We start from the raw sequence: 243,602 nt of genomic DNA, 5'->3' as shown, positions 1-243,602 counted from the left end.
GGCTGTGGGAGGAGGCTGGTCTCATTTGGTGGGAAGAGGAGGGACAAAGAGGGTATTGTCTGGTGGCCTAAAGAAGTGGGACGAGAGTTCTCTTTACCCTTGGGGGCTCCTTTCCTGGCACCAGTGCTCAGAAACTTGTTGTGAAAGAGAAGTTTTGTCTTGGTGTTTTAGGGTCCTGTCAGAAGCTTAGAAATAATTAGGCAGAAATGCCCTCCCTCCAGCCCCCAGCACCAACCTTGGCCTCCTCCCCCGATACCCACACTGCCTTGGGCATTTATAAATGGGGCCATTGAAAAATCAGAAGAAATTTGTACAACTTTGAAAAGTATCCCTATTCCCTGGGCCCTGTTCATCTCATCACTTTCCACCCCCACTTCAGACATTTAGACAAGGGCTTTGGTTACTCTGGCTGGACCATTAGGATAGCCTTTAATGATGGGGTCAGAGCTCTTGGTTTCCAAAGAGAATTGTTAGTTAGTTTTAAGTGAGTTAGACTGAGAACTCATCAATTAAAGGGTTGAATCTCCATCTGGAAGTACCCTCCAGCATGATGCGAGATGCATGCAGTAGTGATTTCCTGAGTTCTTCCCCAAAGTAACCTGCAGCCATTTACTCAAATAGCCACCCACCATGGAAGGGGGATACTGAGACCTTTTGAGGCTGTGTGCATGATTTGAGCTGGCACTGAGAACCCTGAGGATCCAAAGCTGCATCATGGCACATATGGAAGTTGGGTAATAAATTGAGCCCTGTCCCAGCTCCCTCTCACAGTTACAGGTTACATTTACTGCCTCTACAGACCCACCTGGTATTCATTTCCCATGTTCTAGAATGTACCATCAGAATGGATGAACTTAGCAGATGGCTCAATCCCACATAGATTCCTTGACCACTGAAGTAAAGTTATTACATATCAAAGGGCAAGTGAGCTCTCTCTGTCCCCCAACCCCACTAGGCCAAGAGAATAAATAAAAACTATATTACATCCCAAGAAAAATGGCAGAAAACAGTGGCATCTTCAAATAATTAAGGAATGCATGGCACTGATCTCCATCATATCCCCAATTAATTCACCAGCCAGAGCCCTGCAAAACAGAATGGACTGTAGTAGATGGATTACTGAAGAATTAACCAGATAAGAGCCCCACTGTTTAATCACTGGGCCAGATGTAGTATATTCAGTAGAGCAAAATAATATAGCCTTTGTTATGTGGTAAGTAGCTATTGATCTGATTGATGTGCATACTGATTCATTCATTGTTAGAACAATGTGTAAAATTATTATTATTAATTTGTTTTCAAAACATTTAAATTTCAACATTAATTCTTACATCTATCTGGTTAGTTCTTTTCCTTGGAGCTTCAGATTTGCTTTGTTCATCTACAGTGTGTTATTGGTGAAGAATTATAAATTATACTGCAAATTTTGGTGATCTTTGGTTACTGAACCCTTGGTAAGCATTTATCTGGTTTCATGAAAATCTTGCTTTGGAGCTACAAGTAGAGTAAATCTTAGCAAAACTTTTCCACAACTCAACAAACAAGCATTGGTAAAGAACACAAGGTCATTAACTGTTCTCTATTTTTGTCAGCAGTTTCACAAACTGTGGATAACTTATAGTATTTGCAAATATATACTCAATAATTTTAATCAACTGTATTTGTAACACTTTTCTTAGAGTGTGTTGGCACATGCACAAAAGATTGTAAATCAGACTTATAAACCCACCAGATAGCAGAAGGTAATTAAATACTATCATTAAAATCAGGAGGGAAAATGTCAGTCTAGAGCTCTATGCCCAACTAAATAAAAATTCAAGATTGAGGATACATTAAAACATTTTTAAGACCAAAGAGAATGAAGAGTTTACACCTAACATTTCCCAGTAGAGGAACTACTGAAGGTTGTACTTCAAGAATAAGAAAATTTAGCACACCCATGTTAATAGCACTTTTTACAATATCTAAGAGATGAAAGTGACCTAAATGTCCATTAGTGGATGAATGCATAAACAACATGTGCTACATGCATGCATATATACATGCAATGGAATATCAAAGAAATAAAGTTCTGATAGATGTTAAGGCATGGATGAACTTTGAAGACATTATACTAAGCAAAACAAGCCAGTCACAAAAGATCAAATGCTGTATGATTCCACTGATACGTGGTATCTAAATAGTCAACTTCATAGAAACAGGAAGCAGAATGATGGTTTTCAAGGGCCAAGGGGAGGGAGAAATGGGTACACAATTTCCGTTTTGCTAGGTGAAAGACTTGTGGAGATCTCTGCACAACAATGTGAATATACTTAATACTACACATGTAAAAAAGTGATCAATAGTTAAAAAAAATAAAAAAGAACATTGGGGTGCATAGGTTTTTTTAAATTAGTGTTTCAGGATTCTTAAGGTATAATTCCAGCAATGGAATTTCTGGGTCAAAAGGCAGTTCCATTAATAGCCACGTGCTGGAAGCAGCCTAAGTGCCCATCAGTAAATGAATGGATCAAAAAGCTGTGGTACATTCACCCAATGGAATTCTATGCAGCAGAAAGAAAGGACAACAGCATGGATGGAACTAGAGAGCATTATGCTAAGTGAATAAACCAGGTGGTGAAAAACAAATACCATATGATCTCACCTGTAAGTGGAACCTAATCAACAAAACAAACAAGCAAGGCAAATAAAACCAGAGACACTGAAATTAAGAACAAACTGACAATAACCAAAGGGGAGAGGGAAGGGAAATAACAGGGGAAAGAAGGGTAAGGGTCATCAAAGAACATGTATAAAAGACCCATGGACAAAGCCAAAGGAGGGTAGGATTGAGGGTGGGAGGTGGGGTTGGGTGGGGTGGGGGAAAGTGGTGGTGGGAAAATGGAGACAACTATATTCGAACATTAATTTAAAAATGATAAAAACAAATAAAAAGAAGAAAATTTAATCCAGAAGGAAGGTATGGAGTTCAACATGCAACACTGAGCAAAGAAGCTGGTAAACATGTTGGTAAATCTAAATAAGAGTTGAGTTAAATATTCTTTCTGAAATGCAGAGAATGAATTAGAGGTGGACAAACCTATAGGCAGAGACACTAGGATGGCATTCCATTGATATAGTCTTGAACTATGGCCTCTTCTAAATTCAAGGGACAGTATCTGCACAGCTGCTAGATCAATAAGGTGGTCATTGAAGGAGATGTCAGTGATGACACCCAAGTTTTTTTGGTTGGGATCCAGGGTGGATAGCAGAGTTGGTCATTAAAAATAGCAGGTTGCTTGTTCAGATCCTAGCTTCTCCACCTGCTAGCTGGTTGACCTTGAATAAGTTACTTAGCTTCTCTATTCTTCATTTCTCTACTTTGTAATAGTAGTACTTACATCAAAAACTGTTAAAAGGGATAAGTGAGTCAATAGCCACAGAGCACTTAGAATACCCTCATTTATTAAGCACTGAATAAATGTTAAGATAACAAAATATTAAATTGGAAATCTTGGCCAGGATTTTGAGGTACAATGTTTTAAGAATATATAACACAAATGACATTCTAAAGTGATTTAGTAGTCTGAGATGTATTACTTCAAAGGAAAAACAAATTATGTCACTCTTAAACTGTATACCCACATTAAAGTTTTATAAAATGGCAGAGTTGTTGGAAATTAGAGGGTGAGAGGATTAACTTGGGGGAGAGACTACCTTTGGAAAGAGATGTGCTGTCAGTTCTCCCCAAGAGAAAGGCATGAGGGTGCTGCCTTCTGTATCCTGAGCCTCATGAGAGGAGCTCCAATGTGCCTATTGACTCCTGCTTGGTACGTCAAAAAGGCAAAAGACAGCATTCCCAGCCAATGAATGGAGGAAATGTGGCTGCATTGAAATAGGCCTGCATGCCCCAAGTTTGTTGGCCCTAAGGATGTGTATACTTCCTGTGGACCAGATGTGAGCATACCCTGGAGAGAGCCAGTGTGAAGTTATTTTATGCTGTGCTTAATAGAATCTCCTGGAGAAGTGAATAGGCTTCAAAGGTTAAAAAGAAAAAAGAATCCTTTTGACAAGCTGTCAGAAAGATCAAATCACTTAAACAGTGAAAGAAGACTATCCAGCTGGACTTAGACTTCTCAATGACAATACTGAATGTTAGAAAACAGTGGAATGACGCCCAAATAGCCACAGGGGCAGAATCTAGAACTGAGGTTCCCTCTGACTCTCCTCCTTGGGAAGTGCAATGTTGGCTCTGGGAGCTGCAACAGAGTAAACAGACCCTGCATTCTGCACTCGTGAGTTACTCTCCCACCCACCCACCTACCCACCTGCTCTTCCAGCCTTGCCCCTTACCATTCTTTGGAGGGGATCCTGGCTCTAGCCATGGGGCAGGAATGGGGATGGGGGCAGATATCACAGATCTCATGGGCCCAGGTGGAGAGGAGATGGGCTCCCAGAGTTGCTGAGGGGACATGGAGCAGATGCTCCATTGTGTTGTGGGGAGAAGACTGTGCTATTTCTCCTGGCCAACAGGAGAGGACACCCTGAGATAAACTGCAGGAAATTCTATCTGTTGTAGGTGGCAAACCCTCATTCATGTTGTAAACATGCTGAAGTCACTGCTCCCTTTCCGATGATCTGAAAATCCCTGTTTCAGTTTAGTTAGGACTCCTACCCTCACCCTTAACAACAGAGAGTTATTTTCCACAGCCCATTCCTTAACAGCAGGGTTGCATGCTCCTCCAGCTGCAATTCTTCACCCTTCACTAAGGCTGCCAGGAATGAAAAGGGGAGGGGGAGAGGTGGGCGGTAGCAGGAGGCAGAGCCTGAGGCAGAGCTGGGACCCTGTGAACTCTGGCCTGAGGCTGATTCTGTCTCCTCCTGCTGCTGGTGCTTCTGCTCGAAGCTGCCAGGTGAGTGCTCATGCTGGGACAGGAGCAGCCGGGCTGGCAGGGCTGGGGGTCAGAGGTGGTGGGGGCTGCTTGGGGCTCTACACTGTCTCTGCCACTTCCAATGTGCGCACCACTGACCTGGGGGTATTAAAGTTCAGATTTAATTGGCCAAGCTGGGGATTCAGCCTGATTCTGCATGCATGGTGATGCCTGTTCTGCTTCACATGGACCACGCTTTGAATAAAAGAATCTAGAATGTTTTTCAGGCCAGGTGGGGTGAGATGGGACCAGTGAACGGGATCCGGTGCTGTCCTCAGTGAACATCCTTCAGTCACACCCTAACTGTCTGAAATGGATCCTGCCACCAATGGAATCCTCAAATTTTTCTCCAAAGGAATAGAGATGCTTAGAAATTTTTTTTTACCGTAATCATGATGGAATTTAAAAATCTATTTACATATTTGAACTCTTGGCTTTCCTCCCTCTCCCAACTATTGAGCTCACAGGTATTGCTCCCCTGATTAGTCTCAACAGGGTTCGGATCCAACCAATTTTCTCCCAGATAGATTTATCTGCAAACTATTTCTCCAGTCCTAGAAAGAGGTGTCCCCTGAGCTGAACTTTACCAGCAATGCTGAGCCCTTAGCCCCCTGGTCCCTCTGGACAAAGCTACAGACCTGTTTGTAGGAGGAGGGTGTGGGTCTCAGAGAATGAGACAGGTGGGCTGGGGCCTGCTGGAACAGAGTGGGGTGGGGAACCACAGAGTCACAGGAACACAGGGGATGAAGGAGGAGGGACTGTGTTTAGGCTCTGGCCTATAGGAAACTCCATTTGGTCTGCAGACTTTGGGATATGGAGCACAATTTTGCCTGAGTATGAGGCCCAGGAATGTGTGGAGTAAGTATCATTTTGGTGATAACAGCCATGGGGTCAAGGACAGGAAGGTCACTCAGAATTAGATTTGGGGGCTCCAAACTAAGGGGTTCTCAGGCTAGTCCTCTTGTCCTTCTTTTTCCACTGTCTCTTCTAAACCCCTAAAGCTGTGTGGTGAGCTCTGGAGACCTCAGTTCAGTTCCTAGAGCCTCGCAGAGGACATTTGTGTGTCTGGCTGTGAGTCTTGGTTGGGCACAGGGCAGAGAGAAGAACTAGAGACAGGGACTCTGGAAACTAGTTAAATTCCCAACACTTAAAACATTGCAGGCCTGCTCTGTGTTACATTGCAACTCTGCTGGGAATGTGCTGGAAGTTTTTAGAGCAGGGGTGTCAAACTCATTTTTCTGGGGCTGCATTAGCCTTGCTTGCGGTTGCCTTCAAAGGGCCAAATGTAATTTCAGGACTGTATAAATGTAACTACTCCTTAACTAGAGGCAAGGAGCTCAGTGCTGCGGTGCTGCCACCGGGTAGAAACAAGGTGCCTGGCAGGAAAAACAAGGTGGAGGGCCGCATTTAGCCCTCGGGCCTTGTGTTTGCCACCTGTGCTTTAGAGGGTGCTGTGCCTGCACTTTAAAATGAGTAGGCTGAGAGTAAGACTTGAAAATTGACCAAACTAGAATTCAGTCTGATAACACTCCAAGAGAGCCAGAACAGAAATCCTCAAAGCCCCAGGGCTGCCTCCCCAGGGCAGATTCCTCAACCTCCCACCCCTGACTTATGAGGCAGGGAGGAGCTGCAGGCATCCTCACAGATGGGCTGGTTGAAGGAACATTCACAACCAGCATGGAAATGGGTAGATTATCATGTCCCACTCAACAAAAGCCCTTGGAGATGCTCTGGTACAGATGTCTTGCCTTACAGAGCTGGTAACTGAAGCCATGAGTGGAGATGGACCAGTGCTACCCTAAAGCAGTGGTTCTCAACCAGGATGGATGTGACCCCAAGGGACATTTAGCAATATTTATGGGTATCTGTGGGTGAGAGCGAAGTGTGCTACTGGCATCTAAAGGATAGAGGCTGGGAGTGCTGCTAAACATGTCACAACACACAGGACAGCATCTCCTGGACCCCCAGACAAAAATTATCAGGCCCCAACTGTCAAAATTGTCAAGGTTGAGAAACCTAAAACCAGCATTGGAACTTGACCTTCCTTTTGGTCTTTATGGAGTGCAGTATCTCTCCAAACAAAATTTAATTAAGCATTGATTGAGAAACTGTTTCTTTCCCTTGGCACTTCACTAAATGCTTTTTTCATCCAAAAGGTAAGCTAGTGTTTTTGTTTTACTGTTGTCTTGATTTTCAAATTAGAAAAAAGATTTTGTTTCCTTATCTGTTTGCCTTTTATTATTTTCAATTATCCTCTTCTCCTGAATTCTGAAAAATTACCCAATGTACTTTTAGCACCACAGTTTGATTTTCCTCAGAATCTGTCCTATTGTCTTCAACATAGATTTTAGTTGTGCTACTGACCACATTTCTCTGACTCTATTTCTGGTGGGTCTGTACATTTAAAGATCCATTTACTATCATTTTTGAAGAGTCTTGGCAATGAAAGGAGATAAATCTCTATTTTCAATTTGCCATCTTTACTCATGAGGACAATTTTGCATCTTTCTAAAGACTGAAATAGGTTTCTCCTAAAAATTTTAACCGAGTTTTACAGAAAAGAAATTTCATCACTGATGTACTTCTGAGTCTTCGCAATCTATGATGGGGGTAGAAAGATAGGGACTGAGGAGCAGGCAGAGAGTCAACGTCTTGATTTCTAGTGGCTCAAAATATAGTTTCTCACAGTCAGTGGATGGGGACATATTTCTCTGGTCAACTGGAACCTTTGGAAGCATCTTAATCCATCCCTCCCAGTTGTACAGAAGTGACCGTTCTGCCTAAGTTTTCCCATATGGCCTGTTCTTATCTACAGTTTATGGCACTAATGCCCATTTAAAATTGCTTTGTGCCCTGGCTGGTATGGCTCAGTGGATTGAGTGCCAGCCTGTGAACCAAAGGGTCACTGGTTCTATTCCCAGTCGGGGCACACGCCTGGGTTGTGGGCTAGTCCCCAGTGCGGGGAACGGGAGAGACAACCACACATTGATGTTTCTCTCCCTCTCTTCTTATAAAAACAAAAACAAATTGTTTTGTGCATCTTTGTGAGTATCATAATTGGAAAGCTGATACAGGACAAATTAACATGTTTCATTTGCTGCCATATTAACTTAGAAATTCAGGTTATTACTACTAGAGTTAAAGGGGGAAAACCTAAGCAAGTTCATAGTCTAAGAGGAAGTAAGGATGGTCTGAGTAAGAGGAAAGGTAATTTAGGGATCAAATCCTTAAGAAGCCAGAAAGGAGATACCCACGGGCACAGATTTGGAAGGGAGAGTAGCCTTGGACACATGTAGGGCCACTTCTTTCCTAAGATGCTATAAAAGGAAGTGACTATGAAGATAAGAGAAGCAGTGGCTATGAGGATTCACCTCACAGAGTCCCTAGTTTCTCTGTAGAATAAGAGGTTTGTGTGGTCTTGGAAGAGTGAGGGGAGCCAGGTGTGTAAGAGTTTGGGTTTAATGGTGATGATTAGAAAAAGCGACTGGGCACTGAGGAAGACTGCTTGCTAATTGGAACAAAGATAAAGATGACAAACTGGGCTGTTAGCATGATGATATTTCTCCAGAGAATTGAGGAGTTGCTGAAATCTGTTCACCTCTCACTGTGAAGGAGATATGAGCCCTAGGAATAATGGCAAAGGAGAATCAAATTTTAATTTTTTTTCCAGTCAATTCTGGCTTTGACCAAAGCCCATTACATTTAACTAGTAGATTCTGCTGTGTTTTCTTTAAAAAAGTTCTCCTTTTCCTAGGCTAAAGAACATTAGACTAAATCAAGCCTTGAGACTTATTCTCTTCACTCGTTCTCCAGGGAGCCCCCTAACCTAACCACATCTCAGTTTTACTTTGTGGTAGGAGCAGAGGCCAGCCCAACACACCTGTGAGCATCTAAGGGCAATGACCCAGAGAAAAGCAGAAAGCAAGAGAATGCACTTTTTCCCCAAGGTCAGCAATGATTTTGTTCAGATGGTGATGACAATAGCATCAGAACTGGCAGACATCACCTGGAGAAGTATTAGTTTTCAGAGGACGCTGGTCTCTTACTTTTCGGCCTATTTAGAATGAGAGGGAAGGAGGGAAAGAGATGTGAGACAGACCCTGGTCTCTACCCAACACTGACAGTTGGTCTCCACTGCAGCAGGGAACAGAGGACAGAAGAGAGAGCCACACCCACAGTCACTATTATTCACTATTATTATTTTACAAAGATGACTCAGTATACACATAGGTGCAATCAGAGCTTTGATATTTGATCAACCAGATCCTTGGAAAAAAGCAAGAAAACTTGTTACCCATCTTTGAAGTCGGAGTGAAAAGGTGGCCTATAGCTCCTCCTAAAGGAGAGTGAGCAACACATCTACACTCATCATTGTCCTGTGCTCCATAACAGGATGTGTGGCAGGTTCCTGAGGCGCCTGGTGGCTGAGGAGAGCTGGCACTCCACCCCCGTGGGGCGCCTCCTTCTTCCCGTGCTCCTGGGGTTCCGCCTTGTGCTGCTGGCTGCCAGTGGGACCGGGGTCTATGGCGATGAGCAGAGCGAATTCGTGTGTCACACCCAGCAGCCAGGCTGCAAGGCTGCCTGCTACGATGCCTTCCACCCCCTCTCCCCACTGCGCTTCTGGGCCTTCCAGGTCATCTTGGTGGCTGTGCCCAGTGCCCTCTACATGGGTTTCACCGTGTATCATGGCATCTGGCATTGGGAAGACTCGGGAAAGGTGAAGAAGGAAGAGGAGACCCTGACCCAACAAGGACAGGGCAGCACAGATGCCTCAGGGGCTGAAAGGCCCAGGCTGCTCTGGGCCTATGTGGCACAGCTGGGGGTGCGACTGGTCTTTGAGGGGGCAGCCTTGGGGGGGCAGTACCATCTGTATGGGTTCAAGATGCCCAGCTCCTTCGCATGTCGTCGAGAGCCTTGCCTTGGCAGTATAACCTGTAATCTGTCCCGCCCCACTGAGAAGACCATTTTCCTAAAGACCATGTTTGGGGTCAGTGGGCTCTGTCTCTTCTTTACTCTTTTGGAGCTTGTGCTTTTGGGCCTGGGGAGATGGTGGCAGACCTGGAAGCAAAAATCTTCCTCTTCTGACTGCTTCCCAACTTCAGAGAGCACCAGGAAACACAAGGAACCAAACGATAACTTCCCAGTGGTGGAATCAAAAGACCAGTTCCGAACAGCAGGTGAGAAGGGCACTGATGTCCTTTTTTCTTCTTTGTCTGATGTCTTTGTCCTGATGATTCCCTTTGGCAAGTCCCTTATTCTCTGGGAAGTACAACTTCCACATGTTACAAAGTAGAAAAAGGTGAAGGGATTAAGCAAAACAAAGCAAACAAAAAACATTCATAGACACAGACAAGAGCTTGGTGATTACCAGAGGGAAAAGGGGGTGGAGAAATGTAGAAGTCAGTATAGTGAGCATAAATGGTGATGAATTAACTTGGGTTGATGAACACACAATACAATTTACAGATGTTGTATTATAGAACTGTGCACTTGAAACCTATGTAATTGTATTAACCAATGCCACTCCTATAAATTCAACAAACAAAGTAGAAAACTAGGTTCTAGGTAGATGTTCTGACCTCTGCTCCCAGCCAAGCCCCATGCCTGTCAATCTGATGACTCCTTCTGATGCACCATGACCAGAGTGCTCTGTTGTAACTCCTTGTCCTTCCATCGAAATCTCTTCCCATTTAGAAAAAGTCTCAGCTTCTGCTTGATTCTCTACTTTGCAGAGTTATAAAGACACCTGGCTCAACTCTGAAGGAAACCCTAAGACTGGATCTTCTCCCCAGCACCTAGTGAGTGGGGATTAACCTCTGTGACAAGTTAGAGGCTGTTGAAGCATCTCTAAGGGCCATGGTGGGCCATGCTGCTTAAAGCATTTCCCTGAAGAACTACTGCTTGTGCCTTCTCACCAGAATTCTCTGGTGCCAGCATCACAATTTTTATGGACTTTGTTCCAGCGTCAGCCAGCAGAAACCTCCACAAAACCATGCTTTCCTTTGTCCAGTGCAATAAAGATTGATTCCCGTTGGTGGTATTCTTGTTGCTAAAGACAATCTCCTTCCTGGCTCAGTGACTCTACTTATCTCTCTCCTGTTTTTCCACACTCTCTACTCCCGCAAATTCGAAGTCCTGTAACCCTGAATACCCAGTCTTGCTGTATATGTCTTATCCAGAAACTCTTCCAAGCATATATAATGCAATGTCCAGCATCTATATATAGATTAGATTTACCCAAACACTCGGCCACAACCTTTAGGAAGATTACTGTGAATTCAGTGGATTATGTCCCCTGGACCACTGACAGCTCTGATTTCTGCTCAGTTCTCAATCTCTTCTTGGTTCACGACAGCTGCTCCATTGGCTCCAACACAGCAGCACCTTATATGTGGTGTTAAGTCCCTATTTTTTAAACTCATATCCCTCAATACCACACAGACAAGCTGGTAGAGTTCTGCTGCTGATTCAGGGGTAACAGGATGTTTACATCATAGTGTGATTGGGAGGTATTTTAAAGCTGAATGAATAGCAGGTTTCTCTTTTCTTGAGTTTTTCAGTCATTTCTGTCCAAAAGTGTTCTGGCCTCCCACCTTTCTGCAGCAACACCTCTCTCCTCAGTTCTTCCTTGTCCTTGAATTTTCAACAAAGAGTAGTTACCTAGTTTTGTTTTCTCCTCCTCAATCCTAAATTATCCCCAAGTAAATTAAGAAGGCACACCCCTAAGGAAAGCTATTTTGTTCCCTAAGAGACACTTCGGCAACAACTAGTAAAACAATAATTTTTCTTTTTGCTACATAAGTGTTTCATAAAGAATCCCTTACCTGCTATAGCCAGAACCCAGCCAAGTGAGAAAGAAGGGAAAAAGGCCAATGTCATCATTTGTAATTCCTCCTTCATAGCATCCCTTTTTAAACAGCTTTATTGATATACACACGCACACGTATATACATTTCATGTACCATATAATTCATCCAACTAAAGTATACAATTCAATGGCTTTTAGTATTGTCAGAGAATTGTCCATCCATTAACACAAACAATTTTAGAAAATGTTTATCAACTCAAAAGGAAACCCTATGAGCCTCAGCTATTATCCCCAAACCTCCATAACCCCAAACATTGCTTTGGCACCCTTGTTGAAAATCAATTGCTTATAGATACATGAAAAATTTTCTGTATTCTCAGTTTTATTTGTGGAGGAGAGAATGTCCCATATGTGACTGCTTTGGATCCTTAAGCTAGATCCAGCTAGATCTGGACCAGAACAGAGACAGCTTCCCATAAATCCCCTCAGAAAATGTCTGATCAACCCCTACCCTGTACCCCAGGCATGCTGGTTCCTGAAACAGGCCTTTGCCCTACCCTGGGAAAGCATGTCAGATGTTTTCCCCTTATCTGGGGCTGGTCACACCCCAGTACCACCATCCTTCCTGCCCTGTGCTAGAAAACCCTTCAGTGCCTGCCATGTGGCATGGAGGATATCCATGTTGTCTTGCTGCTGCCCAAGATGTGCCTTGTGTGTGTGTTTAAAAAAAAACTCTTGATGTAATGCTGGAGTTGTCAGCCTCTTTCTCCAGTCTCTTGGCCCCAGGAAATTTTCCTAACACAATTCCATTGATGTCTATTCTATCCGTAAGCCAGTACCACATGTTTGGATTACTGTAACTTTATAACAAGTTTGAAATTGGGAAGTGTGAGTCCTTCTACTTTGTTCTTATTTTTCAATATTGTTTGGCTATTTGGGGTCCCTTGAAATTCCAGATGAAGAAAATTGTGAATTGGGGCACCTTGATATTTTCAGTAAAGTAAGACATCCATTTTAGGAGTAGGGTAGGACTGAAGACATAGGACCTTAATGAGACATAGTCATGCATTAGTGACTTGTTTCTGTCACTAAATACACAGGCAGACATACAGACACATACTCACACCCTCACCTCACAAACATTCATGACAAACATCAGTAACTGATAAGAACATTTCCTCTTCAGTTTATATTAAGACTCAGAGTCTTTCTCAATATAGCATCCCAATTTGTGAAGAAATACACTTCTTAGTTGTATAATTTAAACATTTTGAAACTAGATATGCTATGGGACTTTTGTAAAAAAAAACCCAAAACAGAAATTGCAGAAAGCCCCTTTCCAATCATTTAGCCATACATTCAGTAAATACTCATTGAGCATATTATGGGAAAGGCAGTGTCTGATATTGGGACACAAGAGGAATTAAAGACTTCATTCATAAGTAAAGGAACAAAGTGGGAAGAATAAAAAAACAAAGCACCTCAGAAATACAAGGTTGAAAATCTATTAAAGAGAAACAGATAATTCCCTGAAGTAGGCAAGTATATTACTTGCTGAAAACCTCAGTGGATGTTCCTTGGGATAGCAAAATGGTCACTGTCTTCAAGCTGGGTACCAAAAGGCAATGTATCTGTGCCTCTGAATCTTAACCATTCCCACTTAAAAAACTTCATTTCCTTTCACCCATTCTCCAGGTGCTATTGGGTCTTTCACAATGTCTTCACAGCAGCTACACCACTCTCTGACCATTGCTCTCACATCCTCGTCTTGACCTCCTCAAAGAGGAGGATCAGAAACTGCTCCAGCACCAGAAGCTGCAGGATTTGCTCCTTTCCAGCATCTTAGACAACTGTCACTCACAGCAGATCTCCCAGAGTTGGCTCAGAGCATCTTACAGCCTGCAGACCTTCTGGGAATTGAACTACCTAAAACACTGATGGAAAGTCAAGTCTGGAGAAGCCCATCTAACCCTAGATTCCTTCCCCTAACAAGTTAACTACTAGAACCTCTATCGGCATTGAGTGAATGTGCCCCATGTCCTGAGAATGGACTTCCTCTACCTAGAGTTTCCTATGCTTGGTAAGAAAGAGGGAAATCAGGGTGGCAGGAGATGGGGCTTAACGCTTCCTCTCGTGCTTGCATCATGGAAAGTTGGCTCTCAGGTTTCCTGAGCTTCAGAGAGTCGGTGGGTTTTGTGGGGGAGCAGGATAGGTGGAGGCTGAGAAAAGGTTCCTTTCCCTGGAGAATGAAGCTGAAAAAGAGTGGCTTCAGGGACACTAAGCCTAATGGGCCCAGCTAGCTCCACTCCAGGCCCAGCTACATAGATACCTCTAGTCCTCCTGGAGGGCCCACAATGCCCTCCTAGGTGCAGCTTGCCTAGGACTCCAGCACTTAAATCACCAGAGTAGCTTGCAACTCTTAACCTCACCTCTCAACCCTGATGACAGCTAAGACATTTGGAAAGAGAAAACTCCACTGCAATGGTCAAAACCAAGTTGGTTTCAAAAAATTTTACTTAGACATTATTTGGCTGTTACTTTTAAGACTGCAATAATTTACATATTTGTATTGCTCTGCATTGGAACTGTAACTGTGGTAAGCAATTAGACAGACATGAACAGAGGAAAGACGGTGGGTCAGGTACAGAGGGTCACCAGGGCAGAAAGCCCCAGGTGCCTAGCAACGGGCAAAACTGGGAAAACAAAGATCTTGCCCAGCAGGGTGACTTTCCTCCCCAAGGACATTGCTGGTTATGCAGTTTAGACCCACAAACTTTCCTCCCTAGAGATAACATCTAAGCCTCAGTTGTATTTCAGCCCCAGGCCCAGAAAAGCAGCAAAACCAGAGAAGCCATACTACTGCTGACCTCAGGACCAGCTGCATTGACTGATGACCCCCTGCCCTGGTGCTACAATCAGTGTAGACCACGACCCTGAAAGGACACACCTGGAAAGCTGATGAATCTTCTGTTCAGCCCCTGGGACCTCCTCTAAGACTTCCACCATGAAAAGTCCTAGAGGGACCCAACGTTCCGGGAGCAGTGACCCACCCCTCCCCAGTCTCTCCCTCCAGATGTGTTACCTTGACCTTCCTCTCTTAAACTGCAAGGGCCTTTCTTTTGCTTCTGTAGTTTGTTCCCTGAGCTCATTTCTTCTACCTCTGTGACTTACTAAATAAATTTTCTCTTATAATTTGAGTCAAAGAAGAAAAAAGGACATCAGTGCCCTTCTCACCTGCTGTTCGGAACTGGTCTTTTGATTCCACCACTGGGAAGTTATCGTTTGGTTCCTTGTGTTTCCTGGTGCTCTCTGAAGTTGGGAAGCAGTCAGAAGAGGAAGATTTTTGCTTCCAGGTCTGCCACCATCTCCCCAGGCCCAAAAGCACAAGCTCCAAAAGAGTAAAGAAGAGACAGAGCCCACTGACCCCAAACATGGTCTTTAGGAAAATGGTCTTCTCAGTGGGGCGGGACAGATTACAGGTTATACTGCCAAGGCAAGGCTCTCGACGACATGCGAAGGAGCTGGGCATCTTGAACCCATACAGATGGTACTGCCCCCCCAAGGCTGCCCCCTCAAGGACCAGTCGCACCCCCAGCTGTGCCACATAGGCCCAGAGCAGCCTGGGCCTTTCAGCCCCTGAGGCATCTGTGCTGCCCTGTCCTTGTTGGGTCAGGGTCTCCTCTTCCTTCTTCACCTTTCCCGAGTCTTCCCAATGCCAGATGCCATGATATACGGTGAAACCCATGTAGAGGGCACTGGGCACAGCCACCAAGATGACCTGGAAGGCCCAGAAGCGCAGTGGGGAGAGGGGGTGGAAGGCATCGTAGCAGGCAGCCTTGCAGCCTGGCTGCTGGGTGTGACACACGAATTCGCTCTGCTCATCGCCATAGACCCCGGTCCCACTGGCAGCCAGCAGCACAAGGCGGGACCCCAGGAGCACGGGAAGAAGGAGGAGCCCCACGGGGGTGGAGTGCCAGCTCTCCTCAGCCACCAGGCGCCTCAGGAACCTGCCACGCATCCTGTTATGGAGCACAAGACGATGCGTGTAGGTGTGTTGCTCACTCTCCCTTAGGAAGAGCCGTAGGCCACCTTTTCACTCCTAATTCAAAGATGGGTAACCTGCCCCCACTCGCCACCCCCTCCAACTAGCTATCATCCTGCTCTCCATCGGTGAGTCTGTCCACATCTCTGCTGTCCACGGTAGGAACAGCCCACGTCCGGTCACGCCAGGTGTCCAGGCCTGGGTAGCCGCGCACCGACAGTCGGCGGCTCCAGAGCTGCCCCGCCACACCCGGGCAGGGAAGGGCCGCCTCCGGGCGGGTCAGCGCCGGGCAGAAGCCCCCGTCCCGGAAGTGCGGCCGCCCGCTTCCCTGTTCGCTCGCCGCGGGCCGCCTCGGGCGCTGGGAAAGAGAAGCGCCATGGCTGCGGAGGACCTGCAGGAGGAGCTTTTCTGCCCCATCTGTCTGGAGTATTTCCAGGATCCGGTGTCCATAGAGTGCGGCCACAACTTCTGCCGCCGCTGCCTGCGCCACAGCTCGGAAGAGGGCGGCGGCAGCTTCCCCTGCCCCGAGTGCCGGCAGCCGTCCTCCACCGCCGCGCTGCGGCCCAACTGGGCCCTGGCCCGGCTGGCGGAGAGGGCGCGGCACCGGCAGCAGCAGGGGCACCGGGCTCCCGAGACCTGCGGCCTGTGCGACCGCCACGGGGAGCCCCTGCGGCTCTTCTGCGAGGACGACCAGCGGCCCGTGTGCCTGGTGTGCAGGGAGTCCCAGGAGCACCAGGACCACTCCTTGGCGCCCGTGGATGAGGCCTTCGAGAGCTACCGGGTGAGCTGGCCCGTAAGGGGCTGCTGGTATTGCCCGGGAATGTCGACCGTTTAATTAACTTTCATAAAAGCCCCATGAAGTGGCTGCTAGTTCCATTGGAAGCATGAAAAATCCCTTGAGGCTCAAAAAAGTTATACTGCACAGGATCGTAGAGCTGAAGTTAAAACTGGGAGTGGGGCGGGGCGGTGCAAGGGTAGTCATCACCTAGGAGCTGGCCCCGGGGAGCTTGTAGTTTAAGAAAAACACACTGAGACCGTGTTTGTATACCAGTGCTGTCCAACAGAAAAATAAGGCAAACCACATGTTTAATTAAACAATTAAATTGTTTAACTTTAATAATATATTTTATTAACCTAATGTTAATAAAATGTTAAATTTTATATATTTTATTTAACCTAATTATCCAAAATGCTGTTTATCGTTACGAAGGATTATCAGTGAGATATTTTTTTCATAGTAGGTCTTTAAAATCTGTGTGTACTTCATTTATAGCACATATCGATATGAGCTGTGCACATTTCAGGTGCTCACATGACAACTGGATGTTGTATTGGACAGTGCAGGTCTGTCCAAACAGGTGTTATCGACAGCTGATGATTTGGGAAAGCATGATGTGGAGTGATGAGACTGGATTTTAGTAGTTTCTTTCATCAGTTGGGAAAATCACTTAATGTTTGAATTATAGATTATTTGTCCTATCTCATTTATTAGTTAAGTTTCAGTTGAATAAATCAGTTTATCCTACTCTGCTCCAGCCACACTGGCCTTCTTGCTTTTGTTTCAAGGCTGTTCTCTTTCTCTACTCACATCTTCCATTCTTTAGATCTTACTTGCTTTTAGCTTGAAGACCTTCCTTGATCATCCTTTCCCCGGGTAGCCCTACCCCACTTCCATTACTGACAGTGCAACTCCAGTGGCCTCCAACAGAACTGGTGTCTAGTAAGTACTGGTTGCATGCACTCATTTAATGATACAAGGTAAAGTGTTTTGTAAACTATAAAATGCTGTACAATTTCATCAGCCAATTATAAACAGGAAACATGTAAAGCTGGACAATGAAGTGTACATTAATTCCTTCATTTAATAACATTCATTGATACTTACTGTATGCCAGGCATTGTTCTAGAATCTGGACATAAACAAATGAGAAAGACATGGGCCCTGTCTTGTAGGGTACATGAACATTTACACTAATAATTTCAATGTGTGAGACCCAGGTTTGTACCAGGTACACAGAAAGTCTGAGGTCAGAGTGATCAATGAGGAGTGAGGAATGGCTTCACAGAGGCATTAAAAAGGAGTTCAGTCTTGAAGGATGAATACAACAAGGGAGGGGAGAGGATATGTAAGCCAAGGGAACAGCATACTCAGTGTGGCAGTGTGGAATAGCATGTGGTATGTATGAGGACTGGAGGTTGCTTGGTACTTCTGCAGCGTAGAACGTGGTGGGTGCAGGGGATGGTGGGAGTTGAGGTTGAAGAAAAAGTCAAGGGCCATGTGATGAGGGATCCTGTTCACAGCTTTCTCTTTGAGGCAGTAGGGAGTCATTAAGGGATTGAGTTAAAGGAATGACACCATCAGTTTTTTGTTTTAGAAAGATCCCTTTGGTATCTGTGTGGATGGAGAAGACCAGTTAGATTGCGGTTGCACCATTTCAAGCAGGAGGCAATGAGGGCCTGAATTTGTGGAGGGCAGGGATGATGGAGAAGAGGGGATGGATTCAGGATGAGCAGGAGTTGAATGACTTGGTGACTAATTGGACTTGGTAGGTGAGGGAGAGAGAGGAGTCCAGGATGGCAGTCCAGACTTCTGGTACTCATTTTGGGACATGTTGAGTATGAAGTAACTGTGACAGGAAGTCCAAGGAAGAGGGACAGGAGGCAGGGGGCAGCAGAGGCTTGAAACACTATTTTAGAATTGTCAGCATATCCTTGAAATCATAAAAGAAGTAAGCAGATGAGATTCCCCTCGGGGAACAATACAGAGGGTAAGAAAAAGGGGGTATAAAGAGCAACTTGGGAAATATCAGTGCTTAGCAGCCAGCAGAAGAGATTGAAAGGACCCATTAGAGAAATGGAAGGGAAAACACATTTGTGGGTGAGGGCTGAGGCAAATAAAGTGGGTGGGTATGAAACAGGAACATAGCCCTTAACTCTTCAGCAATAATAATAATAATATTAATAGTAGCTATCAGTTGACTATTTACCATCCACAGTTCTAAGCATTTTCCATACAGTAATTCTTTAATCCTCATAGCAACCCTAATGGATTTTATGATCCCCATTTTGCAGATGAGACAACTGAGACACAGAGATGTGAGGTCACTTGCCCAAGGTCACAGAGCTAGGAAGTAGAAAAGGTTAAATTGAGGTCCTCTAACTCTTAGTCCATTACACTGCTCACTCTGCCACATCTAATCTAGCCAACCAGACTTCTTGAAAGAGGTGGAATTTCAGGACTAAATAATATGTTCAACAGGTGGGGAGTGAGTAGGGAAGAAGAACATTGGGATGGCCTGAATATCACAAGGTTGACTGGGTGGGTGTTCAGGAGTTACATCATTAGGCAGAATTCCTTGGTATGTGTCCTGCTCTGTACCCTCTGTCCCTACCCATAGTTAGAAAAACACTAAATTGCTGTTGGGTGGAGCTACCCTGTTTCCAAGCATACCATTTCCAGCATATACTCGGATGGGTGGGCTGTGTCTTAAAAGTTGGGAGTCCCCTAATCCCTGGAAAATATCCCCCATCTTAAACTTACACCCAAGCCTGACGAACAGTGTGCGAGATGCTTCCTCTCAGGATCTGAGCTCCTAAGTACTACATCCAGAAAACTGCCTCTGATGAATTCCTAGTCCACTCTGCTTGCTCTCTTTGGGCCATACCAGTGGCTCAGGACACAATTAAGGTGACCTGGGAGCATTTTTAAGAAATACCCAAGCCATCGATTTCTGAATATTGACTTTGTATCCTGCTCTTTTGCCAAATTCAATTATTAGGCTGAGTAGTTTTTTGGTGGAGTCTATAGGATTTTCTATGTACACTATCATGTCATCTGCAGACAATGACAGTTTTGCTTCCTCCTTCCCAATTTGGATGCCTTTTATTTCTTTTTCTTGTCTGATTGCTGTGGCTAAAACTTCCAGTATTATATTGAATAGGAGTGGTGAAAGCAGATAACCTTGTCTTTGTTCCTGTCTCTTAGTGGGAAAGTTTTTAATTTTTGCCCATTGAGTATGATGTTGGCTGTAGGTCTCTCATATATGATATGGTCTTTATTATGTTGAGGAATGCTCCCTCTATTCCCACTTTGTTAAGTGTTTTTAACATAAATGGGTGTGGTACGTTATCAAATGTTTTTTCTGCATCTATTGATATGATCATATCATTTTTGTCTTTCCTTTTGTTTATGTGATGTATTATGTTTCTTGATTTGTGAATATTGTACCACCCTTGCATCCCTGGGATGAATCCCACTTGATCATAGTGTATGATCTTTTTAACATATTGCTGGATGTGGTTTGCCAATATTTTGTTAAGGATTTTAGTATCTATGTTCATCAGCGATATTGGCCTAAAGTTTTCTTTCTTTCTTATGTCTTTATCTGGTTTTGGGATTAGCAGTAAATGAGTAGATCAAAAAACTATGGTACATTTACACAATGGAATACTACACAGCAGAGACAAAGAAGGAGCTCCTACCCTTTGTGACAGCATGGATGGAACTGGAGAGCATTATGCTAAGTGAAATTAGCCAGGCGGTGAGGGAAAAATACCATATGATCTCATCTTTCTGGAACATAATCAACAAAAGAAAAAGAAAAGGCACCTGAAATTAAGGACAATCTGACTGTAACCAGAGGGGAGGTGGGAGAAGAAAATGGGGGGAAGGGTTTTCAGGAACCACTATCAAAGACACATGGACAAAACCAAGGGGAAGGTGGAAGCAAGGGAGGGAGGTGGGTTTGGCTGGGGTGGGGGTGGAGTAGTGGGGGGAAATGCAGACAACTGTAATTGAACAGCAATAAAATAATAAAAATAATATTTTATCAAATAAAAAAAAGAAATGAAAAAAAAAACCCCTGAGTCAGGCTTCTCCCCTACCCCTCACCTCCTAGGCATTTTGATTCACTTGATAGGGCCCTTAGCATCAGCATTGTTTAAAAGTTCTCTAGGTGATTCTAAAGTACATACAGGATAGAGAACCATAGACCTACATCTTAATACTTTCACAGAGGGAAATCTCAACAAGTCTTTTGGAACACAAGTTGTTTTTAAGAGAATTATTGGTGGTGGAGGAGAAAAAGAGGGAACAGAAAAAGAAATAGCTTCATAAACTTGAGGGAGCAGATTGTTTACACAGGAAAGGCTTCTAAGCACTGCTCTTCGTACCATCATTTCAGTATTTAATATGGTGATTCTTGGAACGAATCCCTTCATTGCTATTAAGTCATTTAACACCTTTTTCTAACATATTTCTTGAACACCTGTTTTGTGTTAGACACTGTGCTATAGCACTAGTCATAGCACTGGGAATACGATGGTGAAAAGACAGGTAAAGACTGTTTTCATGGAGTGCATAGTCTGGTTGAGGTGGGAGTGGGAGGTAGACAATAGGCAGACAAATAAATGAAATAATCACAGGTTGTGATATACTGTGAAAGAAATAATGTGCCATGCCAGAGAAGTATCAGGGCAGCTTTCTCTGAGGTGATGACATTTCAGTTGAGACCTGATGGATGAAAAGGAGCCTGCCATCTGAGGAACTGAGGGAAAAACATTCCAGGCTGCGGACAGCAAGTGCAAAGATGTGAGGCTGGGGAAGAGCTGGACATATATATGGAACAGGGTCTAGGCACCTGAAGCGTCATGAGAGAGGGGAAAAGCAGCATGAGTTGGGAGATGTAGGCAAGAGTGGGGTTATATCAGGCCATTATGGGTGTTTGAATTTTCTTGGTGATGTGGAAAGCCAATGGAGTCTTAAGCGGGATAGTGATGTGGTCTGATTGATGTTTAGAAAGATTATTCTGGCTGCCTGTGGATATTGGATGAGGGGAGGACAAGACTGGACATACAAATCCAGTCATGGGATTATTATAGATGTCCAGACAAGAGATGATGGTGACTTGAACTAGAGGGTGACAATGGGGACAGTAAGTGGGCTGATTTGGTACCTATTTTGGAGGTACATCTACCTGCTTGGATTGGGTGCAGAGGTTACAGTGACTGAAATGCACAAAGTTAAGAGCAGTGATGGTATTTAAGAGACCATTGATTCCAGTTGCCTTCAGCTGCAACCCAGGAAATGTGTGAGGCTGATTTCCTCAGATACATAACTAGTTTGTAAAGGTCTAGTGTGAAACTCCTGTTTGATTTGAAGTTTAATATTATTTGAACAACATGATCACAAGCAGAACATGTCTTCATTCTGTAAGTGTATGAGCTTTTATGATACTTAATGGTCTTGTATACAATTATCTGATGTTAAATGAGAAAATGCTTAAAAAAAAAACTAGCTAGCTTTGAAATGCTTGGTGTTGCCCTCCTACCATCTCCTGGCAGTTTCTGTTATTGCAGGGAAGGAGTTTTCTAATCTCCCCAAAGGGTTCCCAAGTTTACTCAGGGGCCCTATTTATATACCAACTGTGGAAAGATTTAGAGAGACTTAACATATTTTGCCATGTATAATATGCTCCCGTGTATAATACGCACCCACATTTTTGGCCCAAACTTTCAGGAGAAAACATCTTTCGTTTTAATTTTTTAAAAGATTTTGTTTATTTATTTTTAGAGAGAGGGGAAAGGAGAGAGAGAGGGAAAGAAACATCAATGTGTGGTTGCCTCTTGTGCGCCCCCTACTGGGGATCTGGCCTGCAAACCAGGCATGTGCCCTGACTGGGAATCGAACCAGCGACCCTTTGGTTCATAGGCCAGCACTCAATCCACTGAGCTACACCAGTCAGGGCTCATTTTAATTTTTTAAAAAGATTTTATTCATTTAGTTTTAGAGAGAGGGGAAGGGAAGGAGAAAGAGAGGGAGAGAAATATCAATGTGAGGTTGCCTCTTGTATGCCCCCTACTGGGGATCTGGCCTGCAACTCAAGCATGTGCGCTGACTGGGACTCGAACTGGCAACCCTTTGGTTCGCAGGCCTGCGCCCAATCCACTGAGCCACACCAGCCAGGGCTAATTCTTTTAAGTTCAATTATTTATTTATTTATATTTATATATTTGTTTTTTGTATTATAAAATAATTTTAGCATTTATTTTTCAACATTGTGGTACGAGAAATTTTATGTAACAAATAATTACAAAACACAAGAACAGATACAAGGTATTTCAGGCACTGCCCATGTATGATGCACATTCTTATTTTTCCCTAAAAAATTCAGGCAAAATAATGTGCGTTATACATGGCATAATACAGTAGTTAGAGTCTTAGACAATAGAACCAAACATGCAGGATAATTCACGCATACTAGAATTGTTAAAAGCTTTAAAAAGTTGAAAAATTCTATTTAAAAGATTATTTAATTTTTTTTCATTATCAAACAAAAGTGAAAACTTAAAAAAAAATCTTGGTCACATTCAAAGGAGCTGTTTATCTCATTACAAGCCTCACACATACATCAGATTTGACAGTGATCACAAAGTGGCAGGTATATAATTGAATAAAGGAATCAAATTATTTGAGATACTTACTTAGTTTACGGAGTAGCAGGATCATATACCTATTTAAGTGAACAACTAGGGGTAATAAATAGATTTTATAAGGCTAGAAAACATTGTGTTACAAAATAGCACAGGTGATTTTGTGATATATAACACAACTGCTATTAAATCCCATTACAACCTAATGTTGTTTCCCCCAACATTTTACTAGGCAGTTTTGAAACATATATCAAAGTTGGAGGAATTTTATAATAACTATACCCACATCTAGATTCTGCCTTTAACATATCATTCTACCCACCACCTCTTCGCCTGTCTGTATCCTCTCTGCATCCAGCAATTCTTATTTCCTTTTGATGCATTTTAAAGTTAATCGTAGACAGTACACTTTCTCCTATATTTTAGTGTGCCTATCATTAACCAGAGTTAATATGTTTATGGTGTTTTTTGAGGTAAAAATAATACAATTAAATGCACACATCTTAAGTGTATATTTGCTGAGCTTTGTCAAATGCATACCTCCAAGCTCTTCTCAAGATAAAGAACATTCCACCACTCCAGACAGCTCCTTCATGCTCTTTGCAGTTGGTCTCTGCTCCCTTCCCTTACCCAGTGCAACTACTTTTCTGTTTCTTTTCCACCACAGATTAGTTTTGCCTGTTCCAGAACTAAATGTAAATGGAATCATACAGTCTGTACTCTTCTATCTAGGCTCCTTTTGCTGTGCACATTGATTTTGAAATTCATCCATTTGTGCATATCAGTACTGTTAACTTTTTACAGCTGAGTAGTGTTCCTCATCTGACCATACCTCAGTTTGTTTATCCATCTTCCTCTTAATGGATTCCTGAGCTGTTGACAGCTTTTGGCTCTTCTGAATGAAGCTGTTAGGAATATTCTCATACAGGTCTTTTTGTAGACACATTTTAATTTTTCCTGGGATAAAGAGTAGAATTGTTGGACTCCAGGATTAATGTATGTTTAAGTTTTATACTAGACCTTTTTCTGTGGTTGTACCATTTCACATACCCACCAACACTGTATGAGAGTTTCACATACCCACCAACACTGTATGAGAGGATGTGGTTGCTCCACATCCTTGGCAACTTTGGTGTTGTGTTTTCAATGATCTAACTTTAAGCATTGTCATTTATAAATGATTGGAAGAAAAGTGATACCTATTAGTTTTTATTATTCTCCTAGGTAGGAATTAAAAAATTAATTATATTGCTTATTTATTGTTCTAATCATTTCTTTTTTTTAAGCTTTTTATTTTGACATACATGCAGGCTTACAGAAAGTTGCCCTAGACCATTATTCAGCATTTGACAGTTTTCACCAGTTTTTAATTTAAATATTCTTTTCCTTCCTGTGTAAGAAACCATTATCTCATGGTTTTTCACCAACCACTCATTGCAGTTTCTCTGCATGATTTTCATTCTCTGCAGAGTCCTTGTAGTTATTCCCTGTTTTAGCCTTAATACTCTGTTTTTTATTCTGTTGAATTCTTCTGGGTCATTTTACTCAAACCCATAGCTTCAACTGCTACCTGTGCTCTGACCCCTAAATCTGCTTCTGCAGCCCAGATCTCTTTCTTCACTCTTAGCTGTAAACTATGTATATCTCTCCATTTGGATGTTCCACATATATCTCAAACTCATTTATTCAAGTTGAATTTATTGTTTTTCCTTCCATTTACATGCTGCTCATCTTCCTGTGTTTTCTAACTTGGTAAATATCCTACAATCCATTTAGCTACTCAAGTCAGAACCCAGGGGCTAAATCTGGACTCCTTCTTCCTGCAGCCTTTGATCTCTAACCTGCCTGCACTGTCTCCAGGGTCATGTCTGACCCACTTGCTTAATGCTGACTGACTCCTTTTATTTTTTAATAGCTTATTCAGGTTTCTAAATTAAAAAATGGCATATGTGTCTTGTAGAAATTGAAACAAAACAGAAATTTATAAAATTCTAGTCTCCCTGCCCCACAACTTACAAGCCATTTCTAGCCTCCAGAAATAACCAGTGTTAATAATACTTTGGTGTATATCCTCCCATATTTTCCTTCTATTCAAACACACACACACACACACACACACACACACACACACACACATTCTTTTCAAAACAGAATGTTACAATACTGTTGTTTTACAGCTTAATTTTAACTTAATAAAACATGTTAATATAGCCCTGGCTGGCGTAGCTCAGTGGATTGAGCGTGGGCTGTGAACCAAAGCATCGCAGGTTCGATTCCCAGTCAGGGCACATGCCTGGGTTGCAGGCCACGGCCCCCAGCAACTGCATATTGATGTTTCTCTCTCTCTCTCTTTCTCCCTCCCTTCCCTGTCTAAAAATAAATAAATAAAATCTAAAAAACCCCACAAAAACATTTTAATATAGAGAGAGCTACCTGAAATTGATGTAGAGTATCAATATACCATAATTTATTTAATAATTTCGATTGATGGATAATGAATAACGTTACAGTGAGCATTCATATATATATATATATTGGTTATTTGAGGTAGTGTTTTGTTGCATAGATTATTAGAACTAGGATTATACACATTTTAAATTTTGTTAAATCTTGCCAGTGCCCTTCAAAAAGATGACAACTTTATACTTTCTTACTATTATGGTGCCAGAGGCTTTCTCCCTTGTCATGCTAGGTATTTATTAATCATCTAACAATTTTTAGTTTTTGCCAATTTAATAGACAAACTCTATATAGTATTATGAGTATTTAAGACCAGAATATTTCTCATTCTGAAGATGTCCTGTGACCATCTTCAACCTTTTCTCAATATCCTTTCCTGTTTGGATTAGGTGACTTCTTGATCTTGAACAAGGAAGATGCTTGGAAAGATGATTTCTTTCTGATATGTGTTTCTGCTGACAGGAGAAACTCCTGAAGACTCAACGTAGTCTAATGGCCAAGATGGAGAAAGTCACATATTTACAGGACTCGGAAATGAAGAATGCCGCAGAGTGGAAGGTAACAGCAGAAGTGGTTGGTCATTTCTTGTCTCAGAGGCCCATTCAGTTTGCAACTGCTCATGTAATTTTGCTGGGATGAGCTTTGTAGGATGCCATCAGTTGCCAGGCCCCTTTGACGATAAGGTGATAGAACAGGAAGTACAGACCTGTGAGTTCCATATACTTCATATCCATCTCTACTTTAAGGCAGTGCCCCTTTCCTACTTTTCCCTAAGATTGGAATTGGTTTGTGTCCATGGCATTGTGGGAAGTAAACGGACTTTGCTTTCAGAGATGCTAATCTAGTTGGGAGGCATGATGTGTGCACACACATGCATTATCTAAAGATTTAACTAAACTGAACAGCAGGTGTTCTTAGGGCTAAACTAAATAGTAGATGTGAACGTCCTTTTTAGTTCAGAGAGTCTACAAACAAGGAAGGCATTGCTAGCAATAGTAGAGATTCAGATGTTACAAAGAATGAATTAATACTATAAAGATAAGTATAAAGATATCAAGTAAGTAGAGGTGTAGTGGAAATTTATGGGGGCTGGGGCTTTTCTGGAGAAGGTGATTAAAATAGGACCATGGATTATTGGGGAGTCACGTGCAAGGAGTTTAGGAGTAAGGATAAGGCAGAGACAAAGATTGAGTGAATCTCCTGTGGCTCTAGGACAAGATGAATAATCAGCAGTTGAGAGTCAGTGCACAGTTTGCAAAGCTGCACCACCTCCTGGACGAGGAAGAGCAACTGTTTCTTCAGAGGCTGAGTGAAGAAGAAAAAGAGACAAAGAAGAAACATGCTGAGAACACATTAAGGCTCAATCGGATGATCGCTTCCTTAAAGAAGCTCATGCTAGAGGTAGAGAAGAAGAGTCAGAGCTCCACCCTGGAGTTGCTTCAGGTGAGACAGGCAGGGGAGAGGTTAGTTAACAATGCTAACTGAACTCCTGTCTTTAGAGTTGGATGTCTTTCTTAGTGAGTGGATTTATTAGAAGCAATGTTTTCTCTCTGGTAGTGATTGAATTACTACTGTCATTATATAATTAGAGAATCAAAGATTTACTATTCCGAGGAAATTAATGTAAAAGATAGGTATGATTCACTTGGTCTAATAACTTACCTAAGATCTGAAGCATATCTAAGACTTTTCTATTTGTCTTATTTATGTTTATGTAGGGTGGGGCAAAAGTAGGTTTACAGTTGTAGGTATGGAAAATAATACAATAGTTAATAAATAATAATACAATAATAAATTCTGTGTTTTGCATACTCACAACTGTAAACCTGCTTTTGCCCCACCCTGTATATACCAGCAAACAAAAGGGTAAATGCTCGTATAAAAGAGCTAAGCATGCCAACTCAAGAAGAGGGATAAAGAGCTACAGAGCAAACACCAAAAACTAGTATGGAAAAACAGTAACAATAAGAGCAGATAATGGTTTTGCTGTAGCATTGTTTGTAGTGGTGATGATGCTGGGGGCAATCTGGGTGTCCATGACCAAAAGAGGAAACTGGCAAAAAGTGGACATAGCGATTAAATGTATAGATAGCAACAGGAATGAATCTTAAAAACACAGTGCCTAAGGAAAAAAAGCAAGAAACAGAATGCAGCAAGAGCTCTAACTTCTAATTCATTGCATAAATTAAAAATACATAAACCTAAGCAATACTATGTATTTTGCAGGAACACATTCAAATTAAAAAAATATTAAGCTATGCAGAATATCTTTTTATTTTTAGTGTTTCTATGTTTCCTAAGAAGAATGGAAGTAGGTCATAAGCTAAAAAGAAGGGATAAATGAAGGGATGAAACATAAAGGAATGGAAGGACAGATATATTAGTAAAATAAGTTCTCTAAGGCTTTGATGTTCTAAGATCCAATTCCATGTTTCTTAATTATTTGCCTAACCTTGCACTTATGTTGGCTGATACATTTTTTTCTAAGCATTCTAGATGTTAAATCTGTATTTTTAAAAGTGTTTAAAGGTGTTCTTTCAAAGATTCTGCTAGAGTATATGTTTGGATATGTGTTTGGAACTTCATTGCTCAAGCAAATAGTAAAAGTTCTAGACAATTCTTGGAAATCATTTCATTTAGATACCATATGTATATTGAAGCTACACTTCCATCTTTAAGTATAGCTTACCTGTGTCCACAGATTTTGACAATATTTTTATTGTTACAGTAAAATAAACATGTTTAAAGACATTTTAAGTATAAAATCCATAGATAAAAAATACAAATCATAAGCTTGACAAATTATCATGAAGTGACCCACCCATGTAACCACCACCCAAGTCCAGAAGTACAACACCAGTGGCCTCTCAGACACCCTCCACACACCCTCAAGCAATATCCCTTCCCTCCTCCTGAGAGCTAGTCTCCTTTCAGGCTTCTCACACTGTTTTGTTTTGCCTGCTTTTGAATAAGATTCTTTTGGTATACACTCTTTTTGCATCTAGCTTCTTTTGCTCAACATTATGTTTGTGAGATTAATTCATACTGTTGTAGGTAGCAGTGGATGATTTGTTTTCATCACTGCATAGCAGTAATTCTCAACCAGCAATGATTTTGCTCCCTGAGCAAGCAATGTCTAGAGACCCTTTTGGTTGTCACAACTCGGAGGTGGTTACTAATAGCATCTAGTGTGTAGAGGCAAAACATCCTATAATGCACAGAACATACCTTCCCCTTCAGTACCCAGTAAAGACTCATCCAGCTCAAAGTGCTGATGTTGAAAACCCTGCTGTATAGTATGTTATCCCTTGGTATCCATGGGGGAGATGGATACCATGGATACCAATATCTGTGGATGCTCAACTCCCTGTCATGAAATGGCATAGTATTTGTATATAACCCATACACAGCCTTCTGTATACTTTAAATCATTTGAAGATTACTTATTATACTTAATACAATGTATATAGTTATACTATGTTTTTTTAGGGAATGGGGAATGATAACAAGAAAAAATGTAAATGTTTATTACAGGTATAACCATGGTAGGCCTAACTACATAGTCAGCAACAATGTAACATATATTTTCATCTGTTCATCTGCAGATGGTCAAATCCATAGCTACAACCAACTGCATACATATGAACCATGGATACAGAAGGGGTGAAAGTATTCCATTATATCAGTATATGAAAACATATTCATTTTATTGAATAGTAAAATTTGGGTTGTTTCTGGTGTTTACTGTTACAAAAAAAACAGTTTTCAATACGTCTTTTTGGTGCACATATGTATACATTTTCTGTCAGTTAAGTGCCAAGGAGTGCAATTCCTGATCACAGAGGTTGTACCAGTTTACACCATAGCTAGCAAGTGTGAGAGATCCAGCTCTCTATATCCTCATCCATGCTTAGAGTCATGAATTCTTGAACTTTAGCCATCCTAAATGACGTATAATGTTATCTCATGCCCTCAGTCATCAGTACTTCTTCCCTCCTCCCGAAAGGTAGGTGGCTTCATTTGATGAATAATGAGGTCGAGTCCTTTTTCAAATGGTAATTAACCACTTTGATATATTCCTTTAAAAAAACACAACAGTCTTGAGATATAATTTGCCCATTTTAAGTGTACAACTGAGTGGTATTTATAGTTTCATCAAGTTGTGCAACCCTTTCCACAGTCCAGTTTTAGCGCATTTCCATGAGATCCCTCTGTGTTTGTTTACAGTTCATCTCCGTTCTTACCCTCAGCCTCAGACCACCTACTTTCTGATGCCATAGATTTTCCTTTTTTGGCTATATCACACAAAGAATCATATGTGTTCTTTTGTGTATGTATTTCATCTAGTATAATGTTTTTTTGAGGTTCATTCACATTGTAGCATATATTAGTATTGCATTTGCATTTCTTATTTTAATTCTTGAATAGTATTCCATTGTAGAATATGCCACATTTTGTTTACTTTTTCAGCAGTTGATGGGCGTTTGGGTAGTTTTCACCTTTTGGTTATTATGAATGGTGTTGCTGTGAACTCTGTTCATCATCCTCTGTGTGCACATATGTGTCAGTTTCTCTTGGGTAGATAGCAGGAGCCGAATTGCCGGGCTGTATGGTATATATATATATCTAACTTTTCAAGAAGCTGCCAAACTCTCTTCCGAAGTGGCTGAACCACTTTATGTTACCACCACATCCTCACCAATGTTTGTTATTATGTATGATGGAAAGAGAATAGAAGTTGGCAAAAGCAGGAGAGAGTTAATGTCATAGTGCTAAAGGAAGAAGAAGAGGATTTCAAGGAAAGAATTGATGGACATTGTCAGATAGTATGCAGGGGTCACATGAAAAAAAAAGGACTGTACTGTGTCAGTTCATTGGCTTCGGCAGCATGAGATCATATGTGACATAAACAAAAGTGACTGACAGAAAAATACCTGCTCGTAAAGTTGAGTACCAGATCTCAAGAGGAAGGTACATAACTTACTTATTTCTTTCTTCTCTTAACAGAATCCAAAAGATCTTTTGACCAGGTATGATCTCCTTCTTACTTATGGGGGTCTGAGTGGAATAGTAAAAATACAGCTTGAGCAGAAGGGAACCAAGGCCAGGCTCCATAGGTCAATCTGGGCACACCCTAGGGGTCTGTGGAGGAGGAATTCTGTTCATGTTTGCAAGGAGGAATAGAAGAGAAGTTGTCTAAGCTTTGGGCTTGGACTCTTCACATGGGAGTTGGGGTCTTAGCTGCCCTAGTTGTCTGTTAAGAAGAGCTGCCTTCTGTACTTTCTTTAGGAGTGAGAACCAGGATGTAAACTATTCTGTTGAAGTTCTGCAGGTGAAGACTGAGTGTCATGTACCAATGATGAAGGAAATGCTGAAGCGATTCCAAGGTGAGCAGAATTTCTAGGAGTTGGAGCTCCTTACAAGTCTTTCAGTAAGAGAATAAACAGAAATCTGGAAAGGAATGAGGAAGCAGCATATATAGCTAACAGGAGGGTCAGGAAAAATGGTAACTACTTAGGAATAAATGGATTTATGCTTCATTCAAGAATCATTTATTTAACACATACTGTGTATTATAAGGCACCAGCTATACAAAAAGAAAAGGACCTATTCCTTCTAACAATTCATAAGCAAATTGGGGACACAGACCCATATCAGTGTAATACTGTGGGATCCATTGTATCAGTGGTATGAATAAAATATTACAGAAGTACAGAGGAAGACCTCTGATGGGGGATGAAGTAGGGAAGTTTTCCCTACTTCAGTTTTCCCACAGCAGAGCTGATAGCTCTGGGATTTGAGGGGTGACTTGGAGCTTGCCGCACGAAAAAGGGAGTATACCCTTCCAAGCACAGGCAGCAGCATGAGCTAAAGGTGTGGAAAAAATGGAGTGGAGAGTATCCAGTGTGACTAAACCATAAGGTGCATTGTGGGGAAAGGCAGGGGCTGAGGCTGAGAAGATGAGTGTTGGAAAGGCTGATGACAAATTTTGTGGATCTCTAGGGAAGTACCAAGGCATATACATGTTGCAAATGTGAAACAGACAAGGAGAACCCTATGATTACTCCAGCCTGTAGCCCTGAGAGAGCTTTCTGGCCATCTTAGGGAGGGTTCACAGAGGTGGAGTCAAGTAGACTCCCTGAGTTGAACAATGGAACTGAGAGTCCAGGGAAAACAAAAAAAAGTGGGAGTTTGCAGCATACTGGAGAGGAAAGAGCTATACAGAGAGAGAGAGCTCTGATGATCTACAGAGGCACCCACTGAGCTTTCAGCAGAGTACCTATCCATACATGCTCGTGAAGAACTACTTGAGGTTGAGGAAGTTTCCAAAATGGTTATAAGGAACAGCTCCTGGTGCTCAGCTAGGAACGATGCCTGTGTCAACCAGCCAAACTGGAACACTTTTGATTCATGGGGTACCAGACAGAGTACTCAGGAAAATCTTTACTAATTAATGGGGAATAATTAACCCTACATTGATTAGTGTGTTGGACCCACCTTAAAAATCATGAAAGAAGACTCCAAATGATCAAATTATTCCCTAGTAACTGCATGCCAGGACAAGCTCAAGAAGATTGATTGGAATTTTAAAAAATGAGTATGTATTCAATAATGTAAATACACAATGTTTTGCATCTAATCCAAGATCACCAGGCATGCAAAAAGGTAGGAAAACATGACCCATAGTGAGAATAATCAATCAGAACTAACCCAGAATTGACCAGAATAAACATAAGAGGACATTAATACAGTTATTATAACTGTTCTGTAAATAGGTAAATAGAGACATGGGAGATATTTGGAAAAACCCCAGGTCAAACTTCTAGAGACGAAAACTACAGTGACTGAGGTGAAGAATTACACTGCTTTGGATTAAGAGGTGATTAGAGATTGCAGAAGAAAAGATTAATGATCTTGAAAATGGAGCAGGGGAAACTTTGCAAAATGAAACACAGAAAAATACTTTAAAAATGAAAAGAACATCAGTGAGCTGTGGGACAACTCCATGCAGCATTATATGTGGTAGTTAGGGTCCTTGAAGGAGAGAAGTGGGATGGGATGAAACAAAACATATTTGAAGAAATAATGGCCCAAAATTTTCCAGCTTGAAAATTGACAACTGTAAGTACACAGATCCAGTAGTTCTGTAGACCCTAAGTGCAAGAAATATGATGAAAACTACACCAAACCCAGTGATGAAAGAGAAAATTTTAAATGTAACAGGATAAAAAGAATATGTTACAGGGGAACAAAGATAAAGATGTCAGTCATCACATTTCTCATTGGAAACAATGTAAGTGAGCAAAATCTTTAAAGAACTGAAAGAAAAACCTAGAATTAAAAGATTACCTGAAATGATAATGATATAAATATATATATAGGGTTTGGCACAGGTAACCTCCCTTTTTATTACAAAATCATAAGCATGTGATTCTGTAACATAACATCACACTCAAGCAAGCACACCATAGGACATTTTAGGTGAAATGTTCAAATTAAAAACATAAATTATTATATCTATATTACCCTACCAACCACATTCTGTGTGTGTGAATTATCATTAAAAGTTAATAGTGATGGTTAATTTATGTGTTAACTTGAGTGGATCACAGGGTGCCCAGATGTTTGGTCAAATGTTATTTTGGTTGTTGCTATAAGTGTTTTGCATGAGATTAACATTTAAGTTGGGGAACTACGAGTAAGACAGATTGTCCTTCATAATGTTGGTGTGCCTCATAAAATCATCTGAAGCCCTAACTAGAACAAAGTGTTGAAGCACCTTTCCCCACCCTCAAGCAAGAGGCAAGTGCCTTTGACCTTCACCTGCAGCTTTGGCCTTTCCTGCCTAATGGCTTTTCAGCAGGAGCATGAGTTTTGCCTGGGTCTTGAGCCTGCTCACACACAGCAGGCTGGGACTTGCCAGTCACCATATTCATGTGAACCAATACCTTATAATCTCTCTCTGAATACACACACATCTTGTTTGTTGTTCCTTCTGGGTACGATGAATGATGTAGTAAGTGAATGTTTAAACAGACACAAAAAATTGTGAAGTTTGTAACATATTACAAGTAAAATATACAACAATAACATGAATGTTAGGAGGGGAAAATGGAAATATACTATTATACAGTTATTATTTGTGAAGTGGTATATCACTTGAAGCTAGATTCTGATAAGCCTCACAGCAAACACTAAAGTAAAATAGTTAAAACAAAGGTGATAAAGTGGAATCATAAACAATATTTGATAAATAAAAAAGAAGGCAGAAAAAGGAACAAGTAAGACAAACAGAAAACATATTGGAGGTATACTACGTAATCATCAAACTATACTATAAGGCCACAGTAATCAAAGTAGCATGGTACTGGCAGGAAAACAGACATATAGATTAATGGAACAGAACAGAGAGCCCAGAAGTAAACCCATGCTTATATGGGTAATTAAAATTTCATAGAGGAGGCAAGAATATTTGATGAGGTAGAAACAGTCTATTTGATAAATGGTGTTGGGAAAATTGGACAGATACACGGGGAAAAAAAAAGAAATTAGAGCTCTGGCCAAAATAGAGGTGTAGGTAGAAACGCTTTGCTTCCTTGCACAACCAAAAGGAGGATAACAACCAATTTAAAACCAATAAACAACCAGAAGTGCCAGAAAGTCAAACTTCATTGAACTCCGACAACCAAGGAGTTAAAGAAATATTTACCTAGACCAGTGTGCTGAGACAGAGAAATAAGGCCCAAATGAAAGAACAGATTAAAGATCCAGAAAAAAAAAAAATAGAACTAAGTGATAACGCAATAGCCAACCTGTCAGATGCAGAGTTCAAAACACTGGTAATCAGGATGCTCGCAGAACTGATTGAGCTTGGTCACACAATGAAGGAAGAAATGAAGGTTACCCAAAGTGAAATAAAGCAAAATGTACAGGAACCAACAGTGAATGGAAAGAAACTGGGACTCAAATAAATGATTTGGAACAAAAGGAAGAAATAAACATCCAACCAGCACAGAATGAAGAAACAAGAATTCAAAAAGAAGAAAGGCTTAGGAACCTATGGGACAACTTTAAGTGCTCTAACATCCAAATCATAGGGGTGCCAGAAGGAGAAGAACAAGAGCAAGAGGTTGAAAACTTATTTGAACAAATAATGAAGGAAAACTTCTCTAGTCTGGTGAAGGAAATAGATTTCTAGGAAGTCCAGGAAGCACAGAGAGTCCCAAAGAAATTGGACCCAAGGAGGAATACACTAAGGGGCATCATTATTAATTTATCCAAGATTGAAGATAAAGAGAGACTCTTAAAAGCAGCAAGAGGAAAGGAGAGAGTTAACTATAAAGGAGTGCCATAAGACTATCAGCTGATTTCTCAAAAGAAACCTGACAGGCAAGAAGGGGCTGGAAAGTAGTATTTGAAATCATGAAAGGCAAGGACCTACATCCAAGATTACTCTATCTAGCAAAGCTATCATTAGAATAGAAGGGCAAATAAAGTGCTTCCCAGATAAAGTCAAGCTAAAGGAGTTCATCATTACTAAGACCTTATTATAGGAAATGTTAAAGGGACTTACCTAAGAAATAGAAGATCAAAACTGTGAATAGCCCTGGCTGGCGTAGCTCAGTGGATTGAGCGTGGGCTGGGAACCAAAGTGTCCCAGGTTCAATTCCCAGCCAGGGTACATTCCTGGGTTGCAGGCCAGAACCCCCAGCAACCGCACATTGATGTTTCTCTCTCTTTCTCTCTCTCTCTCTCTCTCCCTCCCTTCCCTCTCTAAAAATAAATAAATAAAATCTTTTTAAAAAAAACTGTGAATAGTAAAATGACAATAAACTCACAACTATCAATAACAACCTAAAAAAAACAAAAACAAAACTGAGCAAACAACTAGAACAGGGACAGAATCAGAGAAGTGGACATCTCATGGAGGGTTTTCAGTGGAGAAGGGGAGGGAAAGAATAGTGGGGAAAAGGTACAGAAAGTAAGAAGCATAATTGGTAGGCATACCATAGACGGGGATAGGTTAAGAATGATATAGGAAACAGAGAAGTCAAAGAACTTATATGTACAACCCATGGATATGAACTAAGGCTGGGGGAAATGCTGGAGGGTTGGGAAGTGCAGGGCAGAGAGGGGATAAAAGGGAGAAAAATTGGGAAAACTAATAGCATAAACATTAAAATATACTTAAAACAAGAAACTAGACCACCTTCTTACACCATATACGAGAATAAATTCAAAATGGATTAAAGACTTAAATGTAGTATGTGAAACCATAAAAATTGTATAAGAAAACATAAACAGTAAAATGCCTGGCATCTCTCTTATCAACATTATTTTTTTCTGATACATCTCCTCAGGCAAGGAAAAACAAGAAAAAAATGAACAAATGGGACTACATCAAACTAAAAAGCTTTTGCACAATAAAGGGAACCATCAATAAAACAGACAACCTACTGAATAGGAGAAAATATTTGCTAATGATTAATCCAGTAAGGGATTAATACCCAAAATTTATAAGGAACTCATATAACTCAACATATATAACCCAAACAGTCCAATTAAAAAGTGGGCAGAGGACTTGAATAGACACTTCTTCAAAGGGGGCATACAGATAGCCAATAGACATATGAAAAGATCCTCAGTGTCACTAGTTGTTAGAGAAATTCTAATTAAAACCACAGTGAGGTATCATCTACATCTGTCAGAAATGGTTGTCAATAAATCAACAAACAGCCAGTGTTGGTGAGGATGTGGAGAAAAGGGAACCCTTATGCACTGTTGGTGGGAATGCAAATGGGTGCTTTGGAGAACTGGAGGGTCCTCAAAAAATTAAAAGTGGAAATGTCTTAGGACCTAGCAATTCCACTTCTGGGTATATATATCCAAAGAAACCCAAAACACAAAGTTGAAAGAATACATGCACCCCTATGTTCATTGCAGCGTTATTTACAATAGCTAAGATTTGGAAGCAAACAAAGTGCCCATCAACGGACGAGTGGATAAAAAGTACTGGTACATACATGCAATGGAATATCACTGGGCCAGAAAAAGAATGAAACCTTACCATTTGCAACAGCATGAATGGACCTAGAGGATATTGTGCTAGGAGAAATAAGTCACTCAGTCAGAGAAAGACAAATACCATTAGATTGCACTTATATGTAGAATCTAAAGAACAAAAGAAATGAACAAAGTTGAAACACACTCATAGACACAGAGAATAGAGTGCCAGAGGGGAAGGCATTTGGGACTGAGTGAAAAGGGATTAAGAAGTACAAATTGACAGTTACAAAATAGTCATGGGGATATAAAATACAGCACGGGGAATATAGTCAATAATACTGTAAGTTTAACTATGGTGCCAGGTGGGTGCTGGAATATTAAGGAACACTTTGTCGAGTACATGATTACTTAACCACTATGTTGTACACCTGAAACTAATACAAAATAATAGTGAGTGTCTACTGTAATTGAAAAAAAAATTAAAAAAGGAAAACATAGAGCAAGATGATTATTATTAATTGTATTAAATATAAGTCCTCTGCCCTGGCCAGGTGGCTCAGTTGGTTGGAACATTATCTAGTACACCAAGATTGCGGGTTTGATTCCTGGTCAGGGCACATATCTGGGTTGCAGGTTTGAACCCCAGTAAGGGCACATATGGGAATTGATTGTGAGGCAATCAATCAGTGTTTCTCACATTGGTGTTTCTCTCTTCCCCCACCCCCAAGTCAATAAACATATCCTTGGGTGAGGATTAAAAAGTGTGTGTGTGTGTGTGTGTGTGTGTGTGAGTGTGGTATAAATATATATAACTTGTCTGAATAATCTAATTAAAAGATGAGATTAGCCCTGGCTGGTGTAGCTCAGTGGATTGAGTGCGGGCCTGTAAAGCAGAGTCATCGGTTCAATTTCCCAGTCAGGGCACATGCCTGGGTTGTGGGCCAGGTCCCCAGCTGGGGGCATGTGAGGGGCAACCACACATTGATATTTCTCTCCTTCTCTTTCTCCTTCCCTTCCCCTCTCTCTAAAAATAAATAAATAAAATCTTAAAAAAAAGATGAGATTAAATGATTGGATAAAAAAAATCAAGACTCAACTATATTTTGCAAGAAATGCCCTAAATATAAAGGCCCATATGTGTTTAAAGTAAAACAATGGAGAAAGATATACCATGCTAACTTTAGTCAAAAGAAATCTGGAGTGGCTATATTAATATCAAATATTTCATGGCAAAGAATATCATCAGAAATAAAAAGGTTATTTCCTAATGATAATGGGGTTAATTCATCAGGAGGACATAGAGTTCTAAATATTTATACACCTAGTTATAGCTTCAGAATATATTAAGCAAAAATTTAATAGAGCTGCAAGGAGGAATAGACTAATCAACAATTATAGCTGGATTTTTAATACCTTTTTCCAATATTTTTAAACAAGTAGGCAGAAAATTAGCAAGGCTATATATAGTAGGCTTGAAGACCACTAGTAACCAGCTTTACCTCACTGATATATATATATAGAACACCAGAATACACATTTTAAAAAAGTATCAATGGACCCCTGGCTGGGTGGCCCAGTTGGTTGGAGCGTTGTCCCATGTACAAAAGGTTGCTGGTTTGATCCCCTGTCAGGGCGTGCACAGGAAACAACTGATGTCTGTCTATCTGTCTCTTGCTCTCTCGCGCTCTCTCTCTCTCTCTCTCTCCCCCCCCTTTCTCTCCCTCCCACCCTCCCTCCCTCTTTAAAAATCAATAAACATATCCTTGGGTGAGGACTTGAAAAAAAATAGTATACCTGGAACTGTTTTACTAGATAGAACAAGGTAGGCCATAAAACAAATCTCATTAAATTCAAAAGAATTTCAGTTATACACTGTATGTTTTTTTATCCTAATGCATATGTTATATATTAGCAACAAAATACCCTTGGAAAATTCCCAAATGTTAGGAAACTAAATGACAAACTTCTCAATAACCCTAGAATTTAAGGAGAAATTTATAGCACTAACCTATATTAGAAAAGAAAGTTCTCAAATCAGTGACCAGTTTCCACCTTAAGACACTGGAAAAAGAAGATTAAGTAATCAAAGGAATGGAAATAGACATCAATAAAAATAGAACACATAAAAACAGAAAAATTAGTGAAACCAAAAGCTGCTTTTTGGAGATTGATTTTCTTTCTTTTCTTTTTTTTTTAAGATTTTTTAAATTTATTTTTTAGAGAGAGAAGGGAGGGAGATAGTGAGAGAGAGAGAAACATCAATGTGCGGTTGCTGGGGGTCATAGCCTGCAACCCAGGCATGTACTCTGACTGGAAATCGAACCTGCAACACTTTGGTTCATAGGCCAGCACTCAATCCACTGAGCTACGCCAGCCAGGAGATTTTCTTAATAAACCTTTAGCCAGAATGACCAGAAAAATAAGTCACCTATTATTATTAATATCAACAATGAGAGAGGCTATACCTGAAACCTACATAATTTTATTAACCAGTATCACCCATAAAGTCAATGAGAAGAATAAGGGAATATCACTGCAAACTCTACAGATATTAATAGGATAATAAGTAAATTTTATGAGCAACTTTGTGCTGATAAATTTGACAATGCACAGTAGGTAAAATGCACAAAGTTCTTAAAAGACACAAATGACTGAACTTTACTCAAGAACAAATAGATAACTAGAATAACTTAAATTTCTATTAAAGATATTGGTGTGTAGTTATAGTGAGGGTGGAGGATTGAGTGTGGGAGGTGGAGGATGGGTAGGGCAGGGGACAGTCCTGGGGGGAAATGGGGACAACTGTAGTTGAACAACAATTAAAAAAATAAAAAATAAAAAACCTTTCCCAAATGGCCTCCCTGTTGAATTCACCAAACATGTAAGAAATATCTATTCTTCAATAACTCTTACAAAAAAATTGAAGAGAAGAGAGTATTTCCCAATTCATTCTATGAGGCCTGCATTACCAAAATCAAAGACATTACAAGAGAACTGTATGTAGATCAGTGTTTCCCATGAACATAGAATAGTTCTAAAATTTTAGCAGATTGAATCCAACAACATATTAAAAGAATAATACATCACAACCAAATGGAATTTAGCCCAGAAAAGCAGGGTTGGTTTAACATTGGCAAAACAAGTGCAATTCACCGCTTAGCAAACTAAAAGAAGGAAAGTTGGTCAATTCAGTAGATGTAGAAAAAGCTTGTGTCAAAACCTAACATCCAGTCCTGATTTAAAAAAGAGAAGACAAACTAGAGCAGCATGGAGAGTTGGAAGGAAGAGAATTTGGAGGCAGGGAGGCCAGGGAGGATGTTATAGCCAGAGTTAAAGCGAGAGATGCTGAAGAAGGCCTCGGTAAAGACTGTGGTAGTGGGGATGGGGAGGAGGAAAAGAACCTGACTGATATTTTAGAGGTAGGCTTGATCGGACTTAGTGAATTAATTAGTCATTGAGGGTCAGAAGGAAAGAATAGTCAGATAATCTCAAGATTTCAATGCGGTGTTTGGGTGGAGGTAATACCGTTATACCTTAGAGAACACAGAAGACAACAATGTCTGCATTTGTGGGGGGACGGGTCCCAAGTATGTGGGAGGGGACTTAGGATAATGAGTTCTGTTTTGAGTTCTTTGTTGGGGGCCTGTGGAGATGCCCAGTGAACAACTGGAAAAGTAAAGGGAAACCTAGTTAACAATGACCTCCATGTGTACCTGTACAAAGAACCAGCTAGTCAACAGCCTTGATCTAGTTCTGATTCAGTAAGTCAGAATTTGTTAATGTTTCTCCAAATTTTATGCTGATTTTGAAGAGCGAGGGCCATGAACTAATGCGCTCCCCATTTTCTAGGTCTTAGTCTTTTGGAGCCAAAGGGAAATGAGAATTTTAGGTTGCTACAGGCCATACTATGGCCCACTAGGCCCACCTGATGAATAGTTGAGAGGCAATGAGGAGGCTCATCCCTGATCGTACTCATTAGGAGGAGGATGGAACTGAAATTGGAAAAGATGGGTATTTCTGGAGGAGGGCTGGTGGTAAGCTCTTGTGTTACTTATCTCAGCTCTCATTTTCTCTCCAGTGGCTATCAGTTTAGCTGAAGACACAGCTCACCCCAAACTTGTCTTCTCCCAGGAAGGGAGGTGCGTGCGAAATGGAACACCAGCCAGTTCTTGGCCAGTATTTTCCTCAGCATGGAACTACTTTACTGCACGGAGGAATCCTCAGCAGACCCCGCAGTCTGTGAAGAGATTTCAACACTTACCCAGTGTTTTGGGAAAAAACATTTTCACTTCAGGGAAACATTACTGGGAAGTTGAGAACCAAAGTAGCCTGGTGATTGCTGTGGGAGTGTGTCGGGAGGACATCCTGGGGATTGTTGGTAATTCAGAAATATCCCCTGATGTGGGCATCTGGGCTATTTGTTGGAGCTCCACCTGCTATTGGCCCCTAACGGGCAACCCTGTAATTTCCACCAGTCTAGAGCCAGCTGTTCAGCGAGTGGGAGTTTTCCTAGATTATGAGGCTGGGGATATCTCTTTCTACAATGCTGTGGATGGAGTGCACATACACACGTTTTCTTGTTCTTTTGTCTCACATCTCCAGCCATTTTTTTGGTTGAGCCCATTAGCATCTTTAATCCTCCCACCAGTGACTGGTGGGAAATGAGGCTATTCTTTCCCTGCCCAAGAGTCCCGGCCTATATCTCAGCCCAGGGTCATCCATCCTCTTCTTTCACTGTATACATCCTGATCCTTGGTAGTACGTCAGTATTATTCATTCAGACTCCAATTTCATGTTTTGTTCAACTTCCTGTATGTTCTGTACATAGACAGATATGGCAGACCCTGTTGTTGCCTTTCTAGTAGCCATTTGCCCCACTTCTCTGCTTTTCTCCCTGATTCTTTCTAATTGAACCGTTTGGTGTGTGCTCTCCACATGTGTCAAGAGAAGGAGTTCCGTGTGAGATAATTATGGCCAATGAGATAGGGTGGGAAACCTTCCAAGGTGGGGAAACTTTCTGGGAAATGTTTCTGTAGCTTCTAAAAAGTGGTATTTGGGAACACAGGCCCCTTTGTGATGTTAGCAGCTATGTGAAAACTGAGGAAAGTACAGTAACATTGGAAAGGAAGAGGAAACATGGTCTTTGTTGGCATCGTTAAACTGTTGGAATTTTCCTAATCCCAAACTTCTTGTTATATGAGATTATTGCTCCCTTTTTGTATAAGGCCATTTTAGTTGCACTTTGGTTAGTTGCAGCCTGAAGTATCCTAACTGGTGCTATAGGCACATAGCATGGACATCCCACAGTGTAGGCTTATGTCACTTTTTCTGAAACTTGCAAATTTATAGAATCCAAATTCAATTCAGTTGAGTAATTCCTCTTTCCAGTTAGTACTAATACCCCTCACTTTTCTGGATCAGAAAGCTGAGACAGTCCTCCCTTACTCTGCCCATGCTCTTCCTCTTCTTCACCTGACTGGGTCTTAGCCTTCACATGTTCATTATGCATCCATTTGTCAAAATCATACATGTATGTACAAGTTCATTAATATATTGAAAATGTTGAAAAATACTTAAGTATTTACACTGTGCTAGCCTGTTCACAGAATGCTTTCATATGAATCTTGTAACAGCTCGGTGAGATGGAAATTAAAATCTATTTTTATGGGTGAGAAAACAAACCTTTGGAGTAACTCATTATTGCTTAACTGGCAAATGGGAGTGTTGGGGTTAAATTCTACATGTTTTTCTACTTTATTTTTTGGGGGGAGATTTAAATAAATATCTCAAATCAACTTTACTTTTATTTGTAAGCATTTATTGAATGCAGATTGTGGATCAGTATCATCTTTAATTTTTTTCTATATATGTGTTTTTCTCACTTTACCTTTCTGCTCTCCATTGTACATACTCAAGAGGATTGTGAATGTTACTGTAAAGATAATGATTGTTTCTCTTTATAAAAATTTTGTGTTTATTGTGCAAAATTTGGAATGTATAAAAAAGTATAAAAAATTAGTCATCAATGATCCCACCATTACTAACATTTTAATGTGTTTCCTCCCAGACTTGCAATTGATTTTCTGGCAGTGATTTAACAAGGCTTCTTTCAGAACTTCCAGCTCTCTCCCTAACTCTTCTTCTTTTGCCCCAGTCCATTCTGGCTTGTCTTTCTATTCAGCCAGAGCCCCCACCTATTCAGTGATTCCTGCTTAGTTCTCCTCAACCCTCCAAGATACCTGCTGTTATGAGTTGAATGTGTCCTCTAAAAAGACATGTTGAAGTGCTACCTGTGAATATTACCTTATTGGGAAACTAAGATGAGGTCATTAGGTTGGGACTGATCCAATGTGACTGGTATCCTTATAATTAGAAGGAAATTTGTATACACACACACACACACACACACACAAGAAATGCCATGTGAAGACATGGAAGATGACTAGAGAAGAGATTGGAATTATGCTATCATAAGCCAAGGGATGCTTGAAGCTGCTAGAAGCTGGGAAAGGCAAGGAAGAATCCTCTGGAAGCTTCTGAGAGACCATGGCCCTGCCAACACCTCAATTTCAGACTTCCAGCCTCCAGAAATCTGAGACAATACATTTCTGTGGTTTTAAGCCAATCAGTTTGTGGTACTTTTCAATGGGAATTAATAGATCCCATCAGGACTTCTGTCAGTACCTGCCTTGTTAATTTCTAGTCCTTGGGAAAGTTACAAGTACCTTTCCTCCACTCTGCCTTAGAACCGGCTCGACTGGTTCTGCTACAAAGTTTTGCTCTGGCTTCAAGAGGTCTCTCTGAACTGCTTGGTAAACAAACGAGTATTTTATCCTTTGACTTCTTTTACATCTCTGGTGGTAGTGGTTGCAAACTTTTCCTTCATTTTCAAACTTTCATGAGCTGCCTATCATATCACTAGCAGAGGTAAAAATTTACTTCTACACATCTTAGGTTTTCAGATGGGATTCTAACAAAAAGATTAAAAAGAAAAACAGTGTATTGACTCATGCAGCACACATCACACAGGAGAAACTTAAAATGAAAAGTAGCTCATATGGTGGCTTAGCTTTCTGAAGATCACAGTGTCAACAAAGAACAATAATTTGTGGAGAAATGACAGGACAAAGGAAACGGAACAGACCTGGGAGGGTGAATGATACACTATTACCGAATGGACACTCCCTTTCTCCCCCCGGGATCCCCCTCCACTCCTCATACTAGGGTTGCCTTGCCTGCCTCCAGGGAAAGACGGCTCTCAATGCCAGAGACTGGTGAAAAGGAAAGGAATTATTTATTCAAAGAGTTATACAGCCTTAGAGTAATGACTTAATGTCTTCATTAAAATACTAAAGTTCTTTAGAATACCCATGAATGCACAGTCCTGTCTTCTCCCTCTGCCCAGTCTGGGGTATGGTATCTCAGGAAAAGAAGTAGAAGTCCATGGTTTAGGCAGCCCCTTGGTTCTGGCACCATCAGCTGTGTTGCTGCTGCGATCTCCAGTTAATTCAAAACCATGTGGCACCTTCTCATGGCCCACCAGCAAGAGTCCTTTCATCCCTTTTCTTCCCAGAAAGGTTTCTCCTGCATCCTAAGCCACGTAGCAAATCGGAGCACCCCAAAGCTGCACGGTACCCAAACAAACCTCGTCTGGCTGCCATGCCTAGGTTTATATCCCAGCACTAATCTTCCTCTCCAGCCCCATTTCCGACTCCTCCCACAATTGGGTACACCTGCTAGCATTCCTGTATTCTTCCAGCTTTACTGGGCTGCCTTAGTTAAGTCTGGGCAGGTGTGGCCTCATGGCATGGAGCCAATCATCTGCAAGCTCTCACACAGGTGCTGTAACCAGAAGGAGTTCCCACCCAGTTACATTATGAATTGAAGTCACTCTCATCTCCCTGGCTCAAAGCTTGGCCACAGCTATTTAACATATCTATAAAACCAGTTAAAAGTTAAAGATATGTTAAATGACCATGCCAGAGGTTGGCTGCAAAACTGTTGCTATGCAGAACAACTCTCAATGGCCCTGTGTCCCAGTGCAATGTGTCCCATCTCCCAGCTCAGATTTGTTGGGGTGAGGACATCCTATATTATTTTTTCTAATATTTCCTGGACACCCTGAGTTCTGGACCCCATGACAAATACCTATTTGGGCCCCCCTTGGCTGCACCCCATTACAGTTTCAGCCTCCCAAGGGTGGCAGATTGCAGGAAAATAAATATATGTGAGGAAACTAATGGAGTACTTTCCAGATTCCTCTGGTGCTGTATTTGGGCTAAGAGTCTGCTTCCAATAAAACTGTTACAGAACAGCAGGGGGGCCAAGAGGGGCTGATATACTATTACCCGAAAAGGAACTCCCCAGGTTCGTTATGTCCACCACCTATAGGAAAGACATCTCTCAATGCCAGAGATTTGTGAAAAGGAAAGGAAATGTTTATTTAATGTTATACGGACTTAAAGTAGTGACCTAATGTCTTCATCAAAATCCCAAAGTCCTTTAAAACACCCACAAAACACACACACACACACGGTCCTTCCCTCCCCCTTTTGCCCAGTCTGGGGTACCATATCTCAGGAAAAAGAAGTCCATGGCTCAGGCAGCCCCCAGTTCTTTCCAGTAATCCATCCTGGCTGGTAGGCCTCCCTTGGTTACTGCATGGTTCTCCTTCCTCAGTGGCTGCAAGGGGTGTGGGGTGGGGGGCGGGGGAAGGAGCAGGGTTGCCACTCTGTCAAAGCCAAATGGCGGTTCTCTGCTAAAGCCACATGGTGATTCTCTCTCATAGGGCTGCAGGAGTCCCCACTCTGCCAAAGACCCAGTGGTTCTCCCCTACATGTCCACAGCTGCGTGGTCTTCTCTGCACAATGGCTGCAGGAGTCTCTACTCTGCCAAAGCCACATGATTCTCCCTCCTCAATGGCTGCAAGGAGGGGGTCGCCACTCTGCCAAAGCCGAGTGGTGGTTCTCTGCTAAAGCTGCATGGTTCTCTCTCACAGGGCTGTGGGAGTCCCCAGTCTGCTAAAGCCATGTGGTTCTCTCCTCAATGGCTGCTGTGTCTGGGTTTAAATCTCTGCCAATCTTCCTCTGCAGCCCCATTTCTGACTCCTCCTACACTGGGCTACACTCACCAGTACTCATATCCTTCCAGCTTTACTGGGCTGCCATCATGAGTCTGGACAGGCGTGGCCCCATGTCATGGAACCAATCTTCTCCAGGCCCTCACGTAGGCGCTGTAATTTGGGGGACCTGCCCTCCTAGTTACGTCTTGGTGGGGAAGTTACTTCCATTCCCCTGGCTCAGACCATGACCACAGCTATTTAACATATCTATACAACCAGTTAAAGGTTATAGATATGTTAAATGACCACACCAGAGGTTAGCTGCAAAGCTTTAGCTGTACAAAACAGCTCTCAATGTCCCTGCTCCATATGTCCCTTCCCCCAACTCACACCTGGAGGGTGGGGGGTGAGGACATCCTAATATTTCCTGGACACCTTGAGTTCTGGACCCCATTCCAAATCCCTATTTGGGGCCTCCGTCTTGGCTGCACCCTGTTACAAAAGGAGAATTTATATCCTGTCTTTAGGCAGAAAGGGGTAGGGTGCTTTTCCTGGACTTCCTGCTTCGTAATTGCCTTCAGCTCAAAATACCTTTTATGTCAGGCCTATTTTGGGGTGACACATTTGGATTCCTTTACTACTTACTATTGTGAAGAACTTGCATCATTAGTAAAAGCCAAAAGATTTATACAATCTGAAAAGAAACCAGAGTATAGAACTTGCATTGTTTGCTAAGAAAAAAAATTTTTAAGTATTTTTTATTGATTATGATGCTATTATAGTTTTCCCGATTTTTCCCTTTTTATACCCCTCTCCACCCGCCCCCCCAACCCTCCAGCATTCCCTCCCACCTTAGTTCACATCCATTTGGTTGTACATATAAGTTCTTTGAATCCTCTGTTCCCTATACCATTTTTATCTTTCCCCATCTATTTTATGCCTACTAATTATGCTTCTTCTTCCCTGTACTTCCCCCCACCCAGTTCCTCCCCCCCACCACTGAACTCCCTCTGTGTGATGTCCATTGCTCTGATTCTGTTCCTGTTCTGGATGTTTGCTTAGTTTTTGTTTTCATTGTTTTTCTTTTCTTTTAGGTTCATTTGTTGATAGTTATGAGTTTGTTGTCATTTTATTGTTCATATTTTTTATCTTTTTCAATAAAATTTTTTATGGTACTATTCCCATCTTAATAACAATTCTTTGTCCTTTTTTTTTTGTTTTGAGTCTTGATATTGGCCTTTCTCATATCCTCAAGTGTGGGGTGGGACCCATGTGTTGTGTTTACTAAAAATCAAATAAAGTCTTCTGATGCACAAACAGGACTGAGAATAAACTTGTAATAGTTTTCAATTTTACTTAGGGATTTCTCTGAGTCTTACTATATTAATGTATTATCTGACTCACTAGGACCAGTATTTATTACACAGTTTTTCTCAAACTTATTTTATCACAGAAACTTCAGTTCTAGAAACAGCAAGTAACACTTCCCAGAAGGCAGTTTGGCAGTGACTAATTTCTCCTACACTTTCTCCGGGTGATATGGACCATCTCAGATTGCAGCCTAGACTTGTGCTGTGCAGCCCCCAAAGTTGGTGGTACCTGCACTGGTGTTGTAAGCCACCCACGCTGTGTGATCCTGGATAGGGCTCTGTTAAAGTCTTTTTTCCTTGGAGACTAGGCTTTTGTTATGGAAAACGCCTTGGGCACAGTTTCTAATGATTTCTATTCCTCTTCCTCCCGCCAGAGCCACGAGAGTATCTTTTTCAACTTTTGTTCTGAGAATCTGATGGGGTTCCTGGAGGTAAAACCCATGAATATGTACCCCTGTCTCCAATATTGCAGCTCTAACAAGTTTCTTACTCAAGCTGTCCCACACTCAACTCCCAGCAATTCATCAAATCTACCATTTAAGTATTTCTACCATTTTATGGCTCTGGTGAGTTTTGCTTCAGGGAAGCAGATCTGAGTTTCAACTCTGTATCTAGATTTTCGGGTGGCTATTTGCCATGCAACATCAGTTCTCTGATGGGTCTGAGAAAAACCTTGATTTTCACTTTTCTCATCTCTTTCTTTTAGGGATATGAGTTATGACTTCTAAATTCTTTACATGTTGGAGCTGAAACTGGAAGTCTACTATCATAATATTAAAGTAGGTTTCTTGTAGATCTCTGTAATGGTTAGTTTTGAGTGTCAACCTGAATGGGCTAATGGATGTCCAGATAGCCATAAAATACTACTTCTAGGTTTATCTGTGAGGGTGTTCCCAGAAGAGATTAACATTTGAATCAATAGACTAAAGAAAATTGCTCTCTTCAGTGTGGGTAGCTATCATCCAATCATTTGAGAGCCTGAATAGAACAAAAATGGAAAGGGAGGGAAAATTTGTTCTCTGCTTGAGCTGGGACATCTGTCTTCTCCTGCCGTTGGATATTGGTACTCCTCGTTCTCAGCCTTCACACTTGGACTGACACTTATACCATTAGTCCCCATGGACTAATGACTGAGGCCTTTGACTCAAACTGAATTATACCACCATCTTTCCTGGCTCTCCAGCTTGCAGACAGAAAACTGTGCAACTTAGCTTCCATGATCATGTGAGGCCATAGCCAATGACCCCTACTACTGCTTCTGTTTCTCTGGAGGATCCTGACCAATACAATCTGTCTCATGTAGTTGGGTCTTACTGCTTTTCTTTCCAACCCAGTCTCTCAATTTTTAACTGTTATTCTTAAATCATTCACCTTTAAATTTATTGTTTGTATAGTTGTATTAAAATATACTATCTTGATAGCTGTTTTCTATTACTTTCATTTGGCCCATTTCTTTTTTCCTTTTTTTGCCTTCTCAAATTTTATTGAGCCTTTAAAAAATATTCCTTTTATCTCCTCACTTATTATTTAAACTTCTTTTGCCATAGGGTTTACAATACATTTTGAAAACTGCAAATCTACCTTCAAATAATGTCACTTCATGTGGCAAAAGACTTTTTAACAATGTGTCCTCAATTCCCAGTCCTTGTTTCATTGTCACACATTTCACTTTTATATATGCAATAACTTTCAACACATTGTTCCTATTAATACTTTAAATACTTATTTGCTTTAAACATCTGCTAGCTGAAAAGTGTAAGGGGGTATGAAATGACAATGTGGAAAGAGACAATGACGAAACCCAGGTAAATAAAGACATAAGAGATTTTGGAAAGACATTTGTCATAGAATACCCATGCTAATGAATTAGAAGCTATAGACTGCATTCAGACAGCCAAGAGGGACTCAGAGGAAAGACTGAGAAAATCTCTGATCCTCCTGAGGGTACAGCCTTCAGCTGTGACCTGGGTTCCAAGAATGTAGGAAATAGATAATTCTGAAGTGGCAAAGATTTTCAGAGTCAAAGAGATCAGGGTCCTCTGGATAAAACCGAAAGCACAGCTTTTCTGTTCTTCCTCATAGTTTTACCACCATTGGCATCATGGTGTAGAACTATAGAATGCTTATTGACAGCTCATCCTGGTTTTGCTTTTTCATTTGATGTGACACACACACACACACACACACACACGCTTTCAGGTCTTGCTTCTTTATCTGCTGTAAGTTTTTTAAAGAGGAAATAAACATAGAAATAACTTGTCTGAGATTATACACCCAATTAAGTAGTAAAATTGGGATTTGAACTCATTGTCTCTGGCCCCATAATCCTGTGCTTAATCACTGCACTGCCTAGATTCTTTCAGCAAACCAATAAAAGCTCTCTGATTGATTATGCTGGTTATGTATCTTTCCCCCTTCATTCTTTACTTATATTTGTCCATGTAATCTTTCTCGGACTGAAAAGGGTGGATTAAAGTTTTCTTCCTTCAGTGAGTTTCTGTTTCTTCTCCTTGTAGTTCCTGTAATTCATTCTATAAAAAGTTGCTGCTGTCTCAGTGCTTACATTTGCAAAAGTACTGGGTCTTCATTATATATTGCACCCATTTTTACAATTTTTTTTTACAGATTTTAGTTTCAATGTTATATACACTTCAGGGAACACCCATTAACATGACAATGTTTTCTTTGTCTTTCACACTTTCGGAGTTGAACTCCAATTTTTCAAATGACAAAATAAAAATCCTTATTTTCTAAAATTTTCATTTCTCTACCTATTCTATTATTTTTATGTTTCTGAAACACTTTTTTAAAAAATGAGACACATTCTTTTTAAGAGACATAGAATCCTTTTCTGTGGGTAACTGGGTTAGGTCAATTTACATTAATAGTCCAAGCATTTTTGTCCTGAATTCTGTCTCTGTATTTATCTACTTTCTGCTCTTATTTTATTTTTAATTTGGTTTTTTTTTAGATTTTATTTATTTTTTGAGAGAGGGAAAGGGAGGTAGAAAGAGAGAGAGAGAGAAAAGCCAATGCACAAGAGAAACATTGTTTGGTTGCCTCTCACATGCCCTCAACCAGGGACCTGGCCTGCAACCTAGGCATGTGCCCTGACGGAGAATCAAACCTGTGATCTTCCAGGTCACAGGCTGGTGCTCTTTCCACTGAGCCACCATCAGCCAGGGCTCTGCTTTTATTTTGAAATCTTTGTACATATGTCTATTTTCTTTGGTCTTTAAAATAGTTCTGAAATTTAGGAACATTGCGTATTTTTGTCTTAGCAGTTTTCCTACATTACATGATACTCTTAATCCTGTGTTTTTAAAGCACTTTTATTAGTTTCCTGCCATGAGGTTCCTTTATGCTCAATTCTCCACATTAAATTAGTCATATGTTATGTTAATGAGGTATCCTTAAAACTTCTTTTGTGTGCTCACTGGAGGTAAGAACATTTTTTATTTATTTATATGTTTTAATTTATTTTTTATTGTTCAAGTACACTTGTCTCCATTTTCACCCCACCATGCCCCACTGCCCCACCTATCCCTGCCTCCCACCCTGAAACCTACCCCCTTTGGCTTTGTCCATGTGTCCTTCATACATGTTCCTTGATTACCCTCCTCCCTCATTATCCCCTATTATCCCTCTCCTTCCTTTCTGATTACTGTCAGATTGTTCTTTTTTTAAATAAACTCTCACAATCTGATGCAACAACTTTTCTTTCTTTTTTTTGTTTTTAAAATTTTATTTATTTATTTTTAGAGAAGGAAGGGAGTGAGAAAGATAGAGAGAGAGAAACATCAATGTGCCATTGCTGGGGGTCATGGCCTGCAACCCAGGCATGTACCCTGACTGGGAATTGAACCTATGACACTTTGGTTCGCAGCCACGCTCAATTCACTGAGCTATGCCAGCCAGCGCTAGATTGTTCTTTATTTCAATGTTTCTGGTTGTATCTTGCTTGCTTATTTGTTTTGTTGATTAGGTTCCACTTATAGGTGAGATGATATGGTATTTCACTTTCACTGATTGGCTTGTTTCACTTAGCATAATGCTCTCCAGCTCCATCAATGCTGTTGTGAAGGTAGGAGCTCCTTCCTTCTTTCTGCTGTGTAGTATTCCATTGTGTAAATGTACAGTAGTTTTTTTAATCCACTCATTTACTGATGGGCACGTAGGTTGCTTCCAGTACTTGGGTATTGTGAATTGTGCTGCTATGAACATTGGGGTACATAGATTCTTTTGAATTGGTCTCTATGATCTCCTTGTCTGGATGCTTTAGGTTTGACCTTTCTTCTGTTTGTGTGGACTCCCTTGCTGTACTTTGGCTTCACCTGTTGGTGGCTCCTTTATTGATGGGCTCTCCCCTCCAGTGGGCTTACTGGATATTGCAATTTTTACCTTGTCTTGCATGCTATTGTACAGGTGTTGGTTAACAAAGCAGTGTAACCAGACAACCAAACCTATGCCAGGAAAAAGAACCCCCTATCACATCAGCATTCCTACCTGCAATTGTACTAAGATTAACATGAGATTTTTCTTGCTTCTTGAGGTAGGCCTGTAATGCACTGAATTTCCCTCTTATGTCTACTTTCACGGTGGCCCATAGATTTTGGGTTGTTGTGTGTTCATTTTCATTTGTCTCAAGGTAACTTTTGATTTCTTCTTTGATATCACTGTTAACCTATTCATTAAAGTAGCATAGGTTAGTAACATGTTATCTAGTTTTCATGTGTTTGATTGTTTTTCAGTCTTTTTTCATTGTAACTGATTTCTAGTTTTATACATTGTGGTCAGAGAAGATGCTTGATATGATTTCAGTCTTCTTGAATTTATAAAGAGCTTCCCAGGCCCCTTTCCCCACAAAAGGCTAAAGAAGTTTATTACCACCAAACCAGCATTGTAAGAAATGCTAAAAAGGAGCGAGCAATGGGGAAAAATTGGGACAATTATAACTGAACAACAATAAAAAAATAAGGAGAAAAAAATAGAGAGAAACATAGATATAAAGAATAAAATGTCAATAAATAAGTACATATCAATAATTTTAAATGTAAACAGATTAAATGTTTAAATAAAAAAACATAGGGTACCTGAATGGATAATACTGTCTAGAAGAGATTCACCTCCAAACAAAAGATATACACAGACTGAAAGTGAAGGGATGTAAAAAAATTCCATGCAAATGGAAATGGAAAAAAACCCTGGGGTAGTGATACTTATATCAGACAAAATAGACTTCAAAACAAAAGCCATAACGAGAGACAAAAAAGGACATTATGTAATACTAAAGGTATCAATCCAAGAAGAGTTTACACTTGTAAACATATATGCACCTAACATAGGAGCATCTAAATATAAAAAGAAAATCTTGGTGGACATTAAGATTGAGATCAGTAGTAATGCAGTCATAGTAGGGGATTTTAATACCCATTGACATCAATGGGTAGATCTTCCAGACAAAAAAATCATCACAGCAACAGTGACCTTAAATGACACACTGGAGCAGATGGATTTAATTGACATGTACAGAACATTTTATCCCAAAACATCAGAATATACCTTCTTTTCAAGTGCACATGGAACATTCTCTAGGATAGACTACATGTTAGGATACAGAATTTCTTAGTTCTCTCTCACTGCCCTGGCTTTTCAGATCTCTGCAGGCCCATGGAAAATGGCCTGTGTTACCTGAGAACATGGGCATATTTTCTGAGTCAGGGACCAACTCCATGGGTGGAATGTGGTTCATGATGGGGTTCCAAATCTGTGAAATCCCAGTGCTGTCCCCTGAAGCCAGATACTTCTGGAAGTGCAGCTGTGTCGTGTAGGGGTGGGATGAACTGAGGGAAGCTGGCCATTGCCTTTGTTGCTTTGCTTTCCTAGTAGTGCAGACTGGCAGACCTCTGTGTCCTTCCCTCTTTGTCTCTAACCAACCTTGGATTTAATGACAGATTGCTTCTGCTGCTCAGGGAAAAAATGTTTCTGTAGTACCAGTTCTTGGGTTTGCAGTTAATGTGCTCTGCAACCCAACACACAACTGCTACAGCTTCAGGGGCCTGCTGCTAGCTCCAGGAGTGTGAGGGGAGATGATATCTGGGAGGTTGAGGGGAGATGGCTGGGCTCTGTGGCTTTGTTTGTCTGTCTGGATGCCAATTGTCAGTTAACTGTGGCTGCACCCTGAGCGCCATCCCTGTCCAGGTCTCTGGGCTCAGCAGCAGCTTGTACTGACAACTCCTGCAAGAATGCCCACTATATCTCTTTGTTCCTCTTGGCTGAAGGGAGTTCCAGCAGCAACCTGAGTTGTCCCCTCTCCAGGATGAGACCTGCAGTGAGCTCCATGCTGTGAGCTCTGGGCTGCATCTCTGGCACCCCCGCAGCTTTTCTCCCTCCCCACCTCCCCAGTTTGCTCCCACTTGCCCACTTTTAGATGTTTCAATGTATGGCTCTCCTAAATGTGTTTGTGCATTGGACAGGGAATCCTTTGTTGAATTACAGCTGTTCAAATTGTTGAAATGTCAACAGGAGATACCAAGGGGACCTATCATACCACCATTCCTCTGACATCACTCAAAAGAATCATTATTTTCTTTTTCTTTCTTTAAAGATTTTATTTATTTATTATTTTTAGAGAGGGAAGGGAGGGAGATAGAGAGAGAGAGAGAGAGAAACATCAATGTGCGGTTGCTAGGGGCTGTGGCCTGCAACCCAGGCATGTACCCTGGCTGGGAATCGAACCTGGGACACTTTGGTTCCCAGCCTGTGCTCAATCCACTGAGCTATGCCAGCCTGGGCTAAGAATCATTATTTTCAATAGAAGCAATTAAGACTACAATATTGAAGTATGTCTCACCTTACTAACTGTGGATTGAAAGAAGCAGGAACCAAATGAGTGGGGCATCCAGTAATTACCTTAAAAGGTGAGACTTTATGAGGTCCAAATGGGGATTTTTTTCTTTTTCTTTTTTTTATTGGTTATGCTATTACAGTTGTCCCATTTTCCCCCTTCACTCCCCTCTACCCTGCCCACCCCTTCCCACCCACATTCTCCACCTTTAGTTCATGACCATGTGTCATAAGTTCTTTAGCTTCTACATTTCCCATACTATTCTTGACCCCCCTTGTCTGTTTTCTACCTACTGGCATCTATGCTACTTATTCTCTATACCTTTTCCCCCTCTCTCCTCCACCCACTGTCCTGTTGCTAACCCTCCATGTGATCTCCATTTCTGTGGTTCTGTTCCTGTTCTATTTGTTTGCTTAGTTTGCTTTTGTTTTAGGTGTGGTTGTTAATAACTGTGAGTTTAATGTCTTTTTACTGTTCATATTTTTTATCTTCTTTTTCTTTGATAAGTCCCTTTAACATTTCATATAATAAGGGCTTGGTGATGATGAACTCCTTTAACTTGGCCTTATCTGAGAAGCACTTTATCTGCCCCTCCATTCTAAATGAAATCTTTGCTGGATAGCGCAATCTTGGATGTAGGTACTTGCCTTTCATGACTTGGATACTTCTTTCCAGCCCCTTCTTGCCTGCAAGGTCTCTTTTGAGAGATCAGCTGACAGGCTAATGGGAACTCCTTTGTAGGTGACTGTCCCCTTATCTCTTGCTGCTTCTAGAATTTTCTCCTTCATTTTAATCTTGGGTAATGTAATTATGATGTGCCTTGGTGTGTTCCTCCTTGGGTCCAACTTCTTTGGGACTGTCTGAACTTCCTGGACTTCCTGGAAGTCTTTTTCCTTTGCCAGAATGGAGAAGTTTTCCTTTATTATTTGCTCAAATAACTTTTCCACTTGTTGCTCTTCCTCTTCTCCTTCTGGTACCCCTGTAATTAGGATGTTGGAACATTTAAAGATGTCCTGGAGGTTCCTAAGCCTCTCATTTTTTTTTGAATTCTTATTTCTTCATTATTTTCTGATTGTATGTTTTTTTCTTCCTTCTGGTCCATTCCATTGATTTGAGTCCCAGTTTTCTTTCCATCACTATTGGTTCCCAGTGCATTTTTCTTCATTTCACTTAGTGTAGCCTTCATTTGTTCATCTGATTTGTGACCAAAATCAACAAATTCTGTGAGCATCCTGATCGCCAGTGCTTTGAACTGTGCATCTGATAGGTTGGCTATCTCTTGGTCTCTTAAAAGTATTGGCTGTGAGGCTTTGATTTGTTCTGTTTGAGTCATTTTTTTTTTGGTCTGGTTGCACCTGTTACGTAATGAGGGGTGGAGCCTTAGGTGTTCACCAGGGCGGGGCATTCCAGTCACTGTGTTGTGATATTGTATGTGGGGGCGAGATCAGGGAGGGAACAATGGTGCTTGCTCTGCTCTCTCTAGGACTTCAGTCCCCTCTGCTGCTTCCCACAAGCAAATTGGGCCCTTCTGGTGCTGGCTCCCAGGTGGGTGGGCTCGTGTATGTTCTAGGACCCTGTAGGCCTCCCCAAGTAACTCTCCTGTGAGGTTGGAAGATTCTCTCGGCACCTCAACCCCCACAGGTGTTTTCAATTGGTACTTTTAGGCTTTATTTCCTGGCGCTGGGTCCCTGGGTTGCGTGGTCTGTGTCACAGCCCGTTTTCACCTGGTTTATCTGTGTGTGAAAGTGTGACTTTGGACAGCCAGCTGCATTGTGCGCCTGTTTGCTCGCACCTCACTGGGTCCGCTCTTTGCCTCCTGTGCCTGGGGTCTGCTACTGGTCCATTATCTGCCCCTGCGAGCCTGGGGTCCACCAACTTCCACCTGTGCCCTGCATGCCTGCATCTGCCAGCCACCGCTTTTTCCTGATGGGACCCCTCAACCCCTCTCAGTTGGCCTCCAACTCCACCCCTCTTACTGGTCTGGATGAATGGTTGTCAGACTTCGGTACAGTTCATTCCTCTGTCTGTTCTGGTTGTTTTTTTGTTTCTAAATTTTTGTTGTCCTTAGTTTTGGTTGTGTGAGGAGGCACAGTGTGTCCATCTACGCCTCCATCTCGGCCAGAAGTCTCCAAATGGGGATTTAAAAGGACCAATGTCTTGCTTGTTCATTTTGTTGATTAGGTTCCACTTAAAGGTGAGATAATATGGTATTTGTCTTTCACCACCTGGCTTATTTCACTTAGTATAATGCTCTCCAGTTCCATCCATGCTGTCACAAAGGGTAGGAGCTCTTTCTTTCTTTCTTTCTTTCTTTCTTTCTTTCTTTCTTATTTTTTTAAGATTTTATTTATCCATTTTTAGAGAGGGAAGGGAGGGAGATTGATAGAGAAACATCAATGTGTGGTTGCTGGGGGTCATGGCCTGCAACTCAGGCATGTGCCTTGACTGGGAATCGAACCTGCGACACTTTGGTTCACAGCCCACACTCAATCCACTGAGCTACACCAGCCAGAGCTTTCTTTCTTATTTTAAAATTATTATTCTATTACAGTTTTCCCAGTCTCTATATAATCTTTTATTTATGTCAATCATTATAATTATTTTTTATTTTGTTCTTTTTTCTATAGTCTGTTGATTTCTTATATTATTTGTTCTTTGACCCAGTAGTTGTCAAATATAACCAGAAATATTGAAATTAAGAAAAATCTGACAGTAACCAGAAGGGAGGTGGGGGGGGAGATAATGGAGGGAAAGGGGGAAAAGGATTTCAGGAACAACTATAAAGGACACATGGACAAAAATAAGAGCAGGGTGGAATCAGGGAAGGGAGGTGGGGATAGCTGGGGTAGGGGGAATGGTGGGAGGATTATGCAGACAACTGTATTTGAACAATAATAAAATGTAAACAAACAAACTAACAAAATAAAACAAAAAGGACCAATGGCAATGCTTATGGCCAAGGTACTTGGAGGATCTTTACAAATTTTTCCAGTTGAACCTTCATAATGTCATATTACATTTTACTAAACCTGAGAATTGAGGATGATAAGCACAATGAAAATGTAAGATCAGCCACACAACAAGGACTTGCTGAAGTACCCAACCAGTCAAATGTGTTCATCAATCATTATGGAGTTTGAGAGGAGTTCCTCAGGCAGAGATAATCTTTTTTAACAGGACTTTAGCCATAAAGAGGCAGTAGATTGTCTACAAAAGAAAGCTTCAGTCTACTGAGAAAGTACACAGATTATAAGTAAAACTTATTTATATCCATGAGATGGGGGAAGGAGTATAAAATCTATCACAGAGGTGATGCTGAGTTTTTTTTATTGCGTCATATCAGGTGATGCAGGATTAGTTCATCTTATTCTTGATGATGCTCACTTTGGTTACTTGATTAAGGGAGTGTCTGTTAGAGTTCTCCATTGTGAAGCTACACTTTCCCCTTTGTTATTAATGGGTATTTAGATCAACAGTATTTGAAACTATGTAAATATCTTCACCTAAGTGGCAATTTATCCATTTGTTTATATATGGCTATATGTACTCATCTTTTGCTACTTTATTCAATGTGTTATAATTTCTTACCATCATTATTTATTTTGATGCTCAAATCATCCCTGGTTTGGTCAGTGAAAACCCCTCAGTCTGGCTTTCCTGTCCTTTTGACATGCCCCCCTCAGTGTTTAGCATTTTATTGCTTTCTGGCACAAGATGTTTCAGGCTCATCTTGTATTTTCTCAGCACTGGCCCTCAAATCAGCCATTTCTAAGTAGCCTGGGTCCCTTTAGGTGGAAAATGGTATTTATAAGCCAAGATCTGGGCATGAAGTACACTCATTGCTATAAAGTTTTAATGCTCTATCAGTGGAGAGAAGTAGAGAATGTGTGATTTTATACACAACATACATGTAAATATCTACGTCTATCTATATGTATTAATATTTATCTATGTAGCCATCATCTATCTGTATAGAAAAACATAAATTTATATTCAGTTTCAATCTCTGAGTCCATACAGTTAATTCTATTTTTTCTTTCCTTCTAAGGATGAGAATCAGTGACTCCCTTCTCCAAAAGTGAGAAATCTGGTTTTCATTATCTTTAATATGTTTACTTCTTTAATCAGTTCTCTTTTATGTAGCCAATCTTCATTCCATCTATTTCTATTAATGGATGCCCTCCTCACCCTACTTGAGTTATCCACACAATCTTTAGGCTATAGCTGCTTTTGCCTGGCTACCCCTGGTGCAATGTGTCCATATGTGCATGGACACATTTCTCATTCATACCAGGCTGCTGCTCCATGTGGATACTCTCCCACCCTACTTAGTCTCCAAGCTGGAGCCACTGTGACTCCCTTTCTCTGCCCCTACAATGTGTGTCTACCCACAATGCTGTGCGCTACTTATTGACTTTAGAACTGAATTATTCAGAAAGGGAAGGGCAGGGAAGGAGATACAAAGGAAGGGAACAGAAGGGAAAAGAAAGGAAGGGAAGAGAGGGGTACTAAAGGGGGAGAGAGGAGCAGAGAAAGAAAAAGAAGAACCCTGTGTACTCCTGAAACTGATGAATACTTGTAGCCTTTCTGCCCAATACTTGACTAATCAACTGTCTTCTATTCCATGTTTATTTTGTTAAGACAGTTGAGAGTTGAGGATGAAATACAAAGAATATAAGAAAACATGTTTCCTGTCTTTCAGAATCATCAGGTGAGGTGAGATGAAACATTAAATCAAAACTAATAATAAATGCCTCAACTGAGTGTTAAAAAATGTGTTCCAAAAAGGGTAGAATTAAATTATGAATGTACTTTCTAAACAATCTGGAAATCACAGTGGATTAACTCTCATCTATCTTAATATATCAAATCAGAGTTCTGAAAAAGATCCCACCCAACCAGTGATTGTGATGATCAAAAACAATTAGTCACAGGCTCCTACTGATTTGGTTCTATAGACCCCCCCCCCCCCACCCCATACTGTGCAGGAAAACATTAGAGAATACTCTTGTAAAGAGGTATTTATTGAGTTGCTATATAATATACAATATAGAATATTCAAAATAAAACATGATAAAAATGTCACTACTGCTATTTACTACAATTAATTCTTGTTTTTATTAAAGTTTGTTGATAAAATTATAAGAAATTTGTATTCTTGATTAGTGCTAAGGAAGAGGAGGTGGTACTAAGTTGGGGTGGATGAATGCCTCTATATCTGGCTCTTATTTAGTCACCTCCCTTATATTACACAATATGTAATACTCTGTATAGACCCTGGAAAAACTAAATGAATGTGCAGAATCCCTAGTTACTCATCAAGTGCAGTAGGTTAAACCTATTTTCATTTCTGGGTTTTATTCACACAGTACATTGAGATCTCTGGTGTCAGGCATGCAGCTGTCTTGAAGAACAAGGTGTAAGTCCTTGGGGAAAGTCATGCTCCACTTATAGTCTCATTTCTCAACTCAGCCATTAGAACAATGGGTTTTCGTGGTTTAATAATTCCTTGAGATTCTAATTCCACAGGGATCTGCAAACATTAAATAGCACATGAGAACTAGTTAATGAAGCACTGTCAATAACAGAGGCAAAGTAGGTGAGGTACATTGAGGACAATAATACTTTACAAACATGTAAAAATTACTTTTAGCATAATATATCTTTGATTCATTATATTTATATGGTAAGCTATTTCAACACTGGTCAGTAGTGAGAATATTCATCAATACATTCATTCAAGAAAATATCAATATAGCACCTATTTTGTGCCTGTACAGAGAGAAAAAAATCATATTGGTTTATGTTTATTTTTGGTTTAAATTTTAAGCAAAAGAATGAGTTTTTAAAGTTTAAACCGAATTCTTAGACATTATGGCAAGCTATTTGGAAAAGCCAGACAGTATAAATTTTGTGCATGCTGAAACTTGCAAGGTAATCCTGAGTACATGTTTATACAGTTTAATTATTTGAATCATCCTTGACTTCTAAAGAGTCAGTCACCTCTCCTTGTGGAAACCTTTCAATTTCATGATGGGGAAAAACTCTTTGTGAAGTGTTGTGCCTGTTTTCCAACATCTCCTGGCTGCCAAGTATAGTGTAAATGGTGAACTTCTGAAGACTTATATAGTGTTTAGACTAATTTTTAAGCTCTATTCTCATTCAGTCACTCCCTCAGTGTTGGGGGAGCCACCAACAATGTAATCTTCTGATCTCATTTACTGAAGATGCACAAAAATTGTCATGAAGGGTGAGAAGCACCAGCCATCGATGACTGGGAGCTTGCTGGGAGTGTCTGCCTCATCCCAAGTGTGCCATAGGCCCACTCCTCCTCAGGGCTGAGGGCCCTGTTTTTACACACTAACAGGGCTGCTACACAGCTGCCCAAAGCCACAAATAAGATGCAAACTACCTCCATCCTCCACCTCTTCTGATAGAGCCTACTTAAGGGAAGGAACTACTTAATAAATGTACAAGTCCTAGAAATAACCCTTATTATAGGATTATAGGGCCTTGCTTGACATGAGTCAAGGGCAACTGTTCTGTATGTTCCTCAGAAGAGAGATTTCAGTTCTTTCTATTAATGTAAAGCCTTTCAATTTTATAATTTCAAATGGAATGTATATCCTTCCCCTGTACACAGGCCAACACACATAAAAACCCCACTGAAAATGTTATTTGGGAAATTTTTCAAATTAAATAATTTAAAATTTGTATCCACATCTCCAGATCAAATGCAACCCCCCCCCCCCCCGAAAAAAAACAAACCAAACCTCTTTAAGCATTTCCCACATTATTGGGAATTTATGAAAGGAATAAAATGAGGTGCTAGAGTTAGACACTCCTAGGTACAAAGAAAATACAGGCAACCAAACTGGATGGTTTAATGACAAAGGATTAGGTTAGATGGTATGACTGATGATACCAGCCTGCAGTAGCAATAACAGAACAGAGTAAAGAATGGGCTCTGGACTTGATGGGGAAGGCTCCTGGAGGGACTTTGGGAGTGAACTAGGACTTGAAGGATGAGAACAGAATGAAGAGTAGAGCAAGAATGTCAGAGAGCTCTTATTAAGATGTAAACAATCCCAAAGTGATTGCAGCAGGGTTCCTAGAAGGAGGGTTGAAGTAGCCAGATGGCCCTGGAGCGTGTGAGTTCCTCACATCAGGCAGAAATGCTTTAACGAGTGATTTTCAACCTCAGTTGCACATGAGAACCAAAGGAGGTGCTTTTAAAGCCATATAAAAGGAATTATTTTAGAATCTGAGATGGCCCAGGCATAGGATTTTTCAAAGCTCCCTGCTGATTTCATTCTTCAGCCAGGGGTTGAGAACTGCTATCACAACTTAGCCTCTCTAACTTCTGGAGAGGAGCAGCATTCAAAAGTCATGACCCGTTATTATCATTGCACTTCAGGGCTGTGCACAGTGCTTCTGCTCCCTTCCAGTGGACTTGAAACCAAATTTAAACTTTTCTCAAAGGACTCTGCATCCTCATGTCACACTAACTACATTAACTCTAGATGGCCTTTTTAGTTGGGTATTTATAAGTCACAGACTTAGCACTCAAGACTAACGGGATCTTAAAGGTCACAGATGACTGCAGATTCTCTGACCAACAGAACAAATTATCAAACAATGAATGAGCACACTCATGCATATATATGTATATATACATGTATGTATACATATATGTATCTCAGTTTAAGAAAAACTCTTAGTCAAGCATTATTTATGCAGAGTGGTAATGTGTTAAGTGTCTGACCTGTGTTTCTTTGCAAGTCTTGAAGGAGAAGTTCTGAAGAACTTTGACGATAGCAAGCTTCATGTTCATGAAGGCAAACCTCATGCCGATGCAGTTTCGGGGTCCATTTCCGAAGGGCATGTATATGTAAGGATTTATGCTGTCCTTGTTCGACTTACTGAACCTGTTTCCACAACAATAGATGAAAACAATTATTGAAGCATAAACACCACAAGAGCTACATGTTTGAGGTTCTCACTTAGGCTCCTCAACCAGTAGTACACAGGCTACTTGTGTGGGCTAGTCAGTGAGATCCTTCTCTGGTTATTTTGTTGTGAGAATTGTAAGCTACAGATCCTTTCCATTCCCCTTACCCTATAGGAGATTTCAGTCTCAATGAAGAGATGATATGAATGCTGTTTAAAGGAAAATCTCTCTTTTTTTATTCCTCAACATTTGATTACATTAAGAATAAAATGAATTTGGGAGAGTGAACATGGCATTATGGTTTTATTTAATTAATTTGGGCTCCATAGAAACTGTCAAAAATTGCCAGTGCCAACTGTATTTCAAGTCATCATGGCAGTGTACTGGGAACCGTTTTCAGTTAGCAAGAATCTTGTCTCAGATAAACCTCTTTGGCTATGATACTGCCACTGTGCAGAGTTGGTTATGTACTTTTAAAAGATTCTTATATTTTGGAGAACACTGGAATATTTATAGATGGTATGCCTTAAAATAATATGGGAGTCCGGAGGATGGTGGAAGTGGCGTTGGATAGCGCACCAGATGTAGGTTGATGACTGTAAGGCAGGTGATGGGACATATAGATGCATTAAAGGCATTCCGTGGATACAAGTATATGCCATAGTTTCTGTGTGACATATAAAAGTACTTTTTAAATGTCAAATACACAAGTATTTGTGTAAATGTCAAACATTTTCCATAATTGGCATTTTTTAATGTTTGGTTTGTAACTGCCTTGCCCACTTCCTGCATCGGTCAGCACTTACTCTCTGTTGATGACTGAATGATCAAAGAGAAGCATAGTCAGTGCTCTCTGGTTTCATGTTCATGAAGGTACAGGGTGGGAGGTGGTGGGGTGGGGGTAGAAATGCTGAGCTTGGAGGAACCATGGAGGTTCCTGGTCCACGAAACAGGATTTGGTCATCTCTAACTTCTTCCTACAAGTACTATGTGTAGACATTAAGCTAGAACTAAGAATATTGCGGCAAATGAGACAAGGTCCCTGACATTAGGGACCTTATAGTAAAGCTAATGAAAGTCTAGATCCCAGCTAGGGCCCCCAGTAGTTCATTCCAATTTTGCTTACCGATATAACAAATAGGAAAAATCAGCTTTCTAGAGTTCAAGCTGTGCCCTAAGTCAGAACTGGCTCTGAATTACAAGAAGAACAAGCTAAAGACCACCCTAGGGGTAGTATCTCAGACATAAAGAGAGTAGATGACTTCTCATTGGTAGTCAGCAAATATTGAGACTAGGAAGAAGCTGATGCAGGACTGCAGCCAAAGATAGCTCCAGGGACCCATGCTCACCTCTGCCCTGAGGCTGCTTAAACCCTCAGGGGTTTTCAGCCTGTATGGTTGTCAGCCTGTACTCTCCCAATGATGCTAAAGGAATAGCAGGCAATGTTTTTAAAAAATGGAATGTGGGAACAGTGGTGGTAAATTCAGAGAGCTAAAGAAAACAGAAGAGCTTAAAGAAACTAAAAAAGCCTGTATTTCTAAAATCAGGTAATGGTTAAGTAGTTTATGGCATATGCATACAGTCATATATATATACAGTCATGTATATATATATATACACCATATATAGTGCATATTATACTGTATATGATGGTTATATATAATAGAACATTGTTTATAGTTTACTGTTAAATAAAGCAGTTCAAAATGAAAACATATTACTATTTTAGTTTTTAAAAATTTGTATATGCCTAGAAAAATGTCTATAATTATATACATCACATTATTATTAATGAAACCTATCTTAAGATAGTAGGACTATGGACAAATACAATTTTCTTTAGTCTGAGTTTGTAAAATTTTTACAACAATGATCATTCTTGTTATAAAAGTAAATGTCTAAAATTAAAAACATACATATAAATGATTGTACAACCATAAATTTGTCATCTGTACTAACAGACATCAGAATACCCCCCAACCAGCCTGGATCAGGGAGGGTTCCCTTTCCCAGGGTCCCAGTACCTTTCAGGACGGAACTCGTCAGGCTCTGACCAGTATTCTGGGTCTCGGTGAAGAGTAAAGCTTGGCACCATCACCACTGTCCCTTTGGGAATGAACACCCCATTGATTTCCACATCCTTCTTACAGACCCTCTCAAGTCTACCAGCAATTGGGAATAATCTGAGAGATTCATTCAACACCATGTCGAGATACTCCATCTGGAACAGGGCATCATAAGTGGGAGGTGCCTAGGAAGAAAGAAAGAGGTTTTGATACATTGAAGTTTGGGATCAACTTTCAACACAGTCTGTGTAGTTCTATAAGAATGTTAGGAGCTCCAAAGAATACCTTGTTTTGGTAAAGAGCCTTAGTATTTATAAACATTTTAATATCTGTCATGTCCGTTGATCTGCTAAATGGCCCATTGAGATGTGTGGAGTAGTTATCTCTATGGGAGATAAATCACTTTGGGACAATTCTCTGAACAGGACCCAAAATCCCTTACATTGCCATGTAGTGATTTTTCCATCTCATGTTTACAGATGTGACTAAGAGGCTATGACTCTTACTCTTTTTTGATGACTCTTATCCTTAACTAAAATATGCCAAAGTCACTGTATCCTTTAAAAGAGAGGCCACTTCTGTACCAAGGAAAGAGAATGTACAAAAGAGCAAAATCCCTATCTGACATACAGATTTTTAGTTGAAACACTCCACTTGCATGGGCATGGACAATGGGGGAGATTGATTGTGGGAGTAGTGGGGATGGGACAGGGGAAAGCAAAGGGGGAAAAGGCAGGACAACTAGAATGGAATAACAATAAAAAATAAAAGTAAAGAATTTCACTTGTTAACTTTTTAAATGATATATATATAAAATTTGGAGGGAAACTCTACATTATATAGAAACTATAAATAATTTGGAGAGAAATGAGTTTCTTTCTAAAGAAAATATGGCAAAAGAAGTGTAGGACTGGATGCTAGCTACCAGAGCACATAGTTCATTCTAGTGAAAGTTATAAACAGGTGGAATTTGTTTATAACAAATTCCCACTCAGCTCCATGCTGCCTTACTGGAATAGTCTCCTAGTTGTTGCTTCAAGGGTTGACTGGAAGCTGTGAAGATCTCAAACAAGACTCTCCAGCCCCAGAGGCCAGTCTCTTCCCACCACAAAGAATTCCACTTTTGTCAGATATCTGAAAACAGTGTGGGCAATATTTGGTATCACTTGGTGTCATATTGAAGAAGCAATATCATAGAGGCTAAAGGTTTGGCTAATGGCTTCTTCACCACTAACGACATGACTCATGTATGAGTTACTTCACCTCTCTGTAGCTCAGTTTTCTGATATGTTACATGGAGATAATTAGAGTTGACACTTCATAGATTGTGTGGCAGAGATATTCACAGCTCGCCCAATATCCATGTAGTCTCTGCATCTCTCAGCCTACTTGAAGTTAGGGAATTTGTAGAGGTTATTGTTAGGGTTGTAAGCTGAGGTGACATACGTCAGTTTAGAGCCAAAACATATGAATATTGACTTCTGGCCAAGATGGAGGCATAAGTAGACAAACTGTACCTCCTTTCACAACCAAAAGAAGGACAACAAGAATTTAAAAACAAAAACCAACCAGAACTGACAGAAAATCGAACTGTATGGCAATCTGACAACAAAGTAGTTAAAGAAGAAACACCCATCCAGACCCGTAGGAGGGGCAGAGATGGGCAGCCAGGCAGAGAGGACTCTTGGAAAAGCAGTGGTGGAGGACGGGGGCAGGAAAGGCAGCAACTGGCAGACTCAGTGAAGCAGTGGATTCTGGAATGGGGTGGGCAAGGCTGCAGCTGGCTGGCAAGGCAGCAGCTGGCAGACCATCAAGGTGGCGGATGGTGGAGCAGGTGGTCCCCCATTTGCGCAGATAAACTGGGAGGAACAGCTGGGGAGTAAGGTAGACCTTGCAACCTGGGGTCCCAGCACAGGGAAATAAAGCCTCAAAATGACCAATGGGAAGGGTTTACAGGAACAAATTTAAAGGACACATGGACAAAAACTGGGGGAGGGTGGTAATGGGAGGGAAGAAGGGAGGGTTGGGTGGGTGGGCTGGATTGGGAGTAAAAGGGAGAAAGCTGTACTTGAACAATGATTAAAATATATTAAAAAGTTTTATAAAAATAGTATTAGTTAAAAAAAAGAAAGTACAGGGGAGTTAAGTCATTTGTTTAGTGACAAGTACAAACTGGGAAAAGACAGTTTTGTGAACATGAAACTTGGTATGAATCTAACCTTCCATTTTCTGTAAAAAGTACATTTCTGTCAGAATGAACAGTAATGAACTCTTTTAACACTAGTAATTCACACTGAAAGGGGACTTTGTTGACAAAACAGGTTTAAATAAACATGTTGCACAGAGTTTAAAAAAAAAGAAAAGAAAAAAAGAAAAGAAAATGCCTGTGGTGGTTGAGGTGGCAGTGCGAGAAACTCCCAGCCTCACAGGGGAGTTTGTTGGAGAGACTCACAGGGTCCTAGAATGTACACAAGCCAACTCACCCTGAAATTAGCACCAGAAGGGCCCACTTTGCTTGTAGGTAGCAGGGAAAGTGACTGAAATCTGGCAAAGAGCAGAGCAAGTGCCAGTGTTGCCTCTCGGACCCGTCCACCACATATGGTGTCACAAAGCAGAGACACGGGTTGCCCCACCCTGGTGAACACCTAAGGCTCAGCCCCTTATATGTAGCAAGCACGCCAAGACAAAAAAAAAAAAAAAAGGCCCAAATGAAAGAACAGATCAAAACTCCAGGAAAAATACAACTGAGCAACAAAGAGATAGCAACCTATCAGATGCACTGGTAATCAGGATGCTCACAAGATTGGTTGAATTTGGTTGCAAATTAGATGAAAAAATGAAGGCAATGCTATGTGAAATAAAGGAAAATGTACAGGGAACCAATGGTGATGGGAAGGAAACTGGGACTCTGATCAACGATGTGGATCAGAAGAAAGAAAGAAATATTCAACCAGAAAAGAATGAAGAAACAAGAATTTAAAAAAAAAATGAGGAGAGGCTTAGGAACCTCTAGGACACCTTTAAACATTCCAACATCTGAATTATATGGGTTCCAGAGGGAGAAGAGGAAGAGCAACAAATTGAAAACTTATTTGAACAAATAATGGAGAATTTCTCCAATCTGGCAAAGGAAATAGACTTCCAGGAAGTCCAGGAAGCTCAGAGAGTCCCAAAGAAGTTGGACCCAAGGAAGAACACACCAAGGCACAACATAATTACATTACCTAAGCTTAAAATGAAAGAGAGAATCCTAGAAGCAGCAAGAAAAAAGGAGGCAGTTACCTACAAAGGAGTTCCCATTAGCCTGTCAGCTGATTTCTCAAAAGAGACCTTACAGGCAAGAAGTGGCTGGAAAGAAGTATTCCAAGTCATGAAAAGCAAGGACCTACATTCAAGATTGCTCTATCCAGCAAAGATTTCATTTGGAATGGAAGGGCAGATAAAGTGCTTCTCAGATAAGGTCAAATTAAAGGAATTCATCATCACCAAGCCCTTGTTGTATGAAATGTTAAAGGGACTTATCTAAGAAAAAGAAGATGAAAAAAATGTAGAGTAAAATGACAGCAACCTGACAATTAATTATTAATGACCACACCTAAAACAAAAACAGAAACAAACTAAGCAAACAACTAGAACAAGAACAGAGTCACAGAAATGGAGATCACATGGAGGGTTAGCAATGGGGAAGTGGGAGGGGGAGAGAGGCGGAAAATGTATTGAAAATAAGTAGCATAAATGGTAGGTAGAGAATAGACAGGGGGAGGGGTAAGAATAGTATAGGAAATGTAGAAGCCAAAGAACTTATATGTATGACCCATGAACATGAACTAAAGGGAGGAAATGTGGGTGGGAGGGGGTGTGCGGGGTGGAGGGGAAAAAGGGGGAGAGGGAATGGGACAACTGTAATAGCATAATCAATAAAATATATTTAAAAACATGAATATCTAGTGAGCAACACTCTAGTTCTTCATTCCTCAACAACATGAAGGCCTGTGTTCCAGAGAGTGAAGCTTTAAAAACATGGAGCCTTTTAAGCTTATTTTTCTAGGAACTATGTGGAGCAGAGACTCCCACTCCCATCCTCCTCTAACAATCTATGTTTGAACATAATAATGTCAGTTGGAAATGATCCTTTGCTATGTAAAGGCACTGAGAATTGCTGGCTAATCTGTAGCTGTGGCATGCCTCACTTTACCCTACTACATAATTTTTATAATTGAATTTACTGTGTGATGTTGTTTAATATAGTTATGTGGTTTCAGGTATAGAATTCTATAGTATTATTATCTGTATATTGTATTGTGTGTTGGCCACCCCAAGTCCAGTCTCCTTCCACCACCATACCCCCCTATAATGCCTTCCACCTCTCCCACCCTCCTGACCCTCTGCTAATCACCACACTATTGTCTGTGCATGTGTATATTTTGCTTAATTGTTTTCCCTTTTTCACTCAGCCACCCAACTCCCTTGCCCTCTGACAGCTGCCAGTCTGTTCTCTGTAACTCTGTTTCTATTTTTAATACTTAATATTTTTAAAGATTAAATTTATTGAGCACGGGCTGCAAACCAAAGTGTCGCAGGTTCAATTCTCTGTCAGGGTACATGCCTAGGTTGCAGGCCATGAACCCCAGCAACTGCACATTGATGTTTCTCTCTCTCTTTCTCCCTCCCTTCCCTCTCTAAAAATAAATAAATAAAATCTTAAAAAAATTAAATTTAATTACAAATGTAAGGCATTTAGAACAGACATATATAGTTAGAAGTATATAGCTACAGTGTTGTTATTGCCATTGTAATTACTAATATAAAAGGGGGAGATCATAATGCTTTAGCTAGTCTCTGTCTCTTAGTGACTGCATCTTGCAATAAAAATCAATCCCAATATACACTTACCCTGAGATAAAAGATAATCTTTAATTTAGTTGGACCCTAAAATGTATTTTTTTACCTTATATCTGAAGGACCTATAACACAGAAGGGTCTTAAGATCTCTCCAAAACCACAGTCTGGACTCAAACTCATGTTTTCTATTTCCTACCCTATGATCTTTCCTGTTTGTATACCAGGGTTCTCCTAGACTGCTAAGTTTACCCAGAGGTATAGATTGCAATAATGGTGCCAGTTATCCATCTCATCCTTTGTCCATGATCTTAGTCATCTAATTTTATCCTCTTATTTTATAATGCTGAGGTTGGTCATGTTGCATGCATTGCACCAATGGAATGTGGCTAAGTGTGATGCAAGCAGAGTTTCGAAAGGCACCCATATGATTGGGCTTCTTGCTCTTTCTCTCTGCCATTGCCTGAGAAGAACACACTCATGCTACTTGTCTGGATTAAGGGAGATGTGGAGAATGTGTGGAGCTGAATCAGTCCAACCAGCTTAGTTATGGCCATTCTAGATCAGCCAAGAAACAGACCAAAGCAAGTGCAGACAATATCAACAGAGATAACTACCCAGGCACTTGAACAATATATGTTTATTATTAATTGACACTGAAGTTTTTAGATTTTCACTTGGCATTATTGTGATAACAGACAACTGATATGCCAGGAAAAAAACTTTTTTCAAAGACCTTATATATCTGTGAATAGCACACAATACCTATATTTCTTTGTTTGTTTTTGTTTCTTTACATCCTTCCTAAATAGCATAGGTAAAAGAATTGATGCTTATGCTTTTTGCAAAATTTCTCCTAAGAAGTGGTGAGGAGGCACTCTGGCTAAGGTTTTACTTTCTTCCTCCCTCTCCAGGTATCACCCACTCACCTTATTGGGAAACGTGGCATCAATCTCCTTCTGTAGTTTCTGCTGCACATCAGGGTGAGTGGCCAATAAATGCATAAGGAAGGAGAGAGAAGTGCTAGTGGTCTCATAGCCAGCAAAAATAAAGATAATAGATTGGGCGATGAGCTCCAGATCAGACAGAGCTAAAAGGAGAAAAAAGATATTTTATAAAGAAGGTCAATGTACAACATTACAGTTTAGATGATGAAAAGTCCAAATGAAACTCCCAAACCCCTACGGGAAAAATTGGAAAAGCAATTTGACTTAAATTGGGAGTGTTTTGCACTGTGATGTGTATGTTACAGAGCTAGAAAAAAGGCAAAAACTGTCTTAATTTAGTTTTTCACAAGGTCTATACTATTCTTAACCATCTGCCTCTGTTTGTTACACCCTCTCCACAACACTGCTGTGTAATTGCAAGACATAGCATTTTTGTGTAATGTGCACAGTTTTATCAGCATGCCCATTGCAGAATCTTAAAAGCAGTTTAGCTATAAGTAATTTGGGATAGGATTCTACCCCCAGGAAAAATTTAAATTATTCTAAATAAAATATACTTGGAAAAAATTTGAGAGACTTTATCCTAAGGATTATTCAGGGAAAAATTAAAGGATCTTTCACCAAACATGTTTGCAGAAACTTAATAGAACAATATTGGGCTACACATAAAATATGGTTACTCTAAGTTTCACCATGGACCAGCATCGTTGGCAGTATCTGAAAGGTTATAGAATCTCAAGCCCTATACTAGAACTACTGAATCACAATATGAACTGTGAAGAGATGTAGTGATTTGCAGAACTACAACAAAAAATCCAAAAATTTATATGAAACCAGAAAAGACTGTGAATAGTCACAGCAATCTTAGGAAAGAACAAAGTTGAAGGTATCACACTACCTAATATCAAACTATACTACAAGACAATAGTAATTAAAATAGCATGGTACTGGCATAAAAACAGACACATAGATCAATGGAACAAAATAGGGAGGTCCAAAATAAACCCATGCCTATATGGTCAATTAACATATGACAAAGGAGGCAAGAACATACAATGAGATAAAAACAGTCTATTCAATAAATGATATTTGGAAAATGTGATAGTTATGTGCAAAAATAAAAGGAACTACACCACTTTTTTACACCGTATACAAGAATAAACTCAAAATGCATTAAAGACTTCATGGTAAGACTTGAAATCATAAAAATCCTAGAAGAAAACACAGGCAGTAAAATATATGATATTTTTCTTAGCAATAATTTTTCCTGACACATTTCCTTGGGCAAGGGAAACAAAAAATAAATGAATAAATAAATAAATAAGGCTGCATCAACCTAAAAAGTTTTTGCACAGCAGAGGAAACCAACAAAATGGGAAAAAAAGCTACTGAATGGGAGATGATATTCACCAATGATACATTCAATAATGGGCTAATACCCCAAATTTATAAAGAACCTGTACAACTTAACACCAAACCCCACTCCAAACAATACAAATAAAACATAGAAAGAAGACCTGAATAGACACTTCTCCAAAGAGGATATACAGGTGACCAATAGACATATGAAAAGATGCTCAATGTCACTAATTGTCAGAGAAATGCAAATTAAACCTACAATAAGATATCACCCTGTACATGTCAGAATGGCCATCATCAATAAATCAACAAACAACAAGTGCTGGCAAGGATGTGGAGAAAAGGGGACCCTCTCGCAGTCTTGGTGGGAATGTAGACTGGTGCAGCTACTTTGGAAAGCAGCATGGAGGGCCCTTGAAAAATTAAAAACAGAGCTGCCTTATAACTCCATGATTCCACTTCTGGGTATATATCCAAAGAAATCCAAAACACTAATTTGAAAGATTATATGCACCCCTATGTTCATTGCAATGTAATTTACAAGATATGGAAGCAACCCAAGTGCTTATCAATAGACAACTGATTAAAACAGTGGTGATATATACACAGAATGGAATATTTCTTGCCATAAAAAATAATGAAATCTGACCATTGGTAACAACATAGATGGACTTACAGGGTATTATGCTAAGTGAAATAAGTCAGACAGAGAAAGGCAAATACCATATGATTTTACTTACATGTGGAATCTAAAGAATACAATAAATGAAAAAACAAAATAGAAACAGATTCTGAGATAATAGAGAAAAGACAGATAGTTGCCAGAGGGAGGGACAGGGGGACTGGGTGAAAAAAGTGAAGGGATTAAAAAGTACAAATTGGTAATTACAAAATAGTAATGCAGATATAAAGTACAGCATAAGGAATACAGTTAATAATACTGTAATAACTATTTATGGTGTCAGGTGGATACTTATAAAATCAGGGAAATCACATTGTAAAGTACTTGACTGTCTAAACACTATACTATACATCTGAAACTAATACAAAATAATGTTGAATGTAAACTCTAATTAAAATAGTATTAAAGAGAGAGATGTGATTTGTGTACACAACCCAGCTTGATAAGCATGGGTTATACTTTTAATAGACATCAGGTAATAGAAATCCTGAGACATGTATCTTCAAAATAGATGATATCAGATGCATACATAAACTACAGAGATAGAAAAAAATATAGAAGACTGGTGATTGATCTTAGCCTAATCAGAGGGACTAACATTGAAGAGCAGAAGAAAAAATGTGCCAATGGAAGGGTATTGGACAGCATAAAACATAGAAATGTAGGGTTTAGTGAGTGGAATTAGCAATGTTTATCCAATTTTGACCTGAAAGTCATCTTTCTTAGCACATGCCCCATCTCTTTGCTCTATATAATATTTCCTTCACCATAGAAGGTTGGTTTGGACCATTGTAGATAGATAGATAAACAGATAATAAAAGAAAGAAAGAGAAAAAGAGGAAGGAAGGAACAGAGAGAGAGAGAGAGAGAAAGGAAGGAATAAATAAATTAAGAAATTCTATACATAGATATCTGTATTTATAGTGGTGTGCTAGAGTCATCTCATCCCTGCTCTGTAGAACCAAATGTTTAATATTCAGACATTTTGTGAGATGGTTGTCAAAGTATTGGCAGTTTGAAATTAACCATGGTGGCATTATTTATATTATGGAAATAAACCATAAATCAGATTTTTTGAGAGAGAATATAATCATATATTGTCTGGTTATGGGTATATAGAGAAATATTTAAGTTTATCACACCTGCGTAAATATATTTGCTGTTCTTAGGTTTGTCCACCAAGGAGATCTAGAAACAAAAATATACCTAATAGGAATGAGCACTCTCAGATCACAGATTTTGGCTTCTAAATATTACTTATCATTAAAATGAACCAGAGCTCCTTGAGAAATGACTGATTTGAGGGCTGATCAGGGGAAATAAAGAGAAACTGACTGTATGGGAGGACATATTTGCCAATGATACATTGGACAAGGGTTTGATCTCCAAAATAAAAAACTCAGATTACTCAACACCGGGAAGACAAACAATCCAATTTAAAAAATGGGCAAAGGAACTGAACAGACACTTCTCCAAGGAGGATATATGGATGGCCAATAGACATATAAAAAGATGCTCAGCATCACTAGCCATCAGAGAGATGCAAATTAAAACCACAATGAGCTATCACCTCACACCTGTGGCCATCATTAATAAATTAACAAAGAAGTGCTGGTGAGGATGCAGAGAAAAGGGAAACCTAGTGCAATGTTTTTGGGAATGTGTTAATACAGGTTCACTGATGTAACAAATGATCCACTCCTGCAAGGGATTTTGATAGTCTGGTAAGCTGTGTAGAGGCAGGGGGAGGAAGTATATTGAAAATCTCTTTACCTTCCACTTGGTTTTGCTGTGAACCTAGAACTGCCCTAAAAATAAAATCTATTAGAAAAATAAAAACTTAAAAAGAAAAAAAGAACACAGAGCCTATTTAATAGGAGTACAGTGGTCAAACCTGAGAAAATTTGACTATGAAAAAAGAAAAAGAATGATTTTAGAGAGTAAATTTGTAATATATGAGTTCATATTGATATAAATAAATAAACAAATAAATGAAGGAGAATGGAAAGTTCTTCTTTACAATGAAACATCAATTCATAAATGTAGAAGAGATGATGGAATTAGAAAGTCACCGTTTTGCAACCATGATAATAATAGTGATTCCAGTCAAAATCCAACAATGGATGATAAAATTAGTAGGTGGAAGCTTTGAAGAGGAACAGAATATTTGCATAATCTCAAAGCCTTCTGAAAATTTACTTATTAATTTAAGGAAAAAAAACTTTACAAGTAAGTTAGCAAACACAAATTCAACAAAGTATTCCAAATTAAGGTTGCCCATACTGGAGCCATGTGCCTCCGAACGTGATGAAGTCTTAATGCAAATCTCCAGGCAGAGATTCTGAGTCAAGGGGGACGGGTGAGGCCAGAGAATAGACAGTGGAGACAAGCTCCCTGGAGGTTCTGATGTAAGTGATCCACAGATCAGACTGACTTCTAGGTAAAAGAAATTCTTGTTTATGGTGCCCTTCACGCTTTGAAAAAAGTTGTGCCCGCATGTTTTTAGAAAGTGCTTCTGGCTACCACTTATATCTGAGCATCTGTCATTCTTCAATTTGGCTGAAATTCTTATCTGCATGGAAAACTTCATGCACATTTTCAGAACCAACGCCTGCCTCTGAGCCTCCCTATCATTGGCCCTCTGAAGCATGCCTTGTTTACCTTTATGGGAGTCTGTTTCTTTGGAATTCTGGGAATTAATCATCAGCTGAAGTAAATCCACTCGGTGCTGGAAGTCAAAACAGAAATTTCAATGTTAGAAATACATCAAGAGTGCAGCACTAAATTTCTTTCCTGATAATATGGCTCCTTTAAACCTGGAAGTGTGATTAGTGCTGCCTGAGTCATCAGTGAACACAAACATTCAGTTACAACTTGGAGAGCAGGATGTTTCCCTGAGAGAAATCCAGTCATTAGATCCAACTGTTTGTTGGTCCTCACTCTTCCTGGTCTTTGGCTGCCCTCGCTTTTGAACACAGCTCCCTGGACAAAAAGTTACACCTTGTCACACCTGCTTGCTCACAAAAAAAAAAAAAATCATCTCTGACCTCAATTTTTTTCTCTAGCCTTAATTCTTCATTAATGGCCACATAGATTAACCTCCCAACACTTGAAGAGTTTATTGGTGCTTTTTCTGTGATCAGTTTCAAATGCCCCACCATTCCAGAACTCTCCACAATGTTCAGTGCAATCCTGGGGTACCTAACCCTATCACTGTGACTTGCAGACATTCTTGTGCTGGCCTCCAGGTCCATGAAAGCAAAGCTGGGTTGGCCAGCTTGTAACCTCAAGGCCCAGAGAAGACTCCTGCCCTCTCAGTCTCTGAGCAGGTCAGACTTAACAGAATGAGTATACTCTGTCAGGTGCCACATGGGACCTTCATTGCAGAATGTGTAAAGCAAGAGGCTTGGAAGTGATGTGATTCTGTGCCAGTTTAAGGCCTGGGGAATTATGATTTTTAAGCAGCTATTTTTATAACTGAGAGAGACAATTTATTGAAGGGAACTGGTAAGGTTTTTATCTCAATACTATTCATGCAGTGATATACCAAGCTTTGTGCTTATTCTTACATTTTAAACAATGTCTTTCTGACTCATTTTTAAGTTTTTTTCTTAATCTCCACCTTCTTCATTCACTACAGAATGTTACAACTTTCCTCCTGTTAGTCAAGAGTCTCTACCCACTTAAAATAGGAGAAGTGCACAAATCATATTTATAAAGCTCAATAAATTGACAACAAGAGAACAAACTCGTAACCACAACCAGATTTTACCTTTTGTTTATCTTGGAGACGACTTTCTTTCATTCTTTTTACAGTTTTTATAAAAAAATCAGTAACACTTTTTGGAAATAGATGAATATTTAATACTTCAAAAACTGGGGTAAGGAACGGAAAGAGCACTATAAGGAAAAAAGAAAGCACAATGAAAATACAAATGCACCTGGAGCAATTATAATTTTCTCTTCTAATCAGAAGAGTAAAAGACACCAGGCTTCTCAACAAGGAGCCATTCCCTCTATGACCTTTGCTCAGGCTACAAGCCCATGGCTGAGCAAAGGCAAGTCCACATATAGGGGCCATCACTATAGCGGTGAGATCAGCAGCCCCTTCCTTGTCTTTTGGGTGACTAAAGGAACAGGATTACATTCCTGAATGGCTTTGCATTTTATCTATTGAATTAGACTGTTCTTGAATAAATGAGACCAGAGTCTGAGACTTTAATTAATCTCACTGTTCAAGAAGTAGTAGTCAGATGCACATGCATGGACACAGTAGAACACTAGACACCCAAATGTCAACAATTATTGTATCTGAGTGTTTAATTATAGATGAGTCTTATTTCTTCTTATCATTAAAAAACTTCTGAAAAATTTATAAGATATGTGCATTGTATAATAATATAAATATTAACCAAAATATATGTATATTTAATATGTATATATTAAAACAAAAACCAAAACCAAGCAAACAACTAGAACAGGAACAGAATTAGAGAAATGGGCATCACATGGAGGGTTTTGAGAGGGGAAGGGGAGGGGAAGAATGGTGGGGAAAGGTACAGGGAATAAGAGGCATAATTGGTAGGCATGAAATAGACAGGGGGAGGTTAAGAACAGTGTAGGAAACAGAGAAGTCAAAGAACTTATATATACAACCCATGGACATGAACTAAGGGGGGAAATGCTAGAGGGTTGCAGGGTGCAGGGTGGAGGGGGGATAAAGAGGGAAAATTGGTAAAACTGTAATAGCATAATCAACATAATATACTTAAAAAAAGCTTCACAGAATGCAAAAAAGTGCAAAACTTATACTCATTAAACTACAAAACATTGTTGAAATAAATTAAAGTAGATCTAAGTAAATGGGAAAACATCCATGTTCATGGATCGTAAATCTTCATATTATTACTATGGCAATACTCCCCAAGTTGATATACAGATTTAATGCATTCTTTATCAGACTCCTAGCTTGTTTTTTTCATAGAAATTGACAAGCTAAATTTAAATTTTTTATAAATTGCATAGGATTCTTTTTTTCAGAATTAGCTAAATCTGAATAAAAGAATGGACTTGTAGAACTCACAATTCCCAATTAAAAAATTTACCACAAAGTTTTAACAATTGGGGCAATGTTGTGCTGGCATAAGGATAGACATGGAGATCAATAAAATATAATTTAAGAGACCAAAATAAACTCATGTTCCTAAGGTCAACTAAATTTTTAAGAAGTTAATTTTTAATTATAGTTGATATACTATATTATATTAGTTTTAGGTGATCAATATAGTGATCAGACACAATAAATGTATATCTTATGAATGATCACCCTGATAAGTCTATTACCCATCTGATATATACATACTTATTATAAAATTATTGACTATATTTTCTATACAATACTGTACATCCCCATGACTATTTTTTTATAACTGGCAATTTATACTTCTTACTTTCTTTTACTTACATTCATCCCCCCAACACCTTCCCATTTGGCAACCATAAACTTGTTTTCTGTATCTATGAGTTTGTTTCTATTTTGTTTGTTTTGGTTTTTTAAGAGTCTGCATAGAAGTTGAATCATATGGTGTTTGTCTTTCTCTGTCTGACTTATTTCACTTAGCATAATACCTCCTAGGTTCATTCACATTGTCACAAATGTCAAGATTTCATTTTTTATGGCTGACCAATATTCCATTGTGTATATGTACCATAGCTTTTTTATTCATTTGTCTATTGATAGACACTTATGTTGCTTTTGTACCTTGGCTATTATAAATAATATTGTATGAACATAAGGTATGCATATATCTTTTTAAAAATTTTTAGTCAAATTTGTTTTCACCTCCTAGAACTTAAATCTCTTACCAGTAAGTGGTGCTTCTTGCTCACTAGGCCCAATGCCATCAATGTTATTAGTCAGTGTGATAGCTTATGGAAGGGAAAGGCAATCAAATTATGACAAAGGCCTGGAAAATTGGTAACTCTTTGCAGTAGGAAAGCCTTACCAGATGAAAGTGAACTACCTTGGGTGGGCCCTTTTCCAGGGATGAAGAAAATAGCATTCACCAAACCAATAGCTGCATACCAAGTACCAGGGAATGTGTTAAATTATTCAAACAGTGAAACAGTATCTGATCAAGCAGCTGCAATTGGAGTTACCACCTAGTAAAGCTTAAATAATCCACTGTCATTCTTTGAGATCTGTCTTCCTTTTGCATAGGACAAATAGATGACTTGAATGGGGATGTGATGAGATTCACTCCCCTTGCATCTTTCATGTCCACGATGGTGGCACTAATCTCTTCAATCCCTCCAGAAATGCTGTCTTGTATCTTGTTTGTTATATTTCTAATGGTAGTGGCAGTTCTAGTGGCTTCTACTTGCCCTTTTCCATGGTAATAGTCCGTATTCCATAGATCAGGGTATAAATTTGGGAATTCTGCCAGCTGCTGAGTGTATACCTAATCCAATTATTCATTCCAGAACTGGGGGAATTATCACAAGACACATATATCTTTTTGAATTAGTGTTTTGGATTTCTTTGGATAAATACCTGAAAGTAGAATTAATGGGTCATATGGTAGTTCAATTTTTTATTTTTTGAGGAACCTCCATACAGTTTTCCATAGTGGCTGCATTAATTTACAATCCTACCAACAGGGTATGAGGGTTCTTTTTTCTCCACATCTTCACCAGTACTTGTTGTTTGCTGATTTATTAATGATAGACATTCTGACAGGTATGAGGTAATATCACATTGTGGTTTTAATTAGCTTCTTCCTAATGATTAGTGATGTTGAACATCTTTTCATATGTCCATGGCCATATGTATGTCCTCTCTGGAGATATGTATACCTATTTACGTTAAGGTCAACTGAATTTTGAGAAAGGTTCTAAGTCCAGTCAATGGGGAAAAATAGGCTTTTTAATAAATGGTGCTGGGACAACTGGATACCCATATGGAAGAGAATGAAGTTGGACTCTTACATTATACCATATACAAAAATAAAATTAAAAATGGATCAAAGAACTGAACCTAAAAGTTAAACCTCTATTCTCTTAGAAGAAGACCTAAGGGTAACTATTTATGACATATTTGGCAATGAATCTTAGACATGATACCAAAAACACAGGCAATAAAAGAAAAAAATACACAAATTGTAGAACATCAAAATAAAAAATTTGTGCTTCAAGGGATTCTATCAAGAAAAATAAAAGACACCTACAGAATGGCAGAAAAATTCTCAGCTCATATATCTAATAAGGAATATTTTCCTAGAATATATAAAGAATTCTTACAACTCAACAACAAAAGACAAACAACCTAACTATAAAGGGGCCAAGGATTTGAATAGGAATTTATCTAAAGAAGATACAAAGATAGCCAACAAACATACACGAAGTTGCTCAACATCACTAGTCATTAGGGAAATGCAAATCAAAACGTGACAATGAGATACAATGTCATACCCACTAGAATGGTCATATTCAAAAAGATAGAAAAATGTTAACAAGTGTTGGTGAGGGTGTGGAGGAACTGGAACCTTCATATGTTACTGGTGGGACTATAAAATGGTATAGCTATTGTAGAATAAAGTTTAGCAGTTCCTTAGGAAGGTAAACACAAGTTAATATAGGATTTAGCAATTCCACCCTAGAGTGGAAGACCTGAAACCAAAAGAAACCCAAAAGAATTGAAACCGGTAATAAAAAAAAAGCAACCTTGTTCAGAATGTTTATAGCAGCATTATTCACAATAGCCAAAAGGTAGAGACAACCCAAATGTCCCTCAGCTGATGAATGAATAAATCTAATACAGAATGTTCATACAATGGAATATTATTTGGCCATAATAAAATATAAAGTACTGATACATGCTACAACAATGATGAACCTTGAAAACATTTTGTTAAATTTTAAAAAGCCAGACACAAAAACCCACATATGTGATTCGCTTTATATGAAGTGTCCAGCATAAGCAAATCTATAGAGATATAAAGTTGGTCACAGATTGCTTTAGGCTGATGAGATTGAGATGTTATAGTCAAAAACTATCATATATCTAAGTTGACAGAAATGTTCTAATAATTAATGTGATGGCTGCACATAACTTTGGAAGGCAGCTATGTTCACCACTATACCAACGCCACAACTGCTGCACATAACTTTGAATTTATGAAAAGCTTTTTTTTTAGTTTCATTGAGTTGTAATTGACAAGTAGTACTATATAGGTGTACATCACAATGGTTTGTTCTACATATATTGCAGAATAATTACCATACTAAGTTCAGTTAACAAAAATCACCTCACATAGTTAAAAATTTGTTTTTCTTTCCATGTGATGAGAACTTTAAGAATCTACATTCTTGTTTATCTTAAAACTGAAAGCTTGTACCTTTTGACCACCTTCATCTAATTCCCCCACCTTCAACCTCTGTCTGTGATAATTACAAATCATTTCTTGTTTTTCTATGAGTATAAGTATTTTTTTTTTAGATTCCACATATAAGTGAGAGCCTATAGCATTTGTCTTTCTCTTGCTGATTTACTTCACCTAGCATAATGCCCTCAAGGTCCATCCATCCAAATGGCAGGATTTCCTTCCTTTTTATGGCTGAATAGTGTTCTATCTATCTACCTATCTATCAATCTATCTTTCTATTTATCATCTATCTATCATACCTATCTATCTATGTATGCTGTATTTTTATTCATTTATCCGTTGACAGATACTAGGTCATAAAATTGATAGAACTGTACATCTTTAAATGGATAAATGATACAATATATAAATTATATCTCCAAAAGCCTTTATAGAAAGAGGTGAGGAAAGAGAGACACAGAGAGGGAGAAGAGGACAGGAAAGGTGGAAAAAAGAAAAAGAAATATAATAGTCTACGTACATACGAAGAAAATGAATGGATCGAGAAAGCTAAATCTTAAGAGCTTCTGGGTTTTTTCCACGAAGGGATCTTGTGGGTTGTTGAGGGAATCGATGTTCACTCCAAATGATGTGCTAGTAATCACATCCATGCTGTAGGCCCCAAAGATGCTGAGCAGAGAAACAAAGACATGAAAAATCAAAATCGGCAACTATTTAAGCCTTATTCAACACATATGACAAGCAGGGTATGTAAATTCGTATACTCAGGAAAGACAGGTAAAGAGCCACACAACTGTCAAAACCATTAACTAGATCATCTGAAAATCTATGCTCCTGACACACTCAATCATGAGGTATTTATCAGGTGTCAGTGATGCAGCTGGCCCTGTGCTGGGGTTATGGGGACACCAAGGCAAGTTAGACCCACCTGTGAGCACAGGGAGATTAGTCAGAGGGATGGAGACCCGTAATCAGACAAACTACAGTAGTGTGTTTTGAGCCTGGGCAATAGCAGTCGTTCTGTGTTTGAGCAGGACAAAGGGTAGATAACAAGCTCTTCCTTGTGGAAGCAAAAAAGGGTGACATTGACCTAGGTCTTGCCCCATTGCAGTATCTGTACTCAGAGCTGATTCCTCTTCAGCACATTACAGAAGAGCAGCACCCTGGTCTGAGTTGCCAGGAATGTCATCCCTGCTTCTCTACACTCCTGCTAAAGCCCCAGAAAGACCTGCTTTCCTCAGCTCCAGCATCTGAGGTTGCCTGAGAGCAGACTCATTTCTGTGAAATACAAGAACTAAGAATGTTCCTGGTTTAGAAGGCAGATGAATCTTAGATAATGTCTGTGAATTACTGTAAACTAGGTAGTAATCTCAGTTGCAGTTATGCTTCAGATGGAATGTCTTTACTGGAACAAGTCAGTACAGTCTCTGGCATCTGATAAGAAGCTAATGTTTAGAAAATGTCCATTTTTCCCCATCCTACTGGGTAAGAAACTCAAGAGGCAGTTATTTCTTCATTTTTGTCTGCATGTTTTACTCCTTTTTCAACCTAGTTAACAATTTATATCTAGTTAAATTTTTTATATTAAATACCTTTTTAGATTTAAAAAGGATTGTTTCTGTTTTAAAAATAATAAAAAATAACTCCAAAATTGATTTGGGGAACTCCCATAGGTAAGTGAGCATACATACATCCCTGGTTATCCCAGATTAGTTCCAGTTTACATCAGTTGTTTCTGCATAATTTTTTAAAAAATGTCTTACTTTAGACAATAAGTAATATGGCCACCCTGCCCATAGTCTGTACAGGACCTTCTCTATTTTAGACTAAAGAAAGAAGTGGTGGTAAGATTTAATATTTAGTATTTTGCAGGTGTCCTCACCAAATCATGAAGGGGTTTAAGGTGTTCCAAGTTCCACTTTGTAACTTCCCTGCCCCACCCACTGCCCACCAATATGTACCAGTGTCCTCCCCTGTCACTATTTCATACTCTCTACACTGGACCCTTTGGTATAATCATGTTTCTTCTTTCTGAACCATGTACCTTTGTCTTCCAGAACATCCATGGTGACAATCAAGCAGACACATTAATCCTGGTTCACATACACAAGAGAAGGCATTTCCCTCTTGGCTGCCTGGCCTTTTTGGGTGAGCCACGCCTTCTTGTGTAGCTCGCTGTAGTTCTAACACCACACACCTACTTCTGTTTGGTCACAGAGTAACTCAGCAGTGGGAATTTTGGCTCTGTGGAAGGCAGCTGGAGGGTCTCAGGGAAGAGCTCAGAATCCCAGCATCTGGGCTCCTACTCACTTTTTCAAGTTGATAGGTTTGCCTTTCTCTGCTTCCTTCTTCAGGTTCTGCACCAACATATTCCCATACTGGTTAACGATGGGGAACATCTAGACACAAAAAATAACACCACTTGGAGTTAAATGTGAAGATCCAAGTCCTAGAAGGACCTTGCTTTCACAAGCATGAAGTAGTAAGGGATATTTTATAATGAATCTTATAATGTCATTTCTAGGACATAAAGATAAAAGACCATTTTTAGAAAGCTCAAATTCAGTAGGTTACCCTTAGAAAGAAACTATCTTATTTTCTACTTGTCCAAAATTGTCCAGATTCATTCTTTAACTTTCAAATTAAATGTCCTCTTACAGGCTTACCTCCTTGAGCTTTCCACTAGTGAAGGTTGGAGACAGCAACGTTCTTATTCTCTTCCAGTTTTCATCCTCAGCCAAAGAGATGGCACTTTTCATAAATCCCACTGGACCAAATGGCTGGAGTTGAAAATAAAAGACATTTTCCTCTACATATGTTTTAGAGGTCTCTATGATTATAGAAAATTCATTAAATGGGCATCAATTATTCAACAAATATTTAGGGACTGTCTACTTAGTATCAGGCCTTATGCTAGATACTCAATAAATACTTATCCCAAATGTCTGGCATCCTGTGAAGGTGGAGGAGATATCAAGCCACCTGATGTGTTTTCCAATATTTATTCCAATCAGTTTTTCAAGGCAAATGACCCATGTGTTTGGGAAACTGCTATTCCAAGGGAACAGATAGGAATAAGACCTAGTACCTCCTGCAGGGCTGTGCAGGATAGAAAGGGATTCTTGACTGATATCCAAACAGCCTTGGTAAACTGTATGTTGCCTCAGACCATTTCTGTCTTTACTTATATCTTTAGCATGAACAACTTGAAAAAAAGATGTCTTAACATGGTGATTAAAAAATGTAGTTAATACTGAAAATATTAGGAATCTATTTGCTATTACTTAAAAAAGATACAATTATAGGGAAATCCTTTCTTTTACATTTTCCCACCAGGGATAGAAGGTTGGGACTGGCCTACAAAGCCAACCTGCTTGAGACTTTTTTCTCACTTTTAACACTGTATTTTGTTTAAAAAAAATCTCCAGTACATATTCATGATAAAAACTTACCAACTAGGAATAGAGTGAAACTTTCTCAACTTGATAAACAGCGTAAACAAAAAATGTACAACTAACATCACATTTAATAATGAAAACCTGGAGTAAGATCAGCAAGATGGCAGAGTTAGAGACTCCAATGTCTGTTGCCCCACAAAGAACAATTAGACATCTAACCACAAACAAAAATAGGCCTAGGAGAGTTCAGTAGTTAACTCAAGAAGTTTTCCACATCATGCTCTGGAGAAGACCCCCAACAGACTTTGCTGCTGGGGAAACCAATAGCCAGCACAGCCACTGTGAACACCCTGCCAATGTTGGTGCTGATAGCTCCACAGGTTTTCACATTTGCCGATTATAGCAGCCTGAGTCCTGCCTTACCACCCTTCACACACACTAGAGCTGCCCCAGGTTGTGCTACCATCCCAAGTCATGGGATCTACTCCAGCAGCCAGCCCTGGCGTATGTGGCTGTGCATGTGTATAATACCTGCAGTTGTTCAGAGACCTGATGTTAGCTCTGACTCCTGTCAGTGGACTAAACCACATTTGCCCACAGCTAACCCTTGCAGCTACACACCTGCTCATTGCCTGCCTCAACTCCAGTCACTGCAGTGCATGTGCCTGCAGCCTGTTCATGCCACATGTCAGTGCACACTAATGGCCCAAACACTCTAAGCAAATTCTATGCCCACAGTTGGCCCTGGTTCCTGCCACTGGTGCTGGCCCTTATCATTGGGCATATGCCTGCAGCTAGTCCCAACTAATGAGTGTCTCTTACCAGCAACTTTGGCCACTATTTTTGCCTGACTGAGTTTTTGGCCAGTGGCCCTGTTGATGCTGTTGAAGGCCCCAATAGCCCTTGCAGCTATGGTGGAACCTCAATAGTTCATGCTGCCCAGGATCATGCAGTTGATGATGTTATGAATTCCAACTGCCTGAGCCAACCATACTCTCCTGTTCTGGAGTCACATTAGCACTGAGGGCCAAAGAACACTCCAGTATGTCCCGAACCACAGGTAAAGTTCTTTACTTATTTAAATTATTTCATAAAGTTTGGAAGAATTGATGACTTCTTCAAATACACAGACACTAATGAAGGCTACCAGTTCATGAAGAATCAAGGAAACAAATCCTTCCATTTGCAATAACACACATGAACCTGGAGAACAAAATTCTAAGTGAATTACATCAGACAGAGAGGGACATAGACTGTGTGATCTCACTTGTACATGGAATTTTAAAAAGTCAGCCCAAGTGAAACAGGACAGAATGATGGCTATAAGAACCTGGGAGTGTGGAAGAAAGATACTGATCAAAGGCTACAAATTCAGTTATAAGATAAGTAAGTTCTGGAGACCTAATGTACAACATGGTGACTTTAATTGATAATATTGTATTGTATACTTGAAATTCACTGAGACAGTAGATGTTAAGTGTTCTTACCACACACTGATGGATATGTTAATTCATTTGTGGTAATCATTTTACAGTGTATGCATATATCAAAATGTCACATTGCATACTTAAGTATATACATTTTATTTGTTGTGAATAAATATATCAACTAAAAGTGACAAAAACCAGAATACTTTCCCCTAAGATTAGAAACCAAAATGTTCCCTCACACCACTATTATATAACATCATACTGGAAGTTCTAGGTAGTGCAGGAAGACAAAAAGAAGTAAAAGGCATACTGGAATGAAAAGGAAAAAATAAAGCATCTCTGTTTTCAGGTGACATAATTATCAATGTGAAACATCCTAAGGAATATTAAAAGAAAAGTCTAGAACTAATAAATGAGCCCAGTAAGGTTGTAGAATACATGATCAACAAACAAAATTCAACCACATTTTTATGGAATAAGAATGAGTATTTGAAAATACAATACCATTTATTATCACTCCAAAGAAAATAAAATACTTTAAGTAAAAATTTAACAAAATGTGTATAGGATTTCTATGCTGAGAACTACAAAATATTGGTGAAAGGAACAGAAGGAAGTCTAATAAATGTGGAGATATACTGTGCTTTTGGATTGAAAGACTTGACCTAGTAACAATTATAGATTTTCCCCAAATTGATCTATATGATTGTTTTCAATTCTTATCAAAATCTCAACAATTTTTTGTAACATAGGTAAGCTTATTCTAAATTTGTATGGAGAGGTAAAAGATATAGAATAGCTAAAACAATTCTGAAAAAAGTGGAAGGAGTCATTCTAGATGCTAAGAATGACCATGTAGCTAAGGTAATGAAGTTTGTGTGGTACTGCTGGAGGACAGATACACAGATCAGTGAACAGAAGAGAATGAGAAATACCTGCACACATTTAGGCCCAATTAATTTTTGAAATAGTTCAAAAGCTGTTTGAGGAGGAAGGATAGCCTTTTCACAAATGGTGCTACAGCAAATAAATTTCCAGACATCCATTCAGGAAATAAAGAACCTTGACCTACATTTCACACTTTATACAACTATCAGAACAAAATGGATTATAGATTTAAATGTAAAACATAAACTATATAACATTTAGGGAAATAGAAGGAAATCTTTTGTCTAATGAAGAGTTTTCAGAATTGGGACTAAAGGCACACCCTGAAGATGGAGGCATAGGTAAACATGGCTGGCCTCCTCACACAACCACATCAAAATTACAACTAAATTACAGACCAATGATTTCTCAGAACCCTCAGAATTCAAGTTAAATGGAAATCCAAAAACTGTGGAACTAAAGAAACCACAACAATCCAGAAGGGTAGGAGACACAGACACCTGGAATGAGTGAGTCCCACACCCACGTGTGGTGGATAAGAATTCAAGGGGGATTATCTTGGGAGCAAAGGGTCCCAGCCCCACAGTAGACCCCCCAGCCCAGGGTACAAGTGCCAGGAAGATAAGCCCCCATAACTTCTGGCTGTAAAAACCAGTGGGATTGGAGTCGGTAACAAACAAACAAACAAACAAACAAACAAACAAACAAACACTACTGGACTCCCTGGCAGTTGTATTTAAAGGGCCCCTGCTGAACTTACACAGATGCACTTCCTCTGAGCTCTAGAACCACTGGGGTAACAGCTTGAAATGCAACAGTAGCATATGGAGAGGAACTGAAGTGTCAGGGAGAGAGCTGGGGGACAGCTCTCTACCAGACAGAAAGGTAGGGTAAGGCCATTGTGCCTTTTCTGAGCCCTCCCCTTACAGAGCCACAGCTTCAGCAGGTGAGAGACATATATGAGGCTCTAACAACTTGGCTTACACTGTTTGCCCTGCCTTGGCATTTACCTGAGGCTCCACCCCACCCAACTTATGGGCCTGACCCCAGCCCCCTACCTCTGGCTAAGTGGCCCAGGTCCAGCACTGGCAGCTGCCAGCTTTGGATCACAGTTTGGCTTTGCCTGGGAACCTCCAAGCCCAGCACAAGTAGCCGCCAGCTGCAGATTACTTTGTTGCTCACATATGGCCCCAGGTGGGACACAGGTAGGGGCTGACCCTGCCCTGCACCACCCTGGAAACCCCAGAGCCTGCACACTCAGAAGACAGCTACAGACAACCTTGGGCACCACCACCCTGTCCCTGCACATCTGATCCTCTACAGAGGGCAGAGGTTGGTGGTCAGTGGTCACAGACAGTCCTTGCAGCTGACTGGCCTGGGTACATCCCTACCATTGACCTGCCAACAGCAATCAAGGCTCAACTACAAGGGGAGGGTATACTCAGCCCACATGAATGGCGCGCCTCAAGTACCCAGCTTGGGTAATAGGGGAGTCAGTGCCACTGGACCTACAGCCTATACTACCAAGACAGGGAGTTGTAGAAGCTCTTCCTAATATGCAGAAACAAACACAGGGAGGATGCCAAATGAGGAGACAAAGAGACATGTCCCAAGTGAAAGAACAGGTCAAATCTCCAGAAAAAGAATTAAACAAAATGGAGATGAGCAATCTGTCAGACACAGAATTCAAAACACTGGTTAAAAGGATGCTAAAATAACTCAGTGAGTATTTCAACAGTTAAAAAAGAGCCAGGCAGAAATGAAGTATATACTAATGGAAATCAACAATTTACAAGGAATCAACAGTAGAGTGGTTGAAGCCAAGAATTAAAATGATGATATGAAACACAAAGAAACAACAACAACAAAAAAAACAGCCAAGTGGAACAAGAAGAAGAAAAAAGAATCCGAAAAAAATGAGTGCAAGCAGCCTCTGGGACCACTTAAAGCAAATCAACATTCGCATGTTAGGGGTGCTAGAAGGAGAAGATAAAGAGCAGGAAATTGGAAGTCTAAAACAATGGAAGTGAAAAACAAATGAAAGAAAGCTTCCCTAATTTGGTGAAGGAAATAGACATGCAAGTCCAGGAAGCACTGAGTCCCTAACAAGATGGACGCAAACAGGTCTACAGTAAGACACATCATAATTAAAATGCCAAAAGTTAAAGATAAAGAGAGAATCTTAAAAGCAACAAGAGAAAAGCAATAGCTACTTACAGGGGAGTTCCCCTAAGGCTGTCAGGTGATTTCTCAAAAGAAATTTTGCAAGCAACAAGGGATTGGAAAGGGATAGGCAAGGAATATTCAAAGTCATGAAAAGCTGGGACCTCCAGCCAAGATTGCCTTTAATAAAATGTTTTTTAAAAAGGTACAACCTATTAAAAGTGGATAAATTGGCTTCATCAATAGTAAAAATATATTTGCTCTGCTAAAGACCCTGATAAAAGGAAAAGTCAAGCTACACATTATAAACATAAAAGAATAAAAAGAGGGAGAACTTATGGTGATGGAACAGTTCTGTATACTGATTGTGATAATAGTTACACAAATATACATATATATGATAAATTTAGATGAAATCTAAATAAGCTCTGTAAATACAGTGTCAATGTCAATTTCCTTCTTTGATATTGTACTGTACTTATACCAGTAAAAGATATTACTAGATGGGGAAACAAAATAAAATGTATGGGACATTCTTGGACTTTTGTTTGTAACTTCCAATTAATCTATTATTATTTCAATATTAAAAATTAAAAATAAAATAAATGAAAATTAATGTAAACAAAAATGGGCACCTACCCGCCGGTTTGTGAAGACAGAATAGCATTCCTTCACGAGCACAGTTTTGATAAGGTCTGGGTCGGTGATACCCAACACAGGCTGTCGGCCGTCATAGAACCTGTGTCGGGAAAGCAGAGCTCATTCAGTTTAACAAGGCGGCTTCTGCAGCTGGAGCCACGTCTGAAAGTCCAGACTTTCATCCTGATGTGACATAACCCATATTGCTTGTGATCATTGTTGGAAATAACATGAGAACATTTTAACCTAGGTCATGTACTTTGGCATTTCATATACCATTCTTACCATTTTTTGTATGCTTAAAATATTTCATATCAAAAAGGAAGTTAAGTTAGTAAATAGATAAAGACAAGTAAATGATGTGAGAACATAAAAATAGTGAGGAAAGCCTACCCACTCAGTCACTTAAAATAACACTTTTGGTAATGGAAAAATATAATGAAAAATAAAAAAGATATAGTTTTGAAAATAATAGAAAACATAAAAATGCAAACGACAGAATATTAGATGAAAAATGTAGACATACTGATCACAAATATGTAAAAATGAGTCTGCAAATAAAAAAGACTTGGAATGCTCAAAAAGGTATAGCAGAAATATGAATGATTTCTATGCTCTTTTTCTAAAATTTGATTACTAGTTTACAATTGCTTAAAGGAAATATTTTAATTGCTAAAGAGAGGCCCTTGGTAGAATCAAATTTATAAATATTTAAAACAAACAACAAAGAGAATAAAAAACACAGAGGAGCATGTATAATTCATTTACAGATATTTTCCTTTCATTACTTATATTTATTGTACATGTGGGTCATAACTGGCCCCGGGCTCCAAGCAGGTTACATCTGCCAGCAGCAGGGCAAGCCCTCTCCAGCTGCACCCACCACCCCTCCAGCAGCTCCTAACAGCAACAGCCCCTGTGACTGCCTGAGGCCACTTTACAAAATTCTCAAGTCCATCAGCCCACCAGGGAGCAGTGTGGTTTAGAAATATCCTACATCTCTTCAAAGTTAGCAGAGCAGAGTACATAAAGCAATACTTGCATAAACTAAACCTCTATTGAGAAAGGTTGCGTTAAATTTTTTTAAAAACCCAAACTCTATTATTTACAGAGAAATTTTAAAAAGCCGAGTAGATATGGTTTCCCTTTCTGTTTACCTATAGCCACAGCCTTTTTCCAATGACATAACAAGTCCAAATTTAAAATGAAGGATTTGGGCTTTTAATTAATAGTCAATCATGTGGAAAGGAGTTGTAATAGGCATTTATGAGCCTATATTAGAAGGGTCTGAAATAATGCATTTCATCCAATGAAAGGAGACCTAAGGGAGGAAAATTGGAGAAGAGGAGCATAAGGAGACTGGACAGAAGGTGATGACAGGAGTCCCTAGGCCATTGAAGTCTGGAGAGTAATGACAACCTGCAACTCCCCAACTGGATTCAGAATGCAGACCTGGGCACCTGGTGACATCTGGGATCCCTGGTAGGACAAGCCTCCAAAACCTTTACCATAGGTGCTTCATCCTGAAAGGCTCTGGGCTGAGACTGTCCTCCACACCATGGGGCCCTCATCCTAACAGCAAGTATATCCACCGGGAGTTTCCCCAGTACTCACCCCCACATTCTTCCATACTTCTTAAAACATTGCTGGTCAAATTCTGCAAAACCCTGCAAGGAGAAATAAAATCAGATTACTAATCTGAATGTACTGACCTCTACCTCTCACTGGGACCAAATGACTCGAATCCCATGAACTCAGATGGACTGCATTTCTGTGTTTCACTGGCTGATAGAGGGAAGCTCTTATTCAGCGGTGTCTTGGGGAACAGAGAGGAAACAGAGGAGATATTTGCTGTAGAGAATTTAAAATCACTCTTGAATTTTCTCTAAGTAGTGATGATACTCGATTTACTTTTGTGTTTGATACTAAGTAACTCCTGTCTTTCAGAAGGGTTTTGTTGTGCATGTATTGTCTCTAAAACCCCATAATCCCTGGAATTATTACCTCCATAGACTCCAGGACTGAAGCTGAGGGAGAGTAAGAGTGGCCTGCACACTCTTTCATCTCGTGACTAATTAAGCAGCTTTTTATTTCTCTCACCTGACCTTTCTGAATTCTAGCAGAATGAGGAAGTTTATCACCAGTGACCTTTTGTAGTCTAACAGATTTATGTAAGTCTGAGGCATGTGTGTTGAGAAAGTAAGTGAGTGAATGAATGAATGAGAAAGTACTTGCTTTCCAGTTTTCTAGATCAACATGGAAAAGATGGGGAAATGCCAGAACAGCACGAGGACACAACAAACTGAAATGCTTTCTTTGATTTTTAAATTCTGTAATTAAAAAAGAACACATCTTCCTATTGCTAAGTTTCAGTTGTGATATTGGATCCTTTAACTATACAAAAGAAGTTCCAGAAATGTGGATCCTGGGGTGTATCTGGAAGGAGTTGACTGGGAATAGTAGAAAGGAAAATATCGCCTTATCAGAGGCAAAAACTATGGGAAGTTCTAGACTAAGATAGGCAGTGAGACCACAGCTGAGAGAATTAGAATCTGAGAAACGAGCCTCTCCCTTGCAGGAAAGAAAATCTGAGGCACAGAGCAGCTTGCACACAGGCTTTGCCTGCTGGCCTAAGGAATGAGAGCTCTTGCTTTCTGTCCAAGGGTCGGGTCCCAGGCAAAGCATCAGGACTGAGTCAATCACAAAGATTTTACCAAAATTCATAGGCCATGTGTCACTGTGTTCATTCCATTAGGATAAACTAAAAAATTTTAATAACTTTGTCAAATCATCTTCTTCCTAATGACTTTCTATAAGCAACTGGGCTTTTGTTAAAAAAAAAAAAAAAAAAACAAAAACAACCCCACACAACTCCTTTAGAGGGTGAAGAGACAAACACCATCTTACATCAGTTATACCCACTCCCTCTCAGATTCAGCCATAAGCTACCTTCTTTGATGGTGGAGAAGTAAAGCAGAAAGCTCTTATTCCATATTTCAAGTCCCACAAAGATGTCATGGGAACCAAAGGGTGAGCTAGAACCATGAAAATATCAGCAGAGATTTAGCCATTCTTGAGAGAATTCAAGGATGTATGTGCAAATTACCCAATGGTGAATATTTGGGCTGCCTCATACACTGAAATTTCACAGCTGTCCAGGAGGAAGAAGGAAAAAAAGGCTACCCAGAGTGTAGCCTATGAACAGAAAAGTCTGACTCTAGCATAGTCAATTTCATGAGGCACTACCAGGCACCCCTTTATACTTTTCTCCTAATACTCAGTACAGTTATGTCTTCCTGGGAGCCTGCACCTGGCAGAAGGAAAATTCTCCTCTGGAGACACAAATGTTGGAATATCAAGTCAAGTCCTGAATCAGCCAGAGAGCTCTGCTGCACAACCAAGGCACAGCTGATGTAGAGCCCTGGGTAAACCTGGTGCTGTGCTGGGTGGCACCTAAGATGCCTTTTCTGGAAAGTGTGAAACCTCAGAACTTTCCCTTGAGGACAGCCCTTTTGCTATGGAACTCAACTGCGATTTGTAACCATGAGAAGCAAAAGAGGAAGCTCAAACAACACTCACCCTACGATAGCCCAGGACGGTTCCCACAAAGGGGAGGGGCGTTGGCCCAGGTATTCCCAGCTTCTTAAAAATTCCATGTGAATGGGTCCCATATCTTTAAAGTGAAGGAGAAAACCATGTTATGGGGTTAATGGAACAGGTGCAGAACTGGACCAGTCAAGCTAGGGAATGAACATGTAGGCAATCAATAGTAACAACAATTCCAACAGCAATAACTACATTCCCTTCTCACCTCCTTTGCCACTTCCACTGTGAGACACACAAAAAGTACAGATTAGAAAAAAGAGGCTGAAGTTTCATGGACCCAATATGAATGAGGACTTGTTAAATGTTTCCATTGGGAATACTCCTGAGACATTGGAATATTTCTAGAAAATTCAGTCATTTTTTTAGTGAGTTAACTCTTCAGTGACATTGAGATTGTATTCTATGTACACACACAAAATAAATTCTGCTCCAATGATGAGATTTTGCTTAACTGCACTCACTCAATAGCAGAGAGTTACTGTGAGCCTACCGAGACAGTGTCCTTACAGTTTGTTCAGTGACTTTTAAGCTTTACTTCCCTCTATGCCATGACTCTGTTTTAAGATTTGGCTTTACTTATATACTTGTGTATCACCATAGGAAGGCCTTATAATAGCTACAGTGATCTTACCCACAGAATGAAAACTGTGTTCAAAGCTTCCACTGGCCTTGTAGAAACGTGAGTGCCTGTGAGCTACACCCAAGTCTGTGTTGTGAGGCAATGTGATTGACTTGAGCTCTAGAGAAGGGTGATGGACCCATGTGTTTCCTGAATGAAACTGTATAAAGGTAACAATGAGTAAAGGTGCATTTCCAGGCCATTCTTCCCCTCGAGGTATCTGGTCTTCCAGCCTGTGATCCTCACCTGCAAAGCCCAGTGCCAGACTCCCTCATTTTCTCAAGGAGGCCAGTCAGAAAGCAGTTTGTTTACTGCTTCTGTGTGTCAGCTATCTCAAAGTCCCAGTAAGGCTGCTGCTTCCCATGGTAGGCCTGCCTGTGACTCATCTTTCCTGTGTCATGTGTGGCGTTTCATAGCTGGGGGTTCTGAATCCTTGCAAGCCTTCCCACTCCAGCATCACTGAGAGATGGAAGATGGAGGGCAAGGAGAGGCTGAGGAAAGAGGCTGCTGACAACCATTTTAAGGGTGAAGTTGCTGGGCCTACAAGACTCACGCCACAGAGGCAAATTAGAAAAGTATGGCCGACAAGGAGGCTCTGTATAACTGTTCAGCATGCCCTACCAGCACGTTCCACTAAAAGGGGCCTTCCAGACTTCTGCACCTTCCTGTTTATTGCAAAAAATGTGCTAAACAACATAAAATATGTTTCAGAAAGCTGAATTACAACTTTGTCTTTTCTTCTTTGGAGGTTGGTCTTTAAGAAAGTATAGGTTTCTAACATTCTGTGCAATATTAATGATCTTATAATAAATGATGAAAAAAAGTAAAATAATGCATAAAAGGACTCATGCTCAAGAATGGCAGAGGCACCTGAGCCAGGCCCACGTGGGTATGTGCATCCTTCCTCCAGAAACCTGGTGAAGTTGTGTGCATTGACTGTCAAGACCCTCGGATAGTCCCACCCCAGTTCTTCCTTTGCCATGACAACCACAGCAAATCAATTGAACCCACTTTTGCTTCTGAACTTCATCATGCTCCATGAACTCTCAAGTGAGGCCAAGCACTTGAGTGAATGTGTCAGCAATGTTGATCCTCCCAGGGACCTGGTCTGGTATCTAAACTCACATGCTCCATAGCAAGGCAGAGGATGGCCTGGGTGAATTCCATGGCTTTTTTCCAGCTTTCCCCTTTTTGGTAGAGTAATGCTGCTTTTGGTAAAGCCAGTCATTTCTGTTGCATTTACATTGCATGGCTATAAGAGGGCATGGTCTGTCTACAGCAACTGACTCACAGCTGTACCAGTGTCTCCTAAGGCACCAAATTTATTTATCGAGTGGTTACAGCATCTAGTGACAGTCCCACTGCCATACAGACCACATGGTGTGACTTAGATGGTGTCCCTATCCCCAGGTTCAAGCAGAAGAGATGTCTACCCTGCTGCCCTGTGAGGTCAGGGTTTCTGAAAGAAATATCCTTCCACTTCTTCCAGAAGACCTGTCTTACCACCACTACCTCTCAATCTTGCTTACTCACCTGCACTGTGAGATTAAAATAACCAGTTAGACAAGTATATTTAAATATACATATATATACAATCTATGTCATGCATGTATGTGTTTGTACATTCTACTTGGGTGAGGTTACTTACACAGCTTTGTAGCCACAAATCCTGGACCAACAGCCTCTTTTATTCTACAGAAAGAACATGCTAGAAATAGTCTTATCTCAGTAAAAAAAATCTAATATTGAATAGAATGAAGTTAAACACTATCAATTAATGCTAAAATGTCATCAGACAGAAAATATGTTTCCATGATACCCAGTATTTATAACATTTCTTTCGAAGAATTAAAATAATATTTATATTTTCTATATTCAAGTCATCATGACTCCTACTCTTTATGAAAGGGAAATTTAGATACAAGTCGCACAGGAAGTGGAGGGGGCCTTCCCTACCCACGTGTCCAAAATACCTCCTGTCCCAACCTGCTCTGTGATGCCAAGAATCCCACTCTTGAAAGGAATTCCTCTGCTAGATGATCTGGTTTATCCTTTTCTACTGCAACTTACTGGAAAAAAATATTTAAGTACAAATTGGCTTGTGGGTTTTTGCCTTTACAGGCTATTAGTAGATTTCACGTCAGGAAGAAAATAAATCTCTTTAATGATGCTAACTCCCTGCAAAGACTAGGAGATGAAGGTGAAATAAAAGAATACAATGTCAAGATTTCTGCAAGATTCTTCTGCTCTAGTTTCTCATGAAGGGGAATACTTCAATAGTTCTGCCTATTATAGGGTGATGGAACTGAGTCTTAGGAGGAGAGTGTCAGGGGAGAGACACTGAATAAAGGGAAGAGCTAGTGTGAAGAGAAGGGGACAGTGTCCAGCTCCCCATTCACAGCCCACACTCAATCCACTGAGCTACACCAGCCAGGGCCCAGAAGCCCATTATTTTTAATCTACCTCTGCTGAATTCTGGTTAATTAGTCTAGGTCTAACCAGACTGGCAGTCATTCAGAAAATTACCCTAGGAGTAAATAATGTCACCAAAGCCTGTGGGCCACAGAAATTGGGAGGTGGGGGTAGATGGGATATTACTTCTCAAAAGATCAGTGTCAGATCAATAATAACCCATTTGGTGTTTGTATCTCTCCAAATTTAAGCAACTTTCCCTTTATTGACTATCGGATCTTTAAAACAGAGAAGGAAAAGGGGGGCCTGGGGAGCTCCCCAAGTCCAAGATTACAGAGAACATGAGCTTGGACAGTTTACTCACAAGTAGATGAGCACCAGGCTGGTAGCCAGGAGAACCCAAGTTTCTGTGGAAAAGCTTGGGATCAGGTCCATGGCCACTTTCCTCCCGAGATTCTCTCCTCTGAGTTTTCCTTGCAGCAGCGTGTGCTCTTCTCAGCAGGCCTGGGTGTGAGGAATTTCCCTTCCCACCCAGTGGATATTCAATGAGACTGGATGTTTATATAGTAGGAGAGAGGGTGGGGCTAGAGCCGCAGCCAGTAGAAAGACCATCTGTGCTCAAACTGCAGGTGACCTTTGACCTTAATATTTGGCAAAGCATCATGGAAACTCCCACTTTGACCACCCTTGAGTTCATATTCTCTGAGTAATCAATGAACAACTCACTCCATTTTATCAGCATGCCCAAAGGTTACAGAAACTCAGGTGAAGCACTGGCCTTAAATCTCTAACCTGCCCTTGCCTCCATAGCTGCCTGCAGTAAAAAAAGACTGGAAATCCTTCAAACAAGCTAAGTCTCAAGATCTTTACCTATACAGTTTCCTCTACCAAGAAAAGTCCCTATGCCCTAGAAGACTCCTACTCATCCTTCAAAACTCAACTCAGACAGAACCCCTTCTTTTGGAGTCTTTCCTAATGAACTTCCTTGAACAGATATCACTGCTTCTTCCTCTGGGAAACTTAAAAATATTTTAAAATTAATTATTGAGGAAAATGGCAGCAAGGTAGGTGGGAGTGGAGCCCACTTCCCCCTGCACATGGGTGAAACACCTAGCTGATCTATGGAGGAACACAGCAAACAGCCAACAGTACCCCAGCATATATTAAGACAGGAGACCAAAAAGTATAGAAGACTTTGAAAAACCAGATGGTAAGGAGAGTGTTTCAGGACAAGAAGGTCCCTGGGACCAGCACAGGGACCAGGGTGGCTGTAGCCCCAGACCCACCACCCACCTGTTCTGCCACAGGGTTCTTGGGAGAGGCTGGGTCGACGGCTCCCTCCCCTGCCAAACAAGTTTTGAGCAGCACTGGGAGAGACCTGGTTGTCTGAAGTCACAGAGAGGGGAATAAGGACTAAGTGGCAAACACACAGGGGCTGTGAGAACTCACTGAGTCTGTGGACACTGGCTGGGGAGAGTTGAGAGTTGGGCTGTGATGGGCCCTGACTGGGATAGTCCCGTCTGGTTGGAGAACTGGGCTATGTGAGAGGCCAGGCCTCTGTGTGGAGCGCCAGGCTTGAAATTTCTCAAAAAGAAAAAGTGAAAAAAGAGGCACTTGGCAACTGTTTAGGGAATTCTCCTGCAGCAGCCACTCCTGCCTTCTCCCCACACAGCCATGTGGTACTCCCTCTGGAGGTTTTGCAGAAGGCCCTATTCACACTCCCATATCCCTGGGAAGAGTGCACACCCAAACCTGAGGGACCTGAGGGACCAGAGAGACTGGAGGCAGCTAGGCCAAGTGCACATACCTGCAACCCAGGGAGAGTGCACTCTGTGGGCGGCCCCAAGCCCACACCAGAAGCCCTGGGGAGAGTTTGTACCTGAACCAATGGGACCAGAGGCTGCTGGGGAACTGGGTTGGAGGCTGACTGACTGCCGATTAGGAAGGGAGAAAAATGAAATCGATCTCCCCTCAGCCTGCTGCAGCCAGGAAGAACAGCAAAACTGGCTTGGCCAGTTTCAAGACAACAGGAGGCTTTTTTTTAAAGTAATTTTATTTATTTATTTTTATTTTTAATCTTTTAACACCTTCTTCTGCTCTTTCCTTCTTTCTTGTTTTATTTCTTCTTCCTGTTTTTCCCTTTTTATCTCTTCTTCCTTTCTTCTTCTTCTTCTTCTTCTTTTTATAATTCCCACAAGTGAGACAAAAAAACCTGGAACTGTCAAAAGACCAGAGTTGGACCCAAAGAAGGGGCATCCCAACAGCTGAGACAGTGAGGCAAATTTCACTTTGCTACTACAGAGAACTTGCAAGTTAGTGCCTATTTGTATTATTATTTTTGAATTATTCTTACATCTTTTATTTTATTAGTATTTTTGTATTCTTCTTCTTTCTGATTAGCCTTCTTCACTTGGCTGGTTAAATTGCATTGTTTGACTGGTTTCCCTTGGTTCTCTCTTTCATAGCATATTGTTAATTTACTGTCTTTCACTTCACTTGTGTTCCATCAGCACACTACTCTAGGTCCTATACTTCCTATTTTGGTGATCCAGATCACATAGATTCTGTCATATGATTGTTGCTCCATTATTATTGTAAATAATAGCTGTTCCAAACAGTTGTAAATACTATACAGCACCCCTCTCAGATGTTAGCCCACTTCACGGTTTCCTGAACTCTATTACTGTTGTGGTTAATTCTATTTTCTCACACACCACACCTATTTTTTATCCTTTACTCTCACTTTACCTCATAATGTGACCTCCCCAAAGCTCACTGTTTTCTAGATCCAACTCACAATCCTTCCCAACCCCCACCCACAACAAGAGACTCATCTTCTTTCCACCCTTTCTAAAATATGGCTAGTTGGGTGAAATATCATGGTTAACACTATACATAGTCAAAGGATCTCCTATCTCTTCTCTACAGGCTGGTACTGTAAATATCATAGAATACACTCTTTCTGTGTTAAACCATTTTGTCTTCCCTCTCAAACTGACCACAAAAAAGAGTAGGTGGAAGCTGTGAACACCAGGATACCTGCTGGAAGAGGAAACCCACCAATAAAGGAACTATCAACAGATAACAACAGAAGAAGGTGAAGGAGGGAGTGAAAGCCACACTAAGTCAACCCAGGCCCTATCTGGAAATACAACTAAATAGCAGAGAAATTACCCAGAACAAACAACTGAACAAGAGCACAAGAGAATCTGCAAAACCTTGTGCACACAGAAGGGACCAGCTTCAACACAACCTGCCCACACCTGCACAACAGTATACAAGAGGTGGTAGACAGAGTGACCCTCACCAAGAGTTGGTGGGAAGGACCCACCAAAGAAAGACCCACCAGCAGTCAAAACCCAAAGACATACAGAGTCAACATAAACGACAGCCCAAGACCAGTGAGCTTGGGAGATCAAGGAGATGGCACCACTGAATCTCATTGGTGTTCTACCATAGAAGTTCACACCATAAACCCAGGAAATGAGAACAGATAAATTTAAGAAGTAGAGGCTAACAAGGAGAGTCTTACAAACAATGGGAAGACAAAGAAACAATCCTCAAATGAAAGGAAAGGAGGAAGCCTCAGAAAGAATGCTGAATGAAATAGAAGCAAGTCAACTATCAGATACTGAGTTCTAAGCAGTGGTTATCAGGAAGCTCAATGAACTCACAGAGAATTACCAAAAACTACAGGGAAAGTACAATGAACTCACTGCAAACTGTATCAACATGAAAAAGGAAATAGAAACTATCAACAAGGGCCAAAAGAAAATGAAGAAAACATTTTCTGAACTAAAGAACACAGTAGAAGGAATCAAATGCAGGCTCGATGAAGCAGAGGATCGGATCAGTGAGCTGGAGGACAAGGTAGAAAAAAACACCCAGAATGAGCAAGAAAAGGAAAAGAGGCTAAGAAAGAATGAAGAATGAAGAGGGATTAAGAGAAATGCAGGACAACATGAAACATAATAATATCCGTATAACAGGGATACCAGAAGGAGAAGAAGAAGAATAAGGGATAGAAAATATGTTTGAAAAAGTAATGATGGAAATCTTCCCTAATTTGATGAGAGAAAAAGTCACACAAATCCAGGAAACACAGAGAATCCCAATCAAGAGGAGCCCAAAGAGGCCCACCTCAAGACACCTCATAATTAAAATGGCAAAATTCCAAGATAAAGAGAGAATCTTAAAGACAGCAAGGGAAAAACAGGAAGTAACATACAAGGGAGCCCTGATAAGACTAGCAACTGACTTCTCAATGGAAATGCTCCAAGCCAGAAGGGAATGGCTAGAAATATTCCAAGCAACGAAAACCAGAGGCCTGCAGCCAAGACTACTTTATCCAGCAAGGCTCTCAATGAAAATGGAGGGCCAAATAAGAAGCTTCCTGGACAAAAAACCCCTCAAAGAATATACCTCCTCCAAACCAACTCTGCAGGAGAGGCCAAAGGGTTTGCTTTAAAAACAGGAAGAAAAACAGTGAAAGAGAGAGTAACAGGTACAAAAAATGGCAATGAATAAGTACCTATCAATAATAACATTAAATGTAAATGGATAAAATGCCCCAATCAAAAGACACAGAATAGCAGAACGGATAAGAAAATATGACCCACACATATGCTGACTACAGGAGACCCACCTCAGAACAAAAGACCTACACAGACTGAAAGTGAAGGGCTGGAAACAAATTTTCCAAGCAAATGGACAGGAAAAAAAAGCCGGGATAGCAATATTCATATCAGACAAAATAGACTTCCAAAAAAGAGCCATAAAGAGAGACCCAGAAGGTCACTTCATAATACTCAAGGGAAGAATCCACAAAGAAGAAATAAATATAGTAAATATATATGCACGCAACATAGGAGTACCCAAATACATAAAGAAAATCTTGGAGGACTTCAAGAAAGATATTGACAGCAACACAATTATAGTAGGAAATTTTAACACCCCACTGTCAAAAATGAACAGATCCTCCAAACAAAACATCAACAAAGATATTGTGGCAATGAACAATGCCCTGGATGAAATGGACTTAACTGATATATATAGAGCTCTTCATCCCAAAGAAGCAAATCACATCCTTTTCAAATGCACGTGGAACATTTACAAAGATAGACCACATGATAGGACACAAAATAAGCCTCAACAAATTCAAGAAAATTGAAATAATATCAAGCATTTTCTCCAACCACAAGGGACTGAAACTAGAAACTAACCTCAAGGGAAGAACCCCAGAACACTCAAAAACATGGAGATTGAATAGTATGCTATTAAACAATGAATAGGTCAAGAATGAAATTAGGGAAGAAATCAAAAGCTTTCTGGAAACAAACAAAAATGAACTGACAACAGTCCAAAACTTATGGGACACAGTGAAGGCAGTCCTGAGAGGAAAGTTCATAGTGATACAGGTCTATCAAAAAAAGATAGAAACATTTCAAACAAACAATCTAACCCTACACCTACAAAAACTTGAGGAACAACAACAAAGACAACCCACAGCAAGTAGAAGGAAGGAAATAACCAAGACCAGAGCAGAATTAAATGCCATAGAGACTAAAAGCACAGTTTTAAGGATCAATGAATCCAGGAGCTGGTTCTTTGAAAAGATAAATAAAATCCACAAGCCTTTAAGCAGACTTATCAACAAAAAGAGAGGACCCAAATAAACACAATCAGAAATGAAAGAGGAGAGATTACAACTGATACCATAGAAATACAAAGGATTGTAAGAAATTACCATGAAGAACTGTATTCCAAGAAATTTGTAAACCTAGGTGAAATGGACATTTCTAGGAAAATATAATCTACCAAAACTCAATGAAGAAGAAGCAGAAAGCCTGAACTGACCAATAACACCTGATGAAATTAAAACAGTAATTAAAAAGCTTCCTACATACAAATGCCCCAGACTAGATGGTTTCACAGGAGAATTTTACAAAGCATTTAGGGAGAGCTAACCCCCATCCTCCACAGATTATTTCAAAAAATTAAAAAAGATGTAAGATTCCCAAACTCTTTTTATGAAGCCAACATCGTTCTAATCTCAAAACCAGATAAAGACATAACAAAGAAAGAAAACTTCAGGCCAATATCACTGATGAACATAGATGCTAAAATCCTCAACAAAATATTGGCAAACCACATCCAGCAATATGATAAAAAGATCATACACCATGATCAAGTGGGATTTATCCCAGGGATGCAAGGATGGTACAATATTCACAAATCAGTAAATGTAATCACATAAACAAAAGCAGAGACAAAAACCACATGATCATATCAATAGATGTAGAAAAAGCATTTGATAAGGTACAGCACCCATTTATGATAAAAACACTCAGCAAAGTGGGAACAGAGGGAGCATTCCTCAACATAATAAAGGCCATATTTGAGAGACAGCCAACATCATACTTAATGGACAAAAAACTCAGAGTTTTCCTACTAAGATCAGGAACAAGACAAGATGCCCACTTTCACCACTCCTATTCAACCTACTACTGGAAGTCCTAGCCACAGCAATCAGACAAGAAAAAGAAATAAAAGACATCCAAATTAGAAAGAAAGAAACAAAACTGTCACTGTTTGCAGATGACATGATAGTGTACATAGAAAATCCTATAGATTCCACTAAAAAACTACTGGACCTAATCAATGAATTTGGCAAAACAGCCAGTCACAAAGTCAATACTCAGAAATCAAAGGCATTTTTGTACAATGACAATGAAAGGCTAGAAACAGAAATCAGGAAAAAATCCCATTTGATATAGCAACAAAAAAAATGAAGTACCTAGGAACAAACCTAACCAAGGAGGTAAAAGACCTATACTCAGAAAACTATATAACGCTAAAGAAAGAAATTAAGGAAGACAAAAACAAATGGAAGCATGTACAATGCCCTTGGATAGGAAGAATTAACATAATCAAAATGGCCATACTACCCAAAGAGATTTACAGATTCAATACAGTCCCTATTAAAGTACCCATGACATATTTCACAGATATAGAACAAACACTTCAGAAATTTATATGGAACCATAAATGACCCCGAATAGCTGCAGTAATTTTGAGGAAGAAGAACAAAGCAGGAGGGATGCATGAGGGATACAGTTTGATCAAACTGTATTGCAAGACCACTGGTACTGGCATAAAAACAGGCACATAGACCAATGGAACAGAACAGAGAGTCCAGAAATAAACCCAAGTCTCTACAGTAAATTAATATTTGACAAAGGGAGAAGCAGCATAAAATGGAGCAAAAATAACCTCTTTAACAAATGGTGTTGGGAGAGCTGGACAGCTACATGCAAAAAAATGAAACTCGAGCACCAACTTACACCATACACAAAAATAAATTCAAGGTGGATAAAAGTCTTAAATATAAGCCATGACATCATAGAAGTCCTAGAGGAAAACATTGGCAGGAAAATCTCAGACATTCCATGCAGCAACATCTTCACAGATATGTCCCCTAAAGCAAGGGATATAAATGAAAGAATAAACAAATGGGACCTCATCAAATTAAAAAGCTTTTGCCTTCCTGGCTGGCATAGCTCAGTGGATTGAGTGTGGGCTGTGAACCAAAGTGCCGCAGGTTCGATTCCCAGTCAGGGTACATGCCTGGGTTGCAGGCCATGACCCCAAGCAACCTGCACATTGATGTTTCTCTCTCTCTCTTTCTCCCTCCCTTCCCTCTCTAAAAAAAAAAAATAAAAAATAATCTTAAAAAAAGAGAGAAGAGGGAGAGAAGGGTGATATCATCATGACTTTGAGGGAGAGAATTGAAAAAACAAAAAGCTTCTGCCTTGCTAAAGGAAACAGAATTAAAATGAAAAGAGAGCCAACTGTATGGGAAAATATATTTGCCAAAGACACCTCAGACAAGAGCTAGATCTCCAAAATATATAACGAACTCACATGACTCCACTCCAGGAAGGCAAAAAAAAAAACAAACTCAAAAAATGGGCAAAAGATTGAACAGACACTTCTCCAAGGAGGACATTCAGAGGGCCCAGAGACACATGAAAAGATACTTACTATCACTAACCATCAGAGAGATGCAAATTAAAACCACAATGAGATACCACCTCACATAGGTCAGAAAGGCCAACATAAACAAATTAACAAACAAATGTTGGAGAGGATGCAGAGAAAAGGGAACCCTAGTGCATTGTTGGTGGGAATGCAGACTGGTGCAGCCACTATGGAAAACAGTATGGAATTTCCTCAGAAAACTAAAAATGGAACTGCCTTCTGACCCAGTGTTTCCACTGCTGTGATTATATCCTAAGAGCCCTGAAACACCAATCCAAAAGAACCTATGCACCCCAATGTTCATAGCAGCACAGTTTACAATAGCCAAGTGCTGGAAGCAACCTGAGTGCCCATCAGCAAATGAGTGGATCAAAATACTGTGGTACATTTACACAATGGAATTCTCTGCAGCAGAGAGAAAAAGGAGCTTATATCGTTTTCCACAGCATGGCTGAACTGGAGAGCTTTATGCTAAGTGAAATAAACCAGGCAGTGAGGGACAAATACCATATGATCTCACCTTTAACTGGAACATAATCAACAAAAGAAAGGCTGCAAACAAAATATAACCAGAGTCATTGAAATTAAGAACAATCTAACAATAGCCAGAGGGGAGGGGGAGGGCACAATGGGGAGAAGGGTTTTCAGGAACAGTAGCTTCCACAAGGGTGGAAGCAAGGGAGGGAGGTGGGTTTGGAGGGGGTGGTGGGGAAGGGTGGGGAGAAAATACAGACAACTGTAATTGAACAATAATAAAACAATTTAAATTAAAAAAATTTAATTAAATTTATTGGGGTGACATTTGTTAATAGGATCATATAGTTTTCTTTTTAAAAATATTTTCTTTTTTATTTTTAGAGAGAGGGGAAGGGAGGGAGAAAGAGAGGGAGACAAACATCAATGTGTGGTTACCTCTTTCATGCCCTCCAGTGGGGACCTGACCCGAAACCCAGGCATGTGCCCTAACTGGGAACTGAACTGGTGACCCTTTGGTTCACAGGCTGGTGTTCAGTCCACTGAATCACACCAGCTAGGACATGGATCATATAGTTTTCAAATGTACATTTCCATGACACTAGATCTGTGTATTGTACTGTGTGCCCACCTCCTAAAGTCAAACCATCTTCCATCACCACTGGGCAACTTTTATTCTCTGAAAGCAATTTTATTATTATCCTTATAACTCACCCCACCATTCTTTTAATATTGTTTCTGTAAATGTTGACCTGTAAATTTACATGTAGCTACAGATAAACAGCTGTCTAGGAGGAAGGGAAGTGGATTCCAGCCGTCAGGCATTTCAGCTCCAGGAAATTTGCTCATCTTCGACCATAAAACCAGGATGACCAAAACTGGACCATCACTTGACTGGCTCTAAGACGGTAATTGAGCAGGCTGTGCTGACTCACACACAGCACCCTCAATGGAGAACCTACAATCCCCAACCTCCCTTTGGTTTCCTTTGTTCTGCTTTCCCCTTCCTTGATCATAAAAACCCTTGACTGCACTGAGATGTTAAGATGGTCTTTGTGACATCAGTCCATAGTCTTTTCAGGCTGCTGGCCCTTGAATAAATCAACTTTCCTTGGCTCTCAATTACTGGTGTCAGATGGCTGGCATCTGAATCTGAATTCAGTATCATCTCTACCACCCAGCACCACTGTTGGTCTCTACACCAAGTTCCCTTACCAGATAAGAGCTTCTCAAAGGCACAGTCTGGGTATTAGTTCACCATTATGTCCCTAGTACCTAGCAGAACACTGTATGCATAGTGGGCATTGAGAAAGATTGGTGGAGTTGAGTTGCTAGAAGTAATATTGCTGGGTCCCCTCTGTGTCCCTTCCCTGTGGCTCTTTGGTGACCACTCTATCTTTCTGGATTATTAATTTAACAAGAGGGTCTGACTGTGCCTTGGTCATCATTGCTGCACATTCAGGCTAATCAATTAGGGTTTTGTTGACAAGGGGTCCTCAAAGGTGAGGTAAGACATGGACAAATTGGTGATGGCTGCACCAAGCTTATCAATTCATCCTGCTTCCTGTTCCAACCCTCAGAGGGTCCTGCTGTAGACAAGCAGCTAGACAGATTCATGACCAGAGAATGGATCTCTCTCTCTGGAAAGACTGCAAGTCCAAGAACAATGGATATGAAGGGGAGAATAGCAGCCCAGAGGGCCAAGTGAACCCCAAACACCTTAGCCACCACCAACATGGCAAATGTCACTTTGGGCAACACACATAGCCTACAGGACTCCAGAGACATGATATGAGCTTCATTTTTCTGGGGCGAAGGGGGTTAGAGAAGATGGCTTCCTTGTTTTTTGACCAGTGGGAGATTTCCTAGTGGGCTGTGAGGAGCTGGTAGGAGGAGGGCTATAACAGCAGTCAGTGTCACCTGTGACATTTCTGCCACATTCCTGATGGGAGAGATCCCAGTACCCAGGGTCTGGAAATTTCACCAGCTCATTTTCACCACTCAGACCCATGTTCTATGTCTCCTTGGTATGTGTAACCATGGATTATGTAAAAAATGAAACCCTGACTATTCTTAAAACTCAAAGAAACAGGAGTCATTTAGCTGTGTTTATGCACTTTCTTCTATTTTTATCTTTCACACATCAACCCTTCTGCAGAAAGTGATAGTCACTTGTTGCCAGTTCTTTAGGTCCTTCTGTCCAGAAATTCTCCAGTGTTGCATAAAACTGGACTCAGTAGGTGGATGCCTCATTGGTAAATTACATAAAGCCCCAACTATTTCACCCAATTCCTTTTATTTACTTGGAAGCTTGTCCTGCAGCCTGAAATCAAAGTTTGTCATCTTTGCATTAAGGTTTCTCCAGGAGGCATCTGTTAAATTCCATAGCTGTCACTGGGAAGGGTAATGCATGAATACATTTATTTATCTGTGCATTGATTCAAGGCCAAGTGAGTAAATGTTATGTGTAGTTATCTCAGCAGTCTGTGTGCTAAGGCCATACAGTCCCCATCCTCAGGAGTAGCCTCTTAGTGAAAGGAGAGAGACACATAACTGCCCATAATGTGATGAACCGCTGGAAGATCTGAGGTAATAGAGTCATATAGAAGAAAGAAGGGGCTGTAAGCGTCAACACCAACAAAGGACAGACATGAGGAGTTAGAAGGTGATTCACAGGAAAAGTCACATAGAAAGTCCCAGCAATTCCAATTAGTCTGCCCTCTTTTGCTGCCCGCCCCTTGACAATGTTAAACAGGGTCATGCTATTATATCTCCAGTTTATAGATGTAAAATCTGAGGCTCAGCAACTGCAAGTGGCTTGGTAAAAGCTATGGATCACAACAACATATTAGAAATAAGTTAAAATTAATGGAAACTGAAAAGCCTTCTGCTGCTCCTAAATGCCAGTATTCAAATTTTGCTGTTCCCTAATAAGGGTCACTATGGGAAATAGTGAGACCCAAGGCTGCATTGGCAATTGGTTAAAATTCTGGTTCCCCATGGTGACCCCCACAGCAACATCCCCATGGGTTTTCCAGAAGAAAGGACTCCAACCTGTCACAGCAGGGACAAAGACAGATGCTAGCCATGACTACTAATGGTACTGTTGGTGAGGATTGCCCATCTATGCTCCAAACTAGAAAGGTACACAGAGTACATCCAAACAAGGCAGGAGTAGGGTTCATCTGATAACTATTGACAACTTAATTCACTCACATAAACACAAAGCCTTTATTATTCTTTTTGGAAACAAAACTTGTGTGGAAACTAACATGTTTTATTCTTCCTGTAAGTTACACTTAGCTGCTTTTATTTCATAACTAAGCCTAATATGACCACCCCCTGGCCCTATTCACCTGAGGGACTGGTCTAGCAGGTTGGAATATATACCAACAGCTGTAGGCTAGTCATTCCTTAGGACCAAAATGTACCCAGAACCTTGTCCTAAACAATGCAAAAGGCCTTGCTCCTCAAGGGAAAATAATAGAAAGCATAATCTTTGTGCCCCTTCATGCCACAGAAGGAAACATCTAATAAGAAAAAACTTACATACCAACAGTTGTGTTGAACCTTAACTGGAACATAATCAATGAAAGAAAAAAGCAAATAGAATATAACCAGAGACACTGAAATTAAGAACAATCTAACAATAACCAGAGGGGAGGGAGCAGGAGACAATGGTGGGAAGGGTTTTCAGGGACTACTATAAAGGACACATGGACAAAATGAAGACAGAGTGTGGAAACAAGGGAGGGAGGTGGGTTTGGCTGGGGTGGGGGGAAAATGCAGACAACTGCAATTGAACAACAGTAAAATAATTACAAAATAAAAATAAAAAAGTTGTGTTGAACTGTGAAAAATACACCGTGTGTTAGAAGAACAGCCACACAATCCATGTCTCTCATCTACTCATTTCTGTTTGTATGTACTCATCACCTACTTTCAGATCTCTGCTCGAAATGCTTAGGGCACAAACATGACTAAGACCCAGACACTATTCAGGTTGATATAGAGACAAATTAATAGATAATTATAGTACAACCAAGTTAAAGTAATTTGACTATAGTACAACCAAGTAAAGTAATATAAGCATGAGAAACATAATGTCCTCATTAGTAGAGAATGGCTTATCTGTCTTCTTGATCTCCTTAGCAAACGGTCAAAGTTGAATCTCAAATAACATTCAAGGAAGGATTAGGCTCAGGTATCAGTATAATAAGACAGGTTGTCAGGAGCTCAATGATGCAAGGAGTACCATTAGTCTGATACTCCTGTTCCTTTATAATGTTAGCTGAAGTGGCACCTCTCCTGGGAAGCCCATTCTGACATCCACTCACTGAGAGACTTGCTCACAGTATGAGGAGGCAGCATTATTTTGAAATGATTTGTGCATTAGCTTCAAATTTCACAGGTCACAATCTTGAATGTGCAAAAAATGAAAGGAAGATTATGTGTCTAATTCAGCTCTCAAGCTCCCATACTTCTCAGTAGGGTAAATTTTGATCTTGCCAATTCACAATTAGATACCAGTTGGTATCTAAATTTTGGTGGCTGGGCCTATGGTTGGTGGAGGAGTTGATTGGGTTCAGTTGATGTTAATTGGGTTCTATGCCTGTTCTGTTCAGTCCATGTGCCAAGACTGAATATAAGAGTCAGGATCCTTGCCCTCATGAAGGGAAACTGGGTAGACACTAACAATGAACCACAAAAATAAATACTGAATTGTAAATCTGGACACATTCTATGAAGTCATAGTACTTGGCACGGTAGACCTTTCCTTGTTTCCTTAAACTACCTTCTCCTTTGAGAGATATGAAGGCAACAGAACCAACAGGACTTGATGCATTGAAAGTGTGTGACCTTGAGCATGTCTGCACTTGTTTCCTTGTCTGCCTGTAAGGGAAATGAACCAGAATTGAACTAAAAGGCCCTTATCCCAAGCACAAGGCCTCTTTACTTCCTGATTCTCTTAGGTTCTGTGTCCCTCTAGGATTTTCTAAGCCCTTCCTCCTCTTCTCTTATTCTCCTCCCCGTCATTTAGGGTCTCTAAGTCTCCTAGCTCATTGAGGATCCAAGGGTACCTGAGGACAAGTTGGAGAGCAAAGATGAAATATGATACACCTGGGAAAACACAAATGACCTTTTAAGTCCTCAGCTGTTAATCTAGACTGTTTCACAACTGGGACTGCAGAATAAGGGACAACCCACATATATGCACACATCATGCACACACACATACAGATATCAAGACTTAATCTTAGAAAATAATAGCTACTATCTGTTATTCTGAGTACTTGGCTGCATTAACTAACTCAATCCACCTAAAAATCCTATGACACAGGTATTATTATGATCTCTATTTTATAGATGAGCCAACTGTGGGAAGAAATTTTAAGTGACCATACAGGTCTCATCACTAATTACTAGAAGACCTGGGATTCAAATTTTAGAGCCCAAGGTCTTAACTTTAACGAGGCTCAGACTTGCCCAAGAATTAATGGGACAACTAGTACTAGAGCCCAGGCATTCTGAGAGGATTGTGACCAGCACTCTAGCCCAACAGAGACAAAGTGAGGCACCCTAGAAAGCCCAACAAGAAGAGCAGGGATGAGGCAGGAGTATGTCCTTTTGATCCACACACATTGCACCATGTAGAAACTCTCCCTTGTCCCACAGTAGAAGCACTTCCATAGACTTTACAGCAAAGGAAAGAGAAGGAAGAGGACTCCTCATGGCTACTTACTTTCTCCTCCATTCTGGTGTGTCTCTCTCATCATTAACAAACCACTGACATCTCTACCACAATGTACAGTTTAATAAGTTTTTTAATGTCTCTTTTAAATGACCCTCATGACAACCCTGTGAGGTAAGCAGTGTTGGGATTATTTTAATTCCCACTTTACAGATGTGGAAACAAAAGCTCAGCATGGAGGAGAGTATTTTCCAAGCAATTAAACCATGAATCCTGGGCATGGGGCCAGAATTTATGATTATGAATTGTGTCAGCAGCATGCTTGCCTTGATTCCAAGGGGCTCCTGAAATAACTTGGCAGGTTCTTAGCCTCACATAGGATAAACCTTTTCATCCATACTTCCACTTTAGTTGAAAAACACTATAAGGCTGTTTGTGACCCAAAAACGACTATAAAGCTGATTGTGAACCAAAAATGACATGCACATCCTTGTATCTATTACTAAATTGTGTATTCACTGAACTTATGGTGTCAGTAGAAAAGGGATGTTGCAATGAGTTCTGACATAATGCAATCAATAATTTAGGTTTCCAAAAAAGCAGAAAGTAGAAGATGATGAAACCAGTGAGTGAAAGAGGAATCAGAGAATTGTGGGAAAATTGCAGACCACTTGAAAGGCAATTAAAACAACAGGAATGGTATGATGAAGCAAAAGATAAGCATCACAGGATATATTGCAAAAGAGGGACAAAGCCTTCACTGTCTAACCTAATTGTTGATGCAGTCTCCTAATGGGTTTTGTCTCCCTATAGCTGGCCTCATCCAGGAAATCCTCTACAAGACCACCAGAAATATCCTGGAAAAATGTATATCTAGTAACATTTCTCCATTTCTCCAGTCCCTCAAACAGCTCCCATTATCCACAGGATGAAATTGCTACACCTCAGGGTACCAACACAAGACACTTGTCATATGGGTATGGCTGCTTCTTCAGTCTTCTCTCAGACCACTTTCCACGTGTACACAATGTTTCCAGAAAATAGTAAGATTTGCCATTCTCCAAGTTCTCCAAATGAGACATGTTTGTATCTCTTTGTGGTCATACAGACTGTTCTTCTGCCCTGAAAGAGCCTAAGCCACTTTCCATCAGTAGAACTCCTAGCCACCCTCCAGGAGTCAACCAGGGCACCATATCACTGCCTCAGTAGGTAGGTGGTGGGGAGCATCCCCACATCTGCACACTTACAGTTCCTACAGTGCAATGAGTAGTGCCTCTCAGCCCAGGATGCTGTGGAGAGCAGGACCAATAAAACAGCATGGCCTGGTCAAGATAGGATAAAGTTTATAAAACAAAATAGTGTCATTCATGTCAAGCAAGATAACTGGGAGTCAGCCATGACGCTGTGGTTCAAGAAGGAAACTATCTAAGTCACACCAGACATATCTGGCAAGGGGCACACCTAAGATATCTGCACACATGACCAGAACAGCCATATTGGCAGAGCAGGACCACCCACAGATAGGGTTCTGGGGAAATTATCCACTCACCATCAGGGGTGCCAAGACACTTATCAAGAGTCCCACAGAGGTGGAGTACACTACTCTCAAGGGCGTAACTGAGGCAGGCTTCAGAGACACCACCAAGACAGCAAATCTCCACACACCAAGGTCCTGCTCCACACCATGCTGATTTCCTGACTGTTGTGCTGCCAGAGGCACTGCCCTGCTGGACCAAGAACTTCATTTGCCCTGCTGCTGACCAGGCTCTGGAGATTCTGCCTTGTAAGATGCTGACAGCTTTACTGCCTACTATGCTATCTCCCAAACATGTAGACCAAGACTCTGCGACTCGAGTTCATTATCCCCCAATTCCCATGTGTGATGTTATGACTGATTGTTACTGAGTGATTATTATTGTTATTAGGTTAGTATTATTGTTATTAGGTTAGTATGGATTTGCACTGAATCTGCATGAATAAAAGCTGAGTTAACCTGCATCAATGAAAGCCAAGTGAATAGCATAGTCACTTGGGTTAACTCCCTGTTATTTCTTGGTGCCCGTATCTGCTGGAGCACTGGTGGTCATACAGGCAGTCCAGTACTTTTGTTTTTAAGGTGGATCAGATGACCCAAGAAGGAGTGAAAGCTGGCTTCAAAGAAAGACTGTATTGTGAAATACACACTCGTGACAAATACTCATTGCAATCCATGTGCATGAGAGCTTTAAGAAATATGGACACCTGGGCCCACCAAAGCATCTGAATTTTGTTTGTTCAGAGAAAGGGTCAGTATTAAAAAAACAAAACAGCACCAAAATAACAATTTCTCCTCTAAGCCAAGCTAACATGCACCCAGGGATGAGAATTGCTAATGGAGATATGATACACCATGCATGAGTTTTCTCCTTCAGAGCAAGAACTTTGTCTTCTTGATTCCAGATCCCTGACCCAGCATACTGCCTGGCACATCACAGACACTTAGAAAATGTTTTCTGAAAGAATAGAATATTGTCTGAATGAATCAAATCAATGAAGGTTAATGAGAGCCAGGAGGATAGCAGAGTGCAACCTGGAATCCCAAAGAAGAAACAGTAGCAAGTGAGACAGCGAGTGTCTCCTAAGCTGGTAACCACCTAGTAAGCTACTAATCAGGGTGATAAATTTAGAAAATGGTTGAGTAATGAGAACAATAAACCAAGAAGGATCTGAATGATCACCTGACACAGCCATCCACGTCAGGTAAAACTGTGCAAATACCCTTTAGGGAAGCGGTTTATTTAAGGGGGTGTTTGTTCCAGGGGTGGGAAAACCAAGCAGTTTCCCATGTCAAATAAACTTGTCATCACTGTGACCTGAGAGTCTCTGGAGGCCTCTGTTGGCACTGCTCCCCAGAACCAGACCCAAAGCACAGACAGAAGGTGCACAGCAGGGCTGATTCCAGTCCTGGCCATTCATTAAGAGGCAACTAATGAGTCTGGATGTCATGAGTCTATTTTCAGGAAATGTTGATATTTCTAATTCTATCATAACTATGAAATATACTACTAAGGAAACAATTGTGATATATCACTTGGAATCTAAAATGACATCTTCCAGTCCACATGTCTATAAGAAAAAAGGCATGATTGGCTATTTCTCAAGTTTTCAGTTAATACTTACTTGCTGCTCATGCATTCACTTTGTCAAATGCAAGAAACTTCTAGCAGTTAACAAGTAGTACACATTGGTAATTTTTTAAAATGTATGGATTAAAGACCTAAACTCAAGAAAATAACACTTGTTGCTAAGATTGTGAAAAACATTTCTTGAAATATTAGAAGCAATGGGCTAGTTCCTAGGAAAACATAATTTATTGAAAGCAACCCAAGGAGAAATAGAAAACTAAATAATCTGAAACTCCTAAAACTTTTTAAGGAGAAGTCAAAATCTTCCCACAAGAAAAACATCACGTCCACAGAGTTTTCCAATAACCTTCAGGAAACAAATATGTCTCAGTCTGGTTTCCAAGAAAGAGAGAGCTCCAGACACAGACTTGGGAGCTATCATTTTATAGCAGAATAGGATTGCAGGGGACCATGAGTGAAGGAAAATGGGAATGAAGCATGGAAGGGGGGACAATTTACCAGAGGGTTTCATGCCGATTGGCTAACACATGCTATCAAAAGCAACTGACCTTTCATCAACAGAGACCATCTTCTGAGAGGCCACATGACCACTACCTCTAGGACTGGCCATCCATGGGAAGGAAAGGGGAAGAAGGTATCTGCTAGTTTCCTCCTCCCACGGGTCAATGTTCTTCCCATGGGGCATGAACTCCCTCAGACTTCTGCACTACAGATGATTTGGTAGGTTGGGAAGCACTGTCAGGTTACACATGTACATTTTAAGTTAAAATCCATGCAAAAATGGGTCCTGCAGTGGTGGCTGAAACCAGACAAGTAGCCAAAGACCAGGTAAGTTAGTTATTAATGCCTTCTAACAAATTATCCCCAAATATAAAAGCTTAAAACAACAAACATTTACTCTGTCAGTTTCTTGTTTAGGAATCCCAGTGTGGCTTAGCTAGAAACCTTTGGCTCAAGCTCTCTCATGAGGTTACACTCCTGTCAGGATGGGCTGCAGTCCCATCCAAAGACTTGACTGGGGGAGGACCCACTTCCAAGTCTACTTAGGTGGTCGTTGGCAGGTTTCAGATCCTTGCAAGCTCATAGACTCAGTCCATTGCTGCATGTTGGACAGAGGCCACCCTCAGTTCTTTGCCACCTGGGTCTCTTCATAGGGCAGCTTACAACATGGCAGCTGGCTTTCTAAAGAGTGAGTGAGTGAGTGAGTGAGTGAGAGCAGATGCCCAGGATGGGAGCGACAGACCTTTTATAACCTAATCTCAGAAGTGGCATCCCATGTCTTTGGCCATAATCTATTCATTAGAAGCAAGTCATGTGATCTGGCCCACACTAAGAGGATGTGAGTAAACAGGAGCATAACTGCTTGGAGGCAGGGACCATGAGCTGCCATCTCAGAGGATGTAACCACAGGGTGAATCCAAGAGAATATAGAAGGTATAAGGGAGATGAATGGTAATGGAAAAACATACAATAAAAATAAGCTATTAAAAGAAGAAATTAAAAAAATAAACTCTGGATTTCATGTAAAAAAAGAGTCATATAAAATCAATCCAAAGAACTGAAAAAGAATACCCCATGCCCAGCTCATTCTGTGAGGACAGTATCAACTTGATCCAATTCAGACAAAATGGGACAGGAAGTGAAGATGCCACTCATATATAGCAGCTTCAGTGCAAAATTCCTAAATCAAACAGTAGCAAGCCAAATCCAGAAGTGTCCATACACCTTGACCAAGTTGAATTGGACCCTGGAACTCAAAGGGGGTTAACAGAAAAAAATATATAAATATCAGTTATCACATTAACTAATTAAAAAAGAAATGTCATATCATTTCAATAGTTTCATTTGATAATACTAAACTCCCATTTATGATACAAAAAAAAACTTAAACTACTCATAGCAGGAAGTTCCTTAATCTGATAAAAGCATCTATCCCCAAAATGTTATTCCTTATAGTATAAAACCATTATCCTCATACCACTTTAATATTTTACCTTGTGAGCATATAGCCTTTTCAAAAATAGTAATTTTTCCTAAATAAAGATAATCCTATCAATTCACTTGACTTTTGCTGTAAATGGAGTGAAGGTTATTACATGCCTTTTGTGAGAAATCCTGCTTTTGGATTCCCAGGTGAATGGTTTGAAAACCACTGAAAACATTAAATAGTTTTCTCCCTTATAAGGCTATGTGAACTGACCAGATTTAAGGGCAGGAAGGGAAAGGGAGGAGGAAGAGGGCCAGCAATTCATTTAGTTGGGAGCACCTAAGTTCATGAGTTAAAGTTGTTGACCTTTAGTCAGAACATGGGTTCCTTTGATAATCAGATAAAAGCAATGAACAGTCGCCCCAGAAATAAACAAACACTGATCATTCTCCATGCAGTTCCAAGGGGTTCCCAAAGAGACATGTTGCCCTGGCACCTGCCAATCCCAGTAACTTTTGCCAGGGGTCAGCCAAGTTCAGCCTGCTCCTGAACTCCAACACAAGATGCCCTATTCCAATCAGTCACAGGGTTGCTCCCAGAGCCATGGGGCCCTGCCTATCAGTCTGAATTGTGCCTTCACTCTGCCCAGTGCTATGATGCACCATGAAGACAAGGTGTAAACAAAACCAACACAAATGTCACAGAGGACCTAGGTGGGGTGCTCCACTGAGGGAAGACATACCCAAAGGCATTGAGAACTTGAGGAAGGCAGACATAAGTGGAATCTGGAGCCACCTGGAGCTGTGGGTGGGCTTCCCAGAGGACGTGACACTCTGCTTACACTACCATGGACAGAGGAGGTTTTTTTGACAGAAAAAGAGGAGAGAGGGTATCTCAGGCTGCAAGAATGGCCTAGTTTATCATTATCAATGTTGAGTGTGTTTACCATTTCTTGGTTGCAAACTACAGTGTCAGAACATACCAACCTAATAAGGAAGTAATCACTTCATAGGCACAGCTGGGGATCTTCTGCTTCTAGGGCAAAGGCTCAGCTCTGGACCAGTCAGCAGGGTGCTGAAGGTGGGGCAGGTCCTCTGGAAATAGACACTTGACTTGGCAGGTCCCATCATGATCTGCATTGCACTTTCCAGGGTCCATTTCTGGTATTGTTTTTAATTGGCTGAGGTAGAATCCACCTAACATAAAATTAGTCATTTTAGAATAAACAGTTCATTATCTTTTAGTACATTCACAATGCTGCAGAACTACTACCTCTATCCAGTTCCAAGACATTTCCATTGCACCAAAAATAAAATTCCATGCACATCAAGTAATGTCTCCTTGCTTTCGGCTCTCCCGAGCCCCTGGCTACTACAGATGTACATACTGGCTTTATGGATTTAGCCCTTCTAGATATTTTATGTAAATGTAATCATGTATATGTTGCCTTTTACACCTGGTTTCTTTCTTTTTGGGTAAATTTTCAAGGTTCATTCTTATTGTATCATGTATCAGTACTTTATTCCCTTTATTTTTAAAATTTTATTTTTCAATTATAGTTTGCACTCAACATTATTTTGTATTGGTTTCAGGTGTACAAAATAATGGCTAGACAATTATCTACTTTACAAAGTGGTCCTCCTGATATTTCTGGTACACACCTGCCACCACACATAGTTATTACAATATTATTGACTATATTCCCTAAAGTGTACTTTATACACCCATGACTAATTTATAATTTTCATTTTGTACTTCTTAATCCCTTTTCCTTTCCACCCAGCCCCAACCTGCCTATCATCTGGCATCCATCAGTCTGTTCTCCGTTTCTATTTTGTGTGTTTCTTTATTTAAATTTTTTTTGTTGTTATTGTATTACAGTTGTCCCAATTTTCCCCCTTTGCCCTCCTCCACCCAGCACCCTCCCCCACTCTCCCAGTCCAATTCTCCACACTGTTGTCCATGTCCATGAGTCATTTATACATATTCTTTGACTAGTCCCTTACCCTTCCTTCCACCATAACTCCTGCTCCCCTTCCACTTCCCCTTGGGCCACTGTCAATCTGTTCCATGTTTCCATGCCACTGGTTATATTTTGCTTGTTAGTTTATTTTGTTCATTAGATTCCTCTTATAAGTGAGGTCATGTGGTATTTGTCTTTCATTGACTGGCTTACTTCACTTATAATATTCTCCAGTTCCATCCATGCTGTCATGAGAGGTAGGAGTTCCTTCTTTCTTTCTGTTGAATAGTATTCCATGGTGTAAATGTAGAATGTTTTTTTGATCCACTCATCTATTGATAGGCACTCAGGCTGTTTCTAAATCTTGGCTATTGTAAGCAGTGCTGCTATGAACATAGAGGTGTATAAGTTCTTTTGAATTGGTGTTCTGGTTCCTTTTTTTTTTAATATTTTATTTATTTTTATTTTTAGAGAGGGAAGGGAGGGAGATAGAGAGAGAGAGAGAGAGAGAAACGTCAATGTGCGGTTGCTGGGGGTTATGGCCTGCAACCCAGGCATGTACCCTGGCTGGGAATAGAACCTGGGACACTTTGGTTCCCAGCCCATGCTCAATCCACTGAGCTATGCCTGGTTTCTTAGGATATACTCCCAGCAGTGGAATTGCTGGGTCAAAGGTCAGTTTCAGCTTTAAGTTTTTGAGGAAATTCCATACTCTTTTCCACAGTGGCTGCACCAGTCTGCATTCTGAAGAACAATGCACTAGGGTTCCCTTTTCTCCACATCCTCACCAGCACTTGTTGTTTGTTGATTTATTAATGATTCATTCTCATAGGTGTGAGGTGATATCTCATTGTGGTTTTAATTTGCAACTCTCTGATGGCTACTGATGTTGAGCATCTTTTCCTATGTCTGTGGGTGACCTGTATGTCCTTGGAAAGTGTCTATTTGGGTCCTTTGCCCATTTTTTAGTTAGATTATTTTTCTACCTGATATTGAGTCATATGAGTTCTTTATATGTTTTGGAGATCAAACCCTTGTCCAATGTATCATTGGCAAATATGTTCTCCCACATGGTTGGTTCCCTTTTCATTTTGCTGATGGTTTCTTTAGCCGTGTAGAAGGTTTTCTACTTGATGTATTCCCATTTGTTTATTTTTCCTTTATTTCCCTTGCCCTAGGAGATGTTATCTGTAAAAATGTTGCTGGGTGGGATATCTGAAATTTGACCTTCTGTGTTTTACTCTAGGACTTCAACAGTGGCAAAACTTACAGTTAAGTCTTTTATCCATCTCGAGCTTATTCTGGTGTATGGTGTAAGCTGTGGTCTAGTTTCATTTTTCTGCACGTACCAGTCCAATTATCCCAACATCATTTTAAAAATTATTTCATTGTTGTTGAATTACAGTTGTCTGCATTTCCCCCTGCCACCATTCCCCCAGCAGTGGAATTGCCAAACCCATCTCCCTCCCTTGCTTCCACCCTCCCCCTTGGTTTTGTCCATGTGTCCTTTACAGTAGTTCCTGAGAACCCTTCTCCCTTTGCCCCCTCCCCTCTGGCTATTGTTAGATTGTTCTTAATTTCAATGGCTCTGGTTATATTCTGTTTGCTTTTTTCTTTTGTTGATTATGTTCCAGGTAAAGGTGAGATCATATGGTATTTGTCCCTTACCTCCTGGCTTATTCACTTAGCATGATGCTCTCCAGTCCCATCCATGCTGTGGCAAAGGGTAGGAGCTCCTTTTTTCTCTCTGCTGCATAGAATTCCATTGTGTAAATGTACCACAGTTTTTTGATCCACTCATTTGCTGATGGGCACTCAGGTTGCTTCCAGCACTTCGCTATTGTAAACTATGCTGCTATGAACATTGGGGTGCATAGGTTCTTTTGGATTGGTGTTTCAGGGTTCTTAGGATATAATCACAGCAGTGGAATCACTGGGTCAGAAGGCAGTTCCATTTTTAGTTTTCTGAGGAAATTCCATACTGTTTTCCACAGTGGCTGCACCAGTCTGCATTCCCACCAACATTGCACTAGGGTTCCCTTTTCTCTGCATCCTCTCCAACACTTGTTTGTTGATTTCTATATGATAGCCATTCTGACAGGTGCCAAAACTATTTTTTGAAGAGGCTATTTTTTTACTCCACTGTATGCTCTTGCACACTTTGTCAAATATTAATTGGATCATAGAGACTTGGGTTTATTTCTGGGCTGTGTATTCTGTTTCAATGATCTATGTGTCTGTTCTTATGCCAGTACCAGACTGTTTTGATTACAGTAGTTTTATAGTATAATTCAATACCAGGTATTGTGATTCCTCCTACTTTGTTTTTCTTTCTCAAGACTGCTGAGGATATTTGGGGTCTACATTTAAGGCTATTATTGATAGGTATTTATTCATCACTATTTTCCCCTGTGTATTTGTGTTCCTCTCTTTCTTCATTTTCTTAAGGCAGTCCCTTTAGCATGTCTTGAAATGCTGGCATGGTTGAGATATACTCTTCTAGCTATTTTTTTTGTCTGTGAAGCTCCTTATCTGGCCTTCTATTTTGAATGAGACCCTGCTGGTTAGAGTTGTCTTGGTTTCAGGCTCTTGCTTTTCATTACTTGGAATATTTCTTGCCATTCCCTTCTGGCTTGGCAGACACTCTTTTCTGTTGAGAAATCAGCTGATAGTCATATTGGAACTCCCTTATATGTTATGAGCTGCTTCTCCCTTGCTGCCTTTAAGATTCTCTGTTTGTCTTTAAATTTTGCCATTTTAATTTTGATGTGTCTTGGAGTGGAGTTCTTTGAGTTCACCATGTTTGGGAACCTCTGTGCTTCCTGGACTGCATAACTTTTTCCCTCAGCAAGTTAGGGAAATTTTCTCTCATTACTTTTTCAAACAGGTTTTCTATCCCTTGCTCCTTTCCTTTGCTTTCTGGTATCCCAATGATGAGAATATTATTACATTTCTTGTTGTCCTTAGCTCCATTAAACTTTCTTCATTCTTTTTGAGTGTTTTGTTTTTGTTTTTGTTTTGTTGTTCTGACTGGGTGTGTCTTTCCACCTTGTCTTCCAACACACTGATTTGATCCTCTGCTTCATCTAGCCTCTTCTTGATTCCTTCTAGTGTTTTTTTTTCATTTCAATACTGTATTTTTCATTTCCTCCTGGCTCTTATCATAGTTTCTATGTCCTTTTTCATGCTGATGTAGTTCCCTCTAAGTTTCTTGTAGCTCCCCTAGTGTTCCATGTAGTTCTCACTGAATTCCTTCAACATCCTTGTAACCATTATTTTGAACTCTATGTTCAACTCTATATTCTTTTTTGAACTCTATATTTTGAAATGTGTGATTGATTGATTGATTGCCTCAATTTCATTTAGCATTCTTTTTGGGGACTCCTACTTTCCTTTTGATTGGGAGTTGTTTCTTTGTCTCCCCATTTTAGGTGACTCTTTTCATTTCTGTGTATTAGATTGACCTGCTTTGACTGCCTGTCTTTGTGGGGTGGGCTTCTATGGTAGGAGATCTCTGGGACTTAGTGGTGCAGTCTCCTTGATCTCCTGAGCTTGATGCTCTTGGGATATCCTTATGCCATTTATGTGGGCTCTTGTGTTATAATTGGATTTTGGGTTTTGTTGGGTCTTTCTTTGGTGGGTTCTTTCCTCTGGATGGCTGACTGAGAGTCACACCACCCACCATGTTTATTATGCTATTGTACATGTGCTGCCAGAACAGAACAAAAACAACCCAGGAAGCAAAATCCATACCTGCAAAAATACCCCCGACCCACAACTACACTATTGTGGCAGATCCTGGCCTGCAGGGTCCATGTATGTTGTGGCTGCTCGTGAACAAATGCACATGGACAACAGAAGTCCTGTGGAGAAAAAGGGATGGCATGGCCACTCTCTGAGAGAGAAAGAGGGATAGAGGGCCAGCGAGCCCAGTCCCTTTCTGGACAAGCTTTTATTGCTTTTCTCAGCACATTACATGGAAGGTAGTCCTCATTTAGTATGCACATATTCACTGCAGGGGACTACCTTTTACAGATAACAAAGGAAAGAATGTTGCTAATTACTTCAAAGAGAAGGATGTTGCAGACCAAGGGGAAAGTGGTTGAAACAGTCACACTCCAAACTTGGTTGGTTTAGCTCAGATTTTAGGAAATTGCGGTAAGCCCTTGCTGCCTCAATTCAGGGTGAGGGAGTTTTACAAAAGCAAGTCTCATAGCAGTCTGGGTACAATGCAAGCCTAATTCCTCATGGGAAAACCTCTTCATGGGTGTGGTCCTGTGTGCCACTCACTCCAGACTGGTTTTCCACATGAGTGCTGAGCTACATTTCCACACCATGTGAAGCAGTTCTGTACACACTATCAACAACAAATGAGCATTATTAATAAAGGTAGAAAGAGATTAAGACCATTATAAAAAAGGAAAATAAATGTGAGATGACTAACGGGAAAAATGATTTTGAGAGGGTAGAGGGAGGAATAATAATAAGAGGATAAATAGAAAGGTGAAGAAGGAAGGAAAGCAAACTTTGCAATGTAAATAAAAAAGGGAGGAAAGAGGACAAAATTGAGTAAGAAAAGGAAAGAGTATAATATGAAGTTTTTTAAAATTAAAAAAAATAGTGGAGAAATAGGAACAAAATTGAAGAAAAACAGCTCCCTCAGCAATATCAATGACCAATGAGCAAAGATTAATAAAGGTGGAAAGAGAATAAAAAGGAAAAAAGAAAGGAAAAAGACTATGAGATGTCTAAAGGAAAGAAAAGTGATTCTGAGAGGATAGAGGTAGAAGAAATAATAAAAGTAAAGAATAAAAAGCAGGCTAAGAGAGGGAAAAAATAAAAATTGAAATTTAAAAAGGGTAGGAAGAATGTAAAATGGTGTAGGAGAGGGGAACAGTAAAATTTGGATTTGAAATACTAAAATAGTGAACATCTAGGAATAAAATTGAAGGAATGCAACAACAACCACCATATCAGCAACAAACAAACAAAGATTAATAAAGGTAGAGAGAGAATAAGGATAATATAAAAAAGGGGAAAAAAGTGAAATGACTAATGGCAAGAAAAATGGTTTTGAGAGGTTGGAGGCAGGAGAAATAGTAAGAGTGTAGAGTAGAAACAAGGCACAGAAATGGAAAAAATAAAATTTAAAACAAAAATAAGAAAGAGAGAGAAATAAAGACAAATTGAAGTAAGAGAAGGGAGGAGTAAAATATAAGATTTAAAATAGAACTAAAATTTAAAAATAGTGAAATAATAGGAACAAACTTGAAGGAATAGAAAAATATTAAAAAGCTGTGGCAGAAAAAAAGTAATGCAAACAATGAATAGGGCTGAGGTGGAATTTGTCTCAGTGGAATGTAGTGTTTGCCGTTTGCCATTGTCTTCTCTTTCTGGATCTACCCATGGTGATGTCAGATGGTATCCTAGTCTAGTCCTAGGCAGACCATTTGCAGCTACAAGCAATCCACAGTCTGTGGCTGTCTCCTTCAGGCCTGGCTGGTCTTCCTTGTTCTGTCCTAATAGCTTTCCATCAGCACATGGCCCAGGAGTGGTTGGTCTAATGTCTGAGAGCACTGCCAGCAGCACCTCCACCTGTCTCCAAAGGGGACCTCTGGTGCAATTGGGAGGGTAGCTTTCCTGGGTCAACCCTGGGAGACAATGTTCAGTCTTCAGGAAAGAGGGTGAGAGTGTTTTCCTCCCCCTCCCTGCCACTTTTCTTGGTCTGCCCCAGATTATTTCCAACAATGTATATTTTCTGATGAATTATCTGTCTGTTTCCTCTGAGGGGCCAACATGTGTAAAAGAGTCAGCTCTTTCTGGCTTGACTCTAAAGGCAGCTCTGTATAAGAGCAGAGGTTGGGCGGTGCCCTGAATATCCCTTGCTATGCCTATCTCTAAACTCTCTGCTCCACTGGTTTTAGTGGATCAGGGCCCAAAGAACCAGCAAATCTTGTAGTGCCTGACAGAATTTCAGAAATGGACCTTTCAGAGCTTCTCCTTCTTTCCCCTGTGGATATGTGACAAGCAGTGGTCTTCTTTGTCTGGTTTCACTGATCTGCAGAGCCTGCAATCCCACAGGTAGTAGTTGGGCACACTTGCCTGTGAGGGGACCTGCTTGGCTGCAACAAATCTCAGGTGCTCAGCTCCTGGCCATCCAGTCCTCAGCCTATCACTCTCATTGGATACTCAGACCAGAACTCCACCAGCCACACTGAGTTGGGATCCAGAGTCCCTTTGGGATGCCACTTTCTGTTCTTCCTGCACAGCTGGACTCATTGGGAATGAGCTGCATTTTCCCTCCAGTTTGTTTGTTGGCAGAGCCACTGCACACATGAGCACAGGGTCCCTGCCCTGCCATGACTCAGCTTCCCTTTTTAAAAAGTCTCTCTGTGCCACCCACACTGCAGCCCTGAGCCATGGGCTGGTTCTCCATGTGCTCCACCTCCGCCAAAAGCAGAAAGTCTCACAGTCAGGGCTGTCCACAGCCTGCCAGTGCCTCCGACAGTTTTAGGAGAGTTTCTCTCTAGAGTTCTCCTGGTTGATGCTGCAGCTATGGACATACTGCTGTCTGTGTTATATGCAGCCTAAGTATCCCAGACTTTGTATATCCTTCCAAGCCTCTCCTGATTAGAATTGGGGGGTTTTCCTATGTGGGATCAAGGCACCACTTTGGGAGGGGAGGGGGCTTCTAAATTGCATATTCTGTCTGATCTCTCCCCTGCTGCAGCAACCTGACACAGGGCACTTCCTCCTCAACTTATAAAATTTCTTACCAGATGGTGCAAAGCATACTCTGTATGTACCCCGGCTTCAAAAATTCATATCAGCTGAGATTTTGTTGATTGTTCAGTTTATTTGTCAGAAGATCAGCTGAAAATCCATGCTGGGGACACAAGCAAGTGGGTTCAGCTTCCACCTACTTGGCTGTCATCCTCATTCCCTTGAATACAGTTTGCTCATCCACTAATCCACTGTTTTATGTTGTTTTCACTTTCTGGCTATGCTCCTTTGAACATGTAGGTACATGTATTTGTTTGAGAAACTATGTTCAATTCTCTTAGGCTTATACCCATGAGTGGAATTGTTGGATTGTATGGTAATTCTGTGCTTAACGTTTTGAGGAATTGCTAAACTGCTTTTCGCAGTGGCTACACCAATTTACATTTCCATCAGCCATGTACCATGGATTCAATATTTCTACATTCTCACCAACATTGTTTTTTTTTTTTTGTGGGCATCCTAGTGGTTATAAAGTCTTGATTTTTCTGGGATTTTAACTTTGTGCAACACATTGGGTAAGAACCTTTGAAAACATACCAGATAGAGGGGGATAGGAAGCCCCCCGAGCTTTCTATGGACTCCAGGGACATGTATGTTCTTTGTTGTCTAGACAGTCAGCTTACAGGGATCCACAGAATGTCACTGACATGGAGGCACTATAGGAATTATTTAAACTCCTATATGTAGTTGCCAAATTTATAAAACAAGCATTAGTAATTATGTCTTTCCTCCCCAAAGGAGCCCTTACTGGAAAAGACCCTGACTTGTGAACTGCAGCACCGTGAGGCCTAGATCTTTAAGTCTGGCCCATGGTGGTTATGACTAAAGAGAATATTTGAAAATGTTGAGCCAGATATCCAACCCTCTGCAGGGTCATCTAGATGTGCTAACCCATGTGAACTCATGAACAGTTCAATTAGTGTCTGAGAGAGGACAAGAGTTACAGAGTAATCCCAAATTGTGTAATATATTTTCTTTTAGCAAGAAGAGGAGATATAAGTTCAAGTTTTAGTTGAAAAAAATAATTAAAATGTTTGGAGTTTGCTGAATGTGAACTGTTTGCTTTTTTCCATGTCATTGATTGTATTGAAATGACACAGCGTAATGGGTTAGATTAAAAACATGACCCAAGTATATACTGCCTTCAGGAGACTCATCTCAGATACAAAGACAAAGATAGGCTTAGAAAGAAGGAGTGGAAGATAATACCCCATGCTGATGGAATCCAGAGAGAAGTGGATATAGTAGTACTTATATTAGACAAAATATATTTCAAGACAAAAAGGTAATAAGAAATAAAGGTAGACATTTTATGGTGTTAAAGAGGACAAGTCATCAAAAAAGATTTAACAGCCCTGGCTGGTGTCACACAGTGGACTGAGCACTGGCCTGTGAACTGAAAGGCCACTGGTTTGATTCCCAGTCAGAGCAGATATCTGTGCTGTGAGCCAGGTCCTGGATGGGGGCATGTGAGAGACAACCAATCAATGTATCTCTCATACACTGATATTTTCTTTCTCTCTTTCTCCCTCACTTCCCCTCTCTCTAAAAGTAAATAAATAAAATCTTTAAAAAAAGACATAACATTTTTTAAATTTTTAAAAAGGTTTTATTCATTTATTTTTAGACAGAGGGGAAGGGAAAGAGAAAGAGAGGGAGAGAACCATCAATGTGTGGTTGCCTCTCTCACACCCCCTACTGGGGACCTGGCCCACAACCCAGGCATGTGCTCTGACTGGGAATTGAACCGGCAAGCTTTTGCTTTGCAGTCCAGCGCTCAATCCGCTGATCCACACCAGCCAGGGCAAGAAAAAAAGATATAATATTTATTAATACATATGCACCCAACCAGGGAGCACCAAAGTATAAAAACTATTTAATGACATAGCTAAAGAGAGAAACTAAAAAAAAAAATAAAATTATAGTAGGGGACTCAATAAAATTGCTACTCTTGTAGCAATGGTGCATCATCCAGAAAGATAGTCAATAAATAATAGCCTTAAGTGACACATTATACCAAGTGGATTTAATTGATATTTATAGAACTTCTCATCTTATAATGACAGAATACATATTATTTTCAAGTGTATATGGAACATTCTTAAGGATAGACCATGTATTGGGGCCCAGAACTAGACTCAATAAATTTAAGAAGACTGAAATTATACCAAGCATATTTTCTGAGCACAATGGTATGAAATTGTTAATTAATTACAATAAGAAAGCTGGAAAAAATGATAAATATGTAGAGATTAAATGACATGCTACTGACCAACTACTGGGTCAAAGAGGAAATAAAAGAAACCCAAAAGATACAAAGAGACCAAAGAAAATGAAATTATGACATATCAAGTTTGGGGGATTTACTCAGAGGAAAGTTTATAGCATTACAGGCTTACCTATAGAAACAAACAAAAAATCAAATAATTTAACATTACACCTTAAAGAACTAGACAAAGAAGAACATATGGCACATAGCATTAGTAGAAAGGAGTAAATATTAAAATCAGAGTGGAGATAAATGGAATAGAAACAAACAAAAAAAATAATGAAATGAAGAGCTGGTTCTTTTTAAAAAATATTTTATTTATTTATTTTTAGAGAAAGGGGAAGGAAGAGAGAAAGAGGGGGAGAAACATCCATGTGTCATTGCCTCTAGCACATGCCTCACTGGGGACCTGGCCAGCAACCCAGGCATGTGCCCTGACTGGGAATCAAACCTGCAGTGCTTTGGTTCTCAGGCCCATACTCAAGCCACTGAGCCACACCAGCCAGGTGAAGAGTTGGTTCTTTAAAAATAAACAAAATTAACAAACCTCTGAGTAGATATACTAAGGAAAAAAGAGAAAAGGCTCAAATAAATAAAATCAGAATTATAAAAGAAGAAGTTACAATGAACATCACAGAAATATGAAGATTATGCAAGAATACTATGAAAGGCTATACACCACTAAACTGGATAACCTAGAAGAAATTAACAAATTTTTAGAAGACTACAACCTTCCTAGACTAAATCATGAGGACCTGGAAAACCTTTAGGCCCATCACTAGTAAGGAAGTTGAAACAGTAATCAAAAACCTCCCAAGAAACGAAACTCCTGGAGCATATGGCATCACTGGTGAACTCTACTGAGCATTCAATAAAGATTTAATACCAGTACTTCTCAACCTCTTCAAAAAAACTGAAGAACAAAGAATACTTACTTCTTTTTTAAAAAAAAATGTTTTTAAAAAATTTTATTTATTTATTTTTAGAGAGGGAAGGGAGGGAGAAAGAGAGAGAGAGAGAAACATTAATGTGCAGTTGCTGGGGGCCGTGGCCTGCAACCCAGGCATGTGCCCTGACTGGGAATCAAACCTATGACACTTTGGTTTGCAGCCTGCACTCAATCCACTGAGCTATGCCAGCCAGGGTGGAATACTTACTTCCTAATACGGTTTACAAGGGAAATATTACCATGATACCAAAACCAGGAAAGGTCATTTTAAAAAATTGTAGGCCTCTATCTTTGATGAACATATATGCAGAAATCCTAAGGAAATACCTACAAATCAAATACAACAATGAATTTAGAAGATTATCCACCACAATCAAGTGGGATTCATTCCAGGGATGCAAGGATGATTCAACAGACAGAAATCAATCAATGTGATATATCACATTAACAAAATAAAACATAAATCAGACTTCCTTTCAAGAAGTAGGTAAATGAAGTAGGGAAGTGTTGTGCTTGCCTCCTCTCTTAAACCACATCAAAATTACAACAAAATTATAGAACAATCTCCCTTGAGAACCATCTGACTGCTGAACAGAAGTCCTATTACTAAGGATATAAAGAAGAAGCCATGTTAAGACTGGTAGGAGGGGAGGAAACTTGAAATAGGCTAGTCCCACACCCACTTGGAGTGGTTAAGAATCAAGAGGAATATCTCAGCTGTGGAGGTTTGCCCTGGGGAATGAGAGATTCCCAGCCCCACACCAGGCTACCCAGACCAAAGCACCAGTGCTAGAGAGGAGTCCCCACTATATCTGGCTGTGAAAATCAGCAGGGATTCCTTCCGGGTGTAATGGAGGGCTGCTGTAGATCCTGGCATCCTCTGAAAGGGCCCTAGCACAGACTCACTTGCTCACAAATACACACCCTAAGTGCCAGTGAAGGAACAGTAGCTCAAAATGTACCAGGGACATAAGAGAAGAACTGAATTGTTTGGTTCAGGGCAAGGGCTGGAGGGGCAGCTCTCTCTGGGACTGAAGTGCTGGCAAGTGTGATTGTTTCATCATTCAGTCCACCCCCCACAGAGCTGACAGGCATAGGTGGAAGTGCTGGCAGGCTCCATTGTTCTTTGGAGCCCTCCCCTCCCCAGCCTGTACACACAGGTAGGCCCCAAGTCTGAGTTTCCATCAACCTGGCTAACACTGCTTGCCCCATCCTGGTGATGCCCCAAGATTCCACCCCACCCAATTCATGTACCCCCTCATTTTTGAGGCTGCTCCTCTCAAACGGCTAGCCTTGGCCCATGATTCAGACTTTCCTAAAATTTCTCAAGGACCACAAACCCTAAACAAGCAGCAGCTGGCCTTGGTGTGTTCTGTACTTCTTGCTAAGTGGCTGTAAGCCTGACACTAGTGTCAGAAAGCCTTAGTTCACAGCATAACCTCTCCTAGGAACCTCCAAGTTCAGAATAGGCAGCTACCAACTCAGGTCAGGTTGTAGATCCTATCACGTAGCCTCAGGCCATACACAGGCAGTGGCTAATGTTGGTTTGCACCAGAGCCACTCCCAAGAGGCCCCAAAACTAACACACCTGGTGGCCACCTTCAGATCAAACCAAAGCACCACAGAGTTACCTTCACAAATGACATACCCAAAGGCTAGACTAAACAGACTAGAGCCCCCCTGAAGAGAATGCCCCTCTGTGAGGGTCAGCCCTTGCATAACAGCTCATTTGCTCTAGTTATGGCTAGTACTCATTGCCAGTCAGCCTGAAGACTATCTCACCACTGATGTGCGAACAGCAATTAAGTCTCAACTACAACAAGAGGGTACATACAACATACACAAGGAACACTCCTGAAGAAGTCACCTCAGGTGACCAGGGATACTGTGCAACAGGGCCCCACAGGACCTCAACAGCATAAAGCCACCCTGCCAGTACTGGGAGATGTATCAGATCTCCCTAATATGTAGAAATAAAAATAGAGAGCCAAACTGAAGGGACCAACATGCCCCAAATGAAAGAACAGGACAAAACACTAGAAAAAGAACTAAACAAAATGAGGGCATGAAATCTATAGATACAGAGTTCAAAACATTGATTATAAGAATGCTGGATGAACTTAGGGGAAGAATAGATGAGCTCAGTGAGAACTACACAACCAGTCAGAAATATAATACAAAAGAGTAAGAATACAATAACTAAGATAAAGAATACATTAGGTGTGTGTGTGGGGGGGGGCCCTCTAAGATGGTGTCAGAGTAGGAAGGAGCAGATTTGGCTTCCCTCTGCACAGGGGAGAAAATCCTGGCCAATATACGGAGTAGAGGAGCAAGCAACCAACATACTTCAGCATATGTGAAAATAGGGGAGCAAGGATTGTGGCAGAACCAAAAAACCAGACCCTAAGAGGAGTGCTGCAACACGGTAAGGTCCCAGGGACCAACTCGGGGTCTGGGGGCTGCAGCCCCAGCTCCAGCACCCACTGCTGGGTTTGCCACGGAGTCCCTGGGAGGGAGCTGGGACAACTGCTCCTTCACCAGCCAAACAAGGTCTGAGTGGCACTGGGAGGAACCCAGGTGGTAGCAAACAAGGGCTGTGAGCACCCTTGAAGGCTGTGAACACCGGCGGGGTTGGGTTGTGCAGCAGGCCCTGATCCCCACAGTCACGGTCTGGCTGGAGAATTGGGCTGCGGGAGAAGCCAGGCCATTGTATGGAGCAGCAGGCTTGAACAGGAGGAATTTCTCAAGAGGAAGGAGTGAAAAGACAGACACTGTTTGTGGAATTCTCCTAAAGTAATCAATCGCTCCGGCCTCCCTGCCACCCAACACGCCTCCACCTCCAGGTTGCACGGAAGGTGTGCTTCTGTGGAAGACCCTGTGCGCCCCCATAACACCGGGAAGGGTGAAGCAGTCTGGCCGAGGGCACACAGGCATGCAAGAGCATCCCCGTACCCCAGTCCACAGCAGTAACCCTGGGGAAAGGCCTGATTCCCACACCCAGGGTGCAGGGCTGAGGAGCCACCAGACAGTGCACGCTGCTGACTGAGGAAGAAAAGCCATACCAATCACCCCTCAGCCTGCCGCAGCCAGCAAGACCAGAAAAACCGGTTTGGCTACTTTGAAACCAAGAGAACTTTTAAAATTTTATTCTATTTTTTTAACAATTCTTAATTTTTAAATTTTTATTATTTTTTCTCTCTTAATTTCTTTTTCCTCTGTTTCCTGCTTTCTTTTTTTATTCCTTCCTCCTTTCTTTCCTCCAATTTTGTCTCTTCTTCCTTCCTTTGTGTGCCTTTTTTATTTTTATTTTTTAAATACCTACAAGTGAGACAAAATCCTGGATCCATCAAAAGACCAGAGTTGAACCCAAAGAAGGGGCATCACAACAGCTGAGACAGTGAGACAAATTTCACTCTGCTATTACAGAGAACCTGCAAGTTATTGCATATTTGTATTATTATTATTTTTCCAGTATTCTTACATCTTTTTTTAATAGTATTTTTGTATCTTTCTTCTTTTTGTATAGTCTGCTTTGCTAGGCTGGTTATATTGTATGACCTGACAGCTTTCCCCTGATATCTTTCACAGTGTATTGCTAATCTACTCACCTGTCTTTTAACTTACTTGTGTCCCATTAGCACACTACTCGAGGCCCTGTACTCCCTATTCTTGTTACCCAGATCTCATAGATTCTGTCATATGATCGTTGCCCTAATATTATTGTAAATAATTGCTGTTCCATGCAAGGTAATTACTTCACAACACCCCTCCCAGATCTTAGCCCATTTCAAAGTTTCCTGAACTCTATTACTGTAGTGGTTAACTCTATTCTCTCACACACTACACCTACTTATTATCCTTTACTCTCACCTGACCTCAGAATCTGACCTCACACTGTGGCAGGAAAAGAAAGTCTCATAAAGGTTTCTCTTCTGTAGTATTCTTTGATAAACAAGTGCTCTCTGCTCTCTGTAACACCTACAAGATTTGTCGGGAGAAAAGCTGAGTAAAAGTTATTTTTAGGTAAGGAGCTGGCTAGCAGACATTGCTAGGTAACGTTATCCCAAGGCCAAAATGCTGACCTTTGTTTCGCTTCTGCCTCTGTATGCTCCCTCGCTTTAGGAGATGAACACCCCTCCTCCTTTTTGCCTTGTAACAAGTATTTAAAGGAACTGTGACGAGCCCAGATTTGCTCAGAATTTGGGGATTTAACCCTCTGGGCCCCCGGGAAATAAAGTTTGTTCTTCATCATCTTCCCCACACGTGAGTGACTTTTCCGCGACAACACAACCTCACTGCTTTCTAGATCTAAGTCACAATCCTTCCTTCCCAAACAAGAGTCTTATCTTCTTTCCATCCTTTCTAAAAATCAGCTAGCTGGGTGGAAGATCATGGTTAACACTATACATAGTCAAAGGATCTCCTATCTCTTCTCTACTGGCTGATACTGTAAATATCATAGAATACTCTCTTGCTGTCTTAAACCATTTTGCCTTCCCCCTCCAACTGATCACAAAGAAGAGTAGGTGGAAGCGGTGAACACCAGGATACCCACTGGAAGAGGAAACCCAACAACAAAGAAACCACTAACAGATAACACCAGAAGAAGGTGAAGGAGGGAGTGGAAACCACACAAACCTCAATCCAACACTTATCTGGAAATACAACTAAACAGTAGAGACAGTATCCAGTACAAACAACTGAGCAAAAGCAAGAGAGAATCCTCAAAACCATATACACACGAAAGAACCAGCTTCAACACAACCTGCCCTCACCAGCACAACAAAATACAAGAGGTGGTGGACAGAGTGACCCTCACTTAACCAGCTGATGGGAAGGAACCACCAAAGAAAGACCCAACAACAATCAAAACCCAAAGACAAACACAGAGCCAACTTAAAGGACAGCCCAAGACCAGTGAGCTCAGGGAATAAAGGAAACTGCACCACTGAAACTCACCAGTATTCTACCACAGAAGTTCACACCACAAACCCAGGAAGCCAGAACAGATCAATTTAAGAAGCTGAGGCTAACAAGAAGAGTCTCATGAACAATGAGAAGACAAAGAAACAATCCCCAGATGAAAGGAAAGGGGGAAGCCTCAGAAAAAATGCTAAATGAAATAGAGGCAACTCAACTATCAGATATTGAGTTCAAAGCAATGATTGTCAGGAAGTCCAATGAGCTCACAATGAGCTACCAGAAACTATAGGGAAGCTACAATGATCTCACTGAAAACTATATCAACATGAAAAAGGAAATAGAAACTATCAACAAGGGCCAAGAGGAAATGAAGAATACAATTTCTGAACTGAAGAACACAGTACAAGGAATGAGAAGCAGGGTTGATGAAGCAGAAGACGGGATCAGCGAGCTAGAGGAAAAAGTAAAAGAAAACACCCAGAGAGAGCAAGAAAAGGAAAAGAGGCTCAGAAAGAATGAAGAGGGATGAAGAGAAATGCAAGACAATATGAAACGTAATAATATCTGTATAATAGGGATACCAGAAGGAGAAGAAGAAGAAGAGCAAGTGATAGAAACCCTATTTGAAAAAGTAATGATGGAAAATTTCCCTCATTTGATGAGAGAAAAAGTCACACAAATCCAGGAAACACAGAGTTCCAATCAATAGGAACCCAACGAGGGTCACTTCAAGACATATCATAATTAAAATGGCAAAATACCAAGACAAAGAGAGAATCTTAAAAGCAGCAAGGGACCCTGGCTGGCGTAGCTCAGTGGATTGAGTGCGGGCTGTGAACCAAAGTGTCTCAGGTTCGATTCCCAGTCAGGGTACATACCTTGGTTGCAGGCCATGACCCCCAGCAACTGCATTGTTGTTTCTCAATCTCTCTCTTTCTCCCTCCCTTCTCTCTCTAAAAATAAATGAATAAAATCTTTTTTTTTTTAAAAAAAGCAGCAAGGGAGAAACAGGAAGTAACATACAAGGGAGCCCCAATAAGTTTAGTAGCTGACTTCTCAATAGAAATGCTCCAAGCCAGAAAAGATTGGCAAGAAATATTCCAAGTAATGAGAACCAGAGGTCTGCAACCAAGGCTACTTTACCCAGCAAGGCTCTCAATCAAGATAGAAGGCCAACTAAGAAGCTTCCTAGACAAAAGAAGTCTACAAGAATACACCTCCACCAAATCAGGGCTGCAAAAGATGCTAAAGGGCCTGCTTTAAGGAAAAGAAGGAAAAGAGAGAGACAGAGAGAGGAACACAGGTACAAAAATGGCAACGAATAAGTACCTATCAATAATAACCTTAAACATAAATGGATTAAATGCTCCAATCAAAAGACATAGAATAGCTGAATGGATAAGAAAACATGACCCACACATATGCTGCCTACAAGAGACCCACCTCAGGATAAAAGACCTACAGAAGCTGAAAGTGAAAGGCTGGAAACAAATTTTCCAAGCAAATGGACAGGAAAAAAAAAAAAGCCAGGGTAGAAATACTCATATCAGACAAAATAGACTTCAAAAAAAGGGCCATAAAGAGAGACCCAGAAGGTCACTTCATAATTCTCAAGGGAAGAATCCGCCAAGAAGACATAAATATTGTAAATATATATGCACCCAACATAGGAACACCCAAATACATAAAGAAGATCTTAGAGGACTTTAAGAAGGATATTGACAGCAACACAATTATAGTGGGAGATTTTAACACCCCACTGTCAAAAATGGACAGACCTTCCAAACCAAATATCAACAAAGATATTGTGGCATTGAACAATACCCTAGATGAAATGGACTTAACTGATATATACAGAGCCCTCCATCCCAAAGAAACTAAATACACATTCTTTTCAAATGTACACAGAATATTTTCAAAGATGGACCACATGATAGGACACAAAACAAGCCTCAACAATTTCAAAAAAATTGAAATCATACCAAGCATTTTCTCAGATCACAAGGGACTGAAGCTACTAACCAACTCCAAGGGAACACTCAAAATCACGGAGATTAAATAGCATGCTATTAAACAATGAATGGGTTCCCATTCAAGAATGAAATTAGGGAAGAAATCAAAAGGTTTCTGGAAACAAGTGAAAATGAACCCACAGCGATCCAAAACTTATGGGACACAGCCAAGGCAGTCCTGAGAGGGAAGTTCATAGCAATACAGGCCCACTTAAAAAAGATAGAAATATTTCAAACAAACAACCTAACCCTACATCTACAAGAACTCAAGGAACAACAAAAAGACAGCCCAGAGCAAGTAGAAGGAAGGAAATAACCAATACCAGAGCAGAATTAAATGCCATAGAGACTAAAAGCACAATTCTAAGGATCAATGAATCCAGGAGATGGTTCTTTGAAAAGATAAACAAAATCAACAAGCCTTTAAGCAGACTCATCAAGAAAAAAAAAAGAGAGAGAGAGAAGACCCAAATAAACACAATCAGAAATGAAAGAGGAGAGATTAAACTGACACCACAGAAATACAAAGGATTGTAAGAAATTACTATGAAGAACTGTATGGCAAGAAATTTGAAAACCTAGGTGAAATGGACAAATTTCTAGAAAAATATAATCTTCCAAAACTCAATGAAAAAGAAGCAGAAAGCCTGAAGAGACTAATAACAGCAAAAGAAATTGAAGCAGTAATCAAAAAACTCCCAGCACACAAAAGCCCTGGACCAGATGGTTTCACAGGAGAATTCTACAAAGCATTTAAGGAAGAGCTAACCCCTATCCTTCACAGACTATTTCAAAAAATCCAAAAGGATGGAAGACTCCAAAACTCTTTTTATGAAGCCAACAGCATCCTAATCCCCAAACCAGATAAAGACACACAAAGAAAGAAAACTTCAGGCCAATATCACTGATGAACATTGACGCTAAAATCCTCAACAAAATACTGGCAAACCGCATCCAACAATACATTAAAAAGATCATACACCATGACCAAGTGGGATTCATCCCAGGGATGCAAGGATGGTACAATATTTGCAAATCAGTAAATGTAATACATCACATAAACAAAAGCAAAGACAAAAACCACATGATGATATAAATAGATGCAGAAAAAGCATTTCATAAGGTACAGCACCCATTTATTATAAAAACACTCTGCAAAGTGGGAACAGAGGGAGCATTCCTCAACATAATAAAGGCCATATATGAGAGACCTACAGCCAACATCATACTCAATGGGCAAAAATTAAAATATTTTCCACTGAGATCAGGAACAAGACAAGGTTGTCCACTTTCACCACTTTTATTCAATATAGTATTGGAATTTTCAGCCACAGTTATCAGACAAGAAGAGGAAATAAAAGGCATCCAAATCAGAAAGGAGAAAACAAAACTGTCACTGTTTTCAGATGACATGATAATGTACATAGAAAATCCTATAGACTCAGGCAAAAAGCTGATTGACCTAATAAATGAATTTGGCAAAACAGTGGGATACAAAGTCAATATCCAGAAATCAAAGGCATTTCTGTACACCAACAATGAAACAGCAGAAGCAGAAATCAAGAAAACGAATCCCATTTGAAATAGAAAAAAGAAAAATAAAATACCTAGGGATAAACCTAATCAAAGATGTAAAAGACCTGTATTCAGAAAACTACATAACACTGAGGAGAGAAATCAAGGAAAACACAAATGAATGGAAACATATACCATGTTCATGGATTGAAAGAATTAATATCATCAAAATGTCCATACTACCTAAAGCAATTTACACATTCCATGCAATACCTATTAAAGTACCAATGGCATATTTCACAGACATAGAACAAACACTTCAACAATTTATATGGAACCATAAACGACCCTGAATAGCTGCTGCAATTTTGAGAAAGAAGAGTAAAGTAGGAGGAATCACAATACCTGATACCAAACTGTATTACAAGGCCACTGTAATCAAAACAGCCTGGTACTGGCATAAAAACAGGCACATGGACCAGTGGAACAGAACAGAAAGCCCAGAAATAAGCCCAAGTCTCTATAGTCAATTAATATTTGACAAAGGAGGCAGCAACATAAAATGAAGTAAAAACAGTCTCTTCAACAAATGGTGTTGGGAAAACTGGACAGCTATGTGCAAAAAAATGAAACTTGAGCACCAACTTACACTTTATACAAAAATAAGTTCAAGGTGGGTAAAAGACTTAAATATAAACCATGACACCATTAAAGTCCTAGAGGAGAATGTAGGTAGGGAAGTCTGAGATATTTCATGCAGAAACTTTTTTACTGACATGTCCCCTAGAGCAAAGGACATAAAGGAAAGAATAAACAAATGGGACCTCATCAAAATAAAAAGCTTCTGCACAGCTAAAGAAAACAGTATCAAAATAAAAAGAGAACCAACTGTATGGGAAAACATATTTGCCAATGATACCTCAGACAAGGGTTTAATCTCCAAATATATGAAGAACTTACACAACTGCACTCTAAGAAGACAAGCAACCCAATTAAAAAATGGGAACTGTACTTGAACAATGATTAAAGTAAAAAAAAATGGGCAAAGGACTTGAACAGGCACTTCTCCAAGGAGCACATACAGAGGATCCAAAGACACATGAAATGATGTTCAATATCACTAGCTATCAGAGAGATGCAAATTAAAACCACAATGAGGTATCACTTCACACCAGTCAGAATGGCCATCATAAACAAAGCAACAAACAACAAGTGTTGGAGAGGATGTGGAGAAAGGGGGTCCCTAGTGCACTGTTGGTGGGACTGCAGACTGGTACAACCACTATGGAAAGCAGTATGGAACTTCCTCAGAAAACTAAAAATGGACCTGCCTTTTGACTCAGCAATTCCAGTGCTGGGACTCTATCCTAAGAACCCTAAAACAGCAAAACAGAAGAACCTTTGCACCCCAATGTTCATAGCAGCACAATTTACAATAGCCAAGTGCTGGAAGCAACCTAGATGCCCATCAGTAAATGAATGGATCAAAAAACTATGGTACATTTACACAATGGAATTCTATGCAGCAGAAAGAAAGAAGGAGCTCCTACCCTTTGGAACAGCATGGATGCAACTGGAAAGTATTATGCTAAGCAAAATAAGTCAGGCAGTGAAAGACAAATATCATATGATCTCGCCTTTAACAGGAACCTAAACAACAAAACAAAGAAACAAGCAAAATATAACCAAAGACACTGAAATGAAGAACAGACTGACAAAGTTCAGAGGGGAGAGGAGAGGGAATTTCAGGGGAAAAGGGGAAGGGTTTACAGGAACGAGTATAAGGACACATGGATAAAAACTAGGTGTGGGTGGAAATGGGAGGTAGGGAGGGAGGTTTGGGTCGGTGGGTTGGGATGGGAAAAAAAAACTATGGTACATTTACACAAATGGAGTTCTATTCAGTATAAATAAAGAAGGAGCTCCTACCCTTTACAACAGCATGGGGGGAGCTGGAAAGCATTATACTAAGCAAAATAAGCCAGGCAGTGAAAGACAAATACCATATGATCTCACCTGTAACAGGAACCTAAACAGCAAAACAAAGAAACAAGCAAAATATAGTCTAAGACACTGAAATAGAGGACAGGCTGACAGTGACCAGAGGGGAGAGAAGAGGAAATTTCAGGGGAGAATGGGAAGGGTTTAGAGGAACAAATTTAAAGGGCACATGGATAAAAACTAGGGGGAGGGTGGTAATGGAAGGGAAGTGGGGACGGCTGGGTGGGCGGGCTGGAATGGGAGTAAAAGGGAAAAAACTGTACTTGAACAATGATTAAAAAAACAAACAAACCCTGAAGACTCTTCCAAAAAAAACTATCAGAAACAATAAAGGAATGCAGTAAAGTTTCAGGATATAAAATCAATATACAAAAATCTGTTGTTTTATATTAACAACAAAATATCAGAAAAAAGAAACAAAGAAAACAATCCCATTTACAATAACAACAAAAAGAATAAAATACCTAAGAATAAACTTAACAAAGGACATGAAGGACCTGTGCACTGAAAACTACATGATATTGTTGAAAGAAATTAAAGAAGATACAAAGAAATGGAAAGATATTCCATGTTCATGGATTGCAAGAATTAATTTTGTTAAAATGTTCATATTAACTAAAGCCATCTACAGGCTTAATGCAATTCCAGCAAAATCCCAGTGAAAATAGAACAAAAATCCTAAATTTGTACAGAACCACAAAAGATGCTAAAGAGCCAAAGCAATCCTGAGAAAAAAAGAACAAGCCTGGAGGTATCACTTTCCCTGCCTTCAAACAATACTACAAAGCAACAGTTATCAAACAGTATGCTACGGGCAGAAAAACAGACACACAGACCAAAGGAACAGAACTGAGAGCCCAGATATAAACCCACACATATATAGAAAACAAATTTTTGACAAACAAGCCAAGACTGTTCAATGGAGAAAGGAAAGTCTCGAAAGTAAATGATGTTGTGAAAATTGAAAGCCACATGCAAAAGAATGAAATGACTATTGTCTTACACCATACACAAATTAACTTAAAATTGTTGAAGACTTAAATGCAAGACCTGAAACAATAAAATACAAAGAAGAAAACATAAGTACTAAGTTTATCAGCCTTGGTGTCTGAGGTTCAAGTTTGGTAAACTTGGCTCAAGGGCAAGGGAAGTAAAAGCAAAAGTAAGTGAATGGGACTACATAAAAGAAAAGCTACTCCAGAGCAAAAGGAACCATCAACAAAACAAAGAGGCAACCAACTGAATGGGAGAAGATACTTGCAAACCATACCTCCAATAAATGGCTAATATTCAAAATATGTGAAGAACTTACACAACTCAATGACAGGAGAAAAACACAATCTGATTTAAGTAATGGGCTGATGACCTGAACAGAGACTTTTCCAAGGAAGACGAAGATGACCAACAGACTTATGAAAAGATTTGTAAAGGTTTCTCAAAAAATTAAGAATTGAATTACCATATGATCCAGTAATTCCTTTTCTTGGTATTTACCCCTCAAATATGAAAACACTTATTTGTAAAGATGCATGTACCCCTATTAACTACAACATTATTTCCCAAGCTGATGTGGAAAGAACCTTAGTGTCCATTGACAGAAGATGGAAAAAATAAGTAGTGGTATACCTATTCAATGGAATATTATTCAGCCATAAAGAAGATAAAGTATTATCATCTTTGGCAATATGAATGAATCTAGAAGGCTTTATGCTAAGTGAAATAAGTTAGATGGAAAAGAACAAGAACTATAAAATTTCATTCATATGTGAAATATAAAACAAAAAATAACAAAACAATCAAAACCAGATTCACAGCATGGTGGTTACCAGAGGGGAAAGTGTAGGGATAAAAGAGTTCAAATATATGGTAATAGGATGAAACAAGAATTTGAGTGTGGAGTATCCAACAGAGTACAGAGATGTCCAATTATAACCTTGTACAACTGAAAAGCATATAATGTCATTAATCAATTTTACCCAAATATTAATTTAAAATAAATGGATTTTTTTTTACCATTTGCTATATGAGAAGTCACTGAGCTCATGAATGTTTAGAACCTTAATTTCCTAGATTTCTAATTAGGGCTGGTAGTGCCTGTCATCTGTGTGAGCACAGGGTCTGGAGCAGGTCCACCATGCCCCACTTTTCCCCACTTTTTGGGATTGTAAATCCACCATTGGTTGAAATCCCTCTCTCCTTCCTCCTCAGGTGGGGCAGAATATGTTTCTAAACAGTATCCAAAGTTGTACAATTTATAGGCAGAAAAAAAGGCAAAGCCCAAAGAAACCATAGAAAGGAGTAGGAAGAGTTCATTCCCTTCTCACAAACACAGGAACTCATAAAATTCAGTGGGACTTCCAGGCAGGACCAGAACAGGAGCGAGAAGAGGGAGGCATTCTACTTGAGCACAAATTTGTCAAATATCAGAGTAATTATTATTAATATATTCTAAAGTAATATTTAAAAATCAACAGCAGTGCAAAAAATGAGAAACAAAATTTCAAAATTTTCAATAATGGCAGGATCAGTAGGTTAATTTTATTTCCACACCAAGATTCAACTAGGTAATTACACACCTGCCGCAGGAATGAAGTGCTCCCATCCTGCAACCTACGCTGAAATGCATCAAAAAATAAAGAGTTGATGCATAAATAAAGGGGTGGATAGATAGGTGATCCACCAAATACAGGAATGCTAATTATAAAATCTAGGTGGTATACACATGAGCATTTACTGTAAAAATTTTTTGCATCATTTTGTTCAAAATTTCAAATTTTCTGTATTTTAAAATTATTTCTATAATGGGGAAATTAATATTAGCAGTACTTATTAAGAATTTAAACATCTTCTAAATGTTCCTGCTCACTTCCCATGACCCCATCCTAATCAGACCTTCTTCATCTCTGACCCAAACTATAACCAGAGCCTCCTGGCTGATGTCTTTTTGGCAGGCAACCTTTGCACATCGAATCAGGATGTGCACAGGATTGACTCTCCCACATCAGGCACTGGCAGTACCTCATCCAAATGAGTGGTGACTGCCCCAGGCGTGGTCCCAGTTCTCCTCCTCAGACCTCACCCTACATCAGATTGGAGTCTTGGCAGGTCCCTGCACACCCCTACTACCTCACATCTTCACACTTTTGCTCATGCTGCTCCACCTGCTTTATTCTCTCCCAACCACCTCATAGTTAAGATTCTTCTCAAAAACGTGAACATGGAGATTGAACATATGCCTTTATCTCTGAAGCCTCAGAAGCCTCAAGAAATGCACTAAATGTTTTCTTAAAAGCTGCAAATCCACAGGGACAAAGGCAACCAAAGGAAACAACTGCCAATAAACATTTGAAGCTAAAAGTAGAGTAGCCAAGAGTCATCACAAGCTCTTCATGCCAGACATCATTTGAAGCACTTCCCTCACTCCTCAGAATAACTGTATGCAACAGGCACTCTTATTATTAACCCCCTTTCACAAATGAGCAAACTGAGGCACAGAGAGGTTAAGTCGTTTGTGTAAGGTAACATAGCCACAGAGCCAGGACTTAAACCCTGATGATGTGGCCAAATGATGCCAATGATGTGGTCTATGCCAAATGATTACTATATATCTGCCATGAAAGGTCACTCTGTGGGCAGAACAGAGAAAGCAGAAGCTGAGTCTGCAGGACTGGGGAGACCAAAGCAAGCAGAACTGGGTCACTAGACCCAGAACAACTCAGAAACTGAATGCACAGGTACATTTGAAATCTGGAGGTGTGAGACTGAAAATGAGATTGTTTAAGGTCTGAATAATACAGACTTAGACTTCCAGATTCCCTCCTACACTGGTGTGGATAGTATTCCCCTAAATTCACATTTACCAGCAGCCTCAGAATGTGACCCCATTTGGAAAGATAATTTTTCAGGTGTAATTAGTGAATATGTGGTCACACTGGAGTGTTTATGCCCTAATTTAATGGTTGGTATCCATCTAAAAAGAGATACACATAAAAGAAAGGCAGCAATATAAAAATGGAGGCAGAGGTTGGAGTGATGCTACCAGAAGCCAAGGAAAACCATGGATTGCCAGCAACCACCAGATGCTAGGAAGAGGCAGAGACCAATTTCTCCCTCAGAGACCCCTGTGGAAACCAACCCTGCCAACACTGTGATCTCTGACTTCTGGCCTCCAGAACAATGAGAGAATAAATTTCTGTTGTTTTAAGCCACCCATTTTATGTTGTTTATTATAGCCACCTCTCTTACCATACAGAAGACTGTGGACTATACAGACCCCATGTTGAACTGGACACACTCTGGGCATGAGAAACCTGGCAGAGATAAGAAGCGGAACTGGACTGAAAGAAGGAGGAATCATGAGATTTTTCATTACCCTCCACCTCCTGGGTTGAAAACCAGAGAATTCCTCCTTGGGAAGCTCAGTAACATAAATGAACTGATCCTGAAATCTACTGGCCATTCAGTCAGATGACTCTACAGCAAAGCCCACCACTGAGAAATCCCCCACACTCTCAAATACAGGTGGAGAGGCAAGGACCAGTCTGCATTTAAGGGAAAGACTAAAACCAACAGCGATAGGAACACAATGGAAAGCAATCAGAGTTTGTTTAGAAGTGCAACTTCAGAAAATGGCCACAGTGACCAGAGAGCTATGCTCACAACAAATCAGAAGATAGTAAAAAGGAACTCTTGGAAATAAAAAATATAACAGAAGATATAGCATTCCATAGAAATATAGTAAGAGGAAATTAATTCACTCCAAAAGAGATGGAAAATGGAAGATAAAAAATAAGAAAGCTAATCATTCTAATAGTTTCATCATCTATCTACTGGGATATCAGAACAGAATATGGAAAAATACATAAATAATTAAAGAAAATTTCCCAGAATTGAAGGGTGGGGCTAGCCTCTAGCCACATGGCTGGTCGAATTTAAGTATAAATTAATTAAAATTAAATGAAATCAGAAATTTAATTTCTCAGTACCCAACAGCCTCATGTGGTTGGAGGCCACCTTATTAGATGATACAGATAGAGAACATTTGCATCATTGCAGAAAGGTCAGTTGCACAGCTCTGGCCTAGAATAATGGATAAAAGCAGGGCACAAAGTCACATCATAATAAAATTTCAGAACAACAGAGACAAAAGAAAGATACCTAAGCTGGCAGAAAATTTAGAGGAGTAGAAGATAGGTCTCATACAAAGGCTCAGGATACAGTAGATCATGAGGCATTAAACTTCTCAATGGCAAAACTAGAAGCAAGACTATAAATCTTTAAATTCTGAGAGAGAAATTGGGCCAGCCTCAAATTCTATGGCCACACTATCAATCTTGCATTAAGATTCATATATTAGATGTGTTTGGACATGTAATTTCTTTTTTTTATTTCTTTAAGAAATTTACTCCTTTTCTTCATTCCTCTAAATGTTACAAGATAATTCCTCTACCGAAAGGATGGAGAAGACCAAGAAAGAGAGACAGGTAACAGATCTGGAAACAGGTCATTCACCCCAGCTAAGAGGCAATGGAAATGCCTGGGACATGGCTGGCAGAAGCCACCAGGCGTGAGCAGCCTAGACAGAAAGAAAGCAATTGAGAGCCTTTGGAGGACCTGAACACGTGGAGAATCATACTTCTGGCGGATGATAAGGACAGAGAAAACTCATCAAATTAGAAAAAGGAATACTGATTTCAAGGAAAATGAAAATTTGTCAAGACCAGAAATGGAAGCATAGAAATGTATGTGGTTCAACTGTTCATAATAAGTACTTCAGTCATATTGATGCAAAGACCGAATTAGAAATCAGATTCCTATTCTTGATTAAGGAAGGCAGTAATTGGAGTGGGGCAGAGGAAGATAGGAGGAACCTAAATTCTCATCTTCCACAGTAACCAAGAAATAGTAATATAAGCACATTACATAATGATAGGATAGTGAACACCAGAAAAAACTACTAAGCAGGTTGAAAGGGGACACTGGAGAGAAAAACCAGAGTGGGGATCAAGTAGAGAGGGCAGGTGCCACTAGTTTTGTTATAAACCTTGTAGGACTGTCTGACTTTTCAAAGCAAGTTTATCTATTAATTTGATTTTTAAATGAATTTTTAAAGCCTCAAATCAGGTGTCACCTCTTCCCAACCTCCTTGGGGGCCAATGCCCTTCTCTGTGCTCCCAAACCACCAGGCTGACTTCTGCCATATTCAATCAGTCTGTTTAGGGGTTTGACATTTTCCCACTGAGAAACTGGGGGCCTCTTTTGTTTGCCCAGAGTGGTGTCCAAGAAGTGTTTGTGGATCTAAACATAAGGCCAGAGAGGAGGCTTCCTGCTCCCAGGTGTGTTTCAGGTTCAGGTGAATTTACTGATAGCAGGGTTGGAAAATCCCCAAGTGGCAAATGTTGAGTGGTGGTAGTGGGAGTCCACATGCTGTTTCCAATATGTGTTCCACAAACAGCCATAAGATGCTTTCACTGAAAGCCTGCTGTGCTCAGCAGTGTGGTAGCCTCTGATAGGACATACATGGGGACAACTGAGCCCTCAAGCCACCCTGTCCTTTGGGTGCCTGCTGGGCTCCATCCAAGCAGTGGGACTCTTGAGGTTACTTGGCAAGAGCACAGCAGATGTGCAGGCCACAGAGATTTTCCAGCTTTCTCAACTGAGCAAATCATTAACCTGCCTGCACCTCAGTTTCCTCAATTATCTGTTAGATTAAATGAGAAATCTGTAAAACAAAAGCCTTGGATTGACTGCTGAGACTCCTTCCAACTGTCAGATTATTTCATTTCCTCTTTTTTAAGATTTATTATTTGATTAAAGTTTACATTCAACATCAATTCGTATTAGTTTCAGGTGTACAGCATAGTGGTTAGACAATCATATACTTTATGAAGTGATCCTCGGATATTTGAAGTACCCCCCTGGAACTATGCATAGTTATTACAATATTATTCACCATATTGCCTACACTGCAGTTCACCTCCACATAACTATTTTGTAACTGACAGGTTAAAGGGACATTGAGAACCTCCCTGTTCATGCCTGAGCCGTGACCTTTATTATAAGAATGAAATACAGGTGTACTCTCTCCCAGGGAGAACTGTCCCTTCTCCCTAGGAGATTAGTACTTTTAATATTTAACTGTTCCTTCGGGGAGAACTTGCCCTTCTCCCAGAGGGACCTGTTGGCTAGCTAAGTCAGACAAGGCCCTCGGTGAGTAGTCACTTTTGTCTAAAATGTATTAAAACATAGCCCCTAAAGTGGGACCTTGGAATCTCACCCAAGAGAAGGACACTTTGCTCGGAACTTTCCCAGTCAGACCCTGAATGCTGTCTCCAGGATTCCCTAGCATTTATGTTCAGGTGTTGATGAACTCCCTCCCATCTGATGGTGTATGATCTTAATTTTTGCTCTTGCTTTGCTCTCACTTAATGAAGTGCTCAATTATCCACATTTGATTTGCAGTTTTTATCGTCTGTGAATCTGAACCTCCAAATTAAGCAGCCACGATCTTGTACGTGCCCCTTAACAGCACAATAACTACAAATTTGTATTTTTTAACCTCTTTATCTTTTCCACACAGCCCCACAGACTTCTTTCCCTCTGGAAACCATCAGTCTGTCGAATGTATTTATGAGCTCATTTCTATTTTGTTTGTTCATTTATTTTGTCCTTTAGATGCCACATGTAAGTGAAATTGAAAGATATTTGTCTTTGTCTGAGTTATTTCACATAGCATAATACCCTCTAGGTCCATCCATGCTGTGACAAGTGCTCAGATTTTATTCTTTATTATGGCTGAGTAATATTCCACTGTACATATGTACCACCAATTTTTTATTCACTTGTCTATTGATGGGTTCTTGGATTGCTTCCTTACCTTGGCTATTGTTAATAACACTGCCAAGAACACAGGGGTGTATATATTCTTTTGAATTAGTGTTCTGGATTTTTTTTTCAGATATATACACAGAAGTAGAATTGTTGGGTCATAAGGCAGTATCATTTTAATTTTCTGAGAAACTTTCATAATATTTTCCATAGTGACTAAGCCAGTCTGTATTTTCACCAGCAGTGCAAAAGAGTTCCCTTTTCTTCACATCCTTACCAATACTTGTTTGTTGATTGGTTGATGATACCCATTCTGATAGGTGTGAGGTGATATCTCATTGTGGTTAATGATGTATAGCATCTTTTCATATGCCTATTGGCCATCTGTATGTCTTCTTTGGGAAAGTATCTATTGAGATTCTCTGCCCATTTTCAGTTGGACTTTTTGGGTGTTGAGTTGGGTGTATTCCTCATATATTTTGGATAACACCTTATCAGATGTATCATTGGCGAGTAAGTTTTCCCATTCAGTAGGTTGTCTTTTTGTTTCATTGATGGTTTCTTTTGCTGTGCAAAATCTTTTTAGTTTGATGTAGCTCCATTTGTTTATTGTTTCTTTTGTTTCCCTTACCCAAGGAGATATATCAGAAAAAATATTGCTAAAAGACATGTCAGAAATTTTTCTACCTATGTTTTCTTCTAAGAGTTTTATAATTTTGAGCCTTACATTTAAGTCTTTAATCCATTTTGACTTTACTCCTGTATATGGCGCATGAACCTGTTCAGCTTTCCCAACACCATTTATTGAGTAAACTATCTTTACCCACTATATGGTCTTGCCTTCTTTGTCATATATTGACTGGACATAGAGGCATGGATTTATATCTGGGCTCTCTGTTCTGTTCCATTGATCTATATGCCTGTTTTTATATGAGTACCACACTGCTTTGATTACTGTAGTCCTGTAGTATAGTTTGATATCAGGTAACATGAAACCTCCAACTTTGATCTTTCTCAACATTTCTGTGGCAGCCTTGGCTGGTGGGTGGCTCAGCTGGTTGGAACATTATCCCATAACTGAAAGTTTGCAAGTTCAATTGGAGGTCATTATTTTGAGACTTTTCTTGTTTCTTGTGGTAGGCTTGAATTGCTATGAATTCCCTCTTAGAACTGCTTTTGAGGGGTTAGAAGATGGCCTTGAGGTAGGTGGGAACTCAGCCCATTTTTTTGTGCACCCAACTGGGACACCTAGTAATCTTCTGAAGAACAGAGTGAACAGCAAAGGGAATCCCAGCTTAAATGAAGCTTGGAAGCCAAAGATTGCCCAGGACATTAAAAAACAGATGGTGAGGATATTTTGTAGGCAGACTGGAAGGTCACTAGGCCTTGCACCTGTGACTGAGTGCAGCACCTGCAGTCCTGGTCCCTGCTTCCATAGGAGCTTTGGAAATGAGCCAGGTCAGTGATTCATGCTAACTTTGCAGCTCCCTCCCCACCCAGAGCAGGGAAGCTAGTCCAGCCTAGGAGAGATGTGCATACTTGAAGTCACTGGGGGGGGGGGGGGGGGAGAAAGATGCAGTGGGAGATGCACAGCAGGAGGTATTCCCCACCTTGGACTGTGGTCACTGGCTGAGACAACCAGAGACATCAAGGGGGAATGAGACACCTGAGGAGTGAGATGGGAGAAGAGTTAGTCCGTGACTGACTGTGACCTAGAGTGCCTCGGGACTGGTCAAAGAGTTGGGCTGTGTGAAAAGCCGGGCACTCATTAAGAACAGAGGCCACTGGAAATTCACTAAAAAAAATACAGTGTGCAGCCACTGTGCAAGGAACTCTTCCTGGCAGTAGCCAGGCCAGTGGAGAGGGAGGAGGAGGGGCGCTGCACAGACTGACCAGAGGAGGGCAGCAAGGGTTCAGAGAGTTAGCAGTCCCCAGCGAGATTTAATAGGAGAACTAAAGTGCCTGGAAGAAACTTTAATAAGAGTTTGCAGCACCCAGGCCAACAAAGAGGCAGAAGGAGGGGTGCCAACTGCTCCTAATCAGTGCACCTCACAGGCAACACAACATGGTGGATTGAAGGCACCAGCCTGGCTCAGATGGCCAGTGGGGGCAGTACAGCACCTTGAGGGCTCCAGCTGGAGGCTAGGCACCTGTGAATTTTGAGCACTGGGAGGGGGTGGGCTGGGATGGGAGTAAAAGACAGAAAACTGTACTTGAACAACAATTAAAATTAAAAAAAAAAAAGAAAAAAATTGCAGCCCAGACGGAGTCCCCGTCCTCGCAAAACCATAGGAAAGGAAAAAAGTGAAACCCAGTACCCCTCTGCCTGCAGCATCCAATAAGACCAGCAGAACTGACTTGGCAGGTTTAAAGTCACCAGGAGGCTTCCCCCCCACCCCCCACCCAGATGTGAGACAATCAGACCTGGAGCTGTGAAAGGACCAAAGATTGATCCAGAGTGATCAGAAAGCTAATGCCAACAACTGAGAAACTAAGACAATTTTACTTTGCTATTCTACAGAACTCGTATTTCATTTTTTATTTTTATTATTATTTCTTTCATTATTTTTATTTTTTTCATTTTTTATTATTTTTTATTTCTCTTCTATTTAGTTTTCTGTGTTTTGTTTGTTTAATTTCACTGTTTGACTGATTTTCTTTGTTCTTTCACATTGCATTTTAATTTTTCTTCTCTCAACTTCACTCATATTCCAATAACAAACTACACTTGGTCTTTTACTTTCTATTTTTATTTGGATCATATATTTCTTGTCATATTATTGTTGTTCCTGTATTATTATAAATAATTGACATTCCATATTGTTGTAAATCCTACACAGCACCTCTCTCTGGTATTGGCCCATTTCACAATCTTCCTGAGCTTTATTATTGTTGTGGTTAACTTTATTCTCTTGCATACTACATCCAATTTCTTTCTTTTTTTTAAAGGTTTTATTTATTTATTTTTAGAGACAGGTGAAGGGAGGGAGAAAGAGAAGGAGAGAAACATCAATGTGTGGTTGTCTCTCACGTGGCCCCAACTGGAGACCTGACTTGCAACCCAGGCATGTGCTCTGACCGGGAATCAAACTGGTGACCCTTTGGTTTGCAGCCCATGCTCAATCCACTGAGCTATACCAGCTAGGGCCACACCTACTTTTTATCCCTTACCCTGACTATATCTTGCCATCTAAATTCACTTAAGTGCTCTGTTTTCTGGATTCAGCTCACATTCCTTCTCCTCTCTAATGAGAGTATTATCTCTTTTTCACCTTTTATAAAAAGTGGCTAGCTGGGTGAAATATCACAATGATTGCTGGACTCCTATCTGTTCTCTATCTGTTGGTATTTTAAATACCACAGAATACTCTGCTGCTGTCTTATTCCATTTTGCCTTTGACCTGCCCCTGATCACATATAAGACAAAGTGGGAAATGTAAATACCGGCAAACATGCTGGAGAAGAGAACGCACCAACAAAGGAACTACCAACAGGTAAAAACCAAGAACAACAAGAAAACCCACATGAACAGAAGAAAAGGCAACCCTAGAGCATCAAGACAAGGATATCAAAGAGACTACACCACTGAGTCCCACAGAACTCCTACCACAGAGGTTCACCCTACAAAGACAGCTAGCAAAGCAGAGCATCAGGAAGCACAGAAACAAACAAAAAGAGTCACTTAAAATGGGGAGACAAAGAAAGAACATGTAATCTAAAGGAATGGAAGGCTGCTCACAAAAAGAGCTAAATGAAATGGAGGCAAGCAAACTATCAGATATACAATTCAAAAGAATGGTTATAAGGATGCACAAGGAACTCACAGACAACTACAAGGAGCTGAATGAAAACTACAACAGTATGAAAAAGGATATAGAAATGTAGACAAGAACCAGGAAGAAATGAAGAATATAATTTCTGAAATAAAAAATACGCTAGAATGAATTACAAGCAGGCTGAATGAAGCAGAGGACCAAATTAGTAAGCTCGAAGACAAAGTAGAAAGAAATACCCAGGTAGAGCAGCTACATGAAAAAAAGACTAAAAAAATATGAAGATAGCTTAAGGGAACTGCGAATCATAGGAGTACCAAAAAGAGAAGAAAAGGAGCAAGGAATAGAAACCCTGTTTGAAAAAATAATGATGGAAAACTTTCCAAACCTGGAGAGGGGAATAACCTCACAAGGTAAGGAAGCACAGGGGTCCCAATCAGGAGGATCCCAAAGAGGCCCACTCCAAGACACATCATAATTAAAATGGCATAATTCAAAGAGAAAGAGAGAATCTTAAAGGCAGCAAGGAGAAACAGGAAGTAACACACAAGGGAGGCCCAATAAGGCTAGCAGCTGATTTCTCAATGGAAACACTGCAAGCTAGAAGGGATTGGCAGTAAATATTCCAAGTAATGAAAACAAAAGGCCTGCAACCAAGACTACTTTATCCAGAGAAGCTCTCAGTTAAAATGGAAGGCCAAATAAGGAGCTTCCCAGACAAAAGAAGGCTGAAAGAATACATCTCCACCAAACCAGCACTGCAAGATATGCTAAAGGGACTGCTTTAAGAAAAGGAAGAACAAGAGTGAGAGAGAGAGGAACACACGTGCAAAGGGGGGGAAATGAATAACTACCTACCAATAATAACCTTAAATGTAAATGGATTAAATGCTCCAATCAAAAGACATAGGGTAGCTGAACAGATAAGAAAATATGACCCACACATATGCTGCCTACAGGAGGCCCACATGAGAAAAAAAAAGACCTATACAAACTGAAAGTGAAGGGTTAGAAAAAATATTCCATGCAGATAGACAGAAAAAAAAAGCCAGGAGAGCAATACATACATCAGACAAAATAGACTTCAAAACAAAGGCCGTAAAAAAAGAAACTGAAGGGCACTTCTTAATACTCAAGGGAAGAATCCATCAGGAAGACATAAACATTGTAATAATGTAAGCACCCAATATAGGAGCACCCAAATACATTAGGAAAATCTTAGGGAACTTCAAGAAATATAGATGGCAACACACATAGTAGGGAAATTTAATACCCCACTGTCAAAAATGGATAGGTGTTTCAAACAAAATATCAACAAGGATATTGCAGAATTCAACAATGCCCTAGATCAAATGAACTTAACAGATATATATAGAACCTTTCATCCCAAAGAAGCAAAGTACACATTCTTTTCAAATGCACATGGAACATTTTCAAAGATAGACCACATGATAGGACGCAAGAGCAGCCTCAACAAATTCAAGAAAACTGAAAACATATCAGGCAATTTCTCAGACTACAAGGGCCTGAAACTAGAAACCAACCTCAAGAAAAAAAGCTCAAAAACACTCAAATTCATGGAGATTGAATAACATGCTATTAAACAATGAATGAGTTAATAATGAGATCAAGGAAGAAATCAACACGTTTCTGTAAACAAGTGAAAATGAACACACAACAGTCCAACACTTGTGGGACACAGCAAAGGCAGTGCTGAGAGGGAAGTTCATAGAGATACAGGTCTATATAAACAATACGGAAACATTTCAAACAAACAACCTAACCCTACACCTACAAGAACTAGAGGAACAACAGCAAACAAAGCCAAGAGCAAGCAGAAGGGAGGAAATCACCAAAATCAGAGAAGAATTACAAAATGTAGAGGCTAAAACAATAATCCAAAAGATCAATGAATCCAGGAGCTGGTTCTTTGAAAAGATAAACAAATTGACAAGCCTTTAAGCAGACTCATCAAGAAATGAAAGAGAGAGGACACAAATAAACAAAATCAGAAGTGGAAGAGGAGAAAGATTACAGCTGATACCACAGAGATAAAAAGGATTGTAAGAAATTATTACAAACAACTATATGTCAAGAAATTTGAAAACCAGGGTGAAATGGAAAAATTTCTGGAAAAAAATATAATCTTCCAAAACTGAATGAAGAAGAAGCAGGAAGCCTTAACAGACCAATAACAGCAGATGAAATTGAAGCAGTAATCAAAAAACTCCCAGTGCACAAAAGCCCTGTACTGGCTGGTTTCACAGGAGAATTTTACAAAGCGTTTAAGGAAGAGCTAACCCCTATTTTCTCAGATTATGCCAAGAAATCCAAGAAGAGGGAAGACACTCAAACTCTTTTTACAAAGCCAGCATCATCCTAATTCCAAAGCCAGATAGAGACACAACAAAGAAAGAGAACTACAGGCCAACATCGCTGACGAACATAGATGCTTAAATCCTCAACAAAATATTGGCAAACTGCATCCAGCAATACATTAAAAAGACCATACACCATGATCAAGTGGGATTCATCCCAGGGATGCAAGGACAGCACACTTCGCAAATCAAAAAACACAATAATAAATCACATTAAAAAAGGAAAGACAAAAATCACATGATCATATCAATAGATGGGGAAAAAGCATTTGATAAGGTACAGCACTCATTTATGATAAAAACACTCAGCAAAAAGGGAGTAGAGGAAGCACACCTCAACATAATAATGGCCATATATGAGATTTAGCCCATAAAGTATCTGATTTAAATTTTATCTTTGGAATAAAAAACCCACCAAAGACATTTTAGTCCATGGAGGACTGCATAGAAGCCTTTTTAGATCCTAGATAGAAACTTTCCTCACTCCTGACTGCATTTTATATACTCAGTCTTTTGCTATGTCTTGTTGAGTCTTTCTCTGAACTTTTAAAATTTTGTATTTCACATCATCTCCTCTGTTAACACTTGAGGTCCAGGTGTTGTTTCCAAAATATCTGGATGACTACAACATTCCTGTAGCCAAACTGACTAATGGACCACCTTATGCATAGTCACATGACCAATCTAAACTATGGCTTGCACTAACAAATAAGGACAAAAGTACCAAACAATATTACCCATGATGACAAAACTCAAACTCACATTTTAACCTCAGAGTCTCTATGCTAAACATATCTTTACTTATTAAGTTCTTTATACTAGTACTTTCCCAAATGAACTTCAATACTGTCAAACTGAATCTTTATAGTCATAATTCTTAATGATGATGTAATACACATAAGGATGTATTGAATAAATAGTAACTAATTGTTACTAATAAAATTAAAGCATAAAAAACTGCTTTTGTTGTGTCCCATAGAATTGGTGTTATTATGCTTTTATTTTCATTTATATCAATATATCGTTTGATTTCTTCCTTGACCTCATTGTTAACCCATTTATTATTTAGTAACATGTTATTTAGCCCCCCTTTTTTTGTACTTTAGGTTAATTATTTTTATTTTGATAAAATATATATAACATAAAATATGTCATTTTAACATCTTTACAAGTACATTTCAATGGCATTTATTACATTTAATCTATTGTGCAACCATCACCACAATGTTTCCAAAATTTTTCCATCTTCCCAAACAAAAACTTTATAACCAATAAACAATAACTTCCCATTTATGTCTTCTCTCAGTCCTTCTATTCATCTTTTGATGGACACTTAGGATGTTTGCACATTATGGCTATTATAAATAATCTTGCAATGAACATGGGAGACAAAGTTACTTTTATTTATTTTTTATTATAATTTTTTAATTTAAAAAATGTTTTTTAATTTTATTTTAATCATTGTTCAAGTACAGTTTTCTCCCTTTTACTCCCATTCCATCCCACCCACCCAACCCTCCCCACTTCCCCCCCCATTACCACCCTCCCCCTAGTTTTTGTCCATGTGTCCTTTAAATTTGTTCCTGTAAACCCTTTTTAAAATGTGTTTCTGTGTTTTGCACATTTTTTCTTTTAATCAATTTCTAGTTTCATACCATTGTAGTGGGGAGAAAATACCATTCTATATGATTAAAATCATATCAAGCATGTTTTGTGGCCTAACATGTGGTCTATCCTGAAAAATATCCCAAGTGCACTTGAAAAGAATGTATATTCTGCTGCTCTGGGGTGAAATGCTCTATGTGTATTAATTAAATCTATGTGGTATAATCTGTTATTTAAGGTTGCTGTTTCCTTATTGATTTTCTTCCAGGAAGATTTATCCATTGATGCCAATGAGATATGAAATTTCCCTACTATGATTGTATTACTATCTCTCCATTTATATCTATCAACATTTGCTTTATATATTTAGGTGCATAAATGTTTACAAGAGTTTTATGCTCTTGATGGATTGATCTCTTTATCATTGTGTGGTATCCCTCTTTGTCTCTTAATATAGCCTTTGTTTTAAAGTCTATTTTGTTTGATATAAATATTGCTACCCCAGTTTTTCTTGTTTCCCTTTTCATGAAATATCTTTTTCCATCCCTTTACTTTCAATCTATCTGTGTATTTCAATCTGAAGTGGAACTCTTGTAAATAGCATACATGTAAGTCCTTGTTTTCTTATCCATTCAGCTGTCCTATGTCTTCTGATTGGAACATAATTCATTTACACTAAAGTGATTATTAATAGATACTTAGTTCTTGTCATTTTATGACTCATATTTATGTTCCTTTTTATCTTTCTTCTTGTCAAAGTCCCTTTAACATTTTTTTTTGTATTACAGGATTGGTGGTGATGAACTCTTTTAGCTTTTTCTTCTCTTGGAAGCTGTTTATTTCACCTTCAATAATAAATGATACCCTTGATGGGTAATCATGGTTGCAGGTCCTTTCTTTTCATTACTTTGAATTATTTGTGCCTTTCCCATATGGACTGAAGTTTCTGTCAAGAAATCAGCTGGAAATCTTATGGGAGCTCCCTTGCAAATAATCAGCTGTCTTTCTTTTGCTGATTTTAAGATTCTCTCTTTGTCTATTTTTAATTATTTTTCTTTTTGCTGTTCTGATTGGGTGTTTTGTGCCACTTTGTCCTCCAAATTGCTGATTTGATCCTCTGCTTCATCTAGCCTGCTTTTGATTCCTTCTGGTGTAGTCTTCATTTCAGATATTGTATTCTTTATTTCTAACTAGTTCTTTTCTAATAATTTCTTTGTGCCTTTTTATGCTTACTATCTCTTTTTTTAAGTACTCAGTGAGTGCCTTTACTCTTCTCCTAAGTTATTTCAACACCTTTGTTTTGAACTCTGTATTTGGTAGATGGCTTGCCTCCATTTCATTTAGTTCTTTTTCTGGAGATTTCTGGGTTGTTGTTTTTTTTTTTCATTTGGGGCACATGTCTTTTTCTCCCCATTTTGGCTTCCTCTCTGTGTTTATTTCTGTGTGTTAGGTAGATCTACTATGTTCCAAGTCTTTTTTTTATTAAAGTATACATTTTTTTAAATTTTATTTTAATCATTGTTCAAATACAGTTTTCTCCCTTTTACTCCCAGTCTTGATAGAACGGCCTATGTTTTAAATGTTTAATGGTGGTCAGTGGCACAGTTTCCATGATCACCTGAGCTGGGTACTCCAGGATTGTCCTTTGTGTGGATTATGTAAGCCTTTTTATTATAGTTGAGTTTTGAATGCTGTTGGAACATCTGTGGGTGGAATTGACCCTCTGGCTGGCTGGTTGTGAGGACTGGCCCAGACCACAGTGTACAAGGTCTTGTGCAAAGGCTGACCCTATGAAGCAGGATTTGTCCCAGCAGGGTCTGATGCTTGTGGAGACCTCCCTTTGAGATCATCAAATTTAATATGACTGGTATATGTATAAGAAAAGGAGATTCAGAAACAGACAGAGTTAGAGGGAAGACCATGGAAGACCACGTACACAGGGAGTACATGGCCATCTGTTAGCCAAGGAGAGAAGCCCTAGAAGGAACCAACCCTGGTGACACTTTGATCTTGGATTTCCATCCTCAATAACTGTGAGAAAATAAATTTCTGCTATGTGAGCTGCCAGTCTACTGTATTTTGCTATGGCAGCCCTAGCAGACTAATGCAGTTCTACTCTCCTTCCCTTATGGGTCAGAAATAGGGTATCTGTGGGTTCAATAATTGTACAATAATTATGTCTCTATCTCTCCAATTAAATTATAAAATCTGTCTGCATAGGAGCCATAATGTATTCACTTTCATATTCCTGAGCCTAAGAGTTCTGTACCTGACGTGGAGGTTTTGAATGAATACATGAATGAAGGAATCATCTCCATTTTGTACAACCAGCCTCAAATTTAATAAGATAGAGGGTCATATCACTGTGTAAATAGTCCAATTAATTAATCCAGTTCTTATGGCATAACATGAAGTGTCATGGGCACAATGATGTAAGCCACTTGAAAATCACTGAAATGGGAAGGTCAACTTTTCAGTAAATGTGGCCAGTGCCAAAGGATCATTGAAACCTGGTGCAGCTGCCTTAAACCCAGTGCCTCCTTTTGGAACTTCAACTAAAGGTAAGACAAGATGAGTCAATTCACCAAAATCATGACAGTAAGACCTGTAATATTCCATCACTGCCATAAGTCCAGTGAAAATAGAGAAAACAATAAAGTCTGTTTAATGGGTATTCCACAAATATACCAATGTGCCCATACAATGGGACCACAGGGGAGGCCAAAGAAAGGGACAATGCAGGTTAACAGGACAGATATCAGGAAGGACATAATTCCAGAAAAAAAAAAAAAAAACAGTAAAATGTGTTTACAGAAAACCCACTTCTTCACATGATAGTGCAGCATCACAGAGGCTGAGGGTGGAGAAGAAACAAAACCTCAGAGAGTATCTTCCAGAATCCAGTGACTGGGCCATGCGGCCAATTGACTATTCTGTAAATTAATCTGTTTTCATGACTTCTGCAGCTGAAAGAGTGTTTTTTAAAAATATGAATCTTAATGACAATGGCAAGCACTGTTGTTGGTTCACCATGTACCTTAAATAATTTTTGAAGTCTCATATTTGTTAACCTCTATAATCTTCACAATTACCCCATGAGGTAGGTACTATTATGATCCCAGCTTCACAGATGAGGCATCTGAAGTTCGTCAAGTTGAAATAACTAAGACACCCAGCTTGGAAGTGTCAGATCTGGTTAATGATTTCAGGGAAAGCTTTCTCTCTCAACCACCACACCAACTAGCAGTGGTAATCTTTACCCTCATATCAGGATAACTGTTGGGACCCTACCCCTTTACATGTGTGTACTCACAGTCATTTACACACACCCATACACATCTACCTAGCTATATAGAAAAGCATGAATTTACACAATATATTCAGTTCCAATCTCTGAGCCCACAGGGTTCATGAGGCTTTTTCTCTTTCTGAATCAGTGACATCCTCCTCCAATTATGAGGAGCCTGCTTTCCATTATCTATAATACATTTGCTTATTTGATCAGTCCTCCTCTATGTAGCCAAACCTTATGCCATCCTTTTCCACTCACCTATCTTAATATATCAAATTGGAATTCTGAAAAAGGCCCCACCCAACCAGTGACTGTTTAGTCACTGGTTTCCACTGATTTTGTTCTATAGATTTCCCCTACAGTGCACAAAAGCATTAGATAATACTATTGTGAAAAGATGTTTATTGAGTTGCTCAATATAATATAGAATGTAGAATATTCAACATAAAACATGTGATAAAAATGTCACTACTACATTTACCACAATAATTCTTGTTTCCATTAAAGTTTGTTGATGAAATTGTAGAAAAAATTGTATTTTTGATCAGTGCTAAGGAAGAGTAGAGGGTAAAGTGGGGATGGATGAAGATAGTATAATAAGAACCCAGTAAGATGGGTTGCCATATCTGGCACTTATTTATTCACCTCCCTTATAATATGCAATACATAATACTCTATGTAGACACTGGGAAAAGTAAATGAGTGTATAGGATCCCTAGTTATTTGTCAAGTGCAGTAGGTTAAGTTCATTTCTGGATAATCTAGATCTCAGGTGGCAAGGATGCAGCTCCCTTGAAGAAGAAGGTGTAAGTCAGGTTCCACTTACAGTCCCATCTCTCAATTCAGCCATTAGAACAATGGGTTTTTGAGGTTGAATAATTCCTTGAGATTCTACTTTCAGAGGGATCTGCAAAAGTTAAACAGCATATGAGAACCAGTTAACAAAGCACTGTCAACAACAGAAGCAAAGTAGATGAGATGTGTTGAGGACAATAATGCTTTACAGATACATAAAATTACTTTAGCATAATATATCTCTGATTCTTTTTACTTATGTGGTAAGTAGAAAGACTGTCTCAAGACTGGTGAGTAAAATCATTCATCACTACACACTTTCAAGAAAATATCAATACAGCAACTACTCTGTGCCAGGCCAGAGACAAAGTAATGTTGTCTTGTGTTCATTTTTTATTTAAACTTTAAGTAAAAACAATGAGTTCTTAAAACCAGACTCTTTGGAATTCTCACAAGCTATTTGGAAAATACATGTAGAGTTAATTTTGTACATGTTGGAACTTGCACAGTAATACCAAGTATATATTACATGTTTTCACTGCACGGGTCATCCTCAACTTCTAGAGCCCAGTCATCTATCCCAGTGGGAACCTTCCAGTTTCATGATGGGAAAAACTCTTTGTGAAACTTTATGCCTGTTTTCTAACATTTCCTGGCTCTCAAGTATAATATGAATGGTGAATTTCTGAAGACCTGTACATTATTCTAATTTTCTCTTGTTCAATTTTCTTTTTAAAAGTGCTTCGGTAAATAAACAGTGTTATCAACAATCAATACAAATGATCCTGAAATACTCAAAAATGAAAATCCTCTGCTTAATGAATGACTCAAATAATGTTCTTCTATGAAGTAACAGACTAACTTTTTTTCTCCATTCTCACTCAGTCTCTTCTTCAGTGTTGGGGGAGCTACCAATACAGTAACTTTCTGATCTCAGTTGACTGAAGGGCAAGAAAATTATCATGAAGAGTGAGAAGCACCAGCCATCAATGAGTGGGAGCTTGCAGGGAGTAATCAAGATCTCAGGTGCCAGGGATGCAGCTCCCTTGAAGAACAAGGTATGAGTCAGGTTCCACTTACACCTTGTTCTGCCCCACCCTAGGTATACCACAGTCCCACTACTCCTCAGCATTGAGGCCCTTGTTTTTACACACTTACAGGACTGCTACACAGCTTCCCAAAGCCACAAATAAGATGCAAACCACCTCCATCCTCTACCTCTTCTGATAAAGCCTACTTAAGGGAAGGAACTACTTAATAAATGTACAAGTCCTAGAAATAACCCTTATTATAGGGCCTTGTTTGACATGAGTCAAGGGCAACTGTTCTGTATGTTCGTCAGAAAAGAGATTCTAGTTCTTTCTATTAATGTAAAGCCTTTCTATTTTATAATTTCAAATGGAATGTATATCCTTCCCCTGTACACAGACCAACACACATGAAAAACCCCACTGCAAATGTTATTTGTGAAATTTTTCAAATTAAATAATTTGAAATTTGTATCCAGATCTCAAGATCAGATGCAACCCCCCCCCCCAAAAAAAAACCCAAACCAAACCTCTTTAAGCATTTCTCACATCATTGGGAATTTATGAAAGGAATAAAATGAGGTGCTAGAGTTAAAGACACTCTTAGGTACAAAGAAAATACAGGCAACCAAACTGGATGGTTTAATGATAAAGGATTAGGTTAGATGGTATGACTGATGATACCAGCCTGCAGTAGTGATAACAGAACAGAGTAAAGAACGGGCTCTGGGCTTGATGGGGAAGGCTCCTGGAGGGACTTTGGGAGTGAACTAGGACTTGAAGGATGAGAACAGAATGAGGAATAGAGCAAGAGAGCTCTCTCTGTCAGAGAGCTCTTGTTAAGATGTACACAATCCCAACATGATTGCAGCAGGGCTCTCAGAAGGAGGGTTGAAGTAACCAGATGTCCCTGAACTGTGGGAGTTCCTCACATCAGGCAGAAATGCTTTAACGAGTGATTTTCAACTTCGGCTGCACATGAAAACCAAAGGAGGTGCTTTTGAAGCCACACAAGAGAAATTATTTTAGAATCGGAGATGACCTAGGCATAGGATTTTTCAAAGCTCCCTGCAGATTTCATTGTACAGCCAGGGGTTGAGAACCACTATCACAGCTTAGCCTCTCTAACTTCTGGAGAAGAGTAGCGTTCAAAAGTCATGACCCATTATTATCATTGCACTTCAGGGCTGTGCACAGTGCTTCTGCTCCCTTCCAGTGGACTTGAAACCAAATTTAAACTTTTCTCAAAGGACTCTGCATCCTCATGTCACACTAACTGCATTAACTCTAGATGGCGTCTTTAGTTGGGTATTTATAAGTCACAGACAGCACTCCAGACTAACAGGATCTTATAGGTCACAGATGACTGCAAACAGATTTTCTGGCCAACAGAACAAATTATCAAACAATGAATGAGCACACTCATGCATATATATGTATATATACATGTATGTATACATATATGTATCTCAGTTTAAGAAAAACTCTTAGTCAAGCATTATTTATGCAGAGTGGTAATGTGTTAAGTGTCTGACCTGTGTTTCTTTGCAAGGCTTGAAGGAGAAGTTCTGCAGAACTCGGACAACAGCAAGCTTCATGTTCATTAGAGCAAACCTCATGCCGATGCAGTTTCGGGGTCCATTTCCGAAGGGCATGTATGCATAAGGATTTATGCTGTCCTTGTTTGACTTACTGAACCTGTTTCCACAACAGTAGATGAAAACAATTATCGAAACATAAACACCACAAGAGCTACATGTTTGAGGTTCTCATTTAGGCTCCTCAACCAGTCATATACAGGCTACTTGTGTGGACTAGTCAGTGAGATCCTGCTCTGGTTATTTTGTTGTAAGAATTGTAAGCTACAGATCCTTTCTATTCCCCTTACTCTATAGGAGATTTCAGTCTCATTGAAGAGATGATATGAATGCTGTTTAAAGGAAAATTTACTTTTTTTCATTCTTTATTTATTTATTTTTGTTATTTATTGTTTATGTTAATAGTTGTTCAAGTACAGTTTTCTGCCTTTTACTCCCATCCCAGCCCACCCCCTCAGCCCTCCCTACCTACCTCCCATTTCCAACCCCCCCTTGGTTTTGTCCATGTGTCCTTTATATTTGTTCCTGTAAACCCTCCCCCTTTTCCCCTGAAATTCCCTCCCCTTTCCCCTGTGGTCACTGTCAACCTGTTTTCTATTTCAGTGTCTTTGGTTATACTTTGCTCGATTGTTTGTTTTATTGTTTAGGTTCCTGTTAACAGTGAGATCGTATGGTATTTGTCTTTCACCACCTGGCTTATTTTGCTTAGCATAATGCTTTCCAGTTTCATCCATGTTGTCATATTTGCCAATGATACCTCAGACAAGGGTTTAATATCCAAAAACTTATCTTTAAACACTAAATTACATTCAGGGTATTGAGGTGTTCACACTCTGGAGGGCAAGTAGGAAATGAAACTAACTGAAGGGAAAGTAGGATCCTGATCCATAAAACTCATGTTAGTCACACACTCATGCAGGAAGGAAGCAGGAATAATACTTCCTATTAGTTAAGTTGTTATTTTTCTTTCTCTTCCTTCCCCTTCTCTGACCTCTCCTCCTTCATCCTTGTCTCTCCTATTGAATAGCTTAATCATATGACTTACATGGTTGTATGATGCTCCTCTATGCTAGTGTAATCACTGGTTTCCTTATATATCTGTTCCACTAGGCTGTCAATTACTTGAACTTTAGACCTAGCTTTATTCAAATTTGATTCTTCAATACTCAATTATATTAAGGAATTCAACAAACTAAAAAAATAAACATTATCAAGCACTTTCTAGAACCACAAGAGCCTGAAACTAGAAACCAACCTCAAGAAAAAATTTTAAAAACACTCAAATTTCATGGAGATTGAATAACATGCTACTAAACAATGAATGAGTTAATAATGAGATCAAGGAAGAAATCAACACGTTTCTGTAAACAAGTGAAAATGAACACACAACAGTCCAACACTTGTGGGACACAGCAAAGGCAGTGCTGAGAGGGAAGTTCATAGAGATACAGGTCTATATAAACAATACGGAAACATTTCAAACAAACAACCTAACCCTACACCTACAAGAACTAGAGGAACAACAGCAAACAAAGCCAAGAGCAAGCAGAAGGGAGGAAATCACCAAAATCAGAGAAGAATTACAAAATGTAGAGACTAAAACAATAATCCAAAAGATCAATGAATCCAGGAGCTGGTTCTTTGAAAAGATAAACAAATTGACAAGCCTTTAAGCAGACTCATCAAGAAATGAAAGAGAGAGGACACAAATAAACAAAATCAGAAGTGGAAGAGGAGAAAGATTACAGCTGATACCACAGAGATAAAAAGGATTGTAAGAAATTATTACAAACAACTATATGTCAAGAAATTTGAAAACCAGGGTGAAATGGAAAAATTTCTGGAAAAAAATATAATCTTCCAAAACTGAATGAAGAAGAAGCAGGAAGCCTTAACAGACCAATAACAGCAGATGAAATTGAAGCAGTAATCAAAAAACTCCCAGTGCACAAAAGCCCTGTACTGGCTGGCTTCACAGGAGAATTTTACAAAGCGTTTAAGGAAGAGCGAACCCCTATTTTCTCAGATTATGCCAAGAAATCCAAGAAGAGGGAAGACACTCAAACTCTTTTTACAAAGCCAGCATCATCCTAATTCCAAAGCCAGATAGAGACACAACAAAGAAAGAGAACTACAGGCCAACATCGCTGACGAACATAGATGCTTAAATCCTCAACAAAATATTGGCAAACTGCATCCAGCAATACATTAAAAAGACCATACACCATGATTAAGTGGGATTCATCCCAGGATGCAAGGATGGCACAATATTCACAAATCAAGAAACATAATGTGGACTTCCAGGCAAGATGGAGGTATAGGCAGATACACTGTGCCTCCTCACACAACCAAAATAAGGACAACAAAAATTTAGAAACAAAAAAACAACCAGTACTGACAGAAAAATTAAACTGTATGGAAATCTGACAACCAAGGAGTTAAAGTAGACATATTCACCCAGAACGGTAGGAGTGGTGGAGTTGGGAGGTCAGGCAGAGATGGGTTGTGGCAAAAAAAGTGGTGGCTGGCAGACCCCAGCACACAGGACAGCAGCAGGAGGACCTAGCAAGGTGGTGGATTGTGGAGGGGCATGGCACGCAAGGCACCTGGCAAAACGGGTAGTCCCACGTTTGTGCACAGATAAACCAGGAAAAACTGGGGAGCGAGACAGACTACGCAACCCAGGGTTTCAGCACTGGGAATTAAAGCCTCAAAACACCAATTGAAAACACCCCCTGCCCCACAGGAGACTGTGTTGGAGACCTACAGGGTCCCAGGATGTACACAAACCTATTCACATAGTAATCAGCACCAGAAGGGCCCAGTTTGCTTGGGGAAAGTGGTGGTCAGGACTCAAATCTGGAACAGAGTGGAGCATGTACCATAGTTCCCTCTAAGACCCTGTCCCCACATACAGTGTCACAACCCAGCAACTGTGTTGCCTCCCGCTAGGTGAACGTCTAAGGCTCCACCACTCAGTACAAAACAGGTGCGTCAAGACAAAAAAAATGGCCCAAATGGAAGAACAGATCAAAGCTCCACAGCAAATACAACTAAGCAACCAACAGATAGCCAACCTATCAGATGCACAGTTCAAAGCACTGGTGATTAGAATGCTCACAGAATTGGTTGAATATGGTTGCAAATTAGATGAAAAAATGAAGGCTACACTAAGTGAAATAAAGGAAAAATGTACAGGGAACCAATAGTGATGGAAAGGAACCTGGGACTTAGATCAGTGGAGTGGACCAGAAGGAAGAAAGAAACAACCAAACAGAAAAGAATAAAGAAACAAGAGTTCAAAAAAAAATGAGGCTTACCAACCTCCAGGACATCTTTAAACGTTCCAACATGCACATCATAGGAGTACCAGAAGGAGAAAAGGAAGAGCAACAAGTAGAAAAGTTATTTGAACAAATAATAAAGGAGAACTTCCCCAATCTGGCAAAGGAATTAGACTTCAAGGAAGTCCAGGAAGCTCAGAGAGTCCCAAAGAAGTTGGACCCAAGGAGGAACACAGCAAGGTACATCACAATTACATTACCCAAGATTAAAGATAAGGAGAGAATCTTAAAAGCAGAAAGAGAAAAGAAGACAGTTACCTACAAAGGAGTGCCCAGAAGTCTGTCAGCTGATTTCTCAAAGGAGACCTTAGAGGCAAGAAGGGGCTGGAAAGAAGTATTCTAACTCATGAAAGGCAAGGACATACACCCAAGATTACTCTATCCAGAAAAGCTTTCATGGAGAATGGAAGGGCAGATAAAATGCTGCTCAGATAAGATTAAGTTAAAGGAGCTCATCATCACCAAGCCCTTATTATATGAAATGTTAAAGGGACTTATTTAAGCAAAAGAAGATAAAAAACATGTACAGTAAAATGACAGCAAACTCACAATTATTAACAACCACACCTAAAACAAAAACAAAAACAAAGCAAACAACTAGAACAGGAACAGAACCACAGAAATGGAGATCACATGGAGGGTTATCAACAGGGAAGTGGGTTGGGGGAAAGGGGGAAAAGGTACAGAGAATAAGTAGCATAGATGGTAGGTAGAAAATAGACAGGAGGAGGGCAAGAATAGTATGGGAAATGTAGAAGCTAAAGAACTTATAAGTATGACACATGGACGTGAACTAAAGGAGGGGAATGTGGGTGGGAGAGGGTGTGCAGGGTGAAGGGGAGTGAAGGGGAGAAATGGGACAACTGTAATAGCATAATCAATAAAATATATTTTAAAAAAGGAAATGTAATACATCACATAAACAAAAGGAAAGACAAAAATTACATGATCATACCAATAGATGAGGACAAACCATTTGATAAGGTATAGCACCCATTTGTGATTAAAAAAAAAATACACTCAGCAAAGTGGGAATAGAGGGAGCATACCTCAATGTAATAAAGGCCATATATGAGGAATCACAGCCAACATCATACTCAACAGGGAAAAACTAGAAGCTTTCCCACTAATATCAGGAACAAGACAAGGATGTCCGCTTTGACCACTTCAGTTTAACATTGTATTGGAAGTCTTAGCCACAGCAATCAGACAAGAAAGAGAAATAAAGGCCATCCAAGTTGGAAAGGAGGAAGTAAAACTGTCACTGCTTGCAGATGATATGATAGCATACATAGAAAACCCTATAGACTCCACCAAAAAAATATTCAACCTAATAAGCAAATTTGGCAGAACAGCAGGGTTCAAAGTCAATATTTAGAAATCAAAGACATTTTTGTATATCAGCAATGAAATATCAGAAATGGAAATCAGGAAAATAATCCCATTTGCTATAGCAACAAGTAAAACAAAGTACTTAGGAATAAAGCTAACAAAGGAGGTAAAAGACCTGTACTCAGAAAACTATGTAACACTGAAGAAATTAAGGAAGACACAAATAAATGGAAGCATATACTGTGTTTACGGATTGGAAGAATCAGCATCATCAAAATGTCCATACTACCCAAAGCAATTTATAGATTCAAGGCAGTCTCTATTAAAATACTAATGACATATTTCACAGATATAGAACAAACATTTCAAAAATTTATATGGAATCATAAACAACTTCAAATAGCCACAGCAACTTTGAGAAAGAAGAACAAAGTAGGAGGGATTACAAACCTAATATCAAACTATATTATAAGGCCACTGTAATCAAAACAGTATGGTACTTGCATACGAATAGAAATGTAGATCAATGGAACCAAATAGAGCCCAGAAATAAGACCTGGGTTTATTTCATAGAGACCCAGGTCTCTATGATCAATTAATATTTGACAAAGGGGAAAGAAGCATAAAATGCTTAAAGAGTAAAAATAGCTTCCTCAAGAAATAGAGTTAGAAAATCTGAACAGCTACATGGGAAAAAAAATGAAATTTGACCACCAACTTCCACCATAAACAAAAATAAACTCAAGATGGATAAAAGACTTAAACATAAGTCACAACACCATAAAAGTCCTAGAGGAGAACATAGGCAGGAAAATGTCAGCTATTCCATGCAGCAGTATTTTCACCTATATGTCCTCTAGTGCAAAGGACATAAAAGAAAGAATAAACAAATGGGACCTCATCAGGATAAAAAGCTTCTGCATGACTAAAGAAAACATCAGCAAAACGAAAAGGAAACCAAGCATATGGGAATATATATATGCTAATGATACCTCTGACAAGAATTTGATCTCCAAAATACATAAGAATTCCACTCCAGGAAGACAAATAACCCAATTTAAAAATGGGCAAAGAATCTGAAAAGACACTTCTCCAATTATGACATACAGAGGGCCCAGAGACATATGAAAGGACTCAGCATCACTAGCTGCTGAGACATGCAAATTAAAATTACAGTGCAACACCACTTCTCACTGGTCAGAATGGCCGTCATAAACAAATAAACAAACAACATGTGTTGGTGAGGTTGTGGAGAAAAGGGAACCCTAGTGCATTGTTGGTGGGAATGCAGAATGGTGCAGCCACTGTGGGAAACAGAATTTCCTTAAAAAAAAAAAACAACAATAAAACAAACCTAAAAATGGAACTGCCTTTTGACTGGGCAATCCCACTGCTGAGATTATACCCTGAGAATCCTGGAACACCAATTAAAAAAACCTGTGCACCCCAAGGTTTATAGCAGCACAATTTACAATAGCCAAGTGCTGGAAGCAACCTAAGTGACCATCAGTGAATGGGTGAACCAAATAACTGTGGTGCATTTACACAATGGAATTCTATGCAGCAGAAAGAAACAAGGAGCTCCTACCCTTTGAAACAGCATGGATGGAATTGGAGAGCATTGTGGTAAGTGAAATAAGCCAGGCAGTAAGAGATAAATACCATATAATCTCACCTATAAATGAAACTTAATTAATAAAACAAACAAGCAAGCAAAATATAATCAGAGATATTGAAATAAAGTACAAACTAACAGCAACCAAAAGGGAGGGTGGTGTGAAATAACGGAGGAAAGTAGGGTAACAGTCATCAAGGAACATGTCTAAAGGAACATGTATCAAGGACATTGTACTTGAACAAAATTTAAAAAAGGCAAAAAAGAAAAGTAAAGTAAAAATGTGTACATATAAATGATTGTATAATCATAAGTTTCTCATCTGTACTAACAGACATCAACATATGTCCCAAGCAGCCTGGATCAGGGAGGGTTCCCTTTCCCAGGGGCCCAGTACCTTTCAGGACGGAACTCCTCAGGCTCTGACCAGTACTCTGGGTCTCGGTGAAGAATAAAGCTTGGCACGATCACCACTGTCCCTTTGGGAATGAACACCCCATTGATTTCCACGTCTTTCTTACACATTCTCTCAAGTCTGCTAAGAACTGGGAATAATCTGAGAGATTCATTCAACACCATGTCAAGATACTCCATCTGGACCAGAGCATCATAAGTGGGAGGTGCCTGGGAAGAAAGAAAGAGGTTTTGATAAATTAAGGTTTGGGATCAACTTTCAACTCAGTCTATGTCATTCTATAGGAATGTTAGGAGCTTCAAAGAATACCTTGTTTTTTGTAAAGGACCTTAGGATTTATAGACATTTTAATATCTATCCTGTCCTTTGACCTGCTTAATGTCCCATTGAGATGTGTGGAGTAGTTATCTCGATGGGAAACTTTGGGACAATACTCTGAACAGGAACTGAAATTCCTCTTACTCTTAACTGAAATATGCCAACGTCACTGTATCCTTTCAAAAGAGAGGTCACACTTCTGTACCAAGGAAAGAGAATGTGTAAAAGAGCAAAATTCCTATCTGACATAAAGTTTTTTAGTTGAAAAATTCTGCTTGCACAGGCACGGACAATGAGGGTGGGAATTGACTGTGAGAGTGGGGGTGGGGAGGGCAGGGGAGAGAAATGGGGAAAAAGGCGAGACAACTATAATAGAACAACAATAAAAAATAAAGAAATAAAATTTAAAAATTCTGCTTGCTAGCTCTTTAGATGATATATATGATGGAACTGGAGAGCATTATGCTAAGTGAAATAAGCCAGGTGGTGAAAAACAAATACCATATGATTTCACCTTTAACTGGAACCTAATGAACAAAACAAAAAAGCAAGAAAAATATAACCAAAGACATTGAAATCAAGTGCAAACTGACAGTAACCAAAAGGGAGAGGGGAGGGGATAATGGGGAAAAAGGGTGAAGGGTTTACAGGAACAACTATAAAGGATACATGGACAAAACCAAGGGGGGTGGAAAGAGGGAAGGGAGGTGGGGAAGCCTGGGATGGTGGGGAGGGGTGCAGTGGAGGGAGGCAGAAAACTGAACTTGAACAACAATAAAAATAAAAAATATTTAATAAAAAAATTTGGAGAGAAACACTATATTATATAGTTATAGAAACTATAAATAATTTGGAGAGAAATGAGTTCCTTTCTAAAGCAAATATGGCAAAAGAAAGGTAGGACTGGATGCTAGCTACCAGAGCACACGGTTCATTCTAGTGCAAGTTATAAACATGCGGAACCCCATTCAGTCCCATGCTGCCTTTCTGGAACAGTCTCCTAGTTGTTGCTTCAGGGGTTGATGGGTAGCTGTAAAGATCTCAAACAAGACTCTCCAGCCCCAGAAGCCAGTCTCTTCCCACCACAAAGAATTCCAGTTTTGTCAGATACCTGAAAACAGTGTGAGCAATATTTGGTATCATTTAGTGTTATATTGAAAGGGCCATATTGTAGAGGATAAAGGTTTGGCTAGTGGCTTCTTCACCACTAACTACATGACTCGTGTATGAGTTATTTCACCTCTTGATAGCTCAGTTTTCTGATATGTTACATGGAGATAATTAGAGTTGACACTTCATAGATTGTGTGGTAGAGATATTCACAGCTCACTCAATACCCATGTAGTCGCCACATCTCTCAGCCCACTTGAAGTTAGGGAAAACCAGCTTTGAGAATGGGCTGTGAGCTCAGGTGACGTATGTCAGTTCAGGATGAAAACATATGAAAACCTACTGAGCAATTACTCCAGTTCTATATTCTTCAAAACAAACAAACAAACAAACAAACAAACAAACCAAACACACAAAGGCCTCATATCCCAGAGAGTGCAGCTACAAGAAAGTGGGGCCTTTTTAGCTTATTTTCCCTAGTAACTTTGTGGAACAGAGACTCCTACTCCCATCCTCCTCTAACAACCCATGTTGGACATATAAATATTAGAAGTTATGTTTTGCTATGTAAAGCCACTGAGATCTGAGGACCAATCTGTTACTGAAACATAACCTAGCCTATCTTGACTAATACAGAATTTTTTAAAGATTAAATTCACTTATTAAAACAAGGCACTTGGAGACATATATATTAAGATGCAAATGCTAGCTATTAGTGCTGTTTTTGTTGTTGTATTACTACTATTTAAAAGCAGAACACAGTGCTTTAGCTAGTCTCTGTCTCTTAGTGACTTCCATGTTATTGCTATCAAAAGAATCCCAATATGGGCTTTCCTAGAGAAGAAAGATACTCTCTAAGTAGGTAGCACCTATAATCTTTACCTTGTAACTGAAAGACCTGTGACTCAGAAAGGTCATGTGACCTGTCCAAAATGCTAGTCTGGACACAAACCCTTGTCTTTTATTTCCTACCCTGCACTTTTTTCAGTATACCAGGCTTCTCCTTGTCTGCAATGTTTACCAAGGGTGGTTATGCCAATTCTCCACCCTTTCCTGTGTCCATGCCCTCAGTCATCTAATTTTGTGGTACCCTCCCACTATAATGCTGGCATTGGCCATGTGGCATGCTTTGAACCAATGGAATGTGGCTAAGTGTGATGCAAGCAGGGTTCTCGAAGGCACCCATATGACTGACTGGGCTTCTTGCTCTTTTCCTTGACCATTACCTGAGAACACACCCAGGTTAGTTATCTGGAGTACGGGAGACATGTGGGGGATGTATAGAGCTGAGTCACCTAGGCAGCTCAACCGAAGGCCAGATCAAAGCAAATCTAATCAATATCAACACAGGTAACTATCCAGACACCTGAGCAATATATGTTTATTGATAATTGCCACTGAGGTTTTTTGATTCTCACTTGACATTTATTGTGGTAACAGATAACTGATATGCCAGGAAAAAACTTTTTTCAAAGATCTTATCATCTGTAAATAGCATACATTACCCATATTTCTTTATTTTTGCTTCTTTACTTCCTTCCTAAATAGCACAGGTAAAAGAATTGATGCTTATGCCCTTTGCAAAAATTTTCCTAGGAAGTGGTGAGGAGGCACTCTTGCTAAGGTTTCACTTTCTCCCTCCCTCTCTAGGTACCACCCACTCACCTTATTGGGAAATGTGGTATCAATCTCCTCCTGCAGTTTCTGCTGCACATCAGGGTGAGTGGCCAATAAATACATAAGGAAGGAGAGAGTAGTGCTAGTGGTCTCATAGCCAGCAAAAATAAAGATTATAGATTGGGCGATGAGCTCCAGATCAGACAGAGCTAAAAGGAGAAGAAAGACATTTTAGGTAAATGTACATTCTCACAATTTAGATGGTGATAAATCCATATGAAATTCAAAATTGCTAGTAGAAAAATATGGATATTAGTTCAGATCAAATTGGGAGGGGTTTACACTGTGATGTTTATTTTATGGATCCAGAAAAAGGAAAAGAAGTCTTAATCCAGTTTTTCCAAATGTCTACATAATTCTTGGCCATCTGTTCTTGGTCATGTCACTCTTGCCACTAATATAGCTGTGTAGTTCCAGAGACAGCATTTTTCTGTAACATATGCATCACATTATTGAAAAATCCTAAAAGTAGCTCAGCTACAAGTAATATAGGGTAGCATTCTCCCCCAGGAAAAAATTTTGAGATGATTTGCAATACTAAGGCTTATGAGGGAAAAAATTAAAGGATCTTTTTTGTTTATTTGTTTCACACAGCTTGATTTTATTTTACTTTAAATATAGTACATTTTAAAAGCTTCAATAAATTCAATTTTTTAAAAAAATCAAAGATACCAACAACTTTCTCATGGTCAAAAATGACTCCACACATTTTCTTTAGAAAGTCATTTGGAATAGATTTCTCATATTTATACTCTTAGGTAACCATTTGTTCTTTCTCTATAAATAGTGTCAATCAATCTGTCTAGTGAATTTGGAGGAGAGAAGGGAAGGTGTACACTAGTGCTAGTTCTGGTTAAAAAAACACTGAGTTTTTGAACTGGGACAGATTTTAATGTCAAAATCCACCCAATTCTTATAGATAAGGAGCAGAGTGGAAGGAAGAGGCTGTAGCTCTCATGTCCCACAGGTGAGGCCAACTGGACCCTGGTACTCCATCCCCATTGCCAACAAGCAAGCTGGGCACCCACACCCCCAGCCTGGTACAAACACATGAAGAGAATGGGAGGAAAATGCCTGTATGATTTCACTCTCCAGTTTTCTTTTCTTAGAAAATGCTGATATAATGCTTAATGTTTCCCACTTAAATGGAAAAGGAAAATTGAATTTTCTTCCCAGTTTTGTATGGAATATTTTGTAGATTAGATTTTACTGTAGCTAAACATCAGCCAACAGGCCTGTTTCCATGGGTCATCAGAAACTTCTCAGGAAGCGAACCAGCACTTCCTCCTGCTTTGGTCTGGTAACTAGTAAGTGCTCACAGGTTTTAACACAAGGGTCTGGCCTTAGAACCCCTAGGACTGCCAGACAAAGAGTCCCACATAGGTAACAGTCACCTGCTACAAGTGTGTGGGATAAATGAGGTGGCTGGTTGTTGTGACATCAGGCAGACAACAGGCGAGTGCACGGATTTGAATATGGCTAGGCTGGAAACGTCTGCTCGACCTACTGATGGAAATGCCTGGACAGCCCTGATTCTGGACTCTTCACGTAGCTTGTGGTTGCCCAGCACAGGAGAGGGGCAGGGACCCACACCACTTTCCAGTGGAAAGTTTAAAAAACATTGCTTTTTTAGCCCTTTAGCAATATTTTTTAAATTGGTGTTAAATGTGAATGGATCCTGTAATGGACTTAGAACAGAAATATATTTAAATGAATAATATTTGAGGAAGAGGCAAGATGGTGGAGAAGTAAATGGAAGCCACACTAATTTCCTCCCCAGACCAATCTGGAATAACAACTAAATAGTGGAGAAATCACCTGAAACAAACAACTGACCAATAGCGAGAGAGCAGCCACGTAACCTTGGACACACAGAAGAATCATCTTCAGCACTCACTGACTGGTAAGGAGTGCAGTGGAGACTAGAGAAGCCTGGTTGGGCACTCACAGTTGGCAGCACCAGATGGATAATTAAGCAACTGGTTGGATCCCCCTGAGAAGTGTGGGATCTAAACCCTAAGCTGGGATCCCCAGCTTAGAGCACCAGAGCCCAAAAAGCACACAGATAACAATTGGTGGCAAAAGGTGACAGGGTTGCTCTCTGCCACAGATGTACAGCTGGAGACACAAAGAGCCATTTAAAGGATCAAAGCACAAATTTTCATTTGTAGCCACTTACCTGGGGCTCCAGCAAAGGCAGGGGCAGAGTGGGCTAGAGATGCCTGACGAGAGAATAGGGATGGAAGCTTTTGAGAGAGAACTGAGAGAGTAGCCAATGGGATCCTGGTGTTGAGTTATCCCCCATAAAGCAGCAGCCATCCTCCTCAGGCAAACCACTCCCCTCCAAGTGGCAGCAGCCTGATGGGAAACAACAACCCTAACCCCAGGAGAGACTCTGCCTTGGTTCTGTGGTGCTTAAGCCTGACTGCTGAGTGCAGACTGACTAGATTAACAACTGAAGGAGACAGCCACAGACAGTAGATCCCTTGGCAGTCTCAGAGCAGGCTGCCTAGGTCAGATGGGGTCAACATCTGACATCACTAGAGGCAGATCCAGAAAGGAAAAACAGTGGTAAATACTAGAGGCTACCAAGATGAAATCCACTGTGGTCTTCCCCATGATTAGTGATCATTTCTTTCCTGCATAGCTTTTTAACATTCATTTCTTATTCATCAAGTTTGTGCATATTAAGTCACTAGATTTTATACTATAGTTTGTTTCTCTTCTTTCTTTAACAGTTTTAATCTCTTTACACCCTTATTAATATGGGCTCATTTGCTGTTGATAATGGGATTGTGGGGCAGGAGGAGATATATTTGGAGATGTGTGTTTCTTCTCTGGGTTTTGTAGTTTTGTTCTGGCAGTATGTGCACAACAGCATATAAGATGTGGTGGGTGGAGTGACCCTCAGTCAACCAGCTGAAGGGAAGGGCCCACCAAAGAAAAATCCAACAATAATAAAAACCCAATTACATCCAGAGAGCCACCATAAATGGCATCCAATGAGCATTAAGTTCAAAAGATCAAGGAGACTGCACCACTGAATCTCACAGGTTTCCTACTATAGAACTTCACACCACAAACTCAGGGACTCAAAATAGATCAATTTAAGAAGCCGAGTCAAACAAGAAGAGTCTCACAATAATGGGAAGACGATGTAAGAACCTCCAAATGAAAAGAAAGGTGGGATCCTCAGAAAGAATGCTAAATGAAATAGAGAAAAGTCAACTATCAGATTTTGAGTAAAAAAAAAATGGTTATAAGGAAGCTCAATGAGCTGAGTGAAAATTACCAAAAGTTACAGGGAAGCTACAAGGAATTTACTATGAATTACACCAGCATGGAAAAGGACATAGAAACTATCAACAAGAGTCAAGAGGAAATGAAGAATATAATTTCTGAATTGAAGAACACACTAGAAGGAATTAAAAGCAGGCTAGATGAAGCAGTGGATCGAATCAGTGAGCTGGAGGACAAGTTAGAAAAAAAAAAACTCCCAGAAAGAGCAAGAAAAGGAAAAAAGCCTCAAAAATAATGAAGAGGGGGTTAAGGGAACTGCAGGACAACACGAAACCTAACAATATCTGTATAATAGGGATACCAGAAGGAGAAGAAAAAGAACAAGGGATATAAAACCTGTTTGAAAAAGCAATGATGAGTCCTGGCTGGTGTAGCTCAGTGGATTGAGTGCAGGCTGTGAACCAAAGTGTCGCAGGTTTGATTCCCAGTCAGGGTACATGCTTGGGTTGCAGTCCATGACCCCCAGCAACCACACATTGATGTTTCTCTCTCGCTCTAGCTCCCTCCCTTCCCTCTCTAAAAATAAATAAATGAAATCTTTTTTTTTAAAGCCCATTCTTTCTGGAAAAAAAAAAAGAAAAAGAAAAAGAAATGATGAAAAACATCCCTAATTTGATGAGAGAAAAAGTCACACAAATCCAGGAAGCAGAGAGGGTCCCAATCAGGAGGAACCCAAAGAGGCCCACTCCAAGACACATCATAATTAAAATGGCATAATTCAAAGAGAAAGGGAGAATCTTAAAGGCAGCAAAGGAGAAACAGGAAGTAACACACAAGGGAGGCCTAATAAGACTAGCAACTGATTTCTCAATGGAAACACTACAAGCTAGAAGGAATTGGCAAGGAATATTCCAGGTAATGAAAACCATTGGGAGTAAAAAGGAGAAAACTGTATTTGAACAATGATTAAAATAAAATTTTAAAAAAAGAAAAAAAAAAGAAGAAAACCAAAGGCCTGCATCCAAGACTACTTTATCCAGAGAAACTCTTGATTAAAATGGAAGGCCAAATAAGGAACTTCCCAGACAAAAGAAGGATGAAAGAATACACCTCCACCAAACCAGCTCTGCAAGATATGCTAGAGGGACTGCTTTAAGAAAAGGAAGAAAAAGTGAGAGAGAGAGGAACACAGGTATAAAGGAAGTAAAATGGGGATGAATAACTACCTAACAATAATAACCTCAAATGTTAATGGATTAAATGCTCCAATCAAAAGACATAGGGTAGCTGAACAGATAAGAAAATATGACCCATACATATGCTGCCTACAGGAGACCCACTTCAGAACAAAAGACCTACACAGTCTGAAAGTGAAGCATTGCAAAAAAAAAAAAAATATTCCATGCAGACAGACAAGGAAAAAAAGCTAGGATAGCAATACTTATATCAGACAAAATAGACTCCAAGACAAAGGCCATAAAAAGAGACACTGAAGGACACTTCATAATACTCAAGGGAAGAATCCATCAGGAAAGCATAAACATATATGCACCCAATATAGGAGCACCCAAATACATTAGGAAAATCTTGGGGAACTTCAAAAAAGATATAGACAGCAATATACTTATAGTAGGGAAATGTAACACACCACTGTCAAAAATGGATAGATCTTCCAAAAAAAAATCAACAAAGATATTGCAGCATTCAACAATGTCCTAGATCAAATGAACTTAACTGGTGTATATAGAACCTTTCATCCCAAAGAAACAAAATATACATTCTTTGCAAATGCACATGAAATATTTTCAAAGACAGGCCACATGATCAGACACAAACCAAGACTCAACAAATTCAGGAAAATTGAAAACATATCAAGCATTTACTAGAACCACAAGGAGCTGAACCTGGGCACCAACCTCAAGGAAAAAGCTCAAAAACACTCAAATTCATGGACAATAAATAGGATGCTATTAAACAATGAATGGGTTAATAATGAGATCAAGGAAGAAATCAAAAAAGTTTCTGGAAACAGTTGAAAATGAACTCACAAAAGTCCAACACTTATGGGACACAGCAAAGGCAGTCCTGAGAGGGAAATTCATAGACATACAGGTCTACCCAAAAAGATAGAAACATTTCAAATAAACAACCTAACCCTACATCTACAAGAATGGAGGAACAACAAACAAAGCCCAGAGTGAGTAGAAGGAAGGAAATAACCTAGATCAAAGCAGAATTGAATGATACAGAGATTAAAGCAATAATACAAAGGATAAATAAATCCAGGAGCTGGTTCTTTGAAAAGACAAACAGCTGGACTTCCAGCAAGATGGAGGAATAGGTGGATGCACCGTATCTCCTCGCACAACCAAGATTAGAAAAACAAACAAACAAACAAACAAACAAACAAAAGAAAAACAATAATTTACACTCAGAATAACACCCAGATCCGGCAGAGGATTTATCTGAATGGAAGTCGGGCAGCCAAGAAGTTGAAGTTGATGCGTTCATCCGGACTGGTAGGAGAAGACGAGCTGGGCGGGTGCGGGGCTGGCTCGGGCACGCGGAGGCCGGGGAAAGTTTGGCGTGAAATCGGCGCAACAGCCATCCAGGGGCACAAGAATGCAGCAGTGATCCCTGAGTACGCAAGCTGCGGATGGCAGACTCAGAGGGGTAGTGATTGTGGACCAGGGCAGAACTCGCAGCCCAGGAGCCCAGAGAAGGTTCTGAGTCCAGGAGAACGGAACTATCGCCATTGTTTTCTCCCGTCCCGCTCCTGCCCCACCCCCACATATAACGTCACAATCTAGTGACTGGGGTGCCCAGCCCTGGTGAACACCTAAGGCTCCACCCCCCACCGTAACAAGAGCAACCAGACCAGAAAAAAAAAAAAGGAGAGATGGGAAAAATATGTTTTCAACAGAGCAGATCAGTCCCCCAGGACTCATCCTTTTGAGCGACCAAGAAATAGCCAATCTATCAGATGCGCAGTTCAAAACACTGGTGATCAGAAAGCTCACGGAACTGGTTGATTTGGGATGCAATTTAGATGAAAGGATGCAGGTTACCATAAAAGAGATGCAGGAAGATACGCTGAGGAGAGCCAATAGTGAAAGGAAGGAATATGAGTCTCAAAACAATACAGTGGACCAGAAGGAAGATAGAATCAACCAAGCAGGAAAGCATGATGAAATAAGAATTCAAAAAATTGAGGAAAAGATTAAGAGCATCCAAGACACCTTTAAATGTTCCAATATCCGAATTATAGGGGTACCAGAATCGGAAGGGGAAAAGCAACAAATTGAGCACGTATTTGAACAAATAATAAAGGAGAACTTCCCCAATCTGGCAAAGGGAACAGTCTTCCAAGAAATCCAACAAGCTCAGAGAGCCCCAAAGAAGTTGGACCCAAAAAGAAACACACCAAGGCACATCATCATTACATTAGCCAAGGTAAAAACGAAGGAGAGAATCCTAGAAGCAGCAAGAGATAAGGGGACAGTCACCTACAAAGGAGTTCCCATCAGACTGTCAGCTGATTTCTCAAAAGAGACCTTACAGGCAAGAAGGGGCTGGAAAGAAATATTCCAAGTCATGAAACACAAGGACCTACATCCCAGATTGCTCTATCCAGCAAAGCTCTCATTTAGAATGGAAGGGCAGATAAAGTGCTTCTCAGATAAGGTCAAGTTAAAGGAGTTCATCATCACCAAGCCCTTATTTTATGAAATGCTAAAGGGACTTATCTAAGAAGAGAAGATAAAGAAAAAAACATTTATAGTAAAAGGACAGCAAACTCACAATTATGAACAACCACACCTAAAGCAAAACCAAAAGAAACTAAGCAAACAACTAGAACAGGAACAGAACCACAGAAATGGTGGGCACATGGAGGGTTAGCGGTGGGGTGGGAGGAGGAGAGAGGGGGAAAAGGTATAGAGAATAAGTAGCCTAGAATGTAGGTGGAAAATAGATAGGGGGAGGGCAAGAATAGTATGGGAAATGTAGAAACTAAAGAACTCATAAGTATGACACATGGACATGAACTAAAGGGGGGAAATGTGGGTGGGAGGGGGGTACAGGGGGGAGTGGAAGGAAGGGGGGAATGGGACAACTGTAATAGCATAATCAATAAAATATATTTTTTTTTAAAAAAAGAAAAGACAAACAAAATCCACAAGCCTATAAGCAGACTCATCAAGAAAAAAAGAGGGAGGACACAAGTAAACAAAACCAGAAATAAAAAAATGAGAGATTACAACTGATAGCACAGAAATACAAAGCATTGTAAAAATTACTCTGAACAACTCTATGCCAAGAAATTTGAAAAGGTGGGTGAAATGGACAAATTTCTAGAAAAATATAATCTTCCAAAACAAATGAAAAGAAAGAGAAAGCCTGACTAAACCAGTAACAGCTTGTAAAATGGACATTGTAATTACAGCACACAAAAGCCCTGGACCAGAAAGTTTCACAGGAGAATTTTACAAAACATTAAAGGAAGAGCTAACCCTTATTCTTCTCAGACTATTCCAAAACATCCAAGAAGAGGGAAGACACCAAAACTCTTTGTATGAGGCCAGCATCATCCTAATCCCCAAACCAGATAAAGACAGAACAAAGAAAGAAAACTACAGACCAATATTGCTGACGAACATAGATGCTAAAATCTTCAACAGAATATTGGCAAACCACAGCCAGCAATACATTGAAAAGATGATACATTATGATCAAGTGGGATTCAACCCAGGGATGCAAGGATAGTACAATATTCACAAATCAAGAAATGTAATACATCACATGAACAAAAGGAAAGACAAAAATCACATGATCATATCAATAGATGAGGACAAACCATTTGATAAGGTATAGCACCCATTTGTGATAAAAAAAAGACTCAGCAAAATGGGAGTAGAGGGAACATACCTCAATGTAATAAAGGCCATATATGAAGAATCACAGCCAACATCATACTCAACAGGGAAAAACTAGAAGCTTTCCCACTAATATCAGGAATAAGACAAGGATGTCCGCTTTCACCACTTCAGTTTAACATAGTATTGGAAGTCTTAGCCACAGCACTCAGACAAGAAACAGAAATAAAGGCCATCCAAATTGGAAAGGAGGAAGTAAAACTGTCACTGCTTGCAGATGATATGATAGCATACATAGAAAACCCTATAGACTCCACCAAAAAAATACTCAACCTAATAAGCAAATTTGGCAAAACAGCAGGGTTCAAAGTCAATATTTAGAAATCAAAGACATTTTTGTATATCAGCAATGAAATATCAGAAACAGAAATCAGGAAAAAAATCCCATTTGCTATAGCAACAAATAAAACAAAGTACTTAGGAATAAAACTAACAAAGGAGGTAAAAGACCTGTACTCAGAAAACTATGTAACACTGAAGAAAAAAATTAAGGAAGACACAAATAAATGGAAGCATATACTGTGTTTACGGATTGGAAGAATCAGCATCATCAAAATGTCCATACTACCCAAAGCAATTTATAGATTCAAGGCAGTCTCTATTAAAATACTAATGACATATTTCACAGATATAGAACAAACATTTCAAAAATTTATATGGAATCATAAACAACTTCAAATAGCCACAGCAACTTTGAGAAAGAAGAACAAAGTAGGAGAGATCACAAACTTAATATCAAACTGTATTATAAGGCCACTGTAATCAAAAGAGTATGGTACTTGCATAAGAACAGAAATGTAGATCAATGGAACCAAATAGAGCCCAGAAATAAACCCAGGTCTCTATGATCAATTAATATTTGATAAAGGTAGCAGCAGCATGAAATGGAGTAAGAATAGCCTGTTCAACAAATGGAAATGACCACTAACATACACCATACACAAAAATAAACTTAATATGGATAAGAGACTTAAATATAAATTGTATTACCATAAAAGTCCTAGGAGAGAACATAGGTAGGAAAATCTCAAATATTTCACGCAGCAATATTTTCACCAATATGTCCCCAGAGCAAGGGACATAAAAGAAAGAATAAACAAATGGGACTTCATCAAAATAAAAAGCTTCTGCACAGTTAAAGAACACATTAGCAAAATGAAAAGGAAACCAACTGTATGGGAAAATATATTTGCCAACGATACCTCAGACAAGGGTTTGATCTCCAAAATATATAAATACCTCACATGACCACTCCAGGAAGAAAAACAAACCAATTTAAAAAATAAGCAAAGGACCTGAACAGACACTTCTCCAAGGAGGACATACAGAGGGCCCAGAGACATATGAAAAGATGCTCAGTATCACTAGCCATCAGCGAGATGCAAATTAAAACCACAGTGAGATACCACTTCACACCAGTCAGAATGGCCATCATATACAAATCTACAAACAACAAGTGCTGGAGAGGTTGTAGAGAAAAGGGAACTATACTGCACTGTTGGTGGGAATGCAGACTGGCGCAGCCATTGTGGAAAACAGCATGGAATTTCCTTAGAAAACTAAAAATGGAACTACCTTCTGACACAGCAATTCCACTGCTGAGATGATGCCCTAAGAATCCTGAAACGCCAGTTCAAAAGAACTTATGTACCCCAATGTTTATAGCAGTACAATTTACAATAACCAAATGTTGGAAGCAACAAGTGCTTATCAGTAAAAGAGTAGATTAAAAAACTATGGTACAAGTCCTTTGCCAATTTTTTAATTGGGTTGCTTGTCTTCTTAGAGTGGAGTAGTGTAAGTTCTTTATTTATTTTGGAGATTAAACCCTTGTCTGAGGTATCATTGGCAAATATGTTTTCCCATACAGTTGGTTCTCTTTTTATTTTAATACTGTTTTCTTTAGCTGTGCAGAAGCTTTTTATTTTAATGAGGTCCCATTTGTTTATTCTTTCCTTTGTGTCCCTTGCTCTTTACATTTATCAGTAAAAATGTTGCTGTTTGAAATATCTGAGATTTTCCTGCCTATGTTTTCCTCTAGGACTTTAATGGTGACATGGTTTATATTTAAGTCTTTTATCCACCTTGAATTTATTTTTGTATAAGGTGTAAGTTGGTGCTCAAGTTTCATTTTTTTTGCATATAGCTATCCAGTTTTCCCAACACCATTTGTTGAAGAGACTGTTTTTACTCCATTTTATGTTGCTGCCCCCTTTGTCAAATATTAATTGACTGTAGAGACTTGGGCTTATTTCTGAGCTCTCTGTTATGTTCCATTGGTCTATGTGCCTGTTTTTATGCCAGTACCAGGCTGTTTTGATTACAGTGGCCTTGTAATTCAGTTTGTTATCAGGTATTGTGATTCCTCCTACTTTGCTTTTCTTTCTCAAAATTGCAGCAGCTATTCGGGGTCATTTATGATTCCATATAAATTTTGAAGTGTTTGTTCTATGTCTGTGAAATATGCCATTGGTACTTTAATAGGTATTGCATTGAATGTATAAATTGCTTTAGGTAGTATGGACATTTTGATGATGTTAATTCTTCCAATCCATGAACTTGGTATATGTTTCCATTCGTTTGTGTCTTCCTTAATTTCTTTCTTCAGTGTTGTGTAGTTTTCTTTATACAAGTCTTTTACTTCCTTGGTTAGATTTATTCCTAGGTATTTTATTTTTCTTTTTGCTATGTCAAATGGGATTTTTTTCCTGATTTCTGTTTCTGCTATTTCATTGTTGATATACAAAAATGGCTTTGATTTCTGGATATTGACTTTGTATCCCACAGTTTTGCCAAATTCGTTTATTAGGTCAAGCAGTTTTTTAGCATAGTCTATAGGATTTTCTATGTACACTATCATGTCATCTTCAAACAGTAACAGGGGGACCCTAGTGCACTGTTGGTGGGACTGCAGACTAGTACAACCACTATGGAAAACAGTATGGAATTTTCTCAGAAAACTAAAAATGGATCTGCCTTTTGACCCAGCAATTCCACTGCTAGGATTATATCCTAAGAACCCTAAAACACCAATCCAAAAGAACCTATACACCCCAATGTTCATAGCAGCACAATTTACAAAAGCCAAGTGTTGGAAGCAACCTAGATGCCCATCAGTAAATGAATGGATCAAAAAACTATGGTACATTTACACAATGGAATTCTATGCAGCAGAAAGAAAGAAGGAGCTCCTACCCTTTGCAACAGCATGGATGCAACTGGAAAGTATTATGCTAAGCAAAATAAATCAGGCAGTCAAAGACAAATACCATATGATCTCACTTTTAACAGGAACCTAAACAACAAAACAAAGAAACAAGCAAAATATAACCAAAGACACTGAAATAAAGAACAGACTGACAGAGTTCAGAGGGGAGAGGAGAGAAAATTTCAGGGGAATTTCAGGGGAATTGGGGAAGAGTTTACAGGAATGAGTATAAGGACACATGGATAAAAACTAGGGGGGGTGGAAATGGGAGGGAGGAGGGGAGGTTTGGGTGGGTGGGTTGGGATGCAAGTAAAAAATAGAAAATTGTACTGCAACAACAATTTAAATATTTTTTTTTAAAAAACTATGGTACATTCACACAATGGAATACTACATAGCAAAAAGATAGAAAGAGCTCCTAGCCTTCAGAACAGCATGGACAGATTTGGAGAGCATTATGCTGTGTGAAATAAGCCAGGTGGTGATAGACGAATACCATATGATCTCACCTACAAGTGGAACCTAATCAACAAAACAAACAAGCAAGCAAAATATAACCAGAGACATTGAGATAAAGAACAAACTGACAGTAACCAGAGGGGAGGTGGGAGATGATCACAGGGGATAAAGGGAGAAAGGTCTTCCAAGAACATGTATCAAGGACACATGGATAAGGCCAGAGTTGGGTAGGATTCAGGGTGTTTAGTGGGGGTGGCTGGGGTGGTGGGAGTGGTGGTGGGAAAATGGAGAGAACTGTACTTGGACAACAATAAAAAGAGAGAGAGAAAGAGTAAGAAACTGGAAATTGCCAATGGAAGATAAACACTTAGGTTGAAAGTCTTTCCATGAAACCTTTAAATAGAAAAACCTAGAAGTTATATGTATGAGGTTAACTTGATGAATGTTCAATAGTATTAAAATCATTATTTTACTTACTGTTAAAAATAGTATTTTAGGGTTTTTTTTTAGCATTTCTGGTTCTTTGATAAATGGTCTAAGCAACCAGAGTTGATGTCACAAAGTACTAAATATCCAGGCTTGTTGAGCCAAAACACCTGTGGTTTTACGTGGGAAATATTTTTGAGAAAGACGTATGTCCCCCTTTCCCTGCATTTTAATTTATATTAAATATTTTAAGTGGTTGTAGAGATCTTTGCTATTTCCTTACCATTAAAAAATCTGAATTTACTGATTAGGTCACTTTCTATCCAGTAATTTGTAGTCTAACAGTGAAATCATCATGTTGAATCCCTCATGCCGAGGACATGGGCTGGAAGGTGCGCTGGGCAGTTAGTTAGTGGTCAGTACCTTGATAAGTCTTTTAACATTACCTGGCACTTTCCAGGTAATAATTGCTGTGGCTTCTAGGTGTTGGTAATTACTAAAGAACAGAAGAAATGGATAATACATGTTGAAATCCAGGAGCAGTTAACTTACTTAAAGTTGTAGGTCTTATCAATTGCTGTGGTGAGATAAAGCTTCTTTGAGAGTTAGGACTAGCTTCCACCCAGAATGGCAGGAGAGGTGCCCCTGAGGTTCATGGTGTCACCTCCCCTTCCACGTCTTTCCTCCACGGCAACCTGTCTGTCAAGCAACTGCAAGAGCCAGTGTTTTCACTGGATGAGGATGACAAGAAGGAAGCTGAGTGCAGTCAGTTTTGGACACTCTGCCAATGGCCCCTAATAGGCATTTTCTATTGTAGCCTCTTCCCTTGAGGAAAAAGTCCAAAATCAGGAAGATGCATTTTTTAAAATTAATTAGTTGTCCTCATCTTTCCACCATTACTCTCCTCCACCCTTTTCTCCCCATCTTCCACATTCAGCCCCTCCCCCATTGTCTTTGTTCATGTGTCCTTTATACCTGTTCCGTGACTCTTCCCCTTTTTTCTCTGACTGTCCCCCTCCCACCTCCCATCTGGTCACTGTCAGTTTGTTCTTTATTTCCATGTCTCTGTTTCTATTTTGTTCTCATGTTTGTTTTATTGCTTAGGTGCATTTTTATTTTAGAAGAAAGTGAAAACTAACAATTTCAAGACTCATCAAGATACCTGGAGATATTGCTTAAATCTGAGCTATCAACTCACATTGACCTTCCTCAGAGAAACAACACAGATAAACACCCACCAGAACTGGCCATAACCTAAAATTCCACAGTTTACATTCAAACAATCAAGGGAGGTGATTCAGAAATGATATTACATTTTGCATTTTATTCAATTCTATGTGACAAAATATGAACCAAGACTAAGACATCCATTTCAGTTAGTTGGTATGTTGAGCCACAAATTTCTTCAAAAAAACATGGATCTAGGCAGCATGGACCTCCCCAGCTGGTTTGGGGAGGCCCTGTCCCCACATGGCATTGCAGTATAAAAACATGTTTTCAGCAACTTAAGAGAACAAGAATGGGCTACAGATAAAGTCTTCTATTCAAGGTATCATCCATGGACCAGCAGCATCAGCAGTATCTGGGAGCTTATTAGAAATGCAGAATTTTGCCCTGGCTGGTGTAGTTCAGTGGATTCAGCACTGGCCTGTGAACCAAAGGGTCACAGGTTCAATTCCCAGTCAGGGCACATGCCTGGGTTGTGGGCCAGGTCCCTGGTAGGGGACATGTGAGAGGCAACCACACATTGATATTTCTCTTCCTCTTTCTCCTTCCCTTCCCCTCTGTCTAAAAATAAATAAATAAAATCTTAAAAAAAAAAGAAATGCAGAATGTCAAACCCCATGCTAGAACTATCGAATCACAGTATGAACTTTCAAGTCACATGGTGATTTGTATGCACAATCCAGCTTAAGAGACATGGATTATACTTTTAAGAGGCATCAGGTAATAGAAGACCTGGGGCACATGTTTTCAAAATCAATGATCTCAGATATATGCATAAACTATGGAGAAAGAAAAAAAATATAGAAGACAAGTGATTGATCTTAGTAGTCTAATCAGTGGCATTAAAATAGCAGAAGAAAGAATGTGCTGATAGAAGGGCATTGGACAGCATGAAATGTAGAAACGTAGGGTCCAGTGAGTGGAATTAGCAGTGTTTATTCAATCATGACTTGAAAGTCATCTTTCTCAGGACATGCCCCCTCTCTTTGTTCTATTTTATGCTCAGCAAACAGCTCTCGTGATCAAATCAGCCACCTTTTAAATTTTCTCCTCAGAGGATAAATGTGGTTAAGTTCTACTCTATTTGCTTGGAACTGCATCAGGACATTAAGGTACTTAGCGCACTGAAATAAACACAGTAATCCCCCACAACCTTGTGATTCACAACTAAAAACTAGAAAGGTCTACAGAGTTCTGATTTTTCAATGGTCATTTTTATGATACTGTTGGGGTAAATTCAACTATCAAATTCTTTCCCCCAGTTAGGATATACCCCATGATATTCAAAGATTAGAGTTGTGCTATCCAATATGGTAGCCTCTGGCTACATGTGGTTATTTACATCTTAATTAATTAAAATTAAATATAAGATTCAGTTTTCAGTTCCACTGCTAACATGTCAAAGTGTGCAATAGCCACATGTGCTTGGTGGTAACTCTGTTGAACAATGTACACATAAAAAATGTCCTTTATCAAGAAGGTTGTATTAGACCAGACAGGCAGATGAAAGAGACAGAGAGGGATGGGGAGGATGGGAGGGAGGGAGAGAGGATGGGAGGAAGGAAGGAGGGAAGTGAGGAAGGAAGGAGATGTAGCCATAGATACATTTATAGTGGTGTGCCAGAGTCATCTCATCCCTGTTCTCTAGAACGAACAATTAAATATTCAGAAATTCTGTGAGATGGTTATCAAACTATTACTAGTTTGAAATGAACCATGATGGGAGTATTTATGTCATAGGAATAAACCATAATGCATTGATTTTTCTTTTCTGAGAGAGAAAATATGTTTACATCACTGATTATGGGTAGATATAGAAATACTTATGTTTATCAGACCATTTTAAATACCCAGTATATTTGCTGTCCTTAGCTTTGCCCACTGAGAGGATCTAGAAGCAAGGAAACCCTAAGAGCAATGAGTACTCCCAGATCTGATTTGGGGTTCTAAATACCATTTCTCACTAAAATAAACCAGAGGTCCTTGGTGAAATGGCAGATTTCAGGGCTGATCAGGGAAATATAGAGAAACATTGAATACCTTGTAACAGAAAGCAAGGAAGTACTAGGAAAATGATATGTAAGCCCTGACCAGGTAGATCAGTTGGTTAGAGCATCGTTCCAATACGACAAAGTTTCAGGTTCAATCCCTGACCAGGGCACATACAAGAAACAACAAATTAATGCATAAATAAGTGGAACAACAAATCAATTAATGTTTCTCTCTCTCAAAAATCAACAAATAAAAAAATGTTAAAGAAAATGATAGGTGAAAAGAATACAGGACACTCCGTATGGAGATATAATGTCATCATAAACTTATTAAAACCCATAGAATGTACAACACCAAGAGTGGACCCTAGTTTAAACAGTGTACTCTGGGTGATAATCATGTGTTACTGCAGGTCCACTGATATAACAAATGATACACTCTTACGAGGGATTCTGATAGTTGGAAAAGCCAAGTATAGGTGGCAGAAGAAGGTTATGAGAAATCTCTGTCCTTTTCACACAATTTTGCTGTGAACATAAAATAGCTCTAAACATAAAGTCTATTAAAAAAATAAAAATTAAAAAGAAAGAAAAAATTTATAAAGGGCTCCAATGGACAAACCTGAGATAATTTGGTCACAAAAATGAAGGAGGAGGGGGAGGAGGAGGAGAAGGAGAATGATGTAGAGGGTAAATTTCTAATACAGAGTCCAGCAGAAGTAAGGCCTGTTTGAGTGTGGTTGATAGGGTAATAATATTGGTGTAATAATTTATAGTTTTAATTTGAATATTTCACCTAAAATGTCCTGTGGTGTGCTTGAGTGTGATATTGTTATGTCACAGAATTACATGCTTATGATTTTGTAATAAAAAAGTGGTGTTATTTGTGCTGGACCCTGTATGTGAGATCATACTGATATAAATAAAACACAAATAAATAAATGAGAGAAAATGAAAAGCTCCCCCTTACAGTGAAACATAAACTCATAAAAGTAGAAGAAATGATGGAATTAGAAAGTCATCATTTTGCAACCATCACAGTAATAATAATTCCATCAAAACAATCTATGGATGATAAAGCTAGTAAGTGAAAGTTTGAAGAGGAACAGAATATTTTCTTAGTTCTAAAGGCCTCCCCACAAGTTACTTATTGATTACAAATAAAAAATAAAACTTTACAGCACTTAAGTTAGTGAACACAATTTTAATCAGGCGTTCTAAGTTAAGGCACCCACACTGTGCAATGTGCTTCCTAATGTGATGAAGTCTTTTTTTTTCTTTGTGAATATTCTACATCTTCTCACTAGCAGCATCCTTTCTACCCTCTTTTTTTTTTTAAATTTTATTGTTGTTCAAGTACAGTTTTCTGCCCTCTCCCCACCACCTTTCCCCCCACCCCAGCCATCTCTACCTCCATCCCCTGATTTCACTTGGTTTTGCAACCATCATTTATTGGTTTTGTCCATGTGTCATTTACTGTTTTCCTGAAAACCCTTCCTTCTCCCCCACATTATCCCCTCCCATCTCCCCTGTAGTTACTGTCCGCTTGTTCTTAATTTCAATGTCTCTTGTTATATTTTACTTGCTTCTTTGTTTTGTTCATTAGGTCCCATTTAAAGTTGAGATTATATGATATTTGTCTTTCACCACCTGGCTTATTTCACTTAGCATAATGCTCTCTAGTTATTATATCCATGCTGTTGCAATGGTAGGAGCTCCTTCTTTCTGCTGTGTAGTATTCCATTGTGTAAATGCACAATAGTTTTTTAAAATATGTTTTATTGATTATACTATTACAGTTATACCATTCCTCCCCCCTTTATTTCCCTCTGCCCTGTGTACCCCCTCCCACCTGCATTCTCCCCCTTTAGTTCCTGTCCATGGGTCATATGTATAAGTTCTTTGGCTTCTACATATCCTATACTATTCTTAACCTCCCCCTATCTATCTTCTAACTACCATTTATGCTACTTATTCTCTCTACCTTTTCCCCTCTCTCCCCACCCATTCCCCTGCTGACAACCCTCCATGTGATATCCATTTCTGTGATTCTGTTCCTGTTTTGTTTGCTTAGTTTGTTTTTGTTTTAGGCTCAGTTGTTAATAACTGTGAGTTTGTTGTCATTTTACTGTTCATATTTTTTATCTCCTTTTCTTAGATGAGTCCCTTTAACATTTCATATAATAACGGCTTGGTGATGATGAACTTTAACTTGACCTTAGATGAGAAGCACTTTACCTGCCCTTCCATTCTAAATGAAAGCTTTGCTGGATAGAGTAATCTTGGATGTAGGTCCTTGCCTTTCATGACTTGGAATACTTCTTTCCAGCCCCTTCTTGTCTGCAAGGTTTCTGTTGAGAAATCAGCTGACAGTCTTATGGGCACTCCTTTGTAGGTAACTGTCTCCTTTTCTCTTTCTGCTTTTAAGATTCTCTCCTTATCTTTAATCTTGGCTAATGTGATTATGATGTATCTTGGTGTGTGCTTCCTTGGGTCCAACTTCTTTGGGACTCTCTGAGCTTCCTGGACTTCCTGGAAGTCTATTTCCTTTGGCAGATTGGGGAATTTCTCCTTCATTATTTGTTCAAATAAGTTTTCAGCTTCTTGCTCTTCCTCTTCTCCCTCTGGTACCCCTATACCTATACCTTTCAGATGTTGGAATGTTTAAAGATATCCTGGGGGTTCCTAAGCTTCTCCTCATTTTTGAATTCTTGTTCCTTTATTATGTTCTATCTGAATGTTTCTTTGTTCCTGCTGATCCACACCATTGATTTGAGTCCTGGTTTCCCTCTTGTTACTGTTGGTTCCCTGTACATTTTTCTTTATTTCATTTAGCATAGCCTTCATTTTTTCATCTAACTTGTGACCATATTCAACCAATTCTGTGAGCATCCTGTGTTTTGAACTGTGCATCTAATAGGTTGGCTATTTCTTTGTTGCTTAGTGGTATTTTTTCTAGAACTTTGATCTGTTCTTTCATTTGGGCCATTTTTTTTTGTCTTGGTATGCCTGTTACTTAGTAAGGGGAGGAGCCTTAGGTGTTCACCAGGGCAGGGCAACCCAAGTGGCTGCATCGTGATGCTGTGTGTGTCGGAGGGGTCCAGAGGGGAACACTACCACTTCCTCTGCTCTCTACTGGTTTTCAGTCACTTTCCCCACTACCCACAATCAAATCAGGCCCTTCTGGTGCTGATTCTCAGGTGGGAGAGTTTGTGTACATTCTAGGACATTGTGGGTCTCTTCAATGAACTCTCCTGTGAGGCTGGGAGTTTCTCCTGCTGCTGCCTCAACCCCCACTGGTGTTTTCAATCAGAGGTTTGAGGCTTTATTTCCCTGTGCTTGAACACTGGGTTGCGTGGTCTGTCTCACTCCCCAATTGTTCCTCCTGGTTTATCTGCATGTGATTGTGGGACCATCCATCTGCAATCTGTCGCCTCGCCAGGTCCACCAACTGCCACCTTACCATGAGTCCTCTCCACCTGGCTGCCTGTCTCTGCCTCTCCTACCAATCTAGATGAATATTTCTTCTTTAACTCCTTAATTGTTGGGCTTCCATACAGTTCAATTTTCTGGCAGTTCTGGTTGTTTTTGTTTTTAAATTTGTTGTTGTCCTTTTGGTTGTGTGAGGAGGCACAGTGTGTCTGAAGGTTTTTTTATAATTAAATTTTTATTTAATAATTTAATACTTAATAATACTTAATAATTTAATAATATATTTATTTTTATTTTTGTTCAGCTAAAGTTGTCCTACCTAATGTTGATGAAGTTGTAATACAAATGTCCATGCTGCTGGATGAGGCCAGAGACTAGACATTGGAAACAAACTACCCAGAGGTCCTGATATAGGTGACCACAGGCCACTGACTGACTTCTGGGCATAAAATTCTTGTTTATGGTGCCCTTCAAGATTTGAACAAAGTTATATCTTCATGCTTCTAGAAAGTGCCTCTGGCTACCATTTATATCTGAGTATCTGTCATTCTTTAATTTGGCAGAAATTCTTATCTGCATAGAAAACTTCATGCACATTTTCAGAACCAATGCCTACCTTTGAGCCTCCCCATCACTGGCCTTCTAAAGCATGTCTTGTTTACCTTTATGGGAGTCTGTTTCTTTGGAATTCTGGGAGTTAATCATCAGCTGCAGAAAATCCACTCGGTGCTGGAAGCAGAAGGAAAAATTACATTGACATAGTCACTTGTGAAGTCAGAAATAAATCAAGAGTGCAGTACTGTATTTCTTTCCTAATAAATGACCCCTGTATTTCTTTCTCAAATTTATTTTTCAATTGCCGTTTATATTCAATGTTATTTTGTGTTAATGTTAGGCATACAACATAGTGGTACTTTACAAGGCACTTCCCTGAACATTTCTAGTACCCACCTGATCCACAGGCATTGCAATATTATTGGCTATAATCACTATGCTGTATAATATGTCCCCTTTAAGTCCAGAAGTCTTACTAGTGCTGAGTCATGAGTGAGCACAAACATCCAGCTACCAATCTTAGAGAGCAAGATATTTTCCTGAGAGAAATCCAGCCAAAATTCAACTGCTTTTTGGTCCTCACTCTCTTTGATTTTTGGCTTCTCTTGCTTTTGAACACAGCTTCCTGGTCAAAAAGATGCCTGCTCCCTCTCTTGTCACACCTGCTTGCTCATTAAAAAAAAAAAAATTCCTGACCTCAATTTTTTTCTCTAGCCTTAATTCTTCATGAATGGCCACATAGATTAACCTCCCAACACTTGAAGAGTTTATTAGTGTTTTTTCTGTGATCAGTTTCAAATACTCCACCATCCCAGGACTCTCCACAATGTTCAGTGCAATCCTGGGGTACCTAACCCTATCACCATGACTTGCAGATATTCTTGTGCTGGCCTCCAGGTTCATGAAGGCAAAGCTGGGTTGGCCAGCTTGTAAACTCAAGGCCCAGAGAAGACTCCTGCCCTCTCAGTCTCTGAGCAGGCTCAAACTTAACATAGAGTGCACTCTGTCATGTGCCTCATGGGTCCTTCATTGCAGAATGTGTAAAGCAAGAGGCTTGGAAGTGATGTGATTTTGTGCCAGTTTAAGGCCTGGGGAAATGAGAATACCAGAAAAATAATTTTTAAATAGCAACTCTTTCTTTCACAGTTTATTGAAAGGAAGTTGTATGTTTTATGTGGGAAAAAATCTCAAAAACTTTCATGTGGTGACATACTAACCATTGTTATATTTCAAACATTGTCTCTCTGACTCATTTTCTTTATTCCTTTCCCAGACTCTACCTTCTTTATTCCCTACAAAATGTTATATAACTTTCCTCCTATAAACCTAGAGTTCTCTACCCATCTCAAATAAGAGAAGTACACAAATCATATGTATACAGAGTTCAATAAATTATAGAAAAGGGAATACACTCATGTAACCACCATAAGATTTTACCTTTTGTTTATCTTGGAGGCGACTTTCTTTCATCCTTTTTACACTTTTTACGAAAAAATCAGTAACACTTTTTGGAAACAGATGTATATTTAATACTTCAAAAACTGGGGTAAGGAACGGAAAGAGCACTATAAGAAAAAAAGAAAGCACAATGAAAATACAAATGCACCTGGAGCAATTATAATTTTCTCTTCTAATCAGAAGGGTAAAAGACACCAGCCTTCTCAACAAGGAACCACTCCCTCTATGACCTCTGCTCAGACTCCAAGCACATGGTCGAGCAAGGGAAAGTCCCCATATAAGGGCCAACACTACAGCAGTGAGATCAGCAGCCACTTCCTTGTCTTCTGGGTGACTAAAGGAACAGGATTACATTCCTGAAAGGCTTTGCATTTTATCTATTAAAGTAGACTGTCTTTGAAAAAACAAGACCAGAGTCTGAGACTTTAATTAATCTCACTGTTCAAGAAGTAGTAGTCAGATGCACATGCATGGACACAGTAGAACACTAGACACCCAAATGTCAACAATTATTGTATCTGAGTGTTTAATTATAGGTGAGTCTTGTTTCTTCTTTGTCTTTAAATTTTTTTTGAAAAATTTATAAGAAATATTCACTGTATAATAATATATTAACCAAACTATATTTTTAAAAAGAGTTGGTAGTTAGTATAGTAATAGTACAGTGTATATCTTTCAATCACAATGGAATGGAATTAGAAATCAGCAACAGAAAGAAAATTGGGAAACTCACTAATACATGGAAATTTAAAAAAATACCCTTCTAAAAATCCATGGGTTGTACAAGAAATCAAATGGGTAATTGGGAATTACTTTGAGATGAATAAAAATTGAGACATAACATACCAAAATTCATGGATGTAACAATAGTGGCATTCAGAGAGAAATTTATGGCTATAAATGCCTACACTTAAAAGAAAACAAAGATCTAAAATCAATAACCACACTTTCCCCCTTAACACATTGAGAAAAAAGAGCAAACAAAACCAAAGGAAGCAGTTAAAGGAAATAATACAGATGAGAGAAAAAAACTACTAAAATAAAGAATAAAAACAATAGAGAAGAATAATGAAATCAAAAGATGATTCTTTGAAGACATTTAGATAAATTGACCAAGAATAAAGAAAAGAACATTTCAATTACTAGCATCAAAAATGAAAAAAGGGAGATTACTAGTGATATTTTAAAAAGAACTATATAGAAATATTATGAACAGTTGTATGCCAATAATTCAGATAACTTAGATGATATGGACAAATTCCTATAAATACACAAACTATAGAAACTGCCTCAGAAAAGAAACAATCTGAATAAACCTATAGCAAGTAATAAGACTGAATTAGTAATCAAAAAACTACCCATACAAGAAAGCTAACATCCAAATGGCTTCAATGATGAATTCCACCAAATGTTTAAGGAGGAATAGACACTAATTTTTACAAATTCTTCTAAAGATAAAAGGGGAATGAACACTTCTAAACTCATTGTACAAGGCCAGTATTATCCTGATACTAAAACCAGACAAAGATATCACAGGAAAAGAAATCTACAGACAAGCATATCTTATGAACATGTATGCATTAATCCTTAACAAAATACTAGCAAACTCAATCCAAAAATATGAAAAGAAGTATACACCATAATCATTTGGGGTTTATCCCAGGAAAGCAAGTTGTGTAATACACCATATCAATAGAATAAAAAACAAAAACCATATGATGTTCTCAGTAGGTACAGAAAAAGCATTTGACAAAATCCAATACCATTTTGTGGTTTAAAAAAAAAACACTTAACAAAATAAGAATAGAAAGGAATTTCCTCAGCCTGATGAAGGACATCTGTGAAAAACCCATAGTTAACACCATACTTAATAGTGAAAGCCTGAATGCTTCCCCTAAGTTTAGGACCCAGGCAAGAATGGTGTATGGTCTTGTCCCTTTCACCTCTTCTATTTAACATTCTATTAGAGGCTCTGGCCAGTGGAAACAGACAAGAAAAAAAAGGTATTGATATATGAAATGAAGGAGTAAAACTATCTCTTTCATCAGATAATATAATTTTGTATATAGAAGTCCTTAAAAATCCACTAAAAACCTATTAGAACTAATTACAATTTCAGTAGAAATTCAAGATACAAGATCAATATGCAAGATCAATTGTATTTCTATAAACTGCAATAAACCACCCAAAAATGAAATTAAGAAAATAATTCAATTTATAATATCCAGAAAACCAGAATACTTAGAAATATACACTTAAAACCAATACTTAGAAATACTTAAAAAATGTTATTCTTTATTTTAATTGTTGTTCAAGTAGAGTTTTCTGCCTTTTACTCAAAAAGTTTTAATGAAAGAAATGCAAAACTTGTACTCTGAAAACTACAAAACATTGTTGAAATAAATTAAAGATCTAAGTAAATGGAAAAACATCCATGTTCCCCCAACAGGAAATTTAATATTGTCAAGATGGCAAAACTCCCCAAATCAATCTACAGTTTTAATGCATTCCCTATTAGAATCCTAGCTTCTACAATTCTTTGTAGAAACTAACCAGATAAATTTTAAATTTTATGAAATTGAAAGGGACCCAGAATAATAAAAATAAATCTGGGAGAAAAAGCTTAAAGTAGCAGAACTCCAATTCCAGATTTCAAATCTTACCACAAATCTATAATAATCAGTGCAATGTGGTACTAGCATAAGGATCAACATATAGATCAGTGAAATATAATTTAGAGTCCAGAAATAAACACCTGTGCTTATGGCCAGCTGAACTTTGAGAAGGGTTCCAAGATGATTCATTGTGGAAATATCTTTTTAATAAATGGTACTGTCACAACTAGACAGCTACACACAAAAGAATGAAGTTGAACTCCTACATCATATACAAAACAATAACAAAATGGATCAAAGAACTAAAAATAAATGTTAAAATGTATACTTTTATAAGAAAACCAAAGGAGTAATTATTCATGACAGTTTTGGCAATGGATTCTTAGATATGACACCAAAGCACAGGCAATGAAAGAAAAACATATATAAATTGTACATCATCAAAATTAAAAATTTTGTCTTTTAAAGGACATGTATCAGGAAACTAAATGACACAGAATAGGAAAAGCTTTTCAAATCACATATCTAATAAGGAATTTTATCTATAATAAATAAATAACTCTTACAATTTAACAACATAAAGAAACAACCCACCTATATATGAGCAAAGAATTTTAATACACATTTATCTAAAGAAGATATAAAAATGGACCCAAAACATGTAAAAAGTTACTCAACACCCTTAGTCTTTAGGGAAATGCATATCAAAACCACAGTGAGATGCCATCTTATACCCACTAGAACGGCCATAATCAAAAACAGAAAAATGTCAACCAAGCATTGGTGAGGTTGTGGAGAAACTGGAACCTTCATACATTACTGATGGGATAATAAAATGGTATAGCTAGTATGGAAAAGAGTTTGGCAATTCCTTATTAAGTTATACACAGAATTACTACACAATTCAGAAATTTCACCCCTGAGTGCAATAATCAAAACCAAGAGAAACCCAAAAGAATTGAAACAGGTATACAAAAAATTCTTGTACATGAATGTTCACAGTAGTACTATTTACAATAGCCAAGGTAGAAATGACCCAAATGTCCATCAACTAATGAATGGATAAAAAATGCAGAATGTTAAAATATATACAATCCACTAGAATATTATTTGGCCATAATAAGAAATGAAGTACTGATACATGCTACAACATGGAAAACTTTGAAAACATTATGCTAAATTAAAGAAGCCAGACACAAAAGACCACAAATTATGTGATTCCATATATATGAAATGTCCAGCACAGGCAAATCCGGAGAGACAGAAACTAAGATAGTGATTGTTTATGGTTAAAGGTAGCAGAAGGTGAAAATTAAAAGGTATAGGGTTTCTAAGTTGGCAAAAATGTTCTAACAAATGATATTGTGATGGTTGCACATATGTTTGAAAATATAAAAATTATTGAGTTTATTGAGTAATTGAAATACAGTACTGAATTAGTTTAAGGTGTATAGCATACTGACTTGACATACATAGGTTGTGAAATAATTACCACCATAAGCTTAGTTGATATCAATCACCTTATGTAGTTAAAAAAAATTGTTTTCTCCCTTGTGATACGAACTTTTAGAATCTACATTCCTATTGATTGTATAACTGAAAATTTGTACCTTTTGACCACCTTCATCCAATTCTCCCACCCTTAACCCTTGCCTTGATAATCACAAATCAGTACTCATCCTTCTATGAGCTTCGGTATCTTTTTAGATCCCACATGTAAGGGAGATCACACAGTATTTGTCCCTATCCCTCTGTCTTACTTATTCAACTTATCATAACGTTGTCAAGGTCCATTTATGTCATTATTTACAACAACACTATGGCAGCACTATCGCTGAATAGTATACTCTATTGTGTGTTTACATATGATATTTTTAATACATTTATCTCTTGATGGACACTGGGTTGTAAAAAGGATAGAACTGCACATTTTAAATGGATGAATTATGTGGTATGTGAATTATATCTCAATAAAGTTTTTAAAAAACAAAAGGAAGGGATGCTGGTAGGATGGGAGAGGAGAGAAGATAAGGAGGGGGTGTGGAAAGAAGGGACATAAGGAGGGAGAGAAAAAGAGGAACATAGTAACCCAAATACCTATTGAGAGAAAAAGTGGATCAAAGATATTAAATTTTAAGAGTTTCTTGATATGTTCCACAAATGGATCTTGTGGGTTGTTGAGGGAATCGATGTTTACTCCAAATGATGTGCTAGTAATCACATCCATGCTGTAGGCCCCAAAGATGCTGAGTAGAGAAACAAAGACATGGAAAATTAAAATCAGCAAATCTTTACTAGCCTCATCCAACACATACAACAAGCAGAGCATGTAAATTCGTATACTCAGGAAAGACAGGTAAAGAGCCAAACAACTGTCAAAACCATCAACTGGATCATCTGAAAAATCTATGTTCCTGACACAATCATGAGGTACTTATCAGGTGTCAGTGATGCAGCTGGTCCTCTGCTGGGGTTATGGGGACACCAAGGCAAGTTAGACCCACCTGTGAGCACAGGGAGATTAGTCAGAGAGATGGAGACCCATAATCAGACGAACTACAATAGTATGTTTTGAGTCGTTCTCAAAATGCAGTTGTTCTGTGTTTGAGTAGGACAAAGGATAGATAATGAGCTCTTCCTAGTGGAAGCAAAAACGGTGACATTGACCTAGGTCTTGCCCCAATGCAGTATTTATACTCAGAGCTGATCCCTCTTCAGCACATTACAGAAGAGCAGCACCCTGGTCTGAGTTGCCAGGAATGTCATCCCTGCTTCTCTACACTCTTGTTAAAGCTCCAGAAAGACCCACTCTCCTAAACTCCAGTGATTTGAGGTTGCCCCAAGGGCAGACTCCTTTCTTTTTTTTTAATGTTTCTTTTTCTTTTTTTACGGATTGTATTTATTTTTAGAAAGAAGGGAAGGGAGGAAGAACAAAAGGGACACATCAATGTGTGGTTGCCTGTCACACACCCACTGCTGGGGACCCATCCTGCAACCCAGGCCTGTACCCTGACTGGGAATCAAATCAGCAACACTTTGGTATGCAGGCTGTCACTCAGTCCACTGAGCCACACCAGCCAGGGCTCATTTCTGTGAACTATAAGAACTGAGAATGTTCCTGGTTTTAAAAGTAATAATAATAATAATAATAAATCACTCCAAAATCAATTTGGGGAAATCCCGTAGTTAAGTGATCATATGTTCCCAGTTTTCCCAGACCAGTCCCAATTTACATCTGTTGTTCCTGCATAACTTTTTTAAAAATGTCTTACTTCAGACAATAAATAATATGGTCACCCTACCGCATAGTCTATATATGACTTTCTCTTTTAGACTAAAGAAAGAAGTGATGGTAAGATTTAATATTTAGTATTCTGCTGGTGTCCTCACCAAAATCATGAAGGGGTTTAAGTTGTCCCAAGTTCCACATTGTAACTTCCCTGCCCCACCCACTGCCCACCAATATGTACCAGTGTCCTCCCCTGTCACTATTTCATACTCTCTACACTGGACCCTTTGGTATAATCATGTTTCTTCTTTCTGAACCATGTATCTTTGTCTTCCAGAATATCCATGGTGACAATCAAGCAGATACATTAATCCTGGTTCACATACACAAGAGAAGGCATTTCCTCCTGGCTGCCCTGCCTTTTTGGGAGAGCCACATCTTCTTAGGTAGCCCATTGTAGTTCTAACACCACACACCTACTTTTGTTTGGTCACAGAGTAACTCAGCAGTGGGAATTTTAGCTCTGTGGAAGGCAGCTGGAGGGTCTCAGGGAAGAGCTCAGAATCCCAGCATCTGGGTTCCTACTCACTCTTTCAAGTTGATGGGTTTGCCTTTCTCTGCTTCCTTCCTCAGGTTCCTCACCAACACATCTCCATACTGGTCAATGATAGGGAACATCTAGACAAAATATACCACCATCCAGAGTTAAGTGTGAAGACCCAAGTCCTAGAAGGACCTGGCTTTCACAAGCATGGAATGACAAGGTATATTTTATAATGAATCTTATAATGTCATTTCTAGGACATACAGATAAAAGTCATTTTTTTAGGAAGCTCAAATTCAGTAGGTTACCCTTGGAAAGAAATTATCTTATTTTCTACCTGTCTCCAGATGCATTCTTTAAGTTTCCAATTAAATGTCCTCTTACATGCTTACCTCCTTGAGCTTTCCACTAGTGAAGGTTGGAGACAGCAACGTTCTTATTCTCTTCCAGTTTTCATCCTTAGCCACAGTAATGGCACTTTTCATAAATCCCACTGGACCAACAGCCTGGAATTGAAAGCAAAAGATATTTTCTCTTAATGTAAGTTTTGGTGGTCTTAACAATTGTTAAGTGGCCATCAGTTATTCAACAAATATTTAGTGACTGTCTACTTAGTAGAAGGCCCTATGATAGATACTCAAAATACTTATCCCAAATGTCTAGGATCTCATCAAGGTACAGGAGGTATCCGGTCACTGGATGTGATATCCAGCCTTTATATTCCAATCTCTTTTTCAAGGTAAATGACCCATGTAATAGAGCAACTGCTCTTACAGAGGAATAGATAGGAGTTAAGACCTATTATTGGGTTGGCCAGAAGTTCATATGGTTTTTTTTCCATAAAATAAGACACATTTATCATTTTCACCAATAACTTTATTTATTTGGGTATTTTCAGTATGTCAGCTATCTCCTGTGTGGTATAACATTGACTGTTCTCAATTAATGCCTCAATTTGATCTCTATCAACATCAACTGGTCTACCCAACCAAGGAGTGTTGCCTGTCCAATGAGAAATCTCCAGCATGAAAGTTTGCAAACCACTTTAGACACAATTCAATCTGTCACAGCACTTTCTCCATACACTGCACAAATCTTTTTGTCTGTGTTTGAGTTGCATTTTTACTTTTTTGAAATAATAAAGCATAATATGTCAAAAAATATTGCATATTTTCTTCCATCCTCAATAGTAAAATGGCTACACAAAAATTCCCCAATTTTGATCAGTTTTTTTGAAACTGCATGCTGATATGACAGTTGTCAAAATACAACCTAACAAAATTGTTTTGAATGAAGTTAAAGACAACTAAACACTACCAGAGCCACCTTATGGGAAAAACCTAATGAACTTTTTGGCCAACCCAGTACATCCTACAGAGCTGTGCAAGATAAAAAGGAATTCTTGACAGATAGTCAGATAGCCTTGACAAGCTCTACCAATTCTATCTTTATGTATACCTACAGCATGAACAACTTGAAAAAGGGATGTCTTTTTATAAAAAGGGATGTTTATAAAAAAGGGATGTCTATACGGTGGCTTTTTATAAAATAGTTAATACTTAAAAGATAAGGGATCTTTTTCTATTCTGGAAAAAATATGATACAATTACATGGAAATCCTCTTTCCTTACATTTTCCCACCAGAGACAGAAGAAAAAAGAAATAGGTAATTCTATTTCTCAATTTGGGGCTGGACTATCAAGCCAACCTGCTTGAGACTTTTCTTTCATTTTTCTAATACTGTATTTTGCTTAAAAATGGACGTCTCAAACACACACTCATGATTTAAAACAAAACAAAACAAAACAACAACAACAAAAAGACACTTCATCAACTAGAAAAGAAGGGAAACTTCCTCACCTTGATAAAATCATCTACAAAACCTACAGGTAATATCATAATGAAAAAAACCTGGAGTAATATCACCTGGTAGAATAGAAGCCTCCTGCCTTCATTGCCCAAACCACCCACCCACCCTCGCAAAACAAAACAAAACAAAACAAAAACAATTAGACAGCTATCCACACACACACAAAAATAGATCTGGGAGAGCTCAGGAGTTTACTCAAAAAATCAGCAACAGAATGGAACAAAAAAAAATCCTGAAAATGAACAGGGAGTGTAATTTATTTTGCCTGCATCATCTCATCTCCCAGGCCAGCACCACTCAGTGCCAGGAGGGAACTCCAAAGCCTGGGAGATTTCCCCTTGCTGAGAAAAGAACAACAGGGTGAGTGACAATTTTCCCCACTCATTCAGGCATTGAACAAATGACCTGCTATGGATTCACTCTACCCATTATATGGGTATAGGTGAGAAGTCTAGACACAATTAAGAACTAGGAAGAGCAGGAACTACAAGTATTGGCCATGTGGCATGAGTGACCTGCTGTGACCTTTTTGTCCTGCTGTGCAGAAGACCCCAACAGCCTTTGCTGCTGAGGAAACCAATAGCCAGCATAGCCACTGTGAACACCCTGCCGATTTTACTGCTGATAGCCCCACATTTACAAATTCCCAACAGCCTGAGTCCTGCTCAACCAGCACCCCCAGGGTGCTGCCCCAACTCGTGCCATCACTGATGCCCTGAGCCTCAGGATAAGTGCCAGAAGCCAGCCCTGGCCTCTGTGACTGGTCATGTGCATAACACCAGACCAGTCCCCTGAAGATTCTCAGGTGCCTAGAACAGTTCTGACCCCTGTTAGTGGACTACACTGCCTCCTATGCCTACAGCTAACCACTGTAGCCACATACCTGCACACTTTTAGCCTCAGTTCCATTTACCAGCCCCCACAGCTGTGCATATGCTTGTAGGTAGCTGCTATAGCTACATGAGTATACACTGATAGCCCAAACACTCTAAGCTACTACTGTGCCCACAGTTGGCCCCAGCCCATTCCACTAGAATTAGATCTCACCATTGGACACATGGGCCTGCAGTTAGCCCCAAGATTTTGCATACTGTCAAATTTGGCCACCACTGCTGCCTGCCCCAGTCCATCAACACTAGACCTGTTGATTCTGTTGAAGACCCCAACAGCCCTTGAAGCCACCATGGACCATACACAGCTCTTGCTGTCAAGGATCATAAAGTGGGTTATGTTGTGAACCCAAGCTATCTGGCCAAAAATGCCCCCAGACCTGGAGCCACCACACACCCCTATGAGGCATCCTGCACCACTAGATGAGGGTCATAGCATGTTCCAGTGTGCCCCAACCCACAAGTAAAGATCTTTCCTTACTCAAGTTACTTTATAAAATCTGCAAGAAGACTTTATAAATTCTGCAGCAGGACACAAAAAATCATGGTCAGTCATGCCACATGGCTCATACTGGTGGTTCCTGCTCTTCTTTGTTCTTAATTGTCTCTGGACTTCTCATCTATGCCCATATAGTGGGCATAGTGAAACTGCAGCAGGTCATTTGTTCAATGCCCTGAATGAGTAGGGAAAATTGTCACTCACCCTGTTGTTCTTTCCTCAGCAAAGGAAAGTATCCTGGGCTGGGGATTTCTCTCTTGGCACCACTGCAAAACTACAGTACTCACAAAGAATCAGGGAAACAACACCACCAAAGGAACATAATAAACTTCTTAGCAACAGATTCCCCCCACAATGGAGATCACAAATTGCCCTGGCAAGGTATTCAAAGTACTTGTTCTACAGAGCTCAGAGAGCTAAAGAAAACAGATAAAAAATATAACAAGATCATCTAGTGTCATATTCCCTGACTCTTCATGATCCCTGTAGTCCTGCAATGGTGTCTGTACATTGCCATTAACCAATTTTACCTCAATAAATTTAATTTTTGAAAAATTTAACAAAATCAGAAAAAAGAAAAGTTCAACAAAAGGATATAAAGCATAAAAGGAAAAAAATAATAAATTTTGAAGCTGAAGAGTACAATGACTGAACTCAAAAACTACAACATAGACCTACATGATCAGACCAAATTAAATAGAAGTAAATTTAATGACAGATCACTTAAAATTATCCAAACACATCCTATACCCTCATGTGGTAGATAAATGTCAGGAGGGAGATCTTAGCTGTGAGGGTTCCCCCTGAGGAGAAAGTGGTCTCAGCCCCACCCCAGTACCTCCAGTCCAGGGATCCAGTATCAGGAAGAGAAGTCTCCATAATATCTAGATGTAAAACCCAACAGGGATTGAGGCTGAGGGAGATGGAGGGCTTCTAGAGTCCCAGGCAGTTCCTCTGAAAGGGCTTACACATGGACTCACTCCCTCTGAGTTCCAGCAAAGAGACAAGAGCTTGAAAGGCACCAGAGACATATGGGAAAGAACTGAATTGTCCAGCATCAGGATGAGAGCTGGAAGGGGTAGCTTTCTCCCAAATAGAAGTGCTGACAGGCCATTGTTCCTTTGATGAGCCTTTCCCCCACAGAGCCTGCAGATGGGTGCCAAATCTGAGACTCCATCTACCTGATTCACCATGTTAGTCCCTCCCTGGTGATTTTCTGATGCCCTTCCCCACCCAAATTTGGGCACACCTAAGCTGTTTCCAGAGGCTTTTCCACATGAATGGACTGTCTCGGCTAATACCTCAGATTTTTTTTTTTTAAATCTCTCAAACAAGAAGCATCTAGACTCAGCAAGCCTTGTATCTCTTGCTTAGCGGCTGCAGGCCACACACTAGCAACAGTCATCCTTGGTTCATAGCTTGGCCTCTCATGGGCACCTCCAAGGCCAGCACAAGTGGCAGACATCAGCACATCACTTTGTAGCTCATGTCAGGTAGACCCGGGGTAGAACACAGACTCTGACCTTGGCCTGTACTTGCCAAGATGCCCCAGAGCCCAAAACACCCAGTGAACAGTTACAGGCCACACTGAAGCATCACCACCCAACCACCTCCACAAGCAACACACTCAAGAGGCAGACTCAGCAAGTACCAGAGTCCTGCTAAAATCATGCTCTGTGGGGTAAGCCCCAGCACAGCTGATCCTGCACAGTGGTTGGAGGTGAGTGGTCAGTGGTTGTAGCCATTCCTTGCAGGTGATCAGCATGGGTGGGTAAATACCTTCCAACCATGTGCCAACAGAAATCAATACTCAACTACAACAGGAGGGTGTATACAGCCCACAAAGGGGGTGCATCTGGAATGCCTGATCGGGTGAACAGAGAAGCAATACCTACAGAACGCCTACAGCATTAGACCACTCTACCAAGCCCAGGAGACATAGCAGCTCTACCTAATACATAGAAACAAACACAGGGAGGCTGTCAAAATGAAGAGCCAAAAAAAAAAAAAACATGTCCCAAATGAAAGAACAGAACAAAACTCCAGAAAAATAACTAAACAAAATGGAGACAAGCAATCTACTAGATGCCAAGTTCAAAACACCAATTATAAGGATGCTCAATGAACTTAGTGGGAACTTCAACAGCATAAAAAATCAGTCAGACAGGGGAGAGAAGAGGGAATTTCAGGGGACAATGGGAAGGGTTCACAAGAACAAATTTAAAGGACACATGGACAAAAACTAGGGGGAGGATGGTAATGGGAGGGAAGTGGGGAGGGTTGGGAGGGGGGCTGGATTGGGAGTAAAAGGGAGAAAACTGTACTTGAACAATGATTAAAATAAAATTTTTTAAAAAATCAGTCAGAAATGAAGTATAACAATTCAAGATGGAGGAGGAGTAAGGGGAAGCTACACTAACCTCTTCCCAGAACCATTCTGGAATTACAACTAAATTCTTCAAAAACCACATGGAATAACCAACTGAGCACTAGCTAGAGAGAAGTCTTATAACGAAGGTCAGAAAGAAGAAAGCACTTCACCACAACAAGACTGGTAGGGAATGCGAAGGTGGTGGAAGAGGGCTGGCTGGGCTCCCACAGGTGGCAGCTGAAGTTCTGGAGGAATATTTCAGTGGCCACGGGTTCCCCCTGAGAAGTGTGAGGTGTAAACCCTAAGCTGAGCTCCCCAGCCTATAGAAACAGAGCTGGAAAGGAACCCAGATAACATCCAGTTGTGAAAAGCAGCAACGTTTCTGTCTGCTGAGAAGAGAGGGCTGAGAAGAAGAGAGCCTCTTAAAGTGCCAACACACAAAATTTCATTTGCAGACCTTTACCCTGGGCTCTGGAAGAAGGAGGGCAGAGTGGACTAGAGACCCTTGAGGAGAGTCTGGGGTTAGTGTCTCTGGGGAGTGAACTGAAGGAATAGCCACCAGGATTCATGTGCTGAGTCATTCCCTGTATTGCAGAAGCAATCCTTCTCAGGCAGAGCACTCCTCTCCAAGTGGCATCACCTCTGGGGAAGCAATAGCCTCGCTGACAGGAATTACTCTGCCCCACCCTGTGATGCTTAAGTCTATCTGCAGATTACAGCTTGATTATATCAATAACTAATAAGTTTAACAGCTGATTAGTTTAGGAGCTAAGGCAGAAAATACAAAGCAGCAGCCAAAATTGGAAGACAAAAAAACAGACCCCAAATGAAAGAACAAGAGAATCCTATAGAAGAACTAGATGAAATGGAGGCAAGCAATTTATCAGATAGAGAGCTTAGAGTAATGATTATAAGGATACTCAACAGCATGATAAAAAAACATAGAAACTATAAAAAAGACCCAGTCAAAAATAAAGAATGTGTATCTGAAATAAATAGTACATTAGAAGGGGGGAAGGGTTTTCAGGAACAACTGTAAAGGACACATGGACAAAACCAAGGCAGGGTGGGATCAGGGCAAAGAGGTGGGGATGGCTTGGGTTGAGGGGAGTGGCTGGGGGCAAAATGCAGACAATTATATTTAAACAACAATGAAATTAAAAATAAAATAAAATAAAAAGATGGAGAAGAGAATCCTTGATTACCATATTTTTCTGTGTATAATGTGCACCCAATGTTTTTGGCTCAAACTTTCAGGAAAAAAATCTTATACTTTAATTTTTTAATTCAATTTTTTATTTATACTTAGATACTTGTTTTTCTGTATTATAAAGGAATCTTAGCATTTATTTTTAGCATATTATGGCACAAGAAATTTTATGTAACAAATAATTACAAAACACAAGAACAGATACAATGTACAAGAAATTTTATGTACCAGTGCCACCCATGTATAATGTGCATCTTCATTTTTCCCTCAAAAATTTGGGCAAAAAAGTGCACATTATACATAGCAAAATGTGGTATATTCTTTTCTTGTGATAAAAATCATTACTTTAGGTAAAGTGCAACAGTTTTCTTTTTTAAATATATTTTATTGATTATGCTATTACATTTGTCCCATTTCTCTTCCTTCATTCCCCTCCACCCTGTACACCCCCTCCTACCCACATTCCCCTCCGTTAGTTCATGTCCATGTGTCATAAGTTCTTTAGCTTCTATATTTCCCATACTATTCTTGCCCTCCCCGAGTCTATTTTCTGCCTACCATCTATGCTACTTATTCTCTGTACCTTCCCCTCTCTCTCCTCCTCCCACTCCCCTGTTGATAACCCTCCATATGATCTCCATTTCTATGGTTCTGTTCCTGTTCTAGTTGTTTGCTTAGTTTGTTTTTGTTTTTGTTTTAGGTGTGGTTGTTCATAATTGTGAGTTTGCTGTCATTTTATTCTACATGTTTTTTATCTTCTTTTTCTTAGATAAGTCCCTTTAACATTTCATATAATAAGGGCTTGGTCATGGTGAACTCCTTTAACTTGACCTTATCTGAGAAGCACTTAGATAAAATGCAATGGTTTTCAATCCTGGTTCTCAAATGGACTATCTAAAGAGTGACAGATTCTGCTTCATTAGGTGTGAAGTAGAACCTAGAACTTTATCAAATAATTATGAATGAACCCAAGAGGATTCTAATCACCTCAATGATCCAGAAAAATGCAGATATGGAAAACTCATTAGAATTAAAATCAGGAGGCTTGATTGTATGGTATTTATCTTTCACTGCCTGGCTTATTCACTTAGCATAATGCTCTCCAGTTCCACCATGTTGTTGCATACTTGAACAACAACTTTTAAAAAAGCTAAATAAATTGCATTCCAGAAAGATTATGAGACATTACCTTCCCACTTCCAACTTATGAGCTTGTCTACTATAGCACACTGGTGACAAAATTGAGAATTTTTATTAAAAAAATAATTGTATACTTAATATTAAAAAAATAAAGTCAAGAAAAAATAATACACTAGAAGGAATAAAGAGCAGATAAGATGAAGCAGAGGATCATCTGAGGAGCACTGTTTTGAAAGACAAGGTAGAACAAACACCCAAGCAGAGCAGAAAGAAAAAAAAATAGTTTTAAAAAATGATTCCTTGACAGGTGTGGCTCAGTGGATTGAGTGCCAGCCTGCAAACAAGAGTTGATGGTTTGATTCCCAGTCTAGGGCATGTGCCTGGGTTGCAGGCCAAGCCCCCAGTAAGAACTGCACAAGAATCAACCACACATTGATGTTCCTCTCCCTCTCTTTCTCCCTCTTTTCCTCTCTATAAAATAAATAAATAAATAAAATTTTAAAATAATAAAAAAAGAAAAGCAGTTAGTTACCTATAAGACTGTCAGCTGATTTCTCAACAGCAATGTTGCAGGCCAAAAGGGATTGGCACAAAATACTCGAAGTGATGAAAAAGAAGGAATTACAAACAAAATTACTTTACTCAGCAAAGCTATCATTTAGAATCCAAGGACAGATAAAGGCCTCCAGACCAAAAAACAAACAAACAAAAATGCTAAAACAGTTCATCATCACCAAACCAGTATTAAAAGAAATGTTAAAGGGACTTAGAAGAAGACAGAGGAGAAATAGGAAGAGGAGAAGAGGAAGAAGGAGAGACGAAGAAGAAGAAAGAGGAGAAGGAAATGAAGAAGGAGAAGAAAGAGGAGTAGTAGAAGGGGAGGAAGAGAAAAGGGAAGGGGATGAAGGGGAATGGGAAGAGGAAAGGAAAGGGGAAGAAAGAAGAAGAAGGAGGAGGAAGAGAAGAACAACAAAAAACAATATAAATCATAAAATGTCAATAACTATATATCAATCAATAATTTCTTTAAATGTAAATGGTTAAATGATCCAATAAAAAAATATATGGTGGCTGAATGGATAACAAAACAAGACCTTTACATATATTGTCTACAAGTGATTCGTATGAGATTGAATGACACACAGACTGAAAGTAAAGAAATAGAAAAGACATTTCATAAAAATGGAAACAGAAAAATAGCTGAGGTAGCAATACTTTTACCAGACAATATAGATTTTTAAAGGCTATAACAAGAGGCAAAGGACCCAATAATTTCATTTCTGTGTATTTATCTGAAGAAAGTCAAAACACTACTTCAAAAAGATATATGCATTCATAAAGTCAATGCAGCATTATTTACAATGGCCAAGATATCGAAGTAATCTAAGTGTCTATCAATAGAAGAATGGATAAAGAAGAAGTGGCACATATGTAAATGGAATATTATTCAGCCATAAAAAATAATGAAATCTTGCCATCTGCAACAACATGGATGGACCTAGAGGATGTCATGTTTAGTGAAATAGGTCAGACAGAGGAAGACAAATGCCATATGATTTCACTAATATATGGAATCTGTAAGGGTAAAATAAACAAACAAACAAAACATAAACAACCTCATAGATACAGGGAACATTTTGACAGTTTCCAGATGGGAGTGAGGTTGGAGCAATGGGTGAAAATGGTAAAAGAATTAAACTACAAATCGGGGGACTTCCAGCCAAGATGGAGGTGTAGGTAGACACACTGTGCCTCCTTGCACAACCAAAACAAGAACAACAACAAATTTTAAAACAAAAAATAACCAGAACTCACAGAAAGTTGAACTGTATGGAAGTGTGACAACCAAGGAGTTAGAGAAGAAACATTCATCCAGACAAGTAGGAGGGATGGAGGCCAGCAGCTAGGCAGAGGGGACTCCCAGCAAGGCGACAGCTGGAGGAGCTGGCAGTCCCACATTTGTGTGTGGATAAACCAGGAGAAACAACTGGGGAGTGAGACAGACCAAGCAACCCAGGATTCCACCTTGGAGAAATAAAGCCTCAAAGGCTCTGACTGAAAACACCTGTGGGGGTTGAGGTGGCAGTAGGAGAAACTCCCATCCTCACAGGAGAGTTCTTTGGAGATACCCACGGGGTTCTAGAACGTGCACAAACCTACCACCTGGGAATCAGCACCAGAAGGGCCCAATGTGATTGTGGGTAGCAGGGGAAGTGGCTGAAAACCAGCAGAGAGCAGAGCAAGTGGCAGTGTTCCCTCTTGGACCCCTTCCCCACATACAGTGTCACAAGGCAGCGATGTGGGTTGCCCCACCCTGGTGAAAACCTAAGACTCCATCCCTTATATGTAACAGGCACACCAAGACAAGAACAACAACAACAACAACAACAACAAATGTCCCAAATGAAGGAGGAGATCAAAGCTCCAGAAAAAATACAACTAAGTGATGAAGAGATAGGCAACCTATCAGATGCACAGTTCAAAACACTGGTTATCAGGATACTCCAGGAAATCACTGGGTACTTCAACAGCATAAAAAAGACCCAGGCAGCAATAAAGGTTGCATTATGTGAAATAAAGAAAAATCTACAGGGAACCAACAGTGATGGGATGGAAACTGGGACTCAAATCAAGGGTTTGGAGCAGAAGGAAGAAAAAACATTCAACCAGAACAGAATGAAGAAACAAGAATTTGAGAAAATGAGGACAGGCTTAGGAACCTCCAGGACATCTTTAAATGTTCCAACATCCACACCGAAGGGGTGCCAAAAGGAAAAGAGGAAGAACAAGAAATTGAAAACTTACTTGAAAACATAATAAAGAAGAACTTCCCCAATCTGGCAAAGGAAATAGACTTTAAGGGAGTTCGGGAAGCTCAGAGAGTCCCAAAGAAGTTTGACCCAAGGAAGCAAACACCAAGATACATCATAATTACATTAGCCAAGATTCTTAAAAGCAGAAAGAGAAAAGGAGACAGTTACCTACAAAGGAGTGCCCATAAGACTGTCAGCTGATTTCTCAACAGAAACCTTGCAGGCAAGAAGGGACTGGAAAGAAGTATTCCAAGTCATGGAAGGCAAGGACCTACACCCAAGATTGCTCTATCCAGCAAAGCTTTCATTTAGAATGGAAGGGCAGAGAAAGTGCTTCTCATCTAAGGTCAAGTTAAAGGAGTTCATCATCACCAAGCCCTTATTATATGAAATGTTAAAGAGACTTATCAAAGGAAGAGAAGATAAAAAATATGAACAGTAAAATGACAACAAACTCACAGATTAACAAGTGAACCTAAAACAAAAACAGAAACAAAAATGAACTAAGCAAACAACTAGAACAAGAACAGAATCATGGAAATGGAGATCACATGGAGGGTTATCAGTGGGGAGGGGGAATGGGGGAAAAGGTAAAGGCAATAAGAAACATAATTGGTAGGTACAAAATAGACAGGGAGAGGTCAAGAATAGTATGGGAAATGTAGAAGCTGAAGAACTTATATGTATGTCCCATGGACATGAACTAAGGTGGGGGAATGATGGTGGGAGGGGGCTACAGGGTGGAAGGGAATAAAAGGAAGAAAAATATGGGACAACTATAATAGCATAATCAGTAAAACATATTTTTTAAAAAGGACAGTGTGGTACTGGTAGAGGATAGGTATGTAAATCAATGAACAGAACAGAGAATGACAAATAGAGCCCCACAAATAGGTCCAACATTTTTGACAATGGTACATAAGCTGTTCAAGGAGGAAGGATAGCCTTTCTACAAATGGTGCTGCAGCAATCAGACATCCACAGGGGGGAAAAGAACCTTGACCTGCATTCATACCTTATATAAACATTAGCACAAAGTAGATAATAAACTTAAATTTAAAACATAAAAGTATATGTTTAGAGAAAGAAGAGAAAATCTTTGGTACCTAGGGATAGGTGAAGAATGTTTGGAATTGGCACTAAAGGCCAATTTAAACCTATTTTAAAAATTGAAAAATAGGCTTCATCAATATTAAAATATATATGTATACATATTTGTTCTGCTAAAGACCCTGATAACAGGAAAAGATAAGCTACACATTGTGACTATGAAAAAATAGTAAGAGGGCAACTTACAGTGGTAGTTATACAAATATACACACACAATAAATTGTTACAAGCAACACACACACAAATGAATGCACATGAAAATGAAAAAATCTGAGTAAGCTCTGTTAATATGGCACCAATGTCAATCTCCTGCTTTGATGTTGCACTATAGTTATACAAGATATTACCATTGGGGGAAACAAAATCAAAGATACATAACATAGGACATGCCTGGATTCTTTGAGTAACTTCCTGTTAATCTATTATTTTAGTATTAAAAATTAAAATAAAAATAAATAAAAAATTAATGTAAACAAAAATGGGCACCTACCCGCCGGTTTGTGAAGACAGAATAGCATTCCTTCACCAGCACAGCTTTGATCAGGTCTGGGTCGGTGATAGCCAAAACAGGCTGTCGGCCGTCATAGAACCTGTGTCGGGAAAGCAGAGCTCATTCAGTTTAACAAGGCGGCTTCTGCAGCTGGAGCCACGTCTGGAAGTCCAGACTTTCATCCTGATGTGACATAACCCATATTGCTTGTGATCATCATTGGGGTTTTTGTTTTTTCCTTTTACTTTTTATTCTTTTTAATCAGATTATATATTTCTTATCCTACTATTCTTTTTTTTTTATTTTAATTGTTGTTCAAGTACAGTTTTCTGCCTTTTACTCCCATCCCAGCCCCCTCCAGCCCTCCCCACCTCCTTCCCATTTCCACCTCCCCTTGTTTTTGTCCATGTGTTCTTTATACTTGTTCCTGCAAACCCTTCCCCTTTTCCCCTGAAATTCCCTCCCCTCTCCCCTCTGGTCACTGTCAGCCTGTTGTTGGAAATAGCATGAGAACATTTAAACCTAAGTCATGTGCCTGAGTGTTTCATATAAAATTCTTCCCAATTTTTGTATGCTTAAAATATTTCATATCAAAAAGGAAGTTAGTAAATAGATAAAAGCAAGTAAATGATCTGAGAACATAAAAATAATAAGGAGAGACTACTCATTCAGTCACTTAAAAATACACTTTTGGCAAAGGAAAAATACAATAAAAAATAAAAAGGAAAAGATACACTTTTGAAGATAATAAAAACATAAAAAATGCATATGAAAGAATATTAGATGAAAAATGTAGACATACTGATCACAAATATGTAAAAATGAGTCTGCAAATAAAAAAGACTTGGAATGCTCAAAAAGATATAGCAGAAATATGAATGATTTCTATGCTCTTTTTCTAAAATTTGATTACTAGTTTACAATTGCTTAAAGGAAATATCTTAACTACTAAAGAGAGGCCCTTGGTAGAATCAAATTTATAAATATTTAAAACAAACAACAAAGAGAATAAAAAACACAGAGGAGCATGTATAATTCATTTACAGATATTTTCCTTTCATTACTTATATTTATTGTACATGTGGGTCATAACTGGCCCCGGGCTCCAAGCAGGTTACATCTGCCAGCAGCAGGGCAAGCCCTCTCCAGCTGCACCCACCACCCCTCCAGCAGCTCCTAACAGCAACAGCCCCTGTGACTGCCTGAGGCCACTTTACAAAATCCTCAAGTCCATCAGCCCACCAGGGAGCAGTGTGGTTTAGAAATATCCTACATCTCTTCAAAGTTAGTAGAGCAGAGTACATAAAGCAAGACTTGCATAACTAAACCTCTATTGAGAAAGATTGTGTTAAATTTTTTTAAAAACCCAAACTCCATTATTTACAGAGAAATTTTTAAAAGCTGAGTAGATATGGTTTCCCTTTCTGTTTACCTATAGCCACAGCCTTTTTCCAATGACATAACAAGTCCAAATTTAAAATGAAGGATTTGGGCTTTTAATTAATAGTCAATCATGTGGGAAGGAGTTGTAATAGGCATTTATGAGCCTATATTAGAAGGGTCTGAAATAATGCATTTCATCCAATGAAAGGAGACCTAAGGGAGGAAAATTGGAGAAGTGGGGCATGAGGAGACTGGACAGAAGGTGATGACAGGAGTCCCTAGGCCATTGAAGTCTGGAGAGTAATGACAGCCTGCAACTCCCTAACTGGATTCAGAATGCAGACCTGGACACCTGGTAACATCTGGGATCCCTGGTAGGACAAGCCTCCAAAACCTTTACCATAGGTGCTTCATCCCGAGAGGCTCTGGGCTGAGACTGTCCTACACACCATGGGGGCCCTCATCCTAACAGCAAGTATATCCACCGGGAGTTTCCCCAGTACTCACCCCCACATTCTTCCATACTTCTTAAAACATTGCTGGTCAAATTCCACAAAACCCTGCAAGGAGAAATAAAATCAGATTACTAATCTGAATGTACTGACCTCTACCTCTCACTGGGACCAAATGACTCGAATCCCATGAACTCAGATGGACTGCATTTCTGTGTTTCACTGGCTGATAGAGGGAAGCTCTTATTCAGCGGTGTCTTGGGGAACAGAGAGGAAACAGAGGAGATATTTGCTGTAGAGAATTTAAAATCACTCTTGAATTTTCTCTAAGTAGTGATGATACTCGACTTACTTTTGTGTTTGATACTAAGTAACTCCTGTATTTCAGAAGGGTTTTGTTGTGCATATATTGTCTCTAAAACCCCATAACCCCAGGAATTAGCATCTCCATAGACTCCAGGACTGAAGCTGAGGGAGAGTAAAAGTGGCCTGCATACTCTTTGATCTCCTGGTTAAGCACCTTTTCATTTCTCTCACCTGACCTTTCTGAATTCTAGCAGAATGAGGAAGTTTATCACCAGTGACCTTTTGTAGTCTAGCAGATTTAAATGAGTAAGAGGTGTGTGTGTTGAGAAAGTGAATGAATGAATAAGAAATTATTCACTTTCAAGCTTCCTAGCTCAACATTCACTTTCTGGGGAGATGCCAGCACTACACAAGGACAAAGCAAATTAAAATGCTTTCTTTGAGTTTTAACTTCTGTAATTAAAATAACAGATCTTCCTGTTGGCTAAGTTTAGCTGTGATATTTGATGTTTTAACTATGCAAAAGTAGTTCCAGACATGTGGGTCATGGGGTGCATCTATAAAGAGCTGATCTAGGAAAGGTGGAAAGTAAACTATTATCTTTTCAGAGGCAAAAATATACACGATTTCTTGAACTAGATGAGGCACTGAAGACCTCAACTCGGAAAATGAGAATATGAGAAACGAGCCTCTCCCTTATGAGATAGAAAATCTGAGGCACAAAGCAGCCTGCACACAGGCTCTACCTGCTGGCCTAAGGAATGAGAACTCTTGCTTTCCAACCAAGGATTGGGCCCCGGGCAAAGCATCAGGACTGAATCAACCACGAAGGCTTTACCAAAATTCAGAATTCATGTGTCACGGAGTTCATTTCTTTCAGATAAACTAAATTTTTAATAACTTTATCAAATCATTTTCTTTCTAATGACTTTGTATAAGTAACTGTGCTTTTGTTTCTTAAAAAAAAAACACAACTCTTTTAGAAGTTGAAGAGGCAAACAGCATCTTAGATCAGTTATACCCACTCCCTCTCAGACTCAGCCACAGCTGTCTCCTTTGAGGGCAGAGAAGTAAGGCAGAAAACTCTTGTTCCATCTTTCAAGTCCTACAAAGATATCATGGGAACCAAAGGGTGAGTTAAAGCCATGGACATAACAGCAGGGATTTAGCCATTCTTGAGAGAATTCAAGGATGTATGTGCAAATTACCCAATGGTGAATACTTGGGCTGCCTCATACACTGAAGTTTCACAGCTGTCCAGGCGAAGAAGGAAAAAAAGGCCACCCAGAGTGTAGCCTATGAACAGAAAAGTCTGACTCTAGCATAGTCAATTTCATGAGGCACTACCAGGAACCCCTTTATGCTTTTCTCCTAATAGTCAGTACAATTATGTTTTCCCGGGAGCCTGCACCTGGCAGAAGGAAAATTCTCCTCTGGATGCACAAGTGTTGGAATATCAAGTCAAGTCCTGAATCAGCCAGAGAGCTCTGCTGCACAACCAAGGCACAGCTGATGTAGAGCCCTGGGTAAACCTGGTGCTGTGCTGGGTGGCACCTAAGATGCCTTTTCTGGAAAGTGTGAAACCTCAGAACTTTCCCTTGAGGACAGCCCTTTTGCTATGGAACTCAACTGCGATTTGTAACCATGAGAAGCAAAAGAGGAAGCTCAAACAACACTCACCCTACGATAGCCCAGGACGGTTCCCACAAAGGGGAGGGGCGTTGGCCCAGGAATTCCCAGCTTCTTAAAAATTCCATGTGTATGGGTCCCATATCTTTAAAGTGAAGGAGAAAACCATGTTATGGGGTTAATGGAACAGGTGCAGAACTGGACCAGTCAAGCTAGGGAATGAACATGTAGGCAATCAATAGTAACAACAATTCCAACAGCAATAACTACATTCATTTGTCACCTCCTTTCCCACTTCCACTGTGAGGTGCACAAAAGTTAATGATCATTATAAAAAAAGCAGCTGAAGTTTCACAGACCCAATATGAGTGAGTACTAGTTAAATGTTCCCAAATGTGAGTACCTCTGAGAGTTTCAGGTTGGAATATTTCTAAAAAATTCAGTCATTTCTTTAGTAAGCTGACTCTTCAATGATGTTGAGATTGTATTCTATGTACACACACAAAATAAATTCTGCTCCAATGATGAGATTTTGCTTAACTGCACTCACTCAATAGCAGAGAGCTAATGTGAGCCTACCGAGACAGTTTCCTTATAGTTTGTTCAATGACTTTTAAGCTTTACTTCCCTCTATGCCATGACTCTGTTTTAAGATTTGGCTTTACTTATATACTTGTATATCACCATAGGAAGGCCTTATAATAGCTACAGTGATCTTACCCACAGAATGAAAACTGTGTTCAAAGCTTCCACTGGCCTTGTAGAAACGTGAGTGCCTGTGAGCTACACCCAAGTCTGTGTTGTGAGGCAATGTGATTGACTTGAGCTCTAGAGAAGGGTGAGGGACCCATGTGTTTCCTGAATGGAACAGTATAAAGGTACCAATGAGTAAAGATGCATTTCCAGGCCATTCTTCCCCTCGAGGTATCTGGTCTTCCAGCCTGTGATACTCACCTGCTAAGCCTAGTGCCAGGCTCCCTCGTTTTCTCAAGGAGGCCAGAAAGCAGTTTGTTTACTGCTTCTGTGTGTCAGCTATCTCAAAGTCCCAGTAAGGCTGCTGCTTCCCATGGCAGGCCTGCCTGTGACTCATCTTTCCTGTGTCATGTGTGGCATTTCATAGCTGGGGGTTCTGAATCCTTGCAAGCCTTCCCACTCCAGCATCACTGAGAGATGGAAGACTGGAGGGCAAGGAGAGGCTGAGGAAAGAGGCTGCTGACAACCATTTTAAGGGTGAAGTTGCTGGGCCTACAAGACTCACCCCACAGAGGCAAATTAGAAAAGTATGGCTGACAAGGAGGCTCTGTATAACTGTTCAGCATGCCCTACCAGCACGTTCCACTAAAAGGGGCCTTCCAGACTTCTGCACCTTCCTGTTTATTGCAAAAAAATGTGCTAAACAACATAAAATATGTTTCAGAAAGCTGAATTACAACTTTGTCTCTTCTTCTTTGGAGGTTGGCCTTTAAGAAAGTATAGGTTTCTAACATTCTGTGCAATATTAATGATCTTATAATAAGTGATGAAAAAAAAGTAAAATAATGCATAAAAGGACTCATGCTCAAGGATGGCAGAGGCACCTGAGCCAGGCCCACATGGGTGTGTGCATCCTTCCTCCAGAAACCTGGTGAAGTTGTGTGCATTCACTGTCAATACCCTTGGATAGTCCCACCCCAGTTCTTCCTTTTCCATGACAACCATGGCAAATCAATTAAAACCATTTCTGCTTCTGAACTTCATCATGTTCCATGAACTCTCAAGTGAGGCCAAGCACTTGAGTGAATGTGTCAGCAATGTTGATCCTCCAAGGGACCTGGTCTGGTATCTAAACTCACATGCTCCATAGCAAGGCAGAGGATGGCCTGGGTGAATTCCATGGCTTTTTTCCAGCTTTCCCCTTTTTGGTAGAGTAATGCTGCTTTTGGTAAAGCCAGTCATTTCTGTTGCATTTACATTGCATGGCTATAAGAGGGCATGGTGTGTCTACAGCAACTGACTCACAGCTGTACCAGTGTCTCCTAAGGCACCAAATTTGTTTATCCAGTGGTGACAGCATCTAGTGACAGGCCCACTGCCACACAGACCACATGGTGTGACTTAGATGGTGTCCCTATCCCCAGGTTCAAGCAGAAGAGATGTCTACCCTGCTGCCCTGTGAGGTCAGGGTTTCTGAAAGAAATATCCTTCCACTTCTTCCAGAAGACCTGTCTTACCACCACTGCCTCACAATCTTGCTTACTCACCTGCACTGAGATTAAAATAACCAGTTAGACAAGTATATTTAAATATATATATATATATATATATATATATATATATATATACACAATCTATGTCATGCATGTATGTGCTTGTACAATGGACTCATATTTCATATATTATTCTAGTTGGGTGAGGTTACTTACACAGCTTTGTAGCCACAAATCCTGGACCAACAGCCTCTTTTATTCTACAGAAAGAACAGGCTAGAAATAGTCTTATCTCAGTAAAAAAAAAATCTAATATTGAATAGAATGAAGTTAAACACTATCAATTAATTCCAAAATGTCATCAGACAGAAAACATGTTTCCATGACACCCAGTATTTGTAACATTTCTTTCAAAGGATTAAAATTATGTTTATGTTTTCTATATTCAGATCACCATGATTTCTACTCTTAAAGAAAGTGAAATTGAGATAGGAGTAGCACAGGACTTGGAGGGGGCTTTTCCTACCCACATGTCCAAAATACCTCCTGTCCCAACCTGCTCTGTGATGCCAGCATTCCCACTCCTTTTTTTTTTTAGGTCTGTAGTAAAGAACAGACAGACAGTAGCCAGAGCAGAGCAGGGAGAGAAATAATGGGGAACATAAGGGAAGGGTTGTCAAGGAACACGTATAAAGGACACATGGACAAAGCCAGAGGAGGATAGGATCTAGGGTGGGAGGCAGGGATGGGTGGGGCATGGGAGCGTGCAGGGGGGAAAATGGAGACAACTGTACTTGAAAAACAATTTTAAAAATGTTTAAGTATATTTCATTGATTATGCTATTACATTTGTCCCAATTTTTTCTCCCCTTTATTCCCACCTCCTTCCCATCAGCATTCCTCCTGCCCTTTAGTTCATGTCCATGGGTTATACATATCAGTTCTTTGACTTCTCCATTTCCTATAATATTCTTAACCTCTCTCTGTTTATTTTGTACCTACCATTTATGCTTCTTATTCCCTGTACCTTTTCCCCCATTCTCTCCCCTCCACATCTTCGCTAATAATCCCCCATGTGATCTCCATTTCTGTGATTCTGTTCCCGTTCTAGTTGTTTGCTTAGTTTTTGTTTGGGTTTATTGGGTTTATTTTTTTTAAGTTTAGTTATTGCTAGTTGTGAGTTTGTTGCCATTTTACTGCTGGTATTTTTTATTTTCCTCTTTTTCTTAGAAAAGTCCATTTAACATTTCATATAATAAGGGCTTAGTAATGATGAACTCCTTTAACTTGACTTTAGATGAGAAGCACTTTATCTGCCTTTGCATTTTAAATGATAGCTTTGCTAGATAGAGTAATCTTGGACATAAGTCCTTGCCTTTCATGACTTGGAATACTTCTTTCCAGCCTCTTCTTGCCTGCAAGGTCTCTTTTGAGAAATGACAGTCGGATGGGCACTCCTTTGTAGGTAACTGTCTCCATTTCTCTTGCTACTTTTAAGATTTTCTCCTTATCTTTAATCCTGGTTAATGTAATCATAATGTGCCTTGGTGTGTGCTTCCTTGGGTCCAACTGCTTTGGGACTTTTGGGGCTTCCTGGACTTCCTGGAAGTCTGTTTTCATTTGCCAGATTAGAGAAGTTCTCCTTTAATTTTTCAAATAAGTTTTCAATTTCCCATTCTTCATCTTCTCCATTGACACCATTATGATTTGAATGTTGGAATGTTTAAAGTTGTCCTGGAGGTTCACCTCTCCTCATTTTTTTGAATTCTTATTATTTCATTCTGCTCTGGTTCAATATTTATTTCTTCCTTCTGCTCCCAACTGTTGATTTGAGTTCCAGTTTCCTTCCCTTCACTGTTGGTTCCTTGTATATTTTTCTTTATTTCACTTTGCATAGCCTTCATTTCTTCCTCTATTTTTCATCCATACTCAGTCATTTCTGTGAGCATCCTGATTACCAATGTTTTGAACTGTGCATCTGATAGGTTGGCTCTCTCTTCATTGCTTAGTTGTTTTTCTGGAATTTTGATCTGTCCTCTCATCTGGGCCATGTTTCTTTGTCTCAGCACACCTGTAACACTGTAAGGGACAGAGCCTTAGGTATTTGTCAGGGCAGGCCAACCCTGTGGCACTGTATGTGGGAGAGGGGTCGAGAGAGAACAATACTGTTTGACCAGATCTCCCCCTGCTTTCAGTAACTTCCTCTGATACCCACAAGCAAATTGAGCCCTTGTGGTGCTGATTCCTGGGTGGGTGGTTTTGTGTATGTTCTAGGACCCTGTGGATCTCTCCAATGAACTCTCCTGTGAGACTGGGAGATTCTTCTGCCACCACAGTTCCCATGGGTTTTTACAGCCAGAAGTTTTGAGGCTCCCCCCACCCACCCCTGGAACCCTGAGTTGTGTGGTCTGTCTTACTTCCCAGTTGTTCTTCTGGTTTATCCACCTGCAAATGTGGGACCACCAGGCGCCACCTTGCCTGCCCAGTCCTCAAGCCATCACCTTGCCATGCATCCTCTCCCCAAGCTGTCAGTCTCTGACCCTCCTACATTAAAGAAGAATGTTTCTTCTTTCATTCCATGGTTGTTGGACTTCTATACAGTTCAACTTTCTGGCAGATCTGGTTGTTTTTTGTTTTTAAATTTGTTGTTGTCCTTCTTTTGGTTGCGTGAGAAGGCAAAGTGTATCTACCTATGCCTCCATATTAGGAATCACACTCTTGAAAGGAATTCCTCTGCTAGATGGTTTGATTCATCCTCCTGTACGGTAACTTACTAGCAAAAATATTTAAATGTGAATCAGCTTGTGGGGTTGTGCCTTTACAGGCTGTTAGCAGGTTTCATATCAGGGGGAAAATAAATTTCTATAATGATGCCAACCCACTGCAAAGACTAGAAGATAAAAGTGAAATAAAAGAGTACAATGTCAAGATTTCTGAAAGTTTCTTCTGCTCTAATTTTCTCATGTAGAGGGAATACTTCAATAGTTCTGCCTATTATAGGGTGACAGAACTGAGTTGTAGGAGGAGAGTGTCTGGGGAGAGACACTGAAGAGAGGGAAGACCTAGCATGAAGCGAAAGGGACAGTATCCGGCCCCCCAGGAAGTCGAGTGCACCCTGGCTCATGGTGCAAATTATGCCAGGCAGTGGGAAGAAGAGGAGCAGGAACAAACCTAGTGACACAAAAGCCAATCCTTGCATACATCTCTTGCAGCAGACCCTGAACTTGGAAGGTGAAGAAAATGAGACAAACCCCAGGCCACACCCTTTTGCTTCCAGGATCCCAGAGCTGGAAGGTGGATGAGGACCTCACCACACAGAACCCCATTGTTTTTAATCTGCCTCTGCTGAACTCTGGTTAATTAGTCTAGGTCTACCCAGACCAGCAGTCATTCAAAAAAAATCACCCTAGGAGTAAATAATGTCACCAAAGTGTATGGGTTACAGAAATAGAGAGTTGGGAGCAAATAGAGTATTACTCCTTCAAAAAATCATGGTAAGATCAACAGTAACCCATTTGGTGTTTGTAGCCCCCAAAATGTAAGCAATTTCCCCTTTATTGACTGTTGTATCTTTAAAACAGAGAAGGGAAAGTGCGGCTTGGTGAGCTCCCCAAGTCCAAGATTACAGAGAACATGAGCCTGGACAGTTTACTTACAGATAGATGAGCACCAGGCTGGTAGCCAGGAGAATCCAGGTTTCTGTGGAAAAGCTTGGGATCAGGTCCATGGCCACTTTCCTCCCAAGATTCTCTCCTCTGAGTTTTCCTTGCAGCAGTATGTGTTATGCTTTACCAACCTGCGAGTGTGAAGCTTCCTTCTTTCCCAACCCAGCTGTGATTCAGCTGAACGGAAATGATTAGGCGCTGAGAAAGTAGGTGGGGCTAGAGCAGCAGCCAGCAGAAAGGCCATCTGACCTCCAACTGTAGCTGCCCTTTCCACCTTGACAGTTGGCATAGCATCCTGGAACTCCCACTTTTTTCACCTTTCAGATCATATTCTGTGGGAAATCAATAAACAACTCACTCCATTTTATCAGTATTTTATCTGAATGACCAGATACTCGAGGTAAATCTTTAAAATGCCCTTGACTCCATGGCTGCCTGAACTAAAACATCCTTGAAATCCTTCAAAAAACCTAGGTGTACATATCTTTACCCATGCAGTTTTCTGACCCTGTGCCTCCAGAACACTCCTACTTATCCTTCAAAACTTGGCTCAGACAGATTCTCCTCTGTTAGAGTCACCCTATCCAAACTCCTTGAACAGATAAAATTGCTTCCTCCTCTGGGCAACTTCTAGTCTCTGCAGACAATTCTATTATTGTCCTGTCTACTCTCCATCATCACTGTGGGTCTTACAAACCAAATTCACTTCCCAGACTGAAAGCTTATTAAGGGCATAGACTGGGTATTAGTCACCATTATGTCCTTAGTCCCTAGAATAACACTTTATGAATAGTGGGCATCGAGAAATGTTGGTGGGGTTTAGCTGGTGACTACTCCATCTTCCTGGATTGTTAATACAACAAGTGGGCCTGGCTGTGCCTTATTCATCATTGCCTCACATTCAGGCTGACCCATTAGGATTTTCTTGACAAGGAGCTTCCGCAAGAAAGGCAGGACATGGACAAGATAGTCATGGCTACACTAAGCTTATCAATTCATTCCGCTTTCTGTTCCACCCCTCAGAGCATCCTGTGGTAGACAAGCAGTCAGTTTCATGACCAATGGATGGATCCCTCTCTCTAGAAAGACTACAAGTCCAAGAACAATGGTATGAAGTGGAGAATAGCAGAATAGCAGTCTGAATGACCAAGTGAACCCCCAACACCTTACCCACACTTGACATGGCAGATGTCACTATGGGAAGCACACATAGCATGCAAAACTCAAAAAAAATGACATGAGCTTCTTTTGGGGGGAAAACAGGGCCAGAGCATTTGGCTTCCAGTTTTGACCAGTAGGATTTTTTAAATTTAAAAAGAAATTATATTGTATTGATTATACTATTACAGTTATTCCAATTTTTCCCCATTGCCCCTGGCTACCCAGGACACCCAACCCTCTCAGACAATCCCCACATCTTTGTTCATGTCCATTGGTCCTGTGTGTAACTTCTTTGGCTACTCCATTTCCTATAGTGTATTTCACATCCCCATGGCTATTCTGTACCAACAAATTTGTACTGCTGTACCCTTACACCTCTTCACCCATTCCCCCACACCCTCCACCCACCCAGCAACCATCAAAATGCTCTCTGTATACGTGATTCTGTCTCTGTTCTCCATGTTTGCTTAGTTTGTTTTTTAGATTCAATTGTTGATAGATATGTATATTTGCCATTTTATTGTTCCTAGTTTGATCTTCTTCTTTTTCTTAAATAGGTCCCTTTAACCTTTTGTATAATAATGGTTTGGTGATGATGAACTCCTTTAGTTTTTCCTTGTTTGGGGTGCTCTTTATCTGCCCTTTGATTCTAAATGATATCTTTGCTGGGTAGAGCAATCTTGGCTTTTCATGACTGAACATTTCTTGTCTTTCCCTTATAACCTGCAAAGTTTCTTTTGAGAAATCAGCTGACAGTCTTACGGGCACTTCCCTGTAGGTAACTAATGTCTTTTCTCTTGCTCCTTTTAAGATTCTCTCTTTATCTTTAACATTTGACATTTTAATTATGATGTGTCTTGGGGTGCTCTTCTCTGCATCCATCTTGTTTGGGACTCTCTGTGTTTCCTGGGCTTGCATGTGTATTCACCAAATTAGGGAGGTTATCTTTCATTATTTTTTCAAATAGATTTCCAATTTCTTGCTCTTTCTTTTCTCCTTCAGGTATCTCTATGATGTGAATATTAGAATACTTGAAGTTGTCCCAGAGACTCCTTACACTACCCTCATCTTTTTGGATTCATTTTTCTTCTTGTTGTTCTGATTGGTTGATTTTTACTTCCTTATGTTCCAAATCACTGATTTGATTCTCAGCTTCATTCACTCTACTGTTGTTTCCCTGTATATTGTTCTTTATTTCAGTTAGTGAATCCTTCATTTCTGACTGGATCTTTTTTATGCTGTGGTCCTCACTAAATTTCTTGAGCATCCTTATAATCAGTGTTTTGAACTCTGCATCTGATAGATTGCTTATCTCTATTTTGTTTAGTTCTTTTCCTGGAGTTTTGATCTGTTCTTTCATTTGGGTCATGTTTCTTTGTCTCTTCATTTTGGTAGTTTCCTTGTATTTGTTTCTATGTATTAGGTAGAGCTGCTATGGCTCCCTCACTCAGTAGTGTGGCCTAATGAAGTAGGTGTCCTGTAGGATCCAGTGACACAGCCTCCCCTATTACCCAAACTGAGTACTCATGTGAGCTGAGTACAACTTCTTCCTGTAGTTGAACCTTGATTGCTGTTATCAGGTCAATTGGAGGGATTTACCCAGGTCAGTGAGCTGCAAGGACTGGTTGTGACCACAGACCATCAACTTCTGCCCTCCATGGAGGTTCAGATGTGCAGGGTCAGTGTGGTGGTGCTGTGATGTGGTCTGTAGCTGTCCACTGGGTGCACTGGGTCTGAGATCTCCCAGGCAGTGCAGGCCAAGGTCAGCCCCCACCTGTTCTCTGCCCAGGGCATGGGCTACAAAGTGATCTGCAGTATGCTGATACTTGTGCTGGGCTTGACACTATGAACTTATGCTGGCTATTGCTAGTGCCATGGCTGGAGCCATTTAGCAAGAGGAAAGGGGGTTGGGGGTTTGCTGAGGCTGGCTGTTGCTTGTTTGAGAGAATTTAGGAAGTTGTGAAGCATGAACCAAGACCAGCCATTCATATGGAAAAGCCACTGTTATCCGCTTGGGTGAGCACATTAGTTGGGTGGAGAGGAGGCTCAGGGGATCTCTAGAGCAGGGAAAACAGACTTAGCCAGGTTGATGGAGTCTCTGACATGACATCCATCTGCCAGCTCTATGGCTCTGTTGGAGAAGAGTTTAGAAAGTACACAATGGACCCTGCCTATCTTTGTGTTAGGAGAAATTGGTCCCCCACCCCTCCCTTGATGCCAGGCACTTCAATTCCTCCCTGTATATCATAGGTGCCTTTCAAGGTGTTACCCAATGCTAGAGCACAGAGGGATGAGTCTGTATGCAGTTTCTTTAAGAGGACTTTCTTGAGACCAGCAGTTTCTTCCACTGACTCAATTCCCACTGGTTTTCATAGCCAGTAGTTATGGGGATTTATCTTCCAGGCACTAGAACTCTGGGCTGGAGGGCCTGTGTGGGGCTTGGACTCCTCACTCCTCAGATATTCCCCCTGAATTTTTATCCACCTCAGCTGGGTCGGGACCAGCCTGTTCAGCACCTCTGTGTCTCCACCTCCTCTACCAATCCAGATGAATGCAGTTTTTTTAGGTCTGTAGTTGTCAGACTTCCATGCAACTTGATTTCTGATGGTTCTGAGTGATGGTTGTTCTGTTGTTTAGTTGTAATTTTGATGTAGTTGTGCGAGGAGGTGAGCCATATTTACCTATGCCTCCATCTTGGCTGGAAGTCCCTGTTTGTCTGATGAGTGGGAGATTTTATAATAGGTGTGGAGGAACTGGTAGGAGAAGGCCTGTAATGGCAGTCAGTGTCACCAGATGGGAGCGACCTGAGGACTGTGCATCTAGAAATTCCACCAACCCATTATCATCACTCAAACTCAGGTTTTGTGTCTGCTTGGCCTGAGAAGCCATGGATTAAATTAAAAAAAAAACCTTAAAAGTTCCTAAAAATCAGAGAAACAGGAGATAGTTAACCTGTGTTTGTACACATCCTTCTCTCTTTATCTTTCACACAATCAGCCATTCTATGGTAAGTAATATTTACTTGTTGCCAATTCTTTAAGTCCCTCTGGCCAGAAATTCTCTACTGTTGCATAAAACTGGACTCATGCCTAACCACCTCACCTACTTCCCAACCACTTCATCTACTTCCTTTTATTTATTTGAAAGTTTGTCTGAAGCCTGAAATTTCTATCATCAAAATTTGTCATCTTTGCATTAAGGTTTCTCCAGGAAGTATCTGTTAAATTCCATAGCTGCCACTGGGAAGTGTAATGCATGAATACATTTATTCATCTGTGCATCGATTCAAGGCCAAGTGCATGAATGTTATATATAGTTACCTCACCAGGCTGTGGGCTCCAGACCATACAGTCTTCATTCTTGGGAGCAGCCTCCTAGTGGAAAGTGCAAGACACATAACTGCCCAGAATGTGGTGAACCCCTCAAAAATATGGGATAATGGAGCCCTACAGAGAGGGAAGTAGATGGGGCTGCAAGCTCGAATATTTATAAAGGAAAAAACAGGAGAGTTTGGAAGATGATTCTAAGGAAAAGTAGAATCAACACATTTACCTCAATGTACCGTTTCAGAAGTTCTTTCGTGACTCTCTTAATTGACCCTCATAGCAACCCTGTGAGACAAGCAGTGTCACAATACTCTAATTCTCATTTTACAGATACGTAAACAAAAGCAATTAATCCATGAATCCAGAGCATGGAGCCAGATCTCATTGTTTCAAATTGTGCCAGAAACATGGTTGCTTCAATTCCAAGAGGTGTCCTGAAATAACTTGGCAGATTGTCAGCCTCACATGGGATAACTTTTCCTTCCATACCTCCCAGCACATTTCCACTGTAGTTGAAAAAAATATTACAGAGTTGGTTGTGACCCTAAAATGACATGCATGTTGTATCCATTACTAAATTATGTATTCACTGAACTGGTCTCAGCAGAAAGGGAATGTTGCAAACAATTCTGACATGATGCAATCAGAATATTTTAGGTTTACAGGAAAGCAGAAAGTAAAAGGTGGTGAAACCAATGAATGAAAGAGTAATTGGAGAATGGCTGGCAAATTTCATAAGACCACCTGCAAGGAAATTAACAAAAGAGGAAGTGTAAGAGGAAAAAAAAGATAAACATCTCAGAGTAGTTGCAGAAGGGTAAAAAAGCCTTTACAAACTAACCTAATTGTTGATGTAATCTCCTAGAGATGGGTTTTGTCTGAGACTAGGCTGGCCTCATCCAGGGAATCCTCTCGTAGGCTGCCTGCAGAGCCTGGTCAAACATGAATCTTGTAACTTTTCTCCCTTGCTCAAATCCACCAACAGCTGCCATTATCCATAAGATAAAATATAATATCTCTGGGTACCAATGCAAAACACTTGTTTATGTTGCAATGACTGACATCTTCAGTCTTCTCTTGGTCTATTTTCCATGAGCACATGATGTTTTCAGCAAATGGTAAGTTTTACCATCCCCAAACCTAACAATTTCCACAGAGAAACAGATATGACTCTTACACCAGGATGCTCATTACAATCCATATGAATGAGGAGCTTTAAAACATATAAGCACCTGGGCCCACCAAAATATCTGAAAGTAGAAGAAAGGATTGGTATTAAAAAACAACAACAACAACAACAATACTAAAGTTAAAAAAAAAAAACTTTCTCCTCCAAGCATGATAACACACAGCCAGTGCTGAGAATTGGTAATGAAGATATGATACATCGTGCATGAGTTTTCTCCTTCACAGCAAGAACTTTGTCTTCTTGATTCCCAATCCCTGACACAGCACACTGCCTGGCAGACACTTAGTAAATGTTTGCTGAAAGAACAGAAGACTGTCTGAATGAATCAAATCAATGAAGGTTAGTGAGAGCCAGGTGGATAGTAGAGGGCAACCTGGAATCCCAAAGAAGAAACAGTAGCAAGTGAGACAGTGAGTATCTCCTAAGCTGGTAACCACCCACTAAGCTACTAGTCAGGGAGATAAATTTAGAAAATGGCGGGGGGGGGAATCTAAGATGGCGTCGGAGTAGGAAGGAGCAGATTTGGCTTTCCTCTGCTCAGGGGAGAAAATCCTGACCAATCTATGGAGTAGAAAGGCAAGCAACCAACATATTTCAGCATTTGTGAAAACAGAGGACCAAGGATTGTGGCAGAACCGAAAGAACAAAGAACAGATCCTAAGGGGAGTACTGCAACAAGGTAGGGTCCCAGCACAAGCGTGTGGTCCTGGGGCTGCAGCCCCAGGCCCGGGGGCCGCGGCTGGGTTTACAATAGGGTTAGTGGGAAAGAGCCAGATCAACTGCTCCCTCCCCAGCCGAGCAAGGTCTGAGCGGCTATGGGAGGAATCCAGGTGCTGGCAAACACACCGGGGTGGTGAGCAGCAGAGGCGGTGCTCTGGAGGCGGTGCTCTGGAGGCAGTGGACACCAGAGCCGAGTCGCACAGCGGACCCAGACTCCCGCGGTCACCGTTCTGGCTGGAGCTTTGGCGGTGAGAGAAGCCAGGCCACTGTGGGGAGCAGCGGGCTCGATCGGGAGGAATTTCTCAAGAGGAAGGAGTGAATAGACACAGACACTGTTTGGGGAATTCTCCTAAAGTGATTAGTGGCTCTAGCCTGTCTGCTCCCCAGCTGTGAGAGCGCAGGCGGCGGACGGGCACGCCCGCTTGCGGGAGCACCGGGTAGGGGAGGTGCCTGCAAGGAGAGCATCCCCGCACACCAACCCACAGCGGTAACCCTGGGGAAAGACCTGATTCCCACACCCAGGGCCCAAAGCTGAGGAGCCGGTGCGAACTCCACAGGCCAAGGAAGAAAAGCCAAACAAATCATCCTTCAGTCTGCCTCAACCAGCAAGAACAGAAAAACCGGTTTGGCCACTTTGAAATCAAGAGACTTTTTAATATGATTCTATTTTTTTAACAATTTTTAATTTTTTAAGTTTTATTGTTTTTATTCTCTTTTGATTTCTTTTTCCTCTCTTACCTGATTTCTTGTTTTATTCCTTCCTCCTTCCTGTCCTCCAATTTTATCTCTTCTTCCTGCCTTCGTCTGCCTTTTCTATTTTTTACTTTTTTAAATTTTTTCCTAAATACCTACAAGTGAGACAAAATCCTGGATCGGTGAAAAGACCAAAGTTGAACCCAAAGAAGGGGCATCACAACAGCTGGGACAGTGAGATAAATGTCACTCTGCTATTAGAGAGAACCTGCAAGTTATTGCATATTTGTATTATTATTATTTTTCCAGTGTTCCTACATCTTTTTTTTTAACAGTATTTTTATATCCCTCTTATTTTTGTATAGCCTGCTTTGCTAGGCTGGTTTTATTGTATGACCTGACAGCTTTCCCCTGATATCTCTTTCTATACCGTATTACTAATCTACTGTCCATTAACTCACCTGTGTCCCATCAGCATACTACTAGATGTTCTGTACTCCCTATCCATGTTATCTAGATCTCATAGACTCTGCCATATGAATGTTGCCATAATATTATTGTAAATAACTGCTGTTCCATGCAATTGTAATTACTTCACAACACCCTCCCCCCAGATCTTAGCCCTTTTCAAAGTTTCCTGAACTCTATTACTGTAGTGGTTAACTCTATTCTCTCACACACTACACCTATTTACTATCCTTTACTCTCACCTTACCCCAGAATCTGACCGCCCACAACCTCTCTGCTTTATAGATCCAACTCACAATCCTTCCTCCCCCAACAAAAGTCTTATCTTCTTTCCATCCTTTCTAAAAATCAGCTAGCTGGGTGGAAGACCACGGTTAACACTATACATAGTGAAAGGATCTCCTATATCTTTCCTACTTGCTACTATTGTAAATAGCATAGAATTCTCTGTTGCTGTCTTAAACCATTTTGCCTTCCCCTCCAACTGATGACAAAAAAGAATAGGTGGAGGAGGTGAACACCAGGATACCCACTGGAAGAGGAAACCCAACAACAAAGGAACCACTAACAGATAACAGCAGAAGAAGGTGAAGGAGGGAGTAGTAACCACACAAACCTCAATCCAGGACTTATCTGGAAATACAACTAAACAGTAGAGACAGTACCCAATACAAACAACTGAACAAGATTTCTTTAAACCTTGTACACACAGAAGAACCAGCTTCAACACAACCTGCCCTCACCAGCACAGCAAAATACAGAAGGTGGTGGACAGAGTGACCCACATTTAACCAGCTGGCGGGAAGGAACCACCAAAGAAAGACTCAACAACAATCAAAACCCAAAGGCAAACACAAAGCCAACTTAAACGACAGCCCAAGACCAGCGAGCTTGGGGGGTCAAGGAAACAGCACCACTGAAACTCACTGCTACTCTACTAAAGAAGTTCACATCATAAACCCAGGGAGCCAGAACAGATCAATATAAGAAGCTGAGGCGAACAAGAAGACTCTCACAAACAATGGGAAGACAAAGAAATAATCCCCAAATGAAAGGAAAGGAGGAAGCCTCAAAAAGAATGCTAAATGAAACGGAGGCAATTCAACTATCAGATATTGAATTCAAAGCAGTGATTGTCAGGAAACTCAATGAGCTCACAATGAGCTACGAGGGTCTACAGGGAAGCTACAATGAACTCAATGAAAACTACATCAGCATAAAAAAGGAAATAGAAACTCTCAACAAGGGCCAAGAGGAAATGAAGAATACAATTTCTGAACTGAAGAACACAGTAGAAGGAATGAAAAGCAGGATCGATGAAGCAGAAGATCGGATCAGCGAGCTAGAGGACAAAATAGAAGAAAACACCCAGAAAGAGCAAGAAAAGGAAAAGAGGCTCAGAAAAAAGAGGATTAAGAGAAATGCAAGACAATATGAAACGTAATAATATCCACATAATAGGGATACCAGAAGGAGAAGAAGAAGAACAAGGGATAGAAAACCTAGTTGAACAAATGATGATGGAAAACTTCCCTAATTTGATGAGACAAAAAGTCACACAAATACAGGAAACACAGAGAGTCCCAATCAAGAGGAACCCAAAGAGGCCCACCTCAAGACACATCATAATTAAAATGGCAAAATTTCAAGACAAAGAGAGAATCTTAAAGGCAGCAAGGGAGAAAAAGGAAGTAACATACAAGGGGGCCCCAATAAGGCTAACAGCTGACTTCTCAATGGAAACACTCCAAGCCAGAAGAGAATGGCAAGAAATAATCCAAGTAATGAGAACCAGAGGCCTGAAACCACGACTACTTTACCCAGCAAGGCTCTCAATTAAGATAGAAGGCCAAATAAGAAGCTTCTCAGACAAAAGAAGTCTAAAAGAATACACCTCCACTAAACCAGCTCTGCAAGAGATGCTGAAGGGACTGCTTTAAGGAAAGAAAGGAAAAGAGAGAGTCAGAGAGGATCACACGTACATAAAAGGCAATGAATAAGTACCTATCAATAATAACCTTAAATGTAAATGGATTAAATGCCCCAATCAAAAGACATAGAATAGCTGATTGGATAAGAAAACATGACCCACACATATGCTGTCTACAAGAGACCCACCTCAGGATAAAAGATCTGCACAGGTTGAAAGTGAAGGGCTGGAAACAAATTTTCCAAGCAAATGGACAGGAAAAAAAAGCCGGGGTAGCAATACTCATATCTGACAAAATAGACTTCCAAAGAAGATCCATAAAGAGAGACCCAGAAGGTCATTTCATAATACTCAAGGGAAGAATCCACCAAGAAGACATAAATATTGTAAATATATATGCACCCAACATAGGAGCACCCAAATACATAAAGAAAATCTTAGAGGACTTCAAGAAAGATATGGGCAGCAACACAATTATTGTGGGGGATTTTAATACCCCTCTATCAAAAATGGACAGATCTTCCAAACAAAACATCAACAAAGATATTGAGGCATTGAACAATACACTAGACGAACTGGGCTTTACTGATATTTACAGAACCCTCCATCCCAAAGAAGCTAAATACACATTTTTTTCAAATGTACATGGAACATTTTCAAAGATTGACCACATGATAGGACACAAAACAAGCCTCAACAATTTCAAAAAAATTGAAATCATACCAAGCAATTTCTCGGATCACAAGGGACTGAAACTAGAAACCAACCCCAAGGAAAAAAACCCAAAACACTCAAATTCATGGAGATTAAACAGCATGCTATTAAACAATGAATGGGTCAAGAATGATATTAGGGAAGAAATCAAACGGTTTTTGGAAACAAATGAAAACGAACTCACAACAACCCAAAATTTATGGGACACAGCCAAGGCAGTCCTGAGAGGGAAGATCATAGCAATACAGGCCCACCTAAAAAAGTTAGAAACATTTCAAACAAACAACCTAACCCTACGTCTACAAGAAGAACTCGAGGAACAACAACAAAGACAGCCCAGAGCAAGCAGAAGGAAGGAAATAACCAAGATCAGAGCAGAATTAAATGACATAGAGACTAAAAGCACAATTCTAAAGATCAATGAATCCAAGAGTTGGTTCTTTGAAAAGATAAACAGAATCGACTAGCCTTTAAGCAGACTCATCAAGAAAAAAAGAGAGAAAAGCCAAATAAACACAATCAGAAATGAAAGAGGAGAGATTACAACAGATACCACAGAAATACAAAGGATTGTAACAAATTACTACAAAGAGCTGTATGCCAAGAAATTTGAAAACCTAGATGAAACGGACAAATTTCTAGAAAAATATAACCTTCCAAAACTCAATAAAATGGAAGCAGAAAGCCTGAACAAACCAATAACAGCAAAAGAAATTGAAGCAGTAATCAAAAAACTCCCAACACACAAAAGCCCTGGACCAGATGGTTTCACAGGAGAATTCTACAAAGCATTTAAGGAAGAACTAACACCTATCCTTCACAGACTATTTCAAAAAATCCAAAAACATGGAAGACTCCCAAACTCTTTTTATGAGGCCAACATCATCTTAATTCCAAAACCAGATAAAGACACAACAAAGAAAGAAAACTACAGGCCAATATCGCTGATGAACATTGACGCTAAAATCCTCAACAAGATACTGGCAAACCGCATCCAACAGTACATTAAGAAGATCATACACCATGACCAAGTGGGATTCATTCCAGGTATGCAAGGATGGTACAATATTCGCAAATCAGTAAATGTAATACATCACATAAACAAAAGCAAAGACAAAAACCACATGATCATATCAATAGATGCAGAAAAAGCATTTGATAAGGTACAGCACCCATTTATGATAAAAACACTCAGCAAAGTGGGAACAGAGGGAGCACTCCTCAACATAATAAAGGCCATATATGAGAAACCTACAGCCAACATCATACTCAATGGGCAAAAATTAAAATCTTTTCCACTAAGAACAGGAACAAGACAAGGATGTCCACTTTCACCACTTCTATTCAATATAGTACTGGAAGTTCTAGCCACAGCAATCAGACAAGAAAAAGAAATAAAAGGAATCCAAATCGGAAAGGAGGAAACAAAACTGTCACTGTTTGCAGATGACATGATAGTGTACATAGAAAATCCTATAGACTCCACCAAAAAACCGCTTGACCTAATAAATGAATTTGGTAAAACAGCGGGATACAAAGTCAATATCCAGAAATCAAAGGCATTTCTGTACACCAACAATGAAACAGCAGAAGCAGAAATCAAGAAAAAAATTCCATTTGAAATAGCAAAAAGAAAAATAAAATACCTAGGAATAAACCTAACCAAAGAGGTAAAAGACCTGTATTCAGAAAACTACATAACACTGAGGAGAGAAATCAAGGAAGACACAAACAAATGGAAACATATACCATGTTCATGGATTGGAAGAATTAATATCATTAAAATGTCCATACTACCAAAAGCAATTTACACATTCAATGCAATACCTATTAAAGTACCAATGGCATATTTCACAGACATAGAACAAACACTTCAACAATTTATATGGAACCATAAACGACCCCGAATAGCTGCTGCAATTTTGAGAAAGAAGAGTAAAGTAGGAGGAATCACAATACCTGACACTAAACTATACCTCAAGGCCACTGTAATCAAAACAGCCTGGTACTGGCATAAAAACAGGCACATACACCAATGGAACAGAACAGAGAGCCCAGAAATAAACCCAAGCCTCTATGGTCAATTAATATTTGACAAAGGAAGCAGCAACATAAAATGGAATAAAAATAGCCTCTTCAACAAATGGTGTTGGGAGAACTGGACAGCTACGTGCAAAAAAATGAAACTCGAGCACCAACTTACACCTTATACAAAAATAGATTCAAGGTGGATAAAAGACTTAAATATAAAACGTGACACCATTAAAGTCCTACAAGAGAACGTAGGTAGGAAAATCTCAGATATTTCACGCAGAAACTTTTTCACTGACGTGTCTCCTAGAGCAAGGGACATAAGGAAAGAATAAACAAATGGGACCTCATCAAAATTAAAAGCTTTTGCACAGCTAAGGAAAACAGTATCAAAATAAAAAGAGAACCAACTGTATGGGAAAATGTATTTGCCAATGATACCTCAGACAAGGGTTTAATCTCCAAATTATATAAAGAACTTACACGACTCTACTCTAAGAAGACAAGTAACCCAATTAAAAAATGGGCAAAGGACTTGAACAGACACTTCTCCAAGGAGGACATACAGAAAATCCAAAGACATATGAAGCGATGCTCAATATCGCTAGCCATCAGAGAGATGCAGATTAAAACCACAATGAGATACCACTTCACACCAGTCAGAATGGCCATCATAAACAAAGCAACAAACAACAAGTGTTGGAGAGGATGTGGAGAAAGGGGGTCCCTAGTGCACTGTTGGTGGGACTGCAGACTGGTACAACCACTATGGAAAGCAGTTTGGAACTTCCTCAGAAAACTAAAAATGGATCTGCCTTTTGACCCAGCAATTCCATTGCTGGGACTCTATCCTAAGAACACTAAAACACCAATACAAAAGAACCTTTGCACCCCGATGTTCATAGCAGCACAATTTACAATAGCTAGGTGCTGGAAGCAACCTAGATGCCCATCAGTAAATGAATGGATCAAAAAACTATGGTACATTTACACAATGGAATTCTATGCAGCAGAAAGAAAGGAGCTCATACCCTTTGCAACAGCATGGATGGAGCTGGAAAGCATTATGCTAAGTGAAACAAGCCAGGCAGTGAAAGACAAATACCACATGATATCACCTTTAACAGTAATCTAAACAACAAAACAAAACAAAACAAAACTAGCAAAATATAAACAAAGACACTGAAATAGGGGATAGCCTGACAGTGGCCAGAGGGGAGAGAAGAGGGAATTTCAGGGGGGAATGGGTAGGGATTACAGGAACAAATTTGGAGGACACATGGACAAAAACTAGGGGTGGGGGGTAATGGGGGGAAGGGGGGAGGGTTGGGTGGGTGGGCTGGAATGGGAGTAGGGGGGAGAAAACTGTACTTGAACAATGATTAAAATAAAATAAAATAAAAAAAGAAAATGGTTGAGTAATGAGAACAATAAACCAAGAAGGATCTGAATGATCACCTGACTCAGCCATCCATGTCAGGTAAACAGTACAAATACCCTTTAGGGAAGCAGTTTATTTAAGGGGGTGTTTGTTCCAGGGGTGGGAAAACCAAGCCGTTTCCCATGTCAAACTTGTCATCACTGTAACCTGAGAGTCTCTGGAGGCCTCTGTTGGCACTGCTCCCCAGAACCAGACCCAAAGCACAGACAGAAGGTGCACAGCAGGGCTGATTCCAATCCTGACCACTCATTAAGAGGCAACTAATGAATCTAGATGTCATGAGTCTATTTTCAGGAAATGTTGATATTTTTAATTCTATCATAACTATGAAATATACTACTAAGAAAAAAATTGTGATATATCACTTGGAATCTAAAATGACATCTTCCAGTCCACATGTCTATAAGAAAAAAAGGCATGATTGGCTATTTCTCAGGGGTTTTTTTGGTTAATGCTTACTTGCTGCTCATGCATTCACTTTGTCAAATGCAAGACACTTCTAGCAGTTAACAAGTAGTACACATTGGTAATTTTTTAAAATTTATGGATTAAAGACCTAAGCTCAAGAAACACTTGTTGCTAAGACTGTGAAAAACATTTCTTGAAATATTAGAAGCAATGGCCTAGTTCCTAGGAAAACATAATTTATTGAAAGCAACCCAAGGAGAAATGGAAAACTAAATAATCTGAAAGTCCTAAACATTTTTAAGCAGAAGTTAAAATCTTCCCACAAGAAAAACATCACATCCACAGAGTTTTCCAATAACCTTCAGGAAACAAATATGTCTCAGTCTGGTTTCCAAGAAAGAGAGAGCTCCAGACACAGACTTGGGAGCTATCATTTTATAGTAGAATAGGATTGCAGGGGACATGAGTGAAGGAAAATGGGAATGAAGTATGGAAGGGGGGACAATTTACCAGAGGGTTTCATGCCAATTGGCTAACACATGCTATCAAAAGCAACTGATCTTTCATCAACAGAGACCATCTTCTGAGAGGCCACATGACCACTACCTCTAGGACTGGCCATCCATGGGAAGGAAAGGGGAAGAAGGTATCTGCTAGTTTCCTCCTCCCACGGGTCAATGTTCTTCCCATGGGGCATGAACTCCCTCAGACTTCTGCACTACAGATGATTTGGTAGGTTGGGAAGCACTGTCAGGTTACACATGTACATTTTAAGTTAAAATCCATGCAAAAATGGGTCCTGCAGTGGTGGCTGAAACCAGACAAGTAGCCAAAGACCAGGTAAGTTAGTTATTAATGCCTTCTAACAAATTATCCCCAAATATAAAAGCTTAAAACAACAAACATTTACTCTGTCAGTTTCTTGTTTAGGAATCCCAGTGTGGCTTAGCTAGAAACCTTTGGCTCAAGCTCTCTCATGAGGTTACACTCCTGTCAGGATGGGCTGCAGTCCCATCCAAAGACTTGACTGGGGGAGGACCCACTTCCAAGTCTACTTAGGTGGTCGTTGGCAGGTTTCAGATCCTTGCAAGCTCATAGACTCAATCCATTGCTGCATGTTGGACAGAGGCCACCCTCAGTTCTTTGCCACCTGGGTCTCTTCATAGGGCAGCTTACAACATGGCAGCTGGCTTTCTAAAGAGTGAGTGAGTGAGTGAGTGAGAGCAGATGCCCAGGATGGGAGTGACAGACCTTTTATAACCTAATCTCAGAAGTGGCATCCCATGTCTTTAGCCATAATCTTTTCATTAGAAGCAAGTCACATGACCTGGCCCACACTAAGAGGATGTAACTAAACAGGAGCATAACTGCTAGGAGGCAGGGACCATGAGCTGCCATCTCAGAGGATGCAACCACATGGCGAATCCAAAAGAATCTAGAAGGTATAAGGGAGATGAATGGTAATGGAAAAATATACAATAAACTATTAAAAGAAGAAATTTAACAAAGAATAAACTGTGTTTCATGTAAAAAAAGAGTCATATAAAGTCAATCCAAAGAACTGAAAAAGAACACCCCATGCCCAGCTCATTCTATGAGGACAGTATCAACTTGATCCAATTCAGACAAATGGGACAGGAAGTGAAGATTGCATGCCAGTCACACTCAGGAACTCCAATGCAAAAATCCTAAATAAATAGTAGCAAGCTAAATCTAGAAGTGCCCATACACCATGACCAAATTGGATTTGATCCTGGAACTGAAGGGGGTTAACAGAGAAAAAATATATAAATATCCATTATCATATTAACTGATCAAAAGAAAAGTTATACTATCTTAACAGTTTCTGTCAGTAATACTCAACTCCCATTTATGACACAAAAAACACCTTGAACTGCTCATGGCACAGAGTTCTTAATCTGATAAAAGCATCTACCAAAAAGCCTAAGGAAAATATTATTCTCATACCATTTTAATGTTTTATTTTGTGAACATACAGTCTTTTCAAAAATAGTTATTTTTCTTAAATAAGGAAAATCCCACCAATTAACTTAAGTTTTTATGTAAGTGGAAAGAATATCATTACATGCTTTTTGTGAGAAATCCTGCTTGTGGATTCCCTGGTGAATGGTTTAAAAATCACTGAAAAAATTAAATAGTTGTCTCCCTACGAAGCAGTGTCAACTGACCAGATTTAAGGGCAGGAAGGGGAAGCAGGGAGGAGGAAGAGGGCCAGCAATTCATTCAGTTGGGAGCACCTAAGTTCATGAGTTAAAGTTGTTGACCTTTAGTCAGAACATGGGTTCCTTTGACAATCAGATAAAAGTAATGAACAGTCAGCCCAGAAAATAAACAAACACTGATTATTCTCCATGCAGTTCCAAGGGGTTCCCAAAGAGACATGTTGCCCTGGCACCTGCCAATCCCAGTAACTTTTGCCAGAGGCCAGCCAAGTTCAGCCTGCTCCTGAACTCCAGCATATATTTTAAAATTTAATCTTTATTATATTTTTGCATTACCATTTAGTTCCCTTATTCCCCCTCCCCCAGCAATCACCACACTGTTGTCCATGTTCCTGAGTGCTTTTTCCTTTTGCTCAATTCCTCCACCTCCTAACCTCCCCCCACCCCACACCTGTCATCTGCTCTTCAGCATATTTGAATCAATCACATGGCTGTCCCCAGAGTCATGGGGCCCTGTCTATCAGTCTGAATTGGGCCTTCACTCTGCCCAGTGCTATGATGGGCCATGGGGATAACATGTAAACAAGACTATCACAAATACCACTTACACAGAGGACCTGGGCAGGGTGCTCCACTGAAGGTTGATCTGCCCAAAAGCATTGAGAGCTTGAGGAAGGCAGAGATAAGTCAGATCTGGAGCCACCCTCAGTGGTGGGTGTGCTTCCCAGGGGAGGCAAAACTCTGCTTATACTACCATGGACAGAAGAGGAAAGAGGTTATCTCAGGCTGCAAGAATGGCTTAACCTACCATTATTATTGTTGTTGAGTGTATTTACCATTTCTTGGTTGCAAACTACAGTGTCAGAACATACCAACCTTTATTACTGCTAATAATCATTTCATAGGCACAGCTGGGGATCTTCTGCTTCTAGGGCAAAGGCTCAGCTCTGGACCAGTCAGCAGGGTGCTGAAGGTGGGGCAGGTCCTCTGGAAATAGACACTGGGCTTGGCAGGCCCCATCGTGATCTGCATTGCACTTACTAGGGTCCATTTCTGGTATTTTTTTTTTAATTGGCTGAGGTAGAATCCACCTAACATAAAATTAGTCATTTTAGAATAAACAGTTCATTATCTTTTAGTACATTCACAATGCTGCAAAACTACTACCTCTATCCAGTTCCAAGACATTTCCATTGCACCAAAAATAAAGTCCTGTGCACATTGAGCAATGTCTCTATGTTTTTGTCTCTCCCGAGCCCCTGGCTACTACAAATGTACATACTGGCTTTATTGATTTAGCTCTTCAAGATATTTTATATAAATATAATCATGTTATACCTACTTTCTTTCTTTCTGGGTAAATTTCAAAGGTTCATTCTTATTGTAGCTGTATCAGTATTTCATTCCCTTTATGACTGAATACTATTATACTGTATCTATATACCACAATATGCTTATCCATTAATCCAGTGGTTTTCAGTGTTTCTACATTTTGGCTACTGTGAAAAAAAATGGTGCTTTGTACATGCTGGTGCAAGTGTTTGGAAAATGTTTTCAGTTCTCCTAGGTATATACCCAAGAGTGAAATTGCTGGGTTATATGGTAGTTCTATTCTTAACTTGTTGAGAAACTGCCAAATGTTTTCCACAGCAGCTACACCATTTTACATTACCACCAGTAATATATAAAAGGCTTTCAATGTATTCACATTCTTAACAACTTATTATTTTTGAATAGTCATCCTAGTGGTTGTAGAGTGGTAACATTTCTGGGATTTTGACTTTGTGCAAACACAGTGGTTAAAAACCTGTGAGAATATGCCAGAGTTGGAAGGGGACAAGGAAAGGGTATGGTTGGGTGCCTGTCCCAGGTGGCCCCTGAACATTCTGTGGACTCCAGGGCCATATATGCTCTCTTTTGTGTAGACAGCTGGCTAGTAGGGATCCACAGGATGGGATTAATAGGTAGCACTGTATGAATAATTTCAACAGCCTTTAGCTTCAGTTATCTAATCTATAAAATGAGTTTTGATAATTATGTCTTTCCTTCCCAAAGGAGCCCAGATGAGACCAGACCTTGACCTGTGATCTGACGTGGCTTGGAGTCTAGATCTAAAAGTCAGCCATATGGTAGCTATGACTGAAGAGAACATATAATATTGTTTAGCCAGATATCTGACATTTAGCAGAGTCATCTAGAAATGTTCACTCATGTGAACTCATAAATATCTTAGCTAGTGGATGAGGACAAGAATTATGAGTAACCCAAAATGGTGTGATATATTTTTTAATTTTTATTGATTTATCTTTTTATAGTACTTTTTACCTTACCTTTTAGTACCCTTATACTCCACTCCTCCCCGCCGATGATCACCACACTGTTGTGAATGCCCATCAGTTCTTTTTCTTTTCTGCTGAATCCTTCCACCCCCAAACCACCCCACCCTGAGCTGTCAGCCTGCTCTCTGAGCCTGTCTCTATTTTGTTTGTTAGTTCAGTTTGTTCACTACATTCTACATATGAGTGAAATCATAGGGTATTAGTCTTTCTCTGACTGACTTATTTCACTTAGCATAATGTTCTCCAGGTCCATTGATGCTGTCACTAACAGTAAAATTTTCTTGTCTGTTATGGCTGAGTAGTATTTCATTGTGTAAATGTACCATAGTTGTTCTATCCACTCTTCTACTGATGGATATTTGGGCTGCTTCTAAATCTTAGTTATTGTAAGTTATGCTGCAGTGAACATAGGGGTGCTTATATTCTTTCAAATTAGTGTTTTGGGTTCCTTGGGATAAATTCCCAGAAGTGAAATCCCTGGGTCATAAGGCAGTTCTATTTTACATTTTTTGAGGTATCTCCATACTGCTTTCTACAGTGGCTGCTCCAATCTGCATTCCCACCAACAGAGCAAAAGAGTTTCCCTTTCTCCACATCCTTGTCAGCACTTGTTTTTCCATACTACCCAAAGCAATCCATAAATTCAACACAATTCCTATCAAGATTCCAAAGATATATTTCACAGAACTAGAACAAATATTTCAAAAATTTTCATGGAACCACAAAAGTTTCTGAATAGCAACAGAGATCTTGAGAAAAAAAAAAACAAAGTTGGAGGAATCACACTGCCTTATATCAAACTATACTATAAGGCCATAGTAAACAAAACAACTGGTACAAGCATAAAAACAGACACAGAGATCAATGGAACAAAATAGAGAACCCAGAAATAAACCCACATATCTATAGTCAATTCATATTTGATAAAGAAAACAAGCACATACGATGGGCTAAAGATAGTTTGTTCAATAAATGGTGTTGGGGAAATTGGACAGATACATACAGAAAAATTAAACTAGACCACCTTCTGACACCACACATAAGAATAAATTCAAAATTAATTAAAGACTTAAATGTTAGACCCAAAACCATAAAAATCCTAGAAAAAAATATAAGCAGTAAAATCTTGGACATTTCTCATAGCTATATTTTTTTCTAATATATATCCTCAGGCAATGGAAAGAAAAGAAAAAAATAAACAAATTGCAATAAAAACTAAGAAATTTTGCACAGCAAAGAAAACCATCAACAAAATAAAAGGCAACCAACAGAATAGGAGAATATATTCACCAACATATCTAATAAGGGGTTAATATCCAAAAATTAATAAAGAACTTACAAAACTCAACACCAAAAAAACAAGTAATCCAATTAAAACATGGGCAAAGGACCTGAATAGACACTTCTCAAAGAGTACATACAGATGGCCAATAGATATACAAAAAAAATTATTAATGTCACTAATCATCAGAGAAAAGCAAATTAAAACCATAATGAGATATCACCTCGCACCAGTCAGAATGTATTTTCTTTTAGCAAGAAGAAGAAATATACATTCAAGATTTAGTTGAAAAAGTAATAAAAATGTTGAGAGTTTGCTGAGTGGGGGCTTTTTACCTTTTTCCATCATCTTGATGTTTAAATGGCTCTTTTTCACAGAGAGTAGCGAGGTGGATTAAAAACCAAAACTAACTATATACTGCCTTCAGGAGATACATCTCAGATCCATAGATAAATAGACCTAAAGTAAAAGCGTGGAAGATGATATTCCATGAATATGGCATCCACAGAAAAGTGAGTATTGCTGTACTTCTAACAGACAAAATAGATTTAAGACAGAAAATGTAATAAGAGCAAAGATGGACATTTTATAATGATAAAAGGGACAATTCATCAAGAAGACATATCATTTATCAATATATAGCCACCCAAACTGAGAGCACCAAAATATATAAACAATTACTAACAGATGAAAAGGGAGAAAATGACAAAAATATATCTATAGTAGGTGACTTGAATACCTCACTTATAGCAATGGATAAATCATCCAGACAGAAAATCAATAAGGAAATACTGGTTTCTAATAACACACTGGAACACATACCCTTAATTAATATATATATAGAACTTTCCATCCCAAAATGAAAGAATACACATCTTTTCAAGTGTACATGGAATTTTCTCAATGACAGACCATGAGTTGGGACAGAACTAGTCTCAATAAATTTAAGAAGATTGAAATAATACCAAGCATATTTTCTACCATAACAATATGAAACTGGAAGTTAACTATAATAAGAGAGCTGGAAAAATGACAAATAGGTGAAGATTAAGTGACATACTACTGAACAACTACTAGGTCAAAGAACAAATAATATAAGAAATCAAAAGATTATATAGAGATAGAAAACAAAAAATAACAAAAGAAAAGATAAATAATTCTAATTACTGACAATAAAGAAAAAGATTATATAGAAATTGGGATAACTGTAATAGAATAACAATTTTAAAGTCAGAAAGAAAAAGAAGCTCTGACTTTTGTGACAGCATGAGTGGAACTGGAGAACATTATGCTAAGTGAAATAAGCCAGGTGGTGAGGGACAAATACCATATGATCTCACCTATAAATGGAACCTAATCAACAAAACAAACAAGCAAGCAAAAACCAGAGACACTGAAATTAAGAACAAACTGACAGTAACCAGAGGGGAGGTGGGAGGGAATAATGGGGAAGAAAAAGGAAAAGGTTTTCAGGAACATGTATAAAGGACACATGAACAAAACCAAAGGGGGTTAGGATCAAGGGTGGGAAGTGGAGATGTCTGGGGTGAGGAGAAGTGGTGGTGGTGGGGGGAATGGAGACAACTGTACTTCAACAAAAAATTAACAAAATAAAAAAGAATAAAAAATAAAATAAAATCTATTTTAAAAGAGAGAGACAGGTGAAAATCAAAATACAATATATCAAAATTTGGGGGACAGAGCAAAAATGGTACTAAAAGTCCCATTCTCTCCCACCCCCCACCACACATAATAAACAAAAAGTGAGAAGGAAAAAATGGTACTAAGAGGGAAGTTTATAGCATTGCAGGTTTACCTCAAGTAACAAGAAAACTTTCAGTAAATAGTCTAACATTACAATTTAAAGAACTAGAAAAATAAAAAATGAACTCCAAAGTCAGTAAAATAAAGGAAATAATAAAAATCAGATATAAATGAAATAGGAAACAAAAAGATGATAGAAAAAGTTAATGAAATGAAAAGCTGATTGAGAGATAAACAAAACTGGCAAATCTCTAGCTAGACTCACTAAAGAAAAAAATAGGAAGACTCAAACAAATAAAATCAGAAGTGAAAAAGAAGTTACAATGGACACCACAGTTATACAAAGGATGATGTAAGAACATCTTGGAAGGGGAAGTGTCCAGACAAGATAGCAAAGTAGGAAATGCTGTGCTCCCCTCCTCCCATGACCACATCAAAATTATAACCAAATTACAGAACAACTATTATTGAGAATGACCTGAAGCCTAGCTGAACGGAAGTTCTATAACTAAGGATGCAAGGAAGAAGCTATGCTGAGACTGGTAGGAGCTACAGAGACATGGAATGGCAAATCCAACACCCAGGATGTGGCAGTTAAGAAATGGGATGGATATCTCAGCTGTGGAAGTCAATCCCTAACCTCAAACTATACTACAAAGCTCTAGTTATCTAAACAATATGCTACACAGCTGAAAAACAGATATACAGGCCAATGGAACAAAATTCAGAGCCCAGAAATAACCCCACACATATAAGGACAACTAGTTTTTGACAAAGAAGCCAAGAATATACAATGGAGAAAGGAAAGTGTCTTCAATAAATGAGGTTGGTAAAATTGAACAGCTACATGCAAAACAATGAAACTAGACTGGTATCTTACACCATACACAAAAATTAACTCAAAATAGATTAAAGACTGGAATCCAATATGTGAAACAATAAAACACATAAAAGAAAATATAGGCACTCAACTTATGAACCTTGATCTCAGAGGGGTTTTTGTAAATTTGACCCCAAAGGCAAGGAAAATAAAAACAAAAATAAATAAAGGGGCTACATCAACATGGTCAACTGTGGTCAACATACAGAAGTGAGGGAGCAATAGAAGGAGGCAAGATGAGGGAGAGGGCAGAGGTCTGAGTCATGCATTCACCTATAGAATTTGACAAAGACTTTGAGTTTTGTTCTGAGTGAGATGAGAAGCCATTAGAGGATTTTGCACAGAGAAGTAACATGGTCTGACTTACATTTCTTAATGTTCACTCTAGTTGCTATGTAGAAAACTGTTAGGGGTAGGGCAAAGATACAAACAGGGACCCAGTTAAGAGATCATTGCAGCAGGCTTCCAGCAAGATGGAGGAATAGGTGGATGCACCGTACCTCCTCACACAACCAAGATTAGAACAACAACAATTTACAGCTAGAATAACACTCAGAGCTGACAGAGGATTTATCTGAATGGAAGTCGGACAGCTAAGAAGTTGAAGTAGACCCGTACATCCAGACTTGTAGGCGGGGCAGAGAGGACCAGCCAGCGCAGGTGGGCGTGGGTTGGCAGCCCGCGAAGGTTGGGAAAAACTTGGCGCGAAATCAGAGTGAAAGCCATCCAGCGTGCAAGAACTCAGCAGTGGTCCTTGAGTATGCAAACTGTGGCTGGCAGACCCAGTGAGGTGGCGATTGTGGACCAGGGCAGAGCTCGCAGTCCAGGATCCCAGAGAAGGGACTGAGATCCCAGGAGAACGGAACTACCGCCATTGTTTCCTCCCGTCCCCACTCCCGCCCCCGCCCCCACATATAATGTCACAATCTAGTGACGGGGTGCCCAGCCCCGGTGAACACCTAAGGCTCCACCCCTCACCGTAACAAGAGCGACCAGACTAAAAAAAAAAAAAAGAGAGAGAGAGAGCAATGGCTCAAATAGAAGAACAAATCAGTGCCCCAGAACTCATCCTTTTGAGCGACCAAGAAATAGCTAACCTATCAGATGCACAGTTCAAAACACTGGTGATCAGAAAGCTCACGGAATTGGTTGATTTTGGGTGCAAATTAGATGAAAAAATACAGGTTACCATAAAAGAGATGCAGGAAGATATGCGGAAGAGAGCCAATAGTGAAGGGAAGGAAACTGGGTCTCAAAAAAATACAGCGGACCAGAAGGAAGATAGAATCAACCAAGTAGGAAAGCATGATAAAATAAGAATTCAAAAAAACAAGGAGAAGCTTAAGAGCATCCAGGACATCTTTAAATGTTCCAACATCCAAATTATAGGGGTACCAGAAGGGGAAGGGGAAAAGCAACAAATTGAGCACCTATTTGAACAAATAATAAAGGAGAACTTCCCCAATCTGGCAAAAGAAATAGTCTTCCAAGAAATCCAAGAAGCTCAAGGAGCCCCAAAGAAGGTGGACCCAAGAAGAAACACACCAAGGGACATCATAATTACATTAGCCAAGGTAAAAACGAAGGAGAGAATCCTAGAAGCAGCAAGAGATAAGGGGATAGTAACCTACAAAGGGGTTCCCATCAGACTGTCAGCTGATTTCTCAAAAGAGACCTTACAGGAAAGAAGGGGCTGGAAAGAAATATTCCAAGTCATGAAAGACAAGGACCTACATCCCAGATTACTCTATCCAGCAAAGCTCTCATTTAGAATGGAAGGGCAGATAAAGTGCTTCTCAGATAAGGTCAAGTTAAAGGAGTTCATCATCACCAAGCCCTTATTTTATGAAATGTTAAAGGGACTTATCTAAGAAAAGAAGATAAAGAAAAAATATGTATAGTAAAAGGACAGCAAACTCACAATTATTAACAACCACACCTAAAGCAAAACCAAAAGAAACTAAGCAAACAACTAGAACAGGAACAGAACCACAGAAATGGAGGTCACATGGAGGGTTAGCAACAGGAGGGTGGGAGGAGGAGAGAGGGGGAAGAGGTATAGATAATGAGTAGCATAGAATCTGGGTTGAAAATACATAGGGGGAGGGCAAGAATAGTATGGGAAATGTAGAAGCTAAAGAACTCATAAGTATGACACATGGACATGAACTAAAGGGGGGGGATGTGGGTGGGAGAGGGAGTACAGGGTGGAGGGGAGAGAAGGGGGGAAATGGGACAACTGTAATAGCATAATCAATAAAATATATTAAAAAAAGAGAGATCATTGCAATAATCTGGAGGTAACTGATTGTTTGGGCCATAAATATAGCAGTTGACACAGAGAGAAAGGGATCTCATTCTGGGTATATTTCAAAGGTATAGAGGATAAGATTCACCAATATACTGGATGAAGACAGTTTTTTTTTAAGGAGTTAAGTCCCTGACTGGTGTGGCTTAGTTGTTTGGGCATCAACCAGCAAAGTGAAAGGTCACCAGTTCGATTCCTGGTCAGGGCACATGCCTGAGTTGCAGGTTCAGCCCCCCAATTGGGATGCATACAAGAGGCAAATGATAAATGGTTCTGTCTCACATCGATGTTTCTCTCCCTCTCTTTCTTCCTCCCTTTCTCTCAAATAAATAAA

General features: G+C 39.7%; 5 protein-coding genes, 2 long non-coding RNA genes and 1 other non-coding gene across 13 annotated transcripts; 4 read left to right on the top strand and 4 right to left on the bottom strand.

Annotated features, from left to right (window-relative positions):
• Nucleotides 1-7,959: 7,959 nt before the first annotated feature.
• Nucleotides 7,960-11,165, top strand: LOC114492373 (gap junction gamma-3 protein-like). Its single transcript, XM_036019898.1, has 2 exons — nucleotides 7,960-10,087; nucleotides 10,643-11,165. The coding sequence occupies exons 1-2, from the start codon at nucleotides 9,304-9,306 to the stop codon at nucleotides 10,648-10,650; spliced, it is 792 nt and encodes a 263-aa protein (XP_035875791.1). The 5' UTR covers nucleotides 7,960-9,303; the 3' UTR covers nucleotides 10,651-11,165.
• A 2,783-nt stretch (nucleotides 11,166-13,948) lies between these two features.
• LOC114492395 (gap junction gamma-3 protein-like) lies at nucleotides 13,949-15,961 on the bottom strand. The gene has a single exon (XM_028506658.2). The coding sequence runs from the start codon at nucleotides 15,734-15,736 to the stop codon at nucleotides 14,873-14,875; it is 864 nt and encodes a 287-aa protein (XP_028362459.2). The 5' UTR covers nucleotides 15,737-15,961; the 3' UTR covers nucleotides 13,949-14,872.
• Nucleotides 15,962-16,136: 175 nt separating this feature from the next.
• TRIM4 (tripartite motif containing 4) lies at nucleotides 16,137-42,689 on the top strand. The gene is made up of 6 exons (XM_028506645.2): nucleotides 16,137-16,541; nucleotides 26,114-26,209; nucleotides 26,864-27,094; nucleotides 30,659-30,681; nucleotides 30,941-31,038; nucleotides 40,737-42,689. The coding sequence occupies exons 1-6, from the start codon at nucleotides 16,137-16,139 to the stop codon at nucleotides 41,321-41,323; spliced, it is 1,440 nt and encodes a 479-aa protein (XP_028362446.1). The 3' UTR covers nucleotides 41,324-42,689.
• Nucleotides 22,889-24,834, top strand: LOC118499241. Its single transcript, XR_004901767.1, has 2 exons — nucleotides 22,889-24,260; nucleotides 24,292-24,834. It is a non-coding gene; the product is annotated as an uncharacterized LOC118499241 (long non-coding RNA).
• LOC114492349 (cytochrome P450 3A12) lies at nucleotides 26,292-218,575 on the bottom strand. 2 transcript variants are annotated; one of them, XM_036019883.1, is made up of 13 exons: nucleotides 218,423-218,575; nucleotides 212,632-212,725; nucleotides 210,701-210,753; nucleotides 208,811-208,910; nucleotides 196,810-196,923; nucleotides 196,463-196,551; nucleotides 194,742-194,890; nucleotides 190,009-190,136; nucleotides 188,679-188,745; nucleotides 169,088-169,248; nucleotides 165,977-166,203; nucleotides 159,226-159,388; nucleotides 26,292-26,321 (listed from the first exon to the last, which is right to left on the bottom strand). In XM_036019883.1, the coding sequence occupies exons 1-13, from the start codon at nucleotides 218,491-218,493 to the stop codon at nucleotides 26,307-26,309; spliced, it is 1,431 nt and encodes a 476-aa protein (XP_035875776.1). In that variant the 5' UTR covers nucleotides 218,494-218,575; the 3' UTR covers nucleotides 26,292-26,306. The 2 variants fall into 2 exon arrangements, with proteins under 2 accessions (XP_035875776.1, XP_028362394.1); XM_028506593.2 differs by lacking the exon at nucleotides 26,292-26,321 and adding an exon at nucleotides 156,250-156,774.
• On the bottom strand, nucleotides 58,706-95,872 carry LOC114492360 (cytochrome P450 3A12-like). 5 transcript variants are annotated; one of them, XM_028506611.2, is made up of 14 exons: nucleotides 95,684-95,872; nucleotides 92,262-92,355; nucleotides 90,664-90,673; nucleotides 90,297-90,339; nucleotides 88,683-88,782; nucleotides 82,831-82,944; nucleotides 82,475-82,563; nucleotides 80,685-80,833; nucleotides 75,553-75,680; nucleotides 74,442-74,508; nucleotides 69,722-69,882; nucleotides 63,912-64,138; nucleotides 61,702-61,864; nucleotides 58,706-59,469 (listed from the first exon to the last, which is right to left on the bottom strand). In XM_028506611.2, the coding sequence occupies exons 1-14, from the start codon at nucleotides 95,752-95,754 to the stop codon at nucleotides 59,374-59,376; spliced, it is 1,512 nt and encodes a 503-aa protein (XP_028362412.1). In that variant the 5' UTR covers nucleotides 95,755-95,872; the 3' UTR covers nucleotides 58,706-59,373. The 5 variants fall into 5 exon arrangements, with proteins under 5 accessions (XP_028362412.1, XP_028362405.1, XP_035875777.1 ...); XM_028506604.2 differs by lacking the exon at nucleotides 90,664-90,673 and having other exon boundaries at nucleotides 90,297-90,349; XM_036019884.1 differs by lacking the exons at nucleotides 90,664-90,673; nucleotides 95,684-95,872 and having other exon boundaries at nucleotides 82,831-82,973; nucleotides 90,297-90,349; nucleotides 92,262-92,330.
• LOC114513620 lies at nucleotides 62,208-62,348 on the bottom strand. Its single transcript, XR_003685850.1, has one exon. It is a non-coding gene; the product is annotated as a U4 spliceosomal RNA (small nuclear RNA).
• On the top strand, nucleotides 162,774-182,850 carry LOC118499246. Its single transcript, XR_004901772.1, has 3 exons — nucleotides 162,774-162,785; nucleotides 165,731-165,735; nucleotides 182,471-182,850. It is a non-coding gene; the product is annotated as an uncharacterized LOC118499246 (long non-coding RNA).
• Nucleotides 218,576-243,602: the final 25,027 nt, after the last annotated feature.

This window comes from Phyllostomus discolor, chromosome 3, assembly GCF_004126475.2.
Source record: "Phyllostomus discolor isolate MPI-MPIP mPhyDis1 chromosome 3, mPhyDis1.pri.v3, whole genome shotgun sequence".
In the NCBI taxonomy this organism is placed as follows: domain Eukaryota; kingdom Metazoa; phylum Chordata; class Mammalia; order Chiroptera; family Phyllostomidae; genus Phyllostomus; species Phyllostomus discolor.
This window is presented reverse-complemented; position numbering and strand designations above follow the sequence as displayed.

Coding starts and splice junctions, on each gene's coding strand:
- LOC114492373 (XM_036019898.1), top strand. CDS start 9,304: ATGTGTGGCAGGTTCCTGAGGCGCCTGGTGGCTGAGGAGAGCTGGCAC.
- LOC114492395 (XM_028506658.2), bottom strand. CDS start 15,736: ATGCGTGGCAGGTTCCTGAGGCGCCTGGTGGCTGAGGAGAGCTGGCAC.
- TRIM4 (XM_028506645.2), top strand. CDS start 16,137: ATGGCTGCGGAGGACCTGCAGGAGGAGCTTTTCTGCCCCATCTGTCTG. Junction 16,542..26,113: donor AGGCCTTCGAGAGCTACCGG/GTGAGCTGGCCC, acceptor TTCTGCTGACAG/GAGAAACTCCTGAAGACTCA. Junction 30,682..30,940: donor CCAAAAGATCTTTTGACCAG/GTATGATCTCCT, acceptor TACTTTCTTTAG/GAGTGAGAACCAGGATGTAA.
- LOC114492360 (XM_028506611.2), bottom strand. CDS start 95,754: ATGGACCTGATCCCAAGCTTTTCCACAGAAACTTGGGTTCTCCTGGCT. Junction 82,945..88,682: donor CTGTCTTCACAAACCGGCGG/GTAGGTGCCCAT, acceptor TTTCAACTCCAG/CCATTTGGTCCAGTGGGATT. Junction 64,139..69,721: donor ATGCCACGTTTCCCAATAAG/GTGAGTGGGTGA, acceptor CTTTCTTCCTAG/GCACCTCCCACTTATGATGC.
- LOC114492349 (XM_028506593.2), bottom strand. CDS start 218,493: ATGGACCTGATCCCAAGCTTTTCCACAGAAACCTGGATTCTCCTGGCT. Junction 196,552..196,809: donor CTAGTGGAAAGCTCAAGGAG/GTAAGCATGTAA, acceptor TATTTTGTCTAG/ATGTTCCCTATCATTGACCA. Junction 169,249..188,678: donor AGAAACAGACTCCCATAAAG/GTAAACAAGACA, acceptor TTCTCCTTTTAG/CTCTGTCTGATCTGGAGCTC.